Source organism: Equus przewalskii, chromosome 3 (genome assembly GCF_037783145.1).
Source record: "Equus przewalskii isolate Varuska chromosome 3, EquPr2, whole genome shotgun sequence".
NCBI classification, from domain to species: domain Eukaryota; kingdom Metazoa; phylum Chordata; class Mammalia; order Perissodactyla; family Equidae; genus Equus; species Equus przewalskii.
The window spans coordinates 117,946,115-118,193,034 of record NC_091833.1 but is presented as its reverse complement, the minus strand read 5'-3'; the positions used below and the strand labels follow the sequence as shown (position 1 = coordinate 118,193,034).

Sequence of the window (246,920 nt, the reverse complement as noted above, 5' to 3'; positions counted from 1 at the left end):
ATTATGCTTAGCAAAATAAGCCAGACTGAGAAAGACAAACACCAGATGATTTCACTCATATATGGAATATAAACAAATACGTGGACAAAGAAAACAGTTTAGTGGTTATGGGGGCGGGGGGGGGGGGAGACACAAGTGGTGAAGGGGAGCACTTATGTGGTGACAGTCCAGAAATCATGTACAACTGAGATCTCACATTGATGTAAACCATTATGAACTCAACAGAAAAAAATTACAGAGTAAGACATTAAAAAAAAAAAAAAATTTTCCCTCTACCCTTCTAAGGCTTTTGGCTGAGACAGCCCTATAATAAAAAGACAGATTAACAGGAGAAAAACAAAAAAGAAAACGATAGAGAAAACGCTAACAATGAAGATTAAACTTAGAAGTATGCTGTCTGCAGTCATTACTTTGTGAATAACGCATGCACACACAACAGAGGCAGTATTTCTTCCAGTATTCAAAACTATTATCTGATTCAGCAAAGTCCTTCATGTCACTGGCTGACGCGTTAAGTTCTGGAATAAGTGGTGCTGAAGCTAAAAGAAATTTCAGTTTAATAATTCAAATTTGTTTGAGGGCGAGAAATAGTTTTACAGTTGATTACAGGTCAAATTTGATGACAATACATTTATTGGGAAAAGAGCAGATTTGGGTGCAACTCCATTTGTCGAATAGTGATTGAATTGTGACTATTGGTTGGCTGAAATAAAAGTTTTTGTTCACTGTATGCAAACCATATACAAATGTTTATAGCAGCATTATTCATAATAGTCAAAAACGAAACAGTCCAAATAACTCTGATCCTGTTTGTAGCTTTCTATAGATTATATAGTACTTGGTGTATTTGAGTCTTCAGTTTTATGTCCTTGAAACTAATTCTGGGTGATCAGGAAAAATTCTATTAAACCATTGGCTTAACAAAGAGAAGACAGACCAGCAGGAGGAGGTATTTGCAATATCAAAAAGGAACAATGGATTAACATTTGGAATGAAAAAAGAAATAGCTGTAAATTAGTGAGAAAAAGACAGAAAATCCAATAGACAAGTGGGTAAAGGATAAGATCAGGCTGTTTATGGAAAGCAAACCCAAATACCTGAGAAACACGAAAGCGATACCTAAACTTATCATTAACCTGAGAAATTCAAATTAAAATAACAAGATGACTCACGACACCCTTTAGATTGCAAAATTAGAAAGTCAAAGTTTTTGTTTTTAAATATGGATATCCAGTTGTCCCAATACCATTTGTTGAAAAGACTATCCTTTCTCAAATGAACTGCTTTTGAACCTTTATTTAAAATCTGTTGTCCATATATGTGCTGGACTGTTTTCTATCCTGTTTTATTTATCTGTCTTTATACCAATACCGCATTCTTGATTAGTGTAGCTTTATAATAAATCTTGAAATCAGGTGGTGTTAGCCCTCTGACTTTGCTTTTTGCAAAGTTATTTTGGCTAATTTAGGTACTTTGCATTTCCATTTACATTTTGGAACCATTTGTCAATTTCTAGAAAAAATTTGTGGGCATGGAGTTGTTCATAGTATTCTCTCATTATCCTTTTTAATGTCCGTGGGATCTGTCCCACGTTTTATTTCTGATATTAGTAATTTGTGTCCTCTCTATTCTTTTTATCTTTTTATTATTATTATTGAGGTATAATTGACATACAGCAGTATATTAGTTTCAGGTGTACAAAATAATGATTCTATGTTTGTATACATTTCCCTCTCTCTTTTTTTCTTAGTTATCTTGGCTAGAGACATCGATTTTATTGATGCTTTCAAAGAACCAGGCTTTCGTTTCATTGATTTTTCTCTATTGACTTCCTGTTTTCAATTTCATTAATTTCTGCTCTAATTTTTATTATTCCTTTTCCTCTGCTTCCTTTGGATTTAATTTGCTCTTCTTTTTCTAGTTTCCTAAGGTAGAAACCTAGATTACTCCTTACAGATCTTTCTGCTTTTCTAATATTTGCATTAAATCCTATAAATTTCCCTCTAAGCACTGCTTTCACTGCATCCCACAAATTCTGATAAGTTGTGTTTCATTGTCATTTAGTTCAAAATATTTTCAAATTTCTCCTGAGATTTCTTGTTTGATTCATGTGTTACTTAGAAGTGTGTTGTTTAATCTTCAAGTATTTAGGGATTTTCCAGCTATCTTTCTGTTATTGATTTCTAGTTTAATTCTGCTATGGTCTGAGAGTATTACCGAGCAAGGGCTCGCTACCCGACATACATAGAAGCCAACACTATGGCACCAGTTTTTGAGAAAAGAAAGAATTTTATTGTGAGGTTGACTGGCAAGAAGATAGGAGGCAAGGCTCTCAAATCTGTCTCCCCAATCTAGGATTCAGGGCAAAATTTAAGGAATTAGGGGCAGAAGCTTATTGGCTAATCTCGAGTCAGTCCATATACGGTAGTCAAGCTGCTGGAAGCCAGATTTTCCTTACTGAAGAACTTCTCACTTCATAAAGGTCTCAGGTGGCAATCTTTCTGAAGATTCTTGGTTCTGGGGTCATCCTGGGGCTGTGTGTTCCCGCCTGGCACATGTACAGTGTTGTCTCTGTTATTGAGCAAGGTTTAAGGAAGCAAAACTAGGTTAAGCTGGTCAATGTTTTACATGCTGTTTCAAGAGCAGACATTGTATGATTTCTATACTTTTAAATGTGTTAAGGAATGTGTTATAACCCAGAATGTGGTCTATGTTAGTGAATGTTCCACGTGAGTTTGAGAAGAACGTGTATTCTGTTGTTGGATGAAGTAGTCTATAGATGCCCATTATAGTCAACTGATGATGGTGCTGTTGAGTTTAACTACGTCTTCACTGATTTTCTGCCTCCTGCATCTGTCCATTTCCAATAGAGGGGTGTTTAACTCTCCAACTGTAATAGTGGATTCATCTATTTCTCTTGCCTTAAAATCTGTTTTATCCGATACTAACATAGAGATACCACTCTTATTTTTATACGTATTTACATAGTATACCTTTTATCCATTCTTTTACTTTCGACCTTTCTGTATCTTTATGATGTAGTTGTGTCTTATATAAAGAGTATGTCAACCTAAAAAGTAAATTGGCCAGTTGTTTTAACCTGCAAAACGAGTTTATTTGGGAATAACTGAAAGAATTGCACCTCGGGATAGGAAGGCTATGGCAGACCATAGGCAAATCCAGATAAACAAAGGGAGGGGGCTGCTTTTATAGGGGAAAAGGGGGAGTGGGAGGGGAAACTGGGAATCCGCAGTATTGAGGCTTCCCATTGGTTGAGTTGCTATGGTCTCTCCTTGGCTGGGCTGTTGCCAGGTGGGGAGACAAATCTTCCTTCCTTGTGATCAGTAGCAAACACCTTCCTGTCTGAGGCCAAGATTAGTGTCTTCCTGTTTGGAGCATCCCACCGTGTGTGATAGGGCATGAGGGCTCCCCTACAGGCCTCTCTGACTCCTATTTAGTTGAGGTTTCTTTTATCCATTTCACAAGTGGATAGTTGCGTTGGTTTTACTTTTTTATTGAGGGTGACAATCTTTGTCTGTTAACCAGAATGTTTATCCATTGTCACTGAATGAAAATCACTGATATGTTTGTTCTCCCCTTTTGTGTCTTCTTTTGGATTATTTTTTTATCTTTCATTTTACCACACACATTAGTTTAAAGTTATTCATTCTCTTTCTATTTTTTAGTAGTTTCACTAGAAATCACAAGGGGTCTGCTTAGCTCATTATAGTCTAAAATGAATAATACTAACCTCCACTTACGGCCGTGTATCTACCACTTTAAGCATTGAAAACTGAGCAAAGTATGAAACGATGTTTTTCAGGCAGTAGACAACAGGCAGTGCGGAACAGTGATCCTTGAACAAAGGGAAACAACAAGGTGAGTTCTACTGTTATCTTGGCCTATTCCTGGAGAAATTTTCCAGGCTGCAGGACAGGGAAGAGGAACCCAAATAAAGTTAGGCAGTGTCCCTGACTTGAAGACACAGAGTTCAGAATTTGGGGAACCCAATGTGACAGATTTTTAGGGCAGAGTACAAGAGAGGAGAAAGTTGCATAGAGAGAGAAAACAAAAGCTCTGGGGTTCTGCAGTGTGTTCCCCTCAAGCTTCCAGCTGAGTACTGATCAGCACATGCATGTGCAGAATCCACCCCAGGCTAGGGAAAGAACCACTGGGGCAAACAAGGATGAACAATCCTCAGAGTTCACACTGGGCCAGAAATAGGCTGTGTTCCTACCAACCACAGGGCACTGAGTAGAATCTTCAGAAAGTTTTGCCTCAGTAGTAGGGCCAAATCGTTCCTGACTAAAGATTGTTGTGAGCCCGCCTAACAAAACTTGAAATGAAGACCCAAGATGATCAAATTATTTCCAAGTAACTTAACTACATTCCAGAACAAAGCTCAAAAAAGTATAAAGGGGGGCTGGCCCCGTGGCTGAGTGGTTACGTTCGCGCGCTCCGCTGCAGGCGGCCCAGTGTTTCGTTGGTTCGAAAGCTGGGCGCGGACATGGCACTGCTCAACAAACCACGCTGAGGCAGTGTCCCACATGCCGCAACTAAAAGGACCCACAACAAAGAATATACAACTATGTACTGGGGGGGGGCTTTGGGGAGAAAAAGGAAAAAAATAAAATATTTAAAAAAAAGTATAAAGGAATAAAAAATCTCCATGACCCAACACTGTAAAATTGACAATATCTGGCATCCAATAAAAATTACCATAAACGCAAAGAGGCAGGAAAATACAACTCATAATGAGAGGGGGAAAAATCGATCAGAACTGAACCAGAAATGACACAGATGATAGACTCAGTGGCCAAGGGCGTTAAAAGTTATTATAACTGTATTCCAAATGTTCAGGAAGGTGGAAGAAAGATTAAAAATGTTAAGTAGAGGTTGTTGGAGTGGACGTCACCAAGGTGGCTGTGTGAGTAGTCTTCTTTGTCTCTCCCCCTTTGAATCTAAACTAATTGGACATTCATCGCTTAACAAAGGATATCCATATAGCATCTCAGGATGCCTGAGAGACCTGTGCTGCTATACATCGGAAGGTGGATGGACTTCCCCCGGGGAGAAGGTGGAGATAGGTGAAAACTCTCCGACCCCAACCCCCGAACAGCCTAGTACCTGCAAGTGGCTTTCTTCCAGTGGACTCCCCCATAACATCACCACGCACCAAGGGCAGGAGGGTGCGCACACCAGAGGAGCGACGGTGGAAACAGGTGACTACAGCCCTACCTAAGCCCCCCGTGATTACATCTAAGCCCAGGGGGAAACTCCAGGGTCCCACACCGGTGGCGGTAGGGAAAGCCTCTACTCGCCATTAGTGGACAGGCCGCACCCAGGATTCAGAATGCCAGGAGGCTCCCGGAGAGAATCCCAAACGGGGGCAGCAGCCCGCCAACCACCGCCGCCAGTCTCAAGGACTCCGGCTGTTGACCAGACGGGGCAAGGGGCTCCCGGAGATCTCGTGGGAGAGGACAGGGGCTAGTGGAGTTTCGGCGGCTGGCTCCGTAGCCCAGGGGGAAACTCCAGGGTCCTGTTCTGGCAGCAGGGAAAACCTCCACTCGCCATTAGCGGAGAGGTTCCGCCCAGCATTCAGAACGCCAGGAGGGTCCCGAAGAGGCAGACCCCCGGCAGGGCAGCAGCCCACCAGCCACTGCCAGAGTCACGGACTCTGCCTGTCCCCCAGACGGGGCAAGGGGCACCTGGAGATCCTGTGGGAGTGGTCTGGGGCTGGGTGGAGTTCCAGCGGCCGGGCTCCGCAGCCCAGGGGGAAACTCTACAGTCTCACAGCATCCTCAGCGAAAGCCTCTGCAAAGCACTAGTAGAGAGGCCCTTCCCGGCAATCACAAGGCTGGAAGGCCCTGGGACAAAAGTATCATAGCTAGGTGAGCTAACCACAGACTGCAGAAGATACCTATAGTGGACAAGTGAGATTTTGTGGGCTCCGACAGTGACAGAGCTGCAAATATAGGTGATCCTGCTCCTGGCCACCGGGAAAGCCCATAACACCGCTGCAGACCCTAAGGAGAGAGCACGTCTAGGTGGTCTGCAACAGTAGGCACCCGCAGCCTGAAGCCCTCTTGTGACTGCCCCCACAGCTAAAGAGGGACCCCACAGGATCACTGTGACTATGGGGTGGGGCCCAGGCCCAGTTAGCAACAGCTGATGGGGTTCCTGGTCGGTGCAGTCTAAACAGCTGCTCCCCCACCACACCAGTAGAAACAAGTGGAAGCAGTAACTAAACGCTATCTCTATGCAGAGGCACAAATCTCCGCCACCAAGCAGTAAGAAAAAATATATTAAATCTCCAGAACAGAAGGAAAATGACAAATACCCAGAAAACAATCCCAAAGACAATGAAATATATAACCTAAATGACGATGACTTCAAAACAGCCATTATTAAAAAACTCAATGAGTTAAAAGAGAATTCAGATAGACAACTAACTCAAAGAGTTCAGGAGCTATGTCACAAAAGAGTTTGATACTATAAAGAAGAACCAATTAGAAACACTGGAAATGAAGAACACAATGGAGGAGATTAAGAAAAATCTGGATGCTCTGAACAGTAGGGCCGATAATATGGAGGACAGAATTAGCAATTCGGAGGATAGAAATATAGAAATGCTACAGGCAGAGGAGGAGAGAGAACTAAGACTAAAAAGAAATGAAGAAACTCTCCGAGAATTATCTGACTTAATTAGGAGATGCAACATAAGGATTATAGGTATACCAGAGAGAGAAGAGAAGGAGAAGGGGACAGAAAGCCTGTTCAAAGAAATAATGGCTGAGAACTTCCCAAATCTGGGGAGAGAGATGGAACTTCATGTGACAGAAGCCAAAAGATCTCCAAACTTTATCAGTGCAAGAAGACCGACCCCAAGGCATATAATAGTGAAGCTAGCAAAAGTCAATGACAACGAGAAAATACTAAGGGCAGCCAGGCAGAAGAAAATAACCTACAAAGGAACCCCCATAAGGCTATCAGCAGATTTCTCAGCAGAAACTTGACAGGCTAGAAGAGAGTGGAATGATATATTCAAAACTCTGAAGGACAAAAACCTGCAGCCAAGAATACTCTACCCAGCGAAAATATCCTTCAAATACGATGGAGAAATAAAAACTTTCCCAGATAAACAAAAATTAAGGGAGTTCATTGCCACAAAACCTCCTTTTCAAGAAATGCTCAGGAAAACCCTCATACCTGAAAAATCAAAAAAAGGAAAGGGGTTACAAAACCAAGAGCAAAGGAGATAAGTAGAAGGACAACAACAGAGAGTAGCAGCTCTCCATCAGAACAGGTTAGCAAAAGTTAAATAAAACATTAAAGATAAAAGGAAGGGAAACACCAAGAATAAATATAACCCTGTCATTTTAACCACAAACTCACAACACAAGAAAGAAGAGGAAAAAAAGATATGACAATAACAACCTAGAAGCGGAAGAGAAAAGGGATGGAAAATTTTAATTCAAGGAAATAAGAGGCTATCAGAAAATGGACTATCTCATCTATAAGATGTTTTATACAAACCATTTGGTAACCACTAAACAAATAAGAATAAAGACACAAATTACAAATAAGAAGAAACCCAATACAGAAATTTACATACCTGAATTAGTAATCCAAAAATCATGGGACGAGAAACAAAGGAAATGCAAGAGAACTGGAAAACAAGAGATAAAATGGCAGTGGCAGATTCCCACATTTCAATAATCACTCTAAATGTAAATGGATTGAACTCTCCAATCAAAAGACACAGAGTGGCAGGATGGATCAAAGAACAAGACCCAACAATATGCTGCCTCCAGGAAACACACCTCAGCCCCAAAGACAAACACAGACTCAGAGTGAAGGGATGGAAGACAATACTCCAAGATAATAATGAACAAAAGAAAGCAGGTGTCGCTATACTAATATCAGACAAAGTAGACTTCAAAGCAAAACAGATAAAGAAAGACAAAGAGGGACAGTATATAATGATAAAAGGGACACTCCACCAAGATGACATAACACTTATAAATATATATGCACCCAACACAGGAGCACCAAAATTTGTAAAGCAACTCTTAACAGAACTAAAAGGAGACATCAACAACAATACAATAATAGTAGGGGACCTCAACACCCCATTAACACCAATGGATAGATCATCCAGACAGAAAATCAACAAGGAAATTATAGAATTAAATGAAAAATTAGACCAGATGGACTTAATAGATATATAGAGAACACTTCATCCAAAAACAGCAGGTTACACATTCTTCTCAAGTACGCACGGAACATTCTCAAGGATAGACCATATCTGGGGAAACAAAGCAAGCATCAATAAATACAAGAGAGTTGAAATAATATCAAGCATCTTTTCTGATCATAATGCTATGAAACTAGAAATCAACTACAAGAATAAAGCAGGGAAAGGTGCAAAAATGTGGAGACTAAACAATATGCTACTGAACAAACAATGGATTATTGAAGAAATTAAAGAAGAAATCAAATATTATCTGGAGACAAATGAAAATGAAAACACGCCATGCCAACTCATTTGGGACACAGCAAAAGCAGTCCTAAGAGGGAAATTCATTGCAATACAGGCTCACCTCAATAAACAAGAAAAATCTCACGTAAGCAACCTCAAACGACACCTAACGGAATTAGAAAAAGAAGAACAAACAAAGCCCAAAGTCAGTAGAATGAGGGAAATAATAAACATTAGAGCAGAAATAAACGATATTGAAACAAAAAAGACAGTAGAAAGGATCAATGAAACAAAGAGTTGGTTCTGTGAAAAAATTAACAAAATTGACAAACCCTTTGCCAGACTCACTAAGAAAAAAAGAGAGAAGTCTCAAATAAATAAAACTAGGAATGAGAGAGGAGAAATCACAACGGATACCAAAGAAATATAAGGGATCATAAGAGAATACTATGAAAAACTATATGCCAACAAATTGAACAACCTAGAAGAAATGGACAAATTCCTAGACTCTTACAACCTCCCCAAACTGAATCAGGAAGAAATAAAGAATCTGAATAGACCAATCACAAGGAAAGAAATAGAAACAGTAATCAAAAACCTCCCCCAAAATGAGAGTCCAGGACCAGACAGCTTCTCTGGAGAATTCTACCAAACATTCAAAGAAGATTTACTACCTATCCTTCTCAAACTATTCCAGAAAATTGAGGAAGATGGAGCACTCCCTAACACATTCTATGAAGCCAACATCACTCTTATCCCCAAACCTGACAAGGACAACACAAAGAAGGAAAACTATAGGCCACTATCACTGATGAACATAGATGCAAAAATCCTCAACAAAATTCTGGCAAACCGAATACAGCAATACATCAAAAAGATTATACACCATGATCAAGTGGGATCTACACCAGGGACACAGGGATGGTTCAACGTCCGCAAGTCAATCAACGTGATACACCACATTAACTAAATGAGAAACAAAAACCACATGATCATCTCAATAGATGCAGAGAAAGCATTCGACAAGATCCAACACCCATTTATGATAAAAACCCTCAGTAAAATGGGTATAGAAGGAAAGTACCTCAACATAATAAAGGCCATATATGACAAACCCACAGCCAACATCATACTCAACGGACAAAAACTGAAAGCCATCCCTCTGAGAACAGGAACAAGACAAGGGTGCCCACTTTCACTACTCCTATTCAACATAGTACTGGAGGTGTTGGCCAGAGCAATTTGGCAGGAAAAAGAAATAAAAGGAATCCAAATAGGCAATGAAGAAGTAAAACTCTCACTGTTTGCAGACGACATGATCTTATATATAGAAAACCCCAAAGAATCCATAGGAAAACTATTAGAAACAATCAACAGCTACAGCAAAGTTGCAGGGTATAAAATCAACATACGTAAATCAGTAGCATTTCTATACACTAACAATGAACTAACAGAAAAAGAACTCAAGAACTCAATCCCATTCACAATTGCAATGAAAAGAATAAAATACCTTGGGATAAATTTAACCAAGGAAGTGAAAGATTTATACAATGAAAACTACAGGACTTTCTTGAAAGAAATTGATGACGACATAAAGAGATTGAAAGACATTCCATGCACACGGATTGGAAGAATAAACATAGTTAAAATGTCCATTCTACCTAAAGCAATCTACAGATTCAACGCTATCCCAATCAGAATCCCGATGACATTCTTTACAGAAATTGAACAAAGAATCCTAAAATTCATATGGGGCAACAAAAGACCCCGAATTGCTAAAGCAATCCTGAGTAAGAAGAACAAAGCCAGAGGCATCACAATCCCTGATTTCAAAACATGTTACAAAGTTACAGTAATCAAAACAGCATGGTACTGGTACAAAAACAGGTGCACAGATCAATGGAACAGAATTGAAAGCCCAGAAATAAAACCACACATCTATGGACAGCTAATCATTGACAAAGGAGCTGAGGGCCTACAATGGAGAAAAGAAAGTCTCTTCAACAAATGGTGCTGGGAAACCTGGACAGCCACATGTAAAAGAATGAAAATTGACCATTCTTTTTCACCATTCACAAAAATAAGCTCAAAATGGATCAAAGACCTAAATATTAGGCCTGAAACAATAAGTCTTCTAGAAGAGAATACAGGCAGTACACTCTTTGACATCAGTTTCAAAAGAATCTTTGCAGACACCATAACTCCTCAGATGAGGGAAACAATAGAAAGAATAAACAAATGGGACTTCATCAGACTAAAGAGCTTCTTCAAGGCAAGGGAAAACAGGATTGAAACAAAAATACAGCCCACTAATTGGGAAAAAATATTTACAAGCTACTTATCCGACAAAGGCTTAATCTCCATAATATATAAAGAACTCACACAGCTCAACAACAAAAAATCAAACAACCTCATCAAAAAATGGGCAGGGGACATACACATTTCTCCAAAGAAGATATACGGATGGCCAATAGACACATGAAAAGATGTTCATCATCGCTAATCATCAGGGAAATGCAAATCAAAACTACACTAAGATTTCACCTTACACCCGTTAGATTGGCAAAAATATCCAAAACCAAGAGTGACAAATGTTGGAGAGGCTGTGGAGAAAAAGGAACCCTCATACACTGTTGGTGGGAATGCACACTGGTGCAGCCACTATGGAAAACAGTATGGAGATTTCTCAAAAAGTTAAAAATAGAAATACCTTATGACCCAGCCACGCCACTACTGGGTATCTATCTTAAGAACCTGAAATCAGCAATTCCAAGAGTCCCGTGCACCCCTATGTTCATTGCAGCATTATTTACAATAGCCAAGACGTGGAACCAACCTAAGTGCCCAGCAACTGATGATTGGATAAAGAAGATATGGTATATATATACAATGGAATACTACTCAGGCATAAAAAAGGACAAAATCGTCCCATTCGCAACAACATGGATGGACCTTGAGGGTATTATGTTAAGTGAAATAAGCCAGACAGAGAAAGACGAACTCTATATGACTCCACTCATAGGTGGAAGTTAACATATGGACCAGGAGAACTGATCGGTGGTTACCAGGGGAAAGGGGGGTGGGGGAGGGCACAGAGGGGGAAGTGGTGTACCCACAACATGACTAACAATAATGTACAACTGAAATCTCACAAGGTTGTAAACTATCATAATCTTAATAAAAAAATGTTGAGTAGAGATATAATAAAACCCAATTGAAAGCACGTGTACATGCAAAGACTTGGATGTGAATATTCAGAGCAGCTTCATTTGTAACAGCCAAATACTGGAAATTAAGCAAGTGTCCATCAACAAGTGAATGCTTAAACAAATTGTGGTTTTTCTGTACAATGGAACATAACTCACCAATAAAAATGAGTGTGTTATTGATGCACCCAACAACATAGATAAATCTCAAAACAATTGTACTAATTCTAAGAAGACAGACAAAAAATAGAATATATTGTATGACATGTATGACACAAAATTGTATAAAATACAAATTAACTTATAGTAACAGAAAACAGATCAGCGGTTATTTTGAGAGGAGGTGCCAGTGAGAGGCAGGAAGCAAGGATTGCAAAGGGGATGAGGAAAATTTGGGGGTGATGAGTATGTTCATTATCTTGTTGGTGGTGATGGCATCATAGGTGTATACCTATGTCAAAATCGATCACATTGTTTATTGCATGTCAATCACACCTGAATGAACCTGTAAAAATGTGGCAAAATAAATTTAATAATACCTTTACCCTCCTACCAGAAGTACAGGTCCTCTGGGTGTTTTATGTAGAGCACTTTAACTCCATGAACCCCTTCCTGATTTATATGTTGTCAGATATCTTAATTCCACATTTTTGTTGTTGTTTAATGCAGCCATAGTGTCTTTACGTTTACCACCAGATTTTCCTCTTGATTTGCTCCTCATTTATTCTCAGACCTTCCATCTGGGATCTCTTTATCTCAGCCTGAACTACATCCTTTAGAATTTCCTTCCCGAGGAGCTTCTGTCTCTGTCTGAACATGTCTTTATTTTGCCTCATTCTTTGTTTACAAATACAAGTGAACTTTTTATACATACAAAAATGTGCAAAATCATAAATGCGCGGTTGAACCTCCACAAAGGAAACAGGCTGTGTCTGCAACATCTGAATCAAGAACTAGAGTATTACCCACATCCTGATGTCACCCCTTTGCCCCCTCCCTGTATAATCCTTTTAATATGAGGCTGAATTCGGTTTGCGTGTGTTTTGCTGAGGATTTTTGCATCAATGTTCATAAGGACAATGTTCATAAGGTCTGCAGTTTTCTTTTCTTGTGAAGTCTTTGTCTGCCTTTGGTATCAGGTCATGCTGGCCTCAGAGAATGAGTTAGGAAATGTTCCCTCCTCTTCAGTTTTTTGGAAAAGTTTGAGAAGGATTGGTACTAGCTCTTCTTTACTTGTTTGGTAGAATTCACCAGTGAAGCCACTGGGTCCAGGGCTCTTCTTTGTTGGGAGATTTTTGATTAGTGATTCAATCTCCTTACTAGTTATAGGACTATTCAGATTCTCCGTTTCTTCATGATTCAGTCTTGGTAGGTTTTGTGTCTCTAGGAATTACGCCATTTCATCTAGGTTACCCAATTTGCTGGTGTACAGTTGTTCATAGTATTTTCTTATAATCCTTGTTATTTCTGTAGAATTAGTTTTAATGCCTCCATTAACATTCAGATTTTATTAATTTGAGTCTTCTCTCTTTTTTTCTTAGTCCATAGAGCTAAAGGTTTGTCAATTTTGTCGATCTTTTCAAAGAACCAACGTTTGGTTTCACTGATTTTCTCTATTGTTTTTCTATTCTCTATTTCATTTATCTCTGATCTAATCTTTATCATTTCCTTCCTTCGGCTAGTTTTGGGTTTAATTTTTTTTTCCTTTTTCTAGTTCCTTAAGTTGTAAAGCTAGGTTGTTGATTGGAGATCTGTATTGTTTTTTAATGTAAGTGTTTATGGCTCTACATCTCTCGCTTAGCACTGCTTTTGGTACATTCCATAAGTTTTGGTATGTTGTGTTTTTGCGTTCAATTCATCTCTAAGTAATTTCTGATGTTCGTTTTGATTTCTTTGATCCGTTAGTTCTTTACTTTTCACAAATTTGTGAAAGTTCCAGTTTTCCTTCTGTTGTTGATTGCTAACTTCATCCTGTTGTGGTTGCAGAGGATACTTTGTATGGTATCTATCTTTTAAAACCTACTGAGACTTAATATGGGGCCTGACAGATGGTCTATCCTGGAGAAAGTCCCATGTGCACTTGAGAAGACTGTCTATGCTGTTGTTGGTGGAGTGTCCTGTGTGTGTCTGTGAGACCTGGGTGGCTTGTTGTGTGGAGTCCTCTCGTTTCTCGCTTATCTTCAGTCTGGTTGTTCTGTTCCTCATTGACAGGAGGGCACTGCAGCCCCCAGCTATTATTATAGACCTAATTCTCTCTTCAATTCTGCCAGTTTTTGCCTCATGTATTTTGATGGTCTGCCATTAGGTGTGTAAATGTTTATAGTTATGTCTTCTTGCCATATCAAGACTTTTATTGCCATATAATGTCCTTCTTTGTCTCTTCTAACCTTTTTTGAATTAAAGTCCGTTTTGTCTGATATTAGTATAGCCACTGCTGCTCTCTTTGATTACTATTTGCAAGAAATATCTTTTTCATCCTTTCACTTTCAATCTATTTGTGTCTTTGGATTTAAAGTGAGTCTCTTATAGGATATAGTTGGATCATGCGTTTTTATCCATTCTTCCAATCTCTGGTTTTGGTTGGCGAGTTTAATGCATTTACGTTTAAGTAATTACTGATAAGGAGGGACTTACTTTCCTCATTGTGCTGTTTGTTTTCTATATGCCTCATAGCCTTTTTGTCCCTCATTTCCTGCATTACTGTCTTCTTACGGATTTAGTTGATTTTTTGTAGTGAAATGTTTAAATTCCTTTCTCATTTCCGTTTGCATATATTCTACTGCTGTTCTCTTTTTGGTTACCATGGGGATTACAGGTAACATTCTAAAGTTATAACACTGTAATTTGAATTTATAGCAGCTTAACTTCAATAACATACAAACCCATGATCCTTTACAGCTCCATCCCCACCCCTTTTGGTTGTTGATGTCACAAAATTACATCTTTATATATTCTGTGCCCCAAAACATAAGCTAATAATTCTTTTAAATCCATTAGTCCCTTAAATTATGTAGAAAACAAAATGTGGAGTTATAAACCGCTGTTGTTAGTGCTGTTGAGTCGACTCTGACTCCTAGCAACCCTATATACAGCAGAGCAGAACCCTGCCCGGTCTTTTCGCACCGTCCTCTCACCTTCCAGTGCTATGTCAGACAATGCTCCACTGCCATTCATAGGGTTTTCATGGCCAATTTTTTGGGAAGTGAGTGGCCGGGTCCTTCCTAGCCTGTCTTACTCTGGAAGCTCTGCTGAAACCCATCCATCATGGGTGACCCTGCTGTTACAATAATACTAGCTTTTATAATTGCTCATGTATTTACCTTTATTGAGATCTTTCTATCTCCACAGCCCTTTGAGGTACTGTCTAGTGTCCTTTCATTTCACCCTGCAGGACTCTCTTGAGCATTTCTTGAGGGCACATTTAGTGTAACAAAGTCCCTGAGCTTTTGTTTATCTGGGAATGTCTTAATTTCTCCCTTACTTTTTAAAAATTTTTTTTTGTTTTTAACGATTGGCACCTGAGCTAACAACTGTTGCCAATCTTCTCTGTTTTTTCTCTCTTTCTGCTTTTTCTCCCCAAATCCCCCCAGTATACAGTTGTATATTTTAGTTGTGGGTCCTTCTAGTTGTAGTATGTGGGACACCACCTCAACATGGCCTGATGAGTGGTGCCATGTCCGCACCCAGGATCGAACCAGAGAAACCCTGGGCCGCCGTAGTGGAGTGCCTGAACTTAACCACTCGGCCACAGGGCCGGCCCCTCTCCCTTACTTTTGAAGGACAATTTTACCAGATAAAGGATTCTTGGTTGACAGTTGTTTTTTCTTTTTTAGCACTTTGAAAATATTGGCCCACTGTCTTCTGGCCTCCAAAGTTTATGATGAGAAATCTGCTGATAATCTTATTGAGGGTCCCTCATATATGACAAGCTACTTTTCTCTTGCTGCTTTCAAGAGTCTCTCTTTATCTTTGGCTTTCAAAAGTTTGATTATAATACGTCTTGGTGTTGATCTCTTTGGGTCCATCTTTCTTGGAGTTCATGGAGGTTCTTGGGTATTTATATTCATATCTTTCATCAAATTTGTGAAGTTTTCAGTCATTATATCTCCAAATATTCTCTCTGCCCCTTGCTCTCTTTCCTTCTTCTGGGATTCCTACAATGCATATGTTGGTCCACTTGATGGTGTCCCACAGGTCCTTTAAGCTCTGTTCACTTTTCTTCAATCTTTTTTCTTCTGCTACTCAGACTCAATAATTCCTTTCTTCTCTTCAAGTTCACTGATACTTTCTTCTGCATGCACAAATCTGCCTTTGAATCCCTCTAGTGAATTTTAAATTTCAGTTATTTCACTTTTCATCTCTGGAATTTCTTTTTCTTATATATATATTTTCTGTTTCTTTGGTCATATTTCCATTTTTTTTCATAGTTTTCTTGACTTTCTCCACATCTTCCTTTAGTTCTTGAGCATCTTTAAGATGGTTGTTTTAAAGTCTTTGTCTAGTAGCTCTGCCATTAGGTCTTTTTTTCAGGGACAGTTTCTGTTGATTTTTTCCCCCTTTGAATTGTCCATACTTCCTCTTTCTTTGTATGCCTTGTGATTTTTTTTTGTTAAACACAGACATTTGAATCTAATAATGTGGCATCTCTGGAAATTGAATGTTCTGCCTTACGCAGGGTTTGTTGTTTTGTGTTATTTTTTTTTATTATTGTTCTTTTTTTCATTGTTGTAGCCTGTCTCTGTGCCAAGGTGTAAACTTAAGGTCTTCTCATGTCTTTTCTGAGCCTCTCCCTGGGCATGCACAGTCACTAATTTTTCTCATATATGCAGTTTTTTTTTTTTTAAAGATTGGCACCTGAGCTAACAACTGTGGCCAATCTATTTTTTTCCTTTCTGCTTTTTCTCCCCAAATCCTCCCAGTCCATAGTTGTATATTTTAGTTGTGGGTCCTTCTAGTTGTGGCATGTGTGATGCCACCTCAATGTGGTCTGATGAGTGGTGCCATGTCTGTGCCCAGGATCTGAACCAGTGAAATCCTAGGCTGCCACAGTGGAGTGCGTGAACTTAACCACTCGGCCACGGGGCCAGCCCCTATGCAGTTGTTTTTGAATGTCCTGTTCTTTAATATCTGGCTCTCAAAAGGGGAAAAAAGAGGAAAGTGAAGTGAAGTGGGAGGTGGAAGTGGGGAAGAAGAAGGGTGCCAGCCCTTTAAGTCCCCTGGAAGTCACTTCAGTGGAGAGGAAGGGGCTTGCGACAATGGGCGAGGTGCAACGACAATGGCAGCCTTCCTCCTCATCTGCACCTCTTGTCAGAAGCAGCCATCAGAGCACAGATCCCTGATATTTGGAGGACAGAGTCCTCTTTGCCCACCTGGGTTCCCATAAGCTGTGTGCAAGCTGCTCCAGGAACATGTGCACAGCAGCCTGCTGCATGGCTGGGGGTGGGGATGGGTAGCTGCTACTGTGCTAAGAGCTGAAATCGACCAAAATTTACCCTTGTTAGACAGATTCTGTCCCTGCAACTGTTGTCCAGGTGGAAGACAGATCCCTGGTGCTGCCTATTCTGCCATCTTCCCAGAATCCACCAACCTGTTTGTTCTTAATTCTGGACATTTGATTGATCTACCTTCCAGTTCAGTAATACTCTTTTCAGCTGTGTTCAATATGCAGTCAAGCCTGTTAACTTGGTTTTTGGGATTGTATTTTTAAGCTCTAGAATTCCTATCTGGCTCTTTTTCAAACTTTCCCTGTCACTTTTTCTTCTTTTCTGTTCTCTATTTCTTGATATTTTCAAGGTTTTCTTTTTATACAATATATTATGTATGGTTACTTTAAGGCCTGTGTCTGGTAATTTTTGTGTTTCTGATCACTTGTGGTCAATTTCTTTTTCCCATTCATGGTGCTTTGTTCCCTTGTGCTTTAACTATGTACTACTCATTGCCCTTGAAAAGGTGTTTGCTGGGTTTTCCAAGGCCTAAGAGGAAGACGCCTTCACCTAGGGATGATTTGGACTTACTTCTGCCAGTTTCCATGAGCACTGATAGTCCAGAGCCATTTTTAAATAACTTTGTTGTATTTTCTAGGCACATTCAGTGGTAGAAATTTTAGTTGCAATTCCATGCTGGATCAAGAACTCACATTATAGCCTCTCACAGGTGGGTTTTCTCTTCCTTTCCCCCTCAATATCAAGACAGCTAACTCCCAGCCCTACAGGCAAGAAAGAGGAGGGCTGTGTTTACTTTGGTCTCCCTTCCCTGCTTAATGTGTGGTGTGTGCATCAGACTCTAGAGATTAACCAGCTAACCTTTGGGGCCAGAAAGCCTTGGCTCTCTCTTCTCTTCTCCCAGCCCCGCTCCAATATTGAAGCCTCAGCTGAGTTAACCTGTCATGACGAAGAGCAAACTCTGATCCCCACCCTTGGAGCCCATGCCTCCTCTTCTCCACCAGACCAAACTTGATGCCATTTTGCCTCCTGTCTTTCTCTCACATCCTGCGTCCATCAGTGACTCTCATGGACTTCACCTCCCCACCTTGGTCCTGCCTTCTGAGAAGGTGAATGCAGGGGTGAAGGAGGGTTAGCTGGGGAGAGGGCATCCTGAGTGCTGAGAGTTGGGTGTGGTGGGCCCGTGGGTGCATCTGCTCTGGAAGGAGAAGAAGGTCCCTGAGATACTGTATTAGGCAGAGCCCAAGGCAAGTGTGAGGCAGCTGACCTGGCCTCTTCAAGGTCCCTGAGAGCAGTGTTCAGATGTCCCCAGACCCACACCTGGGTCCCACAGTGGTGGCAGCCGAAGAGTGTGGAGGGGCTGAGGGTTCTGGGTATTGGGGTGGGGGGCGTCAGACGGATTCATTTCCAGAGCTTCCTAGTATCACTTAGAGCACTGTTTCTCCTACCACTGGCCTCCAACGTCCTGCTGGCTGCAGTGGCCTCCTCATCATGTGCCCGCCTTGTCCCATCTTGTCCAAGCCCTGGTGAAAGCAGCTCCTCCCCAGGCCTAAACCGTGTGGCCAGCACCTCTCTGTGCCCACCCAGGCCTGTTTCCTGCTCACTGGGGCCCCTGGCACTCACACAGTCACACTTCATGTGCATCTTCTGAATGCCTGTTGAGGTGCTAGATGCTGCAGACCCAGGAGGAAGCAAGAGACACAAGCTGCAGCCCTCGAGGGCCTGGCAGTCCAGCGAGAAGACACAGACCAGGGCTTCCCAGCTGTAACACCACTGACGACGTCGGCCGGGTCACTCTTCCAGGGGCGTCCTGCACACTATGCGACATTTGGTAGCACCCTTGACCTCTACCAAGTAGATCAGGAGTGCCTCTCCCCCGTGCCATGACAACCCAAAATGTCTCCAGATATTGCCAAATATCCCTGAGAGCAAAACTGCCCCCCACTCCGAGATCTCTGGATATAACGAACGCTCAACATATTTAACAAAGTATGTAATGAGTCAAAGGTGAGAAATGCAAGGAAAATGAAAATGTAGGGCAGGGTAAGGGGGGCTGGGGAGGATGGGGAGGGTACTCTGGCTGAAATGTGCCCCAAATCCACATGTTGAAGCTCTAACGCCCAGTGTGGCTGTATTTGGAGATGGGGTCTCTAAGGAAGAAAATAAAGTTAAATGAAGTCATGGGGTGGGCCCTAAATCCCGTAGGATTGGTGTCCTTATAAGAAGACACAATGGGCTACCACCTTACACCTGTTAGAACGGCCATCATCAAAAAGACAAAAATTAACAAGTGATGGCAAGAACGAGGAGAAAAGGGAACCCTGTGCGCTGGTGATGAGAACATAAATTGTCCTGGCCACTATGGAAAACAGTAAGGAGGTTCCTCAAAAAATGAAAAATAGACTTACCATATGATCCTGCAGTCCCACTTCTTGGTGTTTATCTGAAGGAAATTAAAACACTAATTCAAAGAGATATGTGCACGCCTATGTTCACTGCAGCATTATTTACAACAGCAAAGATATGGCAGCAATTGATGGATCAATGGATAAAGAAATGTGATATATATACACAATGGAATATTATTCTGCCATAAAAAAGAATGAAATCTTGGCATTTGCGACAACACGGATGGACCTCGAAGCCATTATGCTAAGCGAAATGTCAGACAAAGAAAGACAAATACTATAAGATCTCTTTTATATGTGGAATCTTAAAAAAGAAAATCCAGCTCATAGATAGAACAGATTGGTGGTTACCAGAGACGGGGGGTGGGAGGTGGGAGAAATGGGTGAATTATGTTTGTTTTTGTTTTAAATAAATTGAATTTAAAAAAAAAGAGAGAGAGAGACACCAGAGGACTCTGCCCTGCTCCGTGTGCACGCACTGAGAAAAGGCCGTGTGAGGACAGGGTGAGAAGGCTGCTGTCTGGAAGCCAGAAAGAGAGTCCTCTACCCGAAATCAAACTGGCTGGAACCTTGATCTTGGCCTTCCAGCCTCCGGTGCTGTGAGAAAATAAGTGTCTGCTGTTTAAGCCTCTGGTCTGTGGCATTTTGTTATAGCAGCCCCAGGGACTGAGACAGCTGGGGTGGGCTGTCAGCTGTATTGCAGGGGTGTGCAGGCCAGCTCTCACTCAGGAGGAAGGACGTGACCAAAGCCTTGAGAGAGGGAGGAAGAAGCCTGCAGCCGTCTGTGGAAACAGGCAGGCCCAGCTCGAAGGGAAGCCTGCCTGGGCAGGAGCAGCCAGAGGGTCCCTGGCCTGGCAAGAAGGAGGTGTGGCGGCATGGCACGGGCAGGGGAGGGGTGGGAGGGGAGGTCAGCAAGTAGATGGCCTCCCAGCCACATCAGGGCTTGCACTGTCACTGGGGTGAGATGGGAATCTGTGAAGGGCTGTGAGCAGAGAGGGGACATCTGATGATGATTTAAAAGGTACCCCTGTCATAGCACCACTATTCCCAATAGTTAAAACATGGAGGCAACCCAAGTGTCCACCTACAGATGAGTGGAGAAGCAAAACGTGCTCCATCTACACAATGGAATGTTATTCAGCCTTAAAAAGGAAGGAAATTCTGACACAGGTTACAATATTGTTGAAGCTTGAGGACATCATGCTAAGTGAAATGAGCCAGACACAAAAGGACAAGTACTTTATGATCTCACTCACAGTTGAAACTTGACGCCGTCTTTGCCTCCTCCCTTTCTCTCACATCCTGTGTCCATCAGTGACTCCCATGGACTCAACCTCCCCACCTTGGTTCCCCCTTCTGGGAAGATGAATGCAGGAGTGAGTCAAATTCCTAGAGACAGGAAGTAGAATGGTGGGTGCCAGGCTCTGGGGGAGGGGATGGGGAGTCAATTTGCTGAGGACACAGATTCTCTGGGGAAATGAAAAATTGTGGAGATGGGTGGTGGTGATGCTGCACAACCATGTGAATATCCCTAATGCCACTGAATTGCACTAAAAGTGGTTAAAATGGTATATTTTATGTCATGTTTATTTTACCACAATAAAAAGAAGTTATAAGGAAAGGTCCTTCTGGTTGTCTTATGGAGACTGGACCACAAGGGGGCGGACAACAGGGAGACAGCCATGTGACTCAAGAGTCCAGGTGAGGGGCAGTGTGGACCAGGGTTAGCAGGGCACGGGGAGGAGAGACGGAGTCTGGTGGCTCTGAGCGTGGGCAGGACAGCATTTCTAGAAGGACTGTAGTAGGTTTGGTCTAAGATGCAAGGATGCACTGCCCTCACCTGGGATGGGGAAGGCTGTGGAGAGAGCTGGTGAGCAGAAGGAGGGTGAAAGCAGATGGGTTTCCGGCCAGCTCACGTTGAGAAGTCTCTTCTCCAGGTGGAGACGTCCAGGGGGCAGCTGGACGTGGGAACCACATGGCTGGTTTTGCAGCCACGACTGGATTCAGTCACAAAGGACAGGGTGTAGGTGAAGAAAAGGCCCAAGGACACGGCCTTGGGGTGAGGATATGAAGAGATGGGGGGCAAAGGACTGCCCAGCAGCCCCCGGAGGAGGGAGGCAAAGATGGAGCGCAGAGGGGAGGGGACCACGGGCCGCTGATGGCCACCTGGTGAGGGCTGAAGACTGGTCCTTGGATTCTGCAGATGGGTCGGAGCAGCGCGAGGACGCAGGCCGGACAGGAGTGGGCTAAGAGAGAAAGGAGGAGAAACTGGACAGCCAGGAGAGGCGTTAGGGGGGGGAGGCGAGCGACTCAGGAGGTTTGTTTTGTTTGGCTACAGAAGAAATCACAGGAAGGGAAAGGCCCAGTGGAGGAGATTCCGGTGCCCTTGGAGAGGCGAAGGAGGAGGCCGGCTGGGGCGACGGGACACCAGCGCTGGGGCGCCGGCGGTGGAGCAGGAGCACGTGCCACCCCCGCACTCAGGACCCCGCAGCCCCGAGGGCCGCTCGAGGCTCCGCCCCCGACATCCTGCGGCCCCTTAGGGGCCGCGCGGTCCCCTGGGTAGGGGCGCACGGTCACGGTGAGGATGCGGCCAGGGTGTCGACGTGTGTGCCCGGCACGGATAGTTAGGCTGGACCATGGGGTGAAATGAGCCTGAAGGAGAGGATCCCAGGGTGCGGGGAGAGCTGGAGAAGGTGCGCGAGGACGGACCCAGGGTGCCGAAAGGGCGCGAGCCAGGTGCTACGCGGACACTGGGGCCGCAGCGGACCAGCGACCCCTCCCTGTTAAACAGGACGCGCTTGACGAGTCTGCCGCGGTGCCAGGAAAAGCGCGGTTCCGCAGCACCGCCGCCCGAGGTCTAGCCCGAGCCTTGCTTCTGGGGTAGGCTAGCTCCCTAGAGGAAAACCTGTGCCGAATGGCGTCCTCGAGGAGCGCGTCCCACCCGGTGGCGATGACCGCGAGACCCGGGAGAGGGACTCCGGATGGAGGAGGAAGGCTGCCCGCAGTCTCCAGCCCCGGGGCTGCAGCGCGACCCTGTCCGGGAGAGCCCGAGCCTGGGCGCTCGGCCCGGGGAGGGGGAGGCAACGGCGGCCACGAGCACTGCCCTTCCCCTGGGTCAGGAAGCCCGCGTCCGGCCAGGGCCGCCGACGTCCCCATCGCGTGCCAGGACGACAACTGACCCAAGGCCCGGGGGTGGGGGCAGAGGACCTCTAGGCTCGGCGCCGCCTACCAGGAAAGGGGCCGGCGCTGCTGCCGGGGCTGCTGGGGGGCTCCGGCGCTCACGCGGCCGGACGCGGGCCGCGCCTGTGGACGCCATCCCACCCAGAGGGCTCGACGGGGACCCGAAAACGCGCGCGTCGGGCGCCACACGAGGCTCCTTACTTCCCACCCCCCTGTGCATTCACGGGGGAGGAGAAGGGCACAGAGAGGCACGCGACCCCTCTGAGATTACCCGGGGGGGGGGGGGGGCGGGGACCGGGAAGGTCGGCAGGCTTCCCCCTGGCCCTCTCGTCCGAGGCTCCGGGGCGAGGCCGGGCCGCAGTGAGGACCGGAGAGGGTGGATGTCCCACCGGCCTACGGGCCTGGGTCACTCCTGGCCCGAATCTCTCCGGGGACATCAGACGCGAGTGGACCTCACCGGCCCGGGGGAAGCAGAGGCCGAGCATTTGCCTTCACTGTCCGCCCCCCCAGCCCCTCGCGTGCGTCGAGCCCCTCCCTCAGGATTGGCCCCAGGGACGCCCCAGTCCGCGGACAGCCAAGCTCCAGCAGCAGATTTCCCGCTTCCTCAGCTCTGCCCCCGCCGACGGTGGCTTTGGAGGTTCCTCCCAGACACCGCCTCCTCCAGGCAGCCCTCTTGACTCCATCACCTGTGGACGCCTCCATCCCCGGAGGCCGCCAGGGCTGGGCACGCGGAATCCTGGAGCCACCTTGGTCCCTTTAAACTAGCGGCTCGCGCAGTCTCGGAGTTTCCATGACGACGACGTCAGATGGGGGACCCGGGCGGGGTCGGGTCGGTGCGCATGCGCGGTGCGCGCCGGACGCAGCAAGTCTTCCCGAGTCGCCCGCCCTGCTGTCGCGGGGTCCCTGAACCGCGGTAAGGGCCAGTGGGGGCTCGCGGGCCCGGGGTCGGGGCTTGCTGGGCGCTGGGCCGGGTAGAAGATCTTGGGCCCGAGGGGTCGGCATCGGGGATGGGGTGGGGGTTCGTGGGCCCGAGGGGCCAGGGGGTGGGCCCCGGGGTTGGGGGGCTCGCGGGCCCGGGGGATCGAGGGGGTGGGGCCGGGAGCGGAGTGAGGGTTTGCCGGGCGCGGGGGGCGGAGTGGGGGGCACGGAGGAGGGTGCAGGGGCCGGTGCTTCTGACCCCTCTCTCCCGCTGCAGGGCGGCCCCGGGCTCCCTCGGCTCGGCCATGGCCCCCCCGCCGCCGTGCAGGCCCCCGACGTCGGCGCCGCGGCTGCTGCTGCTACTACTGAGCTTCGCGCTGCTGGGCGCCCAGGTCCGCCCCGAGCCCGCCGCCGGGAGCGCAGTCCCCGCGCAGAGTACGTGCCGTGCGGGTGGGGGGGTCCCCGCGAGGTCCTGACCCCCACCGGGGGCGCGCGGGAGGGGGCGCGCGGGAGGACCGCGCCCGGTCTTTGTTCCCAGGGGCGGTCCCTGCGCCCCGCCCGCCTCCCGGCTCGAGGCCGCCCCTAGGTGGAGGTGGGGGCCGGCAGAGGCCGCTGCTTGGGCGGGACTGGGCTGGGGCGCACCCACTCCGCCCTGACCCACGCCCCCGCAGGCCGCCCGTGCGTGGACTGCCACGCCTTCGAGTTCATGCAGCGCGCCCTGCAGGACCTGCGGAAGACGGCCTACAGCCTGGACGCGCGGGTGAGCCCCTTGGCCCGGCGGGTGATGGCCGGGCTCCTTGGCTCAGAACCGCTGAGGGAGTGGAGGGTGGGAAGGAGTAGGGGAGACGAGGCCCTGAGGGCAGCAGAGTCACCTGCATTCAAAGTGGGGGGGTCATGACAGAGTCAGGTGCTCACTCGGAGAGTCTCAGGAGCAGGCGGAGACAGGACTGCCAGTGGGTTTGGGGGGAAGCCAGGAGATGGCCCTCGGGAGCTGTGAGCGGGGGCAGCTGTGCAGCGCCCTCATGGCCCCTTGTTGCTTTGCAGACGGAGACCCTCCTGCTGCAGGCCGAGCGCCGGGCCCTGTGTGCCTGCTGGCCGGCTGGGCGCTGAGGACCCTCAGCCGGTGCTGTTCTCTCATCAATAAACACCTGGCCCAGCGTGCCTGTGTCCTGTCTCTGTGCTCTGGCCCCCAGAGCCCACCTGTGTCCCACCCTGAAGTCCTTGGTTGGGCCCCTCTCTGAGCCTCGTTTCCCCAGCTGTTCCATGTGAGCTGAGTCCCTCTTGGCGCCTGTCCCACACCAGCAGCAGTACTGAGTAGAGACGCATGTCTGGCCACGTGTGGCCTTGTACCCAGACACAACGTGTGGTCACAGCGAGTCCACCTTTGAGGGACCTGCTCTCCTGCCTACCTGCCCTCGTTTTGAAGCCAGAGGAGTCTAGACTCTGGCCTGGTCCCCGGGAGCAGCTGTCCCAGCAGTGAGCCTCACAAGACTCCTATGGACCGCAGTGGGGACAGGTGTTGTCAGGGACTCCCAGGAGGCCCAGCTGGTGGTCAAGGAGCCTGAGGCTGCAGGAGAGGGAGGGTAACTGGGCAGCGAGGGGAAGCTCCTCCAGGAAGGGAGGGCTGGGGCCTTCCCCACAGCTTCCACCCTTCCTGCTGGGTCCCCTCCTGCAGCCCCCAGCCTGGCTCCTGGACACTGGGGACTCCTGGCTAGAGATCTCGGCCTGAACACAGGTGTCACACCCATGGCCAACAGGCTCACACTCACATCCACACGCCTGTGTGCACAGTGCCAGGTGGGAGGCCTCCAGGTGAAGCGAGTTCTCCCTCCCTCCCTCCAGTCATTTTGTCAATGTTTTTTACTGTCACAGCAATGCTTTGAAACACCCTGGAGCAGAGTAGGAGCACCCGGGAGCACAGCAGAGCATAGTGACTGCTGTGGGACACGTGGTCTCTCTGGAGCTTTAGTTTCCTGGTAGTGGCCACCTCTGCACAACATGACCCCCTGTGCTGCTGCCTAGGATGGGAGAGCTGGGCATTCCTGGTTCACTGCCCGAGAGGATAGTGAGCTTTAGCTCCTCAGTCCCTGCCCCCCGGCTGTCACCTCGTCATTGCCTGTCTTTGTGCCACATGTGCACACGTGTCTACTCAGACCCTCACTCCTGCCGTGAGCTCAGCAGGACCTGCCCTGCCCTGCCCCCACCCCACTGGCCTCCAGCCCTTGACCTGTCCTGTTGTCAGTGCTTTTCTGTCCAGAAGCCTCTGACACGCAGGTGCCAATCTAGGTGTCAGGACCAAGTGAACAAACCAGAGTCCCACCTTGGCTGTGGAGGGAGGTCGAGCGAGAGTCTGGTGGTGATGATGCCCCTGAGCTCTAACGCAAGCCAGAAGGAGACAGGGGCGCTGAAGCCACGGCCAGCCTAGGCTGGCCCTTGAGCCTGGGTATGAGTGGGGTGCAATGGCAGGGACCAGTATCCTTCTGTCCTGGGGCCCCCAGAAAGGAGCAGAGGGGTGGCAGAGGCAGGTGCCTTCCCTGTAGGGCAGCCCAGACAGGCCACGTCCTGTTGGTTGACCTCAGTCACGTGGATATTCTTGGTTGCAAAGGAGGCAGAGGTGTAGCCTGGGCTCTCAGCTGAGGTTGCCAGGTAGAGATGCAGGACCAACAAATACTTTTTCGTATAAAAAGTACAAGTCCTTTGGTATAAGTTATGTGCCATGCAGTATTTGGAACATATTTGTACTAAAAGTTATTTGTTGTTTATCCAACACTTAAATTTAACTGGGCATCCTGTATTTTGTGGGCAGCCATAAACCCTGGCGCAAATTGGAGTTTCTGTTCCTATAAAATATGGATACAGCAATCAGCGCTTCTCATAGAAAGCTGCTCAGGGGAGGTGCCCTTTGGGAGGAAGAAGCTGGGCAGATGGGGTGTGGAGCCACGGGCAGAGGGGCCAGGAGGCTGCTGTGCCTGGTCTGTCAGGCTAGTGGTATCACAGCTGCAGGGGGTCAGGAGGGGATCAGGAGGCAGTGGGGACAGTGTGATGGAGGGGCCTCTTGGGGAGCCTTGGGGAGATTGAGCAAGCAGGGGTGCGGTTTGACATCTGGACAGGGCGCTTCTGGGTGATAACTGAAAATGGCAAGGACAGAATCGGGGCCTGTGAGGAGAATCAGAGCTGAAGAGGAGAGGCCGGGCTGGGTGATGGCGGCAGTGGCAGCGTGAGAAGCAGGTGGGTTTGGTTGTGTTTGAAAGGAGAGCCAGAAGAGTGTGGAATTTGCCATTTGCAGGTGGGTTTTGAGAGAAGGGGGGAGTAGAGTTGGGGAGAAGGGGAAGGACGGTCAGCGCTGGCCATGCTAGGCTTCAGGTGTGCCCTCGATGCCTGAGCAGAGAGGTCCAGGGGCCAACGGGACAGAGAGACCTGGAAAAGGGGCTGGAGAGAGAGCCTTGTGGACTGAGTGTGAACAGAGAAGAGATGGGCCCTGAGAGGGCAGGGAGATGAGGGACCCTCGGAGGAGATGGGGCAGCCATGAGGCAGGAAGAGCACTGAGATGGGTGAGGGCTTTGGGAGGAAGAGAGGGGTCAGCATGGCACATGTTGCTGAGGTCAGGCAAGGCCCAAGACTGGACCGCTGGCCTTGGCAGCTCCGGTCATCGTGGACGTTGAGAAGAACAGGGTTATTTGGAGGCAAGGAAGACCTGAAGGGGAGTTTCGTGGGAGGAGCAGAGGTGGAGACAGTCAGCACAGACAACTCTTGCAAGGAGCTGAGCCTAACATGTAGTCAAGGCCAGTGACACTCAGGTCCTGTCCTGGAGCAGTGACCGTGCTTTCCTGCTTGTCTGTAGGCTGGTTCAGTCAAGAGCGTCTCTCAGGACTGTATGTAAATATGAACCTCAGCATGGCTAAGCAGTGAGCGGGGAATGCATTATCTTAGGACGGCTTTTGTTTTTCCTGGAGTTTGTTTGCCTTATTGTCCCCACATTGTCTGCCTTTATCACATCCTTACATTCTCCAGCAGTCAAGTCATTCCCCCCATGTTCCCTGCCAGGGCCTTGCTCTCCTGCTCCTGGCCCGCTGGGCAGTCCCACTGCCCATTGCCCACCCTTCACTATTCTAGTTTGGAGCCACTGTTTTCCAGATCCCATGTCATCTTCTCCCTGTTGCATGTCTTCAGGTGGCTTCCTAGAAAACAGTATGGTAAGCAAACTTTCTGAGCTGGCCTGTCTGAAAATATCTTTTGCTAGTACCTTCAGTCTATAACCCCTCCCGCCTCAGGGCCTTTGCATGTGCAGTTCCCTCTCCATGGAGTTACCCACTTGGCCTCCTCCACAACCCTCCTCACTCTTCAGCCCCTTATCCCCCCTAACTTTTCTTTGTCCCTAAGGGATAGTAGAGTGTAGAGCTCTGTTCTTAGTTTATTCCCTGCCCCCCACCCCCTGCTAGATGGTAAAGCCCCAGGAGGGCAGGGCTTTATTCTTTTCAGGGTCTGATAGAGGCTGGGCACTCACCGGACCTGTGTGGAAGAGAAGGATGGGTGGTGGGTCATGGACTCTGGGTGGGGCGGTGAGCAGCTTTGGTCCATCAGCCTCAGGTGCCGGCAGCGGGTGGCTGTCAGAGCTTCATTCCCTTCCCGCCCTCTGGAAGCTCTGGGGACCGAAAGTCCGCTGGACAGGTGTTAATGAAGAGCCCAGTCCTTTAGCTTGGGGAAGTGACCATTCCTTCGTCGTTTCCTCCCCTTCCTTTTCTCTCTGTGGAGCTCCTGTTAGTTGCGCCAGGGGCCTTCTGCTCGGGTCCTCTGGTTTTTTATGTTTTCTCCCCATCTCCGGGCCTTTGGTTCACTTCCTGCAGACCATTCTCCTTCCTGCAGCGCTCCCACCCACCCACCTCTGTCGTCCTGCCCCGTCCCCTTCCCAGGCCCCCTCTAGTTGTGACCAACTGGCGAGGCTTCGTGCTCACAGCCCCCTACCCTGGTCCTGAGAGGGGACGCGTCTGTCGGCCCCCGCCCCGCGCGGCCTGCCGGTCCCTTCTTCGCCTGGGGTCCTGGCGCTGTTCTGCTAACGAGCCGTCCTGTGTTGGGCGCCCTGTCCCCGCACCGCGCGCCGGAGGCCCAGGGCGCCCTCCGCGCTCCGCCTCTGGATCTGGGCGGGGGTCTCTCCGCTGCGCGCGCCCCACCTCACGTGGGACCGGCGGAGCTCTGGCGGTGCTCGGGAATCTCGGGGTGGCCGGGTAGCCAAGGGGTCTCTGGTGGGGAGGGGACTCCAGCAGCAGAAGCCAGAGGAGTGGGCGCGATTTCGCGGGCATGAGGGAGTCGCGGGATGGCGGCAGCCCCCCGGTGCAGGCACAGGGACAACAGACCGACTCTGACTTCGCTGAGCCTCGGTTTTCTCGTCTGTAAAATGGGCTCCTGACAGAGGACCCGCTTCCTGGCGCAGCCTCCCTGCGGCGGGCGTGGCGCCCCAAGTAGCCCAGGAGGAAACTGAGGCTTGGCACGGGCCTGGGGCGGCCCTGTTGCCTGCGGGGTCTTCCCCTTGCAGGCCACCCACACTCCAAGCTTGTTAAAGCCCCGGTCCTGACGTCTCCAAGACCTTCCAAATGGCTATCCCTGGGGTCCAGCCCTGTCCCTTCCAAACTGAGTCTGGCTGCCCCCTCCCCACCTCGGCCTGGCACTCTCCAGGTCCCTCTGGATCAGGGGGCTGGAGAGCTAGGCTAGCCAGGCCATCAAGACCCCAGGGGCTTTCAGGGACTTGTGTGGGCTGAAGGGTGAGGTCAGGCCACACGCGTCTGCAGAACCCAGGGGGCCCATGGAGGTAATGCTGAGTGCGAACCCCAGGCCCTCCCTCCATCCTGGGGCCTGGCTGCTGGGGGCTGGAGGAGAGCTCAGGGTCTGGGGGTGAGGTGGAGTGGGTAGTAACCAGCAGAGGCTGTGATCTCATAGAGCTGGGCCACTCTGCTCTGAGGGGCTCCTTCACACCCAAGTCTGGGGTCAGAGGTCGGGGATCTGGACACTGCCCAGGCGCTCCTGGACATTGGACCCGGTCCTCCCCTTTCCTGGCCCCCATCACATAGCCTGATAGAGAGTTCCCCAGATCGCTGGATCTGGCCTCAAGGCACACATTCACAGCCCACACTGCCCTTTCTCTGAAGCCCCTTGACTCCTCCAAACATACCAGCCCCCTCGCACTCCTGGTTTTCTCTGCCTGGACCCCTCACAGGCTGTTGACTTTGCTGGGACACTCCTGCCATCCACCTGGCCAACCGCAGGACCTCGGAATCTGGTCCCTTGTGGCTGGGCAGGGGCCTCTGGCAGTGCTCGGCAGCACACCGAGGGGACTCTGAACCGATTTGTGAGTTCCTCTGAGATTTTTCATCGTTCCACTTTGCTCTCCTGGAAGGTCACAGGCCAGCCCGGGACAAATCCTGGTATCTCGGAAACATGGTGTGGGGGTGACTTCCCATCTTGGCTGTCCCTCTGCCAACGGCCCTTGTGCTGAGCTGTGGTCCAGGTAAGCTCCTGAGTCCGGGGGCCCCCCTTTCCACACTCCACCTGTGACCCTTCCGGCGACTCTGGCCATAGGGTAGTCCCCTTCCTGGCCTCTAGGTGACCATAGCCACTTCTCTGGGCCCCAACGCAGGCTGAGGGTCCTCAGGTCTGGTCCCCTAGGCCTCGTCCCCACCCGCGCGGGTGTGATGAACTCAGCTCTAGGCTGCCCCGCGGGGTCACCCGCAGGGAATGCTGGGCGACGCGGGGAAGGGAATGCAGAGCCGCTGGGGTTTGCGCTAGTAAAGTGCTGGGGGCGGGGTCTGGGACTACCTGTCCTCCCCAACCCCACCCTCACCCGCCGCCCCAGGCCAGCAGCGTCGTTAGGTCGGGCTTTTGGGGACCGGGAGAACCTGGTGAGAGCCCCCACTGCACCTGCACCGACATCATGGGGCGCATGCGCGGGCCGCGGAAGGCGGGGGCCGAGCCCGGAGGGGTCCTGCGGGCCCCACAGCCCCGGGTGCCCACTGCCGGGGTCCAGTGTCGTACCGGTGGCGGGGCGTGGGGGTGCTGCGCCGCACTGGGACGCGCCGGGCTGCGGACAACGTGGGCATCAGACCCTGCTCCGACCGCTTCTCCGCGCCTCCAGCTGGTGCGGCCCCGGGCGCAGGTTCCCAGGGGCGCCGGGCGGGGAAGCCGGGGCGCCCCCTCCCCGGAGCCCCGGCCTGGAGCAGCGTTCAGACAAAGAGCGGGAGATGGAGATGGAGATGCTTCCGTGACTGCGCCCGGCGGCTGAAGAGGACGACGGAGCGCTGCGGGCTCCGGTGGCCCGGCCCCAGGTCCTGGCGCTCCCAGGCCCGCGCTGAGCGGCGGCGGCGCCGGGGCGCAGGGTCTCGGCAGGAGGCGACCTGCCCGGAGCCCCACGGAGCGCCCCATCCAGGCTAGGAACCCCGCCCGCGCTCGTTGGTCCCCAGCTACCTCGCGGGTCTCGGCCGCTTCGTCGCGCCCCTGGCCGCCCTCGCTGCCCCCTCCCGGACGCACTCCCGCTGGCCGCGGCGCAGCGCCCAAGTGTGCCATCGGGCGGGCGCGGAGGCGGCGTCTGCTCCCACCTCCGAGATCACATGGTGACCCTCGGCAGCCAATGCAGTGGACGCTAGGACCCTGCGGGACCCCGGGCGCCGCGACTGCACCGGCGCCGCTGCATTATAAATACTTCTCCAAAATGCGGCGCAGCTCCCTGCGCGCGCCCCGGCCGCCCGCCGCCTCCGCCCCGCGCCCCTGAGCCGCCGCCACCGCCGCCGCCGCCGCCGCCGCCGCCGCGGGTCCGAGGGCGCCGCGCCCTTGCCCTGGGCCCGGGCTGTGCCCGCCCGCAGCCCGGCCTGCGTCCCCGCGCTGCGCCGCCTGGCCGGGTGCATGCATTGTGGGCCTCCCGACATGGTCTGCGAGACGAAGATCGTGGCCGCCGAGGACCATGAGGCGCTGCCGGGGGCCAAGAAGGACGCGTTGCTCGCCGCCGCCATGTGGCCCCCGCTGCCCGCCGCGCCCGGGCCGGCTGCCGCGCCCGCTGCGCCCCCGCCGGCGCCGGGCCCCCAGCCCCGCGGCGGTGCGGGGGGCGCGGGGCAGCCGGAGGGGCGCGGCGTGTACATCCGCGAGTTCCGCCCGGCCGAGCAGGAGGCAGCGCGCCGCATCTTCTACGACGGCATCATGGAGCGCATCCCCAATACGGCCTTCCGCGGCCTGCGGCATCACCCGCGCACGCAACTGCTCTACGCCCTGCTGGCCGGTCAGTGCGCGGGGACCCCCGGGGGACAGCGGGTTCGGGGCCGTGGCCGAGCCGGGCGCAGCCCGCGGGCCCCGCCGCGCTCTGCCTGCCGCAGTCCGCTCCCGCCGGGCCCCTCTGGGGACACAATCACAGGACTCCCTCCGCCCCGCTAGTCCCCACTTCGGGGACCGAGCCGAAGCTGCGCTCCTGTCCCTGCCTGGGACTCAGCCTGGGAGGGAAGCAGACCCCTACATGCTCCCTCGCACGGGCACAGACACGCACCCGCGCGCACCTGCTTTCTGCGGCGGCCCAGGGCGAGGTGGCCACCAGCGGTGGGGCCGGCCCGGGCTCCCAGCCAAGGCGCGCCGGACGGGGGCGTGGGAAGGAGCGTAGGCCCAGCGCGGGCCGAGGGCAGGGGCTGCGGGCGGGGGAGAACCGGGGTCTCCACCTGCGTCCCCACTCTGGCCGGCCACCCCCCCACCCCCCCCCGCTCCGGTCCCCTCCCAGGTCATCCCCGGTGGGGGCGGGGTGACGGCAGGTAGCGCCCGCTGCTGCGGCTCCGCGCCTGGCGCGTGTAACTATATATAATCTGCGGGGCGGGGGAGGCTGCCTCGCCGGCTCCAAGTGCTAATTTATGAGGGGAAGACAGCCAGCTCCCAGGGTGCCGGGGAGGGTGTGCACCGAGGAGGCAGAGCAAGGGGGCGCGAGGGGGGCAGTTGGCCCTCCTGGTGGGCAGGCCCCTCAGGAACTTTGAGCTCCCCCTGACCCAAGCTCTACCGGCAGAGGGTGGCTCTCCCCATTTTACAGAATAGGAGCTTGAGGCTGGCGGGGCGCTGCGACTCTCCCAAGGTCACGCAGAAGAGGCGACTTTCACTGCAGGCGCGTCTGCCTCCTGGCAGCTTAGATGGGGCTGGAAGCAATCTCGGGGCTCCCTCCCCGGTCCCTGTCCTCACAACACCCAGAAGCTGGCCCCCCGGGAGGGCTTTTGGCCCGGGTCCCCCATTGGAAGGTGGGGCTCCCCACTTCTCAAGGGTGGGACGGCCTCCAGGGGCCTGGACAGGCAGCTCCTTGGCTCCCACCAGGCTAGAGTGGGCAAGGGTGTGCAAAAAGCCACTTCCCCAGCTCGGGGAGGACCACATAGGTGGTGGACATGGACCATCCCCCAGGAGCCCTGCTTGGGGCTGCTCCCACCAGCCATTGAGGGTAGCTGTCCAGAGGCCACTGTTGTGCTCAGGATGTTGAGAAATCCTATGATGTCAGGCTATAAAGGTGGCGTGTCCTTGGGGGAGAAAGTTTGGTGATAGGGAGAGTAGGAAAGAGCAGCTAGGATGACCCACTGCTCCTCCAGAGGAAACAGTCATGGCGTGTTTGGCATGGTTTCTCTGCCGACGTCCCTAACTGGCTTATTTACCAGGGGGCCTGCAGCAGTGTGTGGCTCGGCGTGGCCGCTCTGCCAGCTGTTCTGCCAGTGTAAGGGGGGGGCCTGGGCCCATCTCCCCAACCCGGAGTCCGGCCCCCCATGGGTCTCCCAGCGCCCCACCCCGCTGCCGCTCATGGTGCCGCACCTCTCCCTGCAGTGCTCTGCTTTGCCCTGACCCGCTCACTGCTGCTGACGTGCCTGGTGCCGGCCGGGCTGCTGGGCCTGCGCTATTACTACAGCCGGAAGGTGGTCCTTGCCTACCTAGACTGCGCACTGCACACGGACATGGCTGACATCGAGCAGTACTACATGAAGCCCCCAGGTGAGTCCCCAGGGTCTCCAGCCTCCCCTTCTCCCCTCCCTTTGCCCCTTCTGCCCTCTCCCCCAGCCTCCTTCTCCTGGCAGAGCTGCCCTCACCCCAGCAACATCAGGGCAGGCCTGGGGCGAAGGCCAGGTACGAGTGGGCCTGGCTGTAGTGCCTCCATGATGTGAGCCTTATGGGTGACTGAGGGCTCTGGCCAAGGGTTGGGGGTACAGTGGGGTGGCAGGGGCTATGGGAGGCAGGGCTAGGTCCTTGGTGCTGAACCAAGGTCCTTGAGTGTCCACAGAGGCCTGCCTGGCTCTGGGCCTCTGTCCTGTATCCTCTGAGGGCAGAGTGCTGACTGACTTGAGTTGGCCCAGGGCCATGGTGTCCTGGCCTTGCTCTTCATGCTGCCAGGTGCCCTTTCCCTGGTGCTTATTGAGGAGGATGGGGGTCTTTCTTACCTCTTATTGGTCCTGCCTGGTGTGCCTTGCTGGACTCTGAGCTGGCCTGCAGTGCCAGGGCCCTCGTGGAGGGGAGCGTGTATGGCAGGGGCAGAGGACCCCATGGCAGGGAGAGGCCCCGGGGAAGGGCAGAGGTCACTCTGGGGAGATGAGGACCCTGGGAAAGCAGGGGTCTTGAGTCTTGGCCTCCACTTCTGGTCTCTGGGCCACTTACTGGGCCTGAGGGTCTCACTCCAACCTCCTGGCCTTCTGTAGAGGGAGGGGCTGGGACCTGATCTGGAGGAGCTTGCAGCCCCCTGGGGGCCGTTCTCTGTCCAGACTGGCCCTGAGGCAGGCTGGGTCCTGGGAGGCAGGGCCATAAGGTATCCCAGAGCCAGGGTGACCTGCCCTGGCACTGCCAGCTCTTGTGCCCACTGGCTCTGGCCGAGCTGGCTCATCTTGTGTTGACTGGTTCCGCCCCTGCCACTCCCTGGCTGACCTTGGGCACCTTTGGTTCTCCTTGACTCTTTCCCAATCCCACACAAAGCATCTTATCAGCCTCCATGGAGCCCTAGCTTCAGCCTGGCTCTGCTGGGATGGGAGGAGGTGCCTGGGTGAGACCAACCTGGCTGGCACCAAAGCCCAGGCTGCAGGAGCAGAAGGGGGCCCTGCCCCTGAGACATCTGGTGGGTCTGCAGGAACCTGTGGGAGCTGCCTGTACAATGGAGAAACTGAGGCCTGTGAAGGGGTGAGGCTCTCAGGACTGTCCTGACCTATGGTCTGGCCTTGGTGGGCCTGGCGGAGTGAGAGCCAGATTCCCTGGACGGTGGGCAGGCCAGCTGATGGAGGGGGACAGTGAGGGGCAGCGGGTACTCAGCACCACCCTCAGCCATTTCTGAGCTCTGGCCACATGCCAGGTTTCAGGGTATGGCAGTGAAGGAGACAGGAGACCCTCTTGCAGAGCTGATGGGTTGATGGGCATATCAGCAGACAAGACAGTGAGGGACCCCCCAGGGGTTGGGCAGAGGGGTGAGGAGTGTCTTCCAGGCAGGGGTCAGGTGCAGAACTTTTAATGGGGAGAGTTCGGCCACTCCAGGAGGGAGGCTAGGGTGGGAGGGGTGGTGGGAAGTGGTTGGTGGAGGACCTGGCAATGGAGGCTGGAGTGGCTGTGGGCGGGGTGTGTGCAGGCCAGTCTTCTTGGAGCGGCCACTCCCCCACTGGCCAGCCCCGGCCTCTTGTAGCCCCTGGGTCTTCAGTCACCAGAGGTGACCAGACTCTCCTTGTGGCCTGTGCCCTACAGGCCTCTCCCCTCCCATCTTCCTCCCCTCTCCCCGCCTTACCCCTCTGAGGCCTTCTCCCTCCTCCTCCTGCCCTGCGTGGGGCTGTGATTGGTCTGGGCTGTGCATGGGGATGGCTGGCCTGGCCACCGTTCTTCTCCTTCAACCAGGAGAAGCCAGGGTCGGTGGAGGGGTTTGGTGGTACCCATGGCCATCCCACTTTCTCCACTTGGATTTCTGAAGTGTTCTCCACATGGACCTTCCCCCGAGCCTGCTAGGGGCCCAGCCTCTTTATATCCTGACACAGGCAGGCTACAGGGCTCCCAGGTTAAACAGCCCCTGACCCAGAAGAGTGGAGGCCACAGGGTTGGCAGAGCCAGAGACCCTGAGACCCCCTGAAGCCTCCGGGCTTGTGGCTCACAAAGATGGCCCTGCTGCCCTAGTCTGTTCTCCCAGGACCCTCTCAGCCCCCATTTGTAGGGGTCCTTCTAAATGCTCCCTCATGGTACCTACCTCTTTCTAGCTCCATGGTGTGGACACGTGGGGACAAGTGTGATGGGCTCCAGGTGGCTGGGAGCCAGGGCAGGTCAGCTGCACTCATGGCCTGGTCATCTGTTGAAGTCTAGGCATTTGGTATGGGTGTAAGTGGGAAGGGGAGGGGCCCATTTGGCTGAAGCCTGACCAGCTCTTGCTTTCTGGGGAAGGGACTCTGGCCCCAGAGCCCTCCCCTGCCCAGCATCAGGCCTAGGGCCACTCCAGGGCTGCTGTGGGCAGCAGGCAGGTCAGGCCTGGCTGTCTCTGCTCAGAGGGCTCTGGAGGGGCAGCTGTGTCATGCAGCAGTGCCCGCAGCAGTGACCACCCTATTCCCCGCAGGCTCCTGCTTCTGGGTAGCTGTGCTGGACGGCAATGTTGTGGGCATCGTGGCGGCGCGGGCCCACGAGGCGGACAACACGGTGGAGCTGCTGCGTATGTCTGTGGACTCACGCTTCCGTGGCAAGGGCATCGCCAAAGCGCTGGGCCGCAAGGTGCTGGAGTTCGCTCTGGTGCACAACTACTCCGCGGTGGTTTTGGGCACGACGGCCGTCAAGGTGGCCGCCCACAAGCTCTACGAGTCTCTGGGCTTCAGACACATGGGCTCGAGTGACCACTACGTGCTGCCCGGCATGACCCTCTCGCTGGCCGAGCGCCTCTTCTTCCAGGTCCGCTACCACCGCTACCGCCTGCAGCTGCGTGAGGAGTGACCGCCACCTGCCTGCCAGCCTGCTACCCCGGCCACCCTGTCCGCCTGCGCCCGCCTGCCCGCCACCCGGGCCCGCTTTCAGACATTCACCTTGGCGTTTGTGTTGGGTTTTTCTTTTTTCAACATCACGTGGTTCTTTGGCTGGTTCTTGGGGGGTGTGGAGCTGTTGCTCATCTGTGACTCTTTGGGTGGGTCGGTTGTTTGCAGCCACGGCCCCTCGCCCTCCCCAGCCTGCTGGGGCCACGCCGTGAAGAGTGACAGCATGGACCACCACGTACCCACGCAGCTGCCCGGCCCGGCTCGAGGGGCCTTTTCTGGCCCACCACCATTGGGGCAGGCCCAATCTTGCCCACCAAGCACAGAACCTCTGCAACGAGGCCCTCGCCCAGCAGGCTCCTGGCCACCAGCCAGGCTGTGGCTCAGTCATTGGTCCCCAGGAGGGGTGGCCTGTTGGGCTGGCCAGCCACTGCCCTGTGGAGTGCCGAGCTGGCCGTGGGCCCCGCTTTGCTCTGTGCATGCTGAGGATGTGGCCTGGCTGCAGCATGCCGCATGCCCACAGCCTCCCGCCCTGCTGCCCTGTCTAGACTGGGCCCAGACTGGTGAGCGCCCCCGCCCCACCTCTGAGCCAGCCTCCGGTGACCCACCTGCTCTCTGGAGGGCTGGGCCATCCATGCTGCCCCTGGCTTCACCTAGTTCTGCTTTCCTTTGACATCGTGTCTCCTTTTTTTCCTCTTGGTCCCACCCCTCCCTGCCTGGGCTTTGCTGATTGGCGTCATCGCCCAGGTGTGGTTCCCATAGCAACCTGTTGCACAGCCGTGTCAGGCCCTTCAGGAGAGCAGGGTGGAGAGGCCGTCGTGGGGTTGCCTCTCCCCCAGCGCCAGCTAGATCATGGTGGCCTCTCCTAGACCTCCCTAAAAACCTTCCTGCCTCATAGCTGATGGGCTCTGCCCTGTGAATCTTACTAACCCAGGCCGCTGCCAACACCACCGAGCCCACAGCTTCTCCCAGCCTGAAACCGACCTATTTTTTGATAAGTTATTTAGACAGAATAGCACTCTGCATGACTTTAATTCTTGGGACAAAACGGTAGTTTATACCTTAATACACACACCTGTGTGGTCTAGAATATGCACTGTTTCTGGCCCGGTTTGGTGGAAGTGGGTGGCCGGGGGGGTGGAGGATTTCAGAGTTTGAAATCTGAAGGGAGACCCTGATTTAGCATAACTTCTCCCCAAAGAGCATGCCTGGTTTGAAAGGAGGCTCTGGGCCACTCTGTCCAGCCCTGACGTGCAGGACTGAGGGCAGGATGGGAGCAAATTCCCCACAGCCTCTGGGTGGAGGAGTTGGGGCCGCTGCCTTCGGGAGGAGCAAGTGGGTCTCATGGTCCCCTGTGGTTCAGGGGGCCAGCTGTGTTCCCAGCCTCTCTTTCCTGAGGTCAGAGACAGGGGCTATCGTGTGTGGGATGGCCTAGAGGGGGAGAGGAAGGTGGTGGCTGACCTGTCCAGCTGTAAGCCTGGACCCCGCTGTGGTGGCAGGAGGGGCATAAATGCCCACTGAGACCCCTTTATTTGGGGCTATGGAGGAGGGGAGAGTGGCAGGCATGGCATGCCACAGATCTCGGTCCCCATTCAGGACCACAGAGAGGACATTCTTAAAAAGGCGATTTGGAAATTAGCAAATGAGTGAAACAAGCCCAGGGCCCGAGGGGCCTTTTGTGCTGTCAGGATTTGAGATGTTTGCAGAACACTGTACAGACCCCTCTCCCCTGTACATTTCTCCCTGGTGGCGCCCGGTCCCTGCTTGGGAATGGGAGTTTTGTAGACTGTACAGAAATTGGCACCCTATTTTCTTGCAGCTCTCAGATTTTGTTAATCTGGATTATACAGACAGACGTAAAGTGTTTTAGCAAAATGGAAAACAGTTGTGCCTTTTTCCTCTTTCTGTTTGGTTTGGTTTCGGCTTGGGGGCGGACTTAGTTGGCATTGAGTGTGTTGGGGGCTGCAGCAGAGCTGAGGCCTGGCCAGATGGAAAGGGCTGGCAGGGGCCGTGCGGGGTCAGCATGGTCGGCCATATCCTGTCAGGGGGTAGCTCGGAGACGCCGCCAGCTTCCTTTGATCCTGTGCCTTTGGAGCCTCTGGTCTCTCATGTGGGGGCATGTGGGTGGGGGCTGCTGGAGCCCACTGAGGCCAGGTCAGAGCCTGGGGCTCTGGGATGGCAGCGTCTGGTTGACGACCAAAACGCTTCACTGGTGTTGCTCCAGGGCAGTGGTGTGGTCCTCTCCTGTCCTGCTAGCATCTGTCTGTCCACTCAAGACCTGTGGGCTGGGTGAGCTGCTGCGTCTTCCCCGGTCGGACAGCCTAGAGGCTGGCTGGACTCTCGACCTTTCTTTATTGCCTTTTTTTTGCTGCCAGGACTTGGGAGAGATGCCGGGAGGGGCACAGCAGGATGGCCATGTGTCCAGAACCCTGCTGCCCAGCTGCTGCCTGGCTGCTGAAGTAGGCAGAGGCATCTATGTGCCCACCAGGCTGGGCTGCGCAGCGCCCAGGAGTGGGCCCTCACCTGGCCTGTGTGTGGTTCGGCAGGCCCCTGAGGACCACTGCGGGCAGATCTCCCATTCTTTCCCTGGGCTGGAGGCTGGGCATGCTGGTTAGGGGGCTGCGGCTTCCCTCCAGCCTGGGAGCTAACTGCTCCGCAAACGTGCACTGAGATGTGAATTTTATACGTTTGTAGAAATTCTGATGTTACTTCTTCTACCTCTGTGAAGTGTCCTCCTAGGGTCCTGCTCAGTGATGTGTCTGGGCAGCTTCTCTGAGTTGGCCACCCGGGGCCCCCATGCCCTGCTGGCCTCCTGAGCCTCCCCCAGTGCCGCCTGGTAAGGCCCAGGGAAAGCCAGCCCTGGACCTGGCACCCGTGCTCAGGGGTCAGGGCTCCCAGGACTTGTCTTGTCTGTTTGGAAGTCTCTGTTTTGGAGCAGAAATCGGGAGGTGGAATGTTCCAGAATGTCTTCATTGGATGAGTCTGGAACACAGACCTGATGGGCAGCTCCAGGCAGTGAGATCTGGGCAGCTGAGGGCTCCTGTACCTCTGGACAGCCCAGTGCCACCAGGGTCCAGGCATGTAGCTGGTGGGCGTCCCTGGGGCAGCTCCCACCACTCAAGTGTGGGCTCTGCAGACAGCTGGCTCCTGAGGGTGGGTGGCCAGTGTGGGTGGTCTGCATGTGCTGAGGCCAGCCGTGGCCTGGCCCTGGGAAGGGCCATGTCCAGCCTGGCCTCCCACTGCTGCCCTTGGTTGAAGGGGGCTGAGGGATGGGGCCAGCCTACCCTGAGGAGGTGGGGAACTGGGCCTGCAAGAAGGCTTGGGCTGGGAGGCCCTACAGACAGCTGGCCTGAGGCCTTGAGGTCCTTGGACAGGCCCCACCTTGCTCTGGGCATCCTTCCTCAGAGAAGGCCCTTAGAGGGGACAGGGGGCATGCTCCTCAGATGGCTTCCTCGGGTGGCTGGCAAGTGCTTGGGGGGCTCTCTGGGCCGGAGGGCCTGGCTCTCCTGGGAGGCACGTGAGCAATGTGAGTGCTTGTCCCTGCCTGCCAGGGGCAGGCTGGCTTCCGCGGCCCCTAACCCTGGCCCTTGCTATGCTGGGGCCAGGTGGGGGCCTGGGCGGCACGCATGGGGCCACCTTCCTGTCAGTGTCCATGGCTGGACAGTAGCCCCCAAGCCCTGGGAGCCCCCACCTCTCCCTGGCCAGGCAGGTGGTGTTGCTGCTGTGTCCTGTGTTACCTGCTGCTCCTGTGTCTGTTTGAAGCCACTTCTGTGAATCACTTTTGGCCACAGGCCTGTGTTCCTGTCCTAGTGGTCCTATGGCTGAGGCTTTTAGGGTTTGAGTTCTGGGCAGACCCTGGAATATGTTTGCTCCTTGGTGCCAGCGATGTGCTTCCAGCGGTGGTGTGAGGTCCACTGGCAAGTGGGCGGCCCAGGGCCTGGGGTGGAAGAGGGTGAGCCCTGACCTACCATTGTCGGATGTATTTTTTTTTTTACAGCAATAATTAGCCATTTTGAAGAAGGGGTGTGCCTGTGTGTGTGCGCATGCACATGTGTGCGCCTGTATGTGCATGTGTGTGTGCGTGTGTGCCTGTGCTGTGTGTGTGTGTGCACACTCGTGTGGTGACAGGGAGGGAACCTGGTGGCCAAAGGCCTCCTGCTCCAGCCGTGGAAGGGGAGGCCAGGAGGTGCTTGGCAGGGACAGGCTGGCCCTAAGGCCTGTGCCCAGAAGCAGGGTCCTTGTGTAACCATGCCCCAGCTCTGCTGCTGTATGACTCTCCCTTCTCTGGGGCCTGCCCGGGGCCCAGCAGACCTTGAGCAGTGCTCCTTCCCCCTTGGAGAGGGTGCTGGATGGGCCTGCATGAAGGAGGGGGGGCGACCCAGGATGAGCCTTTGCCTGGATCTCAGCGTGTGGGAAGGGTGGCAGGGGTGGTGACACTCAGCCACACTGGCTGAGATTAGATTTGGTGACACGGAGTCACCTGGACCAGGCTGTCTGACCACAGCTGCATGGATGCCGTGTCTTTGGGAGAGCGGAACCCAGAGCATGCCATGGTGACTGGCTTCACTTACTGTGGTTTACTATTTATGAGCCCACGATTATGGTGACTGTCCTGAGACCCCAGGATGTGCCAAAAGAGCCCCAAGAGGGCCCGGAGGGGCAGCGGGCCAAGTTTCAGAGGAGACAGGCTTCAGGGCCAGGGGTGGGTAGGGGTCCCAGGCTTCCTGTGGGTGTGTGAGCAGCAGGAGGGGTGGGGAGCGGTGTGGTCCCTCCGCCTGCACGGCCTCCAATGCTGCTGTTTTTCAATAAAACCAGAGTTGACGGAACTGGGCTCCCGTGCTTTCTTGAGCTGTTTCCCGCCCAGTGCTGGGCCAGGAAGGGCTACTTTCCTGGAGACGCTGGGCTCCTCCTCCAGGAAGCTGGAGCAGGTGCCCAGGGTGACCTGTGGGGCTGAGAGGCCCCTGTCTCTGTGCTGGCAACCTCAGCCAGGCACCCCACTGCAGGCTGGGGTGTCCGCCCACCCGCTTCACACCTCCCAGGAGCAGTTTGGCTCTGAGGGGTGGTGAGAGGGTGACCTGGGAGGGGTGGTGGCAGCCTGGTGTCTGTAAGGAAGGGAGGACGGCATGGGGTGGGGGGTCCAGGCTGAGGAGCAGGGCAAGTTGGGGCTCAGGGACAGGCAGGTTCAGGGTGGACACAGCTCTTCGCAGTGAGCCTTCCTCTGGTCATGCTCCTTCCACCCTGGCCCAGCTCCCCTCATGGGAGGAACTGACCTTGGCAATTCCTTCCCCAAAGGCTCTGCCCCCTCAGCATCAGGAGGGCATCAGGTGAGCTCCCTTCTCTGGGAGCGTCTAGGATGAGACCAGTGTCAGTGGGTCTTGAAGCCTGAAGGCACCAGCACTGGGATGTGCCCACCCCGTGGTTGCTTCCCTGCGTGGCATAAATGCCCCCGGTGCCCAGGGAACACAGGCATGTTTGGAGTCAGCTCCTGAGGCCACTCGTTTGTTTTGAGTGAGATGTACCATGTGAAGCCTGGCAGTGGTTGTGCCTCTCAGGTGACACAGCATAAAAACAGGCTGCCAGAAGTGTGGCTACTCACATGCCACAGCACATGGACACAACACAGGCAGCTGGAGTGGAGGGGCCCAGCAGCAGTTCTGGGCCAGCTCTCCTGATTCTGGAATGGTCAGTCACACAGTGGTCAGGCCTGGCCATCCAGATCCTGCCCACCCCGTGAAACCAGTGACAATATCTTGAAGCCATGAGGAAAATGGGCCTGGGCCCAGTACACTGTGAAGACCCGCGTCACCCTGAAAAGATGATGCCATGTCCAGTGGGCTTTGTGAGGAGGCAGCGAGTAAAACCCTGTCACCATTCAAACAAGAGCAGCCATGGCACGTGCAAGAGGCAGTGCTTTTGCCCAGACCTGGAGCTGCATCTGGGCACCCATCAACATGTTCACCCCACCCTGGACAGGTGCCGCGGGACCCAGCACCCCACTTACAGGGTGGCACGTGGAGTCCAGACCCAGATAAGGAAGCAAGTGGGAGGGGCTGAAGCCCCTCAGGGTGCCAGGGAGGTCTGGAAATGGGACCCCAGGGCACATTCCCAGAGGCTGAGATAGAGGCAACAGAGCAGTGGTGCAGAGTGTGGGCCCGGGCTGTAATCTCACACAGCCTGCACGCTTACTAGCCGTGTGCACTTGTACACGGAGTGTCACCTCTCCATGCCCCACTGTGCAATGGGGGAGCATGTTGGTGCCTCTGTCACAGGCCACTGCGAGGCTCTTGGGGTGTACAGGCTGGGCCCTTCCCTTTGGCACTGGCAGGTCTGTGAGAATGGCTTTAAGAGTAGACTCTGGGGGTGGGGGCGGGGGAGCCAGTGCGTTCCCAGGGACTGGTCACCTGCCTGCAGGAGGCTTGTGGAGAGACGGCAGGGCCCAGGAGCATGTGACTCCGGAAGCCCTGACAGCCTGGCCAGGCCTCTTGGAGACTTGAGCACCCACGCACAGGCCCCTCTGGCCCCCCACAGGAGTCAGTTAGGAACACTCGCCCAATGCCTGCAGTGTGGTGTTCTCTCCAAGCCAGTGCCTGCCCCTGGGGAGGAAGGTGCATGCCCCACTGTGGGTTGCGGAAGGCTTACAGAGCCAGCAGGAAGGACTCCCCGAGGCCTCCAGGCTGCTGGCTGCTCCTCAGGCACTTTCTAGGTGGTGTGCAGCTGTCAACCTGGAGGCACCCACCCCTAGCTCCACGGGAGAAGGGCTGGGGGTGCCCGCTCTGGGCTGGGCTGGGCCACTCCCATTGGGGGCACTCAGCCCTGACTCTGATCAAGTGGCTGAGGGTTGTAGACATGGCATTTCCCACCCACGGGAACAATTCACTCGGACAGGGATGAGGACAGCTTTGCATAAGACATTTACTCCAGGGGATGACCCAGGGGGTGAATGTGGCCCTTGCCAGGGTCTGCTCTAGCCACAGAGCTGGTACAAAGTGCCGCTGACCTTGGGGAAGGCCACACAATGGGCTGGTGGAAACTAGTTCTCTCCTCCTGCTGTTGCCTGGGGCTACAGACAAAATGAAGGCGAAAAATGCACGCGCTGGGGGTAGGTGCTGACGAGGGGCCCTGCAGTGGCTAGGCGGTTGCTTGGAGACTCAGCAGGACGTGGGCTGGGCCGAGGGCCTGGGGCCTCCTGCAGAGGCACCAAGTGTCCCCACGAGCGGCCGGCACTCAGGCTCACCTTCAGGGGCACCTGCGGGTGGCAGCCAGAGGTGAGTACTAAGCCCGGGCCAGGCCTCCCTGGCCACCTTCCAGGCCCACACACAGGTGGACAAGGACTCACAGTGCACAGGCAGCCACTTGGCCAAAGACACGATTAGACACAGCCACAGCAACACTGCTGCGGACAGATGTACACTCATGCACACTGGCAGTAATAGGCAGACAGGCTCACACTGCATCCACCCCCGAGTTGTAACACCCCAACCTTGGCTGACCCACGTGGGCCTCTGTGCTAGTGAGCAGGCCTTGAGCAGGGGCTGGGCCAGGTAAGGTGCCTATCTGTGCTCACCACCTCCAGGACCTGCTCCCTGGGGGATCAGCTCTGAGAGATGCCAGGGGAGCTGGAGAGTCCTCCCCGGGACCCTGATCTTGAGTGGGCCCTTGCCCAAGGCCCTGGACCACGGCTTAACAGCTCCCTCTTGCCAGGGAGAGTGGAGGCCATCCATAGCTGCAAGCCCCTGCTACCGGTAGGCCCCCTGCCGCCGGCAGCCCCTGCCACCTGCAGGACTACTAGTGGGATAGGATGGGGCTTCCTGGGCTTCCAGGGACCGCAGGGCCCCCAGTGTCTCTGCCTGTTGCACGAGCAAGCATGGACTACCCTGGAACACAGGAATTCCCAACCCTGGTTGGACCCATGTGGGCACTCTTTCATCCGGCCAAGCTGCAGCCTGTAGGGCGAGGTGAGGGGTGCTGTGGGTGTGAAGTTAATGATGGGATTCGTGCCCTGACACCAGGGGCCCAGAACATGGCCACGGCACACTGAAGGGAAGAGCGAGGAGGGAGAGGAGAGCCTTACCCAGAAGAGTGGAGACCACCAAGGGAGGAGGCGAGAGCCAGCCCTTCCTAGGTGACTCCCAGGTGCCTGTTGGGCCAGAGCCCTCCTCCCAGGTGACAGGGAAGAGTGACAGAAATGTCTCCGACCCTGCTTGGGTGGTCTGCACAGGCTTCTGGGACTCCCACCTCCTCGTTATTCCTCCATCTTCCTTACCACCCTTGGGGAGCCTGGACCCAGAAGTCTTCCTGACAAGGACTTGGAGCCCCCTCCGAGAAATGACCAGCTAGGAGTGGGCCTGGGACCAGGATGGCATGCCCCGGGGTAGGTGGGAGCGGCACCGGGTGGAGGCTTGATGACACATCTCGCCAAGCCTTGAGGGGATACCTGGCCCAGCGTTCTCAGCCCCTGAGGACACCCACTGTGGCTTCTCACCAGGCAGATGGGCCACACCTTGTCATCCGGGGTAACTTTGCCCCTTGGCTGGGCAGGTGAGGGAGGGCAGCAGTCTGGGGGAGGCCCCTTTGGGAAGTGGACTCTCCTTTCCCACTTGGGCAGCTCTGGCTGTGAGTGTGCAGCTGGGGAGGCCTGACGAGGCTGAGTGTGACTGCCCAGCTCCCCACCCCTTCCCCCTCACCTGCAGCTGCAGCTCCAATGCCTGCACGTGCTGCAAGGACTCCATGGTTCCCCTGACTAGAGCTAGGACAAAGGGAAAAGAGAGGGGGGCAGGAGAACATCAGACCCCAGCCCTGCCCCGGCCCCACAGGCTCCCCAGTTGCTTCCCGAGTCCACACGGTCACCTGCGCTAGTTGGTCTGGCAGCTCCCACTGGCTACATCCACAGCACAGGCTTGAAGGGGCCTTAATTGCTCCAACCATGGGTCCCCAGGGGTGAGGAGAGCTCTTTAGGTCCCAGAGCAATGCTGTGGCCCCACCCACTCATTTTTCTGCTGCGGGCCAGCACTACTCAGCCTCAGGCTCAGCTTGCTGGTATGGGGCCTGGCCAGGCAGGGTGGGAGCAGGTGCCATGCCAGGGCCTCCAGCTCTCTGTCCAGAGGCTCTGGGGCTGAGAGGAGGGAGGAGCACGAGGCAACCCATGTTCCCTGCAAACTCCCTGTTCCAGGTAACAGTAAAGGCCCTAAGGGCAGCTCCATGGTGTTGGCACTTGGTCCCACCGTGGGGCCTGGGTCACCATGGGGCAGTGGGGCTTGGGCCCTGGGAAAGGGAGCAGTCCAGGTCAGGTGGGGTGGTCAGCTGGGTCAGTGTTTCTCAGTTTGCTCTGAACTCTTTTGCCTCTTTGATAAATGAATATTTCATCCCATCCTACTAAGTTATCTGACATTTCAGTACAAAGATTGCAACAAAAACACCCAAGGAATGGGGAGATGCTGCCTTGTTCTTTGTCCTCTGTGGCTCTAGGGTTAACTGGCCGATTCCCTGGGGCACTGGTCCCTGGGGTGCGGGAGCAAGGCCAGCAGCTCCCTGAGGCCCGCAGATCCTGACTCTGTGTCCTGGTTTCCTCCTCTGTGCTGTGCAGGGCTCTGGCAGTGGCAGGAGGAGCTGGTCACTGTAGTCACTGCCATAGGGCTGTCAGGGTGGCAGGTAGGCAGCACTGTCTGCAGCCCCTGTGGCCTGGCATGCACCTCGGGGAGCCTGCAGAGGGCCCTGGCCACCCTGCTGGGGCTAAGCTGGGTGTGCAGACAACGCCAGGTCCTCCTACGTGTGCCCTCCTCTGCGACAGACTGCATGAGTGACCCCAAGCAGCTGCTGCACAGAGGGACAGTGACTGTTGAGCTGAGCTGGCTCTCAGCCCAGGGGTCTCCCTGCAGGTCACCCTACCCTCCCTAGCCTCCAGCACACAGCCCATGAGGGCAGGGTTCCTGGTCCTGGGAGCTGCAGAGCCTTCAGCCTGGTGTCTGCCCCATGGGCCACTGGCAGGTGTGTCTTGACCACCCAGTCCTTCAGAGGTGGCCAGAGGCCCAGCTCAATACCTGGTTCACCTGTCCCGCAGTCCCTGGCAGTGTCATGGCCAGGTGGTGCCTCTACAGCTGCTGCCTGGCCTGAGGGCCCAAAGTCCTACAGGGAGCCACAGGGAGCATCCAGGGGCTGGCCTGGAGAACAGGGGAAATAGGCTGTCCCTAAGAAGGCTCCCTGCGGGTTTGGAACTTTTCCTTTCTTTTTTAAATCAACAGCCGAGCGCATGTCAGACCCATCAAATGGTTACACGGGGTGGGTTTGTTTTCACGCCCATTATCTCCAAACAATTTCAAGTGACACAGCCTGCCTATAGGATGGACTCCCCACTCAGGATGGAGTCCCCACTGTAGGATTGGGTCCCTGCTGTACGATGGGGTCCCCACTTAGGATGGAGATCCCACTTAGGAGAGAGTCCCTGCTATAGGATGGGGTCCCTGCTGTGGGATGGAGTCCTCGCTTAGGATGGGGTCCCCACTTAGGATGGAGTCCCCATTTAGGATGGGGTCTCCGCTTAGGATGGGGTCCCAGCTGTAGGACAGGGTCCCCACTTAGGACGCTGCTGTAGGATGGGGTCCCGCTCTAGGATGGATCCCCACTTAGGATGGGGTGCCCACTGTACAACAGGCTCCCACTTAGGATGGGGTCCCTGCTGTAGGATAGAGTCCTCACCATGGATGGGATCCCTACTTAGGAGAGAGTCTCTGCTTAGGATGGGGTCCCAGCTATAGGACCGGGTCCCCACTCGGGGATGGGGTCCCCACTGTAGGATGCAGTCCCTACTGAGGATGGGGTCCCCACTGTAGGATGGAGTCCCTGACACGGGGTGGGGGCCCCACTTAGGTTGGGGCCACCAGTAAGGATGGGGTCCCTGCTGTAGGATATGATCCCCACTGTAGGATGGGGTCTCCGCTGGAGGATGAGGTCCCCACTATAGGATGGGGTGGTGGGGTTAGGGGAGGGCTTGGTTAGTTGTTACATGGGAGCTGGTCCCAAGGCTGGCATCCAGCCCTAATGCCCAACTCTGCAATCTCTTCCCAATCCCCCACAGGCTCCTCCACCGACCTGGCAAGACAGGGAGGGGCACTACGGCTCCTGTTCTCACCAGCGAGGCCAGGGAGGCCAGAAGAGGGGTCCCCTCCTCCACCACTAGCGGTTGTGTTACGGGGAGAAGGTCCTGGTCCTCCCTGAAGGCTGAGTGGGGGATCAGGTGGTCGCTGTCTTTCAAGAACCCCCGAGGGCTGACTGCAACAGCCCTCAGAGAGGGCAGGGTGACCCAGGCTTGGAGTCCACACTGAGCTTGGGCATCAGCCATCTGAACCCCCCAACACCAACTCCCTTGTGGCTCCACAGCCAGGTCCCCACCAGCCTGGGAGGCCCTGATGCCCCCCATCTTTCCAGGGCCCCTTCCACTGAGGCCTGGCCCCACACTAAAGCACTGTGTATTCCCTGAGGGCTGCTGGCCAGGGCGCTGCCTGTCTACGCCTTTCAAGGGTCCCCAACCCAGGCTGGCCCCTCTGCCTGCCAGGGTCCAAGTGATACGCAGCACGAGGACAGAAGGAGCCTGTGAGCCCACTGTGGGCAGACGCCGGGCCAGACACAGGGGAGATGCTTTAACTATTCATGAAATAAAGGTGACTCTGTGCTACCCTGGGCTCACCTGAAAACTCAGGAACCTGTGAGTCTTCCACTTCAAACAGCAGCTCATCGTGAATTTGGGCGACCAACCTGGAAGACACGGAGGGGCAGGGAGTCACCCTGCGCTTCATGCCTTCTAGACACCGTGCTCTGTCTGCACAGCAAGGGGGGGCATCAGCCAGGGGGCACATTGGGGGAGTGTGGGGAGCTGGGGATGGTGCTGCCCCATCCTTCAAGGTTCTGGCACAGGGTGCCCGAGGGGATGTGGCTCAGTGGGGAATGGGAGGACCTGGCTGGGGACCTGCTGTCTGGGGTCACCCCAGCATCACCAGGACAGCCCCCAGGGAGGAGGGGGCACAGATTAGAAGTGGCTAGTGAGTGGAGGCAGAGGCCCAGAGCAAGGGGCCACGCAACCCCCTATCCCGTCCTGGCCTGGGGAACCTGACGAGGGCATAGTGGGGAGGAGCATTTTGTGTCTGGAAGTCTGAGCAGGAGTGGGAGAAGAGCCCCCTTGGACCGTTCTGGGCACGGGGCCCTGACATGGATTTAGGAGGAGGCTCTCCGCTGACCACTGGGTTTGGGCCTGCTGTGATGGGGGGTAGAGATGACTCTGGAATGTGAGGGCCTCTTGGGAAGCTGGGGGCACCCTCACTTTGAAAACTAGCTTAGGGGAAGGTGTTGGGAGGGACAATGCTCCAAAAGCAAATTAAAAATTTACTTTTGAAGTCAAAGAAACACTTAATAAAACTTGGAAAGTACATCAAAATTCTAAAGCGCAAAACAAAAACCTCCCCAGCTCCCCGTCCCCAACCCCAGACGCCACTTGGGACGTCCCACCAGGACTCGACAAGCACCTTTTCAGAGTCAACCCCACACTATGTGCACAAGACCTCAGCATGTCCCTGTTCGTGGGTCCTGGCCCACAGCCTGGGCACCTCGCTGAAGCCCACACCTGGCCACTTCCTGCCAGAGACCTGCCCTCTCCTTGCTCAGCTCTGGGCCTGAGGGCTGAGCCCCACGGACTCCATCACAGGCTGAGAGAGGGCAGGTGCTCATTCTGGCTCCCACAGCTGGGCAAGTCCCTGTACTGGAGGCTGCCCTGGCTCCGTGTCCCTGCCACCCCCGGTGTGTCCCCACCCTTCCTGAGCAGCCCCCTCTCCAAACCCCTTCAGGCATCCCCCTCAGGGGTGGCTCTCCCTACCTACCTCAGTAGGGAGAGGAAGTGGGAGATGTGGGCATGGATGCTGTAGGGAAAGGAAGGAGGTGTGGGAGCAGGGGTCTTAAGAGGACTTAGACTCAAGTGACAGGGGCCGGCAGGTACAAATGTGTGCATGGGGCAGGGATGGACCCAGGGGGACACTCCCCTTGAGGGATCAGCTCTTGAAGCTCCATGTTGGCTGCACAGAACACAGCTGTAGCTGGCTTTGGCCAGCAGGTACCAGATTCGACAGGCTCTTTAGTAGGTGGGACCTGGGTCGGCAGATGAGGGTGGCTTGACCGTACACTCGGGGAGGGGTGTAGTGCGGCACACAGGACGATCTTGAGGGTCTGTGGCCCTCTAGAAAGGATGGTGGGCATCAGAGGGTCCCACGTGCTCTGCCCTCTGCATGACCTGGTCTCTGTCTCTGGGCTGGGCCTTGGAGGGCAGGGGGCACGTTGGGTCACTGCTGCCTGTCCACAGTAGGCACAGCATGTGCGGGAAGGGGCAGCAGGCAGACCACCACGGGCGGCAGCGCTATGGGCCCAGAGGCACCAGGAAGTTGGGGCAGGTGTGGTGAGGCCCATCGGCAACAGGTCGTCATGATGGTGAGCCCTGGCTGCGGGGAGGGAGCAGCTCTTTAAACCCAGTGCAGAGATGGGCTGTGCTGGCACTTTCAGTAGAAGATGCACAGGACTTGGGAGCAGAGATTTATAGGGGTCTACCCTGATCCATTCTTCCTCTTTCTTTATCATTGGGTGGGGTGGAGCAAGGACTGTGTCCCCAGCTACAAACATTTCCCAGGGCTCTATCTCAGATGGGGTGGCTCCTGAGGTATATCCCTTACAACTTCCAGGAAGGCTCTTTATAGGGCTAACTTAGCCCAGAGTCAGGTACCCTTTTGACTGTCACTTTATCCTTTTGCCTGCAAGGCATGATGGCTGAAGCAGCCACCTCTATCGTGGCACCAAGAGGGAAAGGGCCAGGAAGCCAAGGGACCTTAGTCCTACTGCCCTGAACCTCTGAACCAAAGTCAGCAACTGTGGTGCTCTGGACTTCTCATGATGGGAGAAAAATCCACCTTTAGGGGTCTGACCGGCTGCAGCTGGGCTGGTGTTACTAGTGGCAAGTGCACATCCTCACGGGAGTGAATGCACAGGATATCATGCTGGGCCCAGACCACGGAGCAGGCTGCCGGCCCACAGGCCCCCGTGGCTGCCCCTCAGGGAGTGTGCCTGTGTGTTATGTGCAGCCTCTGGCCAAATGCTCTCAGCACTGCCCTTCCAGAAGCCAGACCAGGCTGGCAGCATTCGCTTTCTTAAACTAACTTCAAGGCCTCTAGTGGAGTCTTCGGCTCCCAAAGGACTTAGGTTTTTAAATGGGCAGATATCTCAGAATAGGCACTTGTAACTTTTTCCAGATTTAGCAGAAACAGTTTTCACACTTCTTGAAATTACATTGTGAAATTCTAAGCTGCTGGTGTGGCAGCAACCTAAGAATAGGTTTGAACTGCTAGTCACTTACACATCACTCTCACAGCTGACTGTGACATTACCATATTCCTAAGTGGAAATTGGGGCACAGGAAAGAAGGAGAACTGGAGAGGCCCCTGCATGGGGCAGATGATCACAGGTGCCAGACTCCGTCAGTTCCCAGAAGCAAGCTGATCGCTAAGGTAACTTCCCATCCCACTGTCCTGCACTGGGATGAAGTAACCGAGGCCACACAGAACCGTGATCCCATGGGAGAACACTCTGGAAAAGGCTTAGCTCATCTGCCTGTCTGTGGCCTGCCCGGGGCAGCTCCCTTCTGGGCGCCCCGCAGTCCCTCTGTGCCCATCATGGTCCAGCCTTGAAACGGCTGTGTCCTTCCTGCCCTCAGAAGCAGGGCTCAGGAGGTGCTAAGGACTCTCTGCCTGCCACCCTTTCATCTTGGGAAGTCCAGGTCCTGCCAGCACTCACAGTCCATCGAGGCCACTCCCCACTGCTGGGCTGGTCCTCTCGCCTTCCCTGGGCCCCAGGCACCTTTTCCGCCACTTTCTGAGGCTGAGAGAACAAGTGCCCTGTGCTGAGCTAGGTCTGGACACAGGGTACCCTTCGGTTTGTGCTGCACTGTGAGGTGGCCAGAGGTCAGAGGGTTGCCCCAGTGCTGAGCAGATATCCCCGTCTTCCACAGACACCCCTCCACCGGCCCCAGGGCAAAGGAGCAAGTGTCTTCCTGAGGCTGCCACTGTCCTGAGTGGGGAGTCAGGCGGGGCTCCTGGTCCTCTCCATGGAGGGGCAGTGTCTTCCTGAGGCCACCGCTGTCCTGAGTGGGGAATTAGGCGGGGCTCCTGGTCCTCTCCATGGAGGGGCAGTGAAGGGAAAAGTGCAGCTTGAGGCAGGAGGCCCGGTGCTGGTCTAGCTCTGCGTGAACTTAGACACATTGCATCATGCTCTGAGCCTCAGTTACCCCTTCTCTACAGTCAGGTCTTGCAGCCAACAATCTCTGAAGCTTCTTTCTAGCTCTGATATGTTCTAACACCTGGAAAAGCCTTTTCACAGAGGTCCCGTGCTGGAAGAGACAGAGAGGGGAGCTGGATTGCCTGGCCAGTAGGCTCGCGAACACTAACAACTAAGCCAACGACCAAGTGAGTTCTCTGGGCAAAGGCAGAGCTTAGGGTCAGAAGCTCACCTGGCCTTCCTGTTTTGGGCCTGTGGGCAGCGAGTAGAGACTGTCCTGTGGCTCCAGCCCACAGGGGCACTTAGGGGCCACTGGATGAGGCTCTCGGGGTACCTGCTCCCTTTGTAGGACCATGAGCCCCCTGGTGATGCACTTCACTCACGCTGTTTCAGGCAGATACAAGCTCACACTTAGCTGGTATCTGCCCCTTCTAGACACAATCTAGAACCTTTTCTATTACTCGGGGGAGAACAAATGAAGTTCACAAAACACAGAGTATGAAATGCCCCACCAGAGTATGAAATTCCACACCAATATGTTTTGTTTCCTAAAACAACAAAATGCATTTTGTTATGAAAAGCATTTCCTAAAGACAGTAAAGGGCTGATAATAGAAAGATGATCAGCCATGGTGTCAAATTCCTGGGTAAGAATTGTTTATGCTCAGCTCAGGACTCTGTCACCAAAAAAGACCCCAAAGCCTCATATACCAACTGCCTTGATCAGTCCCACAAAAACCAAAAACGGATCAGACTTTTCTAGACATACAATATCATAGACGCAGAATAACAGTTTGGCTTTTGATTCCTGCCAAGATGGTGAGCTAGCACAGCCTGCTCATACCCCCTCCCAATTTACCCTACAGAAACTACAGAAGTGAGCAGGATGTATGGATTCAGGAACTAATCCAAAAACCATGAGGAAACCCTGGGATGGGTAGCTAGAGGCGTCTGGCATTGGTGTGTGTGTGTTTGGGAGGGAGCAGACGGCAGTGAGAGGCGGCAGGAGAAACTCAGTGAGAAGAAAGCATCTTCCATTTTGCACTTGCCTCTCTCCTCCTTGAGTTAATGCAGCAATCAGAGCCAGCAGCCCAGCGCCCAGCACAGGCACCAGCAGGGTGACTGGGGCAGTGCCTGTTGGGTCTCAGGCATCTGGCCTTCCATCCCTTCTCCCCCACCCCCGGCTGCAGCCCAGGGAAGACCTCCTCCCCATGCTGTTTCTCCCAACGTGTAAGGTGAACCCTGGACTAGAGGAAGTGCTTGCAGGCCTGCAAAGGGGCGAGGCCCACAGTGGTTCTGTGGGGCTTGGGGACAGTCTCCTTTCTTCCCCTTTACTAAGATACCACCCCATAAACCCCAGGGCAGGCCCTTGTCTGGTGCTAACTTCTGTACAAAGTTGCTGAAATCACCGAAGTCAAAATGAACAGTAGGAAAGGTCTGAAGAAATATAGGAGACGGCTTCTTGAAGAAAGAAGGGAGCCCTCAGACAAGGAGAAATCATGCCTTGAGAATGTGAAATGATACCAGAAGCCAAGAGTAAATTGTAAGCTCAGATGGAAAAGGGGGGCCACAGGCAAGCAGGGGCCTGTGTCCGGAAGGCTGCACGGGGAAGGAGGAGGAGGAGGCCAGCTGGCCTCTGTGCTGGTCACAGGCCCTCGGGGTCTTGGGGGAGTGAGCAGGGCTCCCCTGGGAGGGGGCCGGGGAGACAGCTTCACACTTTGCAGGCTAGAGAAGCTGCTGCCACCACTGACATGAGCTTGAATTCCTAGCAGTGGACATGCTGACCCATCTGGGAAGGGCATGTCTGCAGGGACGGGCTCATGCTGGCCTCTTTGAGGCCCCCTCTGACACTGGCAAATGTACATGGGACCAAGGAGGGAGGGAGCCAGACCTGGAGGCAGACACGCTCATTTCTCCAGCGGCCTTCTCTGTTAGCTGCCAAGAAGCTTCCAGGATTCCAGAGGAGAACCCACCCCCTCCCCCTGCACCCAGGGCCAAGGCCCAGGGGTGGGATTGTGGGGGGTGGTTCTAAGCTAGCAGAGGCTGGGCAAGGGCTCCTTGTCACTCAGCCACCCTGATGCTCAGGGTGTGTGCCCCATGGGGAGCAACTGAGGCAGAGACAGAGACTGGAGACAGTTGTGGCCCAGGGGCAGCAGTGGTGGAGCCCTCACCTTCAAGGTGCGTCTGAACATTTGCTCTGGGGGCAGAGATGGCAGCAAGGCAGCAGCAGGAGCTGGGAGTCCGGCACACTGACTGGGGTGGTGGCAATAACAGGGGTGGGAGTGGGGGCAGTTTGGAGCTCCTGTAACCTGTCTAGGGGCTGTGGGTTCTATCTACCTCCGGGGTGGGCAGCTTCACGTGGTGCCCTTGGGCTGTGCCTGAAGAGGTTCAGACGCATGTGAGAGGAGGGGCCTGGGGAGATGCATTTCTGCACCAGGTGACGCTCCTCAGGAGACCTCCTGGTGTGCCAAAGTGAATGGCCTGTGGTTACCACAGTTGCCTCGAGCAGGCCCTTGGGTGCCTTGCCCAGGCCAAGCGGGGAAGAAAGGGCTCCCCCAGAAGTGCTGAGAGGAACTCAGGCTCCAGGGAGTCCTCTTGCTTGGGGTTGGTCAGCTTGTCAGAATCAGGACCCGCAGATGGGAAATGGCAGGCATTGCTTCAGTCCTGGGAGGAGCATGCACACAGGCCAGCCAGCCCAGGGAAAGGCAGGCCCACGTGCAGGGCCAGGCCCTGGGCAGGTTGGCCACTCACTCACTGACCTGGCTGTCAGGGTGGGGGAAGTGGCCACTGCAGCGAAGATGTGGATCATGGCCATCTTACAGAGGTCCGCGGCTGAGCCTGTGGGGCACAAGAGGTTCTGTTTCATGAACAGTGTGAAGCCCAGGGCCCTGCGGCAGGGACTCCAGCCAACAGGGACTGCCCAGCACTGCCAGCCTAGGCTGGCAGTCTCTGTTTGCTACACTGCGTAACGCACGACTCTACGTCCAGCAGGTTGCAACAACCCAGATCTAACATCTCCCAGCTCCTGCAGACCAGGAGCTCAACGTGCGTGGCTGAGTCCCCTGCTCAGGGTCTCACTGGCTGAGATCAGTATGTGACCTGGCCGTGTCCTCAGCTGGAAGCTCGCTAGGGAAGACCCACTTTCAAGTGACCTCAGGTTGTCAGCTAAATTCATTTCCTTGTAGTGGAATGACTGAGGTTCTTGTTTTCCTGCTGGCTGTCAGCTGTGGGTGCTTGCCATGGGCCCTCTCCCCGACAAGCAGTTTGCTCCTTCGCAGCCTGCAGGAGGGCATCTGCTGCTGTGAATCTCTGACTTTGACTGCTAAACCGTCTTTCAAGGGCCCACCTGATTAGGTCAGGCCCACCCAGGATAATTCCCCTTTTGATTAACTCAAAGTCAATTGATTATGGACCTACATGTATCTGCAAACCCTCTTTTGCCATGTAACATGACCTGATCATAGGAGTGATATTACAGCATATTCACAGGTTCTGCCCACACTTGGGGTAAGCACATGGGGCATAGAATCTAGAATTCTGCCCACTGCACCAACTAGCAGAATGACGCCAAGCATGGATCAGGCTCAATCCAAGTTCCCACCACCCTCCAGCTGAGCAGCCTTTCAATCTCATTGATCCTTAGCTTTCCAAAGTATAAAGGGGGCTCCGATACAGCCTCCTAGGTTTTGGTAGGGATAAATTACACCAGTCAGGCATTTATTCATCCAACACTGTGTCAGGCACCCTGCAAGGTGCTGGCCAGCATAGGGGACATGCCTATTCCAGTGCCAGGCACATAGTGGGTGTCTTAATTGGTTCTGATCGTGGGAAACAGACTGAAGTTCAGGTTTCCATTGGCAGTTTTAAACTGCATTAGCTGTTCCTGGTTCCTAAGGTAAATGAAGAAGTACAAGTCCTCAATGGACTGCCTTCCTCCACTGCCAGGCAACGCCCCCAGAATACTGATTTGCTTTTTTCCCATGAGCATGGCAGGAATGCTGGACATGGAAGTCTGGTCTCTGAGGCCGACCTGCTGGCTGTGAGGGGCCTCAGGGCCACGAGAACCCTCTTCTGGGATGGGTTGTCAAGTTGCCTGCTACTTTAGGAAAAGTGCACAGAGCTGGAGAAACAAGGAGGAGGGAGCCGGGGTGGAGAGAGAACAGAGTATGGGTGAAGGGGAAACCCAGGGAGGCAGGGGCTCCGGGGCTGGTCTTGTTGGCTGACTGTCTGCCCACGTGGAGGCAGAACTTTCTTGTGGGCACTGTTTGTTCCTGGCGCCTAGTTGAGCTGAGCACTGATGTTTGTTAAGTGGATGATTGGCAAGTCACTTGTTCAGAGACTCAGATAACACAGGGCGGTGGCTCAGCTGGTAGATGAGCCATCCATGGTAGCTCGATTCTGTGGCCAAGCCTCCTAGCCAGCTGCTCACAGGAACATATCTTATGCACAATTCTTGCTGGAAGGACTCTCTAAAACAGCTTCAGTGCCACCTTGCACACACCTCGCACATACCTAGTGAACACGCCCTGCACACACCTAGTGAACAGAGATACATGGTCATGACCTGACAACTTCTTCACACTTGAGAACCTGCCTTAGAATCAGAACCATATCAGGATTTGGAGGGCTGTCACCCTCCTTAGCTCTTGTCTGAGTGGTTACACCGAGAGACAGGATTTCCGAAGATTCCGTACTGAGCCCAGGCCAGACCCTAGCAATCGCCCTGCCAGCTGCTGCCAACCCCCCTGTTCTCCAAGGGAAGCACAGAGGCTGAGGCTGACCGGGCAGCGCCGCCACACCTGCCTCTCTGCAGGATTTGCTGGGGCCCTGACTTTCGTGCTGCACCAGTCCAAGCCTGCTCCGTGTCTGCTGGGGTCCCTGCCCATTTTCTTGTTGCAGAACCCCACTCTGGAGGCAGGGTGGTGCAGTAGCCGCCCTTGGACTGGAATCCTACCTCCAGGCTTCCTCCCTGGGCCCTGGAGGCCTCAGTTCTCCATCTGTGACCTACGGGATCACAGATGGGGGTGGTGCCCAACTCCCAGGTTACCCTGAGGCCTCACAGGGACAGCTCATGGCATGCAGCGTGGGAAGCCTCTGATTATAGCTGTCTCACATCACCTCCACGCAGAGACTTGAGCTATTTGAATACTGTGGCTAAAGATGATTATGGGGTTTTCATAACTATAGGCAAACAATGTGTGATCAGTCTTCCAGCCCGCCTCCTGCTGAGGCCTGCGGGATGTGGAGGGAATGCTGGGTTTGGATGCCAAGGTCTCATACCTGCCAGGCATGAGCGGGATGATGGAGAGCCCCAGGCCAAGAGTCTAAGGACTGAGCTCCAGGCCTGGCCTAGTGCTGGCTGGATAGACTCCTAAAGCCTCAGTCTCTCATTTGTAGATACAGGGACAGCATTGCTTCAGACAATCTTTGTGGGGAAATGTCATAATTATAAAGATAACCAGGTACTGAGCACCTGCCGTGCGCCAGGCGTTATTTCACCAGCATCTCCAGGCAGGACAGGAGCAGGAAATATCGTGACAATAATCTAGTGGGTGTCACTCAAGAAGCAAATGGATGCAGGAGGCAAGCTGAGGGGCTCTGGGTACCTTGCACTACGAAGTTCACCGCCTGCCGCTCTGCTTGTGCACGGAGCTGCTGGTCTTGTGCACGGATCCTGGGCAGTGGTCTCCTTCTGCCCATGATGGATGCCACATAGCCTGGGTTACACGGAGGAAAAGCAGGGTGAGAGGCAGAAACAAACAGGCAGTGTGGTGCGCTGGTGGACCATCCTTTGCGGGCATGGATTTCCTCTGATTATGTCCACGGGCCCCAGCAGGACCCCTCATGGCTGCAGCACTGAATCAGAGCGCTGCCAGGAGCCTCACCCAGAGGCCTCCTGGTCTGTCTGTTCACCAAGTGGGTTCTGTGGTGGGAAAGCGAGGACAGCAATAGGGTGGCCTTCACTTGCCTGGTGGCACATTTTTGCACTTCTTTCTGACTTCTAGCTGCACTTAGACCTGACATAGGTCAAGAAAGGACAGTTTTTATATTATAGAGTTTGTAAAAGCTGCTTATGGGACTTGGGTACAGAAGTCATTTTGGACTGTGGTAGCTGGAATGGGGAAGAAAGGCATTAACTCATATTCCATTCAAGGAGGGGGCTGATGGCCTGAGTTGAAGGTCATATCCCCACAGATGAGGGCAGATCCAAGTTTCGTAGGGCCTGAAGCCTCCACAATTTGGGGATCCTTTTTTATTTATTTATTTAAAGATTTTATTTTATTTTTTTCTCCCCAAAGTCCCCGGTACATAGTTGTGTATTTTTAGTTGTGGGCCCTTCTAGTTGTGGCATGTGGGATGCCACCTCAGCATGGCTTGATGAGCAGTGCCATGTCCGTACTCAGGATTCAAACTGGTGAAACCCTGGGCTGCCGAAGCGGAGCATGCGAACTTAACCACTCGATCATGGGGCCTGGCCCCAGGGTCCTTATTTATTTTCTTTTTAATGCTGGGGAAGATAAGCCCTGAGCTAACATTTGTTGCCAATTTTCCTCTTTTCTTTTTTTTTTAATATGAGCTGCCACCACAGCATGGCCACTGACATATGAGTGGTGTGGTTCTGTGCCTAGGAAATGAACCTGGGCAACCGAAGCAGAGTGCCCTGAACTTTAACCACCAGGCCATCAGGGCTGGCCCTGAGGTCCTTTTTAAGAAAATAAACACAAACATGCTGCCTTGGTTGAGTATATTCCTGATCAGAGAGGACTTCTGTTTTACTAGGTATTGGTGAGAACTAAATCCCCAACTCATGACTTTACATGTCTAAGGACTGGAAGAATTTCCCACCATACCATAATTATAAAAATGACAATGGACTGAGTGCCCACTATATGCCAGGCCATATATATAATTAAAGTCTCCTAATAGTGACTGGCAGGGAAGACAAAGAGAGCCCGTGCTTCTGACTGGGAACATTTCAGTCTGTGCTTTTTAACATGTCTAGTGATTTTTGACTGGATGCTGGGTATTGTGAGTCTTATGTTGCTGAGTGCTGGAATTTGATGACTTCGTTTTGAGATTGCCAGGCAGGTCCAGGTTACTTGCTGATCACCTGATTCTGTTGAGGCCTCTTTTCAAGCTTTGTTAGGGTGGGTTTAGAGTAGCCTTTAATCTAGGGCTAGTTTAGATCTACTACTAAGGTGTGACCCTTCTGGGGTCTCTATTGAACATTCCAGATGTCCAGCAAGGACTCTCGACTTTGATGGTCAAAATTCAAACATCTCCTTGCCCTGTGTGAATTCTGGAATTCTTCAGCCTGCTGCTCCCTAGAAATTATTCTGCTTAGTCTAAATTCCACTCTCTTCACATGTATCTTAGCACTCGAAAACAGAGGAGTCCTCTGAAGATTTATGGAATGCTTTCTCTGCATAGCTCCCTCCCCTCTGATACTCTGCCTTGCAAAATCCAGCTGCCTCTGCCTCCCCAATCCTAATCCTTGTCTCCTTCACCCAGCGAGACCACTGTAATCTGCTTGGGTTCCCCTCCTGCACTGTGGTCTGTGCCTCTAGAGACAGGGAGCTCAGAGGGCTCACCTCCTTTGTTCCTTTTCTCTCAGAGACCAGAGTCATATACTGCTCAAGACCCAGTGTCTGAAACAATTGCTTCATATATATTGTCCAGCTTTCTAGTTGTTTATGGTGGGAGGAAAGTATGAACCTAGTTACTCCTTTGTGGCCCAAAGTGGAAGCCTCTGCTCCACACATTTCAATCCTGTTTCTCCTCCACTCAATTCTTGCAGTGCTGGTGATCATCATTCCAGTTCAGGCTGTGAGATTACCTCTAGCTCTGCACCCTCATGATGTTCAGGGAGTGGTCACGGGGTGGAAGGAATGCTCCTGGAAGCCATTCCCTATGCCAGGATAATTAGCATCCTTCAACCACACATGGAAGAACCAATAAGCCACAGGAATATCCACACTGAAATATGAGTTAAATGAGTCACCAACTTGACTTCCCCTTAGCTGGATTCCAAAAATGGCTGTGGCCACTCCAATGCCACCTGGCAGTGAAGGGAGCACGGTGGAGGAAGCTGGAGAGGAAGAGGCAGCAGTCTTAGTCGATTGCAGTTAAAATGCCTTGGTTTTGCCGATTTTACAAAAGATGTGACCATGTGAACACATTGCAGGTCTTCTCACAGGGACTTGGGAGGGGCCCTAACCTTCAGCGTCATCAACATCATGGTATATCTGCCTCATTCACCTGTTCCAACCCCAGGGGGGTCAGGTCTGCCTGCGTGGAGAGCACATGCTCATGGCCCTCCACACAATCTCCTTCACGCCTCTGTTCTGCAGCTGTTGGTCCTGCCTTCTTGGCATCTCTTACCTGTGGTTCTCCCTCCATCCCACCATTTATTGAGCGAACACTCCCATCACCTCTAGACTGATCCCCAGGTGTGCTAGCTCTGACCTCAGTCTCTCCTCCCAATTTATTTTCCACACTGTTGCTGGAATAATTTGTGAAAAACAAAACCCAGGTTCTTTCCATGGCTTGAGGAGCGCCACTCAGGGTCTGGGCTCCACACCTGCCCACATCCCCACCTGCCCACTCTGGGCACCAGTGCTGGTTCTTCCTGGCCTTTCATGTCTCGGCTCAGGTCTCACCTCCTTGTGAGGCCATGGCTAATGGCCTTCTTCAGGGGCCTCCCTCCGTTGCTCACTGCCTCAGCATCCTGTTTGTTTCTTTCACACGCAGGATCCCATCTTTCTGACACTGTCTGAATGTACTTGTTTACTTGTGGGTTACCTGTCTCTCCATGAATTGTAACTCAGGAGAGCAAGGACCTCATATCCCTGGCATCAACACAGTGCCTGACATGAGATAGGCACTCAACAGATGTTTGTGGACGAATTCAATGATTGAGTATTTCTTTACAGTGTCCACCCAGAAGTGTAATTGCTGGGTCAATGGGTGTGCATACTTCACATTTGGATCCTTAAACCCTGTGGCCCTTCAAGGAAGTCAAGTAAAGGAAGGGATGCAGAGCCAAGTAGCCCGGGAGGGCGCTGGCTCTAGGCCTGAGCTGCCTGGGGATGGGTTCAAGCCAGGCACCACCCATTAGCTGTGTGAACTTGGGAAGCTACTTAACCTCTCAGTGACTTGTTTTCTTCATCTGTAAAATGGGAATAACGATACTGCCCACTTTTTAGAGTTGCAGTGAGGATTACAAAGTAAGGCAGTTTACGGAAAGACATTGGAATTCTGCCTATGGTTGGTGCTACATAAGTGTCTACATTTTTATTGTATTCCCATCTACAGTGATACTGGCTCTATATACTCTCATCAACACTAGGTTCTATCGCTACTTTAATGTTTCAAAATTGATAGTACTTTATCTTTCCAAATTTTGGGGCTCCTGGGTCCAGGAATGGTCAGGGCCTGTGGGGCTTCAGCGAGGATACAGGGTGGGGCTCACACGGCGGAGCCTGAGGCCTGTTAGATACTCCCCAGGGGATGGAAACAATTTGCTGGGTTTCCTGTGCCCCACACCAAGGCTGCAGGGAGCTGGGCGCTGAGTGTTCCCAGTGCGCATGGAGGACCCCACGTGGGCTAGTGCCTGGACGCACGGTCAGGCCCAGGAGGAGCCTGTGGAGGAGCCACTGGAACTTATGGGCTTGTGCACGGGCTCCAGAGAGAAAAGTCATCATCGAGCCTCTGGGAGAGTCCAGAAAAGCCTGAGGGAACGCGCTACAGCCATCTGGGAAGGTTGCTGCCGAGGCTGCTTCTCCAGCTGAGGTCATTTTTCAGTTTCAAGTGTGTGCTGGGTTCTCTGCTTTCCCTGTACCTATCACAGATCCTATTTCCTGTTGTCTACTTCATGAATTTCTGCTCTTTCATGTATTTCCTTCCTTCTTCTATCTTTACTTTACTCTGCTGCTCTTTTCCAAATGTCTTGTGTTGAATACAACCCACTTATGTTCACATATTTCTTTCTTTCTTATTAAAATACTTTCTTACAGTATTCCTTCTCCTCTTAGTGAGCTGTCAGCTTGGCCATGTTCCATAATTTCTCATGTGAGATAGTTTTACTGTCATTTATTCCTAAAATGTTTACAATTTTCTCGAGACTTCTTTTTTTCTTTTTGGTGAGGAAGATTCACCCTGAGCTAACATCCGTGCCCATTTTTGTATGTGGGATGCCTCCACAGCATGGCCGATGAGTGGAGTAGGTCCACACCTGGGATACAAACCCATGAACCTGTGCTGCTGAAGCGGAGTGCGTGGAACTACAACCACTTAACCACGGAGCTGGCCCCTTGAGACTTCTTTTCTTTAATTCTAAATCATTGAGGAGTGCAATTAATTTCCAAATAGGTAGATGGATGGATGGCCACACATGTGGCTAGAAATAAAACTACTTTTTTCCCCACTGTGGTCACAGAATATGTCCTATTTGATATTCGTTGGAATTTGTGACCAAATTGTAGTGAAATTTTATAAATATATCACATTCATAGGAACATATGTTCTCCATTTTTAGGTGCAGGATTTTTTTTTCTCTCTCTCTATCTATCCATCTATCATTTTCTAACTCGAGCTTCTTAATTTTGTTGCCTCAAGCAGAGGCTGGCTCTGGACCCTTCTCATGTGGGGGTTTTTGGTCCCATTTATCCAGCAGGGGCTGGACACTCACCCAGTTCCCAGCTACCCAGTACCCAGCCTCCATCAACTTCGCTCCACCCTTCAACTCACTACCCTCCCATCTGTCCACCCACCCACCAGAGGAGCAGGGGCCAGGAGACCGCCCAGCTGCTGCAGGCCAGGCGTGGGAGAGGGACTGGGGCCAGCCACTGGCTGTGGCTGCAGCTGGCTCACCTGTCTGGTGACATCGGGCAATGGTTGCTTGGGCAAAGTCCTTGATTTTCTTGTACTTCTGCAAAAAACTCTCCAAAAACCGGGCAGCTTCCTGAACAGTAACTCCAAGGCAAGCAGCAAGCCTCTCTTTCCCTGTATGAGCAGAAACAGTCAAGATCAGAGGCAAGCCCTAATTCACACCCAGCAGGGACTGAGAGCATAAGCTGCCAGGCAATGACCGCTAGGCACAGAAGTGAGCCAACAGAAGGGCTCTCAGAAGACTTGGCGAGTCAAGGTCCAGTTGGCACCACTGTCTCTTCTGATTGGTCAGGATGGTGTTGGCTTTGACTTTACACCTGAGTGCTCAGTGCCAGTCAACCTGGACTGGGGCCTGTTAAACATTTATTTATTCAACAATATTAACTGAGTGCCTGCAGGTGCTGCAGTTGAAGCTGTGAATGAAGTACGTGTAGTCTCTGCTCTCAGCCTGTCCGGAGGGACACCTGATTCTAGAACAAGGGTAAGCTGGAGACGGCCGCCGAGGAAAAGAGGAAGGGAAATTCCATTGCCAAATATGAGAAAATGGTACTTAGGAACTCCCATCCTTGGGATTTTTATTTTTAGACAAACACTTTTGGGCCAGACCAATATTTGGTTCCTAGAGGATGCAGGTCTTCTTGTGAAGCTTCTTATAGCAAAGTCTCTGGTTGGGACAGTACCTCAACTGCCAGGATGGCACCCTAAGTTCCAGTGCAGCTTGCTGGGTACACACAGACCTGGGTCTGAGTCCAGCCCTATCACCCATGGGAAGTTATATGGGGCCTTGGGGAAGTTACCTGACCTGCAATACACTCCGTTTCTTCACCTATGACTTAGGAACACTAGTCCTTACCCTCAAGGGTTGGTAACGGAACCACATGAGCCAAAGCAGGTAAAGCTCCAAGCAGAGCCTGGCTTATACTTGGTACTCTATATGCAGTCATTCTCTCCCATTTTTCTCCAGAAAAGAAGAATAATTTAAACAGAGAACGAGGAGCCCATGAAGACAGGTATGGGAGCCTTGCTGGACAGTGGGATCATGGGGAAAAGCCCTGGGCTCCTACGGGCTGTATCAATGGAGGAAACCCCAGAGAGACAAGTGGCTAAAGACCTGAATTCCTGGGAGAGCATGACCAGGACAAGGAATGGGTGGGCTTGTTGTCCTCTGCACTGGGTCAACTCTGGGGTCACACTAGAGAGTATCCCAAGGGGCCTTCAGACAACATGGCCCAGAAACCATAGCCACAGGGGTGGAGATGTGGGGTCTATGAAGACCAGAGAAGAGACCTCCGAAGGAATGGGATAGATTGACCTCTCAGATTCAGTCCTCTCTTCAGCCAGGCCACTCCTGGCCCTGGCCAGCTGATGCTTTCAGTGGTTCTAGCCAGAGTGCTCACATCTTGGGAGAATGAAGGGGCAGATGTTTGCTTCCATTGCTTGTCCAGGAAGAGTGGGAAAGGCTGGGGTGCCCTGTGCTCCCCAAAGATTCTCCCAGCAGAGAGAGCTCTTGGAGCCCTCAGTTCTTTCTCTCTGCCCAGGCCTGCCTGACTATTCTATGTCACTCGGCTAGAAGTGAAAAAAACCTCTAATTCCTTTTTAGGGCTTAATTAAGACCATATGATAGCTTCATGAATACATTATACTGAAATAATCCATTGATAACTCTTTCTGTGACATTCCAATCACTGCTCCTCAGCTATGGCAGTCTAATGGAAAACCCCACTGGCTTTCAGACAGGAATCAGATGGTGGCTAGACATTTCAGGCTGGTCCAGCCGGGTGTGACCCTGAGTCTTTTTATCAGCCAAAAAGAAGCCAGGACTGCTGTTAAGCCCAGTGAGTGAATTTTTATTTCTGATATTGAAGTTTTCAGTTTTAGAATTTCCATTTGGTTCTTTTTAATTCCTGAAATTCCCTTTTTTTCATTCATGATGAGCATATTGTCCTTTACATCCTTGAATTATATCATTATATGATTATAATAGTGACTTTAAAATCCTTGTCTGCTAATTTCAACATCTGGGTCATCACAGTATCTGCTTCCATGATTGCTTTTCTCTTGAGAATGGATCAAGTTATCTTATTTCTTCATATGTTTAGTAATTTTGGATTGTGTCCTGGATATTGTGAATGATATGTTGTAGACACTCTGGATTTTGTTACGTTTTTCTCAGAAGCACTGATTTTTTTTAAAGGGGTAGTTAATTTGGCTGAAGTCTAACTTCAAATTTTGTCCCCCTGCAGTGGGCAGCAGGTGAAATGTCAGACCAGTCTTTCAGCCTTAGCTGGGCTGTTTGAAGTCTAACCTACTTATGCATAGTTAGAGGTCAGGCAGAGGTTTGGGCAGAGTTCATACCCAGCATTTGGTGTTCTCCTTTGGCTCTCCTTTCTGAGATTTCTCCCTTTGCTTTCCAGATTCTCTGGTTGCTTCAAACTCGGTCCTCTGGTTCTTCAAGCTGTTAAGACTATGGATTTCTATCAGAGTTTTAGCCACCCATAGCACTAACTGAGGCTTGCCTTCAGATGAAGAGCTATAAAATGGGAAGCTTACCCTGTACCATTTCTTCCTTCCAAGTGTCAACCCACCTCCAATTGCTGTCTGCGTTTGGTTACTTTTCAATACCTTTAGGTAGTCGTTTATTGTACTTTTTCCATACTTTATATAGTTGATATCTGTTGGAGGGTGGTCTGACGGGAGCTACTTGGCCATTACCAGAAGTCACACTTCTTCTTCTCAATATCTGTGGCTGAGAAAGAATTCTTTTCCTTTCTTCTATCTAGCTGTCGGGCTGTCTGAAGGGCAAGGTCCCTATCATGAAGAAAGCCTATTTACAGGAGAAGCAAGTGAAGTGGCAACTCCAAAAGAAGCAGAGACTAAGACTGAGATGGAGGAAGAGGGTCCAGTCAGTTCTCCAGGCCCTGGATTCTTGCTCCCTTGCAAGTGAGTCTCGTCACATTCAAAGGCCACTGTCACAGGACGACTTCTGGCTCTGTGAGGGCTTCTGTTCCAGGCCTCTTGTCGACTGGCCCCTTCTTCTCCCACAAATTTCTTCAACACTTCGATTCAATTGACCAGATTTCTCCTGTTTAAGTTGGAATCACACACAGCCATGTCTTCCCAAGTGCATCCCTGAGATCAACGATCCTCTTGGGGGAGCATGCGGTGCTCCCCATCTCCAAATCCTGTATGAACACACAGTTTGACTTTCCCCACAGATGGCTAAGTACATCCTGTGTGTGTGTGTGTGTGTGTGTGTGTGTTACAATTGTAACTTTAGGAAGACAGTCTTCACTCCTTTTTCTCCAAGTGCTCTTTCACCTCACGCATAATTGCTAACAGTTTCTCACTCTTGTCGTAGGTCTAGGGCCTAGCGACTGCCTGGCACAGAGTGGGCCTCCAGGAGTGCTGGCTGGTCTAACTGGAACAGACCAAGTCCCAAATGTCCTTCAGTTCAATCATCCTTCAAACTCAGCCCAGGTGTTGCTGCTCTGGGCGGTCTGCCCACCTCTCCCAGCCCTATCTGGCAAGGGGCCCTCCTCTGGGCTCCCTCAGCTCGAGAAACATCCCTGAACATGTACTGATCACTCAGGGTTGTCCACTTGGGCCTGTTTGTGGGTCTCTTCTGACAAATGCCTTCCCCCATGGTACTCCTGGTGCCCAGTGTGGAGTCTGACATGTGGCACACACTCAGTGATACCTGTTGGTCAAATGTGACTGGATATGGATGAAAACTTAAGAAATATCAAGCAATTTGAGAAGAATCAAGTGTTAAACTGACTCTCAGGCCATATAAGGTCAGAGTAAGACCAGAGGAGTCAGGAGTTGCTTCCTGGAGGAGCTGACTCTTGAAGGGCTCAGAGGGGGCTGTCAGTAGAACTGGGGTTGGGCGGGTGGGGAGGTGCATGGTTAGTTGGCAGGTGTTGAATTCAGTTGACTGAAGGAGGAGCAGTGGGCCCGTAGGTCTGCCCTTTTTGGTCAAGCCCCCCAGGTAAACAGCTGCTCCACAGCCCCGCATGGTCGCTGGGAGGAAGAGCCTTCTGCTGCAGTGCCCTGGCAGCTCCTAAACATCCCGAGAATGAGTCTGAGGGAGGCGTGGGGAGCAGGCTGCCTCACAGGCCACAGGAAGACTGCACAGATGTGGTGTCCCTTTGGAGCATCTTCTCTACTTATTTCACAGTCCTGCTTCTCCCTCTACTGTCCTGCATCGTAGTCCTCACAACGATCACACCACATGAAGCTATGCCTTTGCCATATGCCCCCAGCATTCAGAGCAGCAGCTTCGGGACACTTCCCTGGCATGTTTATGTGAAACATGTCGTTGCCGCCCATGAAAGCCAGCTGATTGAAAGCCCTTCTGCTCAATTTTCAAAGTGTCCCTGGCAGCCCAGAAGACCCAACACATTCCCTTGACAAGATTCCTGCTTTACACACGAAGAGGATAGATGCAGCCCTGTGCCGACACCAGCAGATGCACGGTAATCTGGCTGTCAAGCTGGACGGCGACAACAGGAACAGCAGAAACGGAGGCTTGGGGTGGGAACGCTGTCACCATGAGGGCTAAAAGCAGCCAAATTACCCTTTTCACCAACATCATAGCTAATGACTCACTGCTTATTTACAAAGTAGAGCTCTTTTCCTTTCCAGAAAAATAAAGTGAATTCTCTAGAAGGTGCCAAACCAACAGAAGCAAAGACTGACTTTGGGTGCATGAGGGAACAGTGGGAGAGGGGAGCATCCTCTCCCACTCCTCACGAAGCCTCACACCAGTGCTCAGCACACTCACCCTCTGTCCCTCTCTCCCAACTGAATCTGGGGTAGTGCTCCCACCACCCCACAGAGCTGCCCAGTCTTGGCAGTGGGTACTAGCATACCACTGAACTCAGACATGGTGGCAGATGCTAAAGATGAGAGTTAGCTGGTGCCAGGTACTGCTCCAACTACCCTACTTCTGCATTAATTGAGCAGGTGACTGGGGTAGAGAGGTGGAGGGCCTCGTAAAAGGTCACACAGGGGCCAGCCCGGTGGCACAGTGGTTAAGTTTGCACATTCTGCTTTGGTGGCCCAGGGTCTGCCAGTTCGGATCCCGGGTGTGGACATGGCACCGCTCATCAAGCTATGCTGTGGTGGGCATCCCACATATAAAGTAGAGGAAGATGGGCATGGATGTTAGCTCAGGGCCAGTCTTCCTCAGCAAAAAGAGAAGAATTGGCAGCAGATGTTAGCTCAGGGCTGAACTTCCTCAAAAAAAAAAAAAAGGTCACACAGCCAGGAGGGGACAGAGTCAGGACTCCAGCCTGGGCTGCCTGGCTGGGGAAGCAGAAGCAATGTTCTACCTGCAAAGCCAAAGCTAATGGTAGGTCTGTAACACATGATTCTGGAGCAAGGACACAAGGCACACAAATCTAATATAATTTGGCGGAACGCTGCCTTCCCCACCAGACAGAGACCCAGGACAGTTCTGGAATAAAGCAGAGAGGAGGCCGAGAGGAGGAGATGCACCAAGCAAGTCTGAGGAGCATCAACCCAATGTCACCCTGCTATCACTCATTAAATTCAGTTCTTTAAAACAAAGTCTCTTAGTCTATTTCCCCAAAACTATGTACACAGAATGTTTTCAAAAGTAGGGCTGAAAGACTCCAAAGTTCAATAATTTGTTCAGTGAGTATTTATTGTACACCTGCTCTGCACCAGCAGTGGGCAGAGCTGGCAGAAGCTCCTGCTTCATGGAGCTCATTTGCGTTGGGAGAGTGGGACGGTGATCAGATGAGCACATCAGAGCCGGCAGGTGCTCTGGAGAAAAGGAAGCAGTGAAGAGGATAGAAAGTGCTGCATGGGGACAGGGCGGGGACAACCAGAGGCTTAAAAAGGGCATGTGGCAGGCTGACTCTGAAGGTGGCCTCCATGATTCTGCCTCCCCTAGAATACAGGCAGACCTGCCACTCGCTTCTAACCACCAGAACATGGCGAAGGTGACAGGAATTATGCGACTGTGTGATTCCATAGCTGGCATCTCTCCCTCCCTTGCCGGCTCTGAAGAATGAAGCTACCGTGTTCTAGGTTCTGCCTGTGCTGGGAGGCCCATGTGGCAAGAACTCAGGAGCTGACAGCCAGCAAGAGACTGAAGCCTGCTAAAGCGTGTCCCCTCAGTCGAGCCTCAGAGAGACCACAGCCCTGCCGACACCTGGACTGCAGCCCTGCACAGGACCTAGCTAAGCTGTGCAGGGACCCCTGACCCACAGACACTGCGATAATGACTGTGTTACACGGAAATGGAAAACTAACACAGTGGTCAAAGACAGCTGAGAAGGAGACAGTTGAGCGGAGATCTGAAAGAAGTGAAGGGGGAGCTCTGTGAACCTGGGCGCTGGGGTTCCAGCAGAGGGAATGGCAAGAGCAGAGCTCTGCGGTGGGAGCCAGCCTGGCTGGTTTGCGCTGGGTTCCAGACCCATCATAAGGGGGTCACTTACAGTCCTGGGAACAGGCACTTTGGAAGCACGTCAAGTGGCTCCACAGTCACGCTGGAGAAGTGCAAAGTGGCTCTTACATATAATCAACTACGCCTTTGCCCATATATTCTTGCACTGGAAGTTTGTTCAGTTTTGCTGCCTTTCTTTGGATGAACAAAGGGTTTCCACAGCAGGGAGATGAAACCTTTTCTTAGTGTCTTTGCACAAGCCCTGATGCTCAAAGCAGAACTGATACAAGGGAGAAGGAGGTCCACACAGGTCTGGCCAACAGCCAGATGGACCCTTCCTTAAGGAAGGGCTGGATGCCCACAGCCTCTCCTGACTCTCTCCCTTGCTCTACCAAGGGGACACCAGGTTTCACTGATTCAGTATGACTTAGAGGGAGAAAAGAATTTAAAAAGCCCAGAAAGCCCGTGGTCAAGAAGTCAAAGGGGAGGATAAGGAGGGAGAGTGGAAGGGAGGAGAAGACCTGCTCTGCCCTGGGTCCTGGGGTTGGAAAAGGAGAGGTGGGGAACAAGGGGGTCAATGGTGGGGAGGAGAAGGAGGGAGAAGGGGAGGAGGAGGAGAGAAGGGGAAGGCAGGGAGCAGAGGCAGGAGGGTTGGGGTGAGGGTCTCCTTTGGCATCTCAAAGCACAGAAATGGTCCCCAGCACAGGGCCATGGCCACATTGCCCAGGTGTGCCCTGCCACACTCCTCCTAGTGGGGCAACTTTGGACGACACTCACTTCTGCGCCTCCATTCTCTCATCTGAAAAGGTTGGTGTCAGTTCACGGCTGTGAGTGGTCTGACTGGTGTTTGGTGAGTCACAAACGTCATCACTGTTTGTGTAAATCATACACAGTGACTCACAAAAGGAGCTTCACAGGCCAAGAATGATTTCTCTAAGGCACAGCCACATTTAACACAGGCACACGACGAAAGCCACCTCCATCCGGCCTACAAGTGACACCAAGACTTCAGCTGGGCCCGCGGCCTACCTGCTCCATAGACCACCGAGTACACCACCTTCTTGGTCTGCTCTCTCTCCACGTGGGTCACGCATTCTGAGGGAATGTCTTTCCTATGGGGAAAGATGGCATGATGTCAGGCACATGGGCACCCTGTCTGCAGAGGAAGCCGCGAGAGTCCAAACCACGGACATTGTCCCATCACAGTTCTTTCTCTGGAGGTTCTTAATGGTTTCAGATCAGGCCTGTCATCTATGTAGGGGAGACATTCAATGTCTGCAGCATCTGGCTCAGCATAGGCCCTCCGAAGAGATGCTGATGGTGAGCCCATTGCAGCTGGCCATTCCCAGGGCATCCACAAACCAAAACCAAAAATGCTTTTACGAAAGGAGTGCCAACCCAACTTGAGGAAAGCCTGGTTCCAGAGCTGGGGTTCTGGGGCCTGGTGTCTGGTTCCTCTGCAGGACTGGATGAGCATCTTCTGCTTTGCCTCCCATAGATAGAGGGCCTGGCGGGTGAGCCCTGGCCTGGGGCTGCAGCACTCAGACAGAATAAGGATCAACTCAACATCTGACCGGCGTGTGAACCACAGCGATCTGCAAAGATTAGAACTGAGACGTCTGAGGAGCGCAGGGGCTAGTGGGCATCTGGAGCCCTTGCTCCTTGCTAGACCATCCTAGGCAGCCATGTGTCTCATCTGGACCAAGTCTCCCCAACAGAGGGAACACTTCAGATTCAGGAGAAGGGAGAGAAAGACAGAGAGACAGAGAGAAGGATAAGGAAAAAGGAAAAGGAATCTGTCCCCATCTTCGTGGTGGGCTCTGTGCTGGGCCCTCCCTCAGTGCTCAGCAAGGCCGTTGACAATGCCCTTAGTTTTCACTTGCTGCTGGCACTGAGCCTAGCGACCAGCCTAACGTGAAAGCTCAGAGTCTCCTCAGGTCTCTTCCGAGTGGGCACACACTCGGCTTTCTAAATTTCCCAGTATACACAGGCGCTTTGAATGCCCTAACTTCCCAAAGAATCTCCCTCCAGCTTTTCCTCCCAAGCTGTCAATGCTTTATTATCTGCCTCAGATAGAATCTTTTGCTCCAAGCGGCTGCAGGTTGTTTATCTTACAAGGTTTTTGAGCAATGCCCGCCATTTTTCCGCCCCGAGTGAGTTCTGAGTTAGGTGAAACAAGGCCCATGTCATCCTTCAGGCAGCCCCCAGACAAATCAGAAGAGACAAACACAATTCTTTGCAAATAATGTCTGCTTGCTCCCTTGGGACCCAGGGAGCAGGGTCCCACACTGGGCGCATGGACTGTTGAGCTGGTGGGGGGAGAGCAAGTGAAAATACCACAAAGTTCTCCTCCTGTTTTCAAGTTGCCTTTTTTTGATTTAGCATTTGTTTGGTTGCTGTAAACTGTTGACTGCTTTCCAGAGATCTGACAAAGTTGGTTCTGACCAGTTCTGCTTGATTTGGGATGTTTCTGTCAGGGAATAGGTCCTCGGAGCTGCGTACTTCACCATTTTCACTGACATCCTAGAGTTCTTACTTTCACCACCTGCTTTCCAAGTACCAATGTATTTCCTTTTGTCATTTTCCCATTGTGTTAAGCTATTTTGCCTACTTGTTTATCTCACCCTTGAACTTGGCATTGTTGACAGCTGTATTTAGATAAGAAGCAAAAAGCTAAAATGTACCCAGGCTCAGAACTAACATGTGTCAACTCTTACGTCACCAGGCACCCTCACTCCCCACCTAGTTCCCTTTATTTTGGAAACCCCACAGGTGCTCCAAACCTGCCCGGGAAAGACACTGCTGACAAACTAAGACTAGCTTTCTCTGCTACCCCTGAGGGCCACCCGCAATGAAAGCAGACGATGCCTTGGCTCAAACAGATGGATCTGAAGACAACTGGAGGGAGGCAGAGGAGCGAGGCACTTTGAAGCAGGATGCCCCTCAACCAAACTGCACAGGTGAGCTCCCCTCAGCGTGCTGAACGGAGTTAGAAAGTTCTGAGGAAGCAGCATTAAACTCTTCCAGAACCTGCTTTTTCCTACAGAGCCAAAACATGACAAGATCTAAACAATATAATCAATAAAAGATATTATGGACATATGTCAAAACCATGCTCTGATAATAGAGAGTATACTTTCTTCTCGAGCTCATATGGCATATTCACAATAACCCATCACCCATGAGGGCACACAGAAAACATCAAAAGGTTGCACAAGCTAGAAATATTAAAGTAACACTCTGATCACAGAGCAAGAAAACTAGAAATTAAAAACAAAAACAAAACCCAAAAAAGCCCATCTATCTAGAAATAAAACAAAAAACACTTCTATCAGACAACTTTTGGGTGAAGAGAAATACAAACAGAAATTACATAATTTCTAATGAAAACACTATGTGTCAGACCCAATGGATTACATTTAAAGCAGTGAGAAAATTTCATAGGCTTAAATGCCTATATTAGTAAAAACAAAAGAACAAAAGTATATGAATTAAGTTTTCAACTCAAAAAGTAAGAAAAAGAACAACAACAAAGAAAATCAAAAGAATACACAAGGAAGGAAATAATAAAGCTAAAATAAACTGAGGAGCAGAAATCGGTAAAGCTGAGAACAGCAAGACAAGAGATCAAACTGATAAATAAAAATCCTGGTTCTTATAAAAGATAAAATAGACAAACCATTAACTGGTTTAATCGAAAGGGAGCAAGCACAGATATACGATATAAGAAAAAAGGGAAAGTAACCACGGAGAGGCAGGAGGTTAAGAAAAACCTTTAAAAAATTATTTTGCACAACTCTATGCAAGTAAATTTGAAAATCCAGGTGAAATGGACAATTTCTTAAGAAAACACAGTTATAAAAGTTGGCCCCAGGAGAGATGAAGGTTAAACAGATCAACATCCATACAAGAAACAGAGAAAATTATTGAGGAACCACTCCACACAAAAGCTCCAGGCCCAGATGGATCAAAGCAGAATTCTATCAAACCTTTACAGACCAGAGTCCCATGCTGTATAAACTGTTTCAGAGTTTATAAAATGAAGAAAAAGTTGCAAATCTATTTTATTAAGCAAGTATAACAGTTAGACAAACATGATAAAGAGTGTATAATAAAGGGAAATTACAGACCAATATTTCCTATGTATATTGATTGAATATTAGCAAACAGAGTCCAATACTACATTAAAAAAAATAGTACCCCATGACCAAGCAGAGTCTATACCAGGAAAGCAAGGTTGGTTCCACGTTAGGAAATCTGTTAATGTAACTCACCACATTAACAGGACCAAGGAGAAAATTACATAGTTGTTGAAAAAAAAAGCTATGACAAAATTCAACATCTACTCTTAAAAACTCTTGAGAAAATAGGAATAGCTGGATATTTCCTTAAAATTATAAAACAATACACCTCAGTCCTAAAGTTAGTATCTTATTAATGGGGAAACACCAGAAGCATCCTTACTAAGGTCAGAAACAAGGCAAGGATGCCCACTACCTCTGCTATTACTTAACATTGTTCTGGAAATATTAGTCAAATAACTAGAGGCATACAAATTGGAAAATTAAAAAAGAAATAATCTCTAGTTGCAGATGACATGATAGTATTCCTGGAAATCCCTAGAGAATCTACAATAAAATAATTCAGAAAGATAGCAGGAAATAAAATTAATATAACAAGTCAATAGCCTTCATATACACAAATAAAATATTAACAAAAAAGATAAAATACTTAGGAATAAACCTAACAAGAAATGTGTAAAACTTATATGAAGAAACCTTTAAAACCTCCTAAAAGACACAAAAGTAGACTTGATTAAATGGAAAGGCATCCCTTGTTCTTCTTTTTTTTAAAGATTGGCAGCTGAGCCAACATCTGTTGCCAATCTTTTTTTTCCTCCTTCTTCTCCCCAAAGCCCCCCAGCACATAGCTGTATATCCTGGTTGCAGGTCCTTCCGGTTGTGCCATGTGGGATACCACCTCAGCATGGCCTGATGAGCAGTCTGCACCCAGGATCCAAACCTGTGAAACCCTGGCTTGCCGAAGTGTAGCGCACAAACTTAACTGCTTGGCCATGGGGCCAGCCCCAGGCATCCTTTGTTCTTGATTGAAATGTCTCAACATCATCAAGACATGAGCTCTCCCTATGTTAATTTGTGAATTTAATGTGATCTCAATAAAAATACGAACAAGCTTTTTTATGGAACTAGACAAGGTGATGCTAAAGTTCATATGGAAGAACAAATGCATAAGAATAGGTAGGAAAATGGAATAGAAGAGCTCTGAGGGGCAGCAGGACTCACCTATGTACAAACACACTAGGAGTTCTCTATAATCATTGCAGTGTGGCACAGGCACGTGAATAGACAGACCACTGGAACAGAACAGGAAGTTCAGACACAGACTCACCTACATACAGAAATCTAACATCATAAAGATGGCATCTCCAGTCACCCGAGCAAAGATGGACTTGATTAATGGTGCTGGGACAACAGGATAGACATTTGGAAAAAGATAAAAGAAAACATGGGCGCATTCCTCTATAATCTGCATGCAGAGAAAGGCTTTCTTACTATGACTCAAAACCCAGATGCATAGGGGTTGGCCTGGTTGTGTAGTGGTTAAGTTTGCACGTTCTGCTTCGTAGCCTGGGGTTTGCCGGCCCGGATCCTGGGCACGGACCTAGGCACCGCTTATCAAGCCATGCTGTGGCAGGTGTCCCACATGTAAAATAGAGGAATATGGGTACAGATGTTAGCTCAGGGCTAATCTCCCTCAAAAAAACAAAAATCCGGATGCAATAAAAGAAAAGACTGATAGATTACCAAAAAACCAAAACAAAACACCAGATCTTTTGCATGGCATAAAATACCATAATCAAAGTCAAAAGACAACAAACTAGGAGAAAATATTTGTAACATATATCAGAGATGAATGACTAATATCCCTAACTACAAAGAACTTTTAAAAATTGAAGAAACAAAGACAAAAAAAATCCTATGGAAGAATAAAAATGGCTGAAAGGCATGAGCTACATTTGATCTGTTGGTCCCCGGTGGCCACCTTTAAGCAGGGCCTCTGGCCCCTGGCAACCAAGGATGATTCTGGTTTGGCATCTGTTGAGTGATCAAGCAGTTGCAAAACCTTAGCTGATCTGCCCCAAAGTAGCCCAGGTTTGTTGATCCTTCTGGGTGCAGAAGAGTCTGGAGTGGCTTAACACGAAGTATGATTACTTTTTGGGATGTTAAGCTGAAGGCTAAACTGTGAAGTGGAGGTCATTGTGGCTGGGAAACTATGCCAGGTCTCTTGGTGTTTTCTCTGGTTATTTTTAAAAAATTAACTTCATTGAAGTATAATTAACATATGGTGAAATGCACCCATTTTAAGTGAACAGTCCAGTGAATTTTCAAAAATGCATACACCTGTATAACTACCAGCACAATCAAGATACAGAACATTTCTATCACTCCAAAATGTTCCCTCATGCCCCTTTGTAGTCAAATCAGCCCCGCTACACAGGCCCAGGGAAGCACAGATCTGATTAGTGACACTGCGGGTTAGCTTTGCCTTGTATCCTATATAAACGGAAGCATACAGTAAGTACTCTTTTGTGTCTGGCTTCTCTCACTTAGCATATATTTTTGAGACATATCTACACTGCTGTGTATATCCTTAGTTCATTCCTTTCCACTGCTGATACTTTCCCATTGTAAGCATATGACACAATTTGTATATTAATTCACCTGTTAATAGACATTTAAATTTTTTTGAGTTATGGCTATTATAAAGTTACTAAGAACTTTATGCACAAGTCTTTTATTATACATATATTTTCATTTCACTCGGATAAATACCTAAGAGTAGAACTGCTGGGTTGTATGCTAAGTGTCTGTTCACTTTATAAGAAAAGGATTATTTTTTTCCCAACTGGCTACACGATTTACACACCTAACTGCAATATATGAGAGTTGTGGTTGCTTCACATCCTTGCCAACACTTGATATTATTAGTCTTTTTAGTTTTAGCCATTCCAGTGGGTATGGAGAGGTATCTAATTGTGGCTTTAATTTGCATTTCCCTGATAACTAGTAATACTGAACATATTTTATGTGCTCACTGGCATTTATTTTGTGAAGTGTCTGCTTAAAACTTTTGCCTATTTTGGGAGGGGTTACTTGTTTTTCTATTATGGAGTTACAAGAGATCTGTATATGTTCGGACACCAGTCTGTTGTCAGAAATGTGTATTGTGAATAATTCCTCCCAATCCGTGGCTTGCCTTTTCTTCCTCTTAATGATGTTCTAGAGCAGATGTTTTAAATTTTGAGGAAGTCTAACTTATCAATTTTTCAATTAAATTAAAGTAAATTAAATGGTTGGTGCTTTGGTGTCCTATCTATGAAATATTTGTCAACCCCAAAGATGAAAAGATTTTCTCCTGTGTTCTTCCAGTAGTTTTTATAGTTTTATAAAAACTATAGTTTTAATAGTTTATAGTTTTAACTTTTATGTGTAGGTCTATGATCCATTTTGAATTAATTTTTGTATATGGTATGAAGTAAGAGCCAAAACTCATATTTTCTAAGTGGATATCTCGTTGTTCCAGCATCATTTAGAGAGATTATTCTTTACCGCATCAAATTACGTTGGCACTTATGCTGAAAATGAATTAATCACACATATGAGGGTCTATTTCTGGATTCTCGTCTGTTCTAATGATCTATGTATCTATTCTTATACTGATAACCCACTGTCTCAATTACTGTAACTTTACAGCAAGTTCTGAAATCAGGTAAAATTCTTCAAACTTTGTTCTTTTTCAAAACTGTTCTCAACATAAGTGCCAATGTAAGAGTTTTATTATAATTTCTTGCAACTTCTACAAGAAAGTCTTGCTAGGATTTTTATTGGAATCATGTTGAATTTATAGGTTGATTTGGGGTAAACTGACATCTTAACAGTAGTGAGCCTCCCAATCCATGGACACACTATATATCTCTCCATTTGTTTAGGTCTTTAATTCCTCTCAGCAATGTTTGTAGTTTTCAGTGTACAGGTCAAACACCTATTTTATTAAATTTATCTCTAAGTATTTTATACTTTTGGATGTTATTGTAATCGCATTGTTTTAAATGTTTTTATTTTTCAACGTTTATTGCTACTATATACAAATACTATTGATTTTTATACATTAACTTTGTTTCCTATGACCTTGCTAAATATTCTTAGTGGTTTTTTTTTTTTTTATTAATGTTATGATAGATTACAACCTTGTGAGATTTCAGTTGTACATTTTTGTTAGTCATGTTGTGGGTACACCACTTCCCCCTCTGTGCCCTCCCCCTACCCCCCTTTTCCCTGGTAACCACCGATCAGATCTCCTTATCAATATGCTAATTTCCACCTATGAGTGGAGTCATATAGAGTTCGTCTTTCTCTGACTGGCTTATTTCGCTTAACATAATACCCTCGAGGTCCATCCACGTTGTTGTGAATGGGCCGATTTTGTCTTTTTTTATGGCTGAGTAGTATTCCATTGTGTATATATACCACATCTTCTTTATCCAATCATCAGTTTCTGGGCATGTAGGCTGGTTCCACGTCTTGGCTATTGTAAATAATGCTGCGATGAACATAGGGGTGCAACGGACTCTTGAGATTTCTGATATCAGGTTCTTAGGATAGATACCCAGTAATGGGATGGCTGGGTCATAGGGTATTTCTATTTTTAACTTTTTGAGAAATCTCCATACTGTTTTCCATAGTGGCTGTATCAGTTTGCATTCCCACCAACAGTGTATGAGGGTTCCTTTTTCTCCACAACCTCTCCAACATTTGTCGCTCTTGGTTTTGGATGTTTTTGCCAATCTAACGGGTGTAAGGTGATATCTTAGTGTAGTTTTGATTTGCATTTCCCTGATGATTAGCGATGATGAACATCTTTTCATGTGTCTATTGGCCATATTCATATCTTCTTTTGAGAAATGTCTGTTCATGTCCTCTGCCCATTTTTTGATCGGGTTGTTTGTTTTTTTGTTGTTAAGCAGTGTGAGTTCTTTGTATATTATGGAGATTAACCCTTTGTCGGATAAGTGGCTTGTAAATATTTTTTCCCAATTAGTGAGCTGTTTTTTTGTTTCAATCCTGTTTTCCCTTGCCTTGAAGAAGCTCTTTAGTCTGATGAAGTCCCATTTGTTTATTCTTTCTATTGTTTCCCTCAACTGAGGAGTTACAGTGTCCGAAAAGATTCTTTTGAAACTGATGTCAAAGAGTGTACTGCCTATATTCTCTTCCAAAAGACTTATTGTCTCAGGCCTAATCTTTAGGTCTTTGATCCATTTTGAGTTTATTTTGGTGTGTGGTGAAAAAGAATGGTCAATTTTCAATCTTTTGCATGTAGCTGTCCAGTTTTCCCAGCACCATTTGTTGAAGAGACTTTCTTTTCTCCATTGTAGGCCCTCTGCTCCTTTGTCGAAGATTAGCTGTCTATAGATGTGTGGTTTTATCTCTGGGCTTTCAATTCTGTTCCATTGATCTGTGGACCTGTTTTTGTACCAGTACCATGCTGTTTTGATCACTGTAGCTTTGTAGTATGTTTTGAAATCGGGGATTGTGATTCCATCGGCTTTGTTTTTCTTGCTCAGGATTGCTTTAGCAATTCGCGGTCTTTTGTTGCCCCATATGAATTTTAGGATTGTTTGTTCAATTTCTGTGAAGAATGTTCTTGGGATTCTGATTGGGATAGCATTGAATCTGTAGATTGCTTTAGGTAGTATGGACATTTTAACTATGTTTATTCTTCCAATCCATGTGCAAGGAATGTCTTTCCATCTCTTTATGTCATCGTCAATTTCTTTCAAGAAAGTCTTGTAGTTTTCATTGTATAGATCCTTCACTTCCTTGGTTAAATTTATCCCAAGGTATTTTATTCTTTTTGTTGCGATTGTGAATGGGATTGAGTTCTTGAGTTCTTTTTCTGTTAGTTCATTGTTAGTGTATAGAAATGCTACTGATTTATGCACGTTAATTTTATACCCTGCTACTTTGCTGTAGTTGTTGATTATTTCTAATAGTTTTTCTGTGGATTCTTTGGGGTTTTCTATATAAAAGATCATGTCGTCTGCAAACAACGAGAGTTTTACTTCTTCGTTACCTATTTGGATTCCTTTTATTTCTTTTTCCTGCCGAATTGCTCTGGCCAGCACCTCCAGTACTATGTTGAATAGGAGTGGTGAAAGTGGGCACCCTTGTCTTGTTCCTGTCCTCAGAGGGATGGCTTTCAGTTTTTGTCCATTGAGTATGATGTTGGCTGTGGGTCTATCATATATGGCCTTTATTATGTTGAGGTACTTTCCTTCTATACCCATTTTACTGAGGGTTTTTATCATAAATGGGTGTTGGATCTTGTCGAATGCTTTCTCTGCATCTATTGAGATGATCATGTGGTTTTTGTTTTTCATTTTGTTGATGTAGTGTATCACGTTGATTGACTTGCGGATGTTGAACCATCCCTGTGTCCCTGGTATGAATCCCACTTGATCATGGTGTATAATCTTTTTGATGTATTGCTGTATTCGGTTTGCCAAAATTTTGTTGAGGATTTTTGCATCTATGTTCATCAGTGATATCGGCCTGTAGTTCTCCTTCTTTGTGTTGTCCTTGTCAGGTTTGGGGATCAGAGCGATGTTGGCTTCATAGAATGTGTTAGGGAGTACTCCATCTTTCTCAATTTTCTGGAACAGTTTGAGGAGAATAGGTATTAAGTCTTCTTTGAATGTTTGGTAGAATTCTCCAGAGAAGCCGTCTGGTCCTGGACTCTTATTTTTGGGGAGGTTTTTGATTACCGTTTCTATTTCCTTACTTGTGATTGGCCTATTCAGATTCTCCATTTCTTCCTGATTCAGTTTGGGGAGATTGTAGGAGTCTAGGAATTTGTCCATTTCTTCCAGGTTGTTCAATTTGTTGGCATATAGTTTTTCATAGTATTCTCTTATGATCTCTTGTATTTCATTGGTATCTGTTGTGATTTCTCCTCTCTCATTCCTAATTTTATCAATTTGCGATTTCTCTCTTCTTTTCTTGGTGAGTCTGGCTAGGGGTTTGTCAATTTTGTTAATTCTTTCGAAGAACCAACTCTTTGTTTCATTGATCCTTTCTATTGTCTTTTTTGTTTCAATATCGTTTATTTCTGCTCTTATTTTTATTATTTCCCTCCTTCTACTGACTCTGGGTTTTGTTTGTTCTTCTTTTTCTAGTTCTGTTAGGTGTCGTTTGAGGTTGCTTATGTGAGCTTTTTCTTGTTTAGTGAGGTGAGCCTGTATTGCGATGAATTTCCCTCTTAGGACTGCTTTTGCTGCATCCCAAATGGTTTGGTATGTCGTGTTCTCATTTTCATTAGTCTCCAGATAAAATTTGATTTCTTCTTTAATTTCTTCAATGATCCATTGTTTGTTGAGAAGCGTGTTGTTTAGTCTCCACATTTTTGCACCTTTCTCTGCTTTTTTCTTGTAGTTGATTTCTAGTTTAATAGCATTGTGATCAGAAAAGATGCTTGATATTATTTCAACTCTCTTGTATTTATTGATCTTTGCTTTGGTTCCCAAAATATGGTCAATCCTTGAGAATGTTCCATGTGCACTTGAGAAGAATGTGTAACCTGCTGTTTTGGGGTGATATTCTTAGTGGTTTTAATATCATTTTTTTTGTAGATCCCTTAGGCTTTTTCTGTATACACAATGATGCTGTCTTCAAATAAAGATAGTTTTCCTTCTTTCTTTCCAAACTGCATTCCCTTCATTTTTATTATTGTTTATTTCTGCTTTATTACACTGACTAGAACCTCCAGTATAATGTTGAATAGAAGTTGTGAGAGCAGACATTCTTGTGTTGTCCTATTCTTAGGGGGAAAGCAATGAATTTCTCACCATTAAGTAAGATATTAGCTATGGGTTTTTCATATATGCCCTTTATCATGTTGAGAAAGTCTCCCTTCTATTTTTGGTTTACTGTAAGTTCTTATAATAAATAGGTCTTGAATTATATCAAATCCTTTCCTACATCTATTGAGATGATTACATGGTTTTTCTCCTTTATTCTCTTAATATGATTAATTACATTGATTTTGAATGCTAAGCTAACCAGACATTCCCTGGATAAACCCCAATTAGTTATGGAGTATTGTCCTTTTTTTATATTGATAGATTTGGTTTGCTAACATTGTGAAGGAATTTTGCGAGTATGATCATGAGGTATATTAGTCTGTAGTTTTCTCTTTGCATAATGTCTTTGTTTTAGTATCAAGGTAATTCTGGCTTCATAAAATGAGTTGAGAAGTATTCACTCTTCTTATATTTTCTGGAAGTATTTGCAAAGGATGGCGTTCCCTCTTCCTTAAATGTTTGATAGATTTTCTAGTGAAGCCATGTAGCACTGGGAAGCTTTTTATTACAAATTCAACTTTTTAAACAGATAAGAGGCTATTGAGACCATCTATTTCTTATTTTGTCAGTTTTGGCAATTTGTACATTTCAGGAAATTTGAGTTACAAAATTTATGGACATAAAGTTGCTAATTACATTGCCCTATTCTTTTAACATCTGTAGAGTTTATGCTGATGTAATCTTTTTCATCCTGATATTGGTAATTTGTGGTTTTTCCTTTTTTTTTTTGATCAGTCTCCCCAGGAGTTTATAAATTTTATTCATCTTTTTGAAAATCCTGCTTTTGGTTTCTGTGATTTTCTCTTCTATTTTTCTGTCCTTTATTTACACTGATTTCTGCTCCTCTTATCCTCCTTCTACTGACTTAGGACTTAAGTTGCTCTTATTTTTCTAGGTCCTTAGAAGCTTTGATAATTTATTTTAGACTTTTCTTATTTTCTAATAGGAGCATTTAATGTCATAAATTTCTCTCTAAGTACTTCCATAGCAGCATGCCATAATTTCTGACATGTTGTGTTTTCATTATCATCTAGCTCAAAATATTTTCTAATATTCCTTGTGACCTTTTCCTTTGACTCATGGGTTATTTAGAAATGTATTTTTTATTTTCCAAATATTTGGGGATTTTCCATATATATTTTTTGTTCCTGATTTCTAATTTAATTCCTAATTAATTTCTAATCTAATTCTGCAGTTGTTGGTGGATAATGTTATTCAGGTCTTCCATATACCTTCTGATTTTCCCTGTTCTTATCAATCATTGAGAAAGAAGTATTGAAGTCTCCAACTCTGCTTGAAGATTTGTCCATTTTTCCTTTCAGTTCTACCAGGTTTTGCCTCATGTATTTTGAAGCTCTCTTATTAGGTGCACCCCCTACGTACAACTGTTATCTTTTCTTGATGAATTGGCCCTTTTATGAAATGTCTCTCTCTATCCTTGGTAATATTCCTTGTCCTGAAATCTAACTTGTCTGATATTAATATAGCTATTCAAATTGTTATCTGGTTAGTCTTTATGCACTGGTTTTGAACTCAGGTTCTCATCCACTGGATTTCACACTGTATTTCTCACTACCAATTCTAGGGTTAGGGAGAATTTGGGGCCTTTGTGAAGAGCAAGTTGCTCTGGCTCCATATGTCTCTGCTCAGATACAATGACAGAGAAGAAGGTCACCTGTGTTCTCTTGGGATTGCATACCAGGAAAAAAGTATAACATTTTCATTAACTGCACTTACCTGCTGAAGTGGCCACTAAGAGCCACACAGCAGATGTTCCATAAACTAATATGCCTGGAGCTTGAAAGAATTTTTGAGAGGTTGGCTTATGCATTAGCTTCCTGTGGCTGCCATAACAAATTACCACAAATTTGGTGGCTTAAAACAAGAGAGATTTATTCCCTTACAGTTTTGGAGGTTAGAAGTCTGAAATCAGTACCACTGGGCCAAAGTCAAGGGGTCAACAGGGCCCCATTCCTGCTGGATGCTCTAGAGGGAGAATCCATTCCTCCCCTCTTCCAGCTTTTGGTGGCTGCTGGCATTTCTTGGCTTGTGGCCATATCACTCCAATCTCTGCTTCTGGGGTCACATGGCCTTCTCCTCTGTTTGTGTGAAGTCTCCCTCTATCTCCCTCTTATAAGTGCACTGTGACAGCATTTAGAACCCATTCTAATAATCCAGGATAATCTTCTCATCTCAAGATAATTAACTAAATCATGCTGCAAAGATCTTTTTCCATATAAGGTAACAATTCATATCCATGGATTAAAACGTGGATATCTTTTGGGGAACCATTATTCAGACTACCAAAGCATATGAACCATAATGTATTTAAAATGATTACACAATGAGACCCAAATTATGAAAACAAAAAAACCCACAAAGTAATAGGAATCAAAAGTGTGTATGGGAGAAAGATAGAGAGAAAGAACGAATAGGAATGGAATTCTGGCCAGCCAAAAGAAGACAAAGCTAAGTGGAAACAGTGATTTAGATGTTGGATGAGGAACAAAATGCCCCACAGACATGGCCTTGGCCAACTAACAATAGATGGATACAGTCACAGTGGGTGTCCCAGGGGTCAGAGTATGCAAGAGGTTAGAGGTTCCCCAATTCAATGAAGCCAAACCTGGATTATTGTTCAGTTGCTAAGAAATGGAAAAATGGAATGGAATTTGTATAAAAGTGATGTAAGTGAAATTCTTTCTAAATCCTTTGTCAAACTTATGCTTGACTTTGGCATCTACACCAGAGGCCATCCCTGGGTATCGAAGAAGTAGGGATGAGACTGTAATCAGGCCTAGAAATACCCTGGCAGAGACTGAGCAGAGAGTAGAGACGGAAGACTTTGCACCCAGGAGCACAGGAAGCTCACAACAAGAAAGGCCTGGCAAGGGGCCACCCAAGGACAGATAAGTCAGAATCCCACAGGGGAAAAGGAGGCAGAAGAACCTCACTGCCTCCAACAGGGCTGCTAGGACAGGCCTTGAGCCTGGACTGCATGGCATGGCCAGCAAAGGTGGGCAGTGCCCAGCAGCCAGGGTGTGGCAAGTAACCCAGAAGCAGAGGGAGAGCAGACCAGCTCTGGAAGGCAATGAGTTCTAGCATGTGCATTTTGAGATAGACCAACCTTCTAAGGTCCCACTAGAGCACTTCTTTCGAGTTGTGGTCTGTATCCAGTGAGGGGTGTCTAGGGACAGATGGCAGTTGTAGGCAGCCTCAAGCTGAAGCCCTCCAAAGAACGTGGGACGGCCTGCATCAATGAACCTGACTGCTTCAGAATCACTGAGAGAGCATCTTAATTATGTTCCTCCACCCTGACTCCAGACCTACTGAGCCAGATTCTTTGGGTCGAGGCACTTAAAATGCCTTCCCAGCACAGTTAACGACCTGCCTGGAGGCCACAGACACAAGAGGGCCCAGAGACACGGGCTCTTCACTGCTTTTTGATCCCTTGGTGAAAGAGGATTATCTTAAAGCTGGAAAGGGCCTGGCAAGCACCATCAACAGAAAAGTGAAATCTAAGGTAGGTGAGGCACTAATGAGGGGAGGCAGCCACTCTGCGTGAATTCTGTCCCAGATTTGTGAGAACACACACATTAAAGGACAAAACAGCATCCAGTTTCAGTGATTCTAACTGGAAGGAAACAGGAAGAATAGGAAAGGTGCCAGAAAATTAGAGATAACCTAATTGTCAGAAACAGACTTGCATTATGATTATGATTATGAAAAGGATGTGTTGGAGCAGACAGAGAGGAAATGGAAGATGACGACATGGGTTTGTCTTTGACTACTCCTGCTGGCTGTATGTCAACCTGCTTCCTAACAGTAAACCATCTTGCCCTCCTGGAATGACTCCCACTTGATCATGTGTGCCAGGCCAGCCCTAGAGTAAGTGTGGACCTGTTCTGTGTTCTGGGACTCAGGACCAGCTTAAACCACAGGAATCATCTGTTCTTCAGAGGTTTGAAAGCACTACTTGGCCCAGCTGCTTTTTTTGGTGCTTATGGAAGTGTAGTTCTTTCTTTTTCTGTTTCCTCTGAGCAGGTTATTGGTCTCTTGGGTTTTCTGTCTTTTCTTGGATCCCTTTGGGTAATTTATATTTTCCTAGAAAATCATTCATGTTATTAAAGCTTACAAGTTAACTAGCAGAGAGTTGCACATGGTAATCTCATTACAAGAGATGGTCCTTGGAAAAGACTGATTAAGAAGAAAAACTTCTAACAAATGAAGGAAAAAAACCCAACAAAATATTACAAGGGAATATTGCCTTCAAAAGTCTGAAAGAAAATAATCTCCAACATAGAATTCTATCTCCAGCCAAATTATCAACCAAATGTGAGACATTTTCAGACATGTAATGTCTCTAGAAATTAACCTTCCACGTACCATTTCTGAGGGAGCCATGTAAGGATATGCTCTACCAAGACAATGGAGTAACCCAAGAAAGGGAAGTAGGAAATAGGAGCTCCAATATAGGACAAGGGGAAAGGGGACCCCAGGTGATGATGAGGAGAAGCCCCAGGCTGACAGTTGTGCACCAGGTACAGAAGGCGATGAGTCCACACTGGAGCTGGGTGGAAAGCTCCAGAAAGGACTTCTTCAGAAAACTGAACTTGATAGAATATCTGAAGGGTGTGAAAGTTTGCCATACAAAGATCCTCAGCAAAAACTCTTGGAAGAAGTATTCCAGTAATAAAATAAACAACTTCAGTTGTTGCTATAAGAGATATGGGAAAGAAGGGGAATACAATGTTCTGGCAAAATCCATTGTTGGTTTTTCTTTTTTCAATAAAGCTTAGATCAAATAAAAGAGAAAATATCTGTAACTGCACAGGACGAAAACTCTAGACAACATTAACAGGAGTGGAGTGGAAAGGGGAGCTTAAAGGGACATAAGGACATGCTAAATGGTGTGTTTTATTAGAAGGAAGATGTAAATACTGATCATTTTAAGTAATCAAAAGAATAACAAAAAAACATGAGTATTTACCCTAGCGCCTGAAACAGTAACATAGTAAATATTCAGTAAGTAGTTAGTGAGTGAATGAATGAAGAAATGAATAGGTATGCTTCTTAAGGGCAAAAAGTGTAAGAACAAATTTTAAACATATAACTTTTAAAAAACCTGAAGAGTTTTCCAGTTTTGGTAGATGCCGACCAGCATGTTGTAGATAAACCTTCCCATGCAGAACAACTATAAACACTGGAGAAAATATTAAAAAAAATATCTATTTGGGGGCTGGCCCAGTGGAGTAATGGTTAAGTTCATGTGCTCTGTTTTGGTGGCCCAGAGTTCGTGGGTTTGGATCCTGGGTGCAGACCTACACAGTTTTCATCAAGCCATGCTGTGGTGGCGTCCCATATACAAAAAATAGATGAATATTGGCATAGATGTTAGCTCAGCAACAATCTTCCTCAAGCAAAAAGAGGAAGATTGGCAAAAGATGTTAGCTCAGGGCCACTCTTCCTCACCAAAAGAAAAAAAGCATCTATTTGAAGGTCTGAGAGAGCAGAAAGAAAAAAACCCAAGGCAGTAAGAACTTGAGAGGCTTTGACTGCAGAGAAAGAGACGTGCAGAAATGTAACCCTGAGGTTTGGTGCCACATTCTCTCTTAAGAAATCTGCTAATTTTCAAGTGATGGTTGAAAAGCTGAGTACAGATTCCAGAAGTCTACGAGACTGGAGAAAAAGTTGAAGTTCAGGGCTTATCAAGAAAGCAGGTCCTTGGTACTCTAGGGGAAAAGATCCCCTAGTAATTTACTAGCTTTCACAAATACCAAAGCCCATCTTCCCAATGAATTAATCTCTGATTCGACTAAGGCAGTCTTCCCCCAGCTTAATTGTGTGCCAGAAGCAAGAATAAATCATCTTTTGAGGAAGATAACACTTTTCATACCCATAAGTAACCTCTATCCTTTCATTCACACTATTCAATCAAAAATTACCTGGCATCCCAGGAAATAAGATCAAATGACTGAAAACCAAGAGAGAAACCACAGAGACAGATGTATGGGAGACATAGATATTGTGGTTACCAGTTACAGACATTAGAATGATTGTGATTAATATGTTTAAGATAGATGACAAATTGAGAATTTGAGTAGAGAATTGAAAACTATGAAAAACAATTAAATGGATGATTGTAGAAGTGAAAAATGCAATAAATAAAATTAAGAACTCAAAAGTTTACTCAAATAGGGTTTAATTTTAACAGTCTAATAGCTATTCTTGTAGAAAAGATTACTGAATAGAATACAGACAAAAGAATGGAAGATCAGACAAAATATCCAGCCTGAGGCATGTAGAGAAAAAAGATGGAAAATACAGAAAAGAAAATAAGAGATATATGGAACATGGTGAAACGTTCTAACATAAGTTTAACCATAGTCCCAGAAGGAGAGGAGAAAGAAGGGAGTAGAAGTAATATTTAAAGAGATAATGACTGAGAAGTTTCCAAAGTTGATGAAAGACATCAAGCCATAGATAAAAGAAACACTACAAACCACAATCAAGGTAGATACAAAGAAAATCACATCTGAGCATAACATAAAATTTCTGAAAACCAAAGACAAAGAGAAAAATCTTAAAAACAACTAGAAAAAAATAATTGATTACCTTCAAAGAAGCACCAACACAACTAACAGTGACTTTTTAACAGAAATAATGGAAAATAGAAAAAATGGAATGAAATAATCAAGATGCAAAAAAATTACAATAGTAACTGCCAAACACGAATTCTATATGCAGCAAAAATATTGCTCAAAAATAAACGTAAAATTAGAACATGGCAGACAAACAAAAACTGAGATAATTTGTCATCTGAATACCTGCACTAAAAGAAATGCTAAAGATGGAATAAACTATAATAATTCCACATGGAAGCACAGAGATGCAGGAAGGAATAATGAGCAATGGAAAGGATATCAGTAAAGTTAAAATGAATATTGATTGTCTAAAACCATATTATAATATTTTGTGCAGTTCGAAATTATGTAGAATTAAAATATATTACAGCAATAAGTACAAAAGGCAGGAAGGGAAGATAAATGGAGTTAAAGTGTTACATAGTCTGAGAAGTAGTAAAATTACAACTTTATATCACATTTTTATAAGTGAAGGATGCTTGTAATAATCTCTAGAATAGTTTCTAAAAGAATAGTGAAAGAATATATATCTAACAAAGTAATAGAGGGGAAAATGAAATAACAAAAAATACTTAATCCAAAAAATGGCAAGAAGGGAGAGACAAAGAAACACAGAATAAGTGAGACAAATAGAAAACAATACCAAAAGGAGAGAGTTATCCCTAAATATATCAGTAATTATATTATACGTAAACGAACAAAATACTCCAATTAAAAGGCAAAGATTGTCAGAGTGGATTACATTTTTAAAATGCTGCATACACAAGGTACACCATAAGTATAAAAACACAGAAATGATGATAGCAAAAAGATGGAAAAGATATATGATGAAGACACTAGCTGAATAATACCTTTGTAGAGAATATCAAACAAGAGTTTAAGATAAGACAAATTACTAAAGTTGAAGAACATTTCATAACAATAGATTATTGACTGTAAAATACAAGAGTATTATTATCTTATAGGGTTTAAATATATGTAGAATTAAAATGTATGATCAGAAATAACACAAAAGGCAAGAAGGGTGAAGAGAGTTGAAAGGTTCTGAAGTCAGAGCATTGTCTGGGAAAGTAGTCAAAACATTAATTTATTTTGGACTGCAGTGAGTCAATGATTCACGTCATAATCTGACCATTAGAAGAATATTAAAAGACTGTAAAACCAATGGCTAATAGAGAAAAAGTGATTAATCCAAAAGGAAGGCAAAAAAGAAGAGAAAATAGAAGATAAAACAGGAAGGATAAATACAAACAGTAGAACAACACAGATAAAAAACCCCAAGTAATTGTATTAACTGTAAAAGACTAAATCTCTAATTAAAAGAATATCATAGTCAGACTGGACAAAAAGCCAAAACCCAACTATATGCTGCTTACAAAAAACAAATCTTAAATATAAGGGCACAGAAATGTTGGAAGTATAATAAGAGAATGGGGAAAAGATAATATGCAAACTCCAGCCAAAAGAAAGCTGGTTTAGCTGTATTCATATCAGAAAAAATAGTTGTAAGTTTACATATGCCTAATAATATAGCTTCAAAAGTATGAAGCAAAAATGCACAGAACCAAAAGGAGAAATAGAGAAATCCATGATCATAATGGGAGACTTTAACTCAACTCTAAAAGCTAATAGAACAAGCACACAAATATTAGGAAGGACATAGAAGATGTGAACAACATGTCTAACAAACCTGACCTAACTGACATACACAGAACCCAATAAGGACAGACTGCACATTCTTATCAAATGCAAAAGGACAAAACTGACCTCATGCTGGTCTGTAAAGCCATTTAAAACATATTTCAAAGGACCTAAATCCTACAGAGAATGTTCTTTGACCATAGTAGAATTAAGCTAAAAATCACCAGTAGCAACAATAACAACAAAAACTAGAAAATTCACTATATTGGCAATTAAGCATTGTACTTCTAAACAAGCCTTGGGTCAAAGAAGAAATCACAATGGCTATTAGAAAATATTTTTTGTTGAATGACAGTGAAAATAGACATAGCAAAATTTATGAGATGTAGCTAAAGTCACGCTTAGAAAGAAAACTATAGCCTTAAATCCATTTTAGAAATGAAGGAAATCTGAAAACCAACGCTCTATCACAAGTAGTTGGAAAAAGAAAGAACAACATAACAAATCCAAAGAAAGTAGAAAGAAGGAAATAGGAAAGATAAGAGAAGAAATTAATACAATAGAAAACAAACCTACAACAAAGAGATTTCATAATTGGTTCTTTGAAAAGATTAATAATATCAAGTCCCTAGAAAGACTAAATAAGAATGAAAAAGAGAAGGCATAAATTGAATAAGAATGAAAAAGACAAGGCATAAATTATCAATATAAAGAATGAAAATGGAATATCATTACAGACCCTACAGTCATTAAGATGATCAAAAGAGAATAATATGAGCAACTTTATGCCAATAAATTTGAAAAAATAGATGAAATGGACAAATTCAATGTGAAACGCAATACACCAAAACCAATACAAGAAGTAGTAGAAAAACTGAGCAGTCATATATCTCTTAAATAAATTGAATCCCCCAGAAAAAAATCCCAGGCCCAGCTGATTCACTGATGATTTCTTCCAAACATTTAAGGAAGAAACAAGACCACTCTTACATAAACTCTTCCAGAGAATGGAAAAGAAGGAACACTTTCTAACTCAAAACTTGACAAGGAAATTAAAAGAAAGGAAAGTTAGATATAAATTTAGATGAAGATCGTAAACTACCAGAAGAAAACATGGTCTATCCAATGGAAAATAGGAAAGAAAAGAAAACACAGTATATCGAAAATATGACATAAGAAGACAGAAAACGCTTAATACATCAGTAATTATAACAAATGTATGTGAGTTAATTCACCAAATAAGAAAAGGACTCATAATCTGAATTTTAAAATTTCCATATTATGTACAAAAGACACAGAAAGGTGAAAATAAAAGAACAGGAAAAGATATATAAGGCAAATATTCTCTAAAGAAATCTTAATGTGATAAAAATTTAATTTAAGCCAAGAAAAAGTCATAAAGGCAAAGGAGATTATATTCTGCTGAAAGTAGAACAAAAAGATACATCCATCATAAACACATAAACACCTAACAATTCGGCATCAAAACCTCTCAAGAAAAAACTTACAGGGCTGCCCAGTGGCGCAGTGGTTAAGTTCGCATGTTCTGCTTTGGCAGCCCAGGGTTCGCCAGTTTGGATCCTGGGTGCAGACATGGCACTGCTTGGCAAGCCATGCTGTGGTAGGCGTCCCGGATATAAAGTAGAGGAAGATAGGCATGGATGTTAGCTCAGGGCCAATCTTCCTCAGCAAAAAGAGGGGGATTGGCAGTAGTTAGCTCAGGGCTAATCTTCCTCAAAAAAAAAAAAAAAAAAAAGAAAGAAAAAACTTACAAAACCTCAGGGAGAAATAGATAGATCGGCAATTATAAGTGGAGACTCTAGCATACTCCTCTCAGAAACTTGTAGATCAAGCAAGCAAACAAACAAAAAGCAGAGAAATTGCAGATCGGAAGAGAGCAATTAATAAGCTCAAGCTGTTAGATACACGTAACACTTCACAACCAACACAGTGAGGATGCGTGCTTGGCCAAAAACGAAGCCCCACTAAACACCAAAGGAGCCATATTACACAAATTATATTCCTAACTATACTACAATACACTTAGAAATTAATAATAAAAGGACAAGAATTATCATTTTTATTTTCTTAATCTTTTCTATTTTTTCCTTGATTTTTAAAATCTCTGCCATTTATAAATTATCTTCTTTTTTGTGTATTTGGATTTGTTGTTCTTTTTCCAACTTATTGAGTTGAATACTTATCTCATTTGTTTTTAACATTTTCCATTTCCTGATAAATGTATTTAAAGTTCTAAATTTCCCTCTAAGTACTACTTTTGCTGTGTCCCACAAATTTTCACATATTGTGGGGTTTTTTTTCACATATTGTGTTTTATCATTAATTTCCAAACTTTCTTATTTTTCTACGATTTTCTTTTCTTTTCTTTTTTTAACACCAAGGGTATTTTTGCAATATATTATTTTGTTTATAATCTTATCATGAGGCCTTTCCAGGACCTGTGACGATAATGTGTCATTAACTGTTGAGTATGATTACCTCAACCCTCTGGGCCTGAGACTCACAAAATGAAGGGAGAGCCCTGCCTACCACCATTAGCTAAGTAAATTCCACATGGATCAAGCATTTCAATATAACAAATTAAGTCAGAAAAGACAGAAAAATACAGGTGATTATTTATATAATTTTGGTGGGGAAGAGTATTTTAAAGATGATATCAAAGACAAGCAATAAAAGGACTAATAGATTTGATGGTACAAAATTAAAAATGTTTGAACATTAAAAAGAGTTAACAATTAAAGGCCAATAAAAAACTGGGAGAAATATTTGTTTCAAATTGTCAAAAGGCTAATAAATTCATTACAGAAGGAGTTCCTAAAGAGTAATTAAAAAAAAAGGAATATCCTGATATAAATGGGCAAATGGAATAAATAAGCAATTCTCAGAAGAAAAAGAAATGATCAATGAATAAATAAAAGTAAAGCTTCTATTAAAAATTAAGCAAATGTAATTAAGTGCATTAATAAGAGACTTTTTCACTTATCGAATTGGCAAACGTTAAACAAAATTGAAGTATGTGCTGTTAGCACTAGTGCAGGGTGAAGAGCATTCTGATATAGTTCTGATGGGAGAATAAATTATTATAAGCTTTTTTGAAGGCATTTGGGGAGTATGTATCAGAATCCTTACAATGTGCATATATTTTTTGACCCCAAAATTCCTCTTCTAAGAATTTATCCTAAGGAGTAGATTTGGTCTGAGGATATTCATTAAGAGGCATTCAGGAAATTGTTTAAATTAGCATATATCCATTCAGTGGAATCCTATATAGCTATTTAAAATATTTTTGTAGAAGACTATTTAATGAAATGAAAATATGCCACAGAGGTCTTAGTAAGTTTAAGTTTAGCCAGATAAGCCAGGAGAGGAGGGTAGACTGTTCTGCGTGGTAATGGATTAGAGCTGGAGACATCAGTATGAACTCACGGTTAGCTTCATACGGATACAGATGGTTCCATTCAGAAACATTTATAGACGTGTGTATACACAGGTTAGTGTTCAGCTTTTATCTCCTTGCTCTGTCAGTTGAGAGGGCCCAGAAGCAAGAATACTCCCAGAGTAAAGAGCACGCCCAGCACCCAGATCTTGGCTTCTAAGATCCTTCTCCGACAAAAGCAGGCAGGGCTCCTTCAGAAATGGCTGATTCCAGGACTGGGCGGGAAATATACAAAATGAGCCTGGAGCATGGTAGTGCCAGAGCATAAGGAAGTGATAAACACATGCATACACTGAAGAGGGTACGTCACAGGGACACAAGAGCCAACTGAAAGAGCTCCCGATGGCCAAAGCTGAACAATTTGAGCAAGAAAATAAAGTAGCACTGGATTATGACCCAAAGTAAAAATAAATATTCATGAGTCCACACCAATATAATAAGTGACTGAATAAATAAATAAATGGAGGAGAATAGACAGCCCATGAAGAAGAATTCCAAACAATTTCTGTAGATGCTCTGTCCTTAAGAAGATCCACTCCATAAGCGTGAGCTGTGGCTAGTGACTTACTTTCAAAGGGTACAGTATGGAAAAGGGAGATAAAAGAGGAACTTTACAGAAGAGAAAACTGAGAAGCACCACCTCAGCCAGGTGATCTGGGTCAACGTCAACGGTGACAGGTGGGGCCAGCCCCATGGCGTAGTGGTTAAATTCAGCATGCTCTGCTTCAGCAGCCTGGGTTCGTGGGTTTGGATCCCGGGTACAGACCTACACCATTCGTCAGCCATGCTGTGGCAGCATCCCACATATAAAGTGGAGGAAGACTGATACAGATGTTAGCTCAGGGCTAATTTCCTCAAGCAAAAAAAGAGGAAGATTAGGAGCAGTTGTAAGCTCAAGGCTAATCTTCTTCAGCAAAAGAAGGAAACAAACAAACAGTAATAGGTCATATACTGATGGTATGCACCCTTGATATGATGTGATGGAAATGGCACCCTACTTCTGTGGTCCTCCTCCCCAAAACCCATATCCCTAGTCTAATCATGAGAAAAACATCAGACAAATATCAATAAAGGGCCATTCTACAAAATACCTGACCAGCACTCCTCAAACTGTCAGGGTCATTGAAAACAAGGAAAGTCTGAGAAACTGTCACAGCCCAAAGGACCCTAAGGAGACATGACGACTGATATAATGTGGTGTTCTGGATGGGATCCTAGAACAGAAAGTGGACATTAGGGAAATATTGAGGAAATCTGAATGTATGGACTTTAGTTGATAATAATATACCAGTAGTATTGGGTTCATTAATTGTCACCAATATACCATATTAATGTAAGATGTTAATAATAGGGGGAACTGGGTGTGGGATATATGAGAACTCTTTGTAGTATCTTTTTTGATAAATTTGTATGTGAATATAAAACTGTTCTAAAATAAAAAGTTTATTGTAAAAATAGATCAAAAAATTATGCCAGGTTACAAAATAGCTTATATAGAATGAATGAATTTTGAATCATAAAATTGTAGATAAATAAGGAGGGGGAAAAACCAGGAAGAACTTTAGTGGGCTTATGGATATTTGGTTTTTGTTATTTAAACTTTTTCTAACCAATGAAAATTCTAAAGGAAAATTAGGCCATAAAAAATATCCCGCAGTAAACACAGAAGAATCAGTAACTTTCCTACCAGCAACGAGATAGAAAATGTAATAAAATAAACAAACTGCACTCAAAATAGTAATAAAAACCCCCAAATATCTGACAGTAAGTTTCAGAAGAAATGTGCCAGATCTTTTGAAGGAAGGGAGCTTAAGGGACACATGTCATGCTCCTGGATAGGAGAATGCAACACTGAAAAGACATCAACTCTACCATATTAAGTTTTATGTTAATGCAATTTCATCAAAGTACTGGTGGGATTTTGGGGTGAAAACTTTATAAACTGAATCTAAAGTTCATCTGAAAACCAGCCCCAATGAGAACCGTCATGATGATGTTAAAAAGGGTGAACACTGTGGGAATATCGGTTGTATTAGACAGGGAGGGCTCAGAACTGACAGTCATGTAAAATAGAGAAGTCAGCAGAGGAAAATCAAAAGCCCCAAATGGGCCATAGTATAAATAAAAATGTAGTCTATGACGTGGCATTTCAAATCTATATTGGGTTGGAATTCATTAATTATTTGTAAAATTATCAAGTTAAATACCTACTTCATAACATACACAAAATAAGTTAGAGACAAATTAAAGTAAAAAAAGATATCATGAAAAGATGAGAAAAAAACATCTGTAGGGAACAGAATGTAAAACCCAGAAGCAGAACTGTGGCTCGTGGGCCTTGGTGTAGGACAGAGGCAAAGCCATGTAGCATAGACATTCCCACATACCGCACTGGGACAAGAGACTTGCCATGTTGGAAAAAAATCAAATGAGATGTTTGTTTTCATGTATCACAAAATCACAAATTCAGAGTCTGGATGGATTAAAAGCCTAAACATGAAGCAAACACAAAAAGCACATCTTAAATACAGTTAAAGAAAACAAAGAATATAAGTTCCCACAAATAGGAGAATATTGATAAAAAGACACAAACAATACCAACAATAAGAAATAAATGATAAAGTAGTCTACAACACAATTTTAAAATCCTGTAGGATAAAAAGCATCAGAAAAAATTGAGACAATTAAACACTATACGCTGGGCATATAAAGGAGAAATAGGGAAGTATCCAGACTATATAAAGGACTCTATAAGTCATTAAGAAAAAATGATCTCACAGAAAACTGGCTAGAGGATACTAATGGATAATTTCTAGAAGTGGAAATCAGAATGGCTAATTAATAGAAACTTACTAGTCTTCTAAAATGCAAATAAAGATCATAAGACATCACTTTTCACAGAGCAGATTGGCAAAAACGAAGTGTGGCCATACTGAGGAATGACAAGGATGGAGGGAAACAGGTTCTGGCATGCAGAGTGGGACAGTCGCCTGAGAGGGGACTCCGCAAAACTCACCAAGGGGCAGAAGTGCAGACCCTAACCGGCCATCAAGCTCCTGGAAGCAGAAGGACACAAGCCTCTGGCCAAAACTGGACTTCCTGGGGGTTTCCACACAGGCCTGAAAACCAGGCCTGAGGGCGATGCCGGGCCCATTGACAGCATCTGGGGACTCTGCTTGCCACTGACCAGGCCCCCGTCCACGCCTGCCCCACGCCATGAGACGGGCAGAGAACTAGTTTGATTTCAGAGAAAACAGGTGCGGAAAATGAAGGAAGGTAAGCCAGTCAGGGGCAGGACCAAAGGGCCAGAGCTGTCCACCCCAGGCCCCACTCAAGCTCAGAGTTACAGTACGTTTGTTAAGAGCCATTGAATCTGCAGGCAAAAAGACCTGTATTTCCTAGTGTTTTCCTCACAGTGAGTGACAAAGGTCCTCATTTAAAAACAGCTTGTTTATGACTCAGGTATATTTCCCCTAGTTTAGTTATTATTTTTTTTTTTGTAAAACATACGTAGCTTAAACTTTTATCATTTCAATCATGCTTGAGTGTACAATTCACTGGCATTAAGCACATTCACAATATTAGGTGACCATCACTACTATTTATTTCCAGAACTTTTCATCATCCCAAAGTGAAACTGTACCCACATTTCCATTTATTTATTTATTTTTTATTTTTAAAGAATGGCACCTGAGCTAACAACTGTTGCCAATCTTCTTTCTTTTTTTCCTTTCTGCTTTTTCTCCCAACCCCCTTCCCCCAGTACATGGTTGTATATTTTAGTTGTGAGTCCTTCTAGTTGTGGCATGTGGGATGCTGCCTCAGCATGGCTTGACAAGGGGTGCCATGTCCTCGCCCAGGATCTGAACCAGTGAAACCCTGGGCCACGGAAGTGGAGCCCGCAAACCCAACTACTTGGCCACAGGGCCCGCCCCTCCATTTATTTTTAACTTTAATTTTATAAATTGTTAGGGGAGTAACTGATTGCTTTTAGCTTTTACTGTTGAGATATAACTCACATACCATAATATTCACTGTTTTAAGGTGCACAATTCAGTGAGTTTTACTATGTTCACACATGCTGTCAACCATCACTGCCATCTAATTCCAGAACATTTTCATCAACCAAAAAGAAAGTTCATACCTATTATCAGTCACTCTCCATTCCCCTTGCCCCTCAGCCCCTGGCCACCACTAATCTACCTTTTGTATCCACACATTTGTCTATTCTGGACATTTCGTATAAATGGAATCATATAATATGTGGCCTTTTGTGACTAGCTTCTTTCACTTAGCAGAATGTTTTCGAGGTTTATCTATGTAGTAACATGTATTAGTGCTCCATTCCTTTCTATGGCTGAATAATATTCTACTGTATGGATAAACCAGATTTTGTTTACCTGTTCTGTTGATGGACATTTGGGTTGTTTCTACCTTTTGGCTATTGTGAATAATGCTGCTATGAACATTTGTGTACAAATTTTTGTATGGACATATGTTTTCATTTCTTTTGGGTAGATACCAAGGAGTGGAACTGTTGGATCATATGGTAACTTTATGTTTAACTTTTTTAAGGAGCTTCCAGACTGTTTTCCACAGTGGCTGCACCATTTTACCCACTGGGAATATATGAGAATTGATTACTTTTATCTCGTAGGAAAGCAGAAGTCAAGATCAGTCCTTGAACTCTTTACTCCTGGAGACCTTAATGAATAAAACTCTTTGGAGTGAGATTTGATTGAGCAACAGAGGTCCATGCTGCCTCTGAGGCCAGCCTTGGGGTATTGCTGCCCTGGTCAGACCACATGAGCTGTGACAGTTGCATCTGTGGCCTCGGGAGGAAGCAGGGCCCTGATGGTAGATTACAGCTTCGGATCATGGATCAGGGCTGCCCACTCCCCAGCTCCTGGGCCCCGATCTGAGTTCCAGCCAGAGGTGAGCCATCACTGCCACCCCCCACGGTCCCCTCCCTCATGCCACCTGCACCCCCTCCATGTGCTTACTCCATGGAGGTGAGGTGAGTGCTGTGCTTGGGCCACTAGGGTGACAGTGAATCAGATTGGTTCCCCCTCAGCAATATGCACAAGCAGGGTACACACACACACACACACACACACACACACACACACAGAGTTATGTCCAACTCGAGGGCAATAACAATGACAGTCACCATTTATTATCCACCAAGTCCCCCCAGACCTCCCTTCAGAGCTGCGGTCTCGTAAACTTAACTGTTTGGCACTTCCACATGGATGCTGCAGAGACTGCTCAAGTCCACATGTTCAAGGCTGGACTCTTGCTTCCACCCAGCACACCGGCTTCTGCCCTCTCCTTTGCCACCTCAGTAAAAGCCCATCATCCACCCTGCTGCTCATCCTTGACTCACCCTTCCCCCACTCCCTACATCCCACATCTTGTCAGTTCTGCTCCTACTGGCTCGGCCACCTCTACCCACTTCTCCCTGAAACGAATGAGCCTGTGACCCCTCACCCAGATGCCTTTCTCGCCCTACGGCCCAGCCCGTTCTCTGCTCAGCAGCCACGGTGAAATGCAAACGCTTCCTTGCTGAAAACCACCCAATAGGCTTCTAGTTGAAGATGACAGATTAGTCACTCATGTCTTTCTCTGCTCCCTCCTGAGATTCCACTAAAATAAAGGAAAGGAATTAAAAGATAATCTAGCTACAAGAAAGAAAACAGGAGAGGGACTATCAGCAGGAAAGAGACTTCAGCACATTTATGAAAGACGAGGGGAAGGTTGGGGTGAGGGCTAACAACGCTGCTCTGAGAACGCGCACAGGAGGTGGCAGCTGAGAGGGGAGCTATGGGCCCAGCGGAGCCAAGGAAGGCTCTGGAATTGGGACTGTCAGGTATGGCCCATGGCAGGGGAGAGAAGTGAGGCTAAAAGCGGGGAGGGGACTGAAAGAAATGAATTGAACGCGTATACATAGAATGGTCAAGCCCCCTCTCTCTGACTCATCACCAATCACCCCCACCTCAAACACACACAACGTGAGTCTAGCCAGGCATCTACTCTCCCACACAGATGAGGAGGACGAGGAGGATTCTCTACAGGAACTGATGGCCCTAGAAAAGTGACCTCTATGTTTGGGCGCTGGGGGGCCCAGGCGTTGTGCCCAAGAGCCTGATGACTCTGAAGTGAGGTCTGCAGACCAACAATCTTTGTGCATCGGACTAGGAGCTCTGACCAACCCTCTATCACCTCACTCTGAGCTATGAACCGACAACCACGGATCACCAGATCCTGAGGAAACCTGAGTTCTGTCACTCCTCTGAAGCTGATCTTGACAAGCTCTCCAAGGACCCTCAAAGTGCGGAATCTGGCAGTCCCCGCTCAGGCCTCAGCTCATCTGAACACCCTTGAAGAAGACAACACTTCATGTGCTGCTCATTTCACTCTTGGATAAACTTCTCCACAAGCTTCATTGCTTGTAGTGAAAGTCATCTCTATGGGTCTGCTTTTTGCTTATAATGCTACCTAGAGCATCTCAGAGTCCGGCCTTAAAAATGCAAGTATTGATAATTTTTTTAAAAAAAGGAGTCTAAAAAAGAAACGAAGGAGATGGTCCCTCTGCCCTGCAGCTGTGGAGGAAGATACATCATTCACAGACCCAATTTGAAAAGACGTTAAGTGGGGAATTTCACATGAACATCCTTCCTGGTTTCCTGTGAAATATGAAAACTGGCATGAATATCCTTAACTGCTGCAACCTTCTCTCTTCTCTCATTGTAATTTCCCCTTGGAAGTCTTGCAAGACTCTCAGACTTCAGAATCTGTTACCGTGTCCTGTGAGAACCATCTCAAAAGAATCCTGTAATTTTGATAGGTTCTCTTACTTTTTACTTGTTAATTTTTTGCCCTGGGAATAATGCTAAAACCATGCTGGATTCCTAATCCATATAAATACTTATATGACTTGACTGTTAAATGAGAAGGGTGTTACTAGCAGTCTCCTCTTCTAATAAACACAGCATCAGTTAAATAAAAACCCACAGGTCTGTCATCTGATTATTTAACAAATCATTTGAGAGGTTTTTTTTTCACTTAAATTAACATATCCTTTATCATGTATTAATTTACATATAAATGTGGGTCTATTTTTTTTGACTGTTTTTTCTATTGATCTATTCCATTTTGTATCCACACCACAATGTTTTAACAACTGTGGCCTTATAATGTACTGTAATATCTGGTAGGACTTGGTCTTCCTTACTTCTCCTCTTTAAATTTTTTCCCATGATTATTTATGGGTTATTTTTGCATCATAACCTCAGGTTAGTTTGTCTAGTTACTAAAAAGTACCCTATTGATATTTTTTCCTATTGACATTTCTACATTTATACATTAACGTAAGGAGAACTAACATTTTTATAAAATTGAGATTTCCTATCTCCATTTCTGTGCTTCTCTATTTTGAACTTTTTTCATCTAGATCTTGCACATTTTTTATTAAGCCTGTCATAGGTATTGCATCTTTTTCATTGTGTCTTTCCTCCATTGCATTTTCTAGCTGGTGGTGGTTTATCTTGAGGGAGGCGATTTCTGTGTACTCATTTGTAGTCAGTCTTCTTCCAGATCCTAGTATTTGTAGTCAGTCTTCTTCCAGATCCTAGTATTTGTAGTCAGTCTTCTTCCAGATCCTAGTATTAATAGTTTTCTTTCAGTTGCTTCTCCTGGTTTCCAGGCAGGCAATCAGACCATCTTCACAAAACGATCCTTTGCTTCTTCCTTTCCAGTTGTTAGGCTTCTCTCTTCATCACATCAACCAGAATCATCGTAAATAGTAGCAGGACAGCGACTTATCCTGTTCCTGAATCTCACAGGGGAGCTTTGCTACTCATGCCTGAGCTTACCATGGTTTGCTTGTTTGTGGTGGTGAGCGTTATCAGCCAGTGACAGCCTATAGAGGTCACGTGACCTGCCTGCATCTTAGCGAGATAAAGTGGAGGTAGTAGGGGATGGATGCGAAGGGGGAGTCTGGAGTAGGGGGCCAGTTAGGAAATTATTATAACAGCAGGTATAGGCGGAGGCAGACGGAAGGAGCTCCAGGACACAAGGAACACTGGCCTGACTGGAACTGGAGGTGGTGGTGGGGGCAGTCAGGACAGCCCTTGCATGGATTGGGCCCTGGTGCGGAGCTCCCTCCAAATTTATTTAGTTTGAAGTGTCCGTGAGACAGCCAGGGAAACCACCGCTGAGAAGTGGAGCTCCTGGCCTGGGGCTCAGCACAGAGAGGCACTGTGATGACCAAACAGCCATGGCACTGTTGCACCACCACTTCCCGAGGTCTACCATGCTCCAGGCTCACCCAGGTCTCACCTCTGGCACCCTCTCAATGTTCTGCTCCTAAGGGCCTTGCCCCTTTGCTCCCTCTGCCTCATAAGCCATGCTTCTTCCTCCTGCTGTATTTCTCCTCACTCTTGAGAGCTCAATCCAACCTCATCTCTTCAAGGAGGCTTCCTGACCCCAGGCTAGGACTGTCTGATACCCTATCTGTATCTGTACTTCTCCTTTATGACCTTTTAAAAATTGCAATGAAATATTCAGTTGCACTGCATAATATCCATCTTCCCCACTGACTACAGGCTCCACAGGCTGGGCGTCCTGTCTTTTCATGGCTGTATCAACATGTGATTGATGCTCAATTATTTGTTGAGTGGATGAATGGATGATCATTTTGGGAGTTAGGCATCCTTATTCTCATTTTATAAATAGAAAAATCTGAGGTCATAATAGCAGCCAATGACACAGCTGGACTTGGAGCCCAGATGGAACCAGGGGAGGGAGGAGGGTGTCCTGGGAGCACATGGATGATGGGAAGAGGGCCCTGGATAAAGCCTTGGGAATCTCTTCACTGGGAGGCAGAAGGTACAGGGCCCCTGGAGCACCTGCTCTCTTAGCCCAGCAGGAGGAGTGACCTGGTTAACTGGTAAGTTCGGGAGGAACCAGCATGCTCAGCTACAGCTCGGACACCTTCTGGTCTGTCTCCCAGGTGGTGAGTCCAGCCCTTTCAGGGCAACTTCTGCAGTGTGGGGTTAGGTCCAATTTAGGGGCAGGTAGGAACAGTCCATCTGACCACAGTGCAAGCCATGCTTTCCAATCTGGCTCCATCAGAATAAAGCTGGTGGTTTGGATTCCATTCCCTTGATGTCCTTCTCAGTGGGTTTCTGTGTGGCGTCTCCCTTTTTACCTCCCTAAATCCCTGCACTGTCTGGTGTCCTGAGGGACTGGACTCCACAGACAGACCCAGCGCCCTCCGGCTTCGCTTAGGCTGGGCCAACGGGGCAGATCTCAGGGGGGGAAGATGGAGGATCAGAGTGTTCCCACCCTCCCTGCGGGAGCTGCCACCCTGACAGAATCTGTGACCTCACAGGCAGCCTCCATCTCCAGCTCCTGCCAGGCCCTCCTGGCACTGCCCAGGCTCCAGGAATGCGTTCCTCCAAGCGCTCCCTCTAGGGCTGGTCCTTTGCCCTTCTGTGCCCTCTTTGCCTTGCCACATCTCTGCAAGTGGTCCCCTCTTTAAATGGAAAATCCCAGCGGAGGTTCTGACTATCATGATTCCAAACACAGGAGGCTAAGGAAGACGTATGGGGCACTGACTCCCTAAAACCCCAAGGATTAAGAGACACAGCTCTAGAATCAAACTGTCTAGGATTGTGGGGCTAATGTGGAGACTGTGTGACCTTGGGCAAGTTACTTAAACAACCTTGACTTCAGTTTATCCAAAAGATGGGAGAATAACAGTATCGTGGATTTTTGTTGGTATTAAATGAGACACTTAAAATAACACAAAGCATATAGTAAGACTCAGCAAGTATTCGTTATTTTTATTGTTAAAGGGATAGAAAGCAGAGAATAAGGAGAGAAAACTCTGGGCACAGAAGGGAGGACAGGCACAGGCGGTCAGAATAGAAGAGTAAATTCTGCCAACTTTTCTTCTAAATCCCTATTATAGCTCCAGAATAAATTATTCATTGATTTATATGTATTGAAGTCCTTCAAATTTGAGATTACTCTTAAGGTGATTCTGTCCCCACTCTTTCCTCCTGGTTTTCTCATTGAAAGGTATGCACTGTGACTCTGTGTGTTGCTTAAACTCTGGAACTCGGTTGTGGTTGACCAGAGATGCCCTGGTGGGGCCAGAAGTTTGGGCTGACAGTTACTCCTGCCTGCTGGTACCCCTTCGTCTGCTGCACTAGTCTTTGAGCCGGAGGCAGCCCAACGCCAATGGTTATCATGCATGCGAGGCCATTTTCCTCTTTAACCAGAAAAAAGAGTGAATAACCCTCTCCCACTGAAACTGGTGATTGTGTTCATCAATAGGAGGTGGTTATCTTGCTTTGCCTATTAATCTGTGTACGTCGCTACTGGGCTGTTTTAGAGTATATGTAACATTACGAAGCTCTGAAGGCTGATAAAACACTAAAATTGTTTTAAAATTGCCAACATTTGTAGGAATATTGGAAGGAATTAAATGTACCAGAGATCTGATCAACTTCTTAATAGAAGAATCTGAAAGATTAAGCAATATCATTTAGGAGAAAATGCCTGGATAAGAAAAAAACCCACTGAAGCAGAACTAATCACGAGAGGAGTCCTTTGTACAATTAATCATTATGGCAGAATTTCTTATGGAGGAACCACACGGGATCCAGGAAAAATCATATGTGTAGTGATCACACGTTTAACAATGTCTCAACCTTGAAATCAGTGCCACAAATTGCATCTTAAAAGAGCAATAATCTAAATGATACAATATGACATCCTAATTACATATTTATTAAACTTCATTTAAAAATAAATTTCCCTTCTGGGAAAAGCCATAAGACTTTTTCAGTGAAGGAATGAGTGAAATGTAAATTCTATTTCTCTCTTTAGTTCTGTCATTTTTTTTGTTTCAAGTATTTTAAGGTTCTCTTATTAGGTATATTCAAATTGATGACTGTTATATCTTCTCAAATTGGTCTTTTATCATTCTGACACATCCCTCTTTATTTCTAGGAACACTCTTCTTTTTGTAGTTTAAGCTCCCTATTTGGTATTTGACTTTTATTTACTCTATTTGCATTTTTTTCTCTGTCCCTCCTTTCTTGAATTCTTTTGGGTAAATCACATATTTTTTAATATTCTACTTTGCCTCCTCCATTGATGTTTTTTAGCTATACTTCTTTTGGTATTATTTTAGAGGGTGCCCTAGAAATTACACTATGCATCTTTGAGTCACCATAGCCTACCTTTAAATAATACAATGATACTTCATGGACAGTGTAGGAACCTTGCAATAGTATAATTCCATTGACTCCTCTTCCCATTGTTAATAGTTTTTATGCTTCATATTTTAATTCTATGTTGTAAACCTTTTTTTAAAAAAAACCTGTTAATAGAGTCTTTTCAAGAATTCAAAACTATATAAAATAAACTATGTAAAATAAAGATAAAATTTTTTAATATTTACCCATTCTGGTTCTCTTTATTTTTTCCTGAAGAGCCAGTTTCATATGGTATCATTTCTCTTTAGCCTGAAGAACTTTTAGCATTTCTGATAGTGCAGGTCTAATAAGATAAATTCTTTCAGATTTTGTAAATCTCAAATGTTTTCATTTTGCCTTAATTTTTTTTTTTGAGGAAGATTAGCCCTGAGCTAACATCTGCCACCAATCTGCCTCTTTTTGCTGAGGAAAACTGGCCCCGAGCTAACATCTGTGCCCATCTTCCTCTATTTTATATGTGGGATGCCTACCAGAGCATGGCTTGCTAAGTGGTGCACAGGTCCGTGCCAGGGATCCAAACCGGTGAACCCCAGGCCGCTGAAGTGGAGTGCACAAACTTAACTTCTACACCACCAGGCTAGCCCCTATTCTGCCTTAACTTTTGAAAGATAATTTTCTGGATAGAGAATTCTAGATTGACTATTTCTTCCAAGATGTTATAGACGTTATTCCATTGTCTTCTGGTCTCCACTGTTTCTGGTAAAAAGTCAGTGGTAATTTGTATTGTTCTTTGTATATAATGTGTCTTTTTCCCTCTAGCGGCTTTCAAGACTTTTCTCTTCAGCTTTGGTTTTCATGAGTTTGATTGTAATGTGCCTAATGTGTGGTTTTCTTTGTATTTAACTTATTTGGGGTTTGTTGAGCTTTTTGGATATGTAGATTGATATCCTTAATCAATTTTGGAAAGTTCTCAGTCATCATATTTTAAAATATTTCTTTTACCTCATTCTCTCTCTGTTCTCTTTGTGAGATGCCAAATATATGTAAGTTAGACCAATTGATACTGTTCAATAGATCTTGGACTCTCTGGTTTGTTTGTTTTTCACTTTTTTCTCTTTGTATTTCATTTTGGATACTTTCTATTGGCCTGTCTTCATGTTCATGGATTCTTTCCTATGCTGAGTCAGTTTGTTGTGAAGCTGATCTAATGGATTCTTCAGTTTTGATATTGTATTTTTCAGCTCTTACAATTCTATTTGAGTTCTTTCTACAGTTTCCACATCTCTATTAAAATTAATCATCTCTTAACACATATCATCTACCTGTTCATTTAGATACTCTAGCATTTTTATCAGAATTGAAAAAAAATCTCTTCTGATAGTCCAACATCTGGGCAATCTCTTTGGTCAACTTCTATTGATGGCTTACTCTCTTGTCACATTTTCTTACTTCTTCTTAGGTCTTAAATTTTTAAAAAATTATTATTTGCTAGACATTTTGTATAAAAGGACAGTAGAAACTGAAGTAAATATCTGCTTCCTAAAAACATCATTTCCTACGTTAGGCACTAGAACTGGGAGCAAAGTCAATTTGATCTGTGCTTAGGTTGGGTCTGGACTTTATTGCAACTTTAGTTTGATTCAGTTCACTATTAGTTTGAAATGTTTTGAGAGTGTGATCAGAAATTTCCCTTCTACAAGGTCTGGAGTCTGAGAACTGGCACAATTGCAGGATTTCTTGGAGCTTTACAGTTAAGCTGTAAGCATTTCAGAGCATAGGAGATCTCTCTTTGCATTACAAACCAGCTGCCAGCTTTTTGGTTTGCTAGGAAGTTCATTTTGCCTTCCGGTCTCATCCCAGCTTTCTGTACCTTGGGAGATCTCTCTTCTACCAGAATGCCTGGAGGAGTTTCTCTCAGTTCTTCTGCTTTACCCCAGCCCTTGGCAGCTGAAGGTCTGGAATGCCTTGGGCTGATTTCTCTCAGTTGTCCTGCCCTGCCCCCAGCTTTGATGTATGCCCCTAGACACTTTTTACAGATTCATGGGAAAGAGTTGATGAATGACGGGGTGTGTAACAGCTCTTTAGAATTCTGTCACACCAGACTGCATGTAGTTAAGGTTTAGCTGGTCTCTTCTTCCCCCTGGGGAAGATTCCTATGGCAGATACCTCCTCCTCCTGCCACTCCAACAGGGAAGAAAGAAGCCATGGGTTTCTTCTTTTCTGTGAAGGACTTACTACTTTCTGGAGCTCTGTTTACTTAGCTGTATCCTCAGCTGTCTGGCAAGTTTACAAAAACTGATTTTGGGGCCGGCCCCGTGGCCGAGTGGTTAAGTTTGCGCACTCCACTTCGGGGGCCCAGGGTTTCGCCAGTTCGGATCCTGGGCGTGGACATGGCACTGCTCGTCAGGCCATGCTCAGGCGGCATCCCACATGCCACAACTAGAAGCCACAACTGAAAATATACAACTATGTACTGGGGGGATTTGGGGAGAAAAAAGCAGCAAAAAAAAGAAGATTGGCAACAATTGTTAGCTCAGGTGCCAATCTTTAAAAAAAAAAAAGAAAAACTGATTTTGTAGTTTGTTTATCTTGGTTTGATTGTTAGGGTTAGAGCAACAGTCTCCTGTGATTTTTCACATCTCAACTAGAAATTTATCATTTAATTTCCTAATGAATTACACATTTTTTTAAATAACCATGTTTCAGGACATCTGATACAGTACAGGATGAGGTGTGCATCAGGAGAAAGGTGCAGAGGAAGTCATGCTAACTTTCAAGAGGATGTGGCTTGTGAACTGGGCTCCTCCATCATGTAACAGTGTGGCCCAGGACCCTAAACCAAAATGTTGCAGGGAGATTCTTCAGTAGTTAGTGGCCATCTAACACAGGCCCCATCCAAAGTTGTTCTTGGCCTTCCAGGCAAAAAATATCTCAGATGGTCACTGAAAGTCAGCCTAGAGTACCCAGAGCACTCATATAATTCGTTGCAACACTAATCTGCATACTCAGAGATTACCGAAGCCTAGTGCAACTCATTAATGAAGCAGATAGGACGTGGGATTTAATTTCGTCTTTAATGGAGACATACCCAAATGGTGACAAAACAAACGGTTGCACCTTTGCTGTGTAGCAAGGATAGGTTAGATAATGCTCAGAGGCTTACACAAACAAACAAGGACTTATTGCTTGTTCATGCAACATGTCCATCATGGGTCAGGAGCTGAGGCTTTGCTCCACGTAATCTGCATTCTGTGATTTAGGAGTGGAGCCCAGTCTACCATCTGGAACACTGATGGTTGCCATGGCAGAGGAAGAAGAGAATATGGAGAACCATGTGTTGGGTCTTAGAATTTCTACCCAGCAGTGACAAACATCATTTCCATTCATATGTTATTGGCTAAAGCAAGTCACACGGCCAAGCCTGAGTCAAAGGGCAAGGAATAACAAATATTTTTGAATAATAATACATTCTACCAGTCTACCCTTCTGATCACACATATTTGCTTTCCTCCCCCTTGCCAAGGGTGATAATCCAAAGTCCCATCTGATTAGGGCATCAGGATTTTGTGATCATATTTATATCAGGTCTTGATGTGGCTCCTCTTGATCTGAAGTCCAGTGGAATAAAAAGTCAAGTCTATCTTTCACTCCACACATGTGATATGCAGTGGTGGGGCAGGGACAGGAAGACCACAACAAACACTACCATTTGGAAAGGGGAAGAGTGGGAGACACATGGCAGCCATTGGTCCACATCAACTCTGAATTCTCACTGGGTAGGTTGAGGGGGCCCTTCTCTAAGGGTGGGAAAGGGCCCTTGATTAGGCCCTGAATCTGCTCCCTGGGAGTATCTTCCTAGTCCATGGTTCTCCATGGCCCTTTGCTCCATTTCCTGGGACTTCCTTTTCCATTATCTTTCTTGGCTGCATGTAGGAGGACACTGAAGAATTTTCTTTCCTTGGTGGATGAACATATTTCTCAGACTGATTCTTGCCTATTGAAGATATGGGGCCCAAGGGTTGCTTTAAGTCTCAAACAATTACAGTCTCTCTTAGCCCAGAGTGGTGGTTCTTTGGAAAGTACAACTCTCAGAAACATAGTTAGTTCTATCTGACTTCGGTCAGTTCCATGAGTCAACAAACATACCCACAATTCATTTAGAGATGTATCCTCTCTCTAGACTTCACTGCAGGTAACTTGAGTTTATCAGGAGTTTGTGGGAAAGCCATTGTTAGTCTCTTTTTCCAGAGTTATGTTGTCTAACGGTGAGGATTTATGGGTGCCACTTTAATTCTTTCAGAGACATTAATAGTAGGCCTTAAGACCACACTGTTAATTTGTTAAAAGGGAGTGTTTTAATCGGCCTTTGTTGCTCAAAGCCCTTTTCAGATTCATCTTTTACTGGTTGGAGATGAGAATCATGTCTATATTCAAGAGTGTAAGACTTCAATTTTATGGAATCTCTTTATTCCCTTTCACTCCTACTTGTTCACTGGCCAATTTTTTTCTGTTTGTTTCTTATCATCCCTTCTCACATGTAGACAATAGCAACCAAGCATGTTCCAGAATTCTGTTGGTCCCCTTTGCCTACAGCCTTAGCTCATTAGGATATTAATTGCCTCACAAGTTATGACAGGTGAAATTTTACCAAATGTGATACCATTTACAATATGCCATCCTCCAGCCTCCAATAAACATCTCCTCACTGCCCACCACCTGGCCACAAAGCCAGTGCCACAGGTTTTAGGATTCACTAGAGCAGCCTCTTACTTCTGGCACCAAGTCCTAGAGATACTATGATAGGCCAAGTTATGCCGCCATAATAAATCACTCCAAAATCTTATTGCCTGCAACAAGAATAGTTCATTTCTCATTTTCACGACATTTCCAATACAGATTGGCCCACCATTTATAATGCAGGATGATGGAGCAACCTCTATCAATTTTGTCAGCTGTGGTAATAGAGAGAAAAGAGATCAAGAGGGATTATGTGTAGTTTCTTAAAGCCTCAGCTTAGGAGTGACACATGTCACTTTTACTTACATTTTATTAGCCAGAGCAAGTCACATGCCCAAGTCTGACATCTACTGGGTAGGGAAGCACCAGCTTCCTCCAGAGAGGGGGAGCGGCCCACAACACTGTCTACCATACTTCCTTATGAGAGAATATTTCAGAAAAGCACCTCAAAAAAGTCTTAAGCAGAAGAAAAACTAATATATTTTGCAGTGAAAAATTCTTTTAAGTTTCAGTCTGAAAATGTTCAATTTAAGGCACAGCCAACAAAGAATTTTTTAATCTGCGTTTTGTAAAACTTTTAGGAAACCACCTAATCAGGCAAATATGTAATCATTACTGCAAAGACACCTAGGTGGCCTGTCTTAGACCCCACGGTGAAGAATGGCCGTGTCTTCCATGTGCATTTGACAATGCTGAAGTGGGAGGCAGCAGCCCTGAGGTCTGGTTCTGGCTCTGATGTGCACTCCGTGGGCAGGTCCAAGCTCTCCTGATCTCAGACTTTCATCAATCAATCATAGTTCTACAAGTGATTTCTAAGACTTCTTCCATGTCTCCATTTTTATATATAATCTATACATTTTAAAAACTTTTTCAAGGAAACTGTTATTCTTTGAAAATGTTACTAAATATTTCAGAATATAATGTCAAATTGCCTTTTTGTTTTTTGTGTTTCAAACAAAAAGGCATTTACGTGAAACAAACATTTTTAAGAGTATATTTGATCTTGCTGCTTTTTCACCATGTGCTATGCTAGTCCTCTGTTTGGACCATCAAAATCATTTCCACAGCAACTAATTACAGCATAAGGCACAAGTGCTGGATTACTGCTGCTGGTGGGGAATTAGGAGCAACATCATGCAAATGTTAAAGCTTCTTATTTTTGAAGTTCTCTCAAGAAATAATCAAGCTAAGAAAACACAGGAAGGACATACAATCCCCAACACAGACATGAACTTGCCAAGTTGGCTTTCTGAGTGATGAGCTTTAATATGAACCTGAAGAGAATTATTTTCTGCCTGATATTTTCTATCTTTTTCAGAAGTCAGTTGAGCATACTTGTGTGGGTCTGTTTCTGGCTTCTCTTTTCTGCTCCACTGGTCTATGTGTCAGTCCCTCTGCCAGCACCACACTCTCTTGATTACTATATATTATCTTAATATCATGCAGTGATTCCTCCCACTTTATTCTTTGTCAAGATTGTTTTAGCTGTTCTAGGGTCTGTGCCTTTTCATATAAATTTTAGAATAAGCTTGTCAATGTCTACAAAAAACTTGCTTGGATTTTAATAGGGATTGCATTAAACCTATGGATCAATTTAGGGAGAATTGACATATTTACCATGTTGCGTCTTCCATTTTATGAACACAGTATGTCTCTCCATTTATTAGATCTTCTTTGATTTCTTTCATCAGCATTTTGTAATTCTAGACATACAGATTGTAGCATATTTTGTTAACTGAATACTTAAGTATTTCATTGTCTTTGGAGTGATTGTAAATGGTATTGCATTTTTTTAAAAGATTTTTAAATTTTTCCTTTTTCTCCCAAAGCCTCCCAGTACAAAGTTGTGTATTTTTAGTTGTGGGTCCTTCTAGCTGTGGCATGTGGGATGTCACCTCAGCATGGCTTGATGAGCAGTGCCATGTCTGCACCCAGGATTCGAAGTGGCGAAACCCTGGGCTGCCGAAGCAGAGAGCGTGAACTTAACCACTCGGCCACAGGGCAGCCCCTGGTACTGCATTTTTAATTTCGATTCCTGCATGTTCATTGTCAGCTTATAGAAATGAAATTGGTTTTTGTGTGTTGATATTGTGTCTTGTGACCTTGCTGAACTCACTTAATAGTTCTAGAAGTTAAAAAAGTTTTTTCCTGTATATTCTTCGGGAATTTCTATATAGACAATCATGTCATCTGCAAATTTTATTTCTTCCTTTCCAATCTGTATTTATGTCTTTTTCTTGCCTTATTCAGTGGCTAGAACTTCAATATTCAATATTAATAAGTTCTCCTCATCTTATGGGGAAAGCATTCAGCCTTTCACCATTAAATACGCTGTTAGCTGTTGGTTTTTTATAGATGTTCTTTATCAAATTGAGGTTGTTCCTCTGTCTTTCTAACTTTCTGAGAATTTTTATCATGAATGTGTGTTGGATTTTGTCAAACGCTTTGTCTGGGTCAATTGATATAATCATATTATTTTTATTCTTTAATTTGATCACATGCTGAATTAGACTGATTGATTTTCAAATGTTTAACCAGCCTTGCACAACTGGAATAAATCCCACTTGGACATAGTGTATAATTATTTTTAGACATTGTTAGATTCAGTTTGCTAATATTTTGCCAAGGATTTCTGCATCAAAGTTTGGGGGTGACGTTGGTCTGTAGTAGAGTTTTGTTTTGCTTTATTTTGTTTTTACTCTCTGCCTCATTTTGGTAGGGTAAGACTGCCTTCACAGAATGATCGGGAAATGATCCCTCCTCTTCTGTTTTCTAGAAGAAGTTGTATACAATTCGTGTTAATTTTTCTTTAAATGTTTGGTAAAATACTCTAAGGAAGCCATTTGGGACTGGAGATTTCTTTTCCAGGAACTGTTATATTACAAATTCAATGTCTTTAATGGTTATAGGACTATTCAGGCTATCTATTTAATTTTAGTTGGTTTTTGGTAGTTTGTGGTTTTCAAGAAATTGGTCCACTTCTTCTAAATTGTTGAATTTTTTAGCATAAAGTTGTTAATAGCATTCTCTTATTATCCTTTTGATATCTATAGGATCTGTACTAATATCTTCAACTCCATTCCTGATATTGATGATTTATGTCTTCTCTATTTTTATTTTGTCAGTCTTGCTAAAGTTTATCAATTTTATTGATTTTTCAAAAACTCAGCTTTTCTTTCATTGATTTTCTCTATTGTTTCCCTATTTTAAATGTCATCGATTTCTGCTCTTATCTTTATTATTTCCTCCCTTCTGCTTACTTTGGGTTTATTTTACTTATCTTTTCAAGTTTCTTGAGATAGAAAGTTAGATTATTTATTTGAGACCTTTCCTCCTTTTTAATGCAAGCATTTAGTGCTATACATTTCCCTCTTGGCACTGCTTTAGCTGCATCCTTTGCCTGATACTTTGACAAAAATGTTTTGCTGTAGGGGCCGACCCCGTGGCTGAGTGGTTGGGTTCGCACTCTGCTTTGACAGCCCGGGGTTTCACTGGTTTGGATCCCAGGTGCAGACATGGCACTGCTTGTCAGGCCACGCTGGGGTAATGTCTCACATAACACAACCAGAGGCACTCACAAGTAGAATATACAACTATGTACGGGGGTGGGGGTGGGGGTGGGGGCTTTGGGGAGAAGAAGAAGGAAAAGAAAAAAATGTTTTGCTGTTATACTTGGCTAGTGACAGCCAGAGTAGCTTTGGGCCCACTGAGCAAAACAGATGATTGGCAATTTATGCACAAACACTCTTCTTGAATCACAGATAGATTCTTTCACACACTATAAAGCAGAATATCCAGAGCACTATTCCATCAAAGCACTAAGATGGCAACAAAACTCAAGAGTGAACCAAATAAGCAAAATATTCTTCCTGCCTATGCAGGAACCATCTTCTAAGACTTTCCACACCTCTGGAGAAATGCCAGGAGTATTGTTAAATCTATTACATGCTTTAGGAATTCTATATTATCTTATATCCTAATGGAGGAAAAGTGAAACAGAAGAAAGGACATCTTCTGGGAAGAAGTACACAGAGAAATCCAGGGTGAGCAAAACATCCCAGGGTACACTTGTGTTCAAAGCATAGAGGAGGGAAAAGAGACAAAGATAAAGAATAAGTAGTGAGCACTAGAAAAGATGCTCAACAGCAGTAGTCATCAGGGAAATGAAAATCAGAACCACAATGAGATATCACTTCACACACTATGATGGCTAGAATCAAAAAGACAGATAACAAAGTATTGGTGAGAATGTGGATAAACTGGAACCTCATACATTGCTTGTGGGGTGTTAAATGGTGTAGCTATTTTGGAACCTAGTTCAGCAGTTCCTCAAAAAGTTAAATACAGTTGCCACTGAATTGTATACTTTTAAATGGTTAAGATGGTAAATTTTATACTACATTATTTTACAATAGTAAGAAAAAAGTTAAACATAGAATTACTATATGACCCAGCAATTCTACTCCTAAGTATATACCCAAGAGAAATGAAAACATATGTCCACACAAAAACTTGTACATGAATGTTCATAGCAGTATTATTCACAATACCCAAAAGGTGGAAACAACCAAATGTCCAACCCAACTGATGAATGGATAAACAAATGGAATATTATTTGCTTGTTTAAACTGAAATATATAGAATACATTATTTCATATAACGGAATATAATTCAGTCATAAAAAGGGATGAAACACTGATACACGCTACAACATGCATGAACCTTGAAAACATTATGTTCAGTGAAAGAAGCCAGTCACAAAAAGCCACATATTGTATGATTCCATTAATGTGAAATGTCCAGAACAGACAAATGTATAGGGACAGAAAGTAGATTAGTGGTTTCCATAGGGGAGGGCAGAATGGGGAGTGATGGCTGAGTATGGGGTTTCTCTCAAGGTGATGGAAGTGTTCTGGAATTAGACAGTGGTGATGGTTGCAAAACTTTGTGAATGTACTAAAACCCACTGAATTATACATGTTAAAAGGGTAAATTTTACGGTATGTGAATTATATCTCAATTTGAAAAAGGATAAATAGCGCACGCCAAGGAGAAGGGCATTTGCCCAGGAGTAGTGGACCAGGAGAAAGCATCGGGACTTGGAGGCACTGAGAGTCAGTGATGCTACATGTCAGCACAGATGCCTGCAGAGCCTTTGAGCTGGAGGAACGGGGATCGGTAGGGTCTGAGCCTGCTCTTGCTTGCTTTGGACCTCAGGGCCAACTGCACCCCGAAGAAAGCCAATTATTGTCTTAGATGGAAGGAGTTCTGAGCTTCAAATTAAAAGAAGTAAAGCCTACGTAGGTAAAAGGAAAGTTTATTCAAAAAAGTACGAATAAGCCGGTAGTGAGAAAGCATAGGGAGTAAGTATAGACTTGTTTTGTACCTAAAGAGTAAATGAGAGCTGCAGTGGGGTTGAAGAAAGAATTTCTATTTAGCATTGTCTTTAGGGTAACCCTAAACAGTTGGTTTTTTGTTTTTTTCCCCAGTAGAGGGAAAGATGGAAGTCAAAAGAAGATATTAACAATGCTGGAGTAAAAATGGAAAATAAAGGAAATATGGATGAGAACTGCCACATAAGGTTGTGCACTGCACAACTCTAGGAGGTGCTATTCACACTGATGTCTAAATGTGTGGCATCACCTAGAGATGTGCAATGCACAGTCCTGATCTTGGCAATAGAGGATGCTTCTTCCTTTGAGACAAGAACCTTTGAAGACTGGGAGGAGGACATACAATGACATATTGAGGCAGAGTGGAAAGGAGTCTGAGGCCCTCTACTTTGTCATTCAAATAAGAGGGGAGGTTCTTTTTCAAGACTAATAGAGAAGAGTAGACATCTGTGGGAGGCCAAAAAGAGTTTGGAGCAGCTGATGAGACAAAATGTAGAGATGTCCCTCTCGACATGATGGAGAGATGTAAGGGTCCCTCTCAGGTCAGATGACTCAACTTTATAGTGGACTCTCTCACCACCACTCTGTGGCTTCCTCCAGCACCTTGGGGTGGGAGATGGGAAAGCAGACAGTGGGGATCACTCTGGGCTGGAACATGCAACCAGGGAGGAGGTCAAAGGAGCACCGAGCCCTGAGAGGAGGGCTTGGTGGAGGGCGAGGGGTCCATCACGTCTTCATATACCTGGTGATTCATCCAGCAGGCCATTACTGAGCGCCCAGGATGTGATGAGGACGCAGAAGACATGTCTGGGCTGCATCTCACGGTGCTGAACTTGCAGTGTGGCCAGGAATCACTGTGAGGTGCAGTAAATGATAGATGCACGCACAGGAGAGGAGGGCTTGGTGGGCTGGGAGGGTGGGAGCAAGGCCAGCAAGAAGAGAGTTCCGAGATGAAGAACTTGGGGTCAGAGAGAGGAACCCAGGCCACACTTCTGCAAGATCTAGGTGTGAAACAGCTTAGGGTGTGATGAGCCTGGGGGATGAGGTGGGTCACGATGGAGGTCACTTGTGTTAAAAAGCAGCAGATGCGAGGCCAGTGTCGGGGAAGACCAGGCACAAAGGACAGTGCAGAGGGCGACAGAGGGAATAACGAGAGGAGGTCCTCGGCCCAGGGCAGGTAGCGGAGACTCAAGGCTAACGCTCAGAAGCTGGGCTTGGGCCCCGACTGCTTTACTTACACCGTCGTATTCTCATACCCTAGCACGTCTCTTCCGCCAGGCCATTATTCCATTATTCTTTGGTTTTGGTTGCTTTCCCTGCTGCTGCCATCATAAACAATTTCCACAACCACTCTTTAAAATCCAGCTCAGCAAATAGTAACATTCTCATTCCTTTGTTACCTTGAGATATAACATTTCTCCTCCAATTTTTTAAATTCAAATAAGTCTTGTGATGGTGGTGTTTTTGGAGAGGAGATGTTTTCTGATCAACTGAAAACTCTGAATTCCATGCTATTTACTCATTTATTCGACAGATCCTCACTGAGTCTCCATACCTTGTGCGGCACAGCAGGAGCGAGAGCAGAGTGGCCTGGCCCTCGCGGAGCTGACATTGCAGCAGGGACAGACAGTCAGGAAACAAACGAGAACACATGTGACTGGGGAGCGGTAGTGCTGGGAAGGAAAGTGAGCATAGGGTGGTCATGGAAGGTCCTTGAGGGAATGCCACCAGGGCCGAGTGGACCAGGTAAAGGATGAGTCCTTGGGGGAAAGGCCTTATTTGGGATCTAGCTCCAGTGGCTGGAGAGGGTGGGAGGCAGTGAGGCAGAGAGCGGCCAGCACCTGTGCTGGACAAGGGGATGTGGCCCTGCCCTTGTAGGGCTCATATACCTTCAGAAAAGACAGTGACAACAACAAAGAGTGAGTGTATGAGGAGAAAAATGCAGGGGCTTGAGAATACAGAGGGACAGACCTCATGGAGTGATGTCCCTAGGGTGGCTCTGAGGGTGAGCAAGGTGACGGCCAGCTAATGTGGGATGAGAGGGTGAGGGGGTCCACAGGAGAGAGCAGCACGAGGGCAGAGGCTGAGGTGAGAGGGAGGCTGGCACCTGCAGTTGCTGAAGGAGGGGACGGTGACAGCAGGCACAGCAACCTTCTCAGCAGCAGGCCTATCCAGGCCCCTCTTCTTCCTCAGCAGAATCCCGACTGCTCCAGGCAGTGACGTACCTGGCCCTGGTGAGAAACCGTGACTGCGCCTCTTTGTTCTAGAGGGTTACCATCATCAGCCTCCCTACAGCTAGGGCAGCTGCACGACCCCACTCTGGAAAATGAGGTGTAAGAGTTGTCTGTGGTGGGGCTCTCGGGGAGGACTTCTACCTTCCAGACCCAAGGGAAGATGTGAGAGGAGAGCCTGCAGCTGCCCTCTCTGTCCTGCTGTGGAGACAGTGGCAGATATTTCACAACCAGAAGGAAGAAAAGCCAAGATCCTAAGAATACTGACTCGGGAAGAAGGATGGGCTGACATTGTTGAGCTGCCCAGCAAAACCTGAGACCATCTGCCTCTAGAACTCTCTGAGTGTAAGTCACTGTCACACAGGGACTGTCACTCGCAGCCCAATGTGCTCCTAGCCCACTTGACAGGGTCGCGGCAGCAGCAGGGATGTTCACTCTCCTCTGCAAAGCACGAGGCACACGCACCCAGCACCCTGGGCTCTGTCTTCTTTGCATTGGCACTCATCTGGAGGGAACGCATGACTGGCACTTTTAATTTTTCCAATATTTCTACTACATTCTTTAGCAATTGACTTCTTTTTTAGTGGTAAAGAGCTATAGCTTCTTTCATAATTGAGAAACTCTTGGCATCCTAGTTATCTACTCTTCTTTTCAAAAAGATTAACTACTAGAGAAAAACATAATTTCTTTCTTATGAAAATAGCCTTGGAATAACTTCAGGCTTTTAAAATCATGTCAGCATTCCTGCAGATCTGATAATATTGTGAACTCATATATCTTACCACTGTGAAGTCAGGGTAGAAAATACATCATCTCTTTCAGATTCCTGGAATAACTTCAGAAGTTCTGGATCCCCAGATAAGTGTGCAAGAATGCGCAATTCAATCTGTGAAAAGTCTATTAGAGTTCTGCATTAATTCAGAATCTAGCAACAATGTCCCTCATTGTTGCTACCCACCCCTTAGCCAACACTCAATCTTCCCTCCCTGCTGAGGTATTAAGGTCAGCATCCCCACCTCCCACCTGCCAGGGTGCTTTGGCCTCAGGGCCACTGGACATCCTGTGCCTGAAAGTCCAAGAGACCCCTTCTGCCTCTGTGAGGCCGGTCATGCCTCCAGGGTGGGCTGTATTTATTCATTCATTCATTCTATACATCAGAATTTTAGAAAGGGCCTACTATGTGCCAAGCTGTGTGCTGGGGATATGGCATCAATAGAACAGACAACAATCCCTTCCTTCATAGAGCTTACATTCTAGGAGGGGGAGACAATTTGAATGAATTATTTGGTATGTTAGACAGTGAGAAACGAAATGAAAAAGATCAAGATAAGAAGGTTCAGGAGTGAGTGTGTGCATAGGGAAGTTGCTGTCATAAATAGGGTAGTCACTGTACACCTTATCAAGAAAGCACATTTGAGCAAAGGCACAGAGGAAGTGAAGGAGGGAGCAAGACGATATCTGGGGAAGAGGGTCCCACGCAGGGCCTGAGGTAGAGCTGGCTAGTGTGTTGGAGGACAGCAGAGTGGCCAGCATGGCTGTAGAGAGCAAGCAAGACAGAGAGCCGTGGGTGACGAGGACAGAGAGGAAAAAGAAGGGGCAGACTGAGTGGGACCACGTAGAGATATTTGGGATCTAGCTATGGTGAAGTAAGAGACCCAGGAAGCAGATCTGTTCTTATTTACTATGCATAAGAAATCTTTGCCTCATACAAATATTTGCCTTAGGATTTAAAGAATGAGTTCTGTGAATACCTTTGAATTATTAAATTTTTAAATATTTGAACTGTGCAAAACGCGTAATGTGAGCTACAATGACACAGCGTCTCTCCACCATAGCTTGCACATACCTGCTGCCAGGAAGGTGTGGCCTTCAGATGAGACAAACATGGTCCTCGGGGAGATGGTGAGGATGTCATCTTCCTTACCTGAATTGTTATTTCAAAAGCACTTGGTGAGTTGGTCACGAGCTGATTCACAGCTATTCCTCATACAAAGTTATTTTAACATCAGTCTAAAGTCAAAAGAGTCTAGATTTCTGATTTTTCTGAATGTTCTTACTAACATAATCTGAAAATATAATATTACTACTGGAAGTAAACTAGATTTTCTGTTGTTAAAATTTTCTGTTCAGTCTGGAATAGGTAATGAAGAACAGATGAAATATTGACACTTGGACGTATTCCAATAAGAGCAATCTAGAGACTCTGCGAGCCTCCTTAATTAGAAGACTGACCATGGAGAAGCACGAACTCTAAGATTCTCCCACTGAACACATTTCAAAGGGCGGTAGGAGATAAATCTCCTTATCGTCACCTTCCATGAGTCCTGTTTAAGCATGATTATGTGTATTTTAAGAAGGACTGCTCATCACACTTCCTTGTTTTGCTGTGGCGTCTGGGGCAGCAGTTCCCAAAGCCACGGGGGCAGGAGTTTGCTAGGAATGGGCCACAGAACCCTGCTTTGCTCAGATTTGACCTTTGTGTTTTTTAGAAACGTAACCATCAGCATTACAGTGGAAGAGCTTAAAAGAAAGAAGATCGTTAGTATGCTTTTATAAACATTTCCAGTAATTTTCAGGCTGTAATAAAAGTCAGTTCTATTGTATGTCTGCTTGTTTTTTTCTTTACTGAGAAGCTGGTGGGGGAGAGATGGTAGGAAGAGAGCTACTTTCCTTGTATAATTATCATCTATTTTAACATGTAAACTGCTAAAAGGGAGGCACCATATCACTTTAGCTGTGTTTTCTTTTTCAATGTATATTTAAATCCTGGTCATACAAAGGAGAACTTCAGGAAAGCAAAGCAGTTAGTTATACAGAAAAGCAAGTACAAACACTTGTAGATTTTTTTAAAATGTTACTCAAGACTTTAGCAAAATAGAAAGAAATGTAATACCTTTAAAATTTTGAGGTTTAGTAATTTGAATTGGATGCTTGGAGATACCCTGGATATTCTGCTAATAATAAGAGGAAAATAGCTTTAGTTGAAATAGTATCTACTCTTAAATTAATCTGTATATTTAAGGGTATTAAAAATGTGTCAAATTTTCTTAAACATTAACAAAATAACTAATGCCAACGTATTATGTATGCATAAGCATATAAATACTTAACACAACTGTCTAATACTGAAACATAATTTCGGTGGGTGCACCACTAAATATAATCAGCGAATGTAAGCCTTATCATAATTACATACAGTAATTCTTTTATCAGCAGCCAAAATTATAAACTTAGTTAACTTTAAAATTCCTACATAATATACCAAATATAGATTTCTGTGAAATTTGTATATTGTACTTTCCTTTCAAAACGTATTTTAAGGTGAAAATTTAGGTCTCTCCACCCTGTTCACCCCCTCCTCCATTACCCTTGGTGTTGACCTCTGTCTTGCTAATTGTACTGATTCTACATGATCTCTAACAGGAGATACAAGAGGAGGGGATACTTCCTAATTCATTTCATGAGGCCAGTAACATCCTAATAACAAAACCAGACACATACATTTCAAGAAAAGAAAACTACAGACTGACATCCCTCATAAATACAGATACAAAAAATCCTAAATAAAATATTAGCAAATCAAATCCAGAAATAGAACAATCATCAAGACCAACTGGGGTTAATCCCCAAAATTCCAGCCTTGGAAAGTTTGACTTTTGAGAATCTATTAATATCATTCACTGTAGTAACAGACTAAAGAAGAAAAATTACGTAATTATCTTAATAGGTGCAGACAAAGCATTTGACAAAATTAAATATCCATTCATGATAAAAACTACTCTCAGCAAACTAGGAATAGAAGGGAATCTTCTAACATAATAAAGAAAATCTGTGACAAAACCTAAATGTAACATCATCCTTCACAGTGAAAGATTCAATAGTGAAAGATTCATCCTTGCCTTATGATCAGGAACAAGTCAAGGATGTCTATTCTCAATACTTTTAGTCAACATAACATAGGAGGTCTTAGCCAGCACAATAAGGCAAGAAAAAGAAATAAAAAGCATACAGTGGAAAGGAAAAAACAAAATGTTTATTATTCACTAACGACACGATTGTCTAAATCTTCATAGATGTCATGGAAACTACAAAAAAGTTCCTAGGACTAATGAATGAGTTGACCAAGGTACCAGGATATAAAGTCAATATACAAAAATCAATTGTATGTTTACATATTACCAATGAACAACTGGACATTCAAATTAATAAACAATACACCCCCAAAATATTTAGGTATAAACCTGTATGCTGAAAACTATAAAATCCTGATGAAAGAAATCAAAGAAGCTCTAAATAAATGGAAAGACATACCATGTTCATGGATTAGAATACTCAATATTAATTCACCAATGACCCCCAAATTGATCTATAAATTCAACACAAGACCAATCAAAATCCCAGGAAGATTCTTCATAGCTATCAACAAGTTGATTCTATAATTTATGGATCATAGATCTAAATGCAAAATGTAAAACTCTAAAACTTTTAGAAGAAGACTCAATAGAAAATCTTTGTGGTCTTGGGTTAGACAAAGAGCTGTTAGAAACATACAAACAGCAAGGTCCATAAAAGAAAACAATTGAAAATTTGGGCTTTATCAAACTTGCATAAACCTTTGGTCTGTGAAGGACACTTTTAAGGGAAGAAAAATCAAGCCTCATACCAGGAGAAATTTTTTGCAAATCACATTGGATTTGAAATATATAAAGAATTCTCAAAAAATTCAGCAATGAGAGGTACTCCCAGAATGGCAGAGTGAGGAGCTTGCCTACTCATTCTATGAGGTCAGTGTTACTCTGATACCAAAGCCAGGATCAAATACAATATCCTCCATAAATACAGACACAAAAATCCTCAATAAAATATTAGCAAACTAAATCTAGCAACATACAAAAAGGGTTATATACCATGACCAAGTGGGATTTACCTCAGAAATGCAAGGTCAGTTTAAAATCCAAAAGTCATTAATATGATACATCAGATTAGTAGACTAAAGAAAAAGAAACACATCATCATCATCATAGAATATTAAAAGCATTCAAAAAAATCTGGCATTCACTCGTATTAAAGTATCTCAACTAACTAGGAAAAAGAGTCTTTTCTCAACCTAATAAAGAGTATCTACAATTTATTCACTTTGAGTAATTTCAATGTCTACAGCTATATTAAATAGGATGTGTTCTCTATCAAGTAGCATGTCAAATCAGGATCAGATCAGACCGTAACTAATGTACCCGGCTAAAAGCTCTTGGTAAGCACAGCGGGATGTCAGGATCACCCAGCAGACAAGTGCACAATTCCTAAAATCATTTCCCTCCCACAGCACATAAAATAACAGTTTTAATGAAAGTTGCTTTACCAAAAGAAAGAGGGATAAATAAGTTTCCTATTTGTTCTGAGAAAGCAGTAATGTTAAGTTTAAATTGATTATTTTTAGATGAATATGAAGGAAGCCTTTTGATAATTAAATGCCAATTTTTATGTTTTACAATATAACAAACAATAGGATAATAGAAAATTCACTAGGGGCTGGCCCCCATGGCCGAGTGGTTAAGTTCCCGTGCTCCACTTCAGTGGCCCAGGGTTCCGTCAGTTCAAATCCTGGGTGCGGACATGGCATGGCTCATCAGGCCACGTTGAGGCGGCATCCCACATGCCACAACTAGAAGGACCTACAACTAAAAATACACAACTATGTACCCAGGGGGCTTTGGGGAGAAAAAGGGAAAAAAAAAGAAAATTCACTAAATATCTAACTTACATAGCACACTTTGTTAAATATGTTCTACAATTTGAACTTTTTTAAAAGGGAAAATTCATTTTCTTCTTTTTTTTTCTTTTTCTCCCCAAAGCCCCCCAAGTACACAGTTGGGTATTCTGGTTGCAGGTCCTCCTGGTTCTGCTATGTGGGATGCCACCTCAGCAGCGCCTGATGGATGAGTGGTGCTATGTGTGTGCCCAGGATCCAAACCAGGTAAAGCCTGGGCCGCCAAAGCGGAGCACGCAAACTTAGCCACTCGGCCACAGGGCCAGCCCCTATAATTTGAACATTTTAAGGAAAGCTAAAATGTATATCTTGTTCTTTGATCGTATGGAAGCATGCAATCCCAAGAAGGGACTTGAAGGTTTTAGCTCTTTTTTTTTTTCCCCTCCGTCACTGCTGACAGATATCAGCCTGACTCCTAGGCACTCCCACTAATCTCAAATGGGTTCTTCTTTTCTATTATCCTGCAATAGCCGTTCTGTCCATGGTGAGTTGCCAAGGCATGAATGAGAGCTTTGGCATCTGACTATGGCAGAGAATCTCAACCAGGAACAGCAATATTTTACTGTTGTGCTACAGGGAAAGAAGAGGAATAGTAAGTAGTTCCTTTAAGTCAATCTCAAACAAGCTGGATAAAAAAGCTGTGCATTCTTATTGGAGATGTGGAACATAAAATTACTGAACAAGAAAAAATAAAATATTTTCAATCAGAACTGCTTTTATGAAGTGTCCCAAATATGCCTAGAGATAAGTTATTAAAATTAAATAAAACAGCTGTTAAAAATAGGACCAGAATATTTTGATGGAGAGCACCAAAAACATCTATGAAATCTTCTATTATGCTAAATTTTTTAAAAATAAAAATATCCTTTTTATTTTAGAACAGTTTTACAGAAAGGTTGGGACGATGGTATAGAGTCCCCATATGCCCCTCACCCAGTTTCCCATATTGCTAGCATCTGACATTGTTATGATACCTTTGTCACAACTAAGAAACCAACATCAACACATTATTATTAACTAAACTCCATAATTTACTTGGAATTGACCAACTTTTACCTAACGTCCTTTTTCTGCTCCAAGATCCCATCCAGGACAACACATTACATTCAGTTGTCATGTCTCCTTAGGCTCCTCTTGGCTGTGGCAGTTTCTCAGACTTTTTTATGACCTTAACAGTTTTGAGGAGTACTGGTCAGGCAGAATGTCCCTCAGTTGAGATTTGCTTGATGTTTTTCTCATGGTTAGACTGGGATTATTGGTTTTGGGAAGAAGACCACAGAGGTAAAGTGCCCTTCCCATCACATCGTATCAAAGGCACATGCTATCAACATGACCTATCACTGTTGATATTGACCTTGATCTGAGGTGGTGCTTGCTAGGTTCTCCACTGAAAAGTTATTTTTTTATTTGTCCTTTTCTATGCTGTATTCTTTGAAAGCAAGTTTCTAAGTGCAGCCCACACTTAAGGGGTGGGAAGTTATCACAGCAAGCATTTTTCTGTATGCAGTGAGAGAAGCAAACTGAAAGAGGGGTGGTGTTGTGAGAAAGCTTTCTATGTGGGGAGAATATTAATTGACCAAACAGAAAACCGAAGGTCCTGGCAAAAATGCCAGAGGAGGGGGAGGTGATGTCAGCTGCAGCGGTGGAGACTGTTGGCATGGACAGAAGACTGCAGCCTGAACTGGGTCTTGAAGGTCAGAAGAGGTTTGCAGCAGCAAAAGGTGGATTCAGACCAGCAAGAGGCAAAACAGGCCTGCAACTCAGGACTTGCAAATTCCCTACAGGTAATAGCTCACTAGGTTGTGAGGGAAAACCCTGTAGAATTTGGCCTGCGGCGTATCTCAAATTTAGTTAGCTAAGGAACCCTTTTCTACAGAACTCCTTTTAGCATCTCAAGGCGTGTAGTCGTCCAGAGCTGTTCCTTACTTGGAGCCTTTGACTTTTGGTCTTTCTCTGGAACATTACTTTCCCTCAGACCTTAGCAAGCCCAGCTCCTTCTCAATTTTGAAGCCACAGCTCAAATGTCACCTGCTCAGTGAAGCCCTCCTAGAACATCTAAGCCAAAGTAGCACCCCCACCCCCTTAACTCTTTATTCCTATTTTCCCTGTTTATTTTTCCCTTGGCACTTACTACAATGGAAATTTGTTATGTATTTACATGGTTATGGGCTATCTGTTACCCCTAGATTAAACAAACCAACTAACATATGGTGCCTCCATTCCAGATAGTTTCACAAGTCCAAAGAGGCGTGTCACTAGACTCTTCTGGTCCTTTCCCCTCCATACAGCCTGTATCTGCTTTACCGCCTGGATGTCTTCCTGTTTATTCTCTCTGCATCCTTTGCACTGCCCGTGTCCTGTCTCATCTTACCTGGGTTCTAACAACATTCTCCCAACCATGAGTGAAGCAACTGTATCATTCACTCTGTCAACTACTGTTTATTGGCTACCCAATTTATTCCAGACATTCTTCTAGGAGCTGGGAAAACAAGTGGTGAACAGGGCAGGCAGAGTTCCTGCCCCCATGGGGCTTCCATTCTAGTGGAAAGAGGCAAAGAATAAATGAAACAAGACAGACATGGGTCCTGTTCTGAGGGGCGTACACTTTAGAGAGAAAAAAGAGAGAAGTATGCATCGTTACAAATTGTAATCATGCAAGACAATAACAGGGTGCTATAATTTTGAATGGGGAGGGTGAATCAAAGAGCACCTCTCTGAGCAGATGTCACCCAGGCTAGGAACAGGGTTACCACCAGGGTAAGCTTTCAAAAACACAAAACTCATCTTTTCACTCCTTGGCTTCAAATATTTCAGTAGTTTTCCATTATCCTGGGGATAGAGTTCATGCCCTTATGATTTGATCTTGATCGCCATTTGCAACTGCGTCTCTCACCACTGCCCCACAGACAAACACCAGCCAAACTGAGCTACTTGCAGCTTCTCCAACAGAGCATGCTATCTGGCCCTCTTTGGTGATCTGGCTCCCCTTTTCCTCCTTTTTTTAAAAATTGAGGTATAATTGACATTATATTATATTAGTTCCAGGTGTACAATGTAATGATTTGATATTTGCATATATTGCAAAATTATCGCAATAAATCCAGTTAACATCTGTCACCATACATAATCACAAATTTTTTTTCTTGTGATGAGAAATTTCAGGATCCACTCTTCTAGCTACTTATGTAATATAGCATTATTAACTATAGTCACCATACTGTACATTACATCCCAATGACATACTCATCTTATAACTAGAAATTTGCACCTTTTGACCGCCTTCACCCATTTTGCCCACACCCTGCCTCAGGCAACCATCAATCTGTTCTCTATATCCATGAGCTCAGTTTTGTTTTTTGTTTTTTTTAGATTCCGTATTGATTTATAAGTGAGATAATACAGTATTTATCCTCTTCTGACTTATTTCACTTAGCATAATGCCTTCAAGGTCCATCTATGTTGTCGCAAATGGCAAGATTTCATTCTTTTTATGGCTGAATAATATTCCATTATATATATGTATATATACACACACCACATTTTCTTTATTCATTTATCCATAGATGAGCATTTAAGTTGTTTCCATGTCTTGGCGATTGTAAATAATGCTGAAATGAACATGGTGGTTCATGCATATATCTTTTTGAATTAGTGTTTTCATTTTCTTTGGATAAATACCCAGAAGTGGAATTGCTGGGTCATATGGTAGTTCTACTTTTAATTTTTTGAGGATCCTCCATACTGTTTTCCATAGTGGCTTCACCAATTTACATTCCCACCAACAGTGCACAAGGGTTCCATTTTCTTGACATCCTCACCAACACGTGCTATTTCTTGTCTTTTTGATGATATCCATTCTAATGGGTAGGAGGTAATATCTCATTGTGGTTTTGATATGCATTACCTTGATGATGAGTGATGTTCACGTGCCTGTTAGCAATCTATATGTCTTCTTTGGAAATATGTCTATTCAGATCTGCCCATTTTTTAAATTGGATGTTTATTTTTTGTTACTGAGTTTTATGAATTCTTTATATATTTTTTGTACAGACACCTTAACAGATACACGATTTGCAAACATTTTCTCTCATTCAGTAGGTAGACTTTTCATTTTTTTGAAATCATGAGTTGCCTCTCATGATGCTCCAGATAGCATCCTCCAAGTCTCTTGGTCAAAATCAGATCACAACATTGTATAACTGGGGTTCTGGGTCTCTACTTCCAGCAGCGCCAGCACAAACAAAGTGCTTAACAAATGTGTGTTTGCTGAATGAGTGAGGCATAGGGGCACTGATAGCATATCAATAATCAAAACTTGAATACACATAATATATAAATTGCCATTTTTAACTTAATTCTGATTTCTGTATCCTGCTGCGTCCATCCATCCAATATTTCTTATGTACCACTACACTTAAAGAATGTGATATGAAGTCCTGAGAGGGATAGCAATACAAAATGAACTCAGACATTTCCCAGAGTTATCATCTAGTTTGGGAGACTCACACACATAAATAACACAACACAAGGGTCAAATGAACAATACTGAAAGAAAGCCACAGGAAAATCTCCATGGGAGCTCTGAGGGAAGGACAGAGTGCTTCAGTACCTGAGGAGTGAGCTGAGGGAAATCAGCCACGACAAATTTCCAGGAAAGGAGGAGACAGGAAACAGTCACAGAAGCACACACATCTTCTTTCCTAACTGTCCTTTGGGGTCCGCCCCAGCAAGCCCTTTATAGAGGAGGGTATCAGCCTATGCCAAGCTTTCCATGGCTAATGCCTTTCCTCATGCTCTGCTGCACTGTGTACCAGCCAGGTCTGCAGACGTCTGCTCACGTACCTGGGTTCATGTTCACAAATGTACACAGGAAATGCAGCAGAGCTTCTGCACTGGCCTCTATGAGAAAAACAGCAATCAGACAAAGTGCTGTCCCTACAGCCTCGTGCACAAATTAGTGCTCACACATTTGTCTGTTGAGGTGAGCAATGAATGTACATGCATGTGAGTTACCAAACACCAAGGGTGATCAAAGTGACTACAGTGGGGATAAGACAACTAACAAGAGTCTAAAACTGGGAAGGAGCTGGGTTCCACTAGTGACAGTCTGAACATGGACGAAGCCTGGGGGCAGCACCCAGCACACTGGGGGCATAGATGGAAGCATAGTTGTCACAGGCCCATGATAGCATCCAAGAGAGACATCACTCTAGCAAATGGATGCTGTCAAAGACCAAAACCAGACATTAATGCACAGGAGGAACTGTGCCTTTCTGAGGAAGAAGAAGAAAGAAAGAACTATTTGCAGATATCATGTTGCCAAGAGGGGTGGGACTCCCCATTAATCTCCTCAGGCAAGGAGTTGGCATCCACACTGACATCGAAAGGCAACATCTAAATGTTTCTGTGTGTGAAAGCAGGAGGGTCAGAATACTTAATTTGTTGGAGTCAATCATTATTTACATGACATCAGCTAGTCTCCCAACGCTGACCACTCAGTGAAAAGTTTAATCTCCTGGATCCACCCAATGTGCAGGGGGCTGGACCATGTCCATGAACCTCTTTAACACTCTAGAGCAGAACGCAGAGTGAGCACACAATGATGAGATCATACATCAGAAGGATTGTTGTAAAAGTTCCTCAAACTATGGAAATTAAAAGCAAATTGGGGCAACTTTATTCTCCTCTAGGTATAAATTTTTATGCTGCTAATGTGCACATCACAGTGTATGAAAACCACTTCCAAGTTTCTTTTGTAAATAAACCTACCAGTTTCTGCAGGACATGGAGAGCCACTGCAAGAAATGCTCTGTGCTCTGAACCCGTGTCCCTTCTCTCAGCCTCCCTCAATTGCTCTGGGCAGCCCAAGGCTCCCATTAGTGGCTGGAGAGAAAAAGTGCTAGTAATAAAAACTGGGCACAATCCTAGCATTTGTTTCATGGTGAACTTTGGTGTGTTTAAAAAAAATAAGAGAACTGATCTAGAAAAATTCAACGTTAACAGCCTTTATTTCACATTCAGCAAAAGGTAAGATGCAGAGATGATGTTTTAAGTCTAGAATTTTGCCTTTGTTAAAATGTCAGTAGTTGTAAATAAAAATGCCAAGTAGGGAATAGTTTTAACTGTGTGGGAAGGAAGCTGCACCCATGAGGGAGGTCATCCCATCGCCTTTCTACTCAGGCACTGTGAGTGTCTGGGTACCACTGTCAGTCCAGAAATCAGTAATCTTCAGTTTGACCGAAGTTTCCAAACTGAAGGTGAAACCCCAAGAAGGCAGCAGAGATACAGTAACAGAGATGGCAGCCCTGTCTTTCTCAATATGTCCTTGGAACCTCTGGAGTGACAACGAATGGGAGTGATAATCACAACAAGGGTCACAGCTGACCCCGAGGCATGCTGGCTTCCCTTTGTCTTGATCTCTATGTGACAGTAGCAGCAGCATCTTCCGAGTACCGCGGGAGGTGCTAGGCTGTGAGGAGTCAATGAACAAACTCCGCTCTACCAGAATGCCCCCCAAGGTCATGCCTGTGGTGTCACCCCTCTGTCCTCAGTACCTATGACCCTAGCACACAGGAGTGATCAACGAATATTAGCTGAATAAGTGAAATGAGAAAGAAATAATTTTCACAGTAATCTAACAAAAAAGGCATTATTTTTATCATTTCATGGATGAGAAAATTGAGCTCTCCAGAAATTAAATAACTTGCTAGAGTCATACAGCTAGTAATTGAGCTGGGATTTGAACTCAGGTCTGCCTAAAACGAGGGCTCTGTTGCCTCCAGAGTTCTGTCAGATATTTCCTGAAGTCACTTTTTTAAGAATACAGGGGAAAATAAAACAAGTAAAAATCATGGCAACACAATCATAGAAAGGACAATTAAGACAGAGAACTGAGGAAGGGCCCCATGGACACACTCCAGACGACAGTAGTCAGGCTGGGCTGGTGCTCCCCTCCTTGACCTGATCTGAAGCCCCAGGGGCGTGCCCTGACCTGCGTGGTGCTGGGGGCCCTGTGAGCAGCTCAGATGGCGTGCACCCAGTGACCTCTCCCGGAATGCTCCTCTGCCGTACATCCGTGTGCCTGTTCCTTTACCTCCTGAAAGCTTTCATTTGGTCACCTCCTTGATCAGCCCCTCTGACTCCCCTCATGAACATTGCCTTCTTTCCCCTGACTCTATAGTTTCCACAACCTTTCATCATCTTCCATATCAATGACTTATTTAGAATGTCTGTTGTCTGTCTCATGCCCTCTAGCCCCCAAGACTCCATGAGGGCAGAAGTTTTGACCCATTCAGCACAAGCACCTTGAACAGCCTGGCACACAGGAAGTGCTCAATAAACGTCTGTTGAGTAAATGAGTGAATGAATGAAGGGACTGGTAGGAAGTGGGGTTGGAGAAGGAGGCAAGGGTCAGACTATCAGGAGCCCTTGGTGCTAAGTAAAGAGTCCCTGGAGACTTTAAGAAGGGGCTACAGCATCAGGCCGGCATCTGAGGTTTCCTAGCTGCTGGACAGGACACTGGTGGACTGACTGGAGAGTGGAAACCTGGGAGTGGGAGGCAAAGAAGGCCAAGGCAAGTGGGATGAGAAGGGCAGTGAAGAGCAGAGGAGAGCAGGAGGCAGATCCCACAGGACTCAATGACCAGCTAGATACGGCAGGGTTCCCACCTAAGTGACCAGGGAAACTGAGAAAGATTTGGCATAAAATGGTGAAATCACTGTGACATAACATTTTTTGTTTGTGGGAGGCCTGAAGGAAAGCTGAATGAAGAGAGAGATTTGAGGACCAGGAGGATGTAAGTGGGGGCTGAAGCTGCTGGTGGCGGAGGAGCGTGTGCAGTGGGCTCAGAGGAGGGAGGAGGGGAACCCCCCACTGCACAGAGAGAGCAGCAAGAAAGAGGGAGCAAGGGAAGGGGAACAAGTCCCCCAGGGTGGCCGACCCAACAGAGAGGAGAGGGAGATGGGGACACGAGGAGCACCATGCAGGGCCAGGAGGAACGGCAGAAACAGTCTGGCGGCGGCAGCCCTGGCCCCATCAGCAGGTTGACCACGTGAGCAGAGTGGAGATGGCGGAGCAGAGCAAACAGGCCACCAGAGAGCACATGAGCCTCTGCCAAGGAAGGGAGCCTGGGCTCGAGTGGGGCCAAGGGCAGTGTGACTCCAGAGAAAAGGCTCCTCTCCTTGCCCACTCTTTGGCTTTGACAGTCCGTTTAGCTGCGAGTCAAGATTCTTTAGTAGGTCGCGATCAGTGCTTTAAAAGATGAAATTGAATAAAATAAAAAATAGCAGCATGCACTGCACACAGTGGTACCTGCTCTTAGTATACTCTAATTGCTGATCCCAATGAAAAAGAGATGCACGGAAAGTACTACAATGCTCCACTCTCACTGTGAAGTGACCCATGGAGAAAGAGGGGACTGCTCATTTTACTCTAAATAGAAATAGGAAAATATTAAATGCCAAATTAACATCATATAAAGATTTTAAAAATCTCATTTGGGTTTCAAATAGTGGTGTAGATTTAGCAATAATTAGCCGATTTATTAAATTATTGCTAATAAATATTTTCATAGATATTGAAATGATATTACGTGGGATGGATATTTATCAGCAAAGCAGAAGAATCACATGCTAACAAGGTAAACACCTTGATTAGAATTATTTCAAATTAGCTACTATAACACGCAGGTACGGATGAAAATAGAGCTTAAAAATTATATCAGGAAAGCAAGGCCTCTTTATTTGGTAGTAGAGTCTGAGCCCAAAGACAAAATTCCTAAGACTCTTTACTGAATAACAACTGAAGAATGGCTGGCGCATTGGAAGACAGAATAGAACATTTGCTGTTAAAACTACAAAGATAAGTGATAAATAGCCCTTACCTTTTTTTTAGTGCATTCAAAGGGATATTGGTTAAATTAAACTTAATCTTATGTAGTAGGTTTAAAATTTGTAACTTATTTGTAATTAAATTACAAATAATTATGAATAATTAAATTACAAATTAAAATTTGCAATTGATTTCTGTTGCTAGCAGGGGGAAAAACCCATATTCTTGCCACTTGTGGAAGACACTGGTTGTTTTGGATCATACAGCATTCTCTTCTCCTTTTTCTTTAGAAAATGGCCCTCAGATTTTCATTAAGGGCACCCCCATTAAGCCACCCAGCAGAACCCATCTTTTAGCCACAGAGACCAGTTCAAGGATGGCCTGTGGCTGTTCCAGACAGAGATGAAGGAGATGCTCCCTGAAGGCGTCTGTAGAAGACGCTTCGTCATACTTCCACGGAAGCTACATGGAGAGACACTGTTCATCCCTACTGGAGAGAAACGAAGCAGGTATCCCAAGACCTGCTGGGATGCTGAGGAAGAGAGGCTGAGAAACAAGGGACAGAAGCTGAGCCTGCCCATCTAACTTAGGCCGCCAGATCAAACCTGCCTGAAGCTAGCCCTTCCTTGGACTTCTAAGTCAGGGAAGCTGAGAAATATCCTAATCGTTTAGATCAGTTTGAGTTTGATCTTCTGTTATTTGCTGCCGAAAGTATTTGAACGAATACTTGGATCAGTGGCATTTTAATCACCTAGTTTAGACTCTTGGGGAAAAGCGCTTAGCGTAGGATGCACAGACCTCAAAGCCCGACCTTTCTCTCCTCTCAGTCACTCCCCCTCCACTCAGGCACAGTGGAGGAAATTCAAAAATTAAAAAAAACCCTCAAACACTTTTTCATGTTCACTTCTGATACTTTTCTTGTTTCTGCTCTGCTCTTCCATAAGTTCTATGTTGAAAGCCAGAGCTGGGCACGGACTTCTTTATTCCCAGCTGTATCCCCCTCTTCCTCCAAAGAAACCAAGGCCTCAGCCCCAGTGGGTGAGCAGTTTCAAAGCAGCAAGAGGTGCTGGGAATTAAATATATGTTAGATGCTGGGAATTAAATACATGTTAGATGGTGTTTGGAAACTATCCTGTGATACCAAGTATTTTGTTCAATTAAAGCTGCCGTTAGGGAGACTACTGCTTCTGGGAATGTGGCATAGACATATTCTCCTTGTTCCTCCCACTAGGTACATCTAAAAACCCTAGACATTATATATAAAACAAACATAAGGTGACTCTGAAGGTGGAGAGAATAAGGCAGACTGCCTAGGGACCACAGGACTCAAAGAATGACGTAAAAGTGAGGTCCCCGGGCTTCTTTTTGCCTCATATGTCCCAGACTGGGTTCTGGAGAAGACAGCAACCTAGAAATGCCAGCAGCCACTGACAAAAAAAGCACCAACAAATGTCTGCTCTCTCTAACCAAAGGACAGGAAAGGAACAGCCTAGCAAGACAGAAAACTTTAGACAATAACCGTATTACTCCAGTCAAATACCACAGAAAAAACTGTGGCTGAATTTAACAAGTTTAGCAAGAATTCCCCCACCCTTCATATCTTGCCAAGTGCTTCTTAGTAATTTTCCATCCACTGACCTCCCCTCCCATGGCTATTATTCTGGTTGCCCTTGCTGTGTTCGGAGTTGAGTTTAATCTCTCTCCCCTATTGCAATAGTCTTGAATAAACTCTTCCTTGCCTGTTTACCTTCTGTCTCATGCAATTTTTCTTTGACAAAATACAACATATCCAAAATTGGTAGGACACAGCTAGAACAGTGCTGAGAGAGAAATTTTATAGCATTAAAAATGCACACATTATGGGGCCAGCCCCATGGCCAAGTGGTTAAGCTCATGTGCTCCACTTCGGTGGCCCAGGGTTGCTGGTTCAAATCCTGGGAGGACACAGCACTGCTCGTCAGGCCATGCTGAGGTGGCATCCCACATGCCACAACTAGAAGGACTCACAACTAAAAACACAACTATGAACTGGGGGGATTTTGGGGAGGAAAAGTAGAAAAAAAAAAGAAGAAGATTGGCAACAGTTGTTAGCTCAGTTGCCAATCTTTAAAAAAAAACGCATACATGACAAAAAAGTAAAAGTTTCAAAGCAATAATCTAAGCTTACACCTCAAGAACCTAGAAAAAGAAAATAAACTCAAGTCAAACAAAAGAAAAGAAATAAAGAACAGAAATCAATAAAATTGGATACAGAGAAAAATCAATGGAACAAATAGCTGGTTCATTGAAAATATCAAAAACATTGACAAAACTCTAGCTAGAATGACAAAGAAAAAAGAAGACATAAATTACCAATATCAGGAATGAAATAGAAACATCACCTCAGACCTTGCAGTCATCAATAGGAAAAGGGAAAGTTATGGACAACTATATACACATAAATTTCACAACTCAGACAAAACGGACCAATTTCTTAAAAAGTACAAACAACCAAAATTCACCCAATATGAAACAGATAATATGAATAACCCTATAACTATTAAGGAAATTGAACTAATAATTTAAAAACTCTCCAAAATAAAATCTCCAGGTCCAAATGATTTTATTAGCAAGTTCTACCAAATATTTAAAGATTTGACATGAATTCCACACAATATCTTCCAGCAAATGCAAGAGAAAGGAACGTTTCCCATTTCATGAAACTGGTATTATCCTGATACCAAAGCCAGATAAAAACAGATCAATATCCTTCACGAATATACATACAAAAATCCTTTTAAAATATTAGCACATAGAATTCAGCATATATTTTTTAAAAGTATGATCCAGCAATTGCACCGCTAGGCACTTATTCCAGAGAAATGCAGACTTAAGTTCACACTAAGATCTATACATGAATGTTTACAGCAGCGTTATTTGTACTAGCCAAAAACTAGAAACAACCCAGATGTCCTTCGAAACTAAATTGCCACTCACACCTAAGAACTTCAGGTGGTGGTAAATTGCCCATGGGGAATTCAATCTCTTTTTTCAAAATACCACATATTTTAAATATATCCTTTTGAAAAAATAACAATTTTTCTCAAAATTATAAAAAAGTCTCCTTTAAATATATATTCACTGTTAAAAATATTCTTAAAAAGACTCCCTTCAGTAGAAGAATTCATTCATTGTGCTCATCAAAGTCCTACCATATGTTAGCTATTATGAAAAATGCTAGTTTCTCACACACACAACCTCCAAATAATAAATATTTATATAAATATAAACTACTGGAGGAATTTCCTTTACCTAATGAATACAAGTTGTAAGAATTAATGCTATTTATCTTTCCCTAAAATGTTTTCCCCCAATAATACATTAACTATATTTAGCACTTGATAATAAGATTTAAGTCCCTGATTTTATTCATTCCTTCAAGAACATTTAGTGACTACGTATCATACGATAGGCACTGTGCTCATTTCTGAGATGAAACGTTGGAAAGACTCAAGAAGCCTGCAGTAGAAGGGAGGCAAGTGCTGGAGCAAGGGAATAAGTTATGTGATCAGTTAAGTAGTGGGTGCTCTGGGAATGCACATCTATAATGAAGCTATCCAAGTTAAGATCACGTGAGAATAGACAAATAGGGCACAGAACTCAGAGCCTAGAAACAGACCCATGCATTTATCAAAACTCATATATGAGAGAGGCATTACAAATTATTTTGTTATTACAATAACAGTGGTTATAAGAAGCAGTTATCCAAAAATGGAAAAACAATTGGATCTCTACCTTACACCTATGTAAAAGCAAATTCCAGGGGGACTACAGAATCAATGTAAAAAGCAAAACTCTAAAACTATTAAGAGAATTAGAGAATTTTTATGATTTCCATGTAAGGAAAGATTCCTTCAACAAGACACAAAAAAGCACAAACTGTAAAGAACAGACTACAAATTTGACGATATTAAAATAGAAAACATCTGTAACTCAAAGACATAGACTACAACATGAAAAAAAAACTCAAATCAAAAATAGACTGGGAGAAGATATTTATATAAGTGAACAAAAGACTAGCATCCACAATATATAAAGAACTTTTACAAATTAACAAGAAAAATTGAAAATGGGCAAAGGAGATAAACAGGCAACACTGAAGAAACCCAAACAACCAATAAAGATGAAAATATACTTATCCTCATTAGTAATTAAAGAAATGCAAATTAAACCACAATAAGATACTAACCTACACTCATCAGACTGGCAAAAAGTAAGAAGTCTGGAAACACCAAAAGCGAGAGAATATGTAGAGCAATGAGATCTCCCAGCTGGTGCAGGCAAGAGTGTAAGCTGGTCCATCCCTTTGGAGAGTACTTTGTGACACCAAGAAAGCTGAACACCACTATGCCCTGTGGCCAGGCAATACTGGTGATATGCTAGAGACACCCTTGTACATGTTCAAGAATATTCAGCACAGCATTATTTTTTTCTTGGAGCATTGTTTCTAATAGTAAAAAACTGGAAAATATCTAGTATATTTATACAATGAAATACTATATCAAGATAAATGAACCAAAGTTGTTTCTGTCAACATGGATAAATCTTAAAAACATAATTTTGAATGAAAAGAGCAAGCTGTATAAAGATAAGTACAATATGACATCATTTATATAAAGTTTAAAAATACTTTTGAAAATCTATTATTTAAGGAAATATATAGTTAAGGCATTAAAATGGGATGATAAACACTAAATTTGAGATAGAAAGGGGAACCAACTTGAGAAGAACACACCTGGGGAAGGATAAACAGGGGCTTTAAATGTACCCAGGTAATGTTAAAGCTCTTCAGTGGATAATGGACACACAGATGTTCATATTAGGTTCCATACCTTTTTCACAGGAGAAGGGGCATGTATCTGAGGTTTGGGAGTGGGACGATGGCGTGGGAGTGTCAAACATGGCTTCCTGATGGACATGTCCCCTGAGTTAAACCAGAAGAACTAACAGGCAGTAACCGGACAAAGAAGGCTGGGCTGGAGGACAATATGTTTGGGGATCTAGGGGCAGAAAAAGTATTTAAACAGAAGTGATAAGAGAAATGGCTTGAAGGCAAGGGAAAGCATGAGGGGTCAAGGAATCATAAATTACATCACAGCATTAACTGTAATACAACAAAATCTTAATTTGGCTCCAACTCAGATACTAAAAAGCCAGTACAAACATGCTAACAAAATATTGGACATATAGTTAGAAAAATAAAGAAAGCTAAGGGGAAAAAAGACTCACAAAGGAACCAAAGCAAAAATCCAGCTAAATAATGCCTAGATTTTAACATTTCCAATCAACACAGTTTAAATTGTAACATTTTTAAAAAATTTAAAATACTAAGCTAGGAGAAGAACGAAGACTCAGGATACTAAAGAATTCATAAAAATACAATGTGAAAGGTAAGATATTTTGAATGACAAAATTTTGATAAATTCTGAGCCAGTATCATGAGCGGATTGCAGTGAAATGAGGACATTGACAAAAACTAGCCCTGTTAATGTAGAAACATTAGAAGGGACATCTAAAGCTACACTGGATAAAGAGGTATTATTAGATGATGAAGAAATGGTAAGAATGTGTCTCCTGGCAAGTGCAATATGAACAAAGGTCCTCAACATCTTACCAGGAGAAGGCGTTTGTGAAAAATATGATAGTTCTAAGAGGGAACATACAAAACAGGGATTGACAGGCAGGAACCCTAAAGTATCTGAGTCGGGAGAAGAGGAGAATTTAGACAAACAAAAGACCTCATGACCAATTCATGCCCAGGGTGAAGAGTGTGACAGTCCATCATGGAAAAGAAGCTTGGCCCACACTGTCAACACATTGTAATCTTGATGATGATCCCAAACCATATGACTTTGAGATATTCTAAGATGACTCAAGAGTGGATCACACATGGAGTTTTTCATTCAATAAACACTCGGTATCTACCATGTTCCAGGCACAGAGCCAGGCCTCAGGATATGTCAATAAAGCAAGAAGAAAAGGTCCCTGTTCTCATCAAATTTACAATCCAGTGAGGCAAACAGAAATAAACGGGCAGTTAAAACACAATGTAACAAGCATCATGATAGGAGAAGTACAGGGATATCTAGGAGGGACACTAGACTGAGGTTCTGATAAAGCAAATATTGATTAATGAACTATTCAAGTTAAGAGAACAAAAAGAATACAGGATTTTAGATGGATTAAGAAGTATTAGATGAGAGCTTCTACTTCCACTTGGGATATGAACAGTTGAAAAGAAAGTGCTCCCACCCTAACAATGAGGAAAAGACAGATAATCTATAAAATCATCACTTTTCTTGAGCCCAGCAGAGAGTTGAGTATCTGGCAGAGAACCGATCAGTGCATGCATGTGAGGAAACTACCAAAGGCTGGGGAAAAGTCATCCAAAGTGATCAGAAAACAGTGTATGACACTCACACAGGGCCAGGAAGAGTTCCCGCGCCCACCAGTCATTCTTAGAAAACTCCTAGTTCATAGAACATTAGGTACAGTACTCGGGAAGGTCTTTCCTCAGGAGTGGGGAATAATTAGTCTTAGATGAAGCACCTCTTTGGACCTGCCTAACACATCATAAAAACAAGACCAGAAAGGAACAAACTATTTCCAAGTAACTTAAGTTGCCCCAGGGCAAAGCTCAGGAATATCCACAGGAATGCAAAAAGTCCCATCACTCAGCAATGTAAAATCCACAATGTCTGCCATCCAAAAAAGGTTCCTAGGCATACAAAGAAGCAGGAAATGGACTCATAGTGAGAATAATCATCTACTGAAACTAATCTATAATGGACACAGATGTTGAAATTATAGACAAAGACATACAATGATTATAACTGTATCTAATATGTTGAAAAAAATTAAGTAGAGACATGGATGGCATAAAAAAGATCCAAATTGAATTTCTAGAAATGAAAACTATAAAGTTTAATATGAAAAATATACTCAGTGAGATTAAGAACAGATTCTACCTGACAAAAGAAAAGATTAATGAACTACCAGGACATAGTAATAAAAACTATCCAAATTGAAACAGGAAAAAAAATCGGAGGAAAAGAAGAAAAATGAGTTTCAGTGAGCTGTGGGAAAAATTCAAGTGACTTAATGTATATAATCATAAGTGGAGTCCCCAAAAGAGAGGAGAGAGAAGGAGGAACATAAAAAGTATGTGAACAAATTGCCAATAATTTTCCAAATTTGATTAAAACTACAAACCCACAGATCCAAGAAACTCAATGAACCCCAAACACAGAAACATAAAAAAATTATACCAAGGTACATTATAATCAAATTTCTCAAAACTGGTTATTAAGAGAAAAAGCTAAAAACAGCCACAAAAAAAAAGACACATGTATAGAGAAACAAAGGCATTGATGATAGTAGATTTTTTTAAATCAGAAACAATGTGAGAATAGAGAAAAGTAACATCTTCAAAGTACTGAAAAAAAATTTTCAACCAAGAATTTTATACCTCACAAAAGTAACTTTCAAAAACAAAAGTGAAATAAAACATTTTTGGACCTACAAAAGCTGAAGAATTCATCAACAGCAGACCTACACTATAAGACATATTCAAAGGTGTCCTTTAGGCAGAAAGGAAGTCATACCAAATAGAAACCTGGATGTACACAAGGAAATGAAGAACACGGGAAATGGTAACTACATGGATAAATATCCAAGAATTATTTTTTACTATTTACATCTATTTAGAAGATTATGGACTATTTCAGCAAAAATAATAAAATATATTGAGGAATTTATAACTTAAGTATAAAGTAAAATATATGACAATAATAGCATGAAGGCCAGGAGAAGAAAAATGTAACTACACTATTATAATGTTCTTATAGTATACATGGAATGATATAACATTACGTGAAGATAGACTGTGACAAATTAAAGATGTATATTGTAAACCATAAATTAACCATTAAAATAACAAAGAGTTATACCTAACATATCAAAAAAGATAAAAGAGAATCATTTAAAAACTCAGCCCAAAGGAAGGCAAAAAAGAGGAAAAGGGGAACAAAGAACAATTGAGATAAATAGAAAACAAATAGCAAGATAGTAAACAAATCTAATCCTCCGAATAATCACATAAAATGTAAATAAGACTGAGCATCTCAATCAAAAGGCAAATATTTTCAGAATGGATAAAAAACCAAGACCAATTATATACTTCCTACAGTAAATGTACTTTATATAGAGAGACAAATAGTTTAAAAGTAAAAGTACAGACAATACCATGGTAACACCAGTCAAAAGAAAACTGCAGTGGCTATTTTAACATTAATATTAAATTATATTTTCATTAATTTTATTATTTCTAAAATTATTCTATTAATTATTTTAAATTAATATTTTAATATTAGACAAAATAGATTTCAGAGAAAATAACATTACCAGGAATAATAAGGTCATTTCATAGACATAAAAGAGTAAATTCCTTGGAGGACATAACAATCCTTAACATTTCTGCCCTTAAAGAAAGAGCTTCAAGTACAAGAAGCAAAAACTACAAGAAGATAGAAGAGATAGAACTGCAAGGAGAAAAACAAAATTCCACAATTGTGGTTGGAGACTTCAATACCCTTCTCTCAATAACTGATTGAACAATCAGACAGAATATCAGCAAGGATATAATAGACTTGGATAACCCTATCAACCAACTTGATCTAATTGGTAATTATAGAACATTCTACACTACAATAACAGAGTGCACATTTTTTTCCAGTGTACATGGAACAGTTACCAAGATAGACCATTTTCTGGGCCATAAAACAAGTCTGAATAAATTTAAAAGGATTCAAGTCATGCCAAGTATATCCTCTGACTTAAATTAGAAATCAGTAACAGAAAGAGATTTGGAAAATCTTGAAATATTTGGAAACCAAATAACAAACTTCCAAATAATCCATGGGTCAAAGAAGACAAAGAAGGGGTTACTAGAAAGTTTTCTGAACTGAGTGAAAATGAAAACACAACATATGAGAATTTATTGGATGCCAGAAAGCAGAACTCGGGGAGACCTTTATAGAAATGCCTAGATTAGGAAAGAAGAAAGGTTTCAAATCAATAAGCTCAGCTTCTACCTTAAGAAGCAAGAAAAAGAAGAGCAACTTAAACCCAAAGAAAGCAGAAGAAAGGAAATGATAAACATTAAAGCATAAATCAATGAAACTGAAAACAAAGACAATAGAGAAAATCAATGAAACCAAAACCTGATCACGGGGCAAAAAGTGAGAAGACACAAATTACCAATGTCAGGAATGATAGAGGCAACATCACTACAGAGTCCACAGATATTAAAAGAATAAGGTAATTTTATGAACAACTTTATGCTAATAAATCCAACAATATCTGTGAAATGAACAAATTCCTTGAAAGAACAAATGGTCAAGGCTCACTCAAGAAGACACAGAGTACCCGAATAGCACTATATCTATGAAATTGAATTTGTAAATAAATTCCTTCCCACAAAGAAACATCCAGGCCCAGATGGCTTCACTAGTGAATTCTATCAAACCGTCAAGGAGGAAATAAAAATAATTCTACGTAAATTCTTCCACAAATTTGAAGAGAAGGGAATAATTCCCAATTCATTATTTGAGGTTAGCATTACCTTGATAACAAGACCAGACAAAGACATTACAATAAAATAAAACTACTAACCAACATCCATCAGCAAAATAGATGCAAAGATTCTAAACAAAATTTTAGCAAATTTAATCCAACAATATATAAAATGGATAATATATCAAGAGCAAATGTGCTTCATTCCAGGAATGCAAGGTTGGTATAACATTTGAAAATCTATCAATGTAATTGATCATATTAACAAATTAAAAGAGAAAAACCGTATGATCATCTCAATAGATGCAAAAAATAACTTGACAAAACTCAATATCCAGATAAAAACTCTCAGCAAACTGTTATTTGAAGGGAACATTCTCAAGCTGGTTAGGGTACTTCTGCAAAATTTATAGCTAACAGCATTCTTACTGATGAAACTGAATGCTTTCCCCTAAGATCTGGAACAAGACAAGATGTCTGCTCTCACCACTTCTATTCAACATGGTACAGGAGGTTCTGGTCAGTGCAATCAGGCAAGAAGAAGAAATAAAAGGAACACATATTGGAAGGGAAGAAATAAAGCTTTCTTATTCACATATAACAAGATCATCTATATAGAAAATCAGATGGAATCTGCAAAAAAAGTTACTAGAACTAATGTTACAAGATGCAAAATCAAAATATAAAAATCATTTTTATGTCTATGTGCTAGCAATGAACAACTAGGAACTGAAACAATATAATTTATGATAATATCAAAAACACAAAATACTTGGAAATCTGACAAAATATTCAAAAAGACCTGTACTCTGAAAACTACAAAACCTTGCTGAGAGAAATTAAAGAAGACCCAAATAAATGAAGAGATCTACCCTTTTCAAGGGACTGAAGACCAAATATTGTCAATCTCCCTAAACTGAACTCTAGAGGCAATGTAATCCCAATGGAAAACTCAGTAGACTTTTTTTTTGTGGAAATTGACAAGCTGATTATAAAATTCACATGGAAAACGAAGGACCCAGAATAACCAAGTTATTTTTTTAAAAGAGCCATGTTGGGGGCCGGCCTGGTGGCATAGTGGTTGGCTTCATGCGCTCCACTTTGGTGGCCCGGGGTTTGTGGGTTCAGATCCTGGGGGTGGACCTACACACTGCTCATCAAGCCATGCTTGGGCAGCATCCCACATACAGAGTGGAGGAAGATTGGTATAGATGTTAGTTCAGTGACAATCTTCCTCAAGCAAAAAGAGGAAGGTTGGGGGGCTGGCCCCGTGGCCGAGTGGTTGGGTTCGCGCGCTCCGCTGCAGGCGGCCCAGTGTTTCGTTAGTTCGAATCCTGGGCGCGGACATGGCACTGCTCATCAAGCCACGCTGAGGCGGCGTCCCACATGCCACAACTAGAAGGACCCACAACGAAGAATACACAACTATGTACCGGAGGGCTTTGGGGAGAAAAAAGGAAAAAATAAAATCTTTAAAAAAAAAAAAAAAAAAAAAAAGAGGAAGGTTGGCAACAGATGTCAGCTCAGGACCAATCTTCCTCATCAAAAAACCCAAAAAGAACTATGTTGGAGGAGATACAGACTATTGCTCACAATAGAATAAATAAGTCCTGGGGATGTAATGTACAGCATTGTGACTATAGTTAATAATACTGTACTGTATAGTTGAAAGTTGCTAAATAACTTGTACAGAATGCTAATATAACTATTGTTAACACATGTGCTTTTTAAACACTTCTCTACATGCTTTACAGAAGGGCAAACACATCCCTTCACTTAAAAAGCACTGTACTCTTTGTAGCAAGAGGGTACCACTGTTATAAACATCATTATTTCAAGCATTTATAAACGCTTCTCTAAATGCATTACAGAAGAGCTATCATATCCATTGCCTGATACTACACCCTTTTCAAAGTATCATGCACATACGTATACATGTCCATACAACTCGTTTTTATAAACATCATTAATACATGTGTTTTGAAACACTTCTCTAAATGCAGTATAGACAAGCTACCACATCCATTCCCTGAAAAAACACTCTTCTCAAAGTTGCTTGTATAGGACACTCATACAACCATCGTTAAGAAATGTTTTTAAACACTTCTCTAAATACATTACAGAATGGCAAGCACATCCCTTCACTTAAAATTTAAAAAGGCTGGGCCAGCCCTAGTGGCCAAGTAGTTAAGTTTGGCGTGCTCTGCTTCAGTCGCCCAGATTCAGTTCAGTTCCCAGGCACAGACCTACACCATTTGTGTCTCATTGGCCATGCTGTGGTGGTGACTCACATACAAAAAGAGGAAGATTAGCAACAGATGTTAGCTCAGGGCTAATCTTCCTCAGGAAAAAAAAAATCTTAAAGGAACACTGTTGGAGGAGTTACACATGTCAACTTAAAAACTTAATAGAAATAGACAATAATCAAAACATTGTATTACTGGTATGGTAGATACATAGATAAGTTGGACAGAATTGAGAGTTCGAAGTAAACCCTTACATTTATGGTGAATTAATTTTTGATAAAGGTACCGAGGCAATTAAATATGGGGGAAAGGATGGTCTTTTCAACAAATGGTGCTGGGACAAGTGACTATTCATTTACAAAAGGATGAATTTACACACTTGCTTCACACTATATACAAAAATCAATTCAAAACAGATCATAGACCTAAATGTAAAACAAGAAACTATAAAACTTCTATAAGACAACAGGACAAAATCTTTATGATCTTGGTTTAGGCAAAGATTTCTGAGATGCAACGCCAAAAGCATGATCCATATAAGAATACATTGATAAATCAGAATTCATTAAAATTGAAAACTTCTGCTTTTCAAATGATGGTGTCAAAAGAATGAAAAGATAAACCACAGACTGGCAGAAAATTTTTGCAAAGTATATATCTGAGAAAGGACTTGTATCTAGAATATATAAAGAACTCTTAAAACTCAGTGATAAGAAAATGAACAATCCAGGACTGGCCCGGTGGCACAGAGGTTAAGTTCACATGTTCCACTTCTTGGTAGCCCAGGGTTCACCGGTTCAGATCCCGGGTACGGACATGGCACTGCTTCGCAAAAGCCATGCTGTGGTAGGCGTCCCACATATAAAGTAGAGGAAGATGGGCATGGATGTTAGCTCAGGGCCAGTCTTCCTCAGCAAAAAGAGGAGGATTGGCAGTAGTTAGCTCAGGACTAATCTTCCTCAAAAAAAAAAAAAAGAAAGAAAATGAACAGTCCCTAAGAAATGTGCAGAAGATTTGACTAGATGCTTCACTGAACAATAAAAGTGGATGGCAAATAAGCACATGGAAAGATGCTCAACATCATTAGTTATTAGGGCAATGCAATTAAAACCACAATGAGATAGCACTACACACCTATTAGAATGGCTAAAATTAAAAAGACTGACCATAACAAGTACTGGTGGGGAGGCGAAGGAAGTGGAACTCTCATACACTGCTGGTGGGAATGGCAAATGGTATGATCACTTTGGAAAACAGTTTGCCAGTTTCTTAAAAAGTGAAACATATACCTACCAAATGACCAAGCCTTTCCACTCCTCAGTATTTACGCAAGAGAAGAGAAAGTATACGTCCCCATGAGGACTGTGCATGAATGTGCACAGTAATAACCCAAACTTGATAATATCCCAGAACTGGAAACAACCCAAATATTGATCAACAAATGAATTTATAAACAAATTGTGTACACAGATTCAGTGGAATACTACTCAGGAATAAAAATGAATGATCTGTTGAAACAGAAGAACGTGGATGAATCTCAAAATAATAATGCTGAGTGAAAGAATCAGATGAAAAAGAGCCCTTATTTTGTGATTCCATTTATATAAATTTCCAGAAAATGTAAACTAATTTATAGTGACAAAAAGCAAGTCAGTGGTTGCCTGAGGACATGGGGGAAGGTTGGGGTGGGGAAGGGAGAGATTACAAAGGGGTAAAAGAATGCTTTTGGGGGTGATGGATATGTTCACTACCTTGATTATGGTGATGGTTTCATGATCATATACACATGTCAAAATCTATCAAATTGCTTCTGATATATGAAGTTTATTGTGTGTCAATTATACCTCAATAAAGCTGTTAAAAAATGAAGTTGAAGTTCCCATTCTTGGTAAGATATCGTAAGCACACTCCACTGAATGCAGCTGTAAAAACTGGACAGAATGCATAGGGCAGCAATTTGAAGCTTTTGATAAATAGCAGCAGGTAGACTGGAGAAGCAGACCAGAATTTGAAGTACTACCCAAGAGGCAGTAAGTTTATCATTTCTTCCTCTTGATCCTCCAGACATGGGGCAATGGCATGAAGTGTGTGGCAGAACAGGATTACTAAGGCCTGGGATTTCTGGCTAGAAGACAAAAAAAAAAAAACAGAGTGCCAAAGAACAAGAAATTACCTAGGGAGACCACAAAGAGTGAGGAGCTTGGGAAAACAATACTGTAGAGTTGTTTATAGACCACCGAGCTCAGCTTCAAGTTGCGCATGTTTAGATATCATCCTAAATGGTACACCAAAGACTTTGAGAACTGAACTAACAGAGAGACCACAACTCGATTTCAGATTGACCAGTGGGTAGCCATCATTTGGAACATGTGAATAGCACAGCAAAGACTTTGAAAACCGAACATACATTGGAACCACAGCTCATGGAAGGCAGGTCACAATTTGCAGCCTGAACCTAACCAGGATGACTGCTTACTAAAAAAAAAAAAAAAATCAATATTTTAATGGGATTTCTAAACAAGACACAGACTCTCGAAACACAATATTCAAAATGTCCAGGATACAACACAAAATTACTGGACACATGAAGAAGCAGGACAATCTCAAATCACTTGGGGGAAAAAAATCAAAAGACACCAAGGACAAGATGATATAGATGTTGGAATTATCTGATAAAGACTTTAAAACAGCTATTATAAAAATGCCCTAATATACTTATTTTATATATATATATATTACTGAGACAGGAGTTGAAACAATTGAATAAACTATTCTCTCACAGTTCTTAAATAAAACCATAACCAATTAATGTTTCATTAAAATGTCAAAGTATGGGAAAGAAGCAGGTGAATCAAAAGACAAAAACATTTTACATTTTCCTACTATCAGAAATAACCATGAAACAGAACACAAAGGTTGGTGATGAAGAGCTTCAGTAATCAAGTGATAGCAATAACTTTCTCTTGGAAGGGTGTGTGTGTGTGAGAAACTAGCTTTCTAGAAATGTTGTAAAACAGTTACAATCTGATTTTTAAAAATATTAATCAAGTGTATACTGTATGCTTTAAACCAAAAAAAAATGTAATTCAAGCACTAGCCATTTTATGTAACCTACATAGTATCTGGTTAAATTGCACAGCTGAATTCAAGTTTTACATGTGAAATAATTGAAAGCAGGAAAGTTCCACAAGAAAACAAAGGTAAGTATTTAAATAATCTTGGAGCTGAGGAAAGCCTTTCTGAAATGACACTTCAGTACAGACATTGCTCACGGCAATGTCAAAAGCTGAAAGCATTTTGGAAGGCAATCTAATAACAGCTATTAAAAGTAAAAATGTAATATCCATTGGCCCAGTAATTCTACATCTGACAATCTATCCTGCAAAAATACAAGTACCAATACACCAGGACATACGTGCATGATGCTTATTGCAGCTTTGCTCTTAGAGGGAAAGAATTGGACATGAAGTACATGCACCAGCAGAGGAACATCCAGAGAAAGAGAAGAACACAGATTAATGAAATTGAAATGGGACTCTGTCAAATAACCTGCATGGATTCCACGAGCTGTTGCTGAGAGAGAAAAGCAAGAAGCAGAAAAATAAAACTCTAATTCTGAAAAATAAACAATGACAAAGTCATTACATGTCTGTGTAGATACGTATGGGTCTGTATAAGATCTTATTATAAGCCTGGAGGAACACATGAATGTATACACACTTGGCTGCTTACATGGGCTCCTGCAGATTGAGGGTGGGGGGCTGAGATATGAGTGTGGCGACGGAGTGTCTACAATAAAAACAACACATATGATCTAATCCTATTAATGTAAGAGTGTGTGCGTGCATAAAAAGATAAACCAGGTGATGGTCACCAAAATGTTAATGATGATTATCACAGAGCTCTGGAGTTTCAGGTGACTTTTACTTTGTTATTTATATTTTTATCTATTGAGTGAATTCTTTAGAATTATCATATATTATACGTATAATAAAAAAGCCATTTTAAGTATAGCAAACAAAATCTATATTTAAAATATTAATCTGTAAATATATCTTAAAATATTAAAAGATGAGAAAAATAATTCAACATTTTACAAACGGTTAATCTTTATTATAAAGGGCTTTTCCATACCTATAGGAAAAAAATATACATCCCTCAGAGAAATGGGCAAATGACATGAACAGACAATTCACAGAAGAATAATCGTTTTATGAAGTCAACCTCACTTAATTTTTAGAGGAATGGAAATTTAAAAAACAAGTCAGGAAATAGTAACCAAAATGAGAACTCCTTGTATTAGTAAGGATGTAGTGGATCAAGCATTTTACATATTGTTTGATGGGAATATAAAATAATTTTTTTCTGGAGGACAATTTAGCAATGTAAAGCATTAAAAATACACACGTACTTTGACTCAAAAATTCCACCTCTAGGAATTTATGCTATGAAAATCATCAGAAAAACATACCAAAAATATACATGTGTTTATGGTATCTCTGTATAAAACAATTAAATCTGAAAACACTCTAAATGACCATCAATAGGAACAGTCATTAAGTGGACTATAATGCAGCTATTAAAATAATGATGTAGACTCCAGTTAAAGGCGGTGGCTGAATGTACACCTTATGTTCACATCTCCTCTTTCCAAAAGTTCAACTGAATTGACAGAAAAATAAATAAACCTAGAACATCACTGAAAACCTGGGAGGAGTGCTACCTGCAAACCAGAGACATTAGAAATTTCTGGAAGAGAATAAAGCACAGCAAGAGATTAATCTAGAAATTTAATAGAAAATGGGAACTTATAAGTTCATACAGAGAAAAGCAAGGACCCCCATAAAAAGTGAGTTTTTGCAGTATAATTCCTAAATAACTCCTCCATGAAAAGCAGCATCACCTAAAAGAAAGGGTGCAGTGGGCAGAGTAGGTTGAGAAAAGAACTGAAGGGCAGTGTAACAGCAGCACCTGCTTTCAGAGGAGATATTATTAACAGAAGTACTAGTATTACTCAGCCGGATAAAGACCACAGAAGAGCTCTCTAAAGTGGGATGTCCAAAATAAGACCTTCCCAGAGTGGGTGTGAGGCTGGAGAGAGCCAGAGACTCAAGAGCTTAGAGTCCTCGGGTAGATCCTGTGCCAAAAGGCCATAGCTCCTGTACACCCCTGTGCAAGCCCACCCAGTCTCAGCCCCTCTTTCTCCTCCTAACACAGTCACCCCCCTTCTTCCTAGGTGCACTAGGTATACCATATCAGCACAGGCCCAGATGAAGGCCTGGCAGAACGCAGTCCAGAGCATTAACAGAGGGGACTCACGGGATAGACAGACATATTATGAAGGGAAGGGAAAGATGATTTATATTTTTTTGTTCTATAAACTTTCACATTACTTGAATTTCTTTACCATGAACATATATTCATATGTATATGTATTATATAGTAAATATTTAAATACTTCAAATATTTGAATCTAAAAATAGATTCAGATCAATATGTATTGATGTATGACATCAAGACATCTTAAATTAAAAAGTGTAACATAAAACAATGTGGTTTTATTTTTGTAGAAAAATAGTATTTTATAAATACACGTGCTTAGCAAAAAGTCTGATGTTAACCAAATTAATGTTAACCAAGATGTTAACCACAGTTAATTCTGCATGGTGGAATAACTGGTGACTTTTATTAGTTTTTTTTACATTTCTTGTCTGTACTTGAGGAACTGTTCTGTAACGAGAAATTAGTAATGAGTCGCCTTTAACTCAAAAATATAAAGCCATTTTAAAAGTCAATTGCTTTACGTGTCATTAAAGCTGCATCGCAAACTCAAGGGCGTTTACGGCTTTTTTCTTGAGCAACAACCAAAAATGGAGGTGGCCATCAGAGCATCAGATATTTCAACATATTTCTGGAAATCAGAAGCTACCTGTCCATTACAAACCCGAAAACAAAGACAGGGGAGTGGGAATGGGGTGTTCCTTTTGCCCTTAACAGCGGCGTGCATGACTCTCTGGATGGGAAAAAGCCCTCATTAACTCAGCACTTCATGAGGGTAGGGACCACGTGTCTTGTTTCCCTACTGTGTTCCCCAAACATAGTAGGCGCTAAAAAAACATTAGCTGAATGAAGAAAAAGACAAAAACACAATCCATCACTATGGTGTCCCCTCTTAGAAACAGACAGTTCGCAGGGAAACACACATCTAGGCAATTCAATTCCAAGGCACGGAAATTGGCTTTTAACAGGAGAGCTAACTTACGGGACGCTTGGCTGATAGTCTTCCGGTCACAGTTCCAGTCTGATTCCACGTAGAAGAAATGGAGCCCTTAATCAGTTAAAAAGAATCAGTTTAAGCTCTGACAATGCTATATGAAGTCAAGAATGTGCTGGGCTCTTCAGTGTCTTTACCTACAACACACAACCCTCACTGCTCTCCTCCAGATGTCCATGAGCTACTGGCGCTAAACTCCCAGTCCCCAAATGTCCCTGCATGTTAGGAAACTCATGATGTGTGATCAGGGTGGGTAAAGGAGAATCTCGCCCAACCCATGCAGAAACTGCAATAGGACATGTTGGTCTTTATGTCACTTAAAAATCCTGTGCATGGGGAGAAGGGGGTTGATAGGCCATGGTGGGGCTCAGCATGGACTCAAGGTGGGGTTGTGCATCCCAGACAGGGGCTGTCACTTGCTGTGTGGCCTCAGACAAGTCACATAACATCTCTGACTGCAGGCTCCTCATGTGTGAACTAAAACATCTGTCTCAAATGACTGCAGAAAAGAGATGCAATAATAGATGTGAAAGCATATGGTCAGCCACAGAGCTTCCACATAGATATGAAGTTTTAAGGTATAATGTCAATTTATGCTATAAAGAGACCCGAATAATAACAAAATCATGGTTCATAGCCTCAAGAATATCAGATTATTTCATCATTGACTAAAATTTAAAGAAATTCTACATGTACCTGAACTCATGTGTAAACCATATTCCTAATCACAATATCTTTTTTGGGTTCAATTACCTTTTTCATGCAAGCTAGTAATCCATCCACAAAGGTTGACTTGATCTTGTGAACCTAGATTACAAAGACAAAAATAATCATTTTCTTTAAGTATTTAAATAGGAAAAAGTACCAAAGTACTATTTCATAAAGTGCTGGGCATGTGCCACTGATGTCACTTCAGATGACTTCAGGAGGCCCTGAAATGGCCTTATGCGGTACCTAGAATTAAGTAACAATGATCCATAGATAAAGATATGACCCTACTCCTCTTTAAGTAAATTTTTTATTCTGGAATAATTCTTTTTTACAGAAAAGTTGCAAAGATAAATGGAGAGTTCCCAATTACCCATGATCCAGTGTCTTCTCTGGTGTTCCTTTTAGTTCTCTTTCAATCCTTTCATTACTTCAAGGAGAAAGGGTCATTTGCTACCATTACGCTCTCTAACAGCTGCCAAGCCCTGACAAAGACAGCAAGCCATTGGGTCAGTAAGTAATAGACCAATGGTGTCAGCAGTGACAAGAGGTATAAATGTAGTTCACCACCAACAGAGAACAAAGGTCAGGTATGTGAACAGAGAAAACATGAGGAGCTAGAAGAGGAAGGTGGGCATGTCAATAAATCAGTAAACGTTAACGTGAGATGATAAAACACTGCTACGGAGTAATTTCGCCAGGCCTAGAAATGGGGAAACAGAGGAGGTTCCTGTGAGAGGCTTCTAAACTCAGTACTGATGCAGGTCTAACTCACAGTGAAGTCTCACGATAATGACACACCAAATATTTCCTTCCAAATTTTCATTAGTCCGCTTCCATTTATGACTCCTTTGGCTCACAATGCTGGGCAGGGCTGATTGGAGACTTGAGTAAAATGATGTCAGGGTACAAGCAAGCAGTACTAATACAAGGCCAAGATGAACAAACTATACTCCCTTTGGAATGCTGTCAGGGCTACTTCAGTGATTATGGACTTCTATGAACAGAGAGATGGTGCCATGAGATTCTCCTTCAGCACCAACTTTCTTACAAAAATAAAATTAACTTACCTGCCTGTATTCCAAAATTATCTTGGGTAATGGATGAAAGTTTTGCAGAACATTTAACTGAAAAATGAGAATAAATGTCACCAATATAATTCTTTCATTTAATTTAAACATTTCAAACACTATTTCCAGCTGGAGAAAGTCCTAATAATAAACGGTCTATATAGAGCATAGTTTGCAAGAAGAAAATTCACAATAAACTCAGTTTATCAAGCATCTTAATCTTAATCCCTTACAAAATCATTGTTGTCTACATGGGAGCTAAACGCAGTTCACATGAGCTTGGAAATAAGATTTCTCTTGAGATTTAAATTAGTAAATCTAGGGGCTGGCCTGGTGGCACAGTGGTTAAGTTCACACATTTTGCTTCAACGGCCCAGGGTTCATGGGTTCAGCCGCCAGGTGCTGACCTACACGCCACTCATCAAGCCATGCTGTGGTGGTATCTCACATATAAAACAGAGGAAGACTGGCACAGATGTTAGCACAGGGCCAATCCTCCTCAACAATAAATAAATAAATAAGTTAATTAATTAATTAATTAAGTGACATCTAAATCTAGGGCATGTAAAATACCACATAGGAGAATAAACTAAGAAAATGCCTACAGGTGTAACTCAATAGTTTTGGAATATCCAACATTTGAATCACAGTTATCTGGGCACAATATCAGGGAGGTAACACCAGAATACGATTATGGGTTTTTTAATTAATTTTAAAAAGTCAAAATATAACGTACATACCAGATAGTACACGATCATAAGATCACGGTTTGTTAAATTATCACAAAGTGAACACACTTGGGTACTGCTGCCCAGATGGAATATTCCAGGTTCCCCAGCAGGTCCCTGTCCTCCTCCGCAGGTAACTACCACTGTGACCTCTATCTTCAAGGCCACTTTTCCCAGTTTTTGAACTTTGTATCAATGAGATAGCATAGGTATTCTTTGTGTGTGTGTTCTTTGGTTCAACATTATGGTTTTAAGCTTTATCCATGTTGTTATATGAAGCAGTATTTCATTTACTTTTACTGCCGTATTCTATTGTTTGAATGTAGGACAATTATTTATCTATTCCACCCTTGACGGATATGTGAGTTGTTTCCACTTTAGGGCTATTATGAATAGTTCTGCTGTGAACATTCTCGTATGTAGATTTTGGTTAACATATGTCCACAGTTCTGTTGAATATACACATAAAGAAGAGTGAAACTGCTGGGTCAAGTGTAGCAGAGATAATAACAGCCAGTTCTCCAAAGTAAATGCACCAGTTTATGCCCTCATCAGCAACATGTGAAAGTTGCAGCTGTTGCACATTTTTGCCATTGCATGTTATCCTAGGTCTTAATTTTAGCCATTCTGGTAAATGTGAAGTGATATCTTACCATAGTAAATGTATTTCCCCAGTGACTAATAAAGTTGGATAGTAGTCATATATTTATTGACTAATTGTATATCTTCTTTAATTAAACCCCTGTTCACGTCTTTTGCCAATTTAAAAAATTGGTTTGTGTGTCTTTTTCTTCTTTATTTGTAGGAATTCATTATTCTGGACAGGGTTTTCTTTAATCAGTTATATTTATTCTAAATATCTTCTATCCTTCTGTGACTTGCTTCATTACTGTTTAACAATGTCTTTTCATAAACAGAGATTCTTAATTTTACTGTTGTTCAACTTATCAATCTTTTCCTCTATGGTTGATGCATTTGGTGTCCTGTTTAAGAATGTTTACCTAACTCAAGGTCTTGAAGATATTCTCTTATGCTATCTTCTACAATATTTATTGTTTTACTTTTTATATTTAGATACAAAATTCACTTCGAATTTATTTTTTATTCTTTTCATTTATAACATTGTGTAATTTTAGGTGTACATTAAATGTATAGACATCATGCTCATGACACATAGTCTAGTTTTTATCTGTCACCATACATATGTGCCCCTTTACCCCTTTACCCCATCCCTGCCTTGCCCTCTGGTAACCACTAATCTGTTCTCTTTATCCTTGTGTTTATCTTCCACACATGAGTGAAATCATAGAGTATTTGTCTTTCTCTGTCTGGCTTATTTTGCTTAATATAATACCCTCAAGGTCCATCCATGTTGTCGCAAATTGGAGGATTTTGTCTTTTTTTATGGCTGAGTAGTACTCCATTGTGTATATATATATATACCACATCTTCTTTATCATTCATCAGTTGATGGGCACTTGGGTTGCTTCCAGGTCTTGGCTATTGTGAATAATGCTGCAATGAACATAGGGGTGCATGAATCTCTTTGACTTGTTGATTTCAAGTTCTTTGGATAAACACCCAGTAGTGACACAGCTGTATCATATGGTATTTCTTTTTTTTTTTAAAGGATTGGCACCTGGGCTAACAACTGTTGCCAATCTTTTTTTTTTTCCCTGCTTTATTTCCCAACGCCCCCCCCACCCCCCGCCACATACTTGTATATCTTAGTTGTAGGTCCTTCTAGTTGTGGGATGTGGGACGCTGCCTCACCATGGCCTGATGAGTGGTGCCATGTCCGCGCCCAGGATCCGAACCCTGGGCCGCCACAGCGGAGCGCGTGAACTTAACCACTCGGCCACGGAGCCAGCCCCTCATATGGTATTTCTATTTTTAATTTTTTGAGAAATACCCATTCTGTTTTCCACAGTGGCTGCACCAGTTTGCATCCCACCAGCAGTGCGTGAGGGTTCCATCTTCTCCACATCCTCTTCAACATTTGTTATTTATTGTCTTGTTAATTACAGCCACTCTGACGGATGTGAGGTGATTTCTCATTGTGGTTTTGATTTGCATTTCCCTAATAATTAGTGATGTTGAATATCTTTTCATGTGCCTGTTGTCCATATATCTTCTTTGGAAAAATGTCTGTTCAGGTCCTCTGCCCATTTCTTGATCAGGTTGTTTGTTCTTTTTGTTGTTGAGTTGTATGAGTTCTTTATGTATTTTGGAAATTAAACCCTTGTCGGATATATGATTTGCAAGTATTTTCCCCCAGTTGGTGGGCTGTCTTTTTGTTCTATTTATGGTTTCCTTTGCCTTGCAGAAGCTTTTCAGTCTGATATAGTCCCATTTGTTTATTTTTTCTTTTGTTTCCCTTGCCTGAGTAGACATGGTATTCGAAAACATGCTGCTAAGACTGATGTCAAAGAGTGTACTGCCTATGTTTTCTTCTAGGAGTTTTATGGTTTCAGGCTTACATTACATTTAATCCACTAGGAGTTTTATGGTTTCAGGCTTACATTACATTTAATCCATTTTGCATTAGTTTTTGTGTATGGTGTAAGATAATGTTCTACTTTCATTCTTTTGCATGTGGCTGTTCAGTTTTCCCAACACCATTTATTGAAGAGACTTTCCTTTCTTCATTGTATGTTCTTGGCTCTTTTGTCAAAGATTAGCTGTCCACAGATGTGGTTTTATTTCTAGGCTTTCAATTCTGTTCCATTGATCTGTGTCTCTATTTTTGTGCCAGTACCATGCTGTTTTTATCACTATAGCTTTGTAGTGTATTTTGAAGTCAGGGATTGTGATGCCTCCAGCTTTGTTCTTTTCTCTCAGGACTGCTTTGGCAATTTGGGGTCTTTTATTGTTCCATATAAATTTTAGGATTTTTTGTTCTATTTCTGTGAAAAATATTTTTGGGATTCTGATTGGGACTGCATTGAATCTGTAGACTGCTTTAGGTAATATGGACATTTTAAGTATGTTTATTATTTCAATCCATGAGCATGGAATATCCATTTCCTTATGTCTCCTTCAATTTCTTTCAATAATATCTTACAGTTTTCAGTGTATACGTCTTTCACCTCCTTGGTTACATTTATTCCTAGGTATTTTATTCTTTTTGTTGTGATTGTAAACTGGATTGTATTCTTGACTTCTCTTTCTGCTAGTTTGTTATTAGTGTATAGAAATGAAACTGATTTTTGTAGGTTGATTTTGTACCCTGCAACTTTGCTGTAGTTGTTGATTATTTCTAATAGTTTTCTGGTAGATTCTTTAGGGTTTTCAAAACATAGAATCATGTTATCCACAAACACAAGTTTTACTTCTCCCTTTCCAACTTGGATAACTTTTATTTCTTTTTCTTGCCTAAGTGCTCTGGCCAAAACCTCCAGTACTACATTGACTAGGAGTGCAGAGGGGGCACACTTGTCTTCTTCCTGTTCTCAAAGGGATGGCTTTCAGTTTTTCACCATTAAGTATGATGTTGACCGTGGGTCTGTGATATATGGCCTTTATTATGTTGAGGTACTTTCCCTCTATGCCCATTTTATTGAAGGCTTTGTCATAAATGGATGTTGGATCTCGTCAAATGCTTTCTCTGCATCTACTGAGATGATCCTGTGATTTTTATTTCTCATTTTGTTAATGCAGTGTATCACACTGATTGATTTGTGGAACTTGAACCATCCCTGTGTTCCTGGTATAAATCCCACTTGATCATGGTGTATAATCCTTTTTAATTTATTGCTATATTCTATTTGCCAATATTTTCTTGAGGATTTCTGCATCTATGTTCGTTAGTGATATTGGCCTGTAATTTTCCTTCTTTACGTTATCCTTGTCTGGTTTTGGTGTCAGGGTAATGTTGGCCTCATAAATAAGTTAGGAAGTGTTCTGTCTTCTTCAAATTTTCAGAATAGTTTGAGGATAGGTATTAACTGTTCTTTGAATGTTTGGTAGAACTCTCCAGAGAAGCCATCTGGTCCTGGACTTTAATTTTTTGGGAGGTTTCAGATTGCTGTTTCTCTCTCTTTGCTTGTGACTGGTCTATTCAGATTCTCTGTTTTTTCTTTTTTTTTTTTTTTTTTTGAAGATTTTATTTTTTTCCTTTTTCTCCCCAAAGCCCCCTGGTACATAGTTGTACATTCTTCATTGTGGGTCCTTCTAGTTGTGGCACGTGGGACACTGCCTCAGCGTGGTTTGATGAGCAGTGCCATGTCCACGCCCAGGATTCGAACCAACGAAACACTGGGCCGCCTGCAGCGGAGCACGCGTACTTAACCACTTGGCCATGGGGCCAGCCCCTCTCTGTTTCTTCTTGATTTAGTTTTGGGAGGTTGTATGAGTCTAAGAATTTATCCATTTCTTCTAGTTTATTCAATTTGTTGGCATATAGTCTTTCATAGTACTCTCTTATAATTCTTTGTATTTCTGTTGTATCCATTGTAATTTCTCCTCTTTCATTTTTAATTTTATTTATTTGCACCTTCTCTCTTCTTAGTGAGTCTGGCTACAGGTCTGTCAATTTTGCTTATCTTCTCAAAGAACCAGCTCTTAGTTTCATTGACCCTTTCTGCTCTTTTTCTAGTCTCTATTTCATTTACTTCTGCTCTAAGTTTTATTATTTCCCTCCCTCTGCTGACTTTGGGCTTTGTTTGTTCTTCTTTTTTCTAATTTCACTAGGTGTAGTTTCAGATTATTTATTTGAGATTTTCCTGTTTGTTGAGGTAGGTCTGTATTGCTCTAAATTTCCCTCTTAGCACCACTCTTGCTGCATCCCATAAGAGTTAGTATGTTGTGTTTTCAATTTCATTTGTCTCCAGGTATTTTTTTATTTCTCCTTTGATTTCTTCATTGATCCAGTGGTTGTTCAGTAGCATATTGTTGAATTGCCAGATATTTGTGCCTTTCTCAGCTTTTCTCATGTAGTTGATCTCTAGCTTCATAGCATTGTGGTCATAAAAGATGCTTGATATGATTTCAGTCTTCATAAACATATGGTCTATCTTTGAGAATGTTTCATGTGCACTTGAGAAGAATGTGTATACTGCTGTTTTTGGAAGGAATGTTTTATATATATATCTATTAAGTCCACTTGGTCTAGTGTTTCATTTAAGGCCACTGTTTCCTTGTTGACTTTCTGTCTAGACGATCTATCCATTGATGTAAGTGGGGTATTGGGGTCCCCTACTATTATCATATTCTTCTCAATTTCTCCCTTTAGATCTGTTAGTAGTTGCTTTATATACTTTGGTGCTTCTGTGTTAGGTGCATATATATTCATAAGTGTTATTCCCTCTTGGTGGAATGTCCCTTTTATCATTATATACTGCCCCTCTTTTCTCTCACTGTCTTTTCTACCTTGAAGTCTGCTTTGTCTGATGTAAGTATGGCAACACCTGCTTTCTTTTGCTTGCCATTTGCTTGGAGTATCATCTTCTATCCCTTCACTCTGAGGCTATGTTTGTGTTTAGAGTCGAGATCTGTTTCCTGGAGGCAGCATATTGTTGGGTCTTGTTTTTAATCCATCCAGCCACTCTGTGTCTTTTGATTTGAGAATTCAATCCATTTACATTTACAGTGATTATTGATGTATGAGGGCTTAATACTGCCATTTTCTCTCTTGTTTTCCTGGTGTTTTATATTTCTATTGTTTCTTTTCCCTTGTATTTCTGACTGCCAATTTAGTTTGGTGGTTTTCTATGATGGTTTTCTCAGTTTTCTCTTTATTTATGTTTTGTGGCTCTGCTCTGATTTTTTTTTAGTGGTTACCATGAGGTTTGTATAAGAGATCTAATAGATGAGATAGTCCATTTTCTGATAGCCTCTTATCTCCATCAGCCTAAGCAGGTTCCATCCCTTTCCTCTTCCTCTTCTGAGTTATTGTTGTCTCAAATTATTCTTTTTTGTGTTGTGAGTTTGTCACTAAGTTGAAGTGTTTATAATTATTTTTGATGCTTTCTTTCCCTTTATCTTTTAAGTTATAATTGTTTGCTAACCTGTTCTTATAGAGAGCTGCAATTTTCTTATTTTGTCTGTTTATTTATCTCTTTGCTCAGAGCTTCATAAATCTTTGCCTTTTTGTTACAGGTAGGAGGGCTTCCTTCATCATTTCTTGTAAGGCAGGCCTAGTGGTGATGGACTCCCTCAGCTTTTGTTTATCTGGGAAAGCTTTTATTTCTCCATTGTATCTGAAGGATAGTTTTGCTGGATAGACTACTCTTGGCTGACAGTTTTTGTCTTTCAGTATTTTGAATATATCATTCCAGTCTCTCCTAGCCTGTAAGGTTCCTGCTGAGAAATCTTCTTAAAACCTGATGGGAGTTCCTTTGTGGGTTACTTTCTTCTGCCTTGCTGCCCTTAATATTTTTTCTGTGTCATTGACTTTTGCCAGTTTTAATATTATATGCCATGGAGAAGGTCTTTTTCCATTGATGTAATTAGGAGTTCTATTGGCTTCATGTACTTGTAAGTACCCCAGGTTTGGGTAGTTCTCAGCTATTACTTCGTTGAATAACCTCTCTGCTCCTTTCTGCCTCTCTTCTCCCTCTGGAATACCTATAATCTGTATATTGCTTTTCCTAATTAATTTGGATATTTCTCAAATAATTTCTTCATTTTTAAAAAATCTTAGTTTTCTCTCCTCCACCTCTACCTGAGGCATATCTATATTTCTGTCCTCTCATTCACTAATTCTGTTCTCCATAACATCAGCTCTATTTTTTATGGTTTCTAGGTTATTTTTTACCTCATTAATTGTGTACTTCATATCCAGAATTTGCCTTTTCTTTTTTGAGTTTCAATCTCTTTGGTGAAGTATTCCTTCTGCTCAATAATTTTATTCCTGAGCTTGTCAAACTGTCTTCCTGAGCTTTCTTGTAACTCATTGAGTTTCTTTATGACAAATATTTTGAATTCTCTTGTCATTTAGATTGTAAATTTCTGTGACTTCAGGATTGGTTTCTGGAGACTTGTCATTTTTCTTCTGCTCTGAAGTGTTACTGTAGTTCTTCATGGTGTTTGATGAATTGACCCTTTGCCTGCACATTTGTGGTAGTTTCAGCTTCCAGAATCCATGTGTCACCATTGGAGGAGAGCAGAAGCTGTGTTTTCTGGTCCTGTCCCGTCTGCTGGAAGTTGTGCAGGTAGGGATGCTCTGTGTTTGTGTGAGCTGGCCACAGCTGCTCTGAAGGTTGTGCTCATGTGGGCAGGAATTCTGTGCTGGGCAGGCAGGTTGGGCACCATAGGTGGGGTCTCTGTGCTTGGTGGATGGGTTGCTCTCATGCAGGCAGAGCTGCTGTGCTTGGCAGGGGACCGGCTGAGCTGTTGCGCTAGGTGGGAGGGGTGCCTTCTTGCCTGCGCTGTGCTCAGTGTGCAGGTGCCTTTGCAGGGCTGAGACACTGTGACTCGGTGGGGAGCGTTCACACCAGCAGGGCTGCCACGGCACAGTGGGCACTCCCACAGGCCAGGCTACAATTCAGAGCATTTGAATGGGCCCGGTTGCCCCCACCTCCTTCTACAGTTGCATCAGCCACTGTGTAAGGATCTGTGACCTGGCTTGCTGTCACTGGGGAGGGGGAGGGGTGCACCCACTAGTTCCACTGCCTCCCAGGGATCCAGTCCACCCACCTTCTGATGCACAGCTGCGTGGGTCTCTCAGACATCCTGTTGTACTGTGCATGGAACCCTCTGTTGGTTAATGAATGTCCATTTAGTTGTAACTTAGAGAGGAGAGACAAAGGGAACAACTCACTCTGCCATGATGCTGACATCAGTCCTCTGGAATTTATTTTTGTGTATGGTATGAAATAGATGCACTGGTCCCTTATCATTTATGTAACTAGGCATTATTACTCATTACTTTGCAGTGCCACCCCTCTCAGAGATCATGTGTTTTATACACACATATGGAGGTCTGTTTATAAATTCTCTATCCTGGGTCCATTGGTTTATTTGTTTATCCTTGAATCAACACTACACTTTACTGCTTAATTAATTCCTAGTAACTCCTATGCTGTATGATTACTCTTTATATCCAATAGATTAAGTCCTCTAATAATGCTCCCCAAGATTGTATTCACTCTTAGTTTTTTGCATTTCCATATAAATTTGGGAATCAGCTTGTCAATTTCTACAAAAAACTCCTGCTAGGGTTTTAAATAGAATTGTTTTGAATCTATAACTCAAATTGGGGAAGAACTGATGATATAATTTTAATGAAATAGTATAAGCCATGGAATTGTATCACTCTCTGTTTGAATAAAGACTGAGGATACAAGAGTCTTGGCCAGCCAGGGACACACAAACAGGAGAACCAACATTGGTGTGCTTGGAGCAGGCATTGCCCAGGGGGAGGAATTCTGCCTTAGTATAATCTAGAATTGCAGTTTTCTTAGAAAAACTATCCCTGGGGGATGAAAGTGTATGAAAATACTTAGCCAAGAAACTGCCTAAGATCAACTAGCTCTCCCCACCCTGATACCTTACTCACAAAATAACATTCTAACCACAGTCTCCCTGTATATCTTGACTCAAGCCATCTGAGAACACTTGAAAAGAACTGAGTGTTTGATTTCATAAAACTTTGGATAAGGCCCTACCAGAGTTGGTTAATGAGCAGAGGCACAGTGCCATAGCTGCCTGCCACTCCACAAGCTTTATCAAACACTCCCTGTGTTGGCTCCTGATACCACATTCTTCTCATCTCCCTTCTCTCTCTGACCACTCCATAGCCTCTCACTGGCACCTCCTCCCTGACCTCTAAATGTCAGTTTCTCAGAGTTTAAGTCTGTGGTTATCAATGTTGGCTGCTTATTAGAATCAGACTCTGATCTGTGGATCAGTCATGGGCCTGGACACGGGCATTTTTCCAAAGCTCCTGTCAAGGTAGAGGACCACCATCCCAGGGTAACTTTAATAAAAATCAGCTGACCACTTCCAAGTGTGTATCTCCAGCACAAGACTTCTTACAGACCCAAATGCTTGTGCAACATCTCTGTGTCAATGTCTTGTGAACACTTCTGTCTTAACATGTCCAAGATTGAAAGCTTGATGTCCCCCCCAATAAACCACTCTTTTCTCAGCTTTCCCTGAGTAGTGGCCATCTCTTAGGTGCACAACTAAGAAAACCAGGAATTACTCCACATTCCTGACTTTTGTTCACACTCACATGAACTCACACTCACAGATGTTCCCTTCTGTTATAAAAGTTCTCTGAAAATGCATCTGCTTTGCTCCATCTTCACTGTTCTCACTTGGACTACTGAGACATCAGCCCCTACACTACAGCAGCAGCCTATTAATGAGACTCCTCCATTCTCCAACCAGTTACAAGAGTGGTCTTTTTAAAATATAGCTAACACATGTTAGAATGGCCCGAATCCAAAACACTGACACCTCATGCTGATGAAGATATAGAGCAACAGGAACTCTCATTCATTGCTGGTGGGAATTTAAAATGGTACAGCCACATTTGGAAGACAGTTTGGTGGTTTCTTACAAAACTAAACATACTCTTACCATACGATCCAGCAATCCTGCTCCTTGGTATTTACCCAAGGGACCTGAAAACTTATGTCTACACAAAAACCTGCACATGGATATTTACAGCAGGTTCATTCATAGTTGCCAAAACTTGGAAGTAACAAGGTGTCCCTCAGTGGGTAGATGCATAAATAAACTGTAGACCATCCAGACAATGGAGTATTATTCAGTGCTAAAAATAAATGAGCTATCGAATCACAAAAAGACACAGAGGAACCTTAAATGCATTACTGCTAGGTGAAAGAATCAAATCTAAAAAGGCTACATGCTATATGATTCCAATGCTATATGATTCTATGCTATACAACATTCTGGAAAAGGCAAAACTATGGAGACAGTAAAAAGATCAGTGGTTGCCAGGGGTTGAGAGGAGAGAGGGATGAATAGGCAGAACACAGAGGACTTTTAGGGAGTGAAACTACTCTGTATGATACTATAATGGTGGATATATTATATCCATCATTATATCATTACACATTTGTTAGAATCCATAGAACGTACAACACCAAGAGTGAACCCTAATGTAAACTATGGACTTCAGGTAATAATGATGTGTCAATGCAGGTTCATTCATTGTAACAAATGTACCACTCTTGTGGGGGATGTTGCTAGTGGGGGAGGCTGTTGTGGGGGGAGGACAAGGGGTATACAAGACTTCTCTGCACCTTTTGCTCAATTTTGCTGTGAACCTAAAACTACTCTGAAAAATAAAATCTAATAAAACCATATCTAAGACCACAGTCATGTCCTTTTGAACCATTCCAGGCCACCCGTTTTATCCAGTCTAAATCCCTCCCCATGGGGAGAGGAATAGGGAAGGTGAAGAGAAGTAGGCAGAAGGAGTCTTAATTTCAAATTTAGAACCACACACATGTGTTGCCTAATAAAAGTTAATCTTTTACTAACTTTTATGTTAAAAGTATGACTTGATTAACTAAAGAAGAAAATAAGGCTAATATGATTGATGTCAATCATATCTTTGTGAAAAAAAATTAAGGTCATTGTCTCAATTCTGTCTACAAAAGAGCACATCGACACCAGAAGAGATTACATTTCCTTTCTTACGTTGTTAGTTGTCTGCAAGCACTAAGGAGCAGCAAAGGGAAGGGCAACACTGCCAGCTGGTGCCAGGACAGAGAATAAATCAGCCCGAGACCCCCAGTTCAGGTGTGGGTTTCCCAGGTACTGCCATTGCTGGAACTTTAGGGCATACTGCCCACCTCTGTCATACGGGTGCTAAAATCCATGCTGGAGTCTCTCCAGGAAGATGGGTTCTGCTCCCTGCTGTCACGGTGCTCCATGAACAAACAACAGACATTCAGTTCAGCCCCACCAGGTGCTAGCTCTAGGCCGTTTGGTTCTGGGAGGTGACAAACAAGTCAGATGAGGTCTTAGATCTGTGCAACCTACATCTTAGTGGAATAAGCAAACAAGTAAGTGAGATAACTTTAGGTAATGGAGAGTTGTATGGAAAAAACAAATCAAGGTGAAGAAATAGGTAGTGATGAGGGCCTTGCTGTCATCTGTGTGACCAGAGGAGGTCTTTCTGAAAGCAACACTTAAGCTGACAATCAGAACCAGCCATGCAAAATCTGTGGGAAGAGTCTCCAGACCGAGAAAAGAGCTTGTGCAGAAATCCATGGCATAAACAGTGTGCTCAGTGGGGTGCAGGGAGTAAGGAGGAAAGGAGTGATAGGAGGCAAGGCAGACCCACAGGCCAGAGGACACCTTAAATAAAATCCAGAACTTGGATTTTATTCTGAGTCTCACATGAAGCCATCAGAAGTTTAAGTCAGGGGAGTAACACGACTTTTCTAATGTTTTAAAAGATCCTTCTGCCTGGATGTGATAAATAACCCGCAGGGCTAAGAGTAGAAGCTGGGAGAGTGCTTAGGAGGCTTTAAAGAATCTAAGTGGGAGAAGACTAAGGGGTGACAGTGCTGGAGGGAAGCAGGCTAACTCAAGACATATTTTTGTACGTAGAGATCCTGAGACTTGCTGTGGGGTGAGTCTGAAAGAAAATTAAAGATGACTTGTAGGTTTTTGGATGAAGTAGCTAATAACAATAGCCAATACTTATTGGTTTTTGAGAACTCATATGTAAGGCACGGTCCTAAATACTGTTTTACACCCACACACACGCACACACACACACTCTCTCTCTCTCTCACACGCACTTGTTGAATCCTCACAAGATTCAAGTAGAGAGGCACTATTATGATCCTTCTTTTACAGATAAGGAAACTAAGGCACAGAGCAGTCAAGTAACATGGCCCAAGCTGTGCAGGTAGGCAGGGTGGCTGACTCCACTGCTGTTGCTCCACCCACTGCTGGCCCCCAAGGACACAGGAGGACAGGCCATTCACTAAGATAAGGAAGACTTGGGGAAGAAGGCAGATTCAAGTCCCTTCAGTAGAACATCACTCCACAGAAGTCCGTGACTCAATAGATAACTGCCACCTGAACCCCCTGAGGGCCAGGTGTGGGGAGAGTCAGTGAATGTGGGGCTCCTCCAGGGCTGACACAAGCAGAAAGTGTAGTGCTGGAGGGGCACTATGCACAGAGAAGGAGTCTAGAAGGAAGCTTTCCTCTGCTGCGAAGTCAAATGTTGAACAAGAACAGAATGTACAAATTGGAGCCTAGTTCTCACCATAATAACATGAATCCACTTATTTACTGACCTCTACCCTGCATGCTTTCAGTAATATTACTTATTGGCTTCTAAATGTCTACTTCTACTCTGCAACTTTAATAGAGTAGAATCTCAGTACTCCCTGTCTTTTAAAAAATGTATTCCTCTCAAGAGAAGAGCACCTAAAATTTTCTAAAATAAATCTGGGGAAAGGAGAAGGCTGAAGACCTTTCCCATTTCTAGTCTCTTGCAGGGGCATGAAACAAAGAGGTCATGACTAGATTGTCAAGAATCTGGTTTTCAGAACAAAATTCCACCAAATTGTCCTTTTCAGGAAATCAAGCCAACGGATTGCTTCTGGAAAACTGTACTGTCTGCCTCTTTCTCCTTGGTTCATAGGGAGGACGGCAACCGTGGGGTAGGAGCACTTCTGCCATAAAGAGGAAACGATCAAACTGAACTGCTCCATGGTGGTTGCTGCTGGCAAGTCCCACTGCTGGAAGCCAGGCTGGTCTGGGAGTTGACTCACATGTGGTGCAGTTACACTATCAATTTCAAAAAAAGAGGACGATTCTCAAACCTTACCATGGCTTCTGATGTGGACAGGTGTCCCTGCAGCCCCGTTTTGGGAAGAGTCTCCCTTGGCCTCAGCAGGTGCAGCTTTAGCTTGCCAAAGAGGATCTTCAACAAAAGAAATTTCATGTGATAAGAGAGTCCCAGATTTGAGAAAAATCAAACATCACTATAACACAGTTAAAGCGACCAACCAGAGAAGACATACCCGATTAGATGTTACAAAATGCATAAATTCTGATTTAATACTTTTCTTGGATTTAAAGGCTTTGAAGTAATGAATCTTAATGTGAGAGAACATGAATAACTTAAATAGTTTTAAGATAATCAACGTAAAATAATATTTATAAATTCAGAATGAATCTTCCTTTAACCCCTGAATAAGAAGTATATTTTATAAAAGAGTAAAATTTAGCTTTACCTCTCGAAGCTGATTATTACTTGTTATAAGAAACTGTTCTCCTGCAACAAAATGGGCTTCTTGCTCCAATTCCTTGAGACGAGACTGTGAATGTGATAAACATAATTTATCTCATTGTTTTCACAATTTAAGATTATTTAATTTTTTCATCAAACAAATCCCAACAAAAGCTCTTATGAGAATAAAAACTAATCTACAATTTACCAAAATGGACATTAAAAACTACATATTTTGACTCATGGTGGAATATTCAGGCTCATAGAATCATTCTCCACCAAACCTAAGGAAGCAAGCTGAAAGAAGCAAAAGTAGTAAATAATACACCAAAATGAAGGAAGGAAAGAATGAATTCTCTAGCAATATTATGACTAGAAAAGGGACCCAGCATCACATCATAAACTTCCAGATATCGAAAGATCCCAAGGCAGAAGAGTCAGGACCAAGCCACATGGTGACTACAGCGATGACCATGTAGAGGCTTTCCTCCTGACAGAGAGAGCAGCTGCAGGAGAAACAAGCGACAGCACTCTGGACAGCCACACCAGCCCAAACGGGGACACAGCCAGGGATGAGTGGTGCTGAGTGTCAACTTAGAAAAGCAGCCAGCTGTTTTACTCGCAAAACAAGTCTATGTAGGAATAGACCAAAAAGCTGCAATTTTGAATGTGCATGCTATGGTAAACCTAAGGCAAATCTACAGAACAAAAGAGGGGAGCTGCTTCTATAGAGAAAAAGGGGGAGAGGGAGGAGCTGTTCCAAAGGATGGTCCACTGGGGGCAGCAACAGCTTCTCATTAGCTGAGCTGCAGCATCTCTCATTGCCTGGGCTGCTGTCTCGCGGGGAGAGACGTCTCCCTTCCTCCTCATCAGTAGGAAAGTAGTAAACACTTTCCTGTCTTGAGATGCAAGCATACTTCTCTTTCTATTTGGAGTAACTGACAGTGTATGATAGGGCTTGAGGGCTCCCCCTACAGGCCTTCCTGACTCCTACGTAGTTAAGGTTTCTCTTTTTCATTTCACTAGGGCACAGATGGTCCAGGTGAAAAAAACAAACATACCTTATGAAATAGCTGATAAATACAGCGCTGAGCAGAGCAGAGCAGTAGGACACGCTGAATTAATAAAGCCCTCGCCTCCCCACCATTTTAGTCAGAAAAGAAGGCCAGTACTTTAAAAAAAATTATAAAAGAAAAGAGAGAGCAGAGCCTAAACCAATCAACTCTGGTGAAATATCATCTGCATCTACTCTTTATCAGAAGAGAAGTGCCTTTAGGCTAAAATTCTGAAAGAAGTTTACAAATAGGGTCCAGAGAAATCACGAGTGGGACAAGTATAATACAAAAAATAGTATCTAAGCAAAAAGAAAAACCTAGAAACAATTTTCTCAGTTAAAGTATGCCAAAACTCTGTAGTCAAAGAAACAAATGATAACAAGAAAAACAAAAGAACAAAGCATTAAAAGACAGATAATGGATCCCTTCAGGAATAAGTCATACCTTAGGAAACAAAAAATTCAGTAACAAATTGATCTCAAAGAATTAAGAGAACATGAGCTTCCAGCTAAAATAGTACAATAAATTCACACATTAATGCATTCTTTGTGTTTAAACACACAGCAGTAATGGATTAGTATAAACAGAGAAAAATAAGAAGACAGTTTGGAAAACCCCCACAAAACATGAATGTCTCTTTGGAGCAGAAATAGATGAGAACTACAAAGCAGCAGCAGGGCTGAGGCCAGGGCCCAGCTGGGCACTGGGGCCAGCAGCCAGGCTGGAGCTCCGGTCATGCAGCAAAACAGGGACTGAAAGTGCTCCATTCACGAGCGGAAGCTGGAGCCAGGTTGCATCAGTTACCTACTGCCCCATAACAAACCACACCAAAACAACCACCATTTTGTTTGTTCCCATTTCTGTGGGTCGGCAATTTGGGTTGGGCTCAGCTAGGTTGATTGTGCTGTCCTTGTGGCATCACAGGTAGAGGTTTGCATATTTTTCATTAGAAAGATTATTTCATTATTTCAAATATTTAGCCCATTTAAAAACTGTGTTAACTGGCTTTTTCTTATTGATAGGAGTTCTCTATAGAGTCTGCATAGGAATCGTTTGTCATACACATTGAAAATACAATCAAAATCCAAGCAGGTTTTTTTTTTTTAAGTATATCACATAATTTTATAAGGAAATGCAAAGAGCCTAGAATAGCCAATACCATGTGGAAGAACAAAGATGGAGAATTTCTACTATAGGATATCAAGACATACTATAAAGCTACTGTAACTAAGCCAGGGGAGTATTAGCACAAGGATAGACAAATAAACCAATGAAACAGAACAAATTCCAGAAAAAGATCTACACATATACAGAAACCTGATTTAAGACAAAGACACTACTCTAATTCAGTGGAGAAACAATGGCACTTTTAATAAATGATGCTGAAATAAATGGAAATCCATTCGGGGAAAAAAAATCTTAACTGTACTTTATACTATATAGAAAAATTAATTTGAAATGGATGATAGGCTTAAAACACTACAGCTTATAGAAGTAAACGCAGGAAAATATCTTTCCTAGAGGGCAAAGAGTTCTTAGGGGCCGACCCGGTGGCGCAGCAGTTAAGTTCGCATTTTCCGCTTCTTGGCAGCCCAGGGTTCACCAGTTCGGATCCCAGGTGCAGACATGGCACCGCTTGGCAAAAGCCATGCTGTGGTAGGCGTCCCACATATAAAATAGAGGAAGATGGGCATGGATGTTAGCTCAGGGCCAGGCTTCCTCAGCAAAAAGAGGAGGATTGGCAGTAGTTAGCTCAGGGCTAATCTTCCTCAAAAAAAAAAAAAAAAAAGAGTTCTTAGCACAAAAAAAATCTTAAATGTTTAAAAAATGGTTCATTGGACTTCATTAAAATGAAGAGATTCTGGGCCAGCCTGGTGGCATAGTGGTTAAGTTTCCATGCTCTGCTTCAGTGGCTGGGGGTTGGCAGGTTTGGATGACAGGAACGGACCCAGCACCGCTCATCACGCCACACTGTGGTGGCATCCCACATAAAACAGAGGAAGATTGGCACAAATGTTAGCTCAGAGACAATCTTCCTCAAGTGAAAAAAAAAGAGGAAGATTGGCAACAGATGTTAGCTCAGGACCAATCTTACTCTCACAAAAACAAAAAAACAAAAAATGAAGAGATTCTGTTCAACAAAAGACACCACTATTAAAGTGTGAAAAGACAAGCTAAAACATAGCCTGGGCCAGATAAATATTTTGGGCTCTATGGGCCACATATATTCTCCATTACATACTCTTCCCTATTTTTGTTTATTTGTCTGTTTCTAAAAAACTGTAACAACCAGGGGTTGACCCAGTGGTGCAGTGGTTGAGTTCACACGTTCTGCTTCAGCAACCCAGGGTTCACCAGTTCAGATCCTGGATGTGGACCTATGCGCCGCTTCTCAAGCCATGCTGTGGCAGGCATGCCACATATAAAATACAGCAAGATTGGCACAGATATTAGCTCAGGGCCAGTCTTCCTCAGCAAAAAAGAGGAGGATTGGAGGGCAGTTGTCAGCTCAGAGCTAATCTTCCTCAAAAAACCCCAAAAAACTGTAACAACCACTCTTAACTTGCAGGCCATACAAAAATAGGCCACAGAATAGTTTTGGGCCACAAATCATTGTTTGCCAAATCCTGGACTGGGAGAAAGTATATTTTCAATATATATTATAAAGGACTGACATACAGAAGATATAAAGAACTACAAATCAATAAGAAAGTCAGTTAACCGAAATTTTAAAATAGGCAAAGTCTTTGAAAAATTGGATCACAGAAGAGTATATCCAAAATACCATCAATCATATGAAAGGTGCTCAATATTATACTCATGAGGGAAATACAAATTAAATCCACAGGTACAACTACAGACCCATCAGAATGGCTAAAGTGAAAAGAGCGATAGTACTGCGTGGGTGAGGATATAGCAAATGGGACTGGAAAAGGTTGCAACCAATTCAAATAGTTATTTGCAAGTTATCTGCTACAGGTAACATATGCACACCCTGTGACCCAGCAATTCCACTTTTGGATATAAAACCAAGAGACAGCAGCACTCACATCCACCACAGGTTATGTACATAAATAGTCACAGCCACTGTGATCACAGCACCCACCAATGGGAGAGGGCATAAAAAAATTAGGGTGCCTTCTTACAATGGGTGCTATACAGCAACTTTTATTGGAATAAACTTCTGTTACACTCAACCAAATGGATGAATCCCACAGACAGGATGTGAGCAAAAGGAGCCAGAATGAAAGAGCCCCTACTGTGTGGTTCCATTTACATGAAGCTCAAAATCACTGGGGACAGAATCAGATTAATGACTATCTCTGGGGGTATAGATTGACAGGGGACAAGAAGGAGCCTTCTGGGTGCTGGACGACAGCTGCGCTGGCAGAATCTGTCTGATGGAACCATTCTAGAACTCTGGAGTCTGTCTTCCCACCAGGACAACAGCTGTGCTGGCAGAATCTGTCTGATGGAACCATTCTAGAACTCTGGAGTCCGTCTCCCCACCTGGACAACAGCTGCGCTGGCAGAATCTGTCTGATGGAACCATTCTAGAACTCTGGAGTCTGTTGAAGGCTTGCAACTTCCAGGGGAAGTCTTGGGCAGTAAAAGTGGTTAATTTTGGTCGATTTCAGCTCTTAGCACAGAAGCAGCTACCCATCCCCACCCCCAACTACACAGCAGGCAGTTGTGCATGTGTTCCTGGAGCAGCTTGCACACAGCTTATGGGAATCAAGGTGGGCAAAGAGGACTCTCTCCTCCAAATATCAGGGATCTGTGCTCTGATGGCTGCTTCTGACAAGAGGTGCAGATGAAGAGGAAGGCTGCCATTGTCGTTGCACCTCCTCCGTTGTTGCAAGCCCCTTCCTCTCCACTGAAGTGACTTCCAGGGGATTTAAAGGGTTGGTGCCCTTTTCTCTCCTCTTTCATTTTTTGCTTTTTCTCCTCTTGGAAGCCAGATATTAAAGACAAGGACAGTCAAAAGCAAGTGCATATATGGCGAAAACAGAAAGTGACTGTGCATGCCCAGGGGAAGGCTCAGAAAAGAACTGAGAACACCTTAAGTTTACAGCTCAGGCTGATCCTCAAAACAGAGACAACCTACAACAAGCAAAATAAACAAACAAATAAAAAACCCAATAACACAAAAGGAGCAAACCCTGAGGAAAAGGAGGAATCTGATTCCAGAGTTACCACATTATTAGATTCAAATGTCCAGGTTCAACAAAAAGTCACAAAGCACACAAAGAAACAGGAAATATAGATCATTCAAAGGGAAAAAATAAATCAGCAGAAACTGTCCCTGAAAAGAAGACATAATGGCAGATCTACTAGACAAAGACTTTAAAACAACTGTCTTAAAGATGCTCAAGGAACCAAAAGAAGACGTGGGGAAAGTCAAGAAAATGATGTGTGAACAAAATGGAAATACCAATAAAGAGACAGAAAATGTAAAAGAAACCAAAAAGAAATTCTAGAGCTGAAACATACTGAAAAAATTTAATATTTAAAATTCACTAGAGGGATTCAAGGCAGATTTGAGTAGGCAGAAGAAAGAATCAGTGAACTTGACAATAGGACGATGGAAATTATTGAGGCTGAGGGACAGAAAGAAAAATGATTGAAGAACAAAATGACTGAAGAAAAGTGAACAGAACTTAAGGGACCTATGGGACACCATCAAGTGGACCAACATACGCATTGTAGGAATCCTAGAAGGAGAAGAGAGAGAGAGAGGGGCAGCAAGAATATCTGAAGACATAATGACTGAAAAGGTCTCAAATTTGATGAAAGACATGAATATAAACATTCAAGAAGTTCAACGAATTTCAAGTAAGATGAATTCAAAGAGATAAACACTGAGACACACTATAATCAACTTTCAAAAGACAAAGACAAAGAGAATCTTGAAAGCAGCAAGAGAGAAGCGTCATCACATACAAGGGATGCTCAATAAGACTATTAATGGATTTCTCCTCAGAAACTTTTGAGACCAGAAGATAGCAGGCTGATATACTCAAAGTGCTAAAAGAATAAAACCATCACCCATGAATCCTATATCCATCAAAACCATCCTTCAAGAGGGAGGGAGAAATTAAGACATTCCCAGATAAACAAAAGCTGAGAGAGATGTCACCACTACACCTGTCCTGGAAGAAATGCTCGGAGTCCTATAAGGTGAAATAAAAGGACACTATACAGTAACTTGAAGCCATATGGAACAATAAATACCTCAATAAAAGTAAATACATGGGCAATTATAAAAGCTAGTAATATTGTAACAATCTGTAACAGCACTTTTTGTTTTCTACATGATTTACAAAGAAAACCAACTATGAGTATAAAAGCTAGGATGACTGTAACTTTAGTTTGTAATTCCAAATCTTGTTTCCTACATAATACAAGAGACTAAGGCATTTAAAAAATTATTAGTTTATGTTTTGGGGCACACAATATATAAAGATGTAATTTTGTGACATCAACAACTGAAAGGGGGAGGGACAGAGCTGTAATGAAGCAGAGTTTTTGTGTTATTGAAGTTAAGCTGGTATAAATTCAAATTAGAGTGTTATGACATTAGAATGTTAAATGTTATCCCCATGGTAACCACAAAGAAAATAACTATAGAATATACACAAAAGGAAATGAGAAAGGGATTTAAATATTTCATTACAAAAAAATCAACTAAACACAAAAGAAGACAGTAATGTAGGAAATGAGGGACAAAAAAGCTATAAGGCATATAGAAAACCAATAGCACAGAGACAGAAGTAAGTCTCTCCTTGTCAGTAATTAACTGTATGTAAATGGATTAAACTTTCCAATCAAAAGACAGAGATTGGCAGAATGGATGAAAACACATGATCCAACTATATGCTGTCTATAAGAGACTCATTTTAAATCCAAAGATAAAACAGGTTAAAGTAAAAGGATAGAAAAAGATATTCCATGCAAACAGTAACCAAAACAGAGCAGGGGTGGCTAAACTAATATCTAACAAAATAGACTTTAAATCAAAGATGGTTACAAGAGACAAAGAATGACATTATATTTGACACAAGAAGAAGATATAACAATTAAAAATATTTATGCACCTCATGACAGACCATCAAAATATACGAAGGAAAACTAAAAGAATTAAAGGGAGAAGCAGACAGTTCTACAATAATAGTTGGAGACTTGAATACAGTCATGTGCCAGATAACAACATTTCAGCCAATGATGGAACATATATATGACAGTGGTCCGATAAGATCAGTACCATATAGCCTAGGTATGTAGTACGTGATACCACCTAGGTTTGTGTAAGTACATTATGTGATGTTCACACAACAACAAAATTGCCTAATGATGCATTTCTCAGAATGTCTCCCCATCATTAAGCAACACATGACTGTATCCCACCCACAATAATGGATAGAACAACCAAACAGAAGATAAGTACAAAAACAGAGGACTCAAACAATAATAAACCAACCAGATCTAATAAACATACAGAAAACTACCCAAGAACAACAGAATATGCATTCTTCTCAAGTGTACGTGGGACATTTTCCAGGATAGACCAAAAGTTAGGCCACAAATTAAAGAGATTTTATTTTATCTTATTTTCTCTCTTTTTTTTTTGAGGAAGATTAGCCCTGAGCTAACTACTGCCAATCCTCCTCTTTTTGCCGAGGAAGACTGGCCCTGAGCTAACATCCATGCCCATCTTCCTCTACTTTATACGTGGGATGCCTACCACAGCATGGCATGCCAAGCGGTGCCACGTCCGCACCCAAAATCCAAACCAGTGAACCCCGGGCCACCGAGAAGTGGAATGTGTGCACTTAACTACTGTGCCACCGGGCCAGCCTCAGATGATATGATCTTGTATGTAGAAAACTCTAAAGATTCCACAAAAAAACTGCTAGAATTTTTTGAATTCAGCAAAGTAAGGATATAACATCAACACACAAAAATCAGTTTCATTTCTACACATGAACAATCTGAAAAGGAAATTTCCAAAAACAATTCTAGGGGCTGGCCCCATGGCCAAGTGGTTAAGTTCGCGTGCTCTGCTGCAGGCGGCCCAGTGTTTCGTTGGTTCGAATCCTGGGCACAGACATGGCAGTGCTCATCAAACCACGCTGAGGCAGCATCCCACATGCCACAACTAGAAGGACCCACAACGAAGAATATACAACTATGTACCAGGGGGTTTTGGGGAGAAAAAGGAAAAAAATAAAATCTTTAAAAAAAAAAACAATTCTATTTGCAAGAGCATCAAAAAGAGTAAAATACTTAGGAATTAACTTTACCAAGGAGGTGAAAGATTTGTACAATGAAAACTACAAAACATTGCTGAAAGAAATTTAAAAAGACAAATAAATGAAAACACATCTTATTTTCACGGATTGGAAGATTTAATATATGAAGATGTCAATACTACTCAAAGTGATCTACAGATTCAATGCAATCCCTATCAAAGTCCCAAAGACATTGTTTTGAGAAACAGAAAAATCCACTCTAAAATTCTTATGTAATCTCAACGGACACTGCATAGCTAAAACAATCTTGAAAAAAGAACAAAACTAGAGGACGCACATTTCCTGATTTCAAAATTTAATACAAAGCTACAGTAATCAAAATAGTGTGGTATGGGCATAAAGACAGACAGGCAGACCAAGAGAACAGAATAGTGAGCCCAAAAATAAACCCTTGTGGATGTGGCCAAATGATTTTTGACAAGGGTGTCAAGACCATCTGATGGGGAAAGGACACTTTTTTCAATAAATGGTGCTAGAAAACTGCATGTCCACATGCAGAAAAATGAAGCTGGACCCTTACCTAACACCACACACAAAAATTAACTCAAAATGGATCAAGGACCTAAATGTAAGACCTAAAACAATAAAACTCTTAGAAGAAAAACACAGGACAAAAGCTTCATCACATTGGATTTGGCAATGATTTCTTGGATATGACACCAAAGGCACAGGGAACAAAAGAAAAAGTAGAAAAATTGAACTTCATGAAAATGTTTAAAAATTATGCATCAAAAGACACTATCAACAGAATAGAAAGGCAACACAAAGAATGGGAGAAAATATTTGAAAATCATATATATGAGTAGGGATTAACATCCAGAATATATAGAGAACTCCTAAAATTCAACAAGAAAAAACAAACAACTGGATTCAAAAATGGGCAAAGGACTTAAATAGACATTTTTCCAAAGAAGATATACAAATGGCCAATAAACACATGAAAAGATTCTCAACATCACTAATCATTAATGAAATGCAAATCAAAACTACAATGAGATACCAACTCACACTCATTAGGATGACTACTACCAAAAAAACAGAAAAAACAAGTACTGACAGGATGTGGAGAAATTGGAATAACTTGTGCACTGTTGGTGGGAACATAAAATGATGCAGTGGTTTCTCAGTTTGGTTTTACCAAACCACAGTATGGTGGTTTCTCAAAAAACTGAAAACAGAATTACCATAAGTTCTAGCAATTATTTCTGGGTATATAACCAAAAGGATTGAAAGCAGGATCTCAAAGAGATATTTGTACATTCATTTTTATAGTAGCATTATTCACAATAGTTAAAACATGGAAGCAAGCCAAATTGCTTGTATCCGTCGACAGATGAATGGATAAGCAAAATGTGGTATATACACACAATGGAGGATTATTCAGCCTCAAAAACGAAGGAAATTCTGACAACATGCAACAACATAGATGAATCTTGAGGACATTATGCTAAATGAAATAAGCCAGTCACAAAAAGACAATCACTGTATGATTCAACTTATATGAGGTACTTAGAGTAGTCCAAATCATAGGGGAGTTATTATTTAATGGGTATAGAGTTTCAATTTTACAAGATGAAAACAGTTATGGGGATGGATGGGTGGTGATGGTTACACAACAATGTGAATGTATTTAATACCACTGTACTGTGTAATTGGAAATAGTTAAGACAGTAAATTTTATGTTGTGTCTTTTATCACAATAAATTTAAAAGATTTGCAGTGTTCACTGTATGTAATTTCTTTCTCACATAAAAAGAAAAAGTCAGTTCCAGGTACGTTGTAAACCTAAATGCAAAGGCTAATGAAAATAGCTTTCAAACATAACACATGAGAATACTTCATGAGCTTGAAGTAAGGAAAGATTTCTTGAACAGGATGCACAAAACACTAACCATAAAGAAAAAGATTAATAAATTGCACTAAGTTAAAAATTAATGTACTTTTTGTTCATCAAAAAAACGTCATTAGGAAAGTAAAAAGGTAAGACAAAGAGGGAGAAGGTATATGTAACAGGTTTGTAACAAGAATATATCAAGATGCCCCAATAAGAGAAAGACAAAACCCTCAATACAAAAATGGGTTAAAAACTTGAGCAAATCCTTTACCAAAGAGAAACTCCTAATAGCTAATGATGATAAGAAAAGCTATTCAGTCTCACTAGTAATCAGGAAAATATAAACCAAAATCATAATGAGATACCATCATGTCCTCACCAAAGTGGCTACTATTAAAAGTCTGAGGTACCCGTGCAGGTGAGGATGTGAAATGACAGGTCCCTGTATGCACTTCTGGTAAGTGCACCTTTGGAAAGCAATTCAGTGTTACTTAATAAAGCTAAGCAATACCATCCCTGTGCTGCAGCAGCCCCATTCTGCCTTACACCCCAGAGAAGCACATGCCCAGGGGCCCAGGAAACATGCTCAAGAGTGGAGCATGGTTTGTAATGACTGCGAAATGGAAACAACTCAGATGCCTATCAGCAGTGGGCTAGAGTCATGCAATGGAAGACTACAGCACCAAGTGACATAAGTGAAGCTGAGATACAGAGGCTGAGTAAAAGAGGTCAGGCACAACTATCAACTGAGTTCAAAACGAAAGCTAAATTATACTGTTTAGGCACTGACATGGGAAAACTGCAAAGAAAAGCAACATAATGAGGACAAAAGTCAGGAGAGGGGTTACTTTTGGCAGCAGGAAGAGGGTTCTGATAGGAAGAGGGCACATAGGGCTTCTGGAATTTCTATGCTTTGACCAAGGTGATGGTTATACTGAAGTTTCCTTTAAAGTAACTTAAGTAGAACATTTTAATGCATGTTTTCATGCATCTTTATCCAACCCTTGGTATTTTTCCTTTTTCACAATTGGAAAGTTTTGTTTTTACTTTTTTAAAGAATCCGAGAAACGCATGAATTCCCCTCACCAAACTACAGGGGGCAATGTCCTTGCAAGAAGAACCTTTGAGAAGGACACTGAGGATCCATTAAACCATGCACACATCTACATGGAGGAACAACCAGATATAATGCTTGTTTAAATCTTTTCAATGCATGGTACTCCCCTGCAGGAGTCAGAGACAGGAGGAACAGTGGCAGCATCAGTCTGGGGCAAACGAGGAAGGGAAGAGAGGGGAAGTCACTCTAGAACTACCACTGGAAGAACTCAGAAAGGCCTTTTCTGACCTTTACACCCACCCTATCCTAGGAGAGAGCTAACAAGTACAAATGGTCTGAAATAATAACATACCCCAAGAACTGCTGAAGTCCTCTCCATTTCGTCTTTGTTCACCTGAATGTTGTGGCTTTCCATTACTGTGATTCAAAAACCAAAGCAGATAATGTTTGTGCTGCATCAATGAATCATTTCTGTGAAAGACTCAAGTGCAAGGAGTGAGCCTCACTCCCTGATAAGGACAAAAATGACAGCACCTGCTGCGAGCCGACCTCAGTGAAGTGACCATTAGGGCCAGTATTTGAGCCCAGCAATGGTGGCAGTGGGCCTGGGGACAAGCACCGGTCAGCCACACTCTGGATAGAGTTGCCCCTCCACCAGCTCGGCTGCAGGGCACTGGTCAAGGCTCTGACTTCCTAGGGACCCAGCAGGACCTGGGCAGAGCGGGAGAGAGAGGGATACAGAGGTGAAGGCAGAGGAGAGCCCTGCAACAGTTCTTCTAGGAGTTCTCACAAAGAGGAAAAGGTTAAAGGACAGTATACCAGGACCAGGGACGACAGTGACATGTAAAACATCCAGACAGCCATCCTCCCCCACATTGCTGTTCTGAGGACCCTGGGAGTCAGGTCAGTGCTCACTCCTTGGCCAGGGCATCTGGCAGAACTGGACAGTACAGAGGGATCCCATATGACCAAAATGTCAGAACCTTCTAGTCCCTCTAGATCAAGAGGTGATAGGGTCCAACCCCTTTCGCTACAGAAAGGGAAAATAAATGGCTTGCTACCTCTTCAATGCCCCCATGATACACTACCCACCCTAAAATAAGTTAGGAGAGAAACAGTCATTCCCAACAATGTAAAGAATTCTCTAGAAACATGACTGTACATCATCTTTATGGTAACTTACCTGCCAAAATTGGTATCAGAGGAAGCTCCAAAGTACAAAATAGTTGCCACAAACCATAAATCTGTTTCATAGGAAGAAATGATATCAATGTTACTTTTAAATTATTATTTTTATCTGCATTTCACTGAAAAGCCTACTTAATTTCCTTGAGCTAGAATTAAGGCAACTACTATAGAAGACATGGTTGGTTTCTTATCCAATAGCCACTCCTCTGCTCCGTCCTCCTCCCTAATAGAACTATTTCCTTCAAGTATCCAATTTTATTACCCAGACCTGGTAGAGATATTTAGAAATATCAGGTAGGACAAGTCCCACTCCCAATATTCTTTAATCTTTCTCATTTTAAAGTCTGATTTAGGTATTTGTAGACTTTTAGTCTTCCATTTTAATTTCAGAATAGTTTACTGAATTTCCAAAAGTTTAACTAGAATTTTCATTGATTCTGCATTGACTTTATAGAGTAATGTGGGAAGAAGTGAAATCTTTATATTAGGTCATCACCTCCAGGAGCATGAAACATCTCTCCATTTATTCAGAGCATCTTCCAAGCTCTTTATCAGTTTCCATCTCTTTTATTCTTTCCTGCTGCTACCTGAGAGAGTCTTCAGCCTCATCTGTTCTTCCTTTATGCCCTCACATTCTCAACCTGCCCCTCCAGAGCCATTCTCTGCCTTGCTCTTCACTCTCGAGGAAGGGCTAATGCCCTCCAGGCCACCTCACCTGGACTCCTTCTCTGCACTCAGGCTGGTTTTGCCAATTTGGGGCTGGTAGAAGGAGAAAGAAGTGGGTTTCCTCTCTCCCACCTGGACCCTGCCCACCAGCCCACAGTGTACTGCTGACTGCAGTTCTCCACCTGCAGCCACAGCTTCTGGTGCCTGACTCCTGACCAGGAGCCCCCTGCCGCCATTGCTCTCCCAGGGTCCTAGTAACAGCTTGCCCTTCAAGCTTAGGGGTTGAAAAGCTTCTAGCCAGTACCTGTCCTTGGAGGCTTCTCCATCCCCTGCTGGCTCCCTTGCCCCTGCTCTTGCCTCAGTACACAGTCCCTTCATTCATCTCTGCTCAATGATTCCTGTGAATGCCCTCTGCTTCCCAATGAAACTCTGATTGAGTGGAGCTGTGTCCATTTCACTATTAAGTAAAATAAACTCTCCGCTTTTATGTTAACTGCAGCATTAAAAATATTCCATTTGAATTGGAGGCTTTTAAAAAATATTGCAATTGTTTTCAGCCTATAGAAAACATTTTTAAAACTTCAGGTCTTGTCATCTGGACTACCCTTTTATGAGTGATGTGCAGCTTAAGGTGGCCTTAGAACTCAATGTTTCATTTCCTGCACATTCAAAGACACTGCAGGTATTGCTTCCTGTGAGTATGGGTGTGAATGAAAGACAGCTCTTGGACAAACAGTGAGCAAGAGTGCCTGCTAACCGGAAGTTATAATAAAATGCCTTGCCTTCAACTGAGAACAAAGGCCCATCGTAAGTCTGTAGAGTATCCTCAGGTTCGCACACACATTCTGATTCTATAAAAGATCAAAAGAATTAAAAATTAGGCAAACTTGGTGGCAATGTTTGTCACAATCTAGGAAGTGACAAAATTCACAAAAATATTTACCAGCTATGTCGCACAAGTCTTTCCATGGCAGATATGATGCATCTGGCAGTGTCACCAATTGCCTCAAGTAGATGAGTTCCCATGGTACAGAACGTGCATCTTATTGGGCAAATGCAAGCTACTTGTCACCTCACACTTTCTCTCCAACCCAGTTTTTTCTTATTTTACAGGAAATGAACCACAAAGATGCAAAATGCCCCACATGCAAAGCCTACACAGTAGTAGAGACAGGAGGACATGGACCTGACCTCTCTACTCCTACAGCCTCCACCCACCATGAGCAAGCTGAGGAGCCACACTGCACATTCCACACTCACCGTCCATCCTCGCCCTAGATGACACACACAGATGCCCTGGAAGTGGACAAACAGGGTCTGTGTTGAACTGATAAATAGGGTGATGGGATGAGCTGCAGCCCCCAACGCTCAGTCTAATTCTCCCTCCACTGACCCAGAGCCCCAGCTTCTCCCATTGAACACCTTGCTCCACCAAATGACTCTCCAGACTCCAGGCCAGTCAGACTCAGCTTTTTTGCTGAAGGCCTCAAGTTAGAGAAAATTCCCCACAATGAGCCAAAGGCTGGCTGCACATACCCTGGCATGTGTTTTCTAGTCATTCCTGGTCTTGGCTCTTCTGTGAACAACTAGTCCAGAGGCATCATGAGCACATCCATGTAAATTTCTCAGCTGCTGCCTGGCAGATTGCCGCAGTGCTGCCTGAATGAGCTTTCTAAACAACAAAGCTGGCTGAGCGACTCCCACTTTAAACAGTTCTCCAACTCCGAAGCTTCCTCAGGACAAGATCAGTCTTCCCAGCAGGCTCAGACCCTTCGGGCATAGGCCCTGCTGTGTCTCCTCTTCCTTCCCCACAGTCATCTTCCTTCTCACCATGTGAGGTCTTGCTGCTTCCCTCAGAAGAGCCACATTCTCCTGTGATTCCCTACTGTTTCCATGCTACTTGCTCTATCCCGAATACCCTTTCATTTTCCTGAACAATTCATACCAGTTGTTCAAAGAAGCACAGCTGGCAGATCCTATAGATTAGTGGGCCCAACTTCCGTCTTCCACCCACTCCTGTATTGCATGCCTCCACAAGAGACACATTTCTGACCAATAAGACACAAGTGGAAATTTACCCGAGGCTGCCTTTTTGATGACTGGAGTGTGGACGAGGGCCCTAGGATGAAGCTTTGCTGGAACCGTAAGGCAATGGCACGAAGGGAGTGGCTGAATGGAAGAGTCCAACAGCACTGTGAGCAGCTGCTCCAGCCGGGGTGAGGGCCAGCAGCTTCTTGTAAGGGACAAACACACCCTGTGTGGTTGGCGTTTTGTTCCTTGCAGCCACTCCCATCCCTAACTCATACACGTGTATACTAGAAAGAAATTGGACTTTAGAGTCAGAAATCCAAAGTGTGAACCGTGGCCTGCACCTTGGTTTACTTATCTGTACACTGGGACTGATAACACTGAGATGGACAACTCCTTCTTTCAGTAATATCTCAGCTTCCGTTTGGGGAAGCTCCCTCCCCACAACATAGAATCTGGGTAGGACTTCTACTCTCCACGTCCTGCCCTACGTGCCAAGGGCAGACATGTGACACAGTGAGGGAAACAAAACATCTGAAGCGCTGGAACTTTTAATCTTGAAAAAAGTGACACACGGATCAAAAGGTCATGGCTCACTTCTCACCCCAGGCCCTGTGGGCTCCCGCTCTGTGGGTCCCCAGAGCCGCCTGGCTCCTGACTTCCCAAGGCCTGGTTCTGCTTCTTCTCTGAGTCTGTGAGCTGCCCCATATTCCTCTGACAGAACTCTTTTTAAATTAAGGGAAAGCAAGTTTCTGTACTCTCAAACCCAAGCCATTGACACAGAACCTTCGCTCACAGAAGGTCTGTAGGATAAAATGCAGGACGACAACATCTCCTGGCTCAGTACTTCACGCTGGGTATACTCCCAGGGCCACCTGTTCCTCTGTGCCCCCTCAGTACTCTGCATATTCTTTGACTTGTGCTTTTAAGGTGTAGCTGTTAATTTACAACTAGGAAGCCTGAACAGAGTGGCCCCATGTGGCCCACGCTGCTCCCACTGGGACACCTCCTCTGGAGCCTGCCATGTGTCAAGTCTCCCTTTCACTGAGCTCCAGGCAGGATTCCAAAGCTGCAAGCACCCTTGCTTCTCCGGACAGTGGTTCTTAACAATCGGGGGCATCTTCAGAAGAGGGGCTCAGAGAGACATACCTGGAGCAGCTTCTACAAGTCTCCCCATGTGGACTGAGGAGTGGCCAACCCAGGCCCTCTGTCACAGCAGCCATATCACCAGCACTAAGAATTTATAAACAAGCAGCTCTCCACTCATGGAGCAGCTGACTTTCTGACACCAGAGAACCCATTTAGAAGGATCACACTGTGAATGGGATTTCCCAGGAACAGTTTCACGAAGGAAGAGAAATTACCCATCCTTATTGAATATCTTCCTCCAGAAATGTCAGAGTAAAAAGCATTTGCGCTGAATAAGTAAAAATGAATGTCAGCAATATTCTTTACTATTGGACTGTCTATGAACCAGAAAAAGTTTCTAGAGAAAAATTAGGGTTACATTAAGGTTGACAAAACCTTATCTTAAAACAACTCACCACAATATTTCTTGAGGAATTTCCATATGTGCTGCTCACTTTAACTGTGATGGAGTTTTCCAAGTATTTTGCCACTAAATCTTCAAAAGAGGGAGCAGCATCACTAGGATCTATAAGCCATGCAGCGATTCTGGGATCTAGCCCTACAAAGTCAGCAACTAACGAGAAAAAGGTCCTTTAATCATTCTAAGAAAAATGAATAATTGTACTTTTCCCTGCTTTTACAAGGTTCTCAAGGTTCAAATTAATAATAATAGTGTTACCATCCTCTCAAATTACACAGCTAAGTATCAAAGTGATGCTCTGTCATTCCTAAAGAATTTCGAATCTTTGATAAGAGCATCCTCCCCCCAGGTCCCACATGGCCAATCTCCATGGGGAATGGATCCCAAACAGTTAAAAAGGGGTGGAGACTCCAAACTAACTTGGAATTTGGATCTCTCAAAAATGTTAAAAGGGATCAAAGTCAGAATCCTCAGCTACACTTCTTGTCTCCTCTTCCCCACCTTTCTCTTCCCCTCCCTGCTCCCAAGCCTCTCACTGCCCCATGCACCTCTCCCCCATCTGGCTTTTCAATCACATATGTCAACGAATCCACTCTTTCCAAGTCCTCCCCTCCTCCAGTCTCTCACTGGTCTACGTTCCTAGGCCACCTTTGACCTCGCCTCGCATTGGGACGTTCAGGAATCCAAGTCTTGTGAGTAGAAGCAAGAGTGATGAGAAGCTGCCTGAGCAAATGGCATCCTCGTCATTGAGTTCTGGGGAGGCTGGGCAGTGTGTGCGAGGGCAAAGACGCTTGATGTTTTGGGCATTTACCCTGATGTGAGGAAAATCCTGTGAGACAACTAGATGTGCTGCATCACAATGTGTGAAAAGAACCAGGGCGCCAGACCACCCTGTGAGCCAGGGAGGTCACTTTGCCCCTTAAGTGTTAGTTTTCTCATCTGAAAACTGGGAGAAAAGATTACTATAATTATCTGTGAGACATATGTGAAGGTGCTTTTTAAAAAATAAAAATGATATTTGCTAAATAGATAAATTTTAGTATCAGAGTGTTTTAGATATGAAGGGGGAGTTATAAATGGATAAAGAGGGGCTCATAAATTAAGAGATAAATCTGAATTCTATGTGATTGTTTTTTCAAGTTACCTTTTTTAGGATTTTATTTTTTTTCCTTTTTCTCCCCAAAGCCCCCTGCTACATAGTTGCATATTTTTAGTTGTGGGTCCTTCTAGTTGTGGCATGATGAGCGGTGCCATATCCGTGCCCAGGATCCAAACCAGCGAAACCCTGGGCCGCCGAAGTGGAGCGCGTGAACTTAACTACTCGGCCGAGGGGCCGGCCTTCAAGTTACTTTAACATTTTGAATTGTGCTATACAAAAGTAACGAGTTTGCCTTTAAACAAAACTGTAGTCTTAGCTCACATCACACTAAATATTATATTTTTTGGCATCTTTAAATTATACTAGTCTAAGAGATTTATATTTACTAACAGTCAGTATCATGACTTCTTTGTTTGATGACTAGGGAGTCTCTTACACTGGTAGATTTGGAACTTTGGAGAGTTTGGCGAGACAAAGTCGGCAGTCATTCTGGCTGCGTGCCACTCAAGTCAACTATGCATGACTTCATATAGCACTGTCTAGCAATGCTAACTGACCCAGTAGGACTATTCCACCCTATTTGCCTTTTCAAAGCTCTGATGGCCCAAAATTAAGGGTTCTTAACGTATATTTTTGAAAATCCTTGGGGAAGGTCTGACAGCACTGGAATGGTCTGGGGGCTGGTCCCTATAAACTCTTGTGACTAACAAACTGAAGCCTGCTAGGACAAACTCCACACTGGGGAGAAAGTGCCAGTAGTTTAAAAAGAAATGCCAACAAAATAGATTTAAAATGAGCTAAGAAACATTAAGAAAATAATAAAAGCCATGAAAAATAAATAAACCAGAATTAGAAATACTTAGAAATTAGGTGACTTAGAAAAAGAAAAATGAATGAAGAAATGGAAGAATTCAGGAAAGGGAAATTAAAAAGCCATTTCAGAAATAAAAATTAAACTGGCAACACACAAAAGCAAATAAATGGAACAGATAATGCCTTAAGTAAAAAAGAAGATGGAGGGGCCAGCCCTGTGGCTGAGTGGTTAAGTTCGCGTGCTCTGCCGTGGCGGCCCAGGGTTTCGCTGGGTCGGATCCTGGGCGCAGACATGGCACCACTCGTCAGGCCACGTTGAGGCGGCATCCCACATGCCACAACTAGAAGGACCTGCAACTAAGATATACAACTATGTACAGTGGGGTTTGGGGAGATAAAGCAGGAAGGAAAAAAAGAAGACTGGCAACAGTTGTTAGCTCAGGTGCCAATCTTTAAGGAAAAAAAAAAAGATTATTGTTAATTTGAGGGGGAGATGATGATGGTATCATCTTAAAAATGAAATCCTCAGGGGCCGGCCCAGTGGCATAGTGGTTAAGTTTGCACACTTCGCTTTGGCAGCCTGGGATTTGCAGGTTCAGATCCTGGGAATGGACCTACACACACTCATCAAGCCATGCTGTGGCAGCATCCCATATGCAAAGCAGAGGAAAATCGGCATGGATGTTAGCTCACAGCTAATCTTCCTCACACACACAAAAAGTGAAATCCTCATATGTTAGTCATATAATTGAAATATTTACAGATTAATCATATGATGCTTGGGATTGGCTACAAAATAATCCAGGGGATGAGGGTTTGTAAATGTGAGGAGTTATACAGGAAAGAAGACTGGACATAAGTTGATAATTGTTGAAACTGGGTGATGGGTACTCTGTTGTGTTTTCTGACACCACCTCTGACACCACACGTGTGGGTTTTCCACACCGCCAACTCCAGTTCTCTGCAGACTTCAGCTGGGTGTCCAAGAATTCAATTCAATTCTGACACTACCTACCTGAAGTTATGGCAGACAATGCAGGTTAAGGGCTCAGCCCCAGAAGACCGTCCCCGCTTCAGGAGCCAGTCCCAAGTCCGGGGCCTCCTGTACTTTCAGCCAACCAGCTATAACTTACCATGCTTCCAACTGCCATCATCACCAAAAAACTGTAGCACTGTTCTCACAAAATCCTTTGCATTAAAACAAATAACAGGACATTTACATTTCAGTATTTGAAACAGCACATCCCTAGAAGATGAAAGGAAATTCACTGATTTAGACATTAATTTAGGACTTTTCATCTTGGAAAAAAATTATTGCTACTCCACTAACAGCTATCACTTAAATAGTACTTCGTTGCAGACATTCTTCTAAGAGCTTTACATAGATTAATTCAAAAATCCTGTGAGGTTGGTATTACTTATTATCTGCACTTTACAGATTATGAAGCTGAGACACAGAGAGGCTAAGTAACAAATCCAAGGTCACACAGCTGTTCAGAGCCAATCCCTGGGCAAAGCCCCATTACCTACAGACTAACACCCAAATTCCTGAGCAGAGCATACACATTTTGGGCTCTTTACAGCCAGCCCTAACACAACTCTCCAGCCTGCTCTCCCAGCACTCCCTCCCAACATTCTATCCTTGGCTCACACTGAATACTCTTTCCTCTGTCACCAGACTGTGCAACGTCCCCTCACACTCCAGAGCCACTGCACATGCTGTATTCTTGCCTAAAATTCTCCTCCCACAATTCCTGAAAACGGCTCAAGCGCTATTTTCAGGAGGGTCTGCCTGGATCGCAGGCAGGGCTTTGTTCCTCTGCTATGTTCCTTCTCCTCCTTCCTGTCCAGACATCTGCTACAGCCAGGACCACACTTGCTATAGTGTAATTTACTTTGAAAGTTTGCTCTCCCCATTACATCATGATCCATGAATATGGGATTCATAGTAGTTAACACTTATTAAACACTCCCCAGGAGCAGATCCCATGCTAAACACTTCACAAGGAGTATTGCAATGAATCCTCATCACAATCCTATTAGGCAGGCACTAGATCCACTTTACAGATAAGAAAACTGAGGCTCAGAGAGGTTAAACAATTTTCCCAGTGTTACACAACTGCTAAGTGGCAAAGCTGAGGTCTGAGACCCTATCTAACTGCTGCCAAGGCCCAAGCTATAAATCTCCTACTACAGTAACAATTTATTAACACATTAATGAGGGTCTTTGGAAATGGCCAAGGAAGAAAGAAACTAGGAGCCCAAATAGGTCTGCACACTAAGTCAACATATAGTTAGATTTTGCTTGGCTTGCTCCAGAGACAAGATCTTTTTAGGCTTTTTTCATTTTCTTGTATGATTTTAGCTTGGCTTCCCTTGAAGAGAGGGGCCAGGATGCTAGGGAGGGCAAAGTGCCAACTGTTGCACAGCTTCAGGTCTTGGCTCTACTGGATTTGGGAGAGGGTGTACAGGAGGAGAGAAGGGGAAGGGGGATGAAAGTTTGCAAAGGAGAAGAACTGGAGACAACTGGAGTTCCTTCCACTGTGATGCTCTTGTATGCTGGGAACCCAGGAGTCCTTAACAAGGTCATCTAATAACCACAATATCTCCCACTAACAAGAGATGCTTCTATCTTGATAAGACAACAAAAAGAATATCTTGTAAGACAAAGTGGCTAAAACACTGTGTTTTATAAGTCAGTTATATAAGTCAATTATGTCCCAATTACAAATCAAAAAGGCAGCTATGGTATAAAAAAACTAGACTTGAGTATTAAGAAAGGAGGCTTGTGCTGAAATCTCAAGGATGACCTATGACTACCTCTCTATCTCTATCTCTCTGAGTCTCAGTTTCCTCACATATAAAATGGAACTAATAACACCTAATATACACAGTTAATGTTAAAATGAAAAGAGAGCATGTATGTGAAAAGACCTTGCATGGGTATTTAACAAATGTTGTTAAATATGTTTTGTGCAAAAAAATTATGTATGTGTCTATTAATTTAAATATGATTTAAATTCATTTTGAATCTCAAAGATACTATCATAGAATTGGGATTATTACTTCCAATTTTATGGTATTTGAGTCAATGTCTTCATATAATTGTCCTGGAACTTATAAAAATTAAACCTCAATACTCATTCATTGAGTAATAATATTGAATAAATATTTATTAAGCACACGCTCTCTGGCACTTTCTTGGCTGTGGAGATATAAAAATGAACAAAACATAAAAATCCCTGCCTCCAGAGAGCTTTGGGGTAGATGTACAGTAAACAAAACAAGCAAGTAAGAGAGAATGATAATGGTGGTATTTCAGAGAACTATGGAGCAGGGAAAGGAGATAGGGAACATGTGTGCTGTTGGGATGGGGTACAGTTTTATACAGGGTGGTCAGGCACGGCCTTACTGATAGGGTAATACCTATGTAAAGACTTGAATGACAAGGAGAACAAAAAGCCTAGTTAATGAAGGAAAGTTCTATACAGAAAATTTTAGCCAATAAATGTGGAATAAACGATAGTTAGAAAAATCATCATCCTCAAGTCATAATTTAAAAGTGATTCCAATGACCCTCATCGATAGACAAACCACAGGGGAAAGTCTGCTGGGGAAGTTTACAAAGGCGGGATCGTGCTGCCACCACCTGACCCACGGCTCTATCTCGGCATCATGGTATTGGGACAACACAATTGCATCATAAAGGTAGCCAGATAGAATACAGGACACCCAGTCAAACTTGAAATTCAGAAAAACAGTGAATAATTTTTATCTGAAAAAATGTAAATATTTTTTGGAGATTTTTCCTTTTAGTGTAAGAATGTCTCATGTAATATTTGAGATATACTAAAAATTAGTTGTTTATCTGAAACTCAAATTTAACATCTTGTAGTTTTATTTACTAAATCTGGCCACCAACTGCATCACAGATGGTTTGAAGAAACATATGGCACCACTGAGAGAAGTTTTCTTGTAAAAAAAGTTGGACTTGAATAATCAAGCTTGTAGAACTAAACTCCACTTTACAGAAAATATGGAGAAAAGGAAAACCAGTTAAAGATTGCCACAATGAGGAAACAGGTACATCCAGAAAGTGGGACCTTCTGCAAGATGGGGTGAAGGGTAGGAGGATGCTCATATTAGAAGAGGCAGAAGAGACATGATCTCCAAATGTCACATGTGGACCTTGCTGGTCCTGATCCCAGTAGATCAAGTGTAGAAGGACATTTTTAAAATTTGGCCTGGGTATAACATCAGTTAATTTTGAGAATGGCATTGTGGCTATGTAAAACAAACAAACAAACAAAACCATGTTTTTTAGAGCTAACTCCTGAGACAAGTGAGGTAAAAGGACATGTTTGGGATTTAATCCCAGCTCCCCACCCTTCCCCTCAAAAAGGGACAGATAAAGGAAGTACGGAAAAACCTTTGATAACTCTTTGGTCTGGGTGGATGCGTATATGGGGCTCATTATACCATTCTCTCTACTTTGTATTTTCCTAATTTGCTTTTCTTTGTTTAAAGAGAAACACAAAGGAATGAGGTGGTGAATCACGCAGATATCTGGAAGAATACTGCAGGAGAGGGAACAGCTGGTACAAGGCCCTGGGGTAGCAGCATGCTCCCCACATTCGGGAACAGCAGTGAGAGTGGGGAAAGAGGAGAAGAGGACCAAGAAGCAGCAGAGGGGTTGGGTACGTAGACCTGCAGGGCCACTGTAGGAACTTTGGCTTTCCTTCAGAGCAAAGCAGGAGCTTTTAGAGGTTTTGAGCAGGGGAGTGAGATGATCTGATTTACGTTTGAACAGGACCTCTGTGGGTGCTGTGCTAAAAACAGACAGAAGGGGCAGGTGGAGGTGGGAGGCTCCTTGCCACAATTCAGTCAGGAGGTAAAGGCCTGCAGAGGAAAGGCAGCAGCAGAGGGGATGAGAGTAGGTCAGAATCTACCTGTATTTTGAAGGCAGAACCAATGGGATTCACTAAGAGCTGAGAGGAAGTATACAGAAAAAGAGAGAGAAATTAAAGATAACGGACTGAGCTCATGGAGGGCTAACGGTGACACTAACTAAGACAACAAAGGCTGTAGAAGGCAAGTTTCAGGGAAGATAGAAGCTTTGAAATTCATAATATCTTGGCGGTATTGAGGACAGTTTCCTGTTTGAAGGCAGTGATAACTTCATTTTCTAATGCAGTGAGTGAACAAGTGTGATGAGGAAAATAATCTGGGACTCTGGCAGATGCACATGTTAAGGCTGAAGTGACTACTAGATGTCCAAGCAGATGTCGAGTAGGATATATAAATCCAGAATTCAGAAAAGGCTGTCCAAATATTAGGGCTCTACTCTCACAGAGATCTTCCATAGAATAGACCTGCCAAATTGTTCTTTCAAAAGAAAACTATGTAAAAGGAAGCTTATGGGTTTCTTGGGAGCAGAATGCTATATTAGTCAAACACTGTCCTGTTCTCATCAAAGTTACTGTAGTGTAAGTACTTGACATTAAGCTTTTGATTGCTGAGGCAACCATTTCAAAAGACATCCATCTTGGGTAGACATGTTGCCAGCTGTATGACACAGCTATTAGCAAACCAAGCAGATAAGGATCTAGGTCTTCCCCACCCATGAAGGTCCCTCCTCAGAAGGCCCTGGGTGATCCAGATAACTGACCACTAGAGTGACCATGCTTCTCCCTTACCGTGTCCTAATTCCCTCTCTTAGGCTTTAAACTAGCCAATAAAGACTGAACCCTTGAAACCCTACGCACCCCACCCTCAGATCCTAATAAAAGCAGAGCCCTAGGTCAATGCTCTCTCTCTGTCTACTGAAGACCTCGCTGTGTGGCCCTCGGGCATGCTGGGTACGCTCCAGGACCGATGAATAATAAATCTTATAGTCTCTAAGTTGCCTGACGTTTTTTGCTGAAGTGTGTCCTGTGATCATAATAAGAACCACAAAGGCTAGTCCAGCCACAGCTTTGGCCCCTGTGGGGGAAACGTCTGTGGGGGCTCACTACCAGTAATACGTCCCCTGGCAAGTGCCTCAGGAGTTCCTAGCTGAGAGCATCACTATCAATAGCCTGGGACCCACATAACAGTTACCGAAAACTCATCAAGGCCTACTGAGACTGTATTAGACAGGAAGGGCCAGGCTCCCCACCTTCTATCCTTGAGCCTCCTTGAACTCCTCTTCAGGGCAGATTTAAGGAGCAATCTCGGGGCACTAATTGACCTGAACTCAGAGGGCTGGGCGGACAGGAAGTGGATGCCCCCACCCAAGGCAGAAACTTCAACGGGGCTGACAGCATGTGCAAAGAAAGAGTGACAAGAGGCACAGGCTCCAACCTACAATAGGACTTTTCAGGATTGAGAAGGGGCATCCCTGCCTATTCTAAGATTCTAAGAGGGCAGGTCCAAGTGAGACACGTCTTGTTTATGTTCACAGACATGAAGCTTTGAAATTCATAATATCTTGGTGGTATTGAGGACAGTTTACTGTTTGAAGACAGTGATAAATTCATTTTCTAATGCAGTGAGTGAGTGAACGAGTGTGATGAGGAAAATCATCTGGGACTCTAGCAGTGACTCTGGGTTTTCAGGCCTGGGGATGATGTTTTCCTCACCAACTTTCATTGAGATGTTGATTCAAATTCTGGAGCAAGCTCCCACAAAAGGATGAAACCTCCATGCCAGAAGCTCTTTGAGGGGGAGAGAGCCAATGTTTGTAGAGGTTTCTGTCATTTAGATCCATTTTATTTTCATGTGCCCATACAAAACTTGTAAAAGTTTACATAATAAAATTGGAGCTTCAGAAACTTTAAATTAGGACAAAGCAGGCATGTAAGTAAGATTTAAGGTAATGAGTGAAGATGTCGAACCTGGCAAATTGACTATGTGCCTCCTGTTCCTGGCTCCAAATACAAGAGAGCTCTGTTTTTATGTAGATAAACTGATCACTGGGTGTGAAGCCTTCCTCAAGAACACAGTAAGAGGCTGAGGCATCCAGAGGACCACTGCTGCCTTCTGTGTGGCTCTGTAGTAACATCACAATTCCTTTAACAGGGGAAACTAGAGCCTGTGAATACACAATAAAATAAAGTTTCAATATTAAACATAGACAATGTGTTTATTTAAGAAAAATATGTCATGTTTTATAATTAAGCAGAGAGAAAAGAGAAAACTTGTAAATTTGTAAACAAACAACTCTTTTTGTGACAATCAAGGCCAAAAGCCAAACTCATGATCTTACTCTCCAAATCTGGTCTCCTCTCTATTTAACATCATAATGGAAGTCTTAGCCAGTGTAATACAATAGGAAAAAGAAATAAAGGCATATAAATCAGAAAGGAAGAATTATACTGTCCCTATTTACAGATACCACGAATGTCTGCATAGAAAACTCAGAGGAACCTACAAAAAAGAACTCCTGGAACTAATACACGAGTTTAGCAAGGTTACAGGATACAAGACCAAAACAAAAATCTCAACTGTATTTCTATACACTAGCAATAAACATATAAAAATGAACTTTAAAGAAAAAGAAATTACTCTTTATAATAACTATTCCAAAAAATGAAATACTTAGAAATCAACAAAATATCTATAGGATCTGTATACTGAAAACTACAAAATACTGAAGAAAGAAATCAGAGAAGACCTAAATAACAGAGACATACCATGCTCAAAGGCTACAAAACTCAAAATAATAAGAATGCCAACTCTCCCAAGTTATTCTATAGAACCAAGAAGATCAATAAACTCTAAGTACAAGAAACATGAAGAAAACTATGCCAAATCACATCATAATGAAATTGCTTAAAACCAGTGATAAAAAGAAAACCTTGAAAGAAGCCAGGGTAGGGGAGATGGTTGGGCTGCATACTACCTAGATAGAAACATAGAAATGGATGACAGCAGATTTCTTGTGGGAAACAAGGTAAGTTACAAAACAGTGGAGTAACATCTTTAAATTACTGAAAGAAAAAAACTACCAACTTACAATTTTTTAGTCAGCAAAAATGTCTTTCAAAAAAAGGAAGATTTGTATACTACACTGAAAACTACAAAACTGCTAAAAAAAAATTGAAGTTTTAAATAAATGAAAGGATACCCCCTCTCCATGGATCAGAAAACTGAATACTGTTACAGTGGCAAAACTCCCAAAATTAATCTACAGATTCAATACAGTTTGTATCAAATTCCAGCTGGATGTTTGCAGAAGTTGACAAACTGATTCTAAACTTTATATGGAAACACAAAGCAACGAGACTACCCAAAACAATACTGAAAAAGAGAAACAAAGCTGGAAGATTCACACTCCCTGATTTCAAAACTTACTTCAAAGATAAAGTAATCAAGACAGCATGGTACTGTCATAAGGAAAAACATATGGATGAATGGACAGAATTGAATGTCCAGAAATAAACTCTTACATTTATAGTCAATTGATTTCCAGTAAAAGTGCCAGGAAATTCAACAGAGAAAGAAGAGTCTTTTCAACAAATAATACTGGGAAAACTAGAAATCCCCATGCAAAAGGGTAGATTTATGTTTTTATCTCACACCATACACAAAACTAAGTCAAAATGGATTTAAATGTAAGAGCTAAAACTATAAACTTAGAAGAAAACAGGAGTAAATCTTCATGACCTGGGATAGGCACAGCATTCTTAAATACAACAACAAAAGCACAGGAAATAAAAGAAAAAATCTGATAAACCGGAGTTCACCAAATTAAAAAATTTTTCTGCTTCAAAATACACCATCAAGAAATTGAAAAAACAAGCACAGATTTGGAGAATTGCAAATCATATATCTGACAACAGACTTGTATCAGAATACATAAAGAACCCTTACAGATCCAAGATAAAGCAACTGAAAACAAACAACCCAATCAAAAAATGAGCAGAAGATCTGAATATATATTTCCCTAAAGAAGACACACAAATGGTCAACAAGTACATGAGAAGATACTCAATGTCATTAGTTATTAGGGAAACGCAATTTAAAACCACAGTGAAGTACCACTTCACACCCACTAGAATGGCTAAAATAAAAAAGACAGTCAACAACAAGTATTAACAAGGAGGTGGAGAATTTGGAACCCTTGTATAGTGCTGGTGGAATATAAAATGGTACAATCACTCTGGAAAACATTTTGGCAGTTTCTTAAAAAACAGATGAGAACTATGCATTATCAATCACTTGCCACTAAGGGAGAAGGGGAGGCTCAAAATCTTATTTCTAGTTCTCCTCTCAAAATCAGACACTAAGAAAATGGATTTCTTTTATGGTGCCAAAAAAACCCCAAAACAAACAAACAAAAACCAACACTGTTTACTAACCTGGTCAGCTCTTAGCTGGGTTGAACCATCCTTATATATCAGAGTTAGCGCCAAGGCTACTGCCTGTTTGAGCATTTCAATCAGCTGGCTTTTCTCCAAATCATCCAAATACCTAATATCACAAAAATGGTTTTTGAATGCTCTTGAGTTCCCAGAATTTAGGTAGAGTCCAACCTCATCAGCATCTTCTTCCAATGCCATATGTTTACTTGTTTTCTCTGATGAATTATTGTATGTAATATGTTTTCTTTTAAGATTCATGCTTCCCTTATTTTCATTATTTATATTTTCTTTTAGGGAATATTTTCTTTTATGTTCTAGTTTCTGTAGAACTGAAGCCTCTTGGTTACACTGTGGAATTAAACAACTGGAAGGAGCCAACAAGTTGATGTCCTTCTGTTTTTGGTCAGTAGACAGCTGATCTGTGAGTCTGATACTGGAAAACTGAGAAGAGAGTTTGACAGAAGCTCTTGATGTCTGGCTTGTAAAAGAACTAAGATTCTATCAAAAAATGGAAAATATTTCATTAGAATATGGATTCATAAAACAGATATATAAACCAAACTAATTTCTGATAAAACTCATCTAAGGTAAAGTAGGAACACAGCTTCATATCATCTAGAATAAACTTTCTAATGAAATTATATAGCGTCTTCTAGAGCAGTGATTTTTCTCAACCCAGGTAGGAGTGCATATGTGAATCATAAGCTGGGATAGGCAGGAGTTCAACAAAGTCTCCAGCCACACCCCTGTATTGAAATTGTGCATGTAATGAGATGCCATGGATGGGAATATGTTGCAGATGTGCGTAAGAGTGAAGAATAATAATTTACAACTTCCAAGTAAAGACCATTTATAGAGAAAATGAAATCACCGCAACTATTTGATATGTTAATCTATCTACTAAAAATTAAAAAAAAAATATGGCTCAGCAGCAATCCTCTTCCTATCTTGATCTAGCAATGTGCAATACTCATTCATAGATTCACAAACCAACCAACGGGAAAAAAGCATGCCTATCCATTTGACATGATGAACTATGGGTTCATTTACAATAAAATTTTATTTTGAATGTTTATTTTTCAGATTTTATGACATTTATGCTGTTTTGAACAATTATACACTAATAGTACTTTAAAAATAATTTTGAAAGAAAATGTTTTAACAGTTGGTCACATGGTCATAGAAATTTTAAATTTATACTCATTTTCATTGCAGAGAAATATCATATGGTCTTCAAGAAAAGACTAAAGCATAAAATTATATTACATTAAAAATTCTGTGGAGGAATATACAAGAAAAGGAGTTCAAGGAGAAAAATGAACATACAAAAATTCAGATTGTTCAAAAATATGCTGCTGAAGTTTTTTTAAAGGGATGATTATGGATATCAAGGTGCCAGAGTACAGCATTTAGATTTTAGTGGATATATCCTAAATGATGATATAATAGTTTTTAAAATGTCAACATTATCAATACACCAGAAATGATGTCCTATGAAACTTTTAAAATTTGCAGCAAATATTATAAATGTCAACTTAAAATGTCAGAAGATGCATGGCTTTTCAAAATTCTTTTGAGAGAAAGGGAGCAACAAGGTTTGAAGACCTCTGCCTTAGGGATCCAAGGAGCACAATTTGAACACTGCTGAAAGAATTTACTTACAAAGGGCTGCACAGTCCCTTCTCTGTCGAAAATGCCCCTCCCTCCACTTCAGGGGCAAACCATCATCCCATCAACCAAGCAGCAGTCCTATCATCCCCATTTTACTACAGGGAGTTTAGATTAGAGGAAGTTAGACTGTGATTTGAACACATGTAGTTTGCTCCACAATCCATTCTCTTAACCACTATGCTGCCTCCACCACTGTTTCATATACAAGGTCTTTGGTGATAAGACCTCTTCTCATCTCTTCCTTCAAGCCCAAACCATGTAACTCATCCATTGTGAAATTTATATCCCCTACTTTGTAAACTTCTCTTTATTTCCACTCCTTCAAAGTTCCAAGCTCTCTTCCTTTAACCTGAAAAATGTTCTCAAAGTCCTTTCCCTACCCTCTAAAGGTGGGGATCTTTAGGCTGACCATCTCCTAATCATCCTGTAGATCTCAACTCAGATATACTTTTCATACTTCAAAAAGACATCCCAGACTTCTCTCCCCACCACCCCGAAAAAGCAAAATGAAACAGCACAAAAAGTGGGTAGATGTCTCTCCTACCATTCCCAAAGCACTTGGGACTGACTTCCATCATGGCACTTAATACACCGTATTGCAGAGATCTATTGTACTTCTCTGTCTTCCCCTTCCCCTCATACAAATTAAACTATAAGCTCCTGGAGAAGAAGAACTTTGTTTTTAACCGTTGTGTCCATAACACCTAGCATACAGTAGACACTTAATAAGTGTGTTGAATGAGTGAAGGTTATCTGTCTAGAATTATTCATATTTGGAATGATTTACCTTTTTTCCCAGTGATTGATTCTTCCCATCTTCAAGTACTACTGAATTCTTAACACTGGACTTTTTTACCACTTCTGCAGCTTTTAAAAACACAAAAAAGAAACGAGGCATTAAAGAAATATTGAAATCTAAGTCATATAATTAGTTAAACATTGGAAACAGCCTCTACAATCATGCTATTTACTCATTATTTACTTGCTTAAAACAATGTAATAAAATCACCTCCAAAATGCATATTAGCATTGTAATAAACATTTATGTACAGTATCTCCAAACTTACTATAGACAGATCTATGTAATCGTGAAATGTTTATTAAAAATTGTTACCTAGTATTTGCATTTGAATACTTGAGTCCAAAAACCCAAGGTCAACATTTTACAGAACGTTGCAAGTATTAAAGGTTTGAAGAAATTCTTAGACTGAACACTATAGCAATGGAACAGAGATTTAGTAAAATATCATTAACACAAACTTTTGATTTAAATTTAATTTTAATAATCCTGGGCTGAAAATTAAGTGATGGAACCTGGATTCAACTCCAGAGACATGACTGAGGAGTCTGCTCATAACCACTGTGATACATGTTCCCTCTACAGCAACAAGAACAACCGAAAAACACAAATGGGGGGAAATCTTTCACTTACAATAGAAAAAGTTATACTTAGGATAAATTTAACAAGAAAGGCACAAGGCACTCGATGAAAACTTAGTATCTTATGAAATGGCATAAAACAACATCAATGCTGATGGAAAGACACAGCATTAGCCCAAGCATAAAATGTTTAATTCTTCCAAATATAAATTTAATGCAATTCCAATCAGAGATGCTACAGGGCTCTTTTAATTGAAAAACAATTTCAAAGTACATATTAAATACTAAACATCTGAAAATAGACAAGACAGTTAAGTTAAAAAAAATAAATAAAAGAAGATTGCCTTGCCAGATTATCAGAACACATTATAAAGCCACTATAATCAAATCCACATGATATTTGTATAGGATCAGACAAAAAGATCTCTAGAACAGAACAGACAACCCAGAAACTGACTGCAGGACTTACGATACTTTAATATACAACACAGATGGTATCTCAATTCAGTAGAAAAGGACAGATTAATAAATAAGGATAGTACATTAGCACTGCTTCTTCTTCATTTTCTTTTTTGCTGAGGAAGATTTGCCCTGAGCTAACAATCTTCCTCTTTTTGTACGTGAGCCACCACCACAGCATGGCCACTGACCGATGAGTGGCATAAGTCTGCACCTGGGAACTGAACTCAGGCTACCAAAACGAAGCACGCTAAACTTAACCACTAGGCCACCAGGGCTGGCCCTAGCACCACTTCTGAAAGAAAATAATACATGGGAAAACTGTTTGGAACAAAAATGACAAAGGGTTAACAACTGTATTATACAACAATTTCTTATACGTTGACCAATAAAGACAAACAATTCAAGAGAAAAATGAGCAAAAGATAGGCAGAGGCAATACACAAAACAGCAAATCCAAAAAGCAAATAAACATGATATAATACTCAAACTCACTAGTAGTCAGTGAATTAAACATAATTGAAGATGGAAGAGAAGAAGTACTGTCATGCATTGCTGGTACAAATGTGAACAGTTAGAATCTTTTTGGAAAGCAAACTGTCAACACTTACTAAAATTAAAAATACATGTATCACCCTTGGGAGTTGGGAAGAAAAGGATGGACCCAAAGGGAGCTGAGATGGGCCTCGAAGGTACTACTACTGTTCTGTTTCTTGATCTGGGTGAAGGTTACAAGGGTGTTCAGACTGTGAAATTTTGAGCTATAATTCAGTATATATGTGCTTTATGTGTATGTGTGTATGCTACTCAATAAAAACAGAGATATAAATACATAAATCATCTAACCAACCAACCTCACTCCTAGTTATCTGTTTCATAGAAATATATGCAACAGTAAATAAGTTTTAACCAAAATGTTTATGCCAGTATTGCTTCATAGCAAAGGACTGAAAGAAAAGTAGACACTCATCACGAGGGAAGTCGAGGAATAAATTATGTAACTTCCACATCATGAAGCAAGCACATAGTCATTAAAAAGAATGACTTTGAGTTATATCGGTTGACTTGAAGATGTAGAAATCTGTGAAAACATGATCTCATTTTTTAAAACAATGATCAAATCTCTCCACTGATGTACATTTATGAGTATGTTATATACATACACTGGCACAGGTCTGGTCCCCGGGAGGCCAATTCTGAGATGAAGGCCTGCATTCAGAAAGGTTTTTGGGGAGTGCTTTCAGGATCAGTGTCTGTCAGGAATGAAGGAGCACTGGGCGAAGGTGCAGTGACTAGAAAGGCCTGCTCTGGATCTGGCATGGCCATGCAGAGTTGTACCCCGTTGGATCAAGGGAGCTGGGCCTTTATACCCCGGCACCAACCAGTCATTGGATTGTTTGCTCCTGGGAAAGGGGTGTGCCCGTGGGCAAAAAAAAAACCTCTTTGCAGCTGTGGCAATCACTAAGAGGGGCTGTGGTGTGAGCAGCGAGCCAGCAACAGTCTCAGCAGCTGGGGCACTGAATCGTTTAGCATAAACACAGGGGGTCCAGGCATCCACGGTGTTCACTACAGTCCTACACTACCATTCACTACACTGGACTGTTCACAGCCACTTTCTTCACATACATTCTGGGAGCGACTCCTTCAGGATTCTGGTGGGCCTCTTCCTGGGGGAAACTTTCACAAGGAAGGTTAATGGGATAAACTGCATCTCCTTGTTGCTGCAGCTGGTCTCAAAGTTGCAAATGATACTTATTTCTCTCCTCCAGCACCCATACTAAGGTCACCTCACCCTGGCTTGGCACCTCTGCTGGTCTTAGGTAGTCTACCTGATTGAGTGACCCAAACCTTCATCCCTGAGAGGTATAAGCCCCTAATCACCAGGCCCTTCTCAGGCCATGGCTGTTGCACTGGCCATCAAATTTAGGCAGGGGACTGAGAGGTGACCAACCATCACCTAGGTGCCAAGTATATGCTTCCCTGGCCCCATTATGTAACAGCAGCCCTAACTTCTCCTGATGACCAAGAGGTCATCTCTAGCGGGATGGAGATTACATTCCTTGTTTGCCCATCTGTTGGCATAACGAACTTGAAATGACTGGGCAGCAGCCATAGCTTGAAACTGAATGGTACTCTTCCTATGTCCCTGGTGGGTTTCACCTCTGGGAGTCAAGACTAAACCTGCAGAACCCAGAAGTATGAGGGGAGAGAAACAAATTTACTGAGTGCAGCACTGGGAGTGATGGTAACCAGGGACACTCCCACTTCCACCTTTTGGTTCCCAGACCCCTTAATTACATATAATGGGGGACAATGCACCCTGTAATAGTCACTGATGTACAGTACATACCGCACCCTGGAGATTACTGCTTCATCATTGCAGGGTGTCATCTCCAAGCTGGCACTTGAGCTCTGCCTGCTACAGGCCATTCCACCACTCTATCAGGCTGGTGTTTTTGGTGTGTGGCTGTGAGGGAACCTGGTGGGTCCCACAATCATGTGCCCACTGCAGCTCCTTTGCTGGAAAGTGGGTCCCTACATCCAATGTGATGCTATGCGGATTCTGCGTCAGTGGATCAAATGCTCTGTGAGCCTTGGATAATGGAGCTCACTGAGGCTCTGCAAACAGCAAAGGCAAACCCATGCCTGGAATATGTGTCAATTCCAGTCAAGATGAATCACGGCACCTTTGGGGGCACAACGAGTTCAGCACTTTCAGCTTGCCACCAAGTGACTGATTGTTCTCCTCAAAGGATGGTACTACTGGAGACTCAGCATTTGGTCTGTTGTTGGAAGGTTAGACATTCAGCAGAGGCAACAGCTAGATCAGCCCTGGTGAGTGAAAGCAGCATGCTGTTGTGCCCACACAGCCTCCACCCCAGCCCCGTGGTTACTCCATTAAAGAGCCCAAGGTGTCTGTACTAACACAGCAGATGACAGAGGTTAGTGAAAGTCAACTGGCCAAGTCATACCAATTTTGTTCCTTCCTTTGGCCCTCTACTTCGGGTAGCTGCTCCACGTGCATTTACCATATCCTTTAGAGTTCTCTTTATTCCTTAGTAACTAATCTCATTACTAGCAAATAATGCTTTAAACTTTCTCTGTTCAAATTATACAGTTTCTGTTCCCTGACTGACCTATGTCTCATACACTCCTTTAACAGGCCCAGTACCTCTTGACCAGGTTATGTTGTGACTTAAGGGCCAGGAGGGAAGGGGGTGGCAGTTCCTGAAAGAGCATGCATTACTTTTCAAGACAGAAACCTCTTGCATTGCCTTCAAGCTGGGGGGTGGATGGGGGTGATGCACTGGCCTTTAACAGAGAAGAGTAGCCACTTCTGCAGGTCCCAGAGGTATCTGGGATTGAGGAAGTGAATGCACTAATCCAGATGTCCCCAACCCATATCTCAGGGTCTGGGTGCTCTTCCTGAGCAAGGCCCTGACCCTTAGGCAGCACACCTGCCAGGTCTGAGAATTCAACCTTCTCTGGAGCTCTACAAGTCTTAGGACGGCACTAGGCACTGGGCCTGTGGTTGCAGGTGGTCTCTTTATAGGCTACCAAGGAAGCCCTCTAGTAATCTATCACATTTAGCCTTTAATTGCTAATTAATCACCCTCAGCCTTTGTCCTTCTCCAAAGGATCTATTATTCCCACCCACAGCCACCAATTGCATTGTTTCCCACTGCTTTGTACTTTTCAAATGAGGACTGTCCCAGCAGCCTGGGCAGTTGCTTCCACTGGTATGCTAGACCAGCCAACTCTAGCGAAGGTTTTCACTGCACTGCTGCCACTCACATTCCACCTACAACTTGCAATGAAGTCATCAGTGCCAGCCTGCCTGAGGGTGACCAAACTCCAAAACGCCGTGTCAGCTTTCTCAGACTACTCCTGGCACCAACTGAAGCAGATCAGGTTCCCTTGGAACCAGACTGAGCTTCGCCTGCAGGAAATTTACTGGGGGTGCTATTGGGAAGCAGGACTGAGTGAAGAGGAAGCTCAAACGTGATACAGTTGCAACAAAGGCCTCAGTCAATCTCATCTGGATGGCAAAGCACAGCCACACAGTGTGCATGCACACACAAGCTATAATTATAATCGTGGAAATTATAATCACGGAAACAAATGAACAGAAATATAAGAGGCACATACTAAGCTGTTAACGTGGGTTAGCAATAAGGGAAGAGGGCTCAACAAAGAAGAAAAAGCCTGAACTAAGAAAACAATGTATATCTGAATCCTTTCACTACGTTTGTGTATGCAAAAAAAAAATTTTTTTTTACGGACTTCATGTTTTTGGTTGTTTTTTCTTTTTTTAAAAAATACCTTTTCAGTAGAAAAGACCCCCTAAAAATGTTGAGGAAAACATTTACAACATATATATTAAAACAGTAAAATCCTCCATATATTTATGTTTGTAGAAAGCTCTTACAAAACAGTACAAGTTGAATACACATGAGCCCACCTGTGAGAAGAAAGATAACTCCTTACCCTTCAAAGAGCTCAAAACATACCAAGAGTTCAAGCATTATACAAATACCAAAAACTACTTCACAGTAAGTTCCACAAGTGGAGTTGCAAATAAATCAAATGCAGTTTACTTGCAATAAGGCACTCTTGTAATGCGAGAACTATCACTGCATTTGAGCAGAGCCCTGTAAAATGCTGATTTCACCACTCAGCGTTCTGAGTGAAGGAGAGAAAAAGTAGATGATGAAGTTGGAAAATGTCCCATGTCTGGAAGTTACAGTCAAATGTGAAAGGGGCATGAAGTACGAGAGAGAATGTGGTAGGATGTAAGACTAAAAAGGGCAGGCAGGGGCCAGGTCACCCTGTAGGAATACGTGGGAATGTTTCTGTAGATAAATCTTGCAGAAGCAAGCACAAGAGCTGAGCTAATTCTAGCAATGGTGCAAAGGCAGGACCAAAGTGGCACTAAAGTGAAGGCAAACAGCAATCAAACTACTGCAAAAATCCAAAAGAGAAGAAATGAAGGCCTGAATTAGGGTAGTGGGAATGCAAATCTAACACCTGGCAGAGTTTGCTAAGTGACTGGACGTAAGGATTTTATTTGATAGAAATAAAAATAATACACAATGTTTATCCATATACTCTTGACTAGAATGAATATAATCAAAACAGATCCATTTTCTCATTTAGTTTTTGTTATCTGTCCTTGAAATCGCAAAGACTTCCACATTAATGAGCTGGATATTTACCTTTATGCGTCTCAAACTTGTATTAATTTGTAATGTCTGTAAAAATGTTTTTATTTTACTGGAAAACACTATATTCACCTCTAAGCTCTATAAAGTTAAAATAAAACAGAATTTGGATAAATGTGTACTGGAAAATGTTATTTGATTTCTATTGGTACTTAAAACAAAGAGACATATTCTAATAAATATGTACTTAATCATATGCATAATCCTATACATGGCACCAGTTAAGTCGGATGAATCCAATTCTGAATCTAGTTTAAAGGTGCATGAGTTAGGGTAAAAAGCTAAGCTTACAGTCATAAAAGACCCAACAATACAACGGAAGAAAGAAGAAAAAGTAGTTTATTTCTTTCTCATGTTCTGAGGCGAGTGGTCTCAGCTGGTGGTGCATTAGTTTCATGAAGTCACTCTGGGACCCAGGTTCCTTCTGGCATGGTGTTCCACAATCCTCTAGGACGCTGTTATCATTTGCAGGGTAGGAAAGGAATCATTTCAGGTTCCAAGTGGAGGGAAGAAAAGAGGCCAGCTAGGTAGCGAGTTGGAGTCTTTGGGTCTACCCAGGAAATGGCACACACCACCTGACAGCACAACCCACTACCGGGAACCCGTCACTTGGTCACACCTAACTGCAGAGACTGAGCCATGTAGTCTGATCGTGTGCCTCAGAAGGGAAGGACAGACCCTGGTGTGGCGGACAAATCATCTCTGCCCAAAACGCCTTTGGAACACACGAAATGCCCATGATTAGAAAGTGGGAAGTGGCTGACACAAAAAGTCAGGATACCTTTGAGCAGGGAGAAGGCTTTAATTAAGAAGGAAATTTTGAGGTGTTGGCAATTTAAGTGGTAGTTACATAGATGTCCTCTTTATATTAATTCATTAAGTTGTATTTTAAGTTTTTGCAGCTTCTGTTTTTTCACAGCAAAGGGTTTTTAAGTAAAGATTGATCTTGCTGCACAAAGATATACACAGTCCCATCCTTAGATTTCTATATCGAGATAGCTCAGTCAGTCTAGCAGATCAGAAAATTAGACCCCAAAGTGACATTTAACATTGTCTGATTTTACCTAATAAGTGTTTGTAAAAGCAAATATTTGTAATTTATTTCCACTGATTTCTGAGTTCAATTTTTGACATTTGGTATGAAATGGGCTTTCAGAAATGAAACAATAATTTATAATATTTTACTTATCAAGAAATAAGAATTTGACATAATAACAGCTCAGCATATGACAAGAGTCCAGGAATCAATTAGGTCTTAGGTCCAGCATCACTCATCAATAATCCACCAACACTTTAATTCAGATTCAAATGAAGTAAGAATAAAACTGGTGAAACACTGTAGTAGACAGACTCTAAGACAGTCTCACGACCCCACCTCCTAGTATTCACACCCTGTGTAACTCCCTCTTCTTGAGTGTGGATGGGACCTACTGACTCACTTCTAACCAATGGAACACAGCAAAGGTGACAGGATGTTTGTGATTACCTAAGACTATGTCAGTCTTGCTAGGGACACTCTCTTGCTGGCTTTGCAAAAGCAAGCTGTCTATGAAGGGAACTACATGGAAAGGAACTGAGAGTGGCTTAACAGTCAGCGAGAAACTGAGGCCTTCAGTCCAAGAGCCTGCAAGGAACTGCATTCTGCTAACAACCATGCGAGCTTGGAATGAATGCTCCCCCATTCGAGCCTCAGATGAGATTTCAGCCCTAAGTGACACCTGCACTACAGCCCGGCAGAGGAGCCAACTAAGCTGTGCCTGGGCTCCTGAGCCACAGAAACTGTAAGATAACAAATGTGTGTTAAGTCACCAAGTTTATGGTAACAGGGTCACGCAGCAATAGATAACACAGAATTCTTACGAGAAGTCCACTACTTTTCCAAATCCAAGAACACATGACAGAAAAGTAATACCTTATCTTTTTCCATTATCTCCTCAATAAATTTATGTAAACTAGGATTTTTACAGGGTATCTAGGAGCATGACAAGAGAGTTCAGGAGATGGGCTGACAGCCATAAATTTTTCTCAACAGAGACTCACATTATACCTATCAGAAGTATTTCACTATTCTTATCAGTTTTTGAAGGGAAGTATATTTCCACCTCTGTCAAGTGCACACTGCTCTTTTATTTTAGAAAGCAAGTACACAGAATAAGGAAAAAGCTCTCTGATGTTTAAATATTTACCTTTCTTCACTATTCCCCCCCACCACCATTCCCCCTAAAATACTATTAATTGCTATGTACGTCCACATCCAAAAATCCATACCAGTTCCTGACTGACTTCTACAGTAAAGATGCACACATGCAAAAGATGCCTGAATATGAATAGATCAAAATATTAAGTAGTACTATCTCTTAATCAAGTAACTGCATTTATAACAGCTTTTGCACAATTTGTCAATACTCTCAATTATTTCATCTCAATATAATTACTGAGTTACATCTCACTCACTTATAACTTACTCTGTAGAAAAGAAACAAACAACAAATTATTCACCCAGACTTAGAAATCTAAAATAAAAACTGCTTTGTTAGCCAAAAAAAAATTGGTGTTCCAAACACTTCAGCCACAGTTGTGAGGATGTGTCACTGCTTTTTCTGTTAGACCAGGTCATAAACATATACACACAGATCTACTGATCTTTAACACCTAAGAGTTCATGTTTCTATGGCAGTATAACACACATACTGTCAAAAACACTTCTCCTGTCGACAACACACAATAAGCAAATACTATGTCCAGGTTCAACGACTCAAGAGCTAAGGTTGAGGCAAGAGGCACTGTGAAAGAGCCCATCTCTTTTGAGGTGACTTAAATAGCTCATCCAGATTCTAAGGGAATGTATGACAGAAATTCCTGGAATGAGGAAGAGAGTGTTACATTTTTAAAGCGGTAAGAGCTAAGAGAAAATGAAATTTGGTGAGCAGAAACTCAGTCATCATTGAATGGTGTAAAGTGAGGAGAAGATGGGCTCCAATCATTCAGAGGCAGGAACTTCCCTACACAATATAAAGTTCTATAGAATAATTTTGCTACATTTCATTTCCAAACAGTCTTTTTTGTGTGTATGTGAGGAAGACTGGCCCTGAACTAATATCTGTGCCAATCTTCCTCTATTTTATGTGAGATGCCACCACAGTGTGACTTGACAAGGGGTCCTAGGTCCGTGCCTGGGAGCCGAACCTGCAAACCCCAGGCCATGGAAGCAGAGCATGCAAACTTAACCACTGCACCACCAGGCCAGCCTGTCAAACCTTAGTCTTAAGAATAATTAACATTTGAGGGGCCGGCCCGGTGGCACAGCAGTTAAGTGCATGCGTTCCGTTTTGGTAGCCTGGGGTTCATTGGTTCGCATCCCGGGTGCAGACATGGCACTGCTTGGCAAGCCATGTTGTGGCAGGCGTCCCACAAGTAAAGTAGAGGAAGATGGGCATGGATGTTAGCTCAGGGCCAGTCTTCCTCAGCAAAAAGAGGAGGATTGGCAGCAGATGCTAGCTCAGGGCGCATCTGCCTCAAAATAAATAAATAAATAATGAACATTTGAGGTAACAAAAGATAGAAAAGTTCTTAAAAATTACTCACTCTTTTCACTCTCTCTCCAATTCTTAGACTCCACTAAATCACCTGAATGCATAGCAGACATAATCTTCTGAGCAACAGTGGAGAGTGGTATCTTAGAGAGATCAAAGCCTACAAATGCCTCATAATTTTCCATTTTCATAAAATCCTAAACATAAGATAAACACCCATATATTAATTTTGTAAGTTTAAAATAAGAAATGATTAAGTTATTTGAAAAATTTTATGTACTGAGACTTTCATAAAAACTACTATATTAACCACCACATGAAATAGGTATCAGTCGTCCCCATAAAACAGGTAGGATAGCAAAAATCAAAAGCGGTTAGAGGCTCAATCGGGGTATTACAGTAAACAGGTAACAAAGTAAAGCACGTATTTTCTAGTTAACCCATTTTGAAGCAAGCAACCTACTCAAATACTTCCTGAGGTTTGAAACAAATATAATCTTCAAATATACAAATCTAATAACGTAAAAATGTTTCACTGACTGGGTAATTATGGCAGACACAATCTGACATTCTTTCACTTTTACTACTCAGCTATACTGACCCTCTGGGCTGAGTGGGTGAAGGTCTGGAAGGGATAGTACAAATCAAGTAGCTGGTTATACATCTAACATCTTTGGCACTAATCTAAACAGAATTTGTGGTTCTGTGAGCCAGGAAACCAGGTGACATATTTTTCCACGTTACTGGAGAAAAGAAAAACTTTACGTAAATTCTCTATCCCAAGGTAGAACAGGAAAATCAGTCACCCATGAGGAGCTAATATCAAAATCTTAAACAAAATTTATTGCTACCAATTTTTCAAGCATATTAAGACCTAGTTAATAAACATTTTTTAAATAATGTACATGTACAATAATCGGCAAAACATTTTTGCTCAATGGATTACAAAAATTATCAGCTCTCAGCTGTCACCTAAGCATACCCATTTTCTGATGGCTATAGCTAAAAAATCCCATAAAGACCACCTAAAATGTATAGTTTTTACACTGGCATTCTATATTCTTGGAGCAGGAATATTCTTGAAGGTAATATCTATATCTTCTCTTTTCTCTATAAAGCTTACATGGTATCTAACATAGCCCATGTAGAAGTCAAGCACTCAAGAAGCATTTGATGTAAATAACTGTTAAGGTACTTCAAATTATTTTATACCAAGTCTTAAAATAACTTCTAATTGTCCAAATACTACATTTGTATCCCAACTAATACAATCTAACACTTAAGCATTTTTACTCCAAAGAAACTGACTAAATGAGCATTATAAATCCTTTGAGCAACCATTTCTATGGAATTTTGAAATTTCATTAAAAGCCATTCATGATGTATGAGTTACAATGAAGTCAAGCACGTTGAGATCTGTTTTGAAGAAATTTTGAGTCCCCAGGACCCAGCTTCTAAAGTGAACAATGGCCAGTGGAGACTTGACGTTTCTTGTGATGTAAGTAGGAACATTAAAGGAGTCTGTCTATAGCAAGGAATTATGGGGGAATAGTCTGAGTCACAGAATTTTACTTTAGTCAAATATGAGGAGACTTGGCTATCCATATACTAACATGTCAATTCACAGTTCCACAAATTTTCAAAATATTTAACAGGAGAAAATTTATTTCAAAAAAAATAGTAAAAGAGAGATATAACTAACTTTATTTAAAAATGTCTGCATTATTTAATAATGCTTTTTCCCTGTAAGTAAGAAGTCACCAGGATTAAGTATCACCAGGCAAATGTTCAAGTCATAAAAAGCACTAGCACTATGAACATTATATAAGGAAACCCACAAATTGATATAATACTTCAATTCATTAAATGAAATGTTCCATTGACTTCAAACTTAAAATTTTAGTAGTGTTTATTCTCTTAATACATAAAACATTAAAATATAGCATATGTGGTAAGGACTCAGTTTTTAGTAATTTTCAATCTTGGAGACCAACAGCCTTAATCTTTGATTGGTTTTCTAAATTCTCCACGATATCTTTCAGATAATCTTCATCTTTTAAAAAATAAACATATAATTCTCTTTCCATTTGATGCAATTTATTAGATGCCAAAATTTTTCTTTTTGTCTTCACATCAGTAAGAATATCAGTAAGGAGATGATTTAGCTTATTCAGTTGAGATTCAACTTGATGAAACTGCTCCATTAACTCCTAAAAAGAAAATAAAAATGCTTTTAATGCAAGAGCTCTATTTGCAACACCAATTATAATTTAAAGTGTAATTTACAGGGAAAGAATCTAAATGATTTAAAAATTATTCCCACAATTCTAACAATAAATGAATCTCAATTAATTCATAGTAGGTTTAATATAAATTCCACATAACATCAATTCCAACAACTTCTGATAGGCAATTTTACGTGACTCAAAGCAAACTGAAGAGTACCTGATATGTAAATTGTTGTGCATATTCATACATTCAACAAATATTACTAAATGCCTACCATGTGCCAAGCGCTGTTTCAGAGACTACAAATACAAGAACACACACTATCTCCTTCATGGAACTTACATTCTGCTTAATCAATCAAACTTTGTTTTACCCTAATCTTTGTTTACTCTAGACATAGGCAGTACTGAGAAAGCCTTAAAATGAAGCAATTACCAATAAAAAAGAATTACCTCAACAAAGATCCTCATTTTTCTTTTTCACATTGTTATAGAAGATAAAATTACACATGACATTCAACAATCTTGACTTATCATGTAATTCTCCTGTTCAAGAACCTAGACATACTGAACCTTTCACACTTAAATTGAAATTCCTTACTTCCTAACATTAAAAGTAGTTTATTAACAAGTTTCCATGGCTTTCTTATCACATACTCTACTCCTATAAATTTTCAGCCAGTATTATCAAAAAGGTTCTCAGAAAATCTGTAGCTTTAACTACCTCAACCTTCCACAGCTTCTCAGTGTGGTCCATGAGCATGGTAAATACCTAGGATGCTCATTATGAATATAAATTCCTGTATCTCACTCCACACTAAATTACTCAAACTCTGTAACAGGGCCAGGAAGCTATATTTCAACAGGCTCCGGTGATTCTAATGTACAAATTCAAGAATGTCAGTTTAACATGTGTCATAAATGCCAGTTCCAGGGAGCAGTACTTCTTAAACTACATTTTTAAAAAAATCCACTAATAGGGGGCTGGACCCGTGGCCGAGTGGTTACGTTCGCGCGCTCCACTGCAGGCGGCCCAGTGTTCTGTTGGTTCAAATCCTGGGCACGGACATGGCACTGCTCATCAAACCACGCTGAGGCAGTGTCCCACATACCACAACTAGAAGAACCCACAATGAAGAATATACAACTATGTACCGGGGGGCTTTGGGGAGAAAAAGGAAAAAATAAAATCTTTAAAAAAAAAATCCACTAATATCTACATTAAGTGATCTCTCTTTGAGGAAAAACTTGGTAAACTTGAATATAATGAGAAACAACAATCTCACCTTTAATTTCCATACTGAAGATCTTAACAGTTGCTAAAATACTACTCATGTAGATATTTAAAAATGTTCAACTTCATTAATAATAAAAATACAAGTTAAAATTGATACGCAGGGGCTGGCCCAACAGCATAGTGGTTAAGTTCGCATGCTCTGCTTCGGCAGCCCAGGGTTCATGGGTTCGGATCCTGGGTGCGGACCTACACACCACTCATCAAGCCATGCTGTGGCAGTGACTCCACATACAAAACAGAGGATAGACTGGCACAGATGTTAGCTCAGGGACAATCTTCCTCAAGCAAAAAGAGGAAGATTGGCAATAGATGCTAGCTCAGGGCCAAACTTCCTCAAGCAAAAAGAGGAAGATTGGCAATAGATGCTAGCTCAGGGCCAAACTTCCTCACCAAAAAAAAAACTGACATGGATGGGATTTTATACCTCATGGCTAGGGAAAAACATTAAATAATGATATCTAATAAGATTATAGTGGGGCTGGCCCCGTGGCCAAGTGGTTAAGTTCGCACGCTCCGCTGCAGGCGGCCCAGTGTTTCATCGGTTCGAATCCTGGGTGCGGACATGGCACTTCTCATCGAACCACGCTGAGGCAGCGTCCCACATGCCACAACTAGAAGGACCCACAACTAAGAATATACAACTACGTACCAGGGGGCTTTGGGGAAAAAAGGAATAAAATAAAATCTTTGGGAAAAAAAAAGATTATAGTGAAACCTTCATATTTTAGTGATTCAAAGACGCAATCTTTCACATTTTAACATATCTGAAATCAATATGCATTTTATAATCAAGAGCATCATGTGATCGTTATTGACCAGACACTCATTAGAAATGCTTTATCGCCAACATTTAAAAAGAGTTTTCTTTTATTGTAGTAAGAACATTTAACATGTGATCTCCCATCCTAACAGATTTTTAAGAGTACAATACAGGATTATTGACTACAGGCACAATATTGCACAGCAGATCTCTAGAACTTATTCATCATGCATAACTGACACTTTATACCTGTTAACAACTCCCCATTTCTCCCTCCCCAGTTCATGGGAACAACCATTCTAGTCTCTGCTCTACAAGTCTGACTAAAATATTTCACATAAGCGGAATCATGCATTATTTGTCCTAGTGACTGGCTTATTTCACTTAGCATAATTTCCTCAAGGTTCATCCATGTTTTCTATAGTTTCCTATATTTCAGGATTTCTTTTTTTTTTAAGCTGAATAATATTCCATTGTATGCATATACTACATTTTCTTTATCCATTCCTCCACTGATGGACATTTACGTTGTTTCCACATCTTGGCTATCATGAGTAGTGCTGCAATGTATGTGGGAGTGCTAATATTTCTTTGAGATCCTGATTTCTTTTATTTAAATATCCAGAAGTGGGATTACTGGATCACATGGTAGTTCTACTTTTTAATTTTTTGAGGAACCTTCATACTGTTTTCCACAGCAGCTGCACCAGTTTTCATTCCCACCAACAGTGCACAAGAGTTCTAATTTCTCCACATCCTCATCAACACTTGCTGTCTTTGTTTTTTTGAAAATAGCCATTCTAACAGGTGTAAGATGATGTATCTCACTGTGGCTTTGATTTGCATTTCCCTAATAATTAGTGACATTGAGCAACTATTCATATACCTGTTGGCCATTGGTATGTCTTCTTTGGAAAAATGTCTATTCAAGTCTTTAGCCCATTTTTTAACTGGGTTATTAATTTTTTTTATATCACCAACATTCTTGATGTACAGTGTGGAAAAACACAGACAACAACTTTGAGTCAAATAATAAAGAATTGGACACAGTGTGAAACTTCAGAAATAGCCTAACCATTTTATGTTTTTCTTTTTAATATATATTCAAAATCTATGTCTACCTACCCCTAAAATTATCTTCTAATAAGCAATATAACTTCTAATAAATATGAAATAAAAATTCTAAATAAAAAAGTATTCTGTCAGTTTAGCTGAAAGTTTTTTCTTTCTTAGCAATTCATAAAATGACGATGTAACATATGATCAGAGGTGTCTAGTAGACATTTAAATAGTGCTGTAGCATTGTAAACATGTATGACTCCTTTCAAAAGCAATATGGCAGTATCAAAGGCCCCCCTAAAAAATGTGTATACCCAAGGAATCCAATAATCCTACTTTCACGAATTCATCCAAATGAAAGTATCCAATGAAAATAAGCTATAGAAGCAAGATATACATGATGTTTTTCAAGAACAAACAAAAGAAAAAAATGAAGACTATCAAAATATCCAACAATGGTGGACTGGTTACATAAATTATGACAGTAATTAAATTAATACACTGTAACATTAGGGGCCGGCCTGGTGGCACAGTGATTAAGTTCGCATGTTCCGCTTCTCAGCGGCCTGGGGTTCGCCAGTTCACATCCCGGGTGCGGACATGGCACGTCTTGGCAACCGCCATGCTGTGGTAGGCGTCCCACATACAAAGTGGAGGAAGATGGGCATGGTGTTAGCTCAGGGCCAGTCTTCTTCAACAAAAAGAGGAGGTCTGGCAGCAGTTAGCTCAGGGCTAATCTTCCTCAAAAAAAACCAACCAAATAAATGAAAAATATACTGTAACATTAAAAATTAAGAAAATTATTTAGAGTAAAAATGTTTATTTCATAATGCTAAGTAAAAAGAATTAAAAAAGATACATAAGTCGGGGCTGGCCCCGTGGCCGAGTGGTTAAGTTTGCGCACTCCCCTGCAGGCGGCCCAGTGTTTCGTTAGTTGGAATCCTGGGCGCGGACATGGCACTGCTCATCAGACCACGCTGAGGCAGCGTCCCACATGCCACAACTAGAAGAACCCACAACGAAGAATACACAACTATGTACCGGGGGGCTTTTGGGAGAAAAAGGAAAAAATAAAATCTTTTTAAAAAAATAAAAAATAAAAAAAGATACATAAGTAAAGGTAAAAAGCATATACCTTGCAAATACTAACCAAAAGAAAGATGATATAGAAATATTAATATCAGACAAAAGAATATTAAGACAAAAAGCATAATAGGAATAGAGAGGGTCATTATGTAATGCCAAATGGTTCAATTCACTGCAATTTAAATGCACCAGGATAATAATTCACTGCAATTTTAAACTTGGATACAACTCATAAAATAGACTCAAACATAAAAAACTGATAGAACTACAAGGAGAAATTTTCAAATTCACCATCACAGGAGCTTTTTACACAATTATCTAATAGATGAGAGAAATGCAAATTAAAGCCCCAATGAAATGCTATTTTACATCGATAGATTAAGAGAAACTTATAAATCAGACAATGCTTTGTGATGAAAAGGAAGTGGATAGATAGCATCTCTTAGACACTGCTGGTATATGATATAACCACTCTGAAAAACAATTTGATATACCATGCAAAATTGAAGCTGTGATCCAGCAATTCCAAGCCTGAGAGTGTGTGCGCATACATGTGCATGCCCAACTATGAGACATGCAACAAGACTATCCATAGCAGTATGATTACAATAGCAAATGCTGGAAATAACCTAAATATTGTCAACAGAACAGATTATTAAAATGTGGAATTTCATATAATGGAATACTAACTATATAAAAGAGAAAACTAAGAATGAGTTACAGCTTTACATATATCAACACGGATGAATCTCAAAATCAAAATATTAAGAAGTTACAAAAGAATATATCCAATATAACACCATGTATATAAAGTTCTAAAACATACAAAACTAAACAATATACAGTCTAGAAATAGATATGTGTAATAGAATTATAAATAAAAGCAAGCAAATTATAAAATTAAACATAGTAGTTAGCCCTTGAAGACGGGAGGGGAATGCTATTAGGAGGGGCATGCTATCACTAAGTGTATACAGAGGATTTTAAGGATTTTTTTTAGGAAGATTAGCCCTGAGCTAATATCTGCTGCCAATCCTCCCCTTTCTGCTGAGGAAGACTGGCCCCGAGCTAACATCTATGCCCAACTTCTTCTACTTTATATGTGGAATGCCTATCACAGCGTGGCTTGATAAGCAGTGCCATGTCCTCACCCAGGATCCGAGGCAGTGAACTCCGGCCCGCCGAAGTGGAACATGCGTACTTAACCACTGTGCCACGGGGCCAGCCCGTTTTAAGGATTTTAAAGACAGAAGGGCAATCCTCTATTTGCTAAGATAGGTGAAAAAAATTAAGTGGTGGTTTTATTATTTTTTAAAAATTCTTAGCATAAACATTACATACCCTTTTAGTCTGAAATAGTTCATAAATTTTTAAAATTTCATGTATACTGATCAAAACTACCTGAGAAATATATGTGAACAAAAACTACAAGATATAAAAAAATAAATTCTATATTAGAGCAATAGGATTTGGGGCAATATTTTCTCATGTTAACATTTTCTTTAATATCTTTTACAAGGAACATTTTTAAAAGCATTTTTAATTACTATGGCAAGCACCCACCTGATCAGTAAGCAAAAGCTGATTTCCTCCTTGATACAAAGCATCACAAAGCATGTCCACATCATTATTCAGTTTGGACAGAAAGAAAGAATGTTCTTGAGCAGATACTGCCAACTGATCTTGTACTAAAGAAACATCCTGTTTTAATTTCTCAGCCACTTCCTCCAGGTTTTCATGGGTTATAAACAATTCTTTTTTCTTATTCTCTCCTTCTAAAAGTTGATAAAGCCTAAAACGTGAAAGTAAAAATTATAGGAAAAAATTCTCAAGTCAGTACAGTTTTCAAAATTACAATCCACTGTATTGGGGCATCTTTGAGGATAGCTAAAAACTTAAAACTATTAATCTGTCAGCTGCTAAATCAAGCAACTGGAAACATTCCAACCAAAATACTATCTCATTACAGAAATACATATTCTAACTATTTTTGAATTTCCAGTTTTCCCATCTCCCAAGTTTTAGTTACAAAATTGTTTTTTACTTTAACTGCCATTAGCCTACTCCAAACAAAGTACATTTCAAAGGTATCTCCCAAGAAAACACTTCTTTCACAGAATACAACTATGATGTAGTAGAAACAGAAATGAACTTGAAACAGAAGACCCAGGTCTGAATTCTGGCTGTTAGGTGAAACCTAGGTTATTAACCTCTGAAATTTAATTTCCACATCTTAATAACCCACCTATTTTAAAGGAGTGTGGTAGATTTAAAAGAAAAAAATTGAAAATATAAACAATGTAAAATGTAAAAAAACTAAACAATAAAGAGCTACATAAATAGTAACAGTAAACTTGCTACTCCAGTCTTGTCCATATTTGGTTGATAAATTAAACTCATGATGAGCGATGAGGCCACTTTAATACTTCAAATATTAATGACAGAAAAATCCTACATGGCAAATGGAAAAATGTGAGGCAGCACCTTCTACACATACCTGACAAAAAGGGTCTACTCTTTTTCTTATAATTCAAAAGTATATATATTTATATTGTTTTAATTACATGGACAAGTTGCAACAGATTTCATAAAACTGGTTCAAGCCCAAGGCTGCCAATTTCGTTCTTGTGGGATGTGACTACACAATTCCAGGGGGCACCATTCACATAGATCCTGATGTCAATGCAACCCTCTGAAACTGTGCAATGAGGCAGCCCTATCCATGCCCCTCATTTCATTAATAATAAAAGGATTAGATGATTTTCCTCTAGTCCTAGAGGAAAACCATGAGTAGGATCCAGATTTTTGAGGCTTTTGACTACTTTAGCCCTGTCATTTCAGTATCCCCATACCATCAATTGCTTAGACATCCAGAAAAGGTTGGGAGCTAGCATTCATTCTCATTCATTCACCCGACTAAACACTGAAATGAATTCTCCTCTCCTCTCTATTGCCACCTTCTCCAAATGCAGTCAATTCTCTGCCCAGCAATACCTAGCTACTACACACCAAGCTGTATTCAAACTTTCGGCTGTAAACTCCTACCACAAATGTAAAATCCTGTAAAATGCTGCCTAAAGGTGAATAAGACCTTGTGTATATTCATTCCTCTGACCCATCCTCAGATCTAAAGTAGCTACTTCCAGATTTAACGTGAATGGAAAAGAGTGCAAGAAATTAAAAAGGAAAAAAGAGGCATGTAAAAGAAAAGTGGAAGAACAGAAAGGCCAAAATTGGAGTGCAAAGATTTTCTTTAAACTTCCACAATTTTAGTTCAAACTCGTCTCTTGTATTTTACAAAATACAAAAGGAAAAATACTCACTAAAGAAACAATGAAGCATACCTATGAGAAGAAGAATCCTTGGTATCAATGGTATTCCTTGGATTTTTCTGCTGAGATATTGATGGGTCTGTTAGCATTTCTAATCGCTGGTGGAGCATCATATTGCTTTGACTAAGTTCTTGAACCAAATTTTCAAGTTGACGATATACGTCCCAATGCTTTCTTAATTCAATTTCATATGATAACTGGAGAAGTTCAAATGATGCCTTTTGTTTTATCAACTGATTTAAAACTAACTCTTGTCTTGCTGTATAATAGTCTTGCTTAGCAATCTGCAGATCAAAATCTCCCTTTACAACTGGCATATTCAATAACTGGGCATTCTCTTTTACCACAGCAGGCAAACTTTTGTCTTTTATACGAGCAATTTGTTCTTCAAGTTTCAGAATCTCACTTTTCAAACTAGAAACTTCAGCATCCAAATTATCTTTGCCAAGAGCCTACACAAAGAAAGCAATCACATTTCAACCTCCTGTATAAAATTATTTTCACTTTCCATTTTAGATTATCAGATAATATGCTCACTAATAAAAACCAACTTCATATTAGCAAAAGCCAAAACCTCAGTTTAAAAAGGAAAAGTGTAGACTGAGCCAAGGGTAAAGACAGTGTGAAGTGCTAAATTTTAATGCTATTAGTACAAGATATATACAGTAAAGGCTACCAAAACAGAGATTTTATCATGCTTGTCTTACTCAAAAAAAATTATTAGCACACTACTCACTGAATGCAAATGTACGCTATTTAAGTTTTTCTTAAAGTTATCTCAGTAGCTGATTTTAGCACTTCTAAGCAATGACAGGACTTCTTCACACACTTATGAGGTTCATGTCAGTTACAGTAACTAACTTGGTGCTGGTATTCAGTTTCAGAAAAGCTGTATTTTTACTCAACTATCTAGCAGTTCAGTTACCAAGAAACAAGCTTTCCCAGAGCGCAGATGGATATTCTGCAATACATCTTATACATTCTCAACAAAGAATCAGGTTTCTGAACTGGATCTCTGACTTCCTTAGCACCATGCTCTGGCCAGAGCAAACAAGGCAGAATACCCATAACACAGCAATGAGGCTCTTTACCCACACATCATTAAAAAGGAAATTTCAGTGTCATCTATATCTGAACCAACATAAATTTCAAATTCAGAATGTGAAAGTATTTCTGTTTAAAATTAGCTAGATAATGTGGTTGAGGTTACAATCATTATATCTGCCCTCCACTTACACGAGGATCTGTTTTCATGAAACACATCACAGCTAAGCACTGAACAAACAGAAAACAAGCAATGTAATTACTTATTATATCCCTTTCTAAAGTTCTTTAATCTCAATATTGCATCCTCCATTACTAAGAATTACAATATGAATCCAGTCTCATTTCTTATGTTTACCTTGCTAGTGCGGCTGTGAAGATTCTCCTCTGCCCACTTTATACTTGACTTCATCCTCAAATTACTTGCTTTCAAGTGAATTAACTGATGTTGAGCACAAATGTATGCTAGCTGCAGCCTTGCCATCTCTAGCCGTCTCTCCTCAAGGATTTCTTGATTATCACAAATAGATGGTGATTGTATATCCAAAAGTTGAAAGTTTTCTTCATTTGAACTTTCAACTACTTCATGTATACCCTGAAAGAACTGTTTTTTGGTATACAAGGTCAATGCTGCTGTGCTTTGCTCTTCCTGGCTGAGATATTTTTCCAAGGACAACTGAGATAAAAACACCAGAGGATTTGTCCCTTGACCCAAATTAGAATGTCTGAAGAACATCATCAATTTTGTAACTCCATCAGTAAGAGCGTGAAGTTCATTACTGATCTTAGTACTCACAGCATTAAGAATCCCTTGACTCTGCTTCAGCTTTTTAGAGGCTACTGCTTCTCTAGCATTTAACCTCAGAGATTTGTGGCTAGTTACCGAAGCCATCAACTGGCATTTATTACGTCGCTGAATTTTCAGGTTCTTTAATTTCTGCAGAGTTTGGATCTCATCCTCTAATTTGTCTAGCTCTTTGTCATCCAGGATAGGTGTCTTCAAATCAGAAGTTTTACAGGTTTTAAGAACTTCATCCAATGCTGCTCCCTCTAGGATGGGATTGCCTGATTGCTGAAGAACGCTAAAAGCTTCCAATTCTTCTTCACACAATACGTTCTGTTCATTCACATTCCCACAAAACCACTTCAAAAACGATTCATCCTCAGCCGTCTCAAACAACCAGTCAAAATCTTCCCCATTAAGAATATCAGCTTTGGGATAATTAATTTTTTTTAATGTGTCCACAAACTCTTTTCCACAACTCATGGTTTACCCAAATTTTCTGTAACTGGTATGGGTTTACGGTGTTAAGATTTAGAAAATAAATATACAAACAAAACTAATTTTATGTTAAGTCCAGAGAGAAGGAGAAAAAATATTTCTAGAATCTATAATGAGATCTCCTAGGGGAGGAAAAAAACAAGTATTAGACCACAAAGAAGGCGACTATATTTTTAAAACGATGATACAAATAAATGTCACATGATATTTGGGAACCGTCTAACCCAGAGACAGCTGCAGCTGCAACGTTTGATGAAGATAACAAAATAAACAATTAGGGTATCAGCACACTGCAACAATCATGAAAACCTAATTATCAAGAAAATCTTATTTTTCCCAAAGATAAAATGGTTTAAAATATATATTTTATACAGCAACAGCTCAGTTTTTACTTCAAAATAAATGGATCCAACCAAGTCCAAGCCATCCTGTGGCTGAGCAGCCTCTCTGCCCTGCGTCTCCCAGGAAAACACAAATAAACGTTTACCTCAGGGACCCCATCAGCACCCGCCATTCGCTCAAGAACGCGCGTCCGGACGCGACCAGCCTAGAGCGGAGAAAGCGAGGCGAAGGTTTAAGCACCACCCTCGACGGGAGCAGCACAAACATCTCGGCCCTCTCCCTGCTCAACCACCGCTCCCCCCAAGAATCCGCGACGACGGCGCCGAGCGGACCTCAGCGACGGCGACAAGCCGCACGACCGAGGACACACGTAACGCACTCGGGGCAAGGTCTCCGCCTGTGTTTTGTGCGGTTCACTTAACGACATGGATGCGCGTTAACAAGATACATCCACAAAAACCACCGAGTCGGCGTCTACACGAGCTGCGCAAATCCCAGCCAGCCGACCGGCCCGGCGGAGCCCCACAGCGCCTCAGGCCCGCGCGGCCCAGCGCCCCGCCCCACAGGGCCCCGCTCTCGCCCGCGCCCCCGCCCCACGGGAGCCCCTGCTCCCACCGGAGACCTGCCCGCCCCCACCGCTGTCTCGCCGGAGCCCCAGACCCCGCGCCCTGCGGACCGCGACTGCGCCGCGCAGACAGCTCCTCGCGAGGCCTGAAAGGAGTCTCCAGGGGCGCCCGGAAAGAAGAGGCAGCCCGGCGACCGGCGCCGCTCCTGCAGCCCCACGCCCCGCGACGCCCAACACCGCGAGCCCGGCGCCGTTCACCTCAGGGAGGTCCGCTCGGGCCCCCTCAAGAACCCGCCGCCGCTCTCCGCGCCTCGCACTGCCTCACGGGAGCGCCGCGACTGCGCACGCGCAGAAGCCGAGGCGGCGGCAGGGGCAGGGGTGCCGCACGCTGACGGTCTGCGCAGGAGCGTTGCAGGAAGAGGCGGGCGGCGGGGGCGGAGTTGAGCAGGCGCTGCTCCGCCCCCAATCTGACGTCCATCTGCAGTAAGCGAGCTGATTGGCTCCCTGCCTCAGGGGCGGGGCCGGAGCGGGGAGGGGTCGTGGGCTGGTTGCCTGGTTACTGGAGTCGGCCTCCAGCCGCAAGTCTGGCGCTCGCGCCCTAAGCGCCCGTGCCCTGCGCTTGGGCCCTTGGCGGGCTCCTCCTCCCAGTTCAGCTTTCACGTGCGTTTAAGTTCTGCCCGCCGCATACCCCGAGTCCCCGTCCTCCAATGGGGCTGTTTTTAAGGGAAAGCCTAGCGGGGGTCAGGAGCACGCACCCGAGCCAGCCCCCGGCCCTGTCGCTCGCCTGCTGCGCGACGCGGCAGTTCTCGGCCCGGTGGCCTCTGCGTCGCATCCTAAAGGGTTTCAATGACCCTCCCCTTCGAGAAGAGGTAGGGGTGAACGAGCTCGTGGATCTAGAGCAATCGGAGCAGTGCCTGGAGGTCTTAGGGTTTAACTGTTACTGCTCCCCTTACTGTCTCTTACAATGAACGTTATTTTGCAAAAAGTACTTGATTCCCAATGCCTCACCTGACCACTAAGCAAAAGCTGACTCCCCCCACAATCCCATTTTCAAAATATAACTTTTAAAAGGTTGAAAATATAATTCACATTAACAAAGAGTGGATACGTGTCAAAGACGGATTTAACTCTAGGTGAAACGCAGTTTCCAAGGAAGATGCCGTGTGTAGTCAATGAAAGAGTGCTGAAATCAGATTGCAAAGTTCGATGCAAATCTGGTTGATGGCCACAGTGCAATGACACCAGACCTTTGGCATTATCATTTATATTGGACAGAATTCATTTGCATATTACTGGACAAAAATCATTTTTTACTTACCAATCTTCTACAAATTAACGTCTAAATGTCCGAGGTTTGGATACCGGTCATTACTACATAGTCAGTACTCCCCCTACCCCCAGCATCAAATGATACTACTGTGGCTTGTGAGACAATGTCCTGGTCTAGTGTGACACTGGAAAGGCAGAAGTCTTTCTGGAGGATTTTTCTTAATCTTTTTAACAGAAAACAGAATGTTCTAAGGCAGATATGAATGAATTTTGAGTTGAAGATATTTCCTATTAATTCTTTATTTCTTCTACTTTTTTATCCTCCTCTTCTAAAAGTCAATAAACTCTAAAAACAAACGGAAAACAGGCATTATAGGGGGAAAAAGTCAAAGCAGTGTGGCCTGAAACCAGGGGGCTGGACCTGGGAGGAGACAGTCTGTCCTGTTGGTGAGCTGGGAGGCCAGCTTAGAGGCCCTGGACCAGAGGGCTCCCTTGGCCCAAGGAGAGAGCAGGGATGGGATCGGTGTGCAGCATGGGAGGGAGCTGAGCTGGCTTGTGGGGAGGAAGTGGAGGCTGTGCAGGCAGCGCCTTCAAGAAGTTTTGCTGAGGAGGCAAAGATTGAGGGAGAAAGAGAGAAGGGGCAGAATGACAGGAGTTGAGGGGGTGGGAATGCAGAGCTGAGGGGAGGGTTTGGGTTTTGTTTTGTTTTAAGATGAGAGGAACTTGGGGATATTTATAGACTGTGAGGAGGAACTCAGAGGAGACAGAAGTAAAGATGCCAGAAAAAAAAGGGGCTGCTTTATAGAAAGATTCCCAGGGGACAGGGGAGTGAGAACCTGAGCAAACGAGGCCGTTCTAGAAGTCCACTTTTCCTGGTGACTCCTGTGTCGTTTCCTGGGCCCACAAATTCTCCATGTGAGTTTGAATTACTGACTTTAGTTATTTGCTTGAAAGATGTTTGTGAGGCCAAAAAAAAGCCATAAAAATATAAAATAAAAACCACAATGGGATTAGCGCCCACCCCCCCATCCCCCCCCCAAGTAAAATGACAAACAAAATAGGTTTAACTATACAGACTTAGAAAGTTTTCTTTGGAAATTTTACTTATTGGGGCATTTCTGCACTTGAGGTTGCATTTGGATTTTAAGAAAGCAAGTATGTTACGCTTACTTCCAGGACAAGCTTTCTCTCCTCCAATCAAAATTCCTTGAGGTTTTGGTGGGGTACTGACAGAGTCAAAAGATAAAGGGAACCCAGGAATGCATCTTCCCTGAGAAAGCCCATGAGGATAGAATGGACTAAACAGAGCTGCGAGCAGCAAGTGTTCTTGTGGTTGACTTTTTGTCCTTTTTTTCTTCCTGTAGGAATCTGTTTTCTCCTATTGATATTGAAAAGTACTTTAGGGGCCCCCCCGGTGGCGCAGCAGTTAAGTTCGCACGTTCCGCTTCTCAGCCGCCTGTGGTTCGCCATTTCGGATACCGGGTGCGGACATGGCACGGCTTGGCAAAAGCCATGCTGTGGTAGGCGTCCCATGTATAGATTAGAGGAAGATGGGCATGGATGTTAGCTCAGGGCCAGTCTTCCTCAGCAGAAAGAGGAGGTCTGGCAGTAGTTAGCTCAGGGCTACTCTTCCTCAAAAAAAAAAAAAAGTACTTTAGGTTTTGGATGATGTGTTTTCAGGTATGTTTAAACTGTAGTCTGATATTAAAGATCGTTTGTTTTTAGATGTAGTTTTCAGTGATGGCGGCAGGACTCCATGCTTCAATTAACGGGGAGTGGGGTGTTTCTAAGCAGAGGAGTGACATTCTCAGACACGTGTTAGAAGCTTGATTCTGCAGTAACAAAAGTGACAAAAAGGAGGCAAGCGAGAGATGCAAGGAGGCTCCCATGCATTGGGGAGAGGAGGAGCCAGATGGCTCAGGGTGACATGAGAGCGTGCAGGGGCAGAGAGCCACCTTCAGAACAGAACCCTGGGGCTGATGGACAGAGAGAGCAAGTCTGGATGACTCAGTTTCCAACTGAGCAAGAAAGTGGAACTTTTTTGTATTAATCCTTCCTATTCGGAAGAAAACAGAAGATACCACTTATACTGTGGGGTTGGAGGAGGGTGGGAGTATAGTGAGTTTGTCTTCCATCGCTTTGACATTCATGCGATAAAGGTGAAAACTCAATCCTCAAACTCAGAATCCGGTTGGGGTCAGGAGCTCACCAAGATGGCCAGACAGGAGGTGGGGGTAGTTGTGGGAGGATGCTTAGAGGCCTGTGGGAAGAAGGGGGCAGGGTCTCAAAAAGGGCCTCAGGATGAGCTGAGGAGGCAGAAGGCCAAGAGGAAGGAGACCTTGAGAGCCACTGCGAGCTAAACAGGTAAGTGGCATAATCCCGTTCACATTCTGGAAAGATCCCTGTGGGGCTGGCATGCATGGGGCCTGGCCTGGTTAGGGACTGGAGGAGAGGAAACAGCATGGAAAGGGCCCTGCAGCTGATTAGCCCAGGTTAGACCAGCACCTGATTTGGAAGGCCATAATCCCTGCAAAAATGTACCAGGAAGGGGTGTAGGAGACTCTGGGCCACCTCCCAGAGGAGGTGGCCCAGCTGAGCTGTGAGCTGAGGAGGGGGTGGTGAGTGCAGAGGGACGGAGGGCAGCAAGGGTGGGAGTAGGCCTAGTTGAAGACATAGGAGCCAATGGGAAGAGAGCAGGCACTTGGGTTAATCCTGGAGGTGCTAGGGGCCAACAAGATCACTGAAGTCATTCTGGCTGCCAAGAAGAGCATGGGGTGGAGGGTTGAGACAGAGGCAGATGTCTCACTTTGGGGGTGCTTGCTGTAATCCAAGCCTGAAATATGGAGATGGAATTTGCAGCAAGAGGGTCTTCACAGAGGACCAGGGTTGGGTCCCAGGCCCACTTGGGGAAGGTGGGTACCTACCCTGAGCCTCAGTTTCCTGTCTGTGAGATGGGCCCAGTGTGAGGACATCAGGGGCTAATTATGTCAGGTGCTTAGCACAGCTCCTGGAGCCCTCATGCCCTCAATAAAAAGTGGTGGGGACTTTAAGTCATAGGAGTATTTGGAATTCAAATGCCCCCATTTATATTCACACCCAAATCCCCAGTGTGGCTAAGAGGCCCCAGGTGCATTCCCAGTAGGAAATCCCTTGTTTTCTAGGGGAGCCCAGGGGGACTCACACAGGTTCAGAGGCCAGAGTACTGCTGCCTGCTTTGGGAGGGAGGAGGAACTCAGATTCCCCTCTGGAGTCCCTGCAGATCCTCTCCCACTGACACCCCAAACCCTGCCTGTGGGTCTCGTTGAGCCACCCCAGTGTGCTGTGGCTGCGTGGCCGTAATGGCAACCCCGAGCTCCCAGGAAAGCCCTGCTCTGGCTAGCCAACTCTTCATCACTTGAGGTGGGCATTTCATCCCCTGGTTGCCCGCTGCGGGGGCACCCTGTTCCACACCCCCACCCTGCACAGCATGTCCTCAGGGCAGGAGGCAGAGGCTGGGCCTGGGATGTTCTGGGGTCGCTGAGGACAAGGCCAAGGAGGGTGTCTCAGAGTGCATCCCTGAGAGCCAGCAGGTACTGTGCAGAAAGGGCATAAGCACAAGGAAGCAAGCTGAGGTCACCTGGTCCAGGGCACCTGGCTGAGGACACCTGGCCAACAAGGAGCACCCTAAGGGCTAAGCTGTTTTCATGAAGCAATGCCCTAGCCCCAGGGCCAGGGGCAAAGTCAATGCTGGCAGCAAGAGCTCCTGGTTGGCAAACAGGCAGGGGGAGCAAGGTGGGCAGGAGGGGACTTCCACCTTGACCTCCACCTTCATTCAACTCCAGGTGTGACTGTCCAGCTGTAGATGGTGTAGATGGTGGGGTCTCAGCAGTGGCTAGCCGGCAGGTGGGGTAGGACTGTGGTCTCTCGAGCCTCCCAGAAAGCAGAGGCTGTAGGCAGGGCAGTGAGGGCCACCGAGGCCACCAGTGGGCTCAGGCTCCCTAAGGAGGGTGAGGGGAGGAGAGCCAAACACGGAGATGGAAAGAACTAGAAGCCAGAGGGGTGAGGTATAAAAATCTGTATTTATATTACAAAGACAGAATGGTACAGCACAGTCCCTCCCGGTGAACAGGCGGGTGGGTGGCCCATCTCTCTCCAGCAAGGATCTTGTAATGCACCCACCTGGCCAGCACCAGGCCCTCTGGGCAGCCCCAGCCTCCGGCACAGAACCTGCCCTACTGCCCTAGATGTGGCCAGGGGTCAGAGTCCTGTGTGCCGGGCAGTGGGGAGAGGGCCCCAGGTTAGCTGGCCTAGAGAGGGACAAGGGTGAGGGAGTGGGGGAAGCCTGCCACATCCAGCAGATGGAGATTGTCTGGGGCAGAAAAGGGGGCCATAGTTAGGAATCCACCTGGGAAACCAGGCTTGGGCACCATGCCTCCAAGACCCCATCTGCAGAGGGGGGCCCAGGGTTCCGAGGAAGGGAAGCCTTCCTACAGCCTCCCTAGCTAGCTAGGCCTGCACCGGGGTGGTAGTCTCCTGGCATGTGGGGGCCACCTCCTAGTGAGGGTGGGAACCCAAACCTGAGCCTGGGGTTTCCAGGATCTCGGCCACCGAGTGCCACAGTGGCCCACATGGGCATGGAAGGGCACATGGACAGAGGGCACAGGCACCCCAATGGCCCTGTCCTGATCCCATTTGCTTTCTACAGACCTCACAATGCTCAGATATGTTCTTAACAATCCAGCGTTGCCTCAGCAGGGCCCTGTCTGGGTCCCTGTGGCCACCTGTGCAAATGGCAGGGAGCCAGAGGGAGGGCGGATGGATGTGTGAGTAACTCCTAGCACCAGAACCTGACCCCCAAGGACTACCCCTCACATATCTGCTGGTGGCAAGGAGGGCATCTGGGACCACAGCACCCCTGGGTGGCCAGGGAGGCCAACTCCCCAGCCCACTTGGGAACCACGGCCTGAAAAGCTATAGGCTGAGCTGCCAGGAAGTTTGACTAAGGGCCACAAGTGGCCACCTGCGTAGGATTCTGCTGGCGAGAGGTGGGAGCAGAACCTCCCCCAGGTGTTGGGGGGTGGGGCAGGGACCTGATGCTTTAAAAATTCAGCACACAGACCATCCCAGGGCCTGGTACTGTGTCTCCTGAAGCAGGCTCTCAAACACAGACATTCCCGCCATGCTCAGCTGGTGTTGGGGTGCTCGCAAGGAACGCTCAGTGGACATGCTCAAGCAGACAGGAGAAGCCCTTACTGGGCACTCCAGACCCCAGTGGAGCTGCAAGGAGATGCTGACAGAACAGTTTTCCTTGCAAACACCAACAAGCCGTTTGGACAGTCTCCCCAGCTCCATGCACTGTGTCCCTACAAGCCTGCTCTTCATCCAACATCCCGAGCCCCGTAGGGCAGGTTCTGTGCCAGAGCTTTTCCAGGGACCCCTTTCTGCCTCAGTAGGCCACCCACCCTGGGGTGTCTGTTGGCGTGACCAAAGATAAACATGAATTTTCCCCCACGATCTGGAAATTGGTTACAATGCACCAGAGAGGGAGGCAGTCACTGCTGCAGGTCAGCCCCACAGCCTGCCACCCAAATATTGCTGTATGGTCCCCAGGGACAAGGACATCGGGAACAAAAGGCCAGAATAAGCCTCCTAATGCTCAGGCCTGACCACCCAGGGTGAACAGTTGTCTTTATGAGCTGCCACTGTCTGAAATCTGGAGCCCTCGCCCCAGGCTAGGGGAGCGGGGAGGGTTCAAGCTGGGTACAGGGGAGAACGTATTTCTCTGGTTAGCAGGCCTCCAACTAGGAGGCCAGAATGCACAGCAGGTCCCTGCCAGCTGCCAGGGAGGGCAGCACTGGGGGGCCGATCACAGCCCCTCTTGCCAGGTGACAGAACCTGGCCCAGCAGTCTCTCACTCCCAGGGAGCCGTGGCTGCTGAGAGGGGCTGCCCTATGGAGAGGAGGGAAGGAGGGCACCTGCTGGGCAGGCTGGGGACGTCCCGTGAGCCACGAGGGAGATGCTGGTGGTGGTGGTCGGGGTGGGGCCAGACACGGGACACAAGGCACACTTGGACAACGGTGACAGACAGACGAGTCCCTGAGATGCTGGGTTGCTCCCACCCCTCAGCAAACAAGGACGCAACAACGGCTAGGAAAATAGAGTACAAAAATCTCCTACAGGAAATAGAGGCGGCACACACTGACGTCACTTGGCTGGGAGTCTTTAGAGCTTTTTTCTCTTTTTAAAAATGCTTCTCGTTTGTTTTTTGGGAAAAGCCTCTCTCCCAGAGCCCTGTTCTGGGCTGCTAGGCAGTGCAGCAATTTTTTTTGCTTTTTTTTTAAAAGGGAGATAAGAAAGCCCCCTGAGAACCCAGTGGCATCAACTCGCTGGCCCCCAGCACACCTCAGCCCTGCTGGGAGGAGAAGCCCCCTGCCCTGTGCAGCCTGGGCAGGTGAGCTGGGGGGGAGAAGGGGAGCCAGGCAGAGGCCAGGAGCCAGCATTAGCCCAGGTGACCCCTGACGGCCAATCACCCCAGGACATGTGCCCTGTGGGTGCTGGGATCTCTGGATCTGGTGATCGTGTGTGTGTGTGTGTGTGTGTGTGTGTGTGTGTGCACGTGTGTGTGGGTGCGTGTGCAGATGGGCATGTGTGCCTAGGCGTGTGCGTGTGTACATCTGAGGGACCTAACAGAGCAGAAGCCGCCCAGCTTGGTGTGGGGTGGCCCGGCCTGACCCCAGGAGCCCAGCCTGACCCCAGGAATCCAGCCTTGGCTCCCGACACCAGTGGGGTGCAAGGGCCCCTCTCCGCCCACCTGTCCCAGGGTGCTCACCCGAGTCCCGCCCTTCATGGATCCCTCTGTCCATGCCTCAGGAGCCTACGTGGACCGACAGATAGATGGACAGATGGATGGACGGAGAGCCACGCCTTCCTTCCTTCCTCGGTCCTGGGATCCAGGGTTGGGGTCTGAGCTCCCCGCAGTGGTCATTAAGCCCCTCACACGGCGCCCGCCGAGGTTTGCAGCAATGATATTTAATACTTCTGGAATGATTAGGAATCTGAGAACAGACCGTGGGCGGCTACGCTGGGCTCCGGGATGTGAGAGCTGGGCCCCGCCTCCCTGCAGGGGTCCCTGTCCAGCTGGGAGGGGCGGGCGGCGCGGTGGGCCCTGACCGGCAGGCGGGCGGAGGCGGGCAGCCCAGGTGGCAGCTGGAGCTTCCAGAATGGCACAGCAGTGGGCCTGTGCAGAGGCTTGCGAGGACTGGAGGGTTGACACACTTGGCCAGGCAGGCAGGCAGGCGGGCCAAGGAGCAGAGGGCACCAGGCCTACGAGAGGCTGGGGCGACCAGGCCGCCGGCAGGGGGGCCCGTAGCTGCCGTCACTGCAGCCACCACTCTGCAGGCTGTACTGGTCGTCCACGTCACTGCTGCTGCCAACACTGTCCAGCTCGCCGGGGCCAAACTCCATGCCCTCTACGTCCACTTCTGGGGAGACCCAGAACAGAGGGGATGGGGTCAAACACTGTGAGGGTGCAAGCCAGGGCTCCTTTCAAAGTCAGAGCCTGTCGCTGGGGTGCAGGGAAAGACAGGGTTCCTAGTCTGCAGATCTGTTATGAACACAGACCCCAAAGCACACTGCCCAGCCTGAGCCAGGTTCTGACCTTCACAGGGGCACATGACCTGGCCTCTGTGCCTCGCCCTCGTCATCCCATCACTTCTGCCACTGTACACAGGGTACTTGGACAGTGCCAGGGACACACTGTCCCATGGGCATCTGCTACCCACTGCTGCCATCCCCACCCCTTCCCCAGGCCACCTCCCTGGCCAGCCCCACCCTCCTAGCTTCCCACCTAGTGGCTGGATGAAGTATGTGCCCAAAGGACTGGTGAGGGCTGCCCCCATGTCCCCACCTTGCTCCGAGTCGTCTGTGGAGACTGCAGAGCCTGTGCTGTCTGTGCGCACGCGCTCCAGGCTCTGCACCGATAGCTGCTCCAGGCGCCGCTTCAGGAAGCGGTGCTCCCGCTGCAGCTGCTCCTTGATGCTCAGCGCCCGGCGGTCCTGCTCCTCCAGTTTCTGGGGGTAGGGGGAGCTGTGAGCCTGGCGGTCAGGCCCTCCCCAACACAGGGACCAGGTACTGGGGCACAGAGGCCTGGGCAGGGCACCTTTCCCATCCCCCACATGGCGTGAGCCCCAAAAGCCTGATGCACCCGCTTCTTACTCCCAAAAGGTGGTCACACTGGTGCCACCTCTCAGCCCTGTGCTCTGTATCTGCTGACCAGCTCCAAAAGGCCCACAGTCACCAGCCAGCTTGGCCAAGTAATGTGTGGGCCTGAAACCCTGGGACAGCACCACCCAGCCCTGGGCTGGTACCTCCTCCTGGAGGACAGCGCTGCCCATAGTGGCTCGTTCCTGCACACTGCGGCCTCACCCAGCCTGTGCCTGCAGCACCTCACCCTGCCCTCTCGCCTTCTCCACACCTTCCTGTGTGCTAAGACGCTGTCTGCTCTGTGAGGGCCCCAGGGCACAGGCTGTGCATCTCTCTAAGCTCCTCCCATCCTGCCTGGGAGTACCCATGCCTGTGCAGGCTCAGGGGGCCCTGCAAGGGACCCTGTGAAGGGGTTGAGAACCGCCCTGGGTGGCCCAAGTATCCCAAGACCCCAAAACTAGCAGATCTGAGTCCAAAGGCCTTGGGAACCTGCCCCGGGCAACATTTCACTCAGCCCATACCCCACTGCCAGCCCCTAGAGACCAACCCCCACCCTCCACCCCAGAAGATCCCCCCACCACTAGGCCACTTAATTCCTGTCGGCCTCACAACAATAGCATCGAAGGAACCCCCTCCCCTCCTGGCCCCACTTCTCCTCTCAGCTGCTGCCCCTTCAGAGCCCAGGGCCCCAGAGGGCGATCTGTCACCCCTTTCCACCTCCCCCAGCCTGGCACCGCTACATCCCACCCCCACCACCGACCAACAAACCCCAACATGCACCCGTGACCTCTTCAACCCTCAGCAGCTCCCGCTGCTGCACATACCCCAACCACCAGAGAGCCTAGGCGCCTGATGTGCACCTGCTGGGCAGCTCCCACCCCATCCTTGGGCCCTCTGGTCACTCCCCCAGGGCACATGGGGATAGGCTGGAGTCAGCCGAGGGAGGTGGCCAGGGCAGTGGCTAGGGATGTGGCCCTGCTCACCTTGATGTGCATCCTGGCGCGCTTCAGGAGGCTCAGTGTGGTGTGGCGGGTGCTGTCAGGGCCCAGGGGCACCAGCTGCTTGAGCTGCTCCAGGTAGAGCCTGAGTTTGGCTCGTCTGAAAGAGCCAGAAATAGAACCATCAGGCCAGGGCAGCACAGCCCATGGGGGCAATGGCAGGGGCAACAGAGAAGGCAGAGTGGTCTGGGGGAGGGGAGAAGGCAGCCAGCTGGACTCCTGCAAAGACCTGCTGAGGGTCCCTCTCTGGGGCTACCTTCCCAACTTGGCCAGCAGCGCCCCTGGCCCCTGGGGCAGCCCGGCACCCCACAGCCCTCGAGATGCCCCAGGAGAAGAAAAGGACCTGTGGCTGAGGTCTGTGTGGACCCAGCCTACCATGGCCCCCTGGAGCCTCAGAGAGCCACGGCCAGGGACTGCCTAAGAGCCCTGGCTCACCCTGCTGTCACCACCCGCCACAGTGGAATCCAGGGGGCCAGGGGGAGGGGAGACAACTGGGAGAAGGTCGGGGAGTGGAGGCGGCGCAGGGTACCGCTCAGGCTGTTTCCGGAGATCCAGGGGCCTCGGACAAGGTTCACATCCCCCACCTCACCAAGTGCAGGGTGCTTTCTGCTCACTCTCATCACCATAGAAACACAAGTCCATCCAGGCCAAGGAGGCTGTGAACCAGTCCCTCCCACCCCGAGTCGCGAATCCCTTTGGGAACTGCTTCATTCCAGATCTTGTCCCTTTGTTCATGCAGATGAATGCAGTTTTTTCACAAAACTAGAGCCATAAGACTCAGTGGCATTTGTCCACATAGGGGCCTTAGGCAAGGGGCTTTGACCGGGATCTGCCCTTGCAGAAACGCTGCCTTTCCTGGTGCATCTCATCTGGGGAGGGCAGACTGGCGGAGATCACGGAGAGGGGAGTGGCTAAAGCTCACCCCCAAAGCATACTCTGGCCACTGTGAGGGCCTGGGGCCTCGGCCACGTCCACATGATCCACGTGCCTCAGCATCCGAGGGCACCAGAGCCCCTGCAGGCTGCCGTGGTTGTTTCTGAACCGCAATGCTCTGCTTAGGCTAAGCTTTTAGGAGAAGAACTGCAAGGACAAGGGGTAGGAGGTTTTCTCTGTGTCTTTGACAACCTGCTGCCTGACTGCTGTGCTATCGCCAATGCTGGCGCATGCTCCTCCTCCAGCGAGTGCCACACTGCTGTCCCACCTCATCTCTGTTCCCTATGTCCCAAAGCCCCAGCAAGTCCACAGTCTCACTTAGCCTTAGGGACCCTGGGAGGAAAGCAGGCAGGGATTGCTATTCTCTTTGGACAGAGGGGGTACCCAAAGCCCAGGGAGGGAAGGGACAGCTGGGTGGGAGGCAGGAGCCCGTCTGCAGAGTGGTGATAACAGCCCCACCCTGCAGGAGGAGGGCTGACTGCACTGCCACCCATGGCCCTAGTCTGTCACCCATATCCACATAGTACCCCAATGACAAACCACCTCCCCAACGGGCACCCCAGCCCATCGCACTCTGGGGCCTAAAAGTTCTCCAGGTGAACCCAAGTCAGACTTTAAGAACGTCCTGGACGTGGGACGAAGGCTGTGCTTGGCCAAGGGCCACGCAGAGCTGGGGCCTGAATAGCCTGGGCTCTGGGGAGCTGCGTGTGAGGAGGCTCCAGACTGTCCCTCGATGTGGAGGATCTTCAGAGACGAGCCCCTACTCCCACAGGGACACAGGAGCTGGGGAAGGGGGCACACCGATGGGCTCCCAAACTCACACTTCCGGGTCCCAGGCCATCACTGCACGACCACTCAGAGTCCAGGGAACCTCAGCCTCCTCGCCTCTGAGGGGGTGAGCACTCCGGCCGCCCCACTGAGAATGGGGCCAGGAACTGTGGGGTGGGAGGGGCAGAGCTGCACCGAGGAGCACAGCTCTGTGCTCAAGGAGGGGCTCGCACCCCCTTCCACAATGGGCCCCACGGTCCCACCACCTGAGCTAAGTTGGAAAGCAGGGTTCCCTCGCCCACTCATTCTATAACATATGGCAATTCTTAGAATCTACCGTTTGATTACATACGCAGTACGTGAGCTCTGCGGAAAATCAGAAGATGCAAATCAACAGGAAGAAGAAAATAAACGAAAAGTACCCCCAAATACCACCACCCAGAGACAACCACATCATCATTTTAGTGTATTCTGTGTTTTCGCATCATGAATGTTAAGCGAAAAAATCAGCATACAGAACCACCTTTGTGACAAGTGACGCAATATTGTTTAAAAAAATAAAAACAGCAGACGCACACAAGAGACTCAACATGACACAATGAAGAGCAGGAAGCATGCGTCTCCAGGTGAGGCGGTTGGCAACGTTTATTTCTTTGGCTTTGTGCTCTTTTTGTTTTTGGTATTTTCCAGGTTTTCTATGCTAAAACAAACCACATATTACTTTTACAATCAGAAAAAGACACATTTGTACAAGAAAGAAAAAACATAGCTAAAAGACAAATAACAGTAGAAAAATATTTGCAATACATATAAAAGACAAACGGTTAGTATTCATGACATTTTGAGCTCATACACATCAAAAAAAAAAGAAGAATATCTTAACGGGAAAACGGGCAAAGAACACAAACAGGCAAGCTGCAGAACACAGACAGCTCTTCCAACACAGAACTGACTCCAACTCACAGTCACCCGGCAGCAGAAAACTCACTGGGAGTGACTAATTTGGGCTGAAATGAAAGGAGTGCGGGCTTCGTTGGTGGGAGAGCAACAGGACGGCAGTTCTGAAGCCACTGCAGCGATTCAAACCCTTGACCAGCATTTCTACTTCTAGGATTTTGGTCCCACAAAAACAGCCCCACAGGGATGCAGAGACTGCGTTTACCAACGTTCACTGCAGCAGCATCTGTGTTAACCAGGGGCCACACTAAGAACCCTGCAGTGTGGCCGCGTGTCCTGCACGGGCACCTGGACGAGGAGGTAGAGAGCGCAGGCACACGGGGACAGTGCTCACGCGGTGTCAGGTGAAAGGTCAAGTTAGGAAATAGCGGATACCAAGGTCCCCTTTGTATCCAAGTTAGTACCCACGTGGAGAAGGAGGAGGATGCAGGCGAGGCCTCCTAGCTGCCTAGGACAGCTGTCTCTGGAGTAGGGTACAGGGGTGGTCCATGAGCATCCATGACGTACATGAACAGACTGCTAGGACATCGGACTATACCCAAGCAATGTTTAACACTAGACAGCATATCCACCCAACCCAGGAGGGCACTCAGACAGGACTGCAAGCTGCTGGGGCCTGGGCATGTCCCTACCCTGAGTCCGTGTCCCACTCCTGTGGGGAGTGGGCATCCCCACAGCCTCCCTGGAGCTGGAGGAGGGTGCCAAGGCCCCACAGCCTGAGGCAGCGCTGGGCTCTCGGTAAACCCTTTTCTGAAGCCGCTACAGTGCCCCAGACCCTCTGCCAGTGCCTCACGGCTGTCCCCAGCATTCCTGGGAGCTTTGAAAACCCACCACTTCCCAAAGGAACTCTGTGTAGATTGAGGAGGCAGAACCTGCCTCTGGGAATCGCTGCCATTAGTCCTAACAGCAGCTCCCATCTTGAGCAGCTAGCTGCAGCCTAGTCCTTGCCACAGGCCCTGCTCCTCCTCCGAGGATCCAGAGCTCCTGCTGGGTCCCCCAGCGCTCGAAGGAATGGTAGTCCCCTTGGGGGTGGGATGAGAAGCGTAGCCCCACTCTCCCTTTTTGCTCACCTGCATTTTCTAGCCGTTGTGAGGTTTATAAAGGCCGCATGGGGCTGCATCAGGCAGAGGGGGCCAGCAGCACACAGGGAGGCCTGAGCTGCTCGGGGCAGCTGCGCTGCAGGCCTCCCCCAGAGGGATGCACCCAGGGCCTAGACCACCATCTCCACGCTGGGGAAGGGTGGGCAGGGGCCCAACTTCAGGATAGGCCCTGCCACAGCAGGGGGGTACTGAGGACCCCCTCCCCCAACACATGCAAAAGCTAAAGCCTGGAGCTGGACCCAGGGGGACCATCCTGCCAAGGAACACCTGGCTCCCATGACCCCCAGACCCCCAGGGTCACTAGCTGAGCACTGGCCCTAGCAGACCCATTGGAGCTGCTGTTTGCGAAGGGAGGAAGGGGAGGAGGCACACGGCTGGCTGAGAGCACAGGCAAGGGGAAGGCCCAAAGGCCCAAGGCGGGCACACCTCCAGCAAATGCAATGTCCAGGGCCTGCCTCCCTGGGGGCTGGCCCGGTGACCCAGCCAGGTGCTTCCTTCCTTCCTTGGGACAGCACACAGCCCTTCCTGTGGCCAGAGGCATCCGGCATCAGCATCGGGCAGTCACAGGTAGAGCCATGACCGAGGTCCCGACCAAGCAGGTCCCTGCTCCAGGCCTGTGGGCTCCTCAGGGCTGCCTACACCTGCCAATTGGCCAGCCAGGAACAGAGTCCCTTTCCCTGGGCTTGAGGGGTGTGCACAGAGATCCCAGGCTGCCCACCCATCCCACCTGTGTGTCTCAAAAGGGACCCATGAGGCCCAGCCTAAGGCGGGCTCTGAGACAAGGTTGCTGAAACCAAGGCCAGGGTCAAGGGGCAGTTAGGGGGTCAAAGGCCAGCCTTTGTCCTCCTCCACAGGCTGCCAGTCCCTTACTACCCACCCCCCTCTCAACGTCATCCCCCTTCTATCTGTCCACATTGAGGGGCTGTCCTCTCAGGCACCACCCTGAGGAAGCTGTCCCCAAAACACCCCCACACGACCGCCCAGTCTTCTGGGTCCAGGTCAATGAGGGCCACCTCTCTGGCCTGGGAGCAACTCCAGGGTCTGCCTGGCTCTCTGGGCACCTGCACTTGCCCCACCCCCACGGCCTCTCAGGAACCCCTCAAACACACAGGACCAGTCCAGGAAGTGTGGCTCCTCCAGAGAACACGGCGTTCTGTCCCTGCCCAGCGCCCGCCCAACAGAGGCCTGGATCTCAGGGGAGCGGAAGTTGGCGCTCCCGTGGGCGTAGATGTGGTGGTGGGAGGGGACAGAGAGAACTGGCCCAGCACCAAACTTCCCACAGCAGGCCAGACCCCCACACCCACACTCCAGCCCAAAAATGGAGGGAAGAACTGGCCCATTTCTCAGATGGGAGCAAAGGTCAGGAGAAAGCTACCACCCAGCATCCTTTGGGGGGTCACCCCTGGTCCTGGTATCAGGGCTTCTGCCCTCGGGGCCTCTGTACCCACCCATGGCTTCCACCAGCCCCGCTGAGATCAGCCACAAAGGCACCCATCCACAGGGGCCGAACTTGCCTGTGCCTCATCCTCACTGCAGGGCAGGTCCAAGGTTGCAGAGCCCCGTGGGCAGAGCGAGGCCTGCAGCCGGAGCAGCTAGGCCAGGACCAGCCAGAGGAGGAATCCGGAGCTGACTTGGGCTAGAGGGGAAACCATCCTTGGGCCACCATGCTGCCCTTCTCGCTTCTCACCGCAGGTCCCTGTTCCTCACAGGAGGACCCAGAGCAGACTCGGTCCTGCAGTCAGCAGGTGGGCCTGATGTGGGCTCCCCTGGGTCCTGCCCTGGGCCAGAGCTTCCCACCAGGCCCGCCATGACCTGGGACTGGCTGCCCATCCCACTGCCCCACAGACAAGACTCCAGCTCCTTGGAAGGCAGGCCCCAGGGTGCAGGGGGCCCCAGACCAAGACTGCTGAACCGTTTTGGATGGAGGCCAGCATCCCAAGGGCTAAAAGCTGCTCCCGAAGGGGCTCAGACACCCCAAAGTGGATGGATCTCCTCCTCCAGGGAGCTGACCCTCACTGACCTACAATGCAAGGGACCCTGTCCCAAGTCCCTGACCCCTACTTGGCTCTGGACCCCAGGCTGAGCTCCCAATGGCAGGGCCTGGGCCCCTGCCCCTGCCTCCCAGGCTGGAAGCCTGAGAGTAGAGCCCGGCCTCCTCCTGCAAGACTGACACTTCCCAAGACGAAGGCACAACGTGGCAGCACCATCAGCCATACCCAGGACACAGGGGGGGATGGACGCAGCATCCCCTCAGCAGAAGTGTGGGTGGGACACGTCAGAAAATTCACATGGGGGACGGGGGTGGGGGACAAGGGGTTGCTTACCTGTGCTTTTCTAGTTCATTGTGTGAAGACCTGTTTAGAGAGACAGAAAGACAGAGCTCACTCCGCTGCCCAGCCACCAGAGCACAGGAGCCAGGCTCTACTCAGGGACCTTGCAGATGGTGGGGGAGGGTCTAGGCCCCAGAATGGCCCAGGACAGGGAGGACTGGGGCAGGTCAGCAGCTGCTGACCTAAGGCTGGGGGGACCTCTCACCACATGACACGGACAGGAGACAGAGAGGTGCAGCTGTGGCCAGGGGTGCCCTGGGCTGCCCAGCTCACCTAGTGAGGCACGTGAGGGCTCTGGCCAGCAGGAGGGTCCAAGTCCCCTTCCAGCAGAAGCGGGCGAGGCCCAACAACCAGCAATGGCTGGTCCTGGGGCAGATCCACCCTGTACTCCCAAGGCTGCCCGGGCACTGAGCCACCAGCCTTTCTGCTGCCCACTCCCCAAGGCCAGCAGTGTCCTTGGAGTCACACAGGCTGCCACAAAGGGCCAACTGCAAGTGAGCACAGAAGCCAGGACTTTGGGACATGGGCGGTCCTGTCTAGACTTCCCCAGCCAGAACACCATGCCCACCCTGTCAGTTTACACACCCGCATGATCACAGCCCATCATACCAATGGGGACACTCAGGGACAGAGTGGACCCAGCTCACGAGGGATCAGCCCACAAGGGGGCCTCTGAGATGGGGATGCTTCCTGAGCCAGTGGACAGCGGGGAGACCAAGGCTGGCCCTTCCACTTCCCTCAGGCCCTGGTCTGGCAGGACTGGCCGCCCTGGGCCCGAGCTTAGCCTCTCTGGGGACAGTGGCCCCATCTGCTGCTCAAGTCCTACCCATCTGACCCCTTCAGACAGGGGCACAGGGCCCCGAGCACTGCAGTGAGCAGCACCAGAGTTGACCCTGCAGGACAGCGAGGCTGTGGGGCCAGGCTCCCAGCTCCAGGTCACCCTCTCAGTCCAGGCAGAGGCCTCCCGGGCTGCCTCAGGTGTGAGCAGAGAGCCCAGGCCACCTCGGGGCGCACACAGACCGAGCCCTGTGCCCTCCACCCCTCACTCCTTCCTGGCACTTCTGCTGATCTTTGGCTGCCTGCGCTCACTCTCTCCTGCTCCAGGAATTCAGGACTAGATGTCTCCTGTCCCCACCCCTCAGGCCAGAGTGCCTGCCCATCCTGCCTGCCTCTGCCACCGGCCATGGTTCGTGGCCCCACCACAGCGAATTTCGGCCCAAGACCTCCCCTCCTCCCACTGGGGCAGCCAGCTTCTGGGCCTCCCTGTGCAGCCTCAGGAGAGGCTCCAGACCCAGGTTCCAGGGACCTCGAGGGCTTGCTGGTCACATGGGCTGGGCAAGGAGCCTCAGAACCTCTGCCAAGGCTGGCCAGGGCCAGGAGGGGCACAGCCATCCAGCTTCCTGCCAGCCTGAACCTCAGCTGGACAGTGTGGGTCCGTAGGTCTGCTCACTTGTGAAGCAGGGAGAGGCCAGTGAGTGTCCTTTAACATAGAGAAGCCTGCCTGCCTGCCCCCTCGCAGGCTGGGCTGGACCCCGTCCTGGTGGAAGAGGGGCAGCCAGGGGACGGAGCGGGCCCAAAGTCCTTCCTGGGGCTCCTCCCCGGTCCAGATACCCATGGCAGCCTTCTAGGGAGAGTCCTCTCTCAGGTCCCAGGAGCACCCTGTCCTGGGGCCATGCTTCGTGTGGTAGCCTGGGGAGAGGTGGGACAATCCCCTGGGGTTATACTAAGCACACTCCTGGCATCGCCTGGCTAGGTCCTCACTTTAACCCCTTGAGATAGCTTCTCTTCTGTCCACTTTCCTATAGGACCTGACGCCCAGCAGGCTGGCTCTAGTCGCCTCCTGCTGAACCATTGCTCCTGAAAGTCCGTCCTAAAGCCCTGGCAACTACTGGGGCTGCTGCCCCAAATGCTGCCCTCCTGCCCCACTGCCCACCCTGCAGCCTAGGCCCAACTGTGCTAGCAGTTGCAGAGCCTTGCAGGCGTGGGGCTGCCCTGCCAAGTCAGAGCCCGGGATCCTCCAGGCCAGGACTGCCTTGAGGAGCCATCTCTGTGAGCCCTGGAGTGCCTCAGGCACTGGCGGGGTCAGGCTCTGCCCAGAGGAGCCAGCAGGGAGGTGCACCCGGGCCCGGGAGACCCTCTAGGTCCCTCCCTGGCACCCTCAAGGTCTCCATCCCGGCAGAATGTAGAAGGCCAGTGCCCCACCTCAGAACAGAAGTCCCAGAGGTGAGAGGGTGGCCCCAGACAAGGAGTTCAACCTCTCTATGCCTCAGTTTCCTCCACCCAAAAATGGAGATAAAAATAACATCTTCTTCATGGGCTTGGGTCAATATTAATTAGCACGTGCATTAAAAACTTAGTACACAGGAAGCACTTGGAGAGGCCTAACTACGGTTCTGGTGATCAGCTTTGGGGACCCCATGCCATGGGAGTGCAAGGTCACGTCCCAGAGTTTTCCATGGGTGGCTGGGCACTGGGGACAGCAAGAGCCAGCAGCAGGAGCCTGGCTAGCTCACTGAGGAGGCCTGAGGCAGTCGTACCCACCCCCCCACCCTCCGCACACTCATGTCCTTTCCCAAACTGTCCCCAGCAGGGGAGCAGGGGCTGGGACTCAGAGGCATGTCCAGCCAGGGCAGATGAGACCCAACCAATTCTTTGCCAGGCCCAGGGCGCCAAGACGTCACAGGAGATTGGTCCTTGTGCCAGCCTTTCTGTTTCCCAAGAACAGGCAGGCCACAGGAATGAGCCGCACCCTCTGCCAAGGGGCCCTGAAGCCCCCTGCAATCGCAGCTCCCAGCCTGGTGACATGGTCTGGGGCCAAAGCGGCCCCTGGGCAGTGCCAGGTGTGCTGCAGTCCTATGACAGCCAGGAGAGTGGAACCCCAAGGGAACCCTAGCTGAGGGTCCCCACACTCCACCCAGGGATGTGCATCCCAGCCGTAAGGCTTCTGCAGCCTAGATACAAGGAGGGGGGGATTGCTGGCAACAGGAGGGGCTCTTGCATAGCAGCCTGCCCCCTCTTCTGGCCCTGGTAAAAAGGGCTTCCTATCCCAAAAAAGGGGACCCCTACACTTGTCGCTGCAGTTTCACTTGTGTCAAGACGTTGGGCAGAGAGTGGTGGGCACCAAGGGAGGGCTGAGGGCCCAGGGCAGGGCCTCTGGGCACCTTCTTTGTCCAGTGACCTGGGGGTATGGGGCTCAGTCCAGAAGTAGGCTCGGCCCTTGAAGACTGTCGGAGAGATGCGGCCCACCCACCCGCGGCGAGCAGAGGTCAGGGCAGGCAGGCCCACGTTGCTCTGCACCGAGCCTCAGTTTCCCCGGATCCACGGGGTACCGGCCAGCGCCCACTGACAACTTTTTTCCTGCCCGGAGAAGTCCAGAACAACTTGGGGGCGGGGAGCGGCTGCGGGAGGAGACCCCGGGCGGCGGGCGCTGTACGCGTGGCACTGTTTACGCGAGAGGCCGAGGAGGCGCGGCCGCGGGAAGATGGCGACGGCGCGGGCGGGGCCGGCCGGGCGGGGCTGCAGCCGCGGCCCGGGCGCGCCTCCTCCTCCAGGCTGGCCGCCGGGAAGCACGGCGGCGGCCGGGTTGCGGGCCGGGGATTCGGGCCAGGGGAGGACGCTACGAAGGGGTGAGCTCAGGCCCCGGGCCGGAGGCGAGGCGAGGGGCGGCCGCGCGGGGGGCGGTACCTGTTGTTCGGGGCCTTGCGCACCAGGCCGGCCGCCTTTGTTTTCTTCCTGGCGAAGTCGCCGTCGAAAGGCAGCACCGAGGCGTAGCCGTGCTCGGCCTCTGCGGACAGACGGCGCGGTCAGCGGGCCCCCGCCCCGGCCCCGGCCCCGCCGCCGCCCGCCCGCCCGCGGCCCGGCGCACAAAGGGGCGCGGGCGCTACCTCGGTCCCTGCGCTCCAGGTACTCGGCCGCCTCCAGCAGGATCAGCAGGGAATTCAGCTCCATCCTCCCGCCCGCCCGCCCGCCCACGCGCTCCGGGACGGCGGCGGCTGCTGCCCGGCCCGCTCCGGCCGGCTCCGCTCGCCGCTCGCCCCGCGCGCCCGGCGGCCCCACTTCCCCGACTCCCGCGGACTCGCTGCGCGCTGGGCCGCCACCCTCCGCCTCAGGCCCTCAAATTGACACATAAGGGCGAGCGGCGGCCGACGCAGCCAATAGGGGCCGGCGTTGGGGCTCCGGGGGCGGGTGCTGGGGCGCGCCGGGGCCAATGGGAGCCGGCCGAACGCCTCGGGCCAGACCGAGAATGTTGACAGATGCGAAGCTCGGCTCCGATAGGCCGGCCGCGATAGTAACAATTTAGAAGCCCAAGCTTAGCAACAGCACGTGGTGGCCCGGCCCCCGCGCTCGCTGACTGGCGGCCGGCGTGCATGTTAAGTAGGCGCCGGGCGCCGATTGGCCCAGAGCGGTGTATGTAAAACAGGGCCCGCGGGCCAATGGCCGGCTGCGGGGCGCGGCCAATGAGGGCGCCGCGGCTGGACGCGTTGCCGAGAGGAAGCGAGCGCGGTGGGGCAGCCGCCGCCGGGCCCCGCGCGAGGGCCCGTTAGGGCGCCGGTGTGCGCGCCGTGCGCAGGAGCCGGGGGCCCCCGCTCCCGCTGCGACATGGCTCCGCGGGAGCCCGGGGCCTCGCGGTCTTCTCGGGGTCGCGCGTGGGGCTGCCAAACGACACCCCTCCCCGCCGGACACAGTGACCCGGAACGGCCGCGGCTTGGAGGAGGGGCGTAGGCCGTCTGAGCCTAAGAGCCAGGTCTTCTTGAGGATTTCAATGAGGAAACTGAGGCCCGGAGAGGGAGGGGTCCCGCAGAGCTGTCCAGTGGACCCCAGGGCCGAAGGAGGGGCCCTCGGCCTAGAGAAGGAGGGCAAAATCTGCCACCACGGTCGGGAGGGCCCGCGTGGAGGGCTGGGGGGCTGCGTGCTGGTGTCTGGTCTGAAGGGTGGAGACGTTCCAAGCGGCAGGCGCTGGCCAAGGAAGTGCTTTCGAAGGAAGAGAGTTGCCTTCGTAGGGGCGAGAGAGCTCCTCCTCAAACTCCCGGCTGGCTGGCCACGGCCCTAGTGACCCCTGACCCTAAGCTGGCCCCTTAAGAGCAGGGACTGGCATCCTCCGGGGCGCCTCAGGCTGGCCTCCCTCCCCCTTGATCTACCCTCTCACTGATTGTTGCGATTGATGGCCTGGGAGCTCCTGAGGAGGGACCAGCAGGCTGGAGAGTGTGGGCGCTAAGGTGGCTGGACCCCCATAGAAGTTCTAAGTGAGGGGCACTGCTGCTGCCAACAAAGCAGAACAGGAACTATAAAAACCTCAGCACTTTCTGTCCTAGGACCCATTGAATGCTTTCCTTAGGTGTTTCCGCATCCCTAATTTACAGATAAGGAAACTGGGAATCCTGAGGTTTAGGGACTTGCCAGGGTCTCCAGGAAATCCCAGTGGAATGGATTAGTGCACCCATACATGTGACCCAGACTGGTGACACAGGAGCATGGAGACCAAGCCACCTCCTGGCCCAGCACAACTTGTGTGATCTGAGGAATGGGTTCAGGAATATTCCTGTTCCTGCCCCACAATTACCCCAGGGCCCGAGAAGAGCCCCTGACAAGAGCTCTGTGCTGTGGCCCTCCAGGTGGTCTGAAGGCTGCCCAGAGCTGTGCAGGGTAAAGGCGGGCACCCGACTCTGGGGAGGGCCAGGTGCATTCTGGGCTCTGGGCTGTGGGAGGCGGGCTCTCAGGATTTTCAAGGTTACTCCATCCCTGCCTATGTGAGGGGTGCGTTGCTAGCCCCAATCCTAAAGCCAGCCAGCACCTTGCCCAGTGTGAGTACACCTGCCAGATGCCCACCTTCCTTCCTGCCGTGGGGCATGAGGCATATTCTGTGCCATAACAGACAGTGCAGGTGCCCAGGGGTGACTGTGGGAGCTGTGTGCATGCTGCCTCCCAGCCTGAGAGGAAAGGGGCTGGTCCCGCACCCTGCCTCCATCTACATCTGGGGCATTTCGGGGACACCTCCTCCAGCCACACCCGGACTGGGCACCATACCACCAGTGAGTGTGGGTGCCACCGCACTGTGGGGACTGGGGGAGAAGTGGGTTGGGCCGACGGTGTGAGCGAGGGGCTGGCAGGAGGGCTGGGGCTTGGTGCTGGTGCAGGCGTCCGGGTCCCCATTCCCAGGCCGAGGGGGCAGCCCAGGCTAGATGGTGTGGTTGAGGGGAGAGGGGAGTAGAGAGGTGAGGAGGAGAAAGGGAGTGGCGGGGCAGGGCGGGTCCTCAAGCCTTGTCCTGGGCCTGTAGGCAGGCAGGCAGGGCCAGAGCCCCCAGGGGAGATCCCAGAGGGTGCTCAGCCATGAGTTGAGGGAGCTGGGAGAAAGGACTTAAGGGAGGTGGGTGCTGGTGTCTTCTGGGGTGGTCTCCACACCCACAGGCCTCACTCTGCCCCTCCAGGTGGGGGCATAGGCACCATAGTCATCCTGGGGCCTGATGCCCAGTGGGTGTGTGCTGGCTGGCCCAGAGCCTGAGCATGCCGGCACATTGCCAGCCCTAAGCTCTGTTCTGTAGGGCAGATCTCTAGCAGGGCCATATCACCTCCTCCAGGGAGCCTTCCCAGAGCCTAGCCTGGGCCAGCTGCCTCCTCACCTACCCCGCTCTCCCATGCCTGCCCAGCCCTTCCTGTCCCTTCTCCAGTGCAGGGACCTGTCCAAGTGGGAACCAGCAAGATCCATGCCCAGGATGAAGGAGGCAGACATCTCAGGCCTCCTTTCATGGGAGCCCAGGCAGCCCACCCTTATCTCCTTTTAGAGCCCAAGAAGGGGCTGTGGACCGACCCTGCCCCCACCCCTGGACTCCTTCCCATGCACCTCTGCCCCCTGTGCCCTCCACTGCGCATCCCTCCTGGACCAGCCCACATTTTCCTCACTGCCCCGTCCTCCCAGATTGTTCTCCCTCACTGCCCTTTGGGGGAGCCCAGCTCACCCCAGAGCTCCCAGCCAGGGGCTCTGGGAGAAGGGGCAGGCCTGAATCCGGAAGGGACTTCCAGATTTGGGTGGAAGTACAGGTCTTCCTGGGCTTTGGGGTTTCCTCCCCCACCCCCACCCCAGCTTCGCTTCCATAGCTATAGATAAGAATGGTAGTACCCACCTCACCTCTTGGGGCATTTGGAGGATGGCATGAGGATTCCTGGTCTGGAAGCTTGGGAAAGGCCGGCTTACTCTCCACCCCTAGGATCCTGTGAGGGTAGTCCAGGCCCTAAGGAGACCTGAGGGAAAGAAACCTCTAGAAGACTGCTTCCTAGTCTTCCCCGTGCCTATTAGGCCCTGGCACCCTTTCTCTGCACTCAGGATCCCCACCACCACCACATACACTGACTGGAAACGTGCCTCTAGCTCTCAGCACCGCATCGGGAAGCACCCCACCCACAGTGGGAAGGTCTGAGAGTCCATCCTCCCGCAGAGCCTCCTTCTCAATGTCCAGGATGACCCAGCCCTGGTCCCACCTCCTCTCTCGCCTCCTCGGTCACTGGGGCAGACTCCCTGCTGCCACTCAGGTCCCCAGCCCGGAATTCTGGGCAGGAGGCTGAGAGCAAGGGGCTACCCTGCCCTCCTGGGTGGGCTGGAATCCTCTCGCAGCCTGCCTCTCCTCAGACACCAGGGGGTGGCAGGTTTGGACAGCTCCCTGCAGGCAGGGTCTAGGTCTGAGGGGCCCAGGGACAGGGAGCCTGGCCTGGGGTCATCAGGCGCTGGAGGGCCATGCCTAGCCCAGCATTGCCACCAGCCTCCCAGAAGCCTTGGCTTTCCTGCACTGAGATGCCTGGTGTGTCCAGGACCAGGGGAGAGTCCTGGGGGCTTCTGTCACTGGGTCCCTCCCCCAAAGCCACCCTGGATTCTAGTCTGACCACAAGACCTTGGGCAAGTCACTTAACCTCTTCAAGCCTCGGTTTCCCCAGTAATAAAATGGAGTTTATAGCACCTTCCTCTGGGATGGTTGTGGGGTTCAGTGAAGGATGTGTGGAAAGCCCCGGGGAACAGTGGGCTGGGCACAAAGGGATGGCTAGGAAGTGGCAGGAATATTAACATCAGCCCTAAATCAGCAAGTGCTGCTAACCCTTGGCCCTACACAACAGGGAAATGGGGCAGAGCCTGCCCAGTCACGATTGGTCAGTATCAGTCACCATCAAACCTGGGGTGGAGTGGCAGCTGCCCAAGGCAGCCGGACCCGGGCACAGGGCCAGCCCTCTGAGCATTTGCAGGCCTCCTAAAAAAGTTTACCACTCGGGAAAAAATTACCTCCAGAACACTGTAGGAAGACAGCAAAATCAAGATGTGTGAAGATGTAATTAAATGTCTGCATAGCCTAACATAATTTCAATGTTATTTTTAAATTTAAAATGAGAAAACAGTTAATTATATTTGTGAACAATTTATGGGATAGATTTTTTTCTCACTTTGCAAAGTTTTTCCTCTATACTCGATGACTCCTGGACAATTTAGACAATTGTAAATTAAATGAATTTCTTGTAGCCAAAAATGTCCAAAAGCAAGACAATTAAATTTTCTTTTAACAATTTTTTACAGGAAAAAACAGTTATGAATGTGGAATGTGGTACAGATTCAGGCACTTGCTGTGCTGTCAGGTCTGGCCTCCAAAGCCAGAGGGCAGGACCTCTGACAGCTCAGGGCCGGGGGCCTCCTCCATTCCCAGGGGCGAGGCCCAGGCTCAGGTGGATGGGACGGGGGACCCAGCTTGGCCCTGCTGCTGCTCCAGGGCCCCTAATGGCTATGGGCCCTTTCTTCTCTGAGGCCTGGGGAGAATGGACCTGGAATAGACGGGCAGGTCTCCTTCCCATGAACGATAGGGTCCTTGAGGCTCACCCCAACAGCCCTCTCCCAGTCCTGTTTTCTGGGGTTCTCTGGCCTGGGCCTTCCTGGCCTTCCTCCCCCACCTCCTCCTGGAAGCATTGCAGGCTCTCCAGGCCATGCCTGGCTGCTACACATGGTCCTGGGGTAGAGGCCTCCTAGTCTCAGGCTGGATGTCCTGAGGGCCTGAGCCCAGGAAACCTACCTCCCAACCCCCCACTTCTGGGACCCCAGTCATCCACCTGCTTCTAGACCCAGAGGGCAGCAGGTTGGGCTCTGGCAAGTGTGGCCAGAGTCGCCTCCATCTGAAGGTGCAGTGGCTTTTTAGATCACAGCCCACATGGCTCAGCAGGATCCTGAGTGATGGGGGTGGGTGGGACAGCAAGGTCAGAGTGGTGACTGTGGCTAAGCCATGTGACTACCTCTGATGGAGCTCAGGTCCCAGCAGTGGGGGCCCTGGCCTCTGCTCCACCAACCCATCCTCCCTGCAAGGCGTTCAATTCCCAAATCTGACCATGTCCTCCCCTACTCAGAACTCTTCCATGGCTCCCGTGCCCTCATGAGAAAGCCAAGCATTTGGTGCCTGGGGTGACCCAGCCTTGTTCCCCACCTGTGCTCCACCCTCACCAGAAGTGTCACCATTTCTCAAACTCTCTGGGCTGTTCTGTGCCTCTGTAGCTCTGGCACCCATTATCCACAAATATCCTGCTCACTCCTCAAGGCCCAGCCTACTCAGCCAGCTCCTACGGCCCCCAGACCTACAGACCCCCAAGGGTAGGGCAGGTCTGTGGTGTCAGGGTGCCTATCTTTGCCCAACTCAGGTGCAGCCTCCAGCCCTGAGGTGCCCTGACTGTTTGGGAGCAAATAAGCACAGCAGCAGAACCCAGAGCCTCACATGTGTTTTAAAGTTTTGGGGTGAGATTAACCTCCAGCGACTGCTCTGTGCTGGCCTGGAATCCGCCCCTCCCCAGTCTCAGAGGCAGGGGAAGCTCTGAGAGGTTCGCTGACTCCTGCAAAAGGACCCCAGACTCTGCTCTGAAAATGTGTGAAGGTGGGGGCTGGGGAGTGCCGCTGTCTAGGAAGGCTGCCTGGAGGAGGTGGCTCTGGGTGGGCCTCGGAGGAAACAAGCCCCTCCAGGACTCTTGGGGCATGGGGAGGGCATGCAGCGGGGGCACTTTAGGTCCTGCGCGCCTACCCCAGCTCCCAGTGCAGAGTCCAGAGAACAGGAAGAGCCAAGAATGGCTGGGAAGCTGCCCCTCCGTGGTGCTGTCAGCCCCCACCCCCAGCCCTGGTGGTCTGCGGTGTCCACCTCTGACCAGGACCCTTCTTCCAGGCTCCCTGAGCCATTTGCGGCCCTCTGGGGGTGTGGTCTGCCCTGCCTGTGGTCCTTGCTGGGCCAGGACCCTCCCTGGCCCCTCTGCCCGCCTGCAGGACCCTGAGGACAAGGGCCTGCCACTGCGTGCGGCTGCTCTGGGGGCCCTGTCCGGACGTGGAGGACGCGCCACAGCGGGTCGCCAGTGAGACGACCCCTGCAGGCAGCGCTGCCGCTGTCCTCAACTCGGACACGACCCTGGCCGCCAGGCCACGCAGAGAGGAGGCGGGACGGAGCGCCCCCTGGTGGCGATCAGGGGCTGCAGCAGGGACCCTGAGGGAGCCGGCCCTGGGCCGCAGGAGGGAGGGGGGAGCGTCCCCCAACCCTGCCCCTCCAACTTGGCCTCCTGGGGTGATATTGTCCCATCATCTTCATCAGCAGCATGATGCTAACAGTCTTTCTCCTCTTGTGCGCTCCCCACCCTGCCCCAGGGCCACACAGTTAGCTGGTGTGTGTAGCTGCCCGCCTGGGGTGCCCAGGGGAGGTGAACCAGCCTGAGGACAGGCTGGCTGTACTCGGGAATGTTTGTGGGGACACAAGAGCCACCAGTGGGGGCGGGCAGCAGGGGCACCTCCAAAGGCCAAGGGGTGTGGGGTTGGGCAGGGGGCCCTCTGGACTGAGCTGAGCCTGCAGTGGGAGGGAGCCCATTAGGTGGGGCTTTCCTCTCTCACCACCCCAGTGCCACCTCCCAGAGGTCAGGCAGGGCAACTCTCTCTGCCCAGAGCCTCCTGGGCCCCTTGGATATATTGAGCTCCAACCCAGGCCCTCCATCCTTTGACCTGGTGGCCTGCCTGGTGGGGGTCTGGAGGCTGCATCTGGGTCCTGAGTACCTCTGGGGGGCCCAGCCAGGCCTAGGGACCCTGCCTTTTACCAGAAGCTTGAGGGTGTTGGAGATCACTGACAGCCTCCCCCCAGGCCTGTGCATGGCCCAGAGAGAGTGGTGAGGCAGGCACTTCAGACCCAGGTGTGCCCGGTGCCTGGCAGCCCCCCAGCCTTCCTCCAGCTGCCGCTGGGGGAGTACTGATGCTCTGAGGCTGTGGAGCTCTGTCTCCAGAGCGGCCTTCCCCAGCAGTGGTCCTCCAGGCACGGCCAGCGGGGCCAGTGCTTCCCAGCACTCCTCACGTCACAGGGCGGTCTGCTTCTGCCTCTTGTGTGACCCTCCTAAAAGCATGCAACTTGGCTGTGCCACCTGCTAACCTCCATGAGCCTCAGTTTCCCCATCTATGACACGGGGATCCTGCTCCCTTGAAGGATTGTCATGGAGAGTAGAGGGACAGGTTTCAGAAAACAGTAGCAGGAAGGATGGCGATGATGGTGATGAGGGGGACACTGAGGCTCAGGAAGGCTGACCTGCTCTAGGCTTGCAAGGGCTGATTCCAAATCTGGAGATCTTGGCCCACTCCCTGCCCCCACCCCCGGGGTCTTCCACCCCGGAACCCCTGCTATGGGTAGGCAGCAGCCCATTCCTTCTAGCTCCTTCCTGAGAGGGAAACTCTGCCTTCAACTAACCCCTCCCTACCCCTAGGTCCTGGCTCTGCCCTTGGGGTGGGGATAGCCCTGTAGAGGGGCAGAGTGACCACACGTCCCTGGTGTAGCATGGACAGTCCTGTGACTCAGGAAATTCCTCATTCCTCAACAAATGGGACAGCTGGTCATCCTCACTGGGGCCTCCAACGGTCCCAGGCCTTCCTGCGTTACAGCTCAGGGCAGGGCTGCCTCCCCACAGCACTGCACAGAGGCAGGCTAAGGCTGGCTCGGCGGGCTTCCCAGGACCAGGCCACATCCAGAGCTCCCCCTGTCTCCCTGAGGCCCAGGATACCTCCTCTGGAGGGAGGCTCTGTCTGTGCCAAGGATGGGCAGACCCTCTTTCCTAGGTCTCTACTCCCTCTCCCACCCCGACTTGGGTGAGAAGGGCCACCACGTCTCAAGTCTGGAAGGTGACAACTGTGGGTGCCTGTGAGGAGAGGAAGGGGGACCCTGCAGGACAGCTTCATGGGAGCTCCAGCTGACATGACATTCCCAGACAGCTGACATTCCAGCAGGGGCTGCTGTCCAGCCAGTGGCACAGGCTGCAGCCATCCACAGTGGCGGGAGGAGCTCTGTC

General features: G+C 45.5%; 5 protein-coding genes and 1 long non-coding RNA gene across 18 annotated transcripts; 2 read left to right on the top strand and 4 right to left on the bottom strand.

The window, feature by feature from the left end:
- Nucleotides 1-2,269: 2,269 nt before the first annotated feature.
- LOC139082612 (uncharacterized) lies at nucleotides 2,270-21,506 on the bottom strand. The gene is made up of 5 exons (XR_011538822.1): nucleotides 21,378-21,506; nucleotides 20,794-20,893; nucleotides 19,538-19,572; nucleotides 3,752-3,856; nucleotides 2,270-2,571 (listed from the first exon to the last, which is right to left on the bottom strand). It is a non-coding gene; the product is annotated as an uncharacterized lncRNA (long non-coding RNA).
- Nucleotides 21,507-21,593: 87 nt separating this feature from the next.
- On the top strand, nucleotides 21,594-24,794 carry NICOL1 (NELL2 interacting cell ontogeny regulator 1). 2 transcript variants are annotated; one of them, XM_070615249.1, is made up of 6 exons: nucleotides 21,594-21,706; nucleotides 21,876-22,115; nucleotides 23,228-23,630; nucleotides 23,913-24,070; nucleotides 24,307-24,395; nucleotides 24,680-24,794. In XM_070615249.1, exons 3-6 carry the CDS (start codon nucleotides 23,524-23,526, stop codon nucleotides 24,743-24,745), a joined length of 420 nt encoding a protein of 139 aa, XP_070471350.1. In that variant the 5' UTR covers nucleotides 21,594-21,706; nucleotides 21,876-22,115; nucleotides 23,228-23,523; the 3' UTR covers nucleotides 24,746-24,794. The 2 variants fall into 2 exon arrangements, with proteins under 2 accessions (XP_070471350.1, XP_070471351.1); XM_070615250.1 differs by having other exon boundaries at nucleotides 21,601-21,706; nucleotides 23,326-23,630.
- Nucleotides 24,795-31,339: 6,545 nt separating this feature from the next.
- NAT8L (N-acetyltransferase 8 like) lies at nucleotides 31,340-41,414 on the top strand. Its single transcript, XM_070615248.1, has 3 exons — nucleotides 31,340-31,892; nucleotides 33,449-33,613; nucleotides 36,186-41,414. Exons 1-3 carry the CDS (start codon nucleotides 31,523-31,525, stop codon nucleotides 36,551-36,553), a joined length of 903 nt encoding a protein of 300 aa, XP_070471349.1. The 5' UTR covers nucleotides 31,340-31,522; the 3' UTR covers nucleotides 36,554-41,414.
- Nucleotides 41,415-43,480: 2,066 nt separating this feature from the next.
- Nucleotides 43,481-218,417, bottom strand: POLN (DNA polymerase nu). Of its 10 annotated transcripts, XM_070615228.1 has the most exons (27): nucleotides 218,334-218,410; nucleotides 217,656-217,715; nucleotides 205,133-205,277; nucleotides 195,274-195,353; nucleotides 192,813-193,313; nucleotides 190,347-190,543; nucleotides 184,605-184,717; nucleotides 181,555-181,712; nucleotides 179,243-179,278; nucleotides 178,765-178,833; nucleotides 177,312-177,372; nucleotides 176,481-176,545; nucleotides 164,874-164,957; nucleotides 164,465-164,560; nucleotides 150,968-151,024; nucleotides 149,943-149,996; nucleotides 149,178-149,243; nucleotides 119,355-119,412; nucleotides 118,308-118,385; nucleotides 117,244-117,358; nucleotides 70,219-70,301; nucleotides 62,757-62,888; nucleotides 57,491-57,601; nucleotides 54,644-54,722; nucleotides 48,269-48,336; nucleotides 45,273-45,334; nucleotides 43,481-43,834 (listed from the first exon to the last, which is right to left on the bottom strand). In XM_070615228.1, the coding sequence occupies exons 2-27, from the start codon at nucleotides 217,680-217,682 to the stop codon at nucleotides 43,649-43,651; spliced, it is 2,781 nt and encodes a 926-aa protein (XP_070471329.1). In that variant the 5' UTR covers nucleotides 217,683-217,715; nucleotides 218,334-218,410; the 3' UTR covers nucleotides 43,481-43,648. The 10 variants fall into 10 exon arrangements, 7 of the variants coding, with proteins under 7 accessions (XP_070471329.1, XP_008526317.1, XP_070471330.1 ...); XR_011538820.1 differs by lacking the exon at nucleotides 70,219-70,301 and having other exon boundaries at nucleotides 119,355-119,415; XM_008528095.2 differs by lacking the exon at nucleotides 179,243-179,278 and having other exon boundaries at nucleotides 218,334-218,417.
- On the bottom strand, nucleotides 206,717-218,488 carry HAUS3 (HAUS augmin like complex subunit 3). 3 transcript variants are annotated; one of them, XM_070615234.1, is made up of 6 exons: nucleotides 218,334-218,488; nucleotides 217,656-217,715; nucleotides 216,245-217,290; nucleotides 214,855-215,294; nucleotides 213,074-213,302; nucleotides 206,717-207,290 (listed from the first exon to the last, which is right to left on the bottom strand). In XM_070615234.1, the coding sequence occupies exons 3-6, from the start codon at nucleotides 217,151-217,153 to the stop codon at nucleotides 207,057-207,059; spliced, it is 1,812 nt and encodes a 603-aa protein (XP_070471335.1). In that variant the 5' UTR covers nucleotides 217,154-217,290; nucleotides 217,656-217,715; nucleotides 218,334-218,488; the 3' UTR covers nucleotides 206,717-207,056. The 3 variants fall into 3 exon arrangements, with proteins under 3 accessions (XP_070471335.1, XP_070471336.1, XP_008526316.1); XM_070615235.1 differs by lacking the exon at nucleotides 217,656-217,715 and having other exon boundaries at nucleotides 218,334-218,423; XM_008528094.2 differs by lacking the exon at nucleotides 218,334-218,488 and having other exon boundaries at nucleotides 216,245-217,662.
- A 4,895-nt stretch (nucleotides 218,489-223,383) lies between these two features.
- Nucleotides 223,384-238,712, bottom strand: MXD4 (MAX dimerization protein 4). The gene is made up of 6 exons (XM_070615247.1): nucleotides 238,496-238,712; nucleotides 238,296-238,395; nucleotides 234,606-234,635; nucleotides 228,509-228,623; nucleotides 227,230-227,392; nucleotides 223,384-226,804 (listed from the first exon to the last, which is right to left on the bottom strand). The coding sequence occupies exons 1-6, from the start codon at nucleotides 238,557-238,559 to the stop codon at nucleotides 226,647-226,649; spliced, it is 630 nt and encodes a 209-aa protein (XP_070471348.1). The 5' UTR covers nucleotides 238,560-238,712; the 3' UTR covers nucleotides 223,384-226,646.
- Between the last annotated feature and the right edge of the window lie 8,208 nt (nucleotides 238,713-246,920).

Coding starts and splice junctions, on each gene's coding strand:
- HAUS3 (XM_070615234.1), bottom strand. CDS start 217,153: ATGAGTTGTGGAAAAGAGTTTGTGGACACATTAAAAAAAATTAATTAT. Junction 215,295..216,244: donor TTCACAGCCGCACTAGCAAG/GTAAACATAAGA, acceptor TTCTTTGTGTAG/GCTCTTGGCAAAGATAATTT. Junction 213,303..214,854: donor AAGGATTCTTCTTCTCATAG/GTATGCTTCATT, acceptor TTCACGTTTTAG/GCTTTATCAACTTTTAGAAG.
- POLN (XM_070615228.1), bottom strand. CDS start 217,682: ATGGCGGGTGCTGATGGGGTCCCTGAG. Junction 119,413..149,177: donor GACTATCAGCCAAGCGTCCC/GTAAGTTAGCTC, acceptor TATTATTAGCAG/AATATCCAGGGTATCTCCAA. Junction 70,302..117,243: donor TCTACCCTGACTTCACAGTG/GTAAGATATATG, acceptor CTTTCCCCATAG/GAAAGACATTCCCTCAGAAT.
- NICOL1 (XM_070615249.1), top strand. CDS start 23,524: ATGGGGGACCCGGGCGGGGTCGGGTCGGTGCGCATGCGCGGTGCGCGC. Junction 23,631..23,912: donor CGCGGGGTCCCTGAACCGCG/GTAAGGGCCAGT, acceptor CTCCCGCTGCAG/GGCGGCCCCGGGCTCCCTCG. Junction 24,396..24,679: donor CCTACAGCCTGGACGCGCGG/GTGAGCCCCTTG, acceptor GTTGCTTTGCAG/ACGGAGACCCTCCTGCTGCA.
- MXD4 (XM_070615247.1), bottom strand. CDS start 238,559: ATGGAGCTGAATTCCCTGCTGATCCTGCTGGAGGCGGCCGAGTACCTG. Junction 238,396..238,495: donor CCTGGAGCGCAGGGACCGAG/GTAGCGCCCGCG, acceptor GTCTGTCCGCAG/AGGCCGAGCACGGCTACGCC. Junction 226,805..227,229: donor CACAGACGACTCGGAGCAAG/GTGGGGACATGG, acceptor GGGTCTCCCCAG/AAGTGGACGTAGAGGGCATG.
- NAT8L (XM_070615248.1), top strand. CDS start 31,523: ATGCATTGTGGGCCTCCCGACATGGTCTGCGAGACGAAGATCGTGGCC. Junction 31,893..33,448: donor GCTCTACGCCCTGCTGGCCG/GTCAGTGCGCGG, acceptor CTCTCCCTGCAG/TGCTCTGCTTTGCCCTGACC. Junction 33,614..36,185: donor GTACTACATGAAGCCCCCAG/GTGAGTCCCCAG, acceptor TATTCCCCGCAG/GCTCCTGCTTCTGGGTAGCT.